The sequence below is a fragment of the Haemorhous mexicanus genome, chromosome 1, assembly GCF_027477595.1.
Source record: "Haemorhous mexicanus isolate bHaeMex1 chromosome 1, bHaeMex1.pri, whole genome shotgun sequence".
NCBI lineage: Eukaryota > Metazoa > Chordata > Aves > Passeriformes > Fringillidae > Haemorhous > Haemorhous mexicanus.
This window is the reverse complement of record NC_082341.1, coordinates 6418185-6662455: the sequence shown is the minus strand read 5'-3', so window position 1 is coordinate 6662455 and position 244271 is coordinate 6418185. Positions and strand designations below refer to the sequence as shown.

The following is a 244271-nucleotide window of genomic DNA, read 5'->3' as shown; positions in this document are numbered from 1 at the left end:
CTGGGATCAAAAATCACTGCTCCCAGGAACCAATGCTCTGACAGTAATGCTTACTGCCTTTGCTTTCAGGGACAGCAGTGGCTAGGAAGGTAAAAATCAAGTATGGCCTGTGTGCCTTGATGTTTGTGTGAAATCCAGAACCCTGAGCAGAGTCCCTGTGTCCCAGAGACTGGTGCAGTGACTACTGGGACATGCTCTTACAGCAGCCCTGGATTTCAGGTAGAATTTTAAGTCAAGTGTCATTTCTTACAGAAACGCTACTAAGTAGCAATAGTATCTTGAATAGGATAAGAAGAGAAAGAAGTGGAAATATTTCAAGGTCTGAGATTGGGCTGGTTGGCACATGGAGGACTTAGAAAAGTCAGTATTTTCTTGGAGTAGTCTTGTCAAGGGAGAGAGAAGAAAACTGTGATTGGGGGTAAGAGAAATTAGAGTTCTGGTGCCTCCAAATTGGTATGGATGGCTCTTCTCCAAACTTAAATGGCAGTTTTAGATGCTAGGAAGTTGTTCTGTGGTTCTGTGCTCCGGATTATCCAGAACTTTTCAAGAAATAAAGTCACATAAACCATAAGGACCTAAATATGCATAGACAAGAGCAGAATCAAAAGCAGGTGATTCTAAGAGTTTAAGGAGGAGCTCCTGCACTATAAATTACCTGTTCGTAATTCAACTGGAATTCAGTATTTGCAACTCTCTTTTGGAGGATGACAAAACAAAATGCATTTGTTGCCTCATTCAAGAAGAAAAAGTAATATAAACTATTTTCATAATTAAATTATTCCCAACCTCAATCCTTTTTTTATGCCTTTGTGATGAAAAAAAAATAAAAGAGTATGTAATTTTGTATCATTAAGAGAAAATGCCAGTGGTTGAGCCATGATTTTAATGTCTACATATTTTGGAGATTTTTTTACTAATGAAAGCTTTGGTTCTCTTGTGGATTAAATAAGTGAGGGCAGGGAATTGAGGAAATGAAGGCAAAATCCCTTTGAACAGATTGATACTGGCTGTAACAAAATTTCATTTCAGCACTTTATTGCATAAAAATCTGTTTTAAACCAGACAATCCTGGTGGTGTTCTTACAGCCTTTGTTGCCAAAAGAAAGGAAATAAAAATTTCAGCTTTCTTTGTAATGAAAGCCTCCAGTTCTTGTGATCACAGGAATAAAGCCTTAAAGATTTGACAAATCCATAAAATGATGGCTCATCCTACAGATTCAAATTAAAAATAAAAAATAAGTGAGGAGACAAAGGAAAATAGCTTCTAGTATTTTTTAACAAAGCCATTCTTCTGATTTTAGAAAAACCAACTCCGGGTTTTGTTAGTTGTCAGGCTGGTAATGCTGAACATAAGTCCCAAATATGTTGTCTGGCAGTGCACCAGTTTGAGTTAAACCAAAATATATTATCCATTTTCCTAAATGTAAGCTTCTGCTGCACCAGATTTTGAAACCAAGTTATCTGAGAGTTCCAAAGCAATACCAGATGGTGACTGTAGGCTGGCTGGAATTTGTGGTCTCTCTTGTCTTGCCACATGTTTCACCACTTGCAATATACTAAATTATATTGTTCAGTTATTTGTCTCCTTGGCTCAATATTCCCTTTCTTTCATGCTCTGGACTGGTGCAATTCTTCGTGGTTTCACTAGGTGGGTCCCCACAACAGTGCACTGGGGAAGCAAATTGTTGAACAGGCTGAACACTCTCAGGTAACTTTATGTCCGAGTAAGATTTATTTTCACTTCCTTTGGCAGAAGTTCACTACAGCACGTGTTTGATGTACAATCTGGTGATCAGTGTGTTGGGAAGTTGTCATAAAGGGGCTGCTTTTTCCTAGGACTGTTGCATCTCGAACTTACCTATTTCAAATTGACTTTAAAACCAGTGTAGGGGTTTTGATAGCCAGTTAGGTTCAGTCCCATCATTTTTTGTAATTAATTTCCTTTCAAAGGATAAGGAAAAGCTGATGATCAGCAGCTTTACATATATCTTTCCTTTCCAAAGTCAAATAATTTTTAATGTTTTGATACTTTTTATACTACTCAAAACCAAACAAAAATACTTTCCATGTGTGTGAAGTATTGATGCCTTAAAGATCTAGAAATAAAGCAAGATGCTTTCAAGACAATATTAGTATAGGAGGTATTATAAAGGCTGGTCTTTACTGGAGGCCTCCAAGGGGCAGATATGGAAAAGTTCCCACCCCACACAGTGCAAATACAGTTCTATAAATTTAGCAAATTAGCATAATTGACAAGAATCACCAATTAGAAGCATAAGTGATGAAGTAACTCCCCCTTTCTGCTTCCACAACTTCTGTAGCCCCCTTTTAGATAGGAACTGAACTTTTTTTATGAAAATGTGTCTCAAAGAGCTGGTTTCAACCTTGGCTCCCAGAGAGCCAAGATAAGATAGGGGCCTTGGACCCATGGGGTTTGGAGCCTCTGGAATGTGTTTTGTCTTCCTGCCTGTCAGGGTAGGGAAGAGGTAGGGAAAAGGATTGGAGCTAGCTACAAATACAATAATAGGCTACAGAGCTACAAATATATGTGTAGAGAATATAGAGAATATATAAAAGCAAAAAGGCAAAAATCAATTCAGCATCAATTGATTAGTGTTAAAAGAAAGACTTTTTAGCTACAGTCTTCAAAAAATTTTTTCTGAGTGTTTTATATGTGTATATTTAACATGGAAAAGTATTTACCCCCTAGACCTGACCAAAACAAAACTCAACACAAAGGTTCAGACCTCTGTAGCTGTTAATGTCCCATAGAGAAGAAAAGGGAAAAAGAAATCATAACAATAGTTTTAACATCTTGGGTGCTCTGACTGAGGAGGCAAGTGATTTCTTTACTGTCTCAGATTTTGCAAAGAGAGAAGATCCTTTTACCTGCAGAGAGTTCTGTACTGTCATGTCCAGGCTGTTTCTGACATTCAAACTTGTACACTTAAACCCATGGCTCTTTATCATGTAGTCTGTAATACTGATTTAGCTTAGTGAACTCTTACTCTAGGACACCTATCTAAGGATAACTTCAGTGTCCACAGAAAAAGATCAAAGCAGACAATTTCCATTATTGTGAGGTTTGGGATTTTTTTTTCTTCCTCCTTTTTTCCCCCTCTTATCCAGGCTCACTAAGTGCATCTTTTTAATCTGCTTATTTGACATGATTAGACAATTCATGTAGAAGCCTATCAAGAAGCACAAATTTTGATTGAACTAAAGGTTTTATTCCTTGTGATTTATGTTTAAAGGGCAAAGAAAGGTTTAGAAAATTCTTACATTATGTATTACAGAGATAAACTGAAAATTAAAATTGTTTTCCTGCTCAGTAGCCAACTTGCATTAAATAAAACTCATAATCATTACTGACTATGTTTAAAGTCAGCAAATCTTGTTTTTACAAATGGAAGATGAGAAGGGCTGTCACAGCACACATAAATATGGTAGTATTTTATGTCAGAGATCTGGCTCAAAATTCATCCTCAGGAGTATAACATCTGATTTCTGTGTTTTACCTAAACCGGTTTTAATAGGCTCCTTCTCATTTTGATGGCAAAACCCAGCTTGGAAAAAAATTAGCTTCTGTACTGTTTTAGTTGACTTATGTCTCTAAATGATAGTTATGAGCTCAAATAGTTATCTCTCCATTATCAAAGTTGTATCACATATAATCTCCCTTCTTCAGCTGGGGTCCAAATCTTCATTTAGGGTGAGTGCAAATACTCTAGGAATCCAGGGCAGTGAAGAGTGAGGAGAATTCCAATAATAGCCTGATTCAGATTTGGAAAGAGCTTATGTGTCTGAGTCTGGAGACTTGATGTACACAGGGGGATCTCATGCTCTCCTGGATAAGAGTCACCCTTCTGTGTCCCTGGGCAATGACCAGAGTGTGGTGGGAGCGCTCATCATTTCCACTTGCAGAGTTACAAACCACACAGCCAGACACACTGTATGAGCTTGGTCTGCTCACACTTGTCTGGCACCATCACTTCCTCTGGGAAAATGGCAAAAGCAAATAGCAACTTGTCTGCTTGCATGTAGGCGTGAGCCTCCTGAGAACGCAGAATTTGGCACCGTGCTCAAGCGAAGTTCAAACGTCCTCGAGCTATGAGTTGTTGACATCTTCTCTCAGAACTGACATATAAACTACTTAAGCAGTTTTGGTGCTACCTTATCTCAACATTACCTTCAAAACCTATCATGATTCCCAAGTCACCAAGTCACCCTGACCAGGGAAATGTGCTTATGGCAAAGGGTGTTAACATTTGCATCATCCCACTTGTCTGCAGGCAGAGGGTAACAGCACTTACAGCCTCATCTGGAGCCTGGGAGAGGCAAAGCACACTCCATTAAATGCTTGTGTCTTGCTGCCCCACAGTGGCTGTGTTTACAAAAGGAATAATCCCCACAACAAAGGCAATGGTGGACACTTCAAATAGTAGTAGTTTCTCGGTCAGGTTGTAACTCTGCAAAACAGACATTGCATTTGCATGTTTCTGTGTTTACTACTCTGAGTTTGAATGCAATTAAGCATGGCTAGTGTTGTCACACTTATGCTACCAGTGATGGACCTGTGCCTCTTCTAGAGGAGTGGATAAGTGCCAAGTATCACTCTTGTAATGAAATCAGGGGAAGGTAAATACACCATCCAAATATTTCAAGGCCTCTTGAGGCTGAGAGTCAGCAAGCGAACCTTGGCTACACCACCAAAAATCTGAGTTGTTAATAGAGGATTAAAGTGGTAGGCATCCTCTGGGCTACAGCAGGATTTAACAAATGCCTGTGAATGAAACGTTCAAAAGGACTCCAAGGCAAAGCTTGACTGCAACTTGGAGTGTGCACAGAGGGAAAAGAGAAAGCAGTCCAGGATCATGTTACTCATCTGATTGCAATGGGCTCTGTTTTCAGCGCTGCCCCCAGGGCTTTACCTGATCTATCCAAATAAGTCTGCCCTTCCCACCCTGCAATCATTCATACATAAACAACTCTAAATACTTTTCTGACTGTTCTGCCAGTTTCAGCTCTTCTTGCTTATTCAGTGCCTGCTCTTCTGCCAAAACAACAAACTGAGCTCATGTGGGTTGTGGTTGGGGGCAGAGGCAGGCAACAGTGGTCTGCCCATTTCCTTTGTTTTCAGTGTTTCTCTTTGGCCTTTCCTTGGGTAGAATCCAAGGGATGGATCATTGCTGGTTTCATCATGATGCAGACGGAACAGACATCACTTGTCAAACAATGACAGCTTTATGAAGCTTAACAATCTCAGCCAAAGTCTTGATGCTATCATCAGTCATGTCTTTCTTCCCAGTCCCTGCAGGTGACTGCAGCTGGCAGCAGATCTTTTGACAGTCAGATTCTCTATGTTATCTCTTTCGGACCAAGCCTTTAAATAATTGGACAGGAAGATCTGGAAGGAGATATGCTGTTTCAAGGCATAAATAACATCCTGCTGAGTTCTACAGAAAGCTTTTATTTAATTTAGTTCGATTTGATTCAGATGTGGTCATCTGGTTTGGCCTCCAACCATGATTTCTGTAGATTTCTGCTCAGTTTCTTCTTAGACCACTGACTGACTGACATATACAAATCATTTCACTGTACCTCCATTCCTCAGCTCTTCAGTGGGAATAAGAAGATGTTCTTTATTTACAGGAAATGGAAATAGTGACGGGATAAGGAGTTTGTGAGATTTTCTGATTTTCTAGTAATAAAGATCCATATACATAACTGAAACCTGGGGCTGAAATGCCAAGAGTCTTTGCTACTAACAACAAAGAAGTGTGGACAGTCTTGCTGGTACCCTGCCATCAAATCATGTGTTCCACCCCATGGAGAAAGCCAAAAGTTAATACGATTTAAGCTTTCAGAGATCAAGTGAACTTCAGTTTTGGGTACTCTGTCTGAAAAAGTCACTGTGATGGTGATAGGTATAAGGAAGAAATGTTTTACAATGAGGGTGGTGAGGTACTGGCACAGGTTGCCCAGAGAGGTGGTGGATGCCCCATCCCTGGAAACATTCAAGGTCAGCTTGGATGGGGCCCTGAGCAACCTGGTCTGGTTGAAGATGTCCCTGCTTGTTGCTGGGGCTAGATAAGCTTTAAAGGTCCCCTCCTACAGCCCAAAGCATTCTATGACTGTGTGCTTTAAAAAAGTGTAATTCTTCAATTTCCTTTTAGCCAATTGTGACGATGACTCAGAGCTTCATTTTAGGTCACAAAGTATTTTTGATAGTGATCAACTTCACCTTTTAATCTGCACGTATTAGCCCAAGGCTGTTTTTCTGCTTCTAACACACCAAAAACATTCACCTAAATGGAAAAAAAAAAAAAAAGAAGGAAAAGAAAAACCTCATCTAAGGACACACACACATTCACATTTGCTTTTTTTTATTCTCCCACCCTTTTTCATAAGGGGGCAATTGCAGCTACCTGGCCTTTTCTGGAATGTGATGTGGGAGGTGATTTCATTTTTCCTGTGGTAAGGGGAACAGCTCACTCCTAGCAGCAACAGCATCCTGCCAGCTAGTGCTGCCACCAGAGTACCAGCAGGAGCTGTGAGCTGAGGAGAGCAGCTCCCCAACAGCTACGGATCAGGGGCAGTAAAGCAGCATTTGATGGTTTGACCTATGGCATTTTATGATATTTACTTGCTTCCCAGAAGTCTGGGAGGCTCTGGATTCCTTGGCATCTGGCTGAGCCAGGAAGATAGATTAACTGAAGGACTGTTACTGTTTTGTCTTGGGTGAGGCCTTGTGGGCAGCCAGCTGTTTTATTTTGTGTATTGCACAAAAGGTTCCTTTAAATCTGTGTGTTCTAGGGATGAAGGCTTGGAAGTGAGAGGGTAAACTGGGATGTTTTTTTCTTTACACAGCCACCTTCACTAGCCAACATTATTGGCAAAAGCAGACAGAAGAGAGAAATTCCCTCAGAGCAGTGCTCATGCTCACTGCCCTGCTATGGAAAGTTTAAACCAGAAGGGTCAGTCCAATATGGTGCTAAAGGCCTGATTATAAAATTCACTTGCTGCCTGTCCCTGGCTGGTACAGGTCACTGCTGGAGCCATGCAATATGCTAAACATATTTAAGTTCTGAAAGTCAGGATCCAGAAATCTAATGCTGTAGCTGGACTAAAATTCCCATCCTTATGTGTACACAGGGAGCTCTGCTGACTTCAGTGAGACAAAAGTATTCGTCTAGAATTAAATGCTTATCTGTTTGCAGATGGTAGATAATGGGTGTCCTCCTGTCAGGGGGCAGCCTGAACAAAGCCAGGAGACACTGTGGGCTTAGTGATTTTTGTGTAAACCACATGCAGTGGGCTTTCTTAGTTCATCCTTTTATAGTGCCATGCTCTTGTAACACAGTCCTTACTTTTTTTCACATTTTAAACCAGAAAAATTATTGTGTGCTCTCTGCAGTACAGCTCTTCCTGCCAAAGCTGCCTTGGAACAGAAGGAAAAGCCAGCTTTGCTTTTCCAGCTATGGCTTTTTAAAACATTTTTTCTGAATCTGTTAGGCTCCCAGAGAATGTTCCATGGATATGTAGCATATTATGTTATTACTGCAGTCTATCTGTGTTAAACCCTTTATCATTCCACAGCCCTTTGAAATAGGGAAGGCTTGTAAGTCCTGGTTTACAAATGAGAAAACAGTAGCACAGCACTTAACCCCTGTAAGATTTCTCTTGGGCAAAATTCCCACATGGGAAGAGCCCTTTGCCTTCTTTGTCCTTGCCTCGGACCACTCATGTCAGGGATGTGAATGAACCACGTGGGATTCGGTCCATGCTGGAGACAGGGGCCAAGGAGATATAACCAGATCTGCTCCCACATATCTCAATAAAAACTGTGAGCACACAGTACCCTGGAAAGGAGGATCTGAAGAGATTTGAAGTAGGTACCCTCCAACTGCCAGGGATTTTGCTGTTTCTATGTAAGTCTTGACCTGGTTTTGTTTTCTTATGCAGTAATGACAAAAATTAAAATTGATAAACATATTAATAAGTTAATGAATAACTTTCCTAACAATGTTGGCCTTCAGATTGCCCTTAGGAAGCATTTAGGCTAATAGAGTAGTCTCAGAATTCTTATTCCAGCTTCCTTGCACACCTGTCTGTCTGCACTTATCAAATCTTTGAGGTTTTCCTCACAGCTGTTCAGAGATAAAAACTTTAATGGCATGTGTACATGTGTTGTACTCTAGTTTAAAATCCATACAGCTAAAAGAAACTCAGGTCTCAGGTTTCCAGGTTTATATATAGATTTTTTTCTGATGCAAGAAAATGAAAAACAAACCCATAAACCATGTGGACCCATCCCAAATTGCAGGTGAGCACCCTTTAAACCCCAAGAGAGTATAAACAGAAAAGTGCTTGCTATGTTCAGGCTTCTGTCCTAGATTCACCCAGGCAGTTCCAAACTGGAACTTTTGGCTTTTCCTGTCAAGTTCCTGGATATACTTAGATAACTGACATCTCACTAATGCATTAAATGGAATATATAACACTAGAAAATCTCACCAGTATAAGTTGAGATGTAATTTATATTGTCAGTGTAAAAACTGTCAATGTAGCGGTGACTCTCAATCTCCAGCCCCTCCATTACTTCACTGTTTGCACACTGCTTGGACTAAAACTTGCTGAGCAAGTGTAGCTTTTCACCCCAGGAATTTTTTTCTGTCTGCCAGTGACTTGGGCCTTGCAACTCACTGGTAAATTTCCCTTGTGACTTGAGCAAGTCCCACAGCTGGTGTGCAATAAGTATTCCAGGAGTTTGCCATTTACCCCCCAAGGAACAGATCCACAATGCTGAAAGGAGTGCTGAATTCATATGCCACCTGTGCAGAATGTGTTTTACCACTAGAGAAGATCTGGGGATAAAACAATACTTAAACCTACAAGATTTTCAATAATAGAAAAAATTATAAAAATATACAGGATGGGTCACTAGGATTATGTTTGTCAATAAAGCCCTTTCATAGCTCTTCCAACATCTCATGCAGTGGGAGGCTGACATGGTGATTTGTTTCTGCTGTCCACATCAGATTTGGCTCACCTAGAAAGCTTGAGAGCTGCCTTTTTCCTGTCCTGGTGATAAAGAGGTTACTCAGAGTCCAGAATAGCTGTTCCAACCTGAAGCAGAATATCTTGTTACCTACCTCTGATAACACTTTCCCTTATGTCTTACAATAGGGCACTCAAATTAATGAAGGAGATAAAGTCATTACTGTACTCTGTAAAAGCCTTATTTTCCTGCTGTACAGTTTGATTAGAACACATTCTCGGTTTCAGTTTTGATTTTGCTTTGATTTTGGTTGGGTTTTTTTTTTCCCTTACAGATCCCTTCAGACAGGGTAATAATTTTTGCAAATCATAGCTTATAAATATATAATGTGCAATTCATAAATAATAAATTATTATTATAATTCCATTTCAAAATACGGCTGAAATTTGCTCATTTTTAGGAATTCAATGCAATTAATTTTTTAAAAATTTAATGAAGATAAATGGATGGCAAAAATGGGAATTGAAGTGTTTAGAAGTTTCAAGTTTCTAGGAACTCTGAATTTCAAGGGCTTTTTTCCTCCTTAGCCCCTGCTTAGCAGAGAGATGTGAGAGTTTAGTTACCAGATATATCAAACACAACACCCAAGTGCTCTTTGGATAGTGTGCAGGGTTGTGTACGGGAGTGTAGAGCCCTCAGACCTTTACAGCTCTGCTGTCACCTTCCTCAGGTGTTTTTACTTGGTGTGACTTTGAACTTGGTACAGAATAAACAGTTCCCAGCATGGAGTGAAGCCCTGTAGCACAGTCCTCCTTGCATTAACATTGCCTCTAGCAGACATAACAGTACAAAGTTCAGGCAGCTTGTTGAAGGCTGAACTGGACTGTTCTGATATAATTTTCTTTATCTTATCAAAAGTCCCCCAATGAGCTGGTGAGTCCAGACTGTTTCTTGGTCTCTGGTTCCATGGCTCAGTCTCTGTCTTCAGGCTGCATGAATCAGTTTGTAGTTCTCTGGATACTGTTTTCTAATTATCTGCCTATTTTTTCTCTGGTCATTTTTATCTGTAACTATGTGTTAGGAATATTTTTGTTCACAAAATTCTGACTTGCTTTAGTCCATCTCAGAATAAAACATTTCTCTTTCACATTTTCCTAGTTCTGTCTCTGAACATAGCCACAAAAATTTTGATGGCTGTGTTTGATTACTTACCCTGACCATTTTGAGTTCCCTGCCACCTCATTTTCTATGCACAAAATCATATTAAACTTGTTTGCTGTTTCCCACTTACAACTTCTACATCCTCAAAAGGATAATTGGATATTAATTAGCAACTGCAGCTTCACAGGGACACTCAGAGCTGTGGTCAGCATCAGTAGCCTGAGGCAGTGGGTTGTGAACTTGGCCCATGACATTTATTACATCTCTTAGATCTGAGAAATGTTCAAATCACAGTTTAAGACCATTATAGACAGTTTGTCCAGACTTTAATGATGCTGGTGGGTGCGTGTCAAATGCCAGCCTACTACAAAATAAAAATCATTTTCATATGTTTAGTTCCAAATTGATTTCTCATGATGTGTGACTAGTGGCTCATTTCTTCTGAAAGGCCTGTCTTTGGCCACTTACTTTGCAGCTGACCTTATAAGATTGCACTGTGTGTCTGAAAAATCAATTTAAAAAGAACTGAAATACACTTCTATTATATATTAACACATGTCCTTGTAAAGAAAGGCCATGATCTGAGTATGCAAAAGCTAATAATTGACCAGCTTGTGGTGCCATACTATTTGTTCTATTTCTTTTCTTTACAGAAAGAATGCAAACCCTTCATCAGGGACATAAAAAAAAAATAAAAATCTGCAGAACACCCACACCAAGTTTAAATGGGCACATTTTAAATGTTGAGCAATGATTATCAGTTTATGTCACCAAGGCTGCAAAACTCTTCTAACAAAAGAGAAAATTTAGATTTTATAGCTTCACAGTAATGCATGAAAAATAGGTTTACTTTGTCTCATTGTAAGACTTTAAAAAACCCAACTACTTCAGATATAATGTGATAAAGGCACATGAAACAACAGGTTTGTGGTTTTGTATTACAAGGGACAAGTTCAGCACTGGACTTCAGGAAGTTTCTGAGGGCTCCATGTGGCATCCAGCCTTTACTCAATGTGTCTTCAAGCCCCTGGAACACTGAGGCTCAGCAGATACATTTGTCTCAGAGCAGAAAGTCCTTGTGGTCACTTGGGGGGGTCAAAGTACACAATGCATTCCTGTGTCAGCTGTAGTGGCACAGGGGACATGGCCTGGAGCTGTCATGTCCAGTGGCAGCTGAGAACTGATTTGGCTCCTACCTTGTTTGCCTTCCTTAACTTGTCTGCAGTCTTTTGTACTCTTTTTCCTCCAACAAGAATTGTCCTGTGCCCTGGAAGTATTTCACTTCCACAGATTTTATACTACAGCACTATTTTTTCCCTAAGCTACTTTCACTATAGTAATCTTTTATAAAATCATTAGCATAGAACAGCCTAGGTTGGAGGGGACTTTAAAAATCACCCAGTTCCAGCCTCTCTGCCATGTGCAGGACACCTTCCACTAGAGCAGGTTGCTCAGAGCTCCATCCAACCTGGCCTTAAACACTTTCAGAGATGGGATATCCAAAACTTCTCTGGGCATCCCATTCCAGTGCCTCAACCCCCTCATAATAAAGAATTTTTTTTCAGTTTGAGGCCATTCTCCTTTGTCCTATCAGTACATGCTCTTGTTAATAACTTCTCTCCATGTTTCTTGTGGGCTCCCTTCAGGTGCTGGATGGCTGCAATTAGGTGACCTCAAAGTCTTCTCTTTTCCAGTCTAATTGGTATAATTTTGAGAATAATTTTGGGTTTCTATGCTCATGGTGGTGCCACCCCTTCTTTGGCTTCGCTGTAGTTCCAGAACCTCTGGAAAAGTCTCATAATTTTCAGAACTATCTCACAGTCTGTAGGACTGAGGTCAAAATGAGTCACTCTTGCCCTTTCTCAGTAATTTTTTGGGAGAACTCACCTTTCCTTCTGGGCAAGAATATATTTTCTTGGAAAACATCAGAGGACTTGGAGCATTTGAATAGTTGACTTCTATTCACATTGTTGTAGGGGAATAATGGTCTTTCACCCAAATGAGTACATTCTTTAATTCAATTTATAATTCACAATGACCATGAGAGTTGAGCTAATCTGTGGTGCTTTCAATTCCAGCTTTGTAGCTTGAGAGCACCAAGATTTAAGGGTTACTTTTTTTTCCTCTGACAAAGAGTTAAACTGGGGTTTGTATTTAAACTATGTAATGACAGGGCAGAGCTAGCCCTGGTATCCAGCTGAGAATTGGACACTAATCTTTTGGTAGTCATACCTTATTTGGCCTAATTCTCAGATTGACATTTCCATTCTGGTGGGAACATATTCCAATCACCTGTTATTAACCCTGTTATCATATTGAATATAATCCCTTTCATTAATATATTGCCATTATCTTTTTTACCCCTGTTTCTCATTGAAAATCTATTCCAGAACTTACTTGCTCTCATACATTAGAAACTTCCAATTCTAAATGTTTTCATTACAGAGTTTTTAAAAAATATTTTTTCTTACAGCAACTTTAAATTTTATCTTAATTGATTTGGAAGAAAACACTCTCAGAGTCAGGCTGATGTTTTTTGAAAGAGCTTATAAAAGTGTAATTCCAGTGCTCTCCAGTTTTGTTCAAGGGTAAAGTACATGTTTCCTCCTGCCCAGCACTCCTTTGATACCAAGAACTATTTATTTGCTTAGAGGAACTCTTCGGTTTGGGGAGTTTCTTTTAATTTTGCTTTTGCAGTTTGAAATATGTGGTCTCTCATAGCAGATATTAAAGAGAAATTCAGCACATACTACCAGGAGCAACATTGCTACTAATTGCTTACCCAGAGGATAAATAATGAAGCAGCTTTACTGTGAAAAGAATTAATGAGGGACATAATTTTTTATGGATAAGAAAATTATATCATCCACTCAACTTTACCATTGAAGCTGTAATTTTTTGTGTGATTTGGTGATAAACATTTGTGTGACCTTTGATGTGTACTTGTTTGGGTATTGGGATTCCCTCAGCTTCTCTTTTAGTGTTAATGAGCAGAATGCACTCAAAATATTTTTCCTGAACTTGCCCTAATTTTATGGGATACCAGTGCTCTGGTGGGACTAAGCCTTTTGCTGTGGGATTACTGTCAGATTCTGTGGACATGAATGGCAAAAGTTGTTCCTTTATCTCCAAAAACCTTAAAATAAACTGAGTTTCCACTCCCAGGAGTGGAAGTCTTGCTGATGAGTTGAATGACAGCAAAACTTACAGAGTTCAAGAATAGCATAAATGTTTTGCAAACACCTAAAAATAAATTCTGAGTATTAACAAGCCAAGAGTGGCATTTGACTATTCCTTAAATCAACCACATTGTACCAAGTGTTTTGTATTTTATTTTGGCAGTGAAATAATATTTGTTGAATATGGATCCTCAAAGCCTGATGAAAACAAAACTTCTGTTATGATAAGATTAGCAGGATTAGCCTCAGCTTTAGTAATTAATGGGCTGCTTCCAGCAAATTTCATATGGAATGCTTGCGACTGGTTTGAGATATATATGCCACATTTGTTTATGTCTGCATAGCAGCAATTCTGTATCTTTAATATAGTGTAGAATTATTATATGTTTATGGTGGGTTTTACATATGGGTGGCCCTCCTATATTCTTAATTAGTTATATATAATTTAATTACTCTTGTAGTATATGCAGTCAAAATACAAATGTGTTACAGTCCTGATTGGAAGTTCCCAGACACAATATGATTGTCATTATAATCTTCCAGATATTAAATACTAGCTCAGATATTCATCATTCTGATAATTCTGAATAACTGATAATTTTATTAGTTCAGGTAGTAGAATAATTTTATTAGTTCAGATAGTAGAATAATGCTCAGTAGAGCTTACTACTGTACAGCAAAAATGTCTTCCACATGATCAGCCTTGTGCCATCAGGAGCACTGTGGATGGGCATAAGGAAATTTGACAGGAGGATGACTGCTCTCCCCCTCCTTTCCCCCAAGCTGTTGTGGTCCCAAAGCATCTTACCAAGGCCCATGGGGTGCAGCACTGAGGCTCTTGGGACCACTCAGCTCATGGTCATCTCCCAGGGAAATGGGTCTTGTGTGGACCACAGTTATGCTGGGCATGAAGAACATACTTCACTCAGCTTAAGAGACCCTCCCACATTTCCCACCCACATTTTTATGCATACCAGAAAATAAAATAAATTTGTATTTTGTTCAAAGACCATAAAGTCAAGATTATACTCTTCCTGTCATCTGTGAAGCTTACAGAGATGCTTGCAGAAATAGAAATCAATTGCATCTCACCTGATATAGGACTTTACACTTTTTTCAATCATCCCCCTTCTCCTCACTCTCCTTCAGTACATAAGTTTTGTGCCCCTCCTGCACATGATTCCTGATTTTATTCATCCAGCAGTAGCATTTTTCCACATTTTGGGGCAGACTTCCTTGGACTGTAGAAGTGGATATGATCTTGACATCTGTTCTTTCCAAGCAGATCTTTGTATCCCATGTCTCATGATTCCAGCAGGCAATTGCCCTGTATTGATGCTCGCTTTCCCAGCACTTTGTGTGAACTTCTGACTGTGTCCTCATTCACTAAAACCAGAGATATTCCTGCTGATTGCTCGTATTTGTTTGGCTCTCTAAGCTGATAGTTGAAGAAGGAGTAAAGACCATGTACAGAGAAGTCAATTTGACTTCAAATAACCCAAATTCAAACTGTTCTCTGTGCTCTCCCTGCAGAGTTGAGTACCCAGAGAGTTGAGAGGACTGGCTGCTTTCTGATGGAAGTTACTAAGCTGGCCCAAAATGGAGACCTATGAGTTACTAATTACAAAGGTAAAAGCTACTTTCTTTTTTTTTATTTTATAGAGAATATTCAGTAGAAAATACTCTGCTTGCATGACCAGCATAACTTTGAGGATTCATGTTAACTACTTTGTACCTTTATATGTTACTTTATACCTATCTAGGAATATTACAACTATAATCTCTTCATCAGGAACAGAACACAAGCAATTAATAATCTTGTTTCTTTTGTTGTCTGTCTTCAACAACTGGAAGTTCTCCTTGAGCCATTCCTTTTCTTTTAAGTCACTTTTTACCTTCAATGTATCTACTGAGTTTGCACATCTCTCTAATGTAACCTTGTAATTTTTCATTTAAAGACTTTAAAGTCCGGGTACTTTGCATAATAAGACAAAAATCAAAATTTTAGTTTAGAATAAATTAATAATCTTAATGAAGATACACTGAATTACATTAACTATTTTTGGGAACTCTTTGGATTCATTGTGGGGACCACTTTTATATTCTAGGGTAATTTTTAGATATTCGTTGCTTCTAAAGCTCTTCTGATAAGATTTTAGGCCCTCGTCTTAAGAAAAATGATAAAAATAAAATTATTTTGAAAAGGAAGTTCTTCCTGACATGAAATTATGTTATTAAAAACCTTTCCTTATTGTCATTTTCACCATTTTCTAACACTGTTAGTCAGATTCTCCTGGCTTTAGAATCTGACTGCATGAAATTTGTTAAATCTGCACTTGCTATCTTATACATATATACTTAGTTTGTAATTACATCAATGCTATGGTAATGTACAATCTGCTGTCTTTAAATGGATATATCCCTCACCAGTCATGTGTCAGAAAGATTTGCCAATAATCATGACCCTTGGTACCTTCATCATTGCACACCTGAGATTGCTCCTTGTACAGCTCATTTTCTGCCAAAACAGGAGCAATATAGTGGGAACTGTGTTGGCCTCCTCCTATGGAAGTGGTCTGCTGACAGGCATTGGAAAGACTGAGGAACAAGTGTAGTTTAGTTTTCAAAGAGCCCAGGTATGCAGGAAAACCAGGACCTAACATTTCCATCCTCTTGGCACAGGTCTGAGCTGCAGATCTCAGATGGTACAGCAAGGCTTTTAAGGAAAACTCTTACCTCTCAGACAGAGCAGCCATGACCAGGCTGCCTACTGGCAATGCTCCCTGACTGGTGTTAATTCCTGAGCCATGCCTTGGCAGGGTCTTGGAGAGCTGCAGAGAGCCTGAGCCAAAGCTCTGCAGGGACTGTGAACAGTTTAACAATCAGGACAGTTCCAGGACTCTGCTCAGGCCTGTGCTCTGGTGCTCTGGTTTGCTGGTGGAGATGACAGTTCTGAGCCACCTTTCCTACATGTCACCTTTTGTCCTGGGGAGATGTCATCCTGGATCTGCATGAATTCACACTAAACACCTGCTCATCATGCTTGCCTGTGCCCATCACACATGGAGAAGCAGAAAAACAAACCCTGCAGCACATAAATTACACAGAGTAGATGCCTGGGATCAAAAAAATGTGTTGGCATAGTTGCAAACAAGCCTAGTTAAGAAAGACTGTGCTCTCAGTCCAAGAGAAATACAATTTATTTATGAAAACATGGAGGAGTTGCAATTCACCTCATGCTTTTCAGATGTTTGGTTCTTGTTGCACACACTATGATAATCCACAGGTCCTGGATACCAAGGTGTGTAGCCAAGCAAAGTTTTGGAGCATTCTGATCCTTTGGAAGCCATTGTGCAGAGGAGGTTTCAGATCAATCTTCTCTTTCTTCCTGTTTATATTCAGTCCTCTATCTTATCCATAAACTATCACCTTCTCATTGCTTCTTCACACATAATGGGATTTCTGGGGCTCTTCTGTTACTGGTTACTACCAGGTGAGAGAACATGTTTGGGTTGTTTTACAGTTGTTGCAATTTTGCCCTCCCTAAAGGGAATATTGCCACTGGCCTTGGCTGGAGGTCAAGTGGAGAACATTGCTACAGGTGTGTTCTGGGACACTGTGCCGCTAGTACCTTGCAGCATAACAAATTTGAAGGTAAATATGCAAAATTTATTTTCTTTAAGGTCTTACAGACCATCCTGGAATTGAGTGCTTATGATTGCTTTGGAAACCTCACCTCTTTTTGCATTTGCACCACCAAGCAGTGACAGATGGATTTTTTTGGGGCAGTCTCACCCCCTGCACTCCAGAAGGAAAGTGCTGTTCCACTGTCCTGTCTGAAGCCAAGCACACTCCATGCCAAGGAATAAATTCTGATATTATCACACAAAGAAGGCTCACAGAAAGTGTGTTTATAATTCTTCAGCTCTCTGAATTCTCCCCAGTGAACTGGGAAGAACATGGAAGTACTTTCAGATTTGTGCTGCTGAAAACACTTTTTGTTCCTATGCCCACACATACCTGGTAGAACCATGTCTCTGCCTCCTTTACATGTTCTTTTAGCTAATGTACTCATTATGCATATTGTTGGAAAAGAAAATGAAAAGCAGACTCCTCTTGAATTCTATCTGTAATTCTCTGTGTTAATTTGCACAACTGACAAAAATCACTCAATATGGGAAATGAATCCTTTCTCACTGGTTTTGCATATAATCTGTTATATTAAATTTTGATTGAGGTTATCTGTCTAACTTGTAGGCCTACATAGGCAAATCAAAGGTTCCAAGTATTGTGTTTGGCTAACAGCCAGAAATTCTGACTCACAATCAGTAGAAAACACAAAGGAAATTTTCCTTTATCAGTAAGGAGGAAATTAGCTACTTTAAAAAGTCTTTGTCATTTCTTCTTCATGACTCTAAAGTACTAAGAAAACTTGAGGCTGAAAAGCATCATTGCAGTTAATGGAATTTTTTTGTTAAATATAGAAACCAATATAAAAAGATAATGTCTCATAAGGTACTTCAATCTTTGGAAGGCTCTCCTGGCTCTCAGGACCAACAGAGGGTGTGTGAACTTTGAAAATCAGCCTCAAGGTCTTTTATCAAGCTGTTGTGGTTCAAACAAAAAAATGTGTTTTCCATGTCTGTACCTAGTCAGGTCTCCCAGAAGCTTTCTAGCAGAGAAGACAGAGAGTATTGTTCTTATTTTAGTCTTACAGTGTAGTGATACAAATGAGAAACAGAACTTACTGTTGACACAGTCTATAGATGTTCCAGATTGCAAGGCAAGATGTATTCTATTACCATCTGTATGGCAGTTGTCTTGTGTCAAGTGGGCAATTCTCCTTATCTCTCTCTCTGAGTGATCACAATCACCCCTCCCTCGGCAGGGGACATCTGCTGATAATGAATGTCACTGCATGACAGATAAGAGCTACAGCATCCCATTGGGAGATGCTCCGCCCAGAGGGAGGAGCCAAGCATTGCTACCCAGATATAATCAGGAGATTCTGAAACACCAGCATGGCTTCTCACTGGATTCCCCAGAGGAACAGCAGTTGCTTCTACTTCCACGGATCTGCGGAGGAAGAATCACCCTTTCTCTACAGGACCCCCCTGCCCTAATAGAACCACATCTGACACTTCAGGAGGGCTGCAGCCACTTTTCCAACTGGTCTGCTACCAACACCCTGACCAACAGGGTGTCAGGTTGAGTTCTGACTCTGTCAGTGTTGTTCTAGTGTATTGCATTATTTTATTTTATCCTTCTATTTTTTTTCCCTTCCCTATTAAAGAACTGTTATTTGTTGCTCCCATATTTTTTGCCTGAGACCTCCTTAATTTAAAATTCATAGCAATTCAGAGGGGTGGGGAGAGTTTGCATTCTCCATTTCAGGGGAGGCTCCTGCCTTCTTTAGCAGGCACCTGTCTTTTCAAACCAAGACAATAGAACAGTGCTAATGCTATCACACAATGGGGTTCAGGTCACAGCATCATGCACCATCTGATTTCCTGTGGGGTCAGTGCTGTGCAGCCAGAGGGCAGGCTCGTGGGGATTGTGGTTCTGGAGCCATGAGGATGGGACACAGTGAGACACTGCAGCTGCCAAACAGGGAGCCTCCAGCCAATCCTTGCACCAGTGCCCATGCCACAACCTTCTGTGTCCCAAATAAACCCAGTCCATGAGCCTGCTCATTTTGAATGGAGACTTCTGAAACTTTTTGATACCCAGGATCAGTTGTCAAGATGGACAAGATCTGCAAGTGAAAATGAAGTAAACTCAAAAAGCTGCCCCTTCCCTTGGCAGTTTGAGAGAAATTAGCAGTCAGGTTAAATTAGAGAAACAGCCTAGAAAGGTCCTATGAAACTGCTTCTCTCTCTTCTTCCTCTGCACTGTGGTCTGGGTGAGAAGACATCCCAGTGACTCAGTGGATGAGCAGTGCAGCAGCTCTGGAGGCAGTGCGCAGCACCCAGTAGAAATTCTGGGTAGGGATTCTGGTGACAGTGGGGAGGGAGCTGCAGGGCAGACTGCTGCTGGGCTTCAGGTGACAAGGGAATCCATTGCAGTAACCACTTACCTGCCAGAAGGTGTCTGACACCCTGGAGAGGACGCACAGCCGCCTGTCCACACAACCTTTCTTTCAGCATAAATATTTGTCACTCTTTGCTGCTATTATGTTCCTGGATACCTTCTGAGGACAAGAAGCTTCTCTCATTAACCTCATTACCTCACCTTGCTTCAGCCACTCATGCCTTTCTGGCAGATTTACAATTTCTCCTGCAAATTTCCCCATGGAAGGCAATTTAATTGCAGTTTTGCTGCAAGCAATACAATTTAGCTGTCTGCAGGAATTTTCTCATGTAGAGCCTATATTCTACATGACTTGAAATTTGCACCCTGCACTGTGCTGAGTGTCAGCAGGTGAGTGTGGGTGTGGGCAGACAGATGTCAGGGCTGTGTCCTCTCTGGCCCCTACAGAAGACTTATGCAGGGACTACTGCATCCCAATACTGCATCAGGTTAATTAGATTGTACTGGTAATTAAGTTCAGGAGCCCTGTGCAGCAGGGTCAAATTCAATCTAATAAATGTGTTGAACAGAAACCAAGCAATCCACTTCAAGTGTGCTCAAAGAACTGAGTGGCAAATTGGAGAAGAGAGAAAGATGGAGAACAAAATCAGAAGGATGAGAATGAGAGGTGAAATGTGAAAAGAAAGGGACAGCCACAGGAGGAAGTGAAGAAACCAACATGGACAAATATTAATATAATAAGAGAATAAATAGAAAAATAGCTATAATTAAGTGTAGTTAATGCTGGGATACTGAATACCAATAACAGCCAGACAAGGTCTTGGGCTTCAAAATATCTTGATTTTTAAGAACTTGTCTCTAAATCCTGGAAACATTTTAAAAAGGTTTGAAAGTCCCAAATAAGAATATATGTATACATATACTTAAGAAATAATGTGGTTGACCTGAGAAATTACAATATTAACCCTGGTATGGAATACACACATTATTTATGGTAGGAAATGTAGTCACCCAAAATGAGACTTCTGCAGGGGTCTGTGCCTAAAATATACCTACATATTGCATGTGTGAAAAATCTACATTGAATACTCACAGTCTGATTAATGTATCATCTGCAGAGAAAGAATAATAGGGTTTTTTTTCACAGACAGCTTTTTTCTCTAATGCAATATATATGGTATTACCAACAGCAAACTATAAAGCATTATCAAAAAATGCTATTTTTAATAAAGATTTAAAACCCACCAACAACTCACATAGCTCTCCCCATTCACCACTTTTTTTTAGATATGCCTTTTTAGTGAAATGGAAAGTCTTTAGAAAATCTCTACATATTGCACGTGGAACATCAGCACAAAAGTTTGCTGGTGCCATGTTATTTTCATTACAGCAACTACAATAGATACAACCAAGGCTCAAAGCAAAGTTTTATGGCTATTTTAGAAACATAGCAATGTACTCAGGGAAATTTTTATGGAAAAATTGACTCAACCTGTATTTAAGGATTAACTAGGGCAAGTCCTGTGGCAGGGTGTAGCCCAAAATGTGCTGCTTCTGCTGAGTTACAGGTAGGGCTGAGTTATAATGGGGAACACTCAGGTGGTGTTGTGGAGAGGCAAATGTGGCTGGTATGTTTGAAATGCTGTTCTGCTTTCCCCCCCTGTGGAGTCATGAAACCGGGAAATATTTGGGTGATAAATGTGATGCCCCATCCCTGGAAATGTGCATAGCCAGGCTGGATGGAGCTCTGAGCAACCTGGTCTAGTGGAAGGTGTCCTTGCCCATGGGAAGGGGGTTGGAACCAGGTAATCTTTAGGATCTCTTCCAACTTAAACCACTCTGTGATTCTGTGATATTCTCTAAAGTGTTTTAGTACCCTTTTTTCTGTGAAATTAGTAATTTAGATGCTTACATGCATCTGAAAACGTGGTTGTTGGTAGTCAAATCTATCAAAATAACTTTTGATCTCATTAAAAGTATTTACAATGTTGTTTGTTCATATGCTGGCTACATTTATCCATGAAAGATAAAGAGCAAAGAGGGATAAAAACATGGTGCCCTAATGTCTGAAATATTTGGTGATTATTTCATAGCAGGGTCTTATTAACACTTGATTTTACAAGGAGTCAGGCTCCTGAAGTCTAGCAGCTGTAGGAGGATTTAGGCTTTGTTTTGCTGTTTGTTGTATTTGTTGTGGTTTGTTTTCTTTTTTGTTTGTTTGTTTGTTTGTTTTAACATGTCTCTAATCCTCAGAGCTGCAATGAAAAGTTTAAAAATATGACTGGAGAATCAAAGGTCATATTTGAGATCTTAGAGGGTCAAAGGAAAAAAAATAAGGATAAATCCTTATTGTGGTATTCTGAAAGTGATAAACATGCTTAAGGCAGTATCCTGATGGGGGGAGGTTGATTTGTGGATTTTTTTTAGGTTTGGGAGTTTGGTCATGCTGTCTTTATGTCACTGTCTGAAACTTCTTTTACAATAACCACAATTATTCATACAAATAATCTAAATGAAGAAGAATTAATTTAGATTTAAAACACTAAATGTAGAAAATAAATTATAATATTGTGGGAAACAATTTTGTATAAACAAGGGAAAGGAGTATTTATATGGTAGATTTTATTCCACCTTGAATTAATTAATTAATTTAATTTAGTTAATTTAGTTAATTTAATGAAGAATGGCCAAGAGATCTGTGTGCTTACAATACCAATTTGTAAAATACTCCTAAAGAAATTCTACCTTTTCTTTCTGATTTTTTAACTTTCAAGACCACAGTAGCTAGAAAAACCTTGTGAGTTTTTTTCATAGGCATGCTTCTTAGTAATTTTTTCATTTCTTTATTCCAGTCATTCCCATATCCCTTGGCAACAGCACTTTGTTGGCAGAGTTTATATAAATTTCGGGAGAAAGCAGATGTTACAGACCCATCCACATCCCTTCCTGAGCTGGTGTCAGTGATGTTAACCCCTGTTTCATTTCTGGGTCTGTTTCCTTCTATGATATCCTGTAGAAACCTAAAGAACAGTTGGCTATTTCATTAAAGGAGTCATATTTTTATTTAATTCTGTATGGTTTTAGAGAAGTGGCTACAGGCTTTACACTCGACCAAGCTTAGCACCTGTTAAATACTGAACTTTCATAAGGCAGGAAATAAATCTGAATTCTTGTAATTTTTGATGATAACCACTGCACTGTATTTTTTCAGAAGATAAGATTTTTGAGGAAAACTCTTCTCCCCTCTCTCCTCATTGTTTTATAGAATCCCCTAAGATTTGTTGGGAGGGATTACAGTGCCAGCTTTGTGAATCCATACACGCACATCTTTGAACCCAAGGAAAATCTGAGTTTAAGCACCATGATCAAAGATCTGTGCCTGTAACGGGCTTGGCCTTATCCTCAAATTCAGGCACTCTAAAAAGATGCAGAGATTGTCAAGGGAAGAAGAGGCACTTCTGAAACAAACCCTCATATTTTGATGCAGCATGTATGCTTGTTTAAACCACCTGCTCTCCTAAAGAAAAGACACCTCTCTGTCCTTGCTGTCCCAGACTCTCAGCCCCGGTGGCAGCAGGGGTGGCACTGCCGTGGGGCTGCTCTGGGGCAGCAGCGCAGCCACAGGTGAAGGGATGCTGGAAACTTTTCCTTCTCTGGGACCCGGTGACGCCAAATCCATTCGCCCGCGGGGGCTGAGCCGCTTCTTTCGCTCGGCTGAATCTGCGAGCGCGCTGAAGGATTTTTGGAGGGAGGGAGCGGAAAAATCTACATTCAGGAGTGGACTGCGGCCCTCCTGGGCTTGGCACACGTTCCCTGTCAGCCCGGCAGAGGCAGGGCAGCCTGGGGTTTTGCCCAGAGGGAATGAAGCCTGGCGGGGCCCCCTCCTTGCCCAGCGCCATCCCGGGCTGGGCTGCGGGGAGCGCGGCTGGGAAGCGCTGCCTCGGGGGAAAGAAATACCCCTGGCTTAGGGCACGGCCAGGAGAAACCCTGCGGGGAGGGAGGCGAGAAAACAGCCTGGGAGGTCGGGAGGGAGAGGAACCGCGCCGCCTTTGGGCGTTTTTGGCAAGGTGAAACGCAACCTTTTCGCCCACCTCCGTGCTCCGGCAGCCCGGGGAATGCAGGCACAGCTCCAGCTGCTCTCCCCCCCCCGAGGGGCCGGCGGGGCGGCTCGGGGCGAGCGGCAGCCGGGGGAAGCGGCCGGACTGCGGGAAAGTTGCGTGGTGCTCGTTTCGCAGCTCCTGGGGACCCTGCCGGGGCTCTCGGAGCGCCCGGGCACCTCCTCCCACCCTCCTGCCCCCCTTCCTTCCCTCCCTCCCCGGTCGGGCTCCCCGCGGGACTCCCCAGTCTGCCAGAAGCGTCGCCCGAGCACTTCCCCTTTTCGGGTTTTGTGGCCTTTGGGTGTTTGGGGGATTGTTTTTTTATTTATTTTTTTTTTCTCTCTCTCTCTGTCGGTGAGAGTGCGGCCGAGCTGGGCGAGGGGAAGGAAACTTTCTCCCCCCCTCCCCCAGGATGCTCCGGATATTTTTGAAAGGGCGGAAGAGTGAGAAAGGGAGCAGCGTCTGTAAGGGCATCTCATGCTTTTGCGAAGGTCCCCCCTGACACCTCGCTGCTGGGATTAAAGACCGGAGCTGGAGAAACTCCTCCCCTTCCCTCGGCTTCTTTCTCCCCCCCTCCTCTTGCTTCCCCCCACCCCCCCAAATTTCCTAAGGCTATTAGGAAGGGGGGGAAAAAAAGACAGAAAAGAAAAAAGAAAACAAGAAGCCTGGAATAACTGCGGCCCGTGGGACAGTGGGGAGAGGTGGAAGAGGAGCCTCCCTCTCCAGATCCATCGCTCAGCGCCACGCTTGGGTGAAGGCATGGGAAGCACTGCCATGGACAAGAAGAAAGATGCCTCCAGCAGCAGCAGCAGCAGGAAAAGCTCCAGCCACAAGAAACTCATGCTGCGAGTGCACATCCCCGTAAGTGGCTCTTCGCTCTTCCTCCCGTTCGGCAGCTGGCGTGGTTTAGGCATGTTTTTCTCTGACATGGAGCGCAGCGAAAGGCAGGGAGAGGTGTTTCCTGCCGAGCTCTGCAGTTTGGGGCGTGCTGGGCTGGGGGTGCACCCTGCAACAGGCGAGTCCTCCTCACCTGCGGTGGGCTGAAGAGTGGGGTCTTGGCCCCCCGTGCAGTGCTGGGAGCCCAGGATGCAGTGTCCGTGGCACGGAGGTGTATCCCCCTATCCCAGTTTCAGAAGTGACTCTTCCTCCCTGCTGAACAAGTGCCCTGGGCTGTGGGTTTGGCTCAGTTTGTCTCACACGGTTCCCTCAGACTCGCAGCACGGTATGGCTGAAGGTCTGCTCACCCCCAAACGCTGGTCTCAACTTTCCCAGTTTTGGCTCCGGGAACTGTCCCTGCCTGTGGCTGAACCAGCGTTTAATCTGGTTCTTCCCTCTCGAGGCTAATCCACTTCTGAATTTCCCAGGGCTAGGGAACCCAGAGCTCGCTCAGATTTGGATCCAAGTAGTCTGGTCACTGCTAAAAGAGCAGGGCAGTTGGATTCACAGTGGAGCAAACTAGTGAGCCGTGCAGCCCGTTCACCAGCTCTGTTCTATATATTCCACTATATAGTAACATGTAAGAGATTCTAGATACAGATACAGAATAACCACAGATCAAAAGTTTCTCTTTCTAGTGAGTACTAAAAGGCTGACTGGCTCTGTCTTCAGAATTACATGCCTTTCAAAACTTAAATTACTGGTTTTTTACTATTAGGATGTTCTTGTGATCCATGTAGCTATTAGTTTTCTATTCTCAGTGCTGATGTACTTTTGGTTTCAGTGCTTCTGGCAAGAAATGGCAAAGTCCTTGTATCTTTGTGCCCTCTGTTGTTTTATTGCTTATTGGTGTTTGGTTTTTGTTGTTGTTGTTGTTTTGTTTTGTTTATTAGTTTGTTTTAAATCTCATTATGTAAAAGTGGGAAAAAGTTCTACCCATATCTCTGCCAGGCCACCAAGGAGCAAAAAGATATTTGTGGTTCTAAGATTTTCCTTTGTTTTAGGAAAGAATAAGAAGTCAAAGCAAATTTATTAGGTGTCTCGAGTGTGTGGAATAAAATGGAGGAAAAGTACATGACTCTTCTGCAGATTTTATTTTTCTCTGGGGAGGAATGCAAGCCCAAGAGCCCAAGCCAAACTTCTGGAGCTCAGAGAGCATTCAGTACTAGAAGAAAAGGGTCTGTTTCTGCTAACAGAAATGGGTGTTGCCTATGTATTTGTGACAGAAGATTTTAGGCAATAAACTTTACCATGTTGCCAGTAGTACTTCACAATAGGGATGTAAAATACCAGCAAATAAAATGTACCACACCAAAGCACCACTCCCCCTGTGCTCATTATTCCTTCCCACCCTGCCTGCAATTTTGTCTCTGCCATCTCTTTCCACTGCCCCCCCACCTCTGACTCAGTCTGGCCAGAAACTCTTGTGCAGTTGGATCCCCACTGCTGCTCTCAGGAGCTGCTTTTTCTGCCTGCTGAGGAGCCATAGGTAGTTTTGAATTTTCCTGTGGTTGTTGCAGGATTTTACAGCATCCACCTGGTATTTTTGAAATACCTGCTGATCAGCAGGTATCTCTGACCACACCAGAACTTAGAACAATTTCCCTCCTTTTATGGTGTGAAGCTAACATGAAAAAAAGTACTTAAGGAGTTCATTAGCACTAAATCATTATTGACAGAGGAATGCTAATGCTTTTTTCCTAATTTCCTCCCTAATCCATAGACAACCTTTCTTCATGAGTTTTAACTTAATTCTGTCTTGGATGCAACATTTTTAGTAGTGGGTCATAATTTTTCATGCTCATCATCTCTTGGCTTTTTGGTATGCAGTTTGTCACCTGGGTAATGGTAGGGACTCAGATACACAAGCTTGCAAATGCCTGATGTTGCACTGAAGTCAACAGATATTTTGTTGTTCACTCAGTTGTAATGAGATAACACCTTCCATCCTTCCTCTCCATCCTCAAAATATGACCCTTCTCTTCCATTCTGCATCATTCTAACATTCCTCAAATGGACTACTGAGCCCATGGTTGTACTCATATTTTTAGTGGCTTTCTGTGATCTGGCAGAGTTTGAACATGGCTGTGCTATAAGAAAGAACATTTTTCACATTCTCCCTACTTGACAGAGGAATCTGCATTTGAAAAGATCTGTTTAGTCTGTTTTTTTTCTCTTTCATAACGTTTTCTTGGCTGTTGTTTTGAAGCATCATTCCTATTATTTCAGTGGCGCCTGTCAGTGTAGCTGTAGTTGTCAAGGGAGCTTTCACCAGACTGCAATTTTTATTTTGTTCATCCTCTTCTTTGTGTTTCTGTGAGATCATGTTTATTGCTGAGACACGTAATTCATGCTCATTTGGATCTTCAAATTAGGAACAAGAGAAGAGCTAACAAGGTCTGAGTAGGAGGGAAGAGAGGAGTCCATTCTGAAAGAGAAAGCAGTGGGACAGAGAGGTACTGTTGTGATGCAGGCTGACCTAAAACATATTTATTGGTCATGCAGAAATGCTGATTGAAAAAATAATATATATTGTGGGGAAAAAAGGGGGAAGGATGCAAAATATACTATAATTAGGTTAGAGGATTCTAGAATTATAGGGATTCCTTAAAAGAAAGTTGTATGCATTTCTTCCCTCTCCCACATAGTTTTATTGTTTTGGGTTTGTCTGTGACAGTGGGGAAAAAACAGATCAATTGAAGAAAGCAGGTTTGTGGCTTGCAACACTCCAGGGCACTTCTCAGGTACACCTTTCTCAAGGAAGGACAAGACATGATACAAAAAATCTGGAAACTCTCTATTTTCACCTTCTTTCTGTGCTCAGTCTCTCTCAGCACAGGTGAGTGGTGCCCTACCTGTGGTGGATCACTAAATTCCTGCAGGCTGGCTTTCCTCACTGCTCTCAGCTTGTGTTCAGTAGCCAAGAATAAAGTAGGGGCCACTGTATTCTGTAGCCTGGCAGGGGAGTGTTTGCTGAATGGCTGGGATAATGGAACATCTTGTTTGGTTGTTGTTTTCTTTGTAGATACACAACTGACTTAAACCAGTAATTTAGATGGACCAGAATATAATTGCAGGAGCCTTTGTAAAGGTCATATCAACCTCTGTCTGTCCCAGCAGCACACTCAGAAGTCTTGAAATTAGAGATGCCTAAATGGAAATTTCTGGTCCAAATATCTTTGAAAGCTGCTATAGATTTAAATAGAAACCTTTGCTCTCAAGATGCATCATAGCTGTAATATGAAGACATTAGCATTATAAAATTCCTTTTTATGCCATTTAGAAGTTAATGCTTGCACATTGCTTTGAACATTTTTAAAACTCTATTCTGAGATGGGATGCAATTGTCTGCTGAGTAGGAGCTCACAGCAGTGAGATCAGAATGTTCTTTTGTCATCTTGCAAAATCGATCTGTTCTAATGTTAATGTTACCATTGTAGGCCCCTGGTGCTGAAAAAAAAATTCTGCTCTTGTTTACTTTTAATTTCATCTGGGATGGTTCTGTCAGTGCTAGCAAAGTTATGTTGTATTTACAAGAGCACAACTGAGGGCAGAACCTCTCTCAAGAGCTTCACTATGCCAGGTGCCAAGCACCTGCTGCTCCCAGCAGGTGGGAATTGCAGGAGCTTGGCACTTCTTGAATTTTTCCCAAATACATCACAAGGTGACCTTTTATTCAAAAGAACAAAGTAGTTTTTTTCACAATAAGCACAAAAATAACATCTGTGAATGAATATCAAAACACCTTTCAGTTCAGTGAGGTGGCTCTTGTCTCTGGCACTTCAGCCCTGACAGCAGAGTTTGATGCACTAGAAGGATGTGCTTGGAGATCAGCGTTCTTTATTTTCCATGCCACACAAAGAAACATCTCTGCACAGTTTCTCCCTTTTCTTTGTCAACCTCTGTGATTTGAAGACACTCCTCAATGTCAAAATTTATTGCTGCTTCCAGGCTTGGTGTTATGGGGGGATGCCAGGCTGAGCATCACATGGGTTAAATATTTCTAACCCAATAGATGACAGTGATGTTCTGACAGCTACTTTTGGCTCAGGCTCCACCCCTCCATCTTGCTTTCCACACTTGCAAAGTCATTAGTGGCTGCATGCCTAATAAATCACTGTGAAATGATTTTGTTCTGTCACAGCTTTTGCAGGGTGCTTCTTGTCTCCCAGTAATTACAGGGTGGGCTGATAAGAACAGCACTTCAGTCTAGGAGTCGCTTTAGGAAGCTGCAGATGGGGAATCATCTAGTGAATTCTTTCAAAGGTGAAAAGAAATCAGCTTCCAGTGTGATCTAAGAATGAAAGAAAAGTTTGTTTTCTTGGGAAGAGAAGGTGAAGGGAGAGAGAGACAGAGGAGAGAGAAACGTTTCCCTAAAATTAAATCACAACTGTTCTCCCTCTTGCTCTCCCAGGGCAGACTCTGAGTTGTCCTGAGCCTCTGTGGCCTTGAAGTTTAAATTTGGATTCCTCCCTCAAGAGCTGATATATTAAGACAGGAAAGGGCAAGAAGTATTTGCTCAGGAGTGTTGAGATGGTACTTTGAATTATCTGAAGGATAAAAGAAAGGATTCATGTTTACAATCATAATAGCTGCTGCTGCAATTAAGGAAGCATTAGTCTTTTTGGTTCTAAAGCATAACAGAAACAGACCATCAGTATGTAGAAGCATGCTGTGTCTTACAAAATATTACTTTTCCTGGTTTGAGATTCTGCTCCTAAAGGGTCTCACCCAACCTCCTTTATTTATACCCGTGAGGACTGTGGGCCCAGAGGAATATGAATTTCCTTGGAGAAATAAGTAATGAATGTGGAAGGACCTCACAGAAATGTGGATGGTGAGACTTTTGGGCTCAGGGAAGTTTACACTGTGCTTGTATTGGGAATTAGTGGAACAGAAGAAAAGTCATGCTCCAGAGGGATCAGGAGTGAAGTGAGGGGTAGTGGTCTTCACCTAGGAGGATCCAGCTCCTGTTCACAGACCCACAAGGTTCAGCTTAACCTCAACCTCACCACATTAAATTCGAGGGAGCTACTCAGATGTGACTGAAACCAGAATTTAACCCTCATTTTGGACAGTCATGGAAGTAGGTTGTTGTGCCCAGGTGCTGACTTGGCAGAACTAATGGGAGGAGAAAGGAGGCAAAACTGAGTCAGCATTTGTTGCCCAAATTCTGGACATTTATGTTGAGTGAAGTAACACATGCAATTCTCATCTCTTTGAAGAAAAGATGAATTTCTGTTAAAAGGCATCCCATGCACAGGGAATAATGAAAGAGCAGAGTTGGTTACAGGAGAAATGAAGCATCAACAGCAGACAAGGAATGTCACAATGTGGTCTATTTTATCCTAGACTGATCACTGGGCAGTGGGAATTGGCTCCAGGGTCTGATCTGGTTGCAGGGGGCTGCTGTCTCAGTTTTGTACTGTTGTTTGAGCTGTAGACATGCTGGAGAAAGTGTTACAGTCTCACAAACAGGGAGACCTGTGGCTAAAAGGCTAAAGGCTGAAAGGAAAAGATTTCAATCTTGAATGGAGTGTGGTTTTTCTCCTGAGGAAAACTTATGTACACACATAAATACACGATGCCAATAATAAATATAAAATAATATTTTTGGTGTGGTGATGCAGTGCTGTACTGCTACTGAGCTATTTCTTATACCAGCAGTGAGCTAAAACACCAATGTATGTTAGATATGCAGAATGATTTTTGTGTTTATTCTTTATGTAGCTGTAGAAACTGAAGTATAATGCTTCAGTTTAGTGTTTGCTTCTAGAATACTGTCTCTGTCAAGTTGCTTACATATGAAACCTTTAAAGCATGAAAGCATTATTTACACAGTAGAGAACTGAAACATAACACCATACTCCAGCTTTTGACATTGAGGATTCATAGAATGGTTTATAACATCCTTCAAATTTTCATAAAATTTAGCTTGACAATAAATTACATTATGTAGGCGTGACCCAGTGGGATGCAGAGCAAATGCATTGCAGTGTGAGTTTCATGGTTGTCATTTATTTCCCACACCGTGACTCCTCAGACCTTATGGTCATTATTGCAAAGGGTGCCTGTGACCTTCTGCTCCAAAAACAGAACCTATGTCATAAGCTGAAGACTTAATCTATTTTTGTGACCAGGGTGAGGGAGCTATATGCCTTTTTTTAAGCTGCTGGAGAACATGCTCACACATCTGGGGATTCATTAGGAGGAAGTGTGTGCATTATAAGCATTGTCTGCCATGTTATGAAGCCTTTATCATCATTTATGTACAACAGCCATTCTGCAATTTTCAGTCAACTTTTCATGTCAGGAATGCTGCTGGAACAATGAAAATAAGAAAATACTCTGCTTCTGCAAGCTGAAGAAAGCAAACCTCTCTGAGTGTCTGGAGTGCTTCCTGACAACATGACAAAACACAGGACTTTGCTGCTCTGTTGTGGACTTACCAGGGGTCTTTTATGAATGACTGAAGTTTGGGTCTGGTTTGTGGAAGCTACATGTATGTTGATTCCTTCAGAAGAGGTTGGAAAAGTGGTTTTTGTGGAATTGGAGAAATCAGTACTTGGTGAGCTAGATTAGGGGTAAAATCTGAGTCCAAGCATGAAGAAACTTTTTGGTGAAGACAAGCTCTCCATAGATATGGGATAGTTTTAGGAATGTAGTGGACTGAACAGGTGCCTATCATAAGCATTGCCTGTTGCCTGTCTAGTGGAAGAAATGGGTTGTTACCTGCTTGTCACTTATTTTGAAGGGACTCTACAAGGAAATCTGAAAAGAGGAGTTGTGTAGACATTGCTCAAGTGTGTCACAATGATTCTATTAAGGCTACCTAGCCCTAATCCTTGACGAATTTCCTCTGATACAGGACTGTTCTATGCCTTTAAATAGGTGTGCATTTAATGTGTTTGCTAGGCTTGTGCTGCCTTGCTTTTGGCCATGTAGCCTTTAAAAGGTGTAAATGCAAACAAGTGTTTTTACAGAGTGATGGAATTGTTGAAGTTGGAAGAGAGAGATCTGGAGGTTGTCTAGTCCAGGTGTTATTGCTGACCCAGTGGTCAACTGGAGCAGGTTGCTCAGGACTGTGCCCCATCAGATTTTGAATTTCCCCAAGGATGGAAACTCCCCAGTTTCACTGCTCTGACAGAACACATTTGAGCAAGTGAAAGTTCCTGGAAATAGTCAATTGTTCATCCACTCCACAGGCACATGGAATTGAACTCCACAGTTGGTTGGATCTTGTTCCAAAAGCATAGAGCCAGTCTGAGGAGTGAAATTGAATTTGGCTAGAAGGAGTGTAGAGACTTCTGGGAAAAGGATTCTCTGAGATGATATCAAAATTGGAGGCACAATAGTCTCAACAAGACTTGACAAAGGAAGGAAGAGTAAGGAAGAGGTAAAAAAAGGTGCTTAGTCAGTGCTACCATGGTGTGTATGAGCTTGACAGCTTCTCAGTAGATCATTGCATCTTCTGGAATGTGGTTTTCATCATGTGCTGTCATTCCTTTTGCATAAATTCATTAGAGGGGGATTTGCTGTTACTGTGTATTAATCATGTGTTGGAAGTGTGATCTAAAGCAAGAAGCATGAGGAAAGACAGTTCAAGGATAAATCCTCAGCAATCTGAGTCTCTATCTGCTGTATGGCCTGAGGGCAGAGGAGGTGTAAGCTGTGCATTGATGAATGGTTGAGGGTTGAGGTCCACAAAGAATGAACTTTTAAAGTGTCAGTGTGCCACACTGAAACACCAAAACAGCTTGTGGGATTTTCTTTCCCTCCATGACTGAATGCTTTTAGATGTCTGTACATATGTTAGTAAAGACAAACTCTCTGAAGAATTTAAAGCCTTGACAAATTGTATTGGCTGAAGGAGGTGTGAAGAAACAACTTCATCCCTGTGGTGCTGATATTCAAGGAGATGGCTGGAGTTAAAGCAACTTTTCCCATGTTATATAGGAATGTGACTGTTGGACTCCTGAAGTTTTCAGACCCAGTTCCCTTACCTTAACCATAAGCCAAATCTTCTTTCTCTGGTATTTGTTCCACAAGGATCCATGTACAAGCTCAACCTAAGTCAGATCCATGTATAACATTAACCTAAGGCAGCAGTCATGGGAAGTAGTTTTCCTTTTGCTTTTTGAAAATATGTGTGAAGTGAAAGGATTCCAGTCTAATGTCTACAGACAGTCATGCCAGGTCTTAAAATAACACTATTAGGACTCTTGGCAGCCTGATCAGGAAGACCAAGGATTGAGGATATTAGATAAATTAGGGGAGACAATTTTAATTTCCAGCATCAAAAGTGTACCAATGAGTGTGCCTAATTATCACATCCTCCATGTGGTTTGTGTGGTTGTTGAAAGCTGTGCAATGTTGCTCATTTATTTTCTGTATAGGTGGTGGCACATCAGTTGTAAAATTCTTGAATCAAGGCATCTACAGTATTTTCCCATGTAGTCATCTACATTGTCAAGAAAATGGAGTTTGGGTACATATAAAACAGCTCTTTACAAGCCATGTTCAACCTACAGCAGTCTCCAAGGAGTTTGCAGGTGTTCTGTCTCCTTTTCTGAATTCCACTGGCTTATCCTTCCAGTTGCTGGAGCTGAGCATTCTCTAATGCTGCTGCCAGCTAGAGCAGGAAAGAGAATTACCAGCATGGTCTCAACACCATTCTTTGATAGTTCTTCCATTAGTCCTAGGTCAACTCTACATTTTTATGGGAAAATGGGGAAATTCTGCCATTTGAAAAGCTGAGCCAACATTATTCATAAACATAAAATTTGGAGCCTGAAAAGAATGGGAAGTAGAAGATGTTATTCAGCTGTTCCCTTTGCTCTTTATTTAGTGTCTCAATATTCAAGGTAAATACTTATTTAAGAAACTTCTTTTAGTTGGATGATGATTAATTATACATTTTCTTTATATTTTTATGTGTTTTAGAATGACTCTACATGCATTAAGCTCTGCAGAGGCAGGAAAGTACATGCCAGCATTTTTCTTTATAAAGTAAATCCAGTAATTCAAAAAGTGCAATTTCTTGAATTCCTTTTTTCCTGTGTTGCACTAAGAGCTCTGGCTCTTTTCACTGCTGCAGATCTGTGGACATGTCATCAATTGCCATGTAAAAGTTGCTGTTAATGCAACTCTTCTGATTTTCAGCTGTAAAACACTGGAGTCAGTAAAAGAGGAAGTGTCTTGCTTAACCATGCACAGGATTGGGCTCATCTCCATGACTTAGTCAGACAAAACTGTTCTTCACCCAGTATTCCTCAGTTGTCCTGGTGGACCTCAAGCATTCACCAAGGCAAGGGAAGCTGCTGTTTCCCAGCTGGATTTCCCAACAGACTGTGTGCTGAACAAAGCCTTACAATGCATTCCTAGGTAGCCAATCTGTTTTATTGTCATGGTCAGATAAAATGAGTGGTAACTTGGTCATCCTCAGTAACTCACTCACTTTGATGCCCATCTGTCTGTAGTCTCAGAACCAAAAATCTGCAAACAGATGACTCTAGTTTACTTAAAATGCCATTCACAGGATTAAACCTTGAGAAAAGCATATGGATGCTAAGAAGGCTAGTAGCTCAAAGAAATGTGACTTTTAAAGGAATTTAGTCATCTTAGGTTCTTCTACAGTATTTGAAAATCCTGCCAGTCCATTTGCATCAGGATATCCTTAATTACATTTGAAAATTAAGCTTTACATCTTTCAAACTTTCAAGATGCCATTCTTCCCTCTTTGCTATTTATACCTGCATTACAAACAAGCCACTTTCCTACTTTTCCACTTCCAGTAACATTCTCTTGTGACTGATAGCTAAAATGGAAAAAACAAACAAACAAACAAAAATACAACAACAAAAACAAAACACTAAAAAAACCCCAAACAAATCAGAAATTGGCTTTTAGTTCAATGGAACAGAGATTGAAAGTAATACTAGGAAGTAATTTGGGAAGAGATAAATAGCAGCTGCTCTCCTGATGATAAAGACTGAAACTAATACTGATGCTTGGTGCATTGCAATCTGTTGTGACACATAATAAAGTCAGTGTTTGTCTTATGTTTGACTGAGAGGACCAAGTATTACATGTGATAAACACTTCAGAAAGAAATTTCTTTCTAATGTAACTTGAGAAAAGGCTGTGATAATTTAAAATTGTCAGAAGATTTTTTGTTTATATATTTTTACCTGGGTAAAATTCAAAGGTTTTGTGAGCTACTCTAGGCATTTAATGTGTTCAGACTCTCTGTGGGTAATTATTTCAAATTTGCTTTCAAATATAAATGTTTAAAAATTAAAAAATATATTTCACTGCCATAATCCACATAAACCTTTTTGTCAGCATGTTTATGAAGCAGATTTGGGTTGGAGTAACCAAGGAAGAGGCACACATGTAAAGGCAAAGGATGTAAGATCAATGGCATTGATCACTATATGCACTTTAATGGGTGAGAGTTGGGACACACAGGCTGAAATCTGGGGACATGTGTCTGGGGGTCCATCACCTTCTCTTGGAGGAATGGTAAAATCAAAGTTCTTGACTTGAGCAACAAAGTGAGAGAAGGTATTAATTAATGCACTCTATGTATTTCTGAAAGCTCATTTTCAGAGGGCAGTAGGTTCCTTTGTTTGTATTTCATGGTCTTGAATGTTCTATGTATCTGACTAGGTTAATCTAAAAAACAGATAAGGACACCAGTCCTTCCTGACTGTGTGGAGTTCAACAGGAGAACGTTCTGGATTCTGCCCCTTGGATGGGGCAGCCCTGGATGTACAGGATGAGAGGCTGGAAGGCAGTGCCACAGAAAGGGACCTGGGGCTCCTGGTCAATGGCAAGCTGAATATGATCAGCAGTGCCCTGGAGCCAGGAGGGCCAACAGAGTCATGGGGGGCATCAGACCCAGCATTGCCAGCTGGGCAGGGAGGGATTGTCCCCCTCTGCTCTGGGCTGGGGTGGCCTCACCTCGAATCCTGGGGACAGTTTTGGGAGCCACATGACAAGAAAGACATGAAAGTGTAAGAGGCCATCCAAAGGAAGGCAATGAAGGTGATGAAGGAGTCTTGAGGAGAAGCTGTGTGAGGAGTGGCTGAGGACACTTGGTCTGTGCAGCCTGGAGGAGACTGAGGGCAGACCTCACTGCAGCTACAACTTCCTTGTGAGGGGGAGAGGAGGGGCAGGCACTGATCTCTGCTCTGTGTGACAGTGACAGAACCTGAGGGAATGGCCTGAAGTTGTGTCAGGGGAGGTTTAGGGCAGATATCAGAAAAAGGTTCTTCACCCAGAGGGTGGTTGGGCACTGATCAGGCTCCCAGGGCAGTGGTCACAGCACCAAACCTGACAGAGCTCAAGAAGTATTTAGACAATGCTCCTGTTAATATGAGATGACTCTTGGGGAATGTCCTGTACAGGGCCAGGAGCTGGGCTTGATGATGCTTGTGGGTCCCTCCAACTCAACATATTTTGTGATTCTGTGAGGAGCAGAGCCTGTGTGTGTGGAGGGGAGCTGCCCTGTGTGCAGCTGTTTGCTCTAAACTGAATACATTCAGTGTGTATAGACAAGCTGGCAAATTGCTCATGTTGCAGAGAAATGAGCTGTGATGGAAAATACAATAGATGTTTAATTATTTCAGGGGAAAACCCCATGTTATGAATATCCTGTGTTTTCATGTCACAAAACAAACAGAGCAACGAGCCTGACCTTTAGGCTGTTTTGATTTCTGGTGGTTTTTGATTTACAAGACTTAAGTAATTTAAAGTTCAATCACCTGGGCTATTGTGCTAAGGGATTAACACATAGTGACTTGCATCCTACTGTGCCAGATGTAACCAGGAGTAACTTCTTCCTTGCCTCTGTCTGCTTCCCTGCCTACAGCCATTGCTGTAGAAGGCCTCCAAGTCATGTCATGTCAAATAATGCATGGTCTTCAGAGCTCACTGGGGGAGAGAAAAGTTTGGGAACAATGTGAGCAGGCACAGCCAGGCATTTCCACTAATTGTTGATGTGGACGATGGAACACAAAAGCAGAAGAAGGGAGGGGGGAATGGAAATGTGTCTTGGTGTGGAAACAACTGTGTAAAAACAAATATGCCTGGACTTGCTTTTTGGGAATGTAAATGTAGCACAGGAGAACTCCCACAACAGGAATCTTCTGCTTTAGTCTGCCCCTGCCAGATAATTTTAGAAGGTTTCTTTTTTTATTTATGTACGTCTAGAGACTTTTTTGGCTACTAAGGGTTGTGGACTTCAGCAACCTTGAATTGTAACAGGTAGTTGCATTTTACTGCTGAGCTAGCTTTAAATTATCTGTTACTTTTTGTTTCTGGTTATTTGATATTGCCTAAATATTGGAAATTGAAAAGTTTAATTACTTAATTATTAATGTAACATGGAAGTAGCATTTCAAAATATATCCTGGTATAGTTAAATACCTGACTCTCTTCCATACTGTGTACTCTAATCCAAAGCAGGGTGGAGTGATTTCCAGATCAACTGTATAAAATAAGTAAAATAAAATGGCATATTTGGATTTGGGTGGGGAGGGGGGGATTGTCCATAATAGCAAAATAGAATTTCCTATTGAGAACTGTCATGCAGTTCTATATCTATAATGTAGGGATTGTCCATAATAGCAAAATAGAATTTCCTATTGAGAACTGTCATGCAGTTCTATATCTATAATGTAATTTCCTTAAACTCAGAAACACAACAGGTAAAGACAGTGATGAAGACATGACCATTTGGGAGGATGAGCCTGAAAATGGCACATTTTCCCTGTAGAATGGGAGCTATATGGAATTAACTTAAAATGAAGTTAGTAAATTTAGTGAGATTCATAAAGTAAAATTAGTTCATTTATGTTTCACTGCACAGTGGAAATTTTTGTACACAGGTAAGCTACCAACCCATGCTGGGCTTCCTCATCCCCTTGTGATGGAAAGGTTTTTTACATCAAAGAAGCAGAAAACACAAGTGATGCACAGGGCACTTTCATGTTCACCTGTGCCTGAAGGATCATCCTACCTATGCTCAAAAGCAGATATTTCTGCAGTGAGATGCAACAGCTGCACTTAGTAATCAGCACAATGCAACACAACTGGTGAAAATCCAAATGCTTACTTTGTCCATTTCCTAAATAAATTGCAAATGTCTGACAGAGCTGAGAACCATTATGGAGGCAAGAGGAAAGGGAATAGCCATCAGAAACACCAATTTGTTATTTATATAATGGATCTGTCATTAGTAACTTGATCATGCCAATGCAATTGCTTTTTTTCCAAGATAGATATTTGTTCTTACCAGGACTGATTGAAAAGCACTCTGATTATGCCAAAGTGTGCTTTAAATGGAAAGAGGGAGATGGAAAACTATTTAACAGTAGAAATATGATTGCTGATAGCATTGCAGAAAAGTGACAAAGCAGAAAGATAGCATGGTTTTATCCAAGCAGTTAGATTGATCCCTTTTTAGTTAAAAATAAACTCAGTGCTGTGAAAGTTATCACAAGGACAGCTGTAAAGACTGATCATGGGTCAGAGTGAAAATTGAGCTCATTCCAAGAAATTCATCACAACAGTCCATTGTGGCACTTCTATTTTGACAGACAGCCTCCCAGCAATTACCATTGAAAATGTTTACCATTGTAGTGTGGAAATCTGACTTCCTGGCACGGGGCTGGGAACTTCATTTCACAGTAATCTCCTGAACATCTTTGCTGACTAAGGCTGATTCTGAGCAGGTTGCCAAAAGATCTCAGTTTCTCCACCTTCTTCCCAATCTTCCAGTTTTTGCATCAGATTTGTCTTTATTATGTGTTCCTACTTTTGTAATCCTGTGATTTCCAAAAGCCACTGTAACCTCCACAAAAGTAATAATTCTTTATTTAAACTTCTTTGTTGTGCAGGTGACAACAAGCTGGGACAGATTGTCCAGAGAGGATGTGGAGTCTCCCTTGCTGGAGATATTCCAGAATTGTCTGCACATAATTCTGTGCCATGTGCTCTGGGATGACCCTGCTTGAGCAGGGGAGCTGGACCAGATGTCCCTCTGTGGTACCTTCCAACCTGACTGTTCTGTGATTCTGTGAATATTCCCTGAGCTGTATCCCCTGAGCCAAAGGCAGTAGCTGCTATCTCTAGAGTTTTCAAAACCTGCCACAGAATATGAAGAACAAAAATCAGGCTCACAGAATTACATATTGGGTCTTTAAGGAAAGGATTTTTAGATTTTTTTTACATGCCTGAGAAGTGGGCAAGCTTTAGGGGTGAATATCTTGTTTTTCAGAATTTTGGTGACTTTGCTCAAAGCTGGGCTACTTAATGCTAATTTGTGCCACAAGCTTCCTGCTGTTTCATGGTGGATTCCCACAGTTAGCATTTTAGGGAATTTAAAAATTATTTTATATGGCTTAGGTAACACATGCAGTGCAGAGCATAGAGCATCTTCCTCTGCTGGAGGAAGATTTTTGAGCAGCTTTCTGAGCTGCTCACCACTAGATCTGCTGAGTGCCATTCTGGTGTTACTTGCCTTAGCAGGAGAATTTTCCCTGTCACTGGAGCTGCTGTGGACAGTGGGGCTGGAACTGGAGAAGCTCCTTCTGCATGGGATGGAAGTGTTAGGATTTCATTATGGCTCTGTGCAGCTTAGAGGAATGGCAGAAGGAACCACCTAAAGCTTGTGGGTGTGCAAAGTGTAAATGAGCAAAATATGGTGTACCAGAAATGTCGTGAATGGATACCAAAATATCAGTAATTTTGGTTTTGATTTTGCAATAATTCCATTTGACAAAAAAACAGGTTTCTTCTAGTTGTTCTGCTGAGACTTTTCTCTCCTTGCAGACAAATTTTAAAGGTCTGCTTACCACAAGTCTTACCACATGTGAGAGGATTGTGCAAAGTGTCTGATATAAGAGAGCTGTGATGGAGATGGGGGAGTGAGACCAGGGTACAGTGGTAATATTTATGGCTAATGCTATGATGAACCCTCTCTGCTATTCTGACTGTGTTCCAGCTTTAATTCTGTAGCTGTGGTCTAAAATGGGGAGGCAGGTAAGAGGCTGAACTCACTGTGAGCCAGGAAACCTAAAATATCTCTTTTACTTTTGGCCAGTTGCCCAGACCAGAATAAATACATCCAGCCTTTCTCTTTCACATCCCCATTGTAGAGACAAAATACAAAAAGGCCAAACAGAAATCTGACAGACCATATTTTGTTTATATAGAGGCTTGGTAACTATATGAGATGAAGAGACAGTTATCAAGCTAAGTCCTGTACTTTATATGGATTTATAACAGACATTTAAATAAAGTATGCCTTTGTGCTCAGGCTGAGAATTTGTAAATTCAAACTGTTTTATGCATGTTTCCATAATATATGAGGGGGTTTTATGTGTAGTGCATAGATTTGCCTAGATGTTTTTGTTGTTGGAATGATCATGGTGATTTAGATAATGTTTTCTTTTCTAAGCATCATCTCAGCATTTATCACGATTTCATTAACAGGAAAAAACCCTTCTTTTATCTCTCCTAATTTGTACACAAGGCCAGTTTGAGGGAAAGGCTGACTTTTCTGAGAAGCTTCCAGAAGTTCCAAGAAAGGTTTATTTGCATCTGGTTATTTCCATCTGGCAATTAATTAAAATTAGGCCTTAAAACTTCCTATTTTCCTTTCTAGGATATTCTGTTTCCCAGGCTTTTCAGCCTGGCTGTCTATGAGTCTGATGGTGGATCACTTTACAGAACTGCTCTGTGGTCACAGAAAAAGATCTGTGACACCAGTGGAGGGACAGGACTTTCCCCTGATGGCTGGAGCTGGAGCTCTTGGTCTGGCACATTGGCTGGGCTTCACAGGAAGTTTATAGCTTTGGGAAGGAAATTTTTTATATGTTCTGGCATAAGCCTTAACATTTTCCTTGCTCTCTTTATTGTTGGGAAATTGCATGTAAAGCAACTGCAACTGGTGGAACATATTTCTGTATTTTATGTATAACTTCAAAGCAGAGTGAGGCCAAATGTTTATCTCAGCTAAGTCTTTTCCAAGTACATGTATTCATTAAGCTGACCATAGAAATTCAATCAAACATAAGCTCAGCTATTGCTGGTAATTCATTAACAGATTCATCTAAAACTTTGTCCAAAGCTTTAGTTTCTGAATCAGGTCATGAACATCTCGTTTCCTCACCAGTCCAAAAATACACAGTCAATTTGGTGGTTGAACCAAGTTTAGCCAGACTGAGCAACAGCATAAGCTCCTAACCACAAGCTTGCTTTGTCTTGGATCCAGCTGTGCCTCTCCTTCCATGTGGCAGGGCTGAGGAGGAAGAGGATATCCCTGAAGTGTGAACATGGCAGTCTGGACCCTCACACCCTGATGGCTTTGTTCTTCAACTTGAAGGGAGTGTGTAGCCCAAGCCAAGCTGTCACTCCACTGACCTTTGGGTGGTTCATTACTTGGCTGGGAACAGAGTGTGTGGAGTGAACTCTGGAGCTGATACAAGCTTTTGCATATGAAAAGGCCTGAAGTGCTTTAGGAGTTATGTTTTGTCATACATGACTGACATATAGATAGCTATCTCAGATATCTGGGGCAGTGATCACTAAATGCTTTGCTGGTGTTTAGCAGTGCTAGGAACATTTATGCTGGAATTCAAGGAAGTTACTTCATCTGGACTACATGATAGGGAGGACTTTGCCAAAAAATGCCAAGTGGGGAACAGAGCTCAGAGTAAAAAGTTCTTTTTCTGAAGGAAACTCTTGTGAGATCCTGAATGAACAAAAGAAGTTTACTTTCACTGTGTCTGGAGAAAACCTGGTTTTTTTCATTCCATGTAAACTCAATTTCCTCTGTAGTACTTTGCCTGCTTGCACTGGCCCTGGGTTGTTTCCTGGTAACATCAGTGCCCTAACGAATCTGGATCAGGAATGTAAAGAACCACCAGTCATTGAACTGTCAGTTCTTGGATACATGCAAGATCCTGATTTCCCCCAGTCTCATCTTGTTATCCTTATGGTATTCAGCTTATCCTTTTGCAACTCTTATCAGACAAGTGTGCCTTCTAATATCAACCTCCTGTGCACTCAAAGCTTCACTTACACCTGAAACACAGGGAGACCTGCTTTATTTGTTCCCACCAAAAAAGTGGACTCTTGGAGGATATCCAGGTTTTTATTGGACAGGTATTTGATCCGAGCATTTCTTTTAAAACTTTCCTTGAAAGAAAGCTTGGGGAAGAGCCAACATAATAACCCTAATGCACTGCCCCCCTCCATGTCCTTCCTTCTGCAAATTTCTAAATGTTTAGGAGAAATGGTTGATTTAATGTTGCCCTGGAAGTATCATTATTTCTGATGTGAAGCTTGGACAGAAAAAAATTTAAAAAGTAATTTGCCCAAGACTGTAGCATGCTGGAAAGTAGAGCTCAGTGGTTTCCTAGTCTTATATGCAAGCTAAAAACCCATCATGCTTAAAGCCAGACCACTGTAGGTAATTCAGCACTGCAGATGTCTTGGCCCACTCCACTCCTGATTCTGCACTGTGTGGAGCTTTCCCTATAGAAAATCATCTGTGACATGGCTCCCTTTGGCCTCAGGAGTTTACCTGGGATGATGTCTGTTGCCAGACTTCTGTGTCAGTACATTTACTGCCTTCAGTTGTGGATGAAGCCAATTTGACTCACTTGAAGCAAAATCAAAGAGGACCATGAGCCTATGGCTGCCCATAAAACCTCCCTTCCCTGCCATTCACTGTTGTTAGGGCTGATGGAAATGAGCCAGCGTTAAATAAGGGTGGGAAAGCATCGCCCTGCCTTAAACTGAGTACAGCTGCACTTTTGTTACTCCACTTATATGCAAGGGCAAGCAGTGTTTTGGCATGCTTTGGGCTCCTAAAAGCACTGCTGGGGCAGCAGAGGAAGTGACTCCCACTATTTTAAAAGGCAGGTCACCAGAGTCCCAAAGTTGCAGCAGCTGAAGCCTCTGGAGAGCCGTGTGTTCCCTGAGCCCTGGGGAGAGCTGAGGAGGAGCCTGTGCTGCCAAGGGAGCTCACCGTGGGAACTGTGCTTGGAACCTGCAAGGATGGTGACAAATCCATTCAGAACTCCCCAATGAGGGCCTGATTTTTCTAATTGTGATAAAAGAAATCAGCCAGGTGGCTCAGACAGGTAAAAGTTGGGACTGTGGTGGTGGCTGGTCAAATGCTGGGAATTCCAGTGGTGTGCATTTCTAGGTGGCCTTTCCCATCCATTTTCAGGAAATTGTTTTTTTTTTCTTTTCTTTCTCTGTCCTTGTTTACTTGTAATTTCACTTTTAAAGCTCTTCCTTCCTCTTTTTGGGCTGCTCTTTCAAATCTGTTAACAAGAAATTTCTTTCAGATTCACAGAAACAGTTTTTGCTTGCTTGTTTGTTTTCCCAGACTGTTCAGTAGGCTACAAAGATAATTTCTGCTGGTTGGTTAGTTTACATAGGTAGGATCCTCTTGTTTCCCATTTGGAGTCATTATGCAGCTCTTCATCAAAACTTGGGACATTTGAAACTCTTAAATGAGCAGATGGTACATTTTTATGAGTAGTACCCCATGTTATGTGTATGTGTTTGTGGGTGTGCCTGCACACACCCATATTTCCATGTGTATTTTTTGCATATAATCCTTGGGGCACATCTGATCTGAGGCTTTTGAGAAGGACCAGAACCATGGCATTAGGGAGCAAGGATTTCTTCTGAGACGTCTGGTATGTTTTGATGCAGGTGTAGGGAAAGATGGTTATCACACTCTGAACATGGAAAAGGTTCATTCTGATACAGAATGTGGCCACAGGTTGAGTGGCCATATCCTTCTAGATTTGGAAAACAGTGCAGAATTAACCTTTCTGAGTCATCATATATTTTTCTGCTGACCTCACATTATACCTAGAATGACTCCTTTCCTGTGTCTGTAGCCCTTCCTCAGCTTCCAGTCATGAGACATCAGAGCTGATTTTTTTCTGGAGATCAGTCAGTTATTGGGTCTCAACAGGAGGATGAGAGTTTCTTGAGTCTAGAAAAAAATGCTAGAAATAATTATTTATTTCCCTTCTTGCTCTGGGGGTTGCATAAAGCAAGAAAGAGCCTTCTTTAACTTGCTGTTTATTTCCTACCTCCTGAGTGAAAAACCTTTAGGCAGAGCCATCATAACTTCCCTGCAATTAACTCCATCAGTTTGCAAAGTGGTGATGTTTCTTGCTCTCATTACAGCTTTCCTCTAGAATGTCACTCTTCCTAATTTCCAACTTCAACTTATGCACAATAATTTCCCATTTTCTAATTGCACCCACAAAGTGTCCTTTTTCTCTTCTCCCTTGTTGATGTTTATGCACCTTATGTAACTGAGGAGAAGGATCACACACACTATCAGCTGTCAACTGCAGAACCCAGGGAGCCAAGCTCCTTCAGTCACGTCCCATGAGAGGGAATCTCTTCTCCTCTCACCTCCAAAACAACCTGTTAATGCACCTGTTGCCAGCTGAATTAATCTTCCCTGAGCAGATGACCAGAAGTGTACACATTATTCCAGATGAGCTTTCACACTGCTTGTATATATCAATATGGGATTAAAGCTTTTTATCTGTTCTGGAGGCCTCCTGATGCCTCTTCTGATCTGTGCTTTATCCATGGCAACATTGCCATGACAGCTCCCAGGTAACCTTTTGAGACAGGTGCACTTCAGTTTGTCTCTATCCAGCTGCTGAGTGCTCAAGTTTTAGACAAAATGATAGTCCTTGAATACATAAATAAGGGATTAAGGACTCAACTAAAATAATTAAATTAAATTGATTAAATTGACCTGATTTCTGATCCTCCACTTGTTCAGATTATCCAGTCCTTTTCATGAGAGATCCTCCTCTTTCTCTTAGGGAGTGAGCCCAGTATCTTGGGATCATCACCAAGATGTCTGGCTTAGCTTAACACACTGCTGTTGTTTACCCAGGTTTCAGGAAGTTGTTTCATGGAAAGATTATTGCTTCTCTTTGCACTGGGGACTTGAAATTCCTTGTTGTCCTCCAAGATGCCCAGGATGCCAGCAAGAGAGCACAAGAGACTTCCCCTCTTTCTCAGCATTGTTTGCTGGCACTTGAGTGGCAAAGAAAAACAGCAAGAGGAAGAGAAGGGGGTAACAAGGGTTTTCTGGGTGCAAACTAAATCTACTAAAGAGTTTAGTAAGAAATTGAGTTGTCTCCCACAGCTCTCTGGTTTATTGCTAGGCCAGAACTGGGCAGAGTCTCACAGAGATGGCATAAAACAGACCAGGAGACCCTACCAGATTTCATGGTCATAGTGACAGTGACAGATCTTTGTGATTCCATATTATATTTTTTTATTTGACAAATAATATGTTTTTCTAAATTTTCCTTTTTAATCTTAATTTGAGCTAAAACTTAGCTTGAAAAAATATATACCATAATGGAACACCTGTCATTTTTGTTGAATTACAGCCCTTTAAGACAGGAGTTGTTTTTTAAGTATTTGTGTAGCTACAGGTTTTATAGCCTATAGACATCTTGCTGCAGAACTGTGAATGAAAATAGATCAGTTTTGTGCAGGAAGGCAAAATAACTACCTGACAAAGTTGTTAAGATGGTATTTAACAGCTTTACATGATTAGTTAGGACTACATTTGTCCTCCTTGCAGCAGTAGTAGCTGTCTAGAGCTTTACATTTACAGTGGAAAGAGTGACTAGAGCAAGTGGAGGGAGTAGATGTTGGGTTTGACTAAAACAACATGACCTTTGGTGCTGAATCTACTTACTCATTTCTCCCCCTTTTCAGGGTAACCTGCTTTCCATAATTTTTTTTAATTGATGGGTGCATACTTTTTGAAAGAAATTGAGCTCATGTAAAGTAGAAGTTGCTGGGATTCTTTTTCAGGGTCTTCTTCAGCTGGCTTGAGAGGATGATAATGCTTGGAATAACTTTTAAAGTTTTGTTTTGTTTCCTTTTTTTTTTTTTTTTAATGCTGCACTTTATATTTCTTATTCCCTGTTTCCCAGACCTATCTCCTTACTTTTTTTTTTTAATTTTATTTTTGCTATCTCTTTTCTCAGATCTCTTTGAAGGGTGTGAGCTGTCCTTTTTAAGTGGTGATATTCAAAGGAAATAAAAGGTTAATGCAAGATCTGGGCAAATAATGATTCATTTCCAACAGTGCTACCAGCAGAATTGGCTTTCAGCTGCATTGTGCTGAAAACTGATGACTTACAATTGGCTAAAGCTGATAGTGGGGCTGGAACAGCTGTGGTACAGCAGGGCAGCAGAAACTTGCAGAAACAACTGGATTTGTTAAAGCTGAAAAAGAATGTAATTTTCATCCCCTCTTGTGTAAGTAGGTGCTCTGAATGTTCTCTGGTGCTGTTAAATGCCTGCTGAGGAACAGCAGGATTTCAAGAACAAAGCTGTTTGCATGTATGTGTACTTAAATTGTGAAATGTTTAGGTAATTGATTTGTTGATGCTTAAGCTTTGGTAAAGTTTGGGGTTTTTTTTCTTTTCTTATGGATTTAGTGCTTGTGGCAAATTTGCTGGATGGACATCCCTGTAGCTGTCTATTTATCCAGGGAGCAGGTCCTGCCCAGCCCCTGGCCTGGCATTTCCTGTGGCTCACCTGCCAGGATTCCCTGGAGAGAGAATCTGTCTCTCCACCCACCACCATCCTATGGAGATGGGAGAAGTTAAGCTTTGCTGAAAGCTGTGGTAGTTTTGTGTTGCAGACTCTGGACCATACAAAATTCAGCCAAGTACAAATTCATCTCGTGGCCGTGAAGCTGATTTATGAGGGCACTGTCAGGGAGGGCATTTGCTGTGCCAAGGGAGCTGTGTCTGTGTGGCTGGTGATTCTGGAGAGAAACCAGCTGCTGCTCCTGCCTGTTATTTCTACCAGCTCCTCTTTCTGCTCTGCTTCTGTTAGGACCAATATTCTGCCAGAGAGATAGAACTCTTCTGGGAAAAAAATGTATTCTTCTGTGAAAATGCATTGCTTTGGCTTGGATTTGATTTTAGCACTACCTGGAGTCCTTTCATCTGTCCTGGTGATGTTGCTGCTGCTTCCCCCGGGGCTGCAGCACCCTGAAATGCGTCAGTGCTGCCAGAAATGCTGAGAGCTTCACTTTCCTTAATCCCTGCTGACTCCGTGGTTTCTGGGTGTTAGCAGGAAAGTGCTCACCTAAGTAGCAATTCCACATGGGCCACTGGCCTTCATGGCCTTGCCTGTGTCACCACATGGAGGGGTGTTAGAAGTGGAGAGATCTTCCCTCCAAAGAGAGAAAACACAGGGGAAGGAAGAGCGTAAGTGGCTCTTCCTATCAGCATTAAAGAGGATTTGTTTTTGAAGGCTAAGCCACTAATGCTGAATGACATCAGGAAAGAGATAAGAGAGCTGCTAAGTCTCTGAGGAGGGTCCTGGGGACAAAGTGCGCTCTCCAAGGAGGATACAAAAGACAAAAGAAAGGAAAATCAAAGCATTTATGGAAAGAAAAAGTAAGGCACTCCCAGAGGAAATTTAGCAGAGGAGATGGGCAGCAGTGAGGAAAGTTGTGATGTCTATGTGAAGGAAGCCAGGGCTGATAGAGGCTGGTGAAGATCATCCTCCACGTATCAGATAAGATCCATAAGCAGCAGGAGAGAAATGTAAAAGGTAAGGGCCCTGATTTTTCTCACCTTCCTCCAAGCTGTTTTATTTTAGGTGCCCTCTTTGGAAGAGTTGCATGGGTTGTTCCCATATAAACTCCCCTGGCTTGCATTTGATTGGTAACAAATAAGCTTCCAACACCAAAAGTAAAAAATATCTTCTACTGATGTAATTATTTCCTGAAACAGAAAGGAGTATATGAAATAGCAGAGAATGCTATCCAAGACAGAATGTCTTTCTCAAGGGAAGGTAGTGAAGAACCAGTAAATAAGTTTGAGTGCTCAGCTGGGAATCCTAAATTACCTTCAGAAAACATTAAGAGAAAGAAAAGAATTTTTCAGTGTGATGAGATTAGATGAGCAGCCTGATGTAGAGGTGGCAGAAAATATGACCTTTGCTCTTGGATGAGTAGCAACCACATTATCCATGGGATGAGAAGCTTCCAGTAAAGGCTGTGATAAGATACCTCTGCATTTCTGATAAACCTGAGAACTTTTACAGAGTCAAACAGGATATTCTGAATAATATCCAGATCGTTGATGTTGTTCTGAGTAGGACATGGTGGAAAGAACTCTGGAAAAAGCAAGAGCAGCTGACTTGAAGAATTCACCAGGATTTCTGGACTAGGTGATGGCTGTTCCTGAGCCATTTTACCTCATTTCCTAACGATACCCAGTAATACTGGAAATGGAGATCTGACACAGCACAGCCCTACACAGCCTTGTGTATTTTGGTATTTCCCCCAGATTAAGTTTATTTTAGCAGGCTGAAATTTTGACATGGGCATGATCTATCCTTACTTCTTGCCATGGATTTTGCTATATTTGCCATCTGAGCTTCTTGTGTGCTGGACAACACAAAGCAGGGCTGCTTCAAAACATAATAGTCGACTTGTTATTAGTAGCTTGTTTGTTTGTCCCCAGGCCTATTTATAAAAACAGCCCCAGGCAGGGAATTCTGCCAGCAGCCCAACCACTAAACAATTACAGATCTTTTCTTGGAGCTGTGTTTTCCAATCTATGCAATAATTCAGCAGCAGACCATAGTCACTGCTCACAAGTGTATGAAAGTAGCCATTTTTCTGTGTGGCACTGTTTTTGTTGGTTTTTAAAAAACAAAAATAGAGTCTCCAAAGGTATCCCTGTTTGTGCTAGAAAAATACAAAATTTAACTTACAGGTAATGCTGCCAGGTTGGTAAAACCAAGCCCAGTATGATATGTAGAACTCAAAAGTAAGTCAAAATGGTCAAGTGGATATTAGTCAAAAATTATACATAGGGTGCAGTCTTGAACAAGGAATTAAAGGGACTGGTACTCATAAAGAACCAGGCTTTCCAGATCCCTCCTGTTAGGTTTAAGGAAAAAAACCAACCAAACAAACAAAAAAACCCAAACCAAAACAAAAAACACAAAAAAACCCCAAAAAACCCCCCAAAACAAAACAAAAAACCAAATCAATCAAAAAAAAAACCAAACAGAAAACCCCCCCAAAAACCCAAAAAACCTACCATCACCAAAACCCAAAAACAACTGTAAGGAAGAAGATTAATCTGATTTTGAAAGGACAGTGTAATATCTGGTTTTATTGGTGCTCTGATGATAGAGTTCAAGTCACAAGTGTGACAGGTGGTTGATTGGGTTTGCATGGTTGCAATGCAGATGAAGTGCTCTGTTTAATTAGTGGATAGGAAACTACAGGGAGCAAATGATAGGCCCTTGTTGGCCAAAATGGGATGGAAGGAAGTTAAAACATTTGGTTTTGTTCATACTAATGTAACAGCATAGTGAGAGTATCTTGTGAAAACAGCCTGATAAACAAGTCAGTAAATGAGTCTGGGGAGTCTTATGAAAGGTGGGAATGGTCAAATGAGACTTTGGGGGAAGTCCTCTCCAGTGGAGACAACTTTGCACAAGGCTGGGTCACTTCTTTGTACAAGATTGTCTTCTTTGTCCAGAAGTCATGAACCAGAACATCTCTGCTTGGAGAATGTGGGTTTTTTAAACAGATTGGTTGTGTTTCAAGGGTTTGAAATGTTCTTTCTGCACTTGAAATATGTGTCTGTGTTTGCTAGATATGACGCAAGGTTTTGGCAGTTTTGCACTTGATTTTTCATGTAAGCCTTAAGGAAGACCTAGAATTTGGGATTTAACCCCACATCACCATGAAACTTGTTAGGGAGTTTGGTGCTGGTGTTTAAAAAAACAGTTGTTTTATCATTATTTTATTTTATTCTTTCTTGGAGGGAAAACAAAGCTAATCTGCCTGGCTGCTGCCATTGAGAGGTGTGGCAGGGACAATTTGTTCCTTAGATAACTTAGGCCTGCTAATATAAATTCACCCTTGAAACATTCAATCCCTCTATCAATGCCTGAAGATTGAGGCAAATTGTGAAGTAGCTTAAAAATCAACTGCTGTGCAGAGCACAAGGCCTGGAAATGCAGAAACCCTGTGTTTTCCTGTGTACATGGGAAAACACAATCTTTTAAAGGTGTGACAGAAGCAGAGCCACTGCACCTCCAGGATGTGCAGCAAATTGGAGGGATATGGAGCATGGATGTGGAAGCTCATCGTTGTCTGCTGCTTCTCCTTCACAGCAGCCTGGGACTGTGGTTGAGAAAGGTTTTATTCTAGGAAGAAACTCTGTCCCTGTTAATTCCTCAGGTTAATGAGAAAACACCAAATATGTCATGCTTTGGATGTCATGGCTCAAAATCGAAGTCAACCAGTGCTGGGAAGTGTCTATGAAGTGTCTTGAACTAGGAGGTGTGGGAGAGGAAGGAATCCTGTAGCATTTGTAGAGGCTTTTCTCCTATGACTTGTTTACTTTCTCAAATGAAAACTAATATATAATATTGTATTAAGGAATAGATGCAGACTTTAGCAAAAAAGTTTTAAGTTCTGCAAAGTTAGTGACCCTTTATATTTTTATTTTCTTTTCATTCCCTCCCCTCTGCCTTTTGCTTTGTCTTCTTTAGAGTTTAAAAATGGGGAGCAGCAGAGTTGTAGCTTTCAGTCTCAGTTCCTCCTTTTTGCACAAAGCCCTTGTTGGATTGCCCTGATCTCCTTCCCTACAGATTATTCAGCCACTCTTCTTATAAAAGGTTAAGATCTGATGGTGTTGAAACCTCTTGTTTACAATCAGTGCAGAACTGTAGTATGGAAATTTCCATCTGCAGCAAGATTAAAAAAAAAAAATCCCTGCTGTTTTTGTGAATATTTGGATCCAAATAAAGAAATAGTGGTTGAACCAAGCATGTTAATTCTGACTAGCACATACTGTGTGTTCAGCCAAAGAGGTCTAAGCTAATAACCCCATACTCTGAAGAAATTATCTTATTCTGCTTCTACAGGAGCCACGGTCTCACTTGCAGAGGTATCTAAACTGCTCTGATAATCTGTATTGAGGTCCTCTAAAATGCAGTGCTGCCTTCCTTAGGGAGATATGATCAAGGTAAAAAGACACTGACTTTGGTGCCAGCTATGGGTTAATTTTTCTTGTTGTTTGGGCAATGCCATGTGCAAGGATGTCAGTACTTCTGGAGAGTAGTGTTCATAGTGCAAGGTGCCTGTGACAGATTTAAGTCTATGGTTTGATTGTTTTGGGAAGGAAACAAAGCAATCTGTGGATCCTACAGGCCCTTTGGAGAAACCAGTCAGTTACCTTCTCTAAAAGCAGCAGCAGTGCTCCCTGTATTTCACATACTGTGCTCTGCACATATCCAGTATTACAAGGGGTGTCATTTCACAGAGAACTTGGATTTTCCATATCAGTTCAGAGCACACACAGTAAAGCACTCACTGCCCTGCAGCCACAGCTGCCTCTCCTGCTCCTTCCAGAGCCCAGCAGGGCATCAGCTGTGCAGTGTTGTCACTGGGCACAGAAGGGCACCCTGCTTGCATTTCAAACTTGCTCTGCAGACTCTGATATTTTCTCTTAACACAGCAACAGCAATTTAAATTCGGGGGTTAAGTTTCTGACAGAAGCAGATGACAAAAAGCAAACTTAATGTCAAAATGCAGGGTTGTGGTTTTGGGAAGAGGTTCTTTCCTAAGCTTATGCTTTTCAGTTGTGTACAAGTTAAGGTTTGTCACTGGGCCAGTCTGAGGAGGAGCATTTGATACCTTGGGGAAGCTGGTCCATGTGCTGCTGAGAGGCAGGAGCTCAGGAACTGACTGATTCCTGTCTTGTGGCTGAGTTCTCAGTGCTCACTGGAGCAGCCTTGGCCACTGCCTAATGAGCTCAATGATCTCAGCATCTTCAGGCTGCTCTAAGTGACTGTGGTTTTGCACAAGAGCAAAATTGAGGGTGTTCCATGTTCTCCTATTTTGCTTTTGGGACAAGTTATAATTACTCTCCTCTTGCCTTTGTGAGCCCTAACCCAAAGCACTGCATAAGCAACAATAATCAAGGTTAATAATCCTACACTATAGTGATTGATATTTTCAGAGCCCTCTACCAGCATTACTCACAACATTTCTGCTGTAAATGAGCATTAGGCTCATTTTTATGTGGGAAACCTTTTGCTGAAGAGCAGGGCTGTGTTGAAAGCATGAGTGAAACAAATGGGTGTGTTGGGATGGATTCCAACCATGCCTTTTGCCAGAATAAGGCAGGATGCCTTGGGTTTACCTGGCAAGGGAAAATATATGAGAATGCATAACCTCTGCACCTGCTGGGAAGAGCAGGCATCTCCCCACAGCATCCAGGAGGGCTGTGCTGTGCATGTTTGCAGCTGTGCACTGACAGCTGCAGGTGCTTTCCTGTCAGACAGCATGGAAGGTGCCTGGCTGGCTCTCTGCTGCTGGGTTGATCACTTGTAGAGATGTTGCCTCATGCTCATTAATTTCCTGGTGCAGGGCATGCTGGAACAGACAGGCAGGATTTGTCTGGGGGAATGAGGAAATGCTGTAAAAATCAGGAATTTACTTCTAATCCGACTGCCTTTGGGCTGCCAGTCTCCATGTGAAACTTTATCTGTGGCACATGGAACACTCCAGTGGCTGCTTTTAGGCTGTTGTGGGGTTTTTTCAGTCATGGAATTGTTCCCCTGGCAGTGTTCCTGTGGTAAAGGCAGGTGGATGTTTAAAGGGAGAATGTGGATATGCAGAGGAAATGCCAGTGTGAGCAATATTCCCACCTCAGCACTCAGGACCTGTATTTCTGGATCAGGTCTGCCCTGTCTCAGTGTACTTTTCTAAAGGATGCTCTGCAAGCTCCTGTGTGGCAGGATACCACCCTTATGGCACTACTGGAGTTGGACCATGGTCACTCCAGCTTCACCAGTAGTGGGAAAGGCAGTGAAGTGGGAGGAAGGTTTCTGTACTCCATGCTATTTCTTAAGCCACAGCTTCAAAAACAGAAAAATCAATTTCACAGCTTTTTTTCTTCAGACAGTTCCATTGGTTTTGTTTTCATCAAATCTTCCTAGCTTGTATAGAAATAAAAATCTACAGTGGAAGAGAGAATATCTTAAAAATAAGAAAAATCCCCACACAGTTCTGGAGGAGAAATAAAAATATTTTTCCAAGTTTAATTGTTGCAGAGAGATGCACTTGTAAGGTACATCTGGGTCTGCATGTGTGGCTTTGCCTGGTAAAACAAAGACATGTTAGAGGCAGAATCCTGGCAGTGGTCAAGCCAGTGGGATTTTTGCCAGTGATTTTAATCAGAGCCAGAATTTCACCCTAGGTCTATAATCTTGTGTAATCTCCCTTTGAAGTCACATGGATCTTTAACCAATGTCTTATATAACACCAAAACAATTCACCAACCACTCAATAATGTCTGCTTTCCTTTGTAACCAAAACTAAATGTTCCAAATCATGTTTTCCAATACCTGAGATGAGATTGAATTAGAAATCTTCCCCCCCCCCATTTTTCCAAAATATTTGGTGTTTATAGAGTCACTTTGGAGCTATGGGTGTAGTCTTCTGTTAAACCCCTTGTCTGACCTTATAGCTAACCATGTTTCAAGCCTGACCTTTGGCACAAAGATTTATGTCCTTCCCTTCCAACCTGAACTCTTCTCTGATCTCATAGTCCTGCTTTAGGTCTTACAGAAATGTCTTTTAGGCTCATCTGCTGATTAAGAAACTGATAGACTTCTGAAAACACAGTTTGTCCCATTAAAATGAATAAAATTATCAATCCTAATAATTCCTTGTAAGAATTTGAGTTTGGGGTTTTTTCTCTGCATATTTGGGGTCCATTAGCTCTACTGACACCTAAGGAAATTCCATTCCTCTATCATCAATGCAACATCTGGGATTTTTAAGACTGCAGGTGTGTCTTGAGCCTGCTGAACTAAAAGAGGGAAGGTGATATGAAAATATGTTCAGTACAGTAATAAAATGCTTCCATGTCAGAGACAATTAGAGGAGTATCACACAAAACCACAGTTCTGAGACAAGAACTCCTGTGTAATTTTGAAAGGAGTTGTTTCTTTCAGATCTTAAAGATTATGAATACTTGGAGGTTTTCAAGACAAGGCTGGCCAAAGCCCTGTGCACCCTGGTTGAAGTTCCCTGTTGACTCTACTTGCAGTAGGAGCTGGGTCTAAAGACTTAGAAATTCCTTCCCCTTTGAATTGTTTTATGATCTTGAATCATGCACAGATCAGCTTAAATAAGCATTAGTAAATCCTTGTCAAACACAGACTATAAATTATCAGGTGACAGTACACAGGTTGTCTTTCCAGTGCATTTTGGCTTTAAATTCTGTATTTGGAGAAGACAATTTTGCTTTGCTTTAATAAAAGTCAGAAGGTATATCAGTGACAGAGGCAATTCTCAATTCCTGACCTGATGGCCTGATAATACAGTCTTCCAGGACTGAGGAATTGTAACCTACATCTGGGAAGATTTTATAATTCACAACAGTACCTTAATTCACAAGTAGAATTGCTGTTGACCTGGTTTATATACACATATTTTAATTTTAAAACAGTTAAGAAAAACTTTCTGGCTGTATTAATCTATTTTTATTGTCAGTTTAATGAGTTACCTTTTTTACCTTATAGCAATACCTTGGTGGTTTGGGTTTTGTTAAAAATAACTGGCTGGCAGTTTCTGTTTCTTTGTGGCTTCTTAATTTGTGTGATTTTTATCTCAATACTTTTTAAACTGTGTGTTTCCTTTTAGTTCTTTCATGAAAAGAAGAACTTCTGCCTTTGCAGTTCAGTCAGGTTTGGATGAATTTGCAAATATCTGACTCAAGCTAAATTTGCAGTAGAGCACATCTTTGTAAAGCCATGAGTTTTCTTTGTTGAGGGTTAAATTTATATTACTTTGATTTGAATGCCTCAGCCTGGGAACTGTTTCAAGTGGTGGATTAAGAGGTTTGTCTAAAGTACTTAGAAATGCAGGATTTGCAATAGCAGGTGAAATAATTTGTCAGCTACATCTGGTAACCTGCCTCCAGCAGTTGTCTGTCTCTGTGGCTGTGGTGAAAATTTGTTCTCCTTTTCTCAGCATCCCTTGTACAATTGGGCTGGTTACTTGTATAATGCAGTATAGGATAGCTGTGGGAAAAAACACATTGTGTTTTTGAAGAATAATTAAGCTTCTTACACTGCAAATTTGACCCATATTTTAAAATTTCAAATTTGGTACAGGAAATTTCAGACTGTAAACCTGGTTTTGGTTCTCCTCCCCCCAAAAATGAACAGAAGGCTTTACCCTGTTTTCTAACTTTTCTGAAGTAATGTGTTTTTTCTATAGAAGTCAATTGAGAGCAAAAGAGTGCATTAGGTTTAGTGAAATACACAAAAACTAATTTAAGAAAATAATTACTAATCAAGAGATGACCAGAATTAGAAATCAGTGAATCAAAATTTGTTTGGTTGAAATGAGGCTGCATTTCTAGATGAGAAGATGACCATGGGCTCGTACCCCTTCTGGGATCCACCACTGGTAACCTGAAAGTTTAGATCTGCATCTGATATTTGGGAACTGGGGGGCCAAAGCAAGCATGTCCTGCTGTCCTGACTGCCAGCCCTGACCTGCCACCAAAAAGGCCTTTCCTTATTGTCCTCCTGAGGAATGCTTTCATCAGGGACAGAAAGATGGACACAGAACAATATAATCTCTCCATCTAGCTCCCACATGACAGCCAAATAAGGAATTTTTTCTCCATTTCTCTTTTAATTTATCTTTTGAGAGAGTGCAGGCTGTAATCAGTCATGTGGCTTTTCTTTTACTGTCAGCACCTGAAGGAAAATCTTAAATTGCCAAGCACTGCTATAAATTGGACAGGTTGCTGCATGGCTGGTTGGGCATTGTACCATGCCTGTGTTTCTCCAGCTAAAACAAAAAGAATAAAGAATTGTGTTGAAATGAAAGCTTTCCATTTTTGGCTGCTTTGAATTTTCTTTCTTCACTTCTACATTTGTAACAAAACCCTTTTGAAGACTGTGTTTACTACTTTGATACTAATCAGGGCAGTGTTTCTGTATCTCAAAACTCCAAAACTTGCTTAATTATTAAATCTCATACTATGCCAGGGTCATATTTCACCCTTGCACTCTCAGAAATTCTTTGCTATATAAATATTTTCACAGCAAGCCCACTGTGGTAGAACAGGGCTTTCCTCAGCCTCACCCAGAGGGCATGTGAAGGAAAATCCATAAGCAGCAGAGCAGACAAGGGCAGTGCTGGAACTGGGTGTTACAGTCAAAGCCAGTTCACCTCTTCCAGCTGCAGTCTTCAGCCAGTTCCATAACCCATGGGAAGATTAAGAAGGGTGTGTTGGCTGAGGAACATTCATGAGTCAGGAAGCTTTTAGCTCTTGAGCCTGTGATTGACTCTATGGACACTCTTTGTGCTCTGTTCTTACTAAATGAAATGGAAAGTGCTCTTGGGTTTTGCAAGAATGCTTAGAGGGAGCTGAAGTGTTTGGTGAACAGCCTGGGTGGGATCTTAGCCTGCTTGGAGCACTTTGCTGTGTAAACATAGCATAAAAAAGAGATCTGATCAGAAAATCTACTTGACCTGTTTGTGAGTTGAACTTTGCACTTTTTCTGGAGCTCTCTTTGCTTCGGGTGATCCCTGGGTCTTGCTGGAGAGAAGGTTCAGTTTCTGCTAGAATGATGCCACATTTCTGGTGCCAAACAAGAGGACTTGAGACACAGAGGTTGGCACCTGCAGCACCCTGCTCATTCACTGTGGGAGCACAGGATTGCCCAACCCCTTCTGTCCACCAATCTCACCTGAGGTTCTGAGTGCGCAGGGAAACTGGATTTGATGTGTTTAAAGGAACAAGAATGGCTGTCAGTATGTACATGTTAGCTCATGTACTTCAGGGGTCATTTACTTGGTTAATTATGCTATTTATTGCAAACTGTAGACTTTGCATAGGGTCCTGTTTGGGGAATGTTATTTGGTACCACAAGTTGAATACCTAAGCTCTGAATGAAAGGCAAAAAAAAATTACTACAAATTTTGTTCTTGTAAGAATATATTGAAGACTGCAGCATGGGAGAGAGCTCTTGGGACACTTAAAAACAGGACTCTTCAAATATAGGTTTTTCTTTCATTTGTTACATGGGGTGAAGGGAACCAGATCTGACGTTACAGAACTATATTTCATTCCTGCTGGGAATCATCAGATAGTTCATGATTGTCTGTTGTGGGAAAAACCAACTGAAATGGATTCAGCCTTTATGAAATCAAAGCCAAGGTCTTCAGCCCCATTGTTGTGACACACCCTCTGGAAGGTGGCTTCCCATTCTGGATCCTAGGAGATCCCTCAGTCCAGGCTCTTGCATTAAAGCAGCATAGGTGCAGCTGGACTGGACTGAGGCCATGGGTGGCAGATGGGTCACAAAAGCCCAGCAGGATCAATGGAAAGAGGGAATGCCTGCTGGAGCAGCAGATGGTGCTTCCACAACCAACTCTCCCATCCTGGCCCTGCACACACAGATGTTCAGGTGAAGCTCTGCCTCTGCTGAATCCAGATGGGAAGAGGAGATAATGCTGCAATTTCCAAGACGACCCTCCCCATGAAAGTGGAGTGTGTGGGGTGCTACAAAATGGAGATGCAGCCTCCAAAGCTATCAGACCATCTCTTTTTGATAGAGGCAAAGCTCTTTTTGATAGAAGCTCTTACTAGAAAAATCTACCACCTCTCAAAGCAGCAGGTTCTTCAGCATCCCTTGGCTGTCTCTAGAACTTTGTGGTCATATTGACAGGAAATGATCCCTGCTGTCCAACCTAAATCTTACTTCCTGCAAATTAAGTTAATTTGTCTTTGTTCTTGGCTTGCTGACCATGGAAAGTATTTGACCAACCACTGACATGTTTATTTCTTGTCTTCTCTTTCCTAGTCTGGAAACCCCAGTTCTATCAGCACATAGACCATATGTGATAATCCTCCTCTGGTTCTCTGCACTGCTCCATTTTGGAGCACTGTGTTTTGAAGATGCTCTGGACAAACAAGATCTAAAATTAGACTCACAGAAGTCTTATTGAGTGGGAAAATTGTCTAAATTGCCTGAGAGCTCTCCTAATGTACCCATTTGGATACATTTGGGGCTTTTTTGCAGTTTCATGTCACTGACTCATGCTGGAGTAGTTTTCCCTTTTAGCAGCCTGGCTAATAGCCAGCTGTTCCCTGCTTTGTATTTAGGTGCCATCTCCCTTCTTTCTCTAACCTGTTGAAGTTGAAATTTTCCCCTTCGAGGGGACTCAGGTTTTTTTTTTTTTCAGCAGGGATGGGATGTGTGGACCTTCACAGAGGCACTAAAGGGCAGCCTGTCCCAATCCCTGTCCCTCAGCCCAGCACACTGAGCAGCACCAGGTGCTTCTCCAGGAGTCAGACACAGCCCAAGCTCTCACAGTGAGCACTGAAATTACCTTCTCCACGTTCAGGGAACCTTGATTTCCATCACACACAGAGAAAGGTTAAATGAAAGCCATCTCAGCAACCTCAGCTTTTTTAGGCCCAGTCTTGTAGCTGGACAACATTTTAATATGAGGTTCACAGCTCCACACCAGATCCCCTAAGTGGGAATGCACAGATGCCCTTGGGGAAAAGAAAAATCCACAATATCCCTAGGGTAATGCCACTAGGATAATGCCACTGTGTCATCCCAAAACTACAAACATCTAATATATTTCAACTGACTTCAATATTCTGTTGCTATTTCTTCTAACCAAAACTTTTTGATTTGTTGCTTTCACTGAAGGAACAAGATGAGATCAAAAAAGCAGGGAACAGAAGAGAAAAGTATGGTATCCCAAGATAAAACAGGAAGAAATTTGCTTTGGTTTTCTTCTTCTCTCTCTTTTTTTTTTTTTTCCCTCCCATATTTCAATTGTTTATAAATCTATCATGGTTCTTATAAATTCATAATAGTAATAGTACAGAATAATTCTCCAATTTTTCAAATTAATCTTTAAAATATTATTCCTCAATTGTTTAGTACATTGTATTGTTACTTTGGGAACATCTCTCCAGGTTACTCCATCTGCAAGCACATAGTTTTACCCCCAGTGAAAAGCAGATGTCTCCAAGCAGCATCATACAGGAATTTTTTCAGTTATCTCAGCAATGCCATTCTTGCCCTTACCAGCAGTGGGTATGTAAAAACCAGCTTCATCTGGTTATGATGCTCTGCAGTTTATTAAACTGTGTAACTTTTGGCAGTACTTCATTTTATTTAGCTGAGCTATTGATACACTGCAGTCAATTCAGCTGGCTGATTTTTGGTAATAACTCATTTACCTGTGTTTCTATTTGCCACTTTTTTTGCTTCCTCTTATTTCTGCCTTTTCATAATTTTGCTTGGCCAACTAAGACACATATAACATAGTCTTTAACCTCCATCCTCATTAGATATCTCTTCCCCATTAGCCATCATCCTTATTAGATATCTGTTCCCCATCTCTTAGGCTCACACTCTAGTTTCACATATAGGGTACAATTTACCCCAAAGATATCCTAAAATGCACATATTCCAGCATGATTACATCTCTTCTCAGTGTGAGTGTTGTTGCCATGTAGATCAAGCCTATGAGATAAATTTTTGTTCTTCAGGGGCTGAAGTAAGCCAAACACCCCAGTAAAGTTGTATGTGAGAAAAACAAGGCAAAATCCCAAAGTTACCTTTCATATCCACAAAAACAACCTGAGAAAAACACGTCAGACACCCATGTAAAGCTTTATAGGCATCATTACTGGCCAGAGGTTGAGCAACTGAGATGTGCACATTTCTTGTAAGAGCTACTAAAGGAAGTGACAATCTATAATTTAGCTTATTTTTCTATGTAGGAATGCAGCATGAGCAAAGGCAAACATGATTGACAGCACACATATAACTCAATATGTTTCACTTAGGAGATCTCAGAGCATTGTAATTAGTGAAAAACAAAATACATGTTTTTGCTGAAGAGCTGTCACCAACTCAACTCACAGGAATTGCATTTTCAGTTTGAAAGAGTGCAGAGTTAGTTTAGAGAATTCAGTTAATGTTATTCCAAATGACATTGAGCTTTGCTAGTGAAGGAGCCAAGAAAGCCCAAAATGACCCACAGCATACTTACTGTTTGCTAACAAATATCATACATTAATATCAATAGCAACCCAGAGTATGTATTACATTGCCAACAACAGCAAACTCCACAGGTCATGTTTCCCTAATGATATTCATGAATACTTTTGCCCACAAATAGTATTACATAAAACTAAAGGAATATTTGTATCAACTATAGCAACTAAGAACAACTCCTGGAAAAACATCCTACCTGCCTGTAGTACCTCAACACCTTAAAATGGTAATTTAGGTCTCTTTGTTTATCCTACATGGTTAAAAGGTTTTTGACTAATTCCTAAATAATGCCACCTTCAAGCCAAAAAGATCTGAATTCTGGAGCCAAGGCAGCCTAGCAGACAAACCCTCAGGGTGCTGGGAGCAGAAGGAAACTCTGAAGCCAAAATGCTATTCAGAAGTTTGAAAATAAGCTAGGAATTTCCCCCAGAAGAGCTCTGCAGCAAAGAGGCCTGGCTGAACTGCCAGCTGCTGGGGAAATGTGAATCTGGACAGCTCTTCAAGGGCCAAGGCATTCACCTGCTGCCAAGGAGCAGCAGGTCTGCTCCCATTCCTGAGCTGCCAACAGGCTGAAGTAGTCTTTGAAACACACAGGGTAAATTAGCATGAAAATGAAAAGCAACAAATTTAAAATGTTATGCAGATGGAGGCAGAAAGTGGCCTCAAATTAGGATTTTCCAGGCTGCAACTGATTTGTGGCTTGTTGTTCAATTACTCTGGGTTTATTAGATCATTACTATAAACAGACTCATTAAGCCACTGCAAAACTTGGTGAAGCTGCTCACCTGGCATTCATTTCTGTGGAATCACATACAATATCTGTAGGCCAAAGATTGCCATCAAAGTTCAGAGAAATGCTGGTGGGTTTAATAAGGAGTAACATTCAAATAAAACTTCTCATGCCCAGAGTTCTACAAACACATCCTAATTCCAAATAGCTCCACCAGGGAGATAGTGACAAATGCTTCTCCTTTTTAGAAACTAAGGAAAGAAAGGCAGAGAAAATCATTCCTCCAGAGTCACTGCAGGGGCAAGCAGAAGGTAACAAGCTTTAGATCCTTAGTCACACTCGTTGGCACAAGTGCTGGATCTAGCCAAGCCCTTCTGTCACCACAGCTCCCAGATCTGAGGAGAACTCCTCGTCGCCAGCACTGCGCCTGTGTCGGCTCTGCCGGCTGAAACTTCAACAGGAAGACGTGGAAATACTTCCTAATGGAACAGTTGGCAGCAAGGAGAATTAAGGACCAATTCTCCTTGCAGGCTTGGCACATAAGTCTCATTAAAGTTAACAACAGATATGAGACTCGTGTGCAAGGGAAAGTGATTAGAGCCTTAAATCCAATCAATGTCAGGTTTGCCACATTGTTCCACGTCAACAACTTCTTTACTGCCCACGCTGATGCTGCTTTCCCAAGGAAGTTTATTTGTACTTACAGTTTTCTTTCTGTGGCCTTTTTTTTTTTTTAAGAGAAATTTAAACATTATGTGTTCAGTGTCTCACGGGTGGTTGGGATTTTTTTCTTAGGTAAACTGGTAAGCGATAAGTCATCTGCATCTTTTTTCTTTTTTCTTTTTTTTTAAGCTAGCTGACAGCTGATTTCCTTCCTCTTTCTCTTTGAAGATCTGAACTCTTCTTTTGTAGTTGTTTGTTGAACTACTGGCCCAAGGTCTGGTACAGTTCTCAAACTTTTGCAGCTCTGTGGTTACAGAACTTACTCTAAGATCTCAGGAACTGCAAACTCACGCCAGAAAGTAAACAGCTCTAACAGCAGGACAAAGAGCAGGGTTTTCTTTATTCTTTTGCACACAGGTTGGTGATTGCCAAATATCCACATCAGGTTTGGGGCCTGAACTGCTGGAGCTTGTGTTTGAGGTTTCAAACAAAAACTGTTCATGATTAACATAGTGCAAAGCATGTATCTGTTCCCAGTTGTTGTCTTCAGTAACCTTTTCACAGTGCTTTCAGCTTCCTCTTTGGTCTTCACGAGTTACACAAAGACTTCTCAGTTTGAATTCCTCAAGGAGAGATAAATAGGAGGCAGAGAAATCAAACCAGACTGGCCTTGCTCTCAGTGCCTTGCTATTGGATTTCATAAACCATTTGTTTAAGCATATTTGTCTCTAGTGGTTAGGAAAACCATCTCTGGGGTTGCTTTAGTTGGCAAAGGAACCTATCTGTAGAGAACATGCTGTGCATTATGTATGCCTAGTGCTGCTTTATGGACTAGCACAAATCAAAGAAAACTTGTTTGAATTTCATCAGATGCTTCTGGCTACCCCAGTCCAAATTCATATATAAGGCCTTTATATAAGAATATGCAAGAAGTGTTAAAAGAATATTGGTAAGGTTACAGTCAGTGCCTCAAAAGCTGAGAAACATTTGGACACAAGTAGCTTGTCCAACTTCAATTCTGTTCTCTTCTGCAGATCCATCAGGATGCCCCTGTAAGCTACCACTGGAGCTGTGCTAAGGTACCCTGCCAGGCCTTCAGCTTTCCCCATTGACACTGGGATACTGCTGCTGTCCCCTCTCTGGAGAGGATATATCAGTCACAAACAGTGACATATTTTCTGCCAAAGGACTTCAGGCAAATTGGTGAAGTGTTTTCCCGGAGAGTGCAGGCCCCATGTAGATGCTGGGGCAGATGTCAGCCTTGTGCCCTCGCCCATGTTGTCTCAGACAGCAATAAGGACCTCTCTTTCAGCCACTGAATGCCCCCCTTCACATCTATTTTCTATCCTGGGAATTCAAACACTAGGTTATATGTAGGCATTTGTGGTGAGACACCTGAATTTAGGTGTCTCCGTCTTGGTTGACTCCTGCTCATAATGTCACTTTACCCAGTCCTGTTGCTTTCTTCAGGAGGAATTGATTCTATTTAATCTTCTGCAGGTGGAAGTGAAGTCTCTTTTGCCCATTCTCAATAAAGCTGTCTCACTCACACCCTACACCTTCAGCCACTTTGCCCTGTCCCTGCCTCGTGTCTGCTTCTTAACCCCAACTTCCATTCTGTGGATGTCTGAACTCAATTTCAGTCTCCTTGTCCAGCAAGTTTTAGATTCTGTCCTCTACCTCTCAATCCCTTTCTTCTTTTGAGATATTCTCAGATACCACAGCTGCTTACTTGTTAGTCTGGTCAGATTATCTCCCACATTTTCACTCCCCTTATTTGAAGGGGCTCAGTTTTTTGTTTTCAGTGCTTGTCCAATGTAAGCATCCCTGTATAAAGTAGTTTAACTTAGGTTCATTTTTGTATAGAGAACAGAAATGTTTGCCTTATGCAGTCTGTCCTGCCAAGCTTTAACTCTTAAACCCAACCCAAGGAGGAGCTAGAAACCTCCTTCTAAAATTCACCAGAAATTTGTTTCTTATATAGAAATATTCTCTGCAACATTTTTTAGGAATGGCTTAAATAATTTGGCTGAAGTTTTCTCAGATAGTTCCTCTTTGGGCAGACGCAGCTTTGGAAAATTTCTGCTCTTTCTCATTACAATTTGGCAAGACTTGAAGGCAACTTAAAACAGGTTGTTAAAATAGCAATTGCAAAACTCTGGATTCAGATGCAATCCTTGTTTTGAGCATGTGGCCGTAGCTGAAGCCATACATCAAGCATATGACTTTACAACTAGTTTTGTAATGTATTAGAGGCACTGACTTTCTGTACAGCTTTCTGAGTAGCTGACACAGAAACCTCTCAGTGATTTTCATAAACTGAAGAAATTTTGTAGTGGGATAAGATCAATATGGACTGCTCTGCATTGTCCTGTTACCTCGTTTCCACAATGAAAAAAAAAAAAAAAAGACATGAAATTGGCCAGAGAGCTGAGCTTAATCTGCTGAATGTTTGTGGTTACATCTGGAGGAACAAGCTGATCTGGTGGTTGCTTAGGACAACAAAATGAATGTCTCAAAAATTCTGTGTGCAGTGGCACTGGTTGCCATGAGCATGTTGGTGGGGTGTGTGCAGGGATGTTTGTGAGAGACAGAAACTTGGACATACATCCCTGAAGTGCTGTGTTTGCTTTTTGTTCCATGACTGATGCCAGTTCTTTCCAAGAGGTGCTCCTCTGTCAGTGTTGGCAGTTGCCATCTCCAAAGGTTTCATGCTACAAGGATCTGCAGAACCTTTATTACACCCCATAGGCAGGGAGCCTCTACAGTCCAGAGCACATCACAGCTTCAGCAGAGGGTCACTGAAACCAAAATCTACCACCATGATGTGCTGCAGGAAAGGGGCTGGAGTAATCAAGACTGCTACCAGCTTTTTATTCTGAAATTTACTTTCCCAGCAGGAAAGATTTGTTAGGTAATCTTCTGAAGTGGCCCTGCAAATGGGACCACACATAAAAAGGTGAAAACCAACCACACAAAGCTCTTTCATGTTGGGGAGGGAGGAAGGCAGGAAGGCAGGAAGGCAGGAAGGCAGGAAGGAAGGAAGGAAGGAAGGAAGGAAGGAAGGAAGGAAAAGAGAAAATCCTTTCTGTCCTGGATACCTCCATTTGTTTCAACCTTGAGCATGTGAATCACCTTTTCTTCTCCCAGTGACCCAATAATCAGTTCATGCAAGAACATTATGCTTGTCCTTTCAGTACATGAAGCTCAAACTCTAGCAGTAAGTTGGATAAACCTCTTAATTTTTGTAAAACCAAAATGAGGAATGGATTCAGAAACATTAACCATTAGCCAGTGGATGTTGCTGGTGTTCACTTTTCTCTGCATGACTCTGAAGCACTTGTCTGGGCAAGCCCTGCCTTGGAAGACCACAGCTAAAATTATCACAAGGTAAGGCTAAGACATTTTGAAGGATACTGGCTGGATTTCCTTTCAGCTGGGATGTAATCTAGAGTCTGACACAACTTTTGGATCATTATTGACTGGAGTAGATGCTGGACTTGCACCTGGGGAAGGAAACTCCATCCTGGAAATGCACTGCTGATATCTCTTTGGTGCTAGGAAAAAAAGAAGTGTTCCTGTAGGCAGCCACATAGCCCCTTACTGTGCTCCTGTCAGTATTAGGAGTTGTCCTGGATGACCCTTTGGACAGGATGCCTGTTAGGAATAAGTTTGTACAGAAGAAAGGGGAATAGTTGTTATTCTTGCCTAAAAATAAGCACAGTATTGAGCTCCACAGTGCATTTAAATATAGTCCAGTCAGTGGTCACTTCCTTCCGTGACCTTGAAATCTAGCATTTGAAATGGTGTTTTCCAGGCAGTTGTAAGGGTTTCATTTTCTTCTTCCAGATGCTTTCTGCTTCCCTTTTTCCTGCCCTAAAGCAAATAAACCAAATTAGCTCCTTTTCTACTGATGCTTGAGATGTTGTCAGTGTATTACACAAAAATCTGACCTCACAGTGTAGCTTCCAGAGGCAGTGAAAGGCTCCACTGCAAAGTTCAAGTTAGATATATTTCTCTTTTTCCTTTCCCAGAAACACTCTCTGCTGATAAGCTTTCAGTGGAAATCTCTACTGATGCTCTGAAGAGAAGTAATCAGACTCTCAACACCAAGGAACGAATTCTGTATGGAAAAACCTTTTGTAAAAAAGCTTTAGCTGAGGTGGAAGCCAGTTTCTTACAATGTCTGTGTGCTGTCAGAGTTTCAGCAGGAGGTCCCCAAGGTCCTCCTGCAACTTGTTAAATGGGCATATTTCTGAAGCATTCGAGTGGAAAGCTGAGGGACTGAGAAATCTGTTTTCAAAAGCTGCTTTGCAATCAAGAGAGGCAGTGGTCCTGGAGAAACAAATATCTTGAGCTGTACGTGGATGGAAATGTCTATTCTATTTTAGGGCATTGTAGCTGGTATATTATGCCACACTCATCATGTTTTAATTCAAGTTCTAGGGGAGGGTAAACCCAGAAGTATTTTGTAGCTGCAATTCCTCCTTTTTTCCCTTTCAAAATAGCTGACAACTTGTGCATTCTTAAGAAATTGCTGCTAATAACACATACAAATAGTTATTAACATATCCTAAAGTAAATGAAATCCTCTTTTTGGAATATATTACTGGGCTGTAGGGGAGGATTATCTTTGGCAGGAGCTCTAAAGAGGTATCCAACAACAAGGGCAAGGTTGAAAGCCTTTCTGGAGTTGTTTGCAAAGCCCTCAACCACTGGCTGTTTGTTCAGCAAGATCCAAAGCTGCTGTTTGTCATACTTAATGCTGGTGTTGTAGCCAAATGATTTCTCAGGTTTCTTGCTTCCTTATTTAATGCCATATTATTATCTCTGTATCAGAATTTCACTGAACAATACTTGTTCCTGTATGTTCTGTTAAAAGTTGGTATCTCTGAATACAGTGTAGCCTAAAAAAACAACAAAGAACAGCCAGGAGAGGAGAAATGAAAACAGTAAAGTTTTTGGAACAGCTATTAATGCTTTTTCCTTTTCATGATAAATAAAGAGTTGGGGTTTTACCTGCTTGTTCAGAACTGATACTCCTGCATTTTGCAAATGTGGCTGCACAGCCTGGTGTGGAAGAGTGATTCTTGCTGATAGATCAGTGGAAGTGTTAATAGATCTTGTATTAGGTCTGTCAGGTCTCATTAGACCTGCCACAGCAAAGCACAATTTTGCCCAGGTCCATGTGGGGAGCCAACTCAGAGATTGGGACTGGGACCCATGTCCACCAGCCCTGTTCTCACTGGAAAATGTGTAGAGGCTCAAAAGTACTACAAAAGGAAGACAAAGGCATTTTATGAAACACATAAGAATGTGCTTTGAATTACTGAATGTTGCCAAGAAACAAGATTTTAGTCTCCAACCTTCAAAACAGATGATCCTGCTGTTTATGGGATGTGTTCCTGTTCAGAAGCTGCTCTGGTGCTGACAGCTGGAGGGGGGTGGCTGGGCACTCACAGGGGGATTTCTGTCAGCTCAAAAGCCTTTGGACTTTTGTTACCCAGTGCAGCACTGTGACACAGTGATCAAAACAAACACCATATAAATGTGGTATTTGAGCTATGGAATGGGTCTTTCCAGGAGGTTTTCAGGATGTGACTGGGCAGGGTGCTAGATAATCTCATCTAGGCTCCCTTTCCATGAAAGGTTGGTCTGGATGAACTTTTGAGGTCTTTTCCAACTTGGGCTTTTCTATGTCTTGGAGAAAATTGGTTGATCTTTTAAATTGATATGACATAATTATTGTTCTGATTGCAATCTTCAGTATTTTTTCAGCATAATTCATAGAATCTCTCCAAAACAGGTTTGGGGCTTCCACCCCCAGTGGAATCTGGGGTGTTTGGGGCAGGTTTGGAAGCCCAAATATCTGTGGAGGACAACTTCAGTGTGAGGAATCAAACAAGTGGTGCTTTGTGTGTAGGTTGTAGTTGCTGCTGCCATTTTATTTGTGTGCTTAAGTCATTATTTTGTCAAATGTACAAAGTTTAAAAAAAATCATTGCTTTTTCTTCCAGTTCTACCCAAAAAAAAAAAAAAATTTACTCTTCCTAAACAAATCTAGTCAATCTATGATTGAGAGAAAAGACCCATCAGCCTTCAGGGCTTGCTGGAATTTGTCTGCTGGGAATAGAATGTGGGTACCCTGCCAACCTCAACCACAAAGTCATCCTTCATCATTTAAATTGTAGATGTAACAGGGAGGCCATGGAATGGGGGAAGAACTAAAAATATTCACCTGCAGCAGTAGTTTTTGTGCATGTGTCTGTATTTATATATGTGTGTGTGTGTATTTTCTCAGATAGATGTACATATATTCACACACATTATTACTCTTATTAACCAAGGTCACAGTATGCATAAAGTTTATTGAGTGAAGTTTACACCCTTTTTTTGGTGAGATATAAATGTTACAGTCTTTAAAAGACTTCCCCTTTTAAATTATTTCATGAACTTCTTAAGTGAAAAAAGTCTGTTTTATATACATGCCTTAGTGATTTCTTTGTGTGCAACTTGTCTTACCTTTAAAAAACCCAACCCAAGAAAACAAAAAAAAAAACAAATAAAACCAGAATACTGCAGAAATTGACATAAGTGTTCCTTCTGATGTGATCGTTTGTACTTTGTATTTGATTTTTTAAAATTTTATTGGCTCTTTATTAGTTGGGTTCTCTCAAATCAAATTGTATTCACTTTTCTTTATGTAAATTTTGTGTCCAGGATGTCTTTAAAGTGCTGTTGTCTGTGGTGAGAGACTTTGAGAGCACACTTCTCTTTCTGGCGTGGGTAGATTATTAAAAGTTATTATTTACATGACCAAATTAGGAAGTAAAACCTAAACTGGTATACGCTCTTACTTGGGTTTTTTTTTTTTCATTTGGTTGTTTGGTGGTTTTTTTTTTGTTTTGTTTTTTGGTTTCTTGTTTTTGTAAATAAGTCCCTGTGGTGGTAATCAAATACTTGATCTTAAAATAACTTCACTCTCACTGGGTGCATCCTATATCCAGAACTGCCTCTGGCAGTTAAATAAACACTGGACTTTTGTCAGAGATGACATTTATTTCAGAGCTCATCACCACAGGGCTCCACTGTGCTTGTGGATCCCACAATGGAACAGTGGGGCTTTGCCTCTGAGCATTTTGCATCCTTTTGGGGAGGGGATGTGGCTCTCTTGGGAGGGCCCCTGAGCTGCAGAACCAGCAGAGGGGAGCTGCTGCCAGCAGCCCTGTGTGATGGGTCTGCTCTGACACCAGCCTTGAGGAGCACCTTCCTGAGAGCTGGGCAGCCCCTGGTGCTGTGGGAGTGGATGAAGCAGCTCTCAGGGAAAGGGTCCATCAGTATTCCAGAAATCCCTGAGATCATCTCTAGTTACAGGCTGAAAGTCTGACTGCTCATTCCAGTAGGAACTAGCACAATATTGTGGATGTAACTATTCCTAGGGTGTTCATGCCAGTCTGCAAGTGTTGATGTGGCTTGTACCCATTTCAGCAGCCCCAACTGCTGCATGTCTCTACATTAAATTGAGTGGATAAACTCATTTACTTCTATTTTGGTTGAGCTGACAAGTTCTTTCTGGTGAATTTGTAACTCTGTGTCGGGTTTCTGCATCACGATGTATTTAAAAGTATTTCTTTTCTGGCAGTGCTGACCTACTTTAAATGCTGCAAGGTGCTCTTACCTCCTTTTCTTTTTTTCTAACAGCCAGCTGATACCAGCAGAGATCTTTGTTCTTCAGCTTCTAAACCTTTGATGATGTTTTAACTGTTCATTCCTGTATGTAGGCAGCCACTTTATCCTTTTCCAGGTGGACCCTTGCTTCAATTCAGAGTTAATGGTTACTATTTATTGCACACCTACAAAAGGTAAAACCTTCATAGAGCAAAGCTGCTACGTGCACAGAGTGCCTTAGAAAGCCCAGAATCCCTGACCTGAAGAACAAATTGTCCCCAGCCAGGCTGTACAAAGATGTGAGGACGTGGGTAACTCACCTGGGCCCTGCAGGCATGAGGACAGCTTCAATGAAATAACTCAACATCCATCACAACAGTCAAACCCAAGTCATGAGGTTCAAAGAAAATAAAACTTGCTATGAGCGAGCACGAGCATCTTAATTCCTGGATGGGTGTCCTGTGATGTTATTGTAGTGGGATGTTTTCTTTTGGGTAAATAATTAGTGCTCCCCTGAGAGCTGCAGATGTGCTGTAGCATTACATGTTCTCCACCACAATCTCTAAGCCAGTCTTGAAATGTTACAGACTGCTCAGGTGTGGCTGGGTTTATGTGCAGCTAATTACCATCCCCTTTTTCTCCTTCCTGCCTCATTTTTTCCCCCTGTTCCCCTGGATTTTTGGGCACTGACACCCCTATCCCAGCTGCTGCCACAGCCCCCAGGAGCAGTGTGTGGTGCCAAGGGAGGGAGCACAGAGCAGCCCAAGGCAGAGAGATCAAGGAGGCAGGAGCAGAGCTGAGGCATCTCCACTCATCCATGTGGCCACTGCTGTGTCCTCATGGAAGTGCTGCTCCTTAGAGATCCCACTCTGGGACCAGTGAAGCTGAAAGCCATATTGCAGAGTTCACATTTTTATAGGTCCCAACAGCCTTTGCATACAGATATAAAAGCATTTTATGCTGAAGCCTCTGGTTGGAGTTCTTACCCATAAATCACCAGATCCTACTTCCCTGTGGTTTTCTCCCATTTCTAGATGCTGCAGTAGCATTCTTCTATTGTCTTGTGGGACTGTTTCTGGCCCACAAAGGGTGTTTCTCATCCAAGCTCTTAAGGGATACAGTAGAAGCAAGGTAAGACTGATCCTGTGTCCTTCAAAACTTTTAAAATTCAGTGCCTTTGTAGAGAACAAAGGCAATGGGGGCTCTGAGCAAGTCCACAGTGTTTAAATCTGCTCATCCTGAATCAATTGCTGCTGATTCAAAACCTCCCAGATCAGCACTGATACCAGTGTGGCAGCCCCCCAAATGCCACAAGCAAAGCTGAATGAGGCACCACAGAGGCACCACCAAGTTCCTGACATTAATTTTGCTCTCTGGTTTATTCATCCTCATAGACCAGGATATCTCTGGGGGGTTTCACCCACACCACAGGAGATTATAGTTCAAAGTGTTGGTCCTTCAATAACTCCCAGAGTTATTGAACATTGTGTCCTAGCTCAGATTCTGTAATTCTCCCCAGGCACACAGAGACCTCCACTGACCTCAGACACAGCACAGCTCTGCCCTGGCACCTCTCCAGAAGTGTCTCCAGCCCTTCCTCCCCACCATGATGCAGGAAAGAGGCTCCATCCCTCCATCTGTGAGGTTTAGACAGATGGGAAGGGCAGTGGGGTCCGTGTGGAGCAGGCACAAGGCTGCTGTTGTGCAGCCTCCATTACTGCCTTTGTATGAACACCTCATCATTTCAATGTCATTTGCATCTGGCATATATGCAAATGCAGAGGCAAAAACCCCTCTGTGTGAGTCCTGCTGAAGAAGTAGATTTGAGAATGCAGCTATCCAGCTTTTGGTACCTGAGCTGGCTGAGGCATCCCTGGTGCAGTGTGATCCATCCTGGTGCAGTGTGATCCATCCTGGTGCAGTGTGATCCATCCTGGTGCAGTGTGATCCATCCTCTTTGCAGAGGCTGGCAGGGTGCTCCCTCCCCCGGGAGGGATGGGTGATTGCTCACTGAGGTTTGATGTTTCTCACATGGATGTTCTCCTTCTGGCTTGTCAGCAGTGAGTCAGGAATCCCAGCTACTTGGTTCATTGCTTGGTAGATCATGCTGAAAAATTGCAAGGAAAAAATCGTGGCTGTTTGAGATTAAAAAAGGAGTAAACTGTGAATTTTGTTTGTCATGGGATGTTTTTCTCTGCTCCTCTCTCTTTCCATTTTGTACCATCTCCATCACCCTGCATTGCAGTTTTACCTGATTTGGGTGGGTTGGACTCTGCAGTTCATCCCTACATCTTACTCTGGGAGCTACATGTTTTGGTTTTTTTCTTGTACTCCTTTTTCCAACTCTTGCAGATCACAGCTGCCCTTTGCCCAACATCAACTCTTGAGAGACTACTTTGGCTGTTCTACTAAGAGCTGGTGTGTTTTATGGTGCAGTTCAGGATTTTTTTTCTCCCCACTTCATCTTCCCCTTGGGCTCTGCTGGTCTCCCAGCTGCTGCTGTGGCTTTCCCTGCCCTTCAAGGACTTGCTTTTCTCACCTGAGCATGGTCCAGATGCTTTGGTTTCTTGGCTGGAGGCTCCAATTCTGTGTTGCATGTTTCTTTTGGTTGCTGCTTGTGCTCAGTAGGAGTGGGGATAGGGCAACCATGAATATGATGGCTGTGTTGGCTGTAAAAAATATGAAAAATCCTTCTTAATTACACAGTGGACAAAAGTCCTGCCCTGCCATGCAGAGCTCTGGCTCACCATGCACTTCAATAATTGCTGTGTCTGCTGTGTTCTGAAGTGATATCTTCACAGACAGAAGCTCCATTGATTTCAAGGCACTCTTTGCCTCATAAGAAAAAGGAAACTATAATGGAAGCTGGCCCCATGAACTCATCTAATTTATGTAGTACTTACAAACCCACCATATCTTTGTGGAAAATTATGGAATATAAATAACAACAACCAATAGCCAGACATTTTCTGTCTCCTCTGGGAAATTGTGGAAGGTTGCTGTTCTGCCAGTTAGAAATTTATGATACTTTAGGCTTGTACTTGGACTAAAAGGATGAAATTGAGTTGGTGTTTTGGAACAGTTCAAGGAAATTGTGCCGGAATTATGTGCAGTCAAATCTGAAGCTGGTTGAGGGGTCTGGCTCTGAATTTTTAAAAACCAAACTCTCCAAACGGAAAAATAAACCAGTACAACAATGCCTGTTTCAGTTGAGCAGGGAATTCTGTAGCTTTCTTCTGGTGAAAACGTGACAGTCATAAATCTGCTTTGCTCAGAGTTTGCTCTTTGGGCCATAGGTGAGTGTGTAATTCACAGTCCAAGGCACAAGCAGGTTTTGGTGATTTGTTTTCCCTCCAGCGTTACTGACTCGTAAAGTGTGAGAATCCTACAGCCAGTCCAAATATGTGAGTGATCTAGAAGTGCTCTAAAAGGAACTTTCTTTTTAAAGAAACATAGTTAAAAAATGAATAATGACTGCTGAGCTTGAGATGTAAGGACTTGGAATATTGGGAGGAAAAAAATTGAGAATATCTGAGAAATCTATTGTCATGGAAAGTTGATTATATAAAGCATTTTCTGGAACATCCTGAATTGTCCTTAATATGTAAGGAAGCAAGGAAATGGCTGGAGTTTTGGATCCCTGTTCATAGAGACTCCTAGAACTTGTCAGTAAAGTGTGGTTGAAAACATCATCAAATGACTTTATTTATGTGATTTCCCATATTGCACCATCTTGTGCTAGATGATGTGCTGTAACTCACTGCTGCTTTTAGTCACTGAACCTCAGCATCTCTGATAGAGCACAGGCACTTGAAATCCCAGTGTGAAACAAGGTATTTATTCAGAAATTGGTTGGTTTCTCTCAGATCTTCACCACTTGCTTATACAGCCACATATGAGCCCAGGTATTTAGTATGGGAATATTTAATAAAGAATTTATAAACATTTACATAAATGTGATTTGGACAACTCAGGCCTGTAGATTCAAGAATCACTTGAGCTTCTTTGGCAGGAGACATCAACATAAATACGAGTGAGCATTAAATAATGGTAAGAAATTATAGCAATAAAATCTCTCTGCCTATTTTTCACCCCAGAAGAGTGAAAGAAAATGACAAATTATTCAATGTTTTTAATGGTTGTCAGAAACTGGACAGAATCCAAAAACTAGTTCAGCAAATATTTATGAAATGGTATCTAAACCATTAACTGTTCTGCCTGCCTGAGATGTAGTTGTGCAATCTGTTTCACACTCCTTATCCAAAGGTGGAGGAGGAAAAGGCATGTTTTTGAGGTGGAATTTGTGCCAATCAGACTTTGAGACCAGAAACAATTTTAAGATTTTTTTTTTTTTAACACTTTAATAGGTCTGGATGATTCTTGGCATTGGCTACATGGAACTGAGCCTGTGAGTGATTTAAAGGGGATGATTTAGGGATGTGGGACATTTTCCTGGCTGTTAATGCCCCTTTTTATTTGATCTGATTGCTAATCAGAATAATCCTTCAAAGTTACCCATACAGAGAAGGATTTGATCTGAACTGTGCTTTGCAGGAGAGCCCTTTTTATTCCACTATGAATCCAATCTTCCCTTTTACCCTCTCTAGGTCAGCCACTGATTCCTTCCTTTCTCCTACAGCTTGAGGAGGAGAGACAAAATGTGTTTTGCTTGCTCCAGCTGGAGCTGGAGTTGATTGGTTTCTCTTGTACCCCTTAAACAGCATTTAAGAGGAAGCTTGTTTATTTTCCTAAACTATTTGCACATTCTGCAGGCACAAAATATTAATTTAGCTCGGGACAAATCTTCTAAACACCAAATATTTGTGCATGTTTCTGTTGAAAAGTGCTGCCACTGATCTTGTCTTGAGAGGATTCAAGTATAGCTGCCATTTGTGAGTATGTACTATGTACCATTTTCTGCTTTTTTGCTCCCAAAGGGCTTGTGTTATCAGAGGCACTTGGCACGCTGAAGGAAGAGAGAGCAGTGGATGGTTCCTAGGATGTGCTGTCTGCCTGGCACACGAGGGGTGTCACCTGGACCTCATCCCTTTTGCTGCTGAAGTACTGCCCAGCCTCACTGGGATTTATTATTTGATGTAGCAAAATTAAGGGTGGTGTTGGCTGCATCCTCTTGCAAAAGGGTGCAGTGTCGTCCCGTGAATGGGATGAATAGACTGAGAGTGATGTGTAAGCCAAGTCCCCTCCACTGATCTGGTGGTTTAGTGACCTGGAGTCATTAATTAAAGCAAATCCTCCATCTTAGGGAGTTTTTCAACAGATCATCACAAATGGTATTTTGAGATGACCAAGAAAGGACTGGTAATGCTCTGTGGCTCAAGATCTGGCCACTTGTTTCTCCAGGGAGGTGTCCGCTCATTGCATGGTGTTTTGATGCCTCTGTTCAGGTATTGGAAGCTGCAGGGATGACCTTTCTGCCTTTTGCTTTCTTTTGCTTTGTTCTAGCAGAGGTGTCCTCATCTGAGCCAGCCTTCGATCGCATCCTGGCCAAGGATATGTCCCCATGGTCTGGGGAACAATTTCATTGCCAGTGAAGGACACCGTGAGACTGGTTGGAGTAATCAAAGCTGAATGAGGTTATAAAGGAGGGATTTAGCTTGATGAAGAAGAAAACTCAAATCCCCACCATCCCTCAGCTCCTACTGGGAGAGTTTGCATTGCTCTGCTAAGCACTTGTTCATGTGGTGCCCTTTCAAAATAACTATTATCTTTTTTTTGGATGGTGATACTTTTGATGGTTATACTTTGTGCTCAGGCGCTTTATTTTCCCAGTGAGGTCTTTATAATAAATTAAAAAGTTAGCCAAGTCATTCCCTGTTCACGCTGCAGATGGGAAAACTTAAGCTCAGAGAAATAATGTGACTTTTGTGCAGCTACAAAGTGGGGCTGTGGTTAAGTGGGGAATAGGGCTGTTATGGAGCAGCAGAGACTCCAGCCTTGAAAACGCATTTGCTGCTCTGTGCTGCCTTCCCCAAGGTATTCGATACTGCTGCAGACGCAGCCTCAGTCATCTGAAACTTCTGCTATTGAAAACGGGATCTTTTTTTCCCCCCCTTCGGAACGCATTAAAACCGCCAGCGGTTATTTGAACCCTCCGACTTCCCCCGTGCCCCCTGAGCATCTCGCACCCAAAAACGCTGCTAAATGACCCGCCCGCGCTGGCCGAGCCTGCGGGTTCTGCAGGCGGAGAAGCGACCTTGGCCGTGGTACCCGAACCCCTGGCCGAGCCCATGACCGATTATGCGGACGGAGAAGCGAACCTGGCCGTGATGCCGGGGCTCTGTCCCAGCCCATGGCCGGTTCTGCAGGCAGGGAAGCGAACCTGGCCGTGATGCCGGGGCTCTGTCCCAGCCCATGGCCGGTTCTGCAGGCAGAGAAGCGAACCTGGCCGTGATGCCGGGGCTCTGTCCCAGCCCACGGCCGGTTCTGCAGGCAGGGAAGCGAACCTGGCCGTGATGCCGGGGCTCTGTCCCAGCCCACGGCCGGTTCTGCAGGCAGAGAAGCGAACCTGGCCGTGATGCCGGGGCTCTGTCCCAGCCCACGGCAGGTTCTACAGGCAGGGAAGCGAACCTGGCCGTGATGCCCGGGTTCTGTCCCAGCCCACGGCCGGTTCTGCAGGCGGGGAAGCGAACCTGGCCGTGATGCCGGGGCTCTGTCCCAGCCCACGGCCGGTTCTGCAGGCGGAGAAGCGAACCTGGCCGTGATGCCGGGGCTCTGTCCCAGCCCATGGCCGGTTCTGCAGGCAGGGAAGCGAACCTGGCCGTGATGCCCGGGTTCTGTCCCAGCCCACGGCCGGTTCTGCAGGCGGGGAAGCGAACCTGGCCGTGATGCCGGGGCGATGCTGGCAGGGAGCCCGCAGCGGCAGAGCCCGCCCGCCCTCCTTGCGCTGCGGTAGCTCCGCCGGCGCTGCCATCCCCGCGCCGTGCCGCGATGGGAGGCACCAACACACCCAGCCCTGAGCCCCATCTGTTGCAGCATCGGCTCCAGTAGCAGAGCCCGAGATGTTTAAATGCGCTTGCCTTTAGGGACAAGCTTTCAATGCAGTTCTTCGATGGACGTTTCCAGCCAGACTGCAGGATTTTTCAGAGCTGTAAGTCAGAGCCGGGGTTCGGCTGTCCCTGGGTTTCTCTGGGTTTGATTATTTTTATTATTAAATTAATTTATCTTAGCAGGGGAAAATGGGTTTTGCATTCATTTAGGCGGATGCCCGAGTGCATTGCAGGAGTCTGCCGAGAGGCAGAAATTCTTCAGGCTCTGTAAGAAATGCATGGTTCTTGGGTATTTTGGGTTTTTTGTCGTGTTTTGTCTCTCGTATGCATGACCGGCACGGGGCTGTTGTCCTGTTTTTAGAGCATTTAATTACAATAGATACTCCAAGGCTGAACAAAATGTTCTTTTATCTAGTTAAAGAATGTAGCTTGGGTTTGGGGTTGGTTTGTTGGTGGGTTTTTTTTTCCCCTTGCATAACTTTTCGTTAATGTTTTGGAAAGAGACATTATCATTTGGGGGGTATTCATTTATTTTCAGCCTAAAACCATCTGGTCTCTGCATCCTGCAATGCTTGGTTTCTCCTACTGCTCATCTCAGAGCCTCCTGAACTGCTGAGCAACTAATTGCCATGGCTAGTCACTACAACCCCAAATCACAGGTTTGCAGGAAGTGCTGTTTTGCTTAATGATTTTAATTTGATATTTGATGAGGTTTGTCAGGATAAAGAGCTGTATTACTGGCTTCATGCGTTCCCCCTTGCATTTTTTCCTTCTTACAAGAATTAGTGCTGAACACATGCAATTTGCACTGCAATTAATGGATCTGTGAGATAATGAACGGCCAAAACAGATGAGGCAGCTCCATCCTGGGATCAGAGCCTGAAGGGCTTCAGGATCTTCTGTCAGTGGGGTGATGGTGAACAGCAAATGAAATTTAATCCAGTATAAGATGCAGGGTATTTTGCCAGCATTTGTGTGTTTTGCTTGTTGTTCAGTGTTAGGGGCCACGGGAGGGATGAGAGTGTCAGCCTTTGGGGAAGACATTTCCCCCTCAGCTGTGTCCCCTCTGTGGTGAGTGCAGGAGGGGCTGGAGAGCAGAGGCGGTGCTGACTTTGAACAGCCCTGGGAGGTGTGAGCACGCTGGAGTTGCTGCAGCTGGGAGCCTGGGGGGCAGGATTATCTGATGGAGGAGGGAATGATGGGCAGCAGCATGAAAGGGATCCTGCTGACAAGGGGCCAGCCCTCAATTCAAAGGGAGGCAGTGGGAAACCCAGCAAAAGAAGACTTGGTTGTACTTCAATTTAGTACATTTTTATTACTGGGAGTGGAATACAAATATATATATATATATTTTTTTTTAAATGCCCCAGTTTGAAATAAACAAAAAAGCTCAGCCACCCCTCCAAATCCACCCCATCAATCTGAATGCACAAGGATGTCTGACATTCATCAAGAAGAAACTGGGAGTATTAAATGCAATATTGTTGCAAATCTTACAAGGCAAAACACAGAGTTGATGGAAATCACCTGTAACCAGAGTTTGCTTCAGGCAGCCAAGAGCCATCAGGTTTCCATCAGGAGGAGAAAATCCTCCTGACATTTCAGCCTGTTTGGCCACCCAAGTAGGGGCAGTGACAAGCTGATTTGAAGACAGTAAATATTTAATCATCCTAAATTTAAAATAAATGGCAGTTAAAAACCTGTAAGAGCTTGTTACCATATCTGTATGCACATATGAATATATGTGTTTCCCATATCCATTGCCCTACATGAGACCTTGTTTTATATGTGTGTAAAAATAGTGATGCCCTGTGAGTTGAACTCTGTCACATCCACATCTGGGAGGAAAGAGTCACCAGGGCAGTTTGTTTCTGCTCCTCAGTGTAGGTGCAAGTGCCTTTGCTTTCAGAACTGATGTATATTTTGATAAAGTTACCCTTTCTGTGCTGATGTAAAACACACTTTCCTCATAGGAAATGTATTTGATGACTTCTAGCGCCTGATTGTGGTTCTAAATCCAATTTCCATTTCTAATAGACCTCAAAGTAAGTGTTAATAAAACTTGGATGTAAATATATATACCAATAGTTGTACAGATGTTCAGTACATATAGCTAGAAATTAATGTTCCTGATGGGAAAAAAAAAAAAAAAACAGTATTTTTTAGGGCCATAATACTGGCATGAACCTAATTTTTGGTGGTAATGAAAAAACAAAATTGTTATTCTGAATCAAAATTTCCTGCTTGTGGATTTAATTTATCTTGAGGGAAAAAAAAACACCAAACAAAAAAGCTTTGCTGTGTTTTGCTTTGTTTTGTTTCCTTCTTGGTGCTCATTCATTTCATGGGAGGTTTTCAGTGATGCTCCTTGGCAGGGTGGGTGTCCCTGCCAGGCTGAGCTGCAGGCAGGGGCTCTCCCTTGGTTTTTGGTAATTCCAGTGTGAGCTTTATTTTTTTTGTGACAAACGGGTTTGGACTGTCTGCCACATGGCTTGGAGCAACAGCCAGTTCTGAACTGGCCTCTCCCATGCCAGGCTCATACTCTGCCCATCTGTCACCATGTCCAGGGTGTCCTGCTAAGTTGGAAATGCTTCCCACACTCTCCAAGCAGGATCAAATTCTTCTTGACACATTTTGATGCACAAACTGTCAGCCAAATCAAATGCAGATTTGCCTGGTTCAGCTCACCAGTGCCTGCTGGGTTTCAAAGCCATTGCAGAGGGCAGAAATTACTTTTGGTGTTTGTGGATAATGAGCTTAAGTTTTCAGTTGGGCTTCCCTGAGTGTGTGTTTGCTTGTCCTTTCTCCACAGCATGTTCAGACTGGTCCATTGTAATTGAGGTGCTTAAATGAACTCATAAAGAATAATAAGATGGATAAAATCAGAAGACTCCTGCTAAAGGAGTCAGAATTTGATATGGCTCCTTTGTAAGGTTTTCTTCCCTGCACTGGATCTAAACTAGGAACTATTTCTGAAAAAAAACCCAAAAAAACCCAAAAATTAATGAAGTCATAGTCCTTAAAAGAAGCCTGAAGTTTACCTGGGGAAATATCTTCCTCAGAATTTTAGTACTGCATGTACAATAATTATAAAAAACCCCTGGGTATGTGTCATTTCTTCCCTTCCCTTTCTATATGAGGATTATTTCCAAACTGGACCCACTGCAAAGACTTATTTTCAGTGGTGGCTATTTCTAGCGTGAGTGAGTAATCTCTTTGTTGTGTTCTTCTGTTTGCCTCATTGTTCACAAGACTTTCCAGATGGGCAAGTATTTTATCTATATTTCTTCCAGAGATAGTCACTGGTGTCTTCTAACACCTTCTTCCAAGCAGAACTGTGATGATCTTTGAAGCACATCCCTTGAGACAGACTTTAACAAGTGACCAGGGCTTGGTGTGTGTGAGCCTGGAAATGTAAGATTTACTCTCCCTTGGACACTGCCAATTAACAACCATGGGTTTTTTCAGAAGCTGTATAGCTGGCCTATAAAATTTTAATTCTGGGATTTTTCACTTGGACATGGAGATTCCTTCCTCCCACTCCACTGGGCACTCAGAGAATTAACCCTGCTTTCTACACAGCAGCCAAAGCTGTGCAAAGGAAATCTCATCTTAGTGACACTTGGAAGTGCCCCCAGAGCTCCCAGCGCAGGGATGCCCGGAGTGTGTCTCACCAGCCAACACAGCCGGGATTGAAACGGGGCTGAAATGGTCCCTGCAGCCCAAACTCGGAGCGGGGAGGGGATCGCAACCGGCCTGAAGTGATCCCGGCTGGGTGCTGCAGCCCAAACACGGAGCTGGAGCTCGCTGTGCTGCCGGAGCCTCGGCTCAGCCTCCTGCGGGGATGGAGCCTCCCCAGCCCGGCGTTGTCATGGCTACGCTGGTACCGCTGGTACTGGGGAAGGAGCCGGAGTAAACCACGCTCCGAGTGCCGTGCACACCGTAGTGAGAGGCAGAACCTTGTCTGGACAGCTTTCTAAATAGAGGGGAAAATGAAAAAAAAAATACCCTACATTATTCCCACTTTATAGCCAGTAAAGATGGAGAGGTGAGATGCAGGGTTCATTAATTAAAAAAAAAATATATATATATATATATACATATATATTTGATTCTGTGTAGTGGGAATAGTACAGAACAGAACTTTTCTCCTAATAATAGTGCTTTTCATTTCAGAGCTACCACATGAGATGGTCATGCTTGTCAGGCTGCTTTTGAAAGTAAGCTTCTGTCAAAGGCACTGTTTGCTTTGTACATTGGCTTAATCATGCATTTAAAAGTGCACAAAATTTAGGGTCAATTCAGAGTTAAATCTGTTTGCAACAAAATTTTAACAGGAAGTAGGAAATTAGAAATGTGCAATCTCCATATGCTGCAAAGATAACAAAAGCCTGGAAAAGAGAAGGCCATTTATCTTCTTGACTGTTTCTTTGCCAAAGCAGGTTCATTTAGTTCATATAAAAGTGAAACTGTTATTCTTAGTTGGATGACAAATAAAAAGGAATTGATTATGCCACAAAGAAATGGCTACATTATAATCACTTCACTGAATATGTGAAATTCAATCATATAGCAACTCCAAAGTTTAAGCACTTTGTCCAGCCTCTGCCATGCCAGCAAAATGGAAGCACACTGCCTGTTGGAAATGCTGGCTTTCCCCTTCCCTCTAGGCTGGACAGAAACTGTGGGGGACATGACCAGTGACAGATGTCCTTAATGCCTTCCCAGAGCTAATCCAGACAGCCAGAGCAGGCAATGAAAGACTCATCACTGAAGTGCTCTCATGGAGCTGCTCTGGACTGGATCTGCAGCTTGCAAAGCCCTTTGGATTCCCACAGCATGAATGATGGATTGTAATTATTAGCGTTGGATGTCACTGCTCACTGGAAATCTAGGAGTGGCACAAAATCTCACTGACTCTTAGCTCAAAGTCAGTGGTGGGACATAAAGGGCATGCAGGCTGTGTTTGGGCAGAACACTGTACTAGGAGTGTGATAAAACCTTCTGGGTTGTCTCTGACAATTTGAGCTTTCTTCTGTCCTTGAGGGCATTTTATGTTGCAGCTTCAGCAAAATGCACCTTTAAATAAAGAGTTCAGAGTGTGATGAATGAAGACATCCATTCTTTGGGAAAAGAAAAAACTAGTTTATCTTACGAAATAAAGCCTATTAAATTTATTGGTCTCTTTTTACATGTGGTGCTAAAGGTATAAGAAAAGCCGTAGCAAAGTGACTGTAAACTTCAGAGAGGTGAAATTGCTCTCTGCAGCTGCAGAGTGATGTAGGAAAATGTGTCAGGAAAGCACCAGGAGGGGAATCTTTCCTCATCATGGACAGCATGTGCTTTTCCCCCTTGACCTCCCATTCTGCTCTTCAGCAAATGAAGCACAGAATCATCTTGTTCTTGCTTCCCTTCCTTAATTTCCTCCTTGCTTCTGCATTTTTTCCTTTTTTTTTTTTCCCTTTTTTTTTTTTTTTTTTTTAAGTTAAGGGACTAGGAGATCAGAGCAGGTCCCTTTCTTCTAATTGTCAAGATTATTCACGGTTAATGCCTGACAAGAATGGAAAGAGGAGGCAACAGGCAGCTGTCTTCCTAAATGCAGTGAACTGGAAAAAATAATTACAGTTCAAGTATTTGTGGCAGAGATCTTTTGCCTGGTGTGAATGTCACCTTTTTTAGTCATATATATGCAAGAGAAAACTCTGCAAGTCCTTCTCAGATAAGGCCATCAGTTGGAAGTTTTCAGTTCTGATTCTCTTTTGTTTTATTCTTCCTTGAGGACATGGTTTTTGAAGAGTTTTGGCCAATAAAAAGTGGGGAAAAACATAAAAAAATGAAAAGACACAGTGACTCAAAGGAGCTGAAGTGTGGAGATGACTTAGTAAGCCTCAGTATGATCCTTGTGTTGAATCCCCTTCAGATTGTTTGCTCCTGTGCTGCAGCGGCTCAAGTGTTTTCATTACATTATGGCAAAATCATCTTTTGTTTCCTGCAGTTCTGCTATTTCACTGTGGCTGAAGTTGTGTTTTGTAGCAAATGCTGGCTTTTCTCTGCAAATACACTGGGATCCAGTGTCTCATTTATGTAAGACAAACTCATAAGTATTGGAAAGCACTTTTATTGGCACTGAGTATGAGCCATCTGAAGGGTAACATTTCCAGTCTCCTGCAGTCCTTCCTCAGAGTCGTGTGTCTTGGTTTCTTAATTCCCTCATCACTTACCTAACCACATTTTCCAGGACTGAGGTGTGTTATCTTCTGCTTTTACCTTGTGTTTCTAAACTTTGGGTGCTTCTTAAATGTAATGTCTTTGGCCGAGCACCCAGGAATAGCCCTTAATAATGGGTTTGCATGTGCACCATGGTGGTGTCACAGAGACTATTGGGAATTTTGGTTTCTTCCCTGGCATGCTTTCTCTGCTGTTCTCTCACTTTCTCTCTCTGTCTCTCCTTTTTTTTAAGTGACATTTCATTATTTGCACGTTTGCTAGGTTGTCCATCTGCTGTTGTAACAAACACACTGCCAGTCACTGCTGTGTGGTTCGTGGTGTGAAGGAGCTGACAAATCAGGCTGTGGTATTTTCTGGGTGCCCCATCAAAGGGAGGAATGATGGATCTGACTCCACGTTCTCAGAAGGCTAGTTTATTATTTTATGATCTATGTTATTTTAAACAATACTATACTAATCTATACTAAAGAATAGAGAAAGGACACAGACAGAAAGCTAGAAGATACTAAAGAAAACTCGTGACTCCTTCCAGAGTCCCAACACAGCCTGACTGTGGTCATTAAGTCAAAAACAATTCACATCAAACCAGTCAAACAGCCACTTGTTGGTAAACAATGTCCAAAAACATTCCAAAGCTGCAAAACACAGGAGAAGCAAATGAGATCATTCTTGTTTTCATTTTTCTCTGAGGCTTCTCAGCTTCCCAGGAGCAAAGAGATTTTTCAGAAAAGATGACGGTGACACCAGGCTGCTGTGTGCTGGGGTAACCTAGCCAGGTTTTGTCATCTGATGAGGTGGGGAGCAGCATCCTCCACCACAACATTTCCACACAGCCCTGAGCTCTCTGCCCCTTATAAACATGATGGGGCTCCAGGCAGGGGGGATTCCATCCCACCCCAGGCTGTCTGTGCCCAGCTCATCTGCAAAGACTAAATCACTGATGAGATACAGTGGGGTTTCCTGGCAAGAGAGCACAAGGCTTGAAAGAAAACTTCATTTTTTTCTATAAACAACATAGGAATGTGTTCTAGTGACTTAAGTCTGAGATTGAGAACAACACAAAACACAATCCATGCTATCTTGAAAGTTTTTTTGGTGGATCTTGTCTACAGCCCCAGAAGCAAAAAAAAAAAAAAAAAACCAAAAAAAAAAAACAAAAAAAAAAAAAACCCAAAAAAAAAAAAAAAAAACAAAAAAACCCCAAACAAAAAACTCAAACAAACAAACAAAAAAAGTGAATTTGCTGTAGACTGCTAGAGATTAATGCCTGTCAGGATCAGTTAAGAATTTCAGAAATTAAGAAGGGTGTGCTGGATGCTGCCAGTATCCCATGATCAGGATAACTCAGGAAGGAGAGCTTGGAAGACAGCTGTTTTCAGGGAAATATCAAGGACTTATTTGTTTCATGGGTCTCTTTAATCCCTTCCCTGTAAAATTCTTAGTTTTAGCAGCTTTTTCTGCCCAAGTGGTGGCAATCCAAGCTGGAGGACCTGTGGTGAGAGCAGTGGCTTCAGTAGCTCCTAGAGTAGACCATGTCCACTTCTTATTGCAGCAGAAAGAAATGCTTTTGAATTGCTCATAGGCTGGTTTTCTTCTGCCAAGCTTTCATGTGTGAGGTTTTTTACACAGAACATTGAATGTCCCCATCCATTAGGGATGGGATTTTCACATTCTGAGATCTGGGTTAGGTTTCAGTCAACCATTACTCCCTAACCTTTTAGACAGTACCTCTTTGGGACTGAATATTTTCCATTTGTTCCAGGCATGTCATTTAGGGGGGCTTACCTTCTGTTATTTCAAGTCTGATGCTGTATCCACCTTGAAGTGCACACAGCTGGTCCTGCACAGTCACCCAATAATCCCTGGACTGTGCTGCCTCTGGAATCTTCATACTGTGGACAAAATCATAGAATCATTAAGGCAGGAAAAGACCTCTAAGATCAAAGAGTTGACTGCAAACCTGCCATCTCCACCATTTCCTCTTGTCCTCTTGCTTGTTTTGAGAGAAGAGACCAATTCCCCCCACCCCACCAGAGGGTGATAAGGTCTCCTCTGAGCCTCTTTTTCTCCAGGCTAAACTTCCCCAGCTCCCTCAGCTGCTTACAGGACTTGTATTCCAGACCCTTCACCATCCCCCTTGCCCTTTTCTGGACACTCCCCAGCCCCTCAATATCTGTCTTGTAATGAGGAGTTCAGAACTGAGCCCAGGATTCAAGGTGCAGCCTCACCAATCCAGTCTCTATATCTTATTTCTACCCTCTCAAACTCTCCAGACCTACATATTTGGGGTTTTTTTTGTTTTGTTTTGTTTTTTTTTTTTTTTAAATACAAATAGCCTTAAAAGTAATAGCAAACAGATAAATTGTAATAGCCTTGTGCAGCACAAAGCTGTCTTGCACAAATCCAACCAGCTTTGTACATCTGTTCCTGCCCACTCCCATTGAGTCATACCAAGACTTAGTCACCAGCATCCTCAGTCTCACAGTACAACTTATACATTTCTCTCCAAAACACATGCTACAGTCTAGATGGCATGGGGGAGTGAGAAAAGCAAAGCAATGAGCAACCTACTCCTAAAGGAATATAGGAATGTAGCAAGCCTTATTATACTTTACTATAGCTGGTACATCAAAACAACAATAACAAAAGGACAGAAATCCCTGTGTATGTAAGTTTTGAATCTCTCCTTGTGCAATAATGGGCTGATTTGTCATAAATCCCCAAAGGCTTCTAGATAGGATTGTTCTCAGAAAAAGAGAATTTTTTATTCAAGCAGAGCTACCAAGCTATGCCCTCTATTCCACAGAGATCAGACTGTGGATTCTGCTCACAGGCTATTAGCATATGTAGCATATTTGCTGTTCAGAGTTTTACTTAGGCTTGTAATAGGTACAAATTCAAGGTTGATCTAAAAAAATCTGCTGGTGTGCAGAATGCAATGAAAGAAACTGTTCACAGCTGATGTTAATAAAAATCCTGACCTTCTTTGTCCTTGCTAGGGTACTTGAAGTGCTCATAGCTCAGTAATATCAGCAAAGGAGGAGATTCTCTTGAGGTGTGATGCTGAGGAGTGCAGCTTTTATCAATCTTTTGTGAGATCAGAGCTCTTGTCAACACACAGCTTAATTCCACTGTATGTTGTTTTCTTTGTTTATTTTATTAAAGGAGCTGTCTCCCCATATTGAAAACTGCCTTAGTAAAGTGTCACCTTCTGCTTGAGTTATGTTGTAAAAAGAAACTGTAATGTCTGGCAGGCATTTCACATCCTTAAATCTGGTGCAATCCTAGCACATATATAGAACTTAGTGAGGCAGAAAAAGAATGCCTCAGAGGTGACACCATCCATAGTCAGGACTGCGTGATGCTGCCCACACTGGGACTCAGAAGCTGTTAATAGCTGAGGAACTCAGACTTTCAGCAGAGGTTGGTTATGGGGCTACCATGAAGCTCTTCTGACCTGTGTTACCTCTGAAATGTGGCCAAAGAGTTGACCATGTTCATGGGGACCCACCACTGTGGGCACAGATTTCACAGCCCCGTGTTGCTCACAGTCATTCCTCATGTTTGAATAGACAGTTGCAAAAGATGCCAGCAGGGAGCTGTTTGTGAAATTCTCTTTTGATACTCAGCCCTGAAATTGTGGACCACTGTCGAGTGGGGCCATAAAAAGGTCCTACTTGCACCCAAAATACATTGGAAATTGCTCTCTGGCCTGTCAGTCCCAGCATGCCCCAGCCCTTGCTGGCTCTTTGGCTTCAGCTCTTGCAGAGAAGCTTTATCAGCCTGGCTGCCAAAGCAGCCTTGAAACCAAACAATAATAAAACAAGAATCCTATTTATTCTGTGCTGTTCACTGGACTCAAGGCTTTAGTGGTGTGTTATTTAAGTATGCAGCCTCTGCAACAGAATTGTTGGAAGCCCATTTCTTACACCAAGGTCTCCAACTGCAGCAACCTCCAGACCAGTGTGTCTGGGCAAGCCTTTTTGGCAGGAATTCTCCCCAGTAAGGAAAGAAACAGTGAAACTGGCTGGAAAAGGTGAAAAATGGTTTGGCTAACCAGATCTTGCTCCTGCTATTTGACAGTGCTATGCCAGCCAATATATTTGTTTTCTGCACCCTCAAAAGTGGTTTTCTTTCCTATTCTCCAAATCAATTCTGAAAAAAGTTTCTTTGTTTTCCCAGTAACAGTAATTTTATTCATACTTCTTTTCATATAATCCCAAATATTCTGCTATAAGAGCTGTCAGAGGAAAAGGGGCTGGAATTGAGAAGGATCATCCTCTAGATGTAGGGGTAACCCAGACCAGAATCATGCTGGAGTTAGTCTCACCTTTGGAGGAGAAATTCACCTGGAGAATCTGTAACCTTCCAGATATCTGTTGTTAACCCAGAAGAAATAAAGAAAGAAGTGGTAGAAAAAATAAGTGCAAATGCAGACAGAATAATCCTGGCTTGCACTGGAAACTCACCTGTTGAGTTTTGGGAGATTTCCCTCCCCAGGAGGGAGCCTGATTGCTGAGAGGAGCACTGAGCCATGGCTCTGCTGTGTCACGGCTCTGCTGTCCTCCAGGAAAAGCTTTGCTGCCCCTGGGGCTGTGTTCTTCAGTGAATATAACAGGAGCTGCCATGACAACCTCTGTAAATAAAAGTGGATTGAAAACAAAATCAATCTGAGGCAGCTTTGTGGCTGTAAAGGAGATCTAAAGTGGTCAAGAGATCCTTTTTTCTAACAGGATGGCAGGAGTGATGTCTGGCTGTCAGCTGGAGCAGAGTGATGGGAGGATTGGCTAAGGAGCACAAGCATGACAGGAAAGCCAATGAAACTGCCAAACCAGGCTTTTCATACTCCTAATTCCAGGTCAGCAGCACTAGGACCTGCTTTTGCTCTGTACAGGGGTGATCACAGACTGAGCTCTCTGCAGAAGTTGTCTGTCCAAGGATACAATGCAGGACTGATGGACACAGGGCTCGATGCCATTCTGCAGCCAGGGCTCTGCAGTCTGAAGGACTCTTCCTCCTACCAGGACAGCACTGTGTGCCTTTGATGGAGTTTTAAATGTCTCTGCAGAACCATGTGGTTGTCCAGGGAGCTGTTTCCAAGTGGAGCAAAGCAGAGCTGGAGAGCAGCAAAGCTGTCTAAGAACAGCTTCAGTCCCCAGTCCCTGGCAGAGCAAGCCTTCTGTGTGTATCTGTTGGCATCAGATCAGAGCAGCCACAACTGTGACAAGGGCCAGGGCTGCACCATTGGTCTGTCAAAGGTTCTGTGGTATTTTGCAACACTTTTGGAGCAGTTTGGTTTTTTGTTTTTGGTTTTTTTTTTTTTTTTTTTGGTTGTTTTGGTTTTTTTAAGAGTTACTGTATCATCAACTTCATCATCACATGTGTTTCTGGTTAAAGAGGAACACAAGAAAGAAATTGTTATTTATCTGTATTCTGCAGAAATATTCATGAAGGGGAAATAACCACCTAAAGTTTCCTTGCTTAACCAACAGACTGGAATGGAGAGAGCAGCATTTGTAGCCTGGTATTTGATATATGTATTTTTTCCCTTCTGTGAATGGATGCCTTCATATCTAGAATCCAATGAAAGACTGAAAAATTGTTAGGTAGCAGTTACAATTATAGACTTTTTCACAGGACTAAAAGTACAATTATTACCCCCTTTGAAATGTTCAGCAGTGCTGTATATAATAAAAATAAAAAGGTCTCATGCTGCCCAGAAAGCTCCAGCTTCTGTTATTTTGGCTGACAGGTAGAGATTTGTTAGGGATGTAAAGATAGATGTAGTCACAATACCTCCATGGTATCTGAGAGTTACAAATGAGAATAGACTCATCATCTGGGTTTCATGATACTGTTAGACTTCAGACTTTAACATATATGTGGCTTTAAATTTGGAATTGTAAATGAGAACTGAAATTTAGCTCCTAGAAAAATAGTTGTATCTATCTACCCTCTCCTGGTTTTGAAGGTTTTTGTTCAAATAAGATATTTTGGTTTCATTCCTGGCAGTTCTAGATTTCTGAACAGGTTTTTCAACCCTGATTAGTAGATATGTGTCCCCTTCAACCCAGTTCTGCCATCCAGTCTCCAGCCTTCCTAAATAGCTGCTTTCCTTCCTGGAAGTTACACCAGGGAGTAATATAGAGCTACTAATATGTGGAGCTCAAAAGAGGTTATTTTCTTGATTTATTCCATGGAAAATTACTTAGCACACATCAGATTCCAGCTTCTGCCCTACTGAAGATGGGTAGAGGAAAGTGTTGGTAAATCCTCTGGCTAAATTAAACACAAGGGGATATGGTTTTGTGTAACTTTCATTAGGCTCCTAAATATCTTCACAGAGATTCTTCAATTAAGTCCTGCAGTAGCATATGAAGCAATAATATTAATGATGATCTGTATATTGATGGTGTTTATAAATGCCATTTAGAGTGAAATAATTTTTATATGGAGTAAGTAATTTTAATCTTAATCTCTTCCTTTGGTTTGGAGACGTTTCCTTATGTTGTATTTGCAAACAAAGATGATGTGAAACACAGATGCCCAGGCAAGAGGGAGATGTTACATAGTTGAGCTTTGTAGATAGTTCCCATTGAATGTGCATAGATAGGGTTGGGAGCAGACAGAATTTGTCAGGAATACATTTGTTTGGGGCCTAATGATTTGGGGCCAGCTTGGCCAAGCCTGGCTGCTGCATTTTTTTTTTCCCTTTTCAACTTGGCATGAATTACTCCCATGTGTTTCAGTTCCAGTAATTCAATATTTTGTTCCTTATTTTTGTTGCTCGTTATGTAACCAGAGTATTTTCAAACACTGCTAAGAATTATGCCTGAGTTACACACAATTTTTGAGCATATTTTGACTTTAGCATGATTACACAAAGCAATGTGATTAGACCTGTGGCTGCTCTGAATTCTGAAGACAAGCAAGCCCTGCAGACTTCATGGATGGTGCTAATTTTTAATTAAGCTCTGTTTGATCACAAATTAGGTTTACGTGAAATTGCTATTTATTTATATTTTGAACTCTTTTAAATGGATGCAGATGTGGTGGTTGAGAAGCACTGAATCATTGCATGGAAAGGGTGATGCCTCTCATCTGGGAGGTTGTTTTGGAGAGGTGTTCCTGACATTTAGAACACAATTTAGGACCCAAGATTCAGTTCTTCAGCATACAGTATTAGGCAATCTCATGCTTCTGGTCACAGAATTGCTCATTATGTACTTTTCTGATCAAACAGATGCTAAACTTGACACTAACATAATTTCTTTATGCATGTGGAAAGGAGCTCTAAAAACCCTGTGGCTGGAACATGAAGTATCATAAACAGAACAGACGGCAGGAGGTGGAATATAATTGTAGTTTGTTTGTGTTAGTTAGAAATGAGCATGTGCTTTTCTTATGGCTTTATTGTCTTCAGTCCTGCAGAATGGGGTGCTCCTCTCCCATTTGTGCAGGTGAATTGGTTATTTCCTCCCTGAGCACCATGTCAGTTTTCTCTGTCTTTTTTTAGAAGTTATGTATTTCTCAGAATGTTGACATACTTTCTTTCAGGTTGTGTTTATTGCCATAAATATGCTTTAAGATCATGCATCCCACTAAAGGCAAGACAGGCATTTGCTGAGCAAGTGGATGTGTTTCAATTATCATTTCCTACCAATTTTTCTATGGGATTTCAGTACATCCCCTTGAAAGTTTTAACACAGGACTTTTGACTTTGGCTGTGCAGGTGGGTTTTGATGGTGGTGTGGTGCAAGTGCTGCTGAGGGCTGCCTGTTCACTTGGAACTTACATCTGACATTGTTTCACAGCCCAGGAGAACCAGCAGAGCCCAGGTCTTGCTTGCCAGCAATTGCTGTGGGTGAAGCAGTGGGCACTCTGGAAATAGACCTGTGGGCTTCAGTCATGGGGCTCTCTGATGGAAGGAAGAAGGCATGAATCAAACACATCCCTTTTTCTTCTCTGTCCTTGCAGGATCTCAGCTCATTTGCCATGCCATTCCTGGACGGTGATGTGGAGAGCACGGACAAAAATGCTTCTCGCAAGGTAGGATTTCTCCAAGCTTCCCCATCCCTTGTGGTGCACACCATTTGTTAGGCTTTAAAAAGCCTGGGGTTTGCATCTTCCCTGCCATACATTAACCTGTTGAGAGTGGTGCACTAAGGCAAACCCAATGGCTTTTGCAGACCTTACTGTGACAGTGCCTGAGCAGTATAACCTGTGAAGGATGCAAGCTGCTGGTGGTATTGCTGGAAATTCTGCAGATGTTGTGTGTAACACAGCTGTAAATCAGTGAGGTGATGTTGCAAAGCTGCATTCTCAGGAATATCTTTACTTTACAAGATCTGAGGGCTTGCTGCAGAAATACACACTGCCCAAGGAGGAATCTGTGGCTGTCAGTAGGTTTTCCTGGAATTGCCTCCTGATGGCTGCTCTCTCTATGGGGGTTTTAACTGTTCACTGTCCTTGATCTCTCTGTCCTTGGCATTGGAAAAATGAACTGCCTTCATTTGCTGAAGCCATAGTGGTAGAGCCTTCCTGTGAACAGAATAGAAAGTTTCCTTCTCAGTGTAGGATTAACTCAAGGTTATCCTTCTGGAGGCATTGATTTGTTTTTCTGATGCTATTAAATTAAGCCAATGTAGTCACAGAGTTGGCTTGCTTTAAAAAGGATCAGGGCAGCACATTCAATGGATGACATTGGGGATGTGCCTGTACAATCTTCAGAGCAATAAAAATGGTGGGATTTGTCATCTTCAGGTCCTGGCCTCCTCATTTTCACAAAGCACTGAAGTACAAGCTGGTCTGCTAAATGGAGCCTCCTACCAGCCATGTTCTGGCCTTGGCAAAGAGGCCAAGCCCAGAACATGGCTGGTAGGAGGCTCCAACCCATAATCACCAACTAATAAGCACCCCCAAAAGCTGATCTTCAGCTACTCTTCAGGCCAATTTCACTGATCACACTATTTACAAGGCTGTGGACCTCCATGACCATTAAACCTGCTACAAGCCATGTGGCAGAGAATCTGCAGGTTTAGTTTAAGGCAGGCAATGTAATAAACACTCCTTAGTGAAGCTGATCTGCACCTAGAACAATAATAACTGAGCTCTGTTGACAGCATGAGTTTCTATTCCTTTGCACCTCACAGCTAAGAGCAGATATTTTAAGAATTTCTGCAATCCATCAGCAATTGAATAAGTTTATAACATTGTCCTTGTTCTTTTCTGTGTTGGACCTTTTAGACTGAGGTAGGAGAAGCTGGGAAACTCTTGTAGATGCCAGGGAAGCTAAAATATGCAGTGCTACCAAAAGGTGCCTGTTTGGAGGGTTTGAATAAGGTGAACAATGTGATGTGTTTGGAGGGGATAGTCATGCTGGAAGAAGGCAGGGGTTTCTGGCTAAAACTTGATTTTTCCATTTATCACCTTCTTTTCACAAAGAAAGGTGAGAAAGATGCATGAATCTCAGTCATGAGGAAATAATGTGCCAAGGCTCATTGGCCTGATGTGCAGAATTACATGATATAATTTAATGACTTCCACTCTACCATTCCTGAATCCTGTCATTTTCTTCCAACTGGTCTCTGGACTATTTTTTTACAAAAGCACAGAATCACTGAGGTTGGAAAAGACCTGAGATTATTGAGTCCAGCCTTAGATCACCACCTGGCCTTTGGTGAGTTAAAGTCTTGGGAGAACTGGAAGGACATTTCAATAGTTGCCTCTTTTTTTGCAGCATTGCTAAATTCTGGGGCAAGTTCTGCATATGGAAGAGCAACTGACTTTGCAATAACCACAGAGCTGGGGCTTAATATCTGAAGTTCTATTTCTAACTGACCTTTTTGACTGTGTAAGACCTAGTGGTTTTTCCTACTATTATACTTGAGCTCTGTTCAACGCATGCAACAAAATGGTAAGAAGGGAGATGGCAGCACCCCACTTCTGATAAAAAAAGATCATCTTTTAAAATCCATTGCCACACTAATGTAATTTTCCTCAAGGAGAAGTATGGGATTTTTGCTGGTAGTGAATGATGAGTAGCATCAGACTGCAGAATTTATTTAATTCGAACTAAAATGTTGCCAGTCCCTACTGCTGATACATAAAAATGTCCCCAAGATACTCTTCAAGGAGGAAGGTTTTTCATCAAGTTTGAAACCACTTGTATGGTGTGTAACTTTTGTCTATTAAAAGTCAGTATTTCATCAGTAGTTTGGCTTTTTCCATTCACTCATCATGCTGGAGACAGGCAGTTCATCAGAGATGTCTCTCTTCCTGCACTTAACTCTTCTGTCACCTGGGCTATAGATCAAGAGTAGTTCACAACCCATTTTTCCAATCTGCCATTAATTTAATTCTCTGTTCTTTTTGAAGGGCTTTTAGAAACTGAATTAACATTTTTCACAGAAACTCTCAGCAGTTTACCATGCAAGTGTCTCTCAATCATTATCCTGTGACAACAATCCTCATTATACAGCTAGGAAATTCAAGTCTAGAATTATTTGTTCAGCTTCACATAGAAATTTTTTGGCAGCAGTGGTAAAGTGACACACATTTCCTGAAGTTCAGCCTTAATCACTCCTCATTAATATGTCTACTATTATAAATGATGTATTCTTCTTTCCTTTATGACTAATGGCAGGAAGAGGATAGGGGTAATTTTCACCCTCCTGTTTTGAAGATGGAGAATATAATACTGTGAAGGAAGGAGAAATATTTGGCCTGGTGTGGTGGAGAAAGGTGCCTGGGACAGATATTTTTAGCCTTCTTATTGCCAGAAAAATGCCTTAACACTTGTGTGGGTGGCTTTGTCTAAAGCAACTGGTATTGCCATGCCCCATGCCCCATTTCTGTGGCTCTCCAGAAATGGCTTAAATCCTTCCTGCACAGAGGATCATTAAAGACAGAAATATAGACAAGGACAACTGGGAGCTAATAAGCAATCAACTTTACTGCATTTCCTCAGCCTGGGAAAAGACAGTGGAAGAGGGGAAGCTTAGAGACCTGGAAAATCATGTGTGATTGGGAGCATCATTCAGAAAATAATTCTGGTGCAGTGTGGCAGGGCAGCAGTCAGGGATGAGTGCCCCTCTGCACCCAAATGGCTCTTTCAATTTCAGAGGTCTTCACACCTTGAATGTTTATAGATCTTTCATCTCAAATGGAGGTCAAAGGATAAGGTGTGGAAATTACAGGAAACTGACAGCCATTGCTTTTAGCTTAAAGCCCTGCATTGTGAATGATCAAAAAGAAAAAAAATTACACAGGAAACTTTATTATGAGGAGTCAGCTAGCAAATTATAGATGGAGGAGGGAGGAGGTGGGAGAAAAGATGTTTGAAGAAGAATATTGATCCGTTTCTTTATGGCAATAATGGAATTGTCACAAAAATACAGACAACAGCTTTGAAAAGAAGTGTGCAATAAAATTCTTTTCTCTACGTGGAGACAAAGCTGGGGAGATGTTTATCTTAGATTACAAAGGTGGCTCTATCCTATTAATAGCTTAAGTGTCTTTAAAGCACAAGCTGTTAAAGTAAGATATTTTAAAATTAAATCCAAACAGCTCTGATGAAACACTTGAATGAAGTGGCAGAGCTTTCTCTGCCAATTGTTGATTGTGAATAAATTATGGAGCAGAGATGGAGTTTCAAAAGACTGCAAAAAGACAATTACTGTGTTAATATTTATGATGTTTGCAATTAGAATAATGTACAGGTTTGTCAAACATTAGTCCTGAGCAAAACACTGAAATAGCTAATGTTGGCTAGTTAATGATGCTGTTATAATAGACTCATTTGGATTGAAATTAATTGTAAATGGCTCTTATTGAACAAATGTGGGGATTTAAATGAACTATAAATTGGGTTGAGAAATGTCATAGCATTGGTGTTGTGTATATAGAAAAGTAGCACAAGTCATTTTATTTAAGAAACTGTAATGAGACTGAATAAACATGGAGCCTAGTAAATGAATAAAAACCTGGCTGCTAAAATAAATGAAGACTCACCAGTGGAAAATTTTGTTTCTAGGCAGACAAAACATTCTACTGAACTATATCATACCTTATCAGTGGTTTGAAAGATAGACAGACTCATTACTGGTACAATTTGTGGTTCATTTGAAAATGAAAGGGGAGAGAGGGGTAAATTCTGAGCAAGAGACTCTGATGCAGAATGACATGACTCACTTAAAACATATTTTGCAAACAAACAGCCCATCTACATTTGGCCAACTTATATCAGTTACACCTAAAAACATTTAATGAAGACTTTTGGGAAGTCTTTCAAGAAGCCTGGGTTAGATTTTGAGAATAGCTGTAGTAGTCAGCTGTTTGTGGATTCTGGATGTGACTCAGTGGTTAAAGGATTAGTTTGGGTTCAATGAACAGAGGTACAATGTACAAATGGAGGAATAGAGTGAAAGTAGAGGTTTTGTTCCAACTGTGTTTGGCACTAACTCACTGTTCTGCTATCAGCAATGCAAGGAAGTGTTGGTGAACTAGAGTCAGACTATTGCAGGAGTGACTCCAATATTGAAGGATTCCAAGCAATGTTTTGTCCTGCTACTGGTCCCAGAATTCTTTTTGTTTTGTTCAGTGACTCGTGGGAATGACACAAACAACCCCTGGATAAGGGAGGGGAGGAAAAAAAAAAAATTCATCCCCTCCTTCCTCATTCACTGGCAAATAAATCTCCTTTGGATTTACTTTTAATTGTCCATTTTTAATGATCACTGAAGATGGGGAGCAAGTCCTTGATAGTGCCACAGCCTTGGCACAGGGCACCTGCAGTGGATGCAGGGAGCTTCAGGGCAAGGGCATGTGCAACAACCACTGCACTGTGATGTGCACAGCTCCTCCCCATCCTCTGCTTTGACATAAATGTACTTAGGGATTAGGAACTGGACAGGGAGCAGCCCTGCTCTTCCCTTTCCTAATGCCTGCTTTCTGTCTTTGAGCAGCCCTGCTCACTGCTGGAAACCTTCCCCTGCCCATGTGTGCAGCAGGGCAGAGCTCTCAGAGCCTGCCAGAGCAGCCAGCCCCATCCCATTGTGGTTTAATCTGGGAAAGTGTCATTGTACTTTAGTTTGGGCAGTGACATCTGTGACCCTGGAAAACACGGTGCCAGCTCAATTGGTACAGCTCATGCAGAAGGAAGGGGACCAGTGGTGCTGAATGTGACACTGGGAGAGCAAGGCCTTCATTACCTTTCAGTCTAATGAAGTCAGCTCTTGTGTCTCTGTGAGCTCTTTTATTCCAGCAGAATGAGAGAATCATCCAATTAACTTTATCAAAGGGCTTTTCTTGTTGGGATTCAGTGGAAGGGCAGGAAACAAGTGCAGACATCTATCTGGTGTATTGTCTCTAATTGTGTTTACTGTCCCTGTCGAGGATGGTGGGAGGTAATTCCTTTTCTGTTCCTTGCCTTTCAAAAAATTTTTAAGTGAAGAGGCAAAAGAAAGGTCAAATAAATCACTGTTGTAAAATCAAACAGAACTCCATAGTGCTCCATAAATTTCCTCACTGTTCAGGGTTGAAGAAAAACAGAACAGAGCTCAGGAGCATTTCATAATTTTCACTTAAATTCAAAAGGATTTTGAAAGGCTGTTTAGATTGAGTCCATTTGTATTTGACAGAAATTTTTTTTCACCTTGTTTTGAGAAATGAACCCAAACTGAACCAGAACCAGAGATTTCTCAGAGAGCATCCTCTGGGGAAGGCTTTGTGCTCAGTCAAGGATCTGTTGCTGGAGCACCCTTGGCAGGAGAGCAGAGGGGATGGCTGTGAAGAGATGCTGGGCACAGGCAGTGCTGGATTTCCAACACAGTCTCTGCCTGGCCATGGTCAGGGTCTTCTCAGCAGAACTCATTGATTTTTCTGGGCATGCATCTTTGGCAGGACACTTCTCTCTCCTGAAGTTCAGTGCTCCTTAAATTCTAAGTTTGCACTAGAAATTTCTTCTTTTTGAGGACTTTATCAGGCAAAAAAAAGAATGATCAGGTTTCCAATACAAAGCAAAGGAATAAAAATAGCAGTGTTGGGAAAATTTCTGCCTGTGGCAGGGCTGAGATGGGCGGTGTGAGGATGACAAGAGACCAGTTTGTGGTGAAATATGAATAGTTTGCTATCTTAGCCCATTGCACTGGGGATTATCATATGGTAGTCATTAAGTGTAGTGCACTTCAATATTTCTTGGGGAATAAGATGAAGAATTGCAAGCCAGGTAAGAAAATAGATGAGGAGAAAGATTGGTATTGAAAGGGTGAGTGCTGGATGAAGGGACAGAACTGCTGGGATTTCCCCAGCGTCACTCCTGAGTCTTTGCCAGTAAAACTGAGACAAAAAATAGAAGCACAGCAACCAAATTTGTTGCAGATGCAAAGGAAATTGGTTTTTTTAATCATAGGGTAGGATCTTATACAGGAAGACCTGGATGATCTTCAGGGTGGATAATTCTTAACAGCACAAGATACAAAGTTGTTCACTTGATGTATGTTAACAAGAGCAACAAGTAAAGGAGGTCAGGGAATGTTCTCTTGGTCTGAAGAGGAAAGGTTTGGGCACAACCCTGTTGCAGAGCCAAACTCTGGGTTAGGAGAAAGGGAGAACAGATTAGGAAGAGAGAAAGATTCCATCATCCAGGTGAAATGACAGGGGCACTTTTCATAGTCTTATTCCTTGTAGTGAAATCTTCCAGAGCTGCTTGACCTGGGGCGAGTGCCCCACCATCACTTTATGTTTCACTCAAAAATGGAATGATGAGTCTGCTAGATACCAAACACTGTAAGACATGTCCTGTTTTGTTGCTTTGTTTTCAACAGTGGAGAGTTCTGGATGTATTTTCAAAACATGCCTGTGATCACTTAGTGTGTAAAACTGGGCAAAATCTCTCCCTGGTCCCCAGCTGGGGATCCTTTTGTGCTTCACCTCCCTTGGGATCACATTGGCAGGCTGAGGGCAGGGTTACCCTGGCACTAGCACCAAGCTGCTAATTTAGCCCTATTCCAGCTCCTCTGCTCTCTGCAGGCATAAGGTCAGGGGCTGACATTTCTCTCCAGAACAACCAGTTTTAAGATTTAAGGTGTCCAGTGTTGGGCAGAGAGCTCAAAGATCCCATTTAGTCATTGCACAAAGCCACCACAAGAAATGTTTTGTTGTTAGTTGGTTGGTTGGTTGGTTGGTTGGTTGGTTGGTTGGTTGGTTGGTTGGTTGGGGGTTTTTTGGGGTTTTGGGATTTTTGTTTTTGTTTTGTTTTGTTGGGTTTTTGTGGGGGGGATTTGTTTGGTTTTTGTTGGTTTGCTTTTGTTGGTTTTATCAATAGCTGAACAGTCTTAGCACTTAGAAGAATTTTTCAATTTTTTTATTAGATGTTATTTGTGCATTGATTAGTGTTGTACTTGCATTGTGTGTTTGGATTCCTTATCTCCAGGAGGCAAATTATCTGTTTGGGATAAAATGAGCCATACCCCCATGTGCATTTCTATTGGTTTTTAGGTGTGTTTCATTTTTCTGCCCATTCTCTCTTTACAGCTTCTCCTGGACCAACACAAACTGATTCACAGTGTTTACTAATGTGAGAAACCAGGGTGTAATACTTTTATTTTGCTACTGAAGCTCAGCTGGGGGAATAGTTATCTTTCCAAAGCACATGTGGGAGTTTTCAGCCCACCTGCCTATCATAGCTTTAGGGAATGAGTCCAAAAAGCATGAAAAACAGGCTGAGGAATGATCTAGCTGTGTAACCTGCCTCTAGCATCACTGCCAGAGTTGTCACACCAAGTCTGCACGGGCTGATGGAGTTTATTCCACAGCAAAGATTCTTCTGCATTCCCAGCTGAAGCATGAAAATGAGCATTGCCTGATGACTTCTGGATATGCTGTGATAACTGTTGCTGCAGGTTTTACTTGCAGAAGTACCTAATAATCTTTCAAAACTTGCAATCCATTAGCCACAAAGGATATTCTAAGCAAGCAATCCTGTTGTAATTCTCCAAGCAAAATCACAAGTGTTTACCCACCGTGATGGTGGGTGTAACCTGTGTGTAATTAACAGGCTGGGGAAGAATTCAATGCAGTAATTTCCTTTAATTTGGTAGCATGCACATGTGTATTTAGCAGTGTGCCCCTGGTGCTCTGACAATTAATTAATTCATCTGCTTGGCACGATGGAGAGAAAGCAACTGGTTGTGATTGCAGTAAATAAAAACACCCTGCTGCTTCTGCTCAGAATTTGAGAACAATTTGTTTTTGTCATGTACAAGAGAATACTGACCTTTTTTACAAATTGTTGTTTGACATTTTCCATCTCTAAAATTGCTTTAGTTTGTAAGGACACAGCAGTTGTTTTGAAGTGTCTCCTATCAGTGTGTCATTTTAACCAAACAAGCATGCAAAAAAAAAGTGAACAGGCAGCATTAAGAGTAGTGCCAGAATGAGATCCTTGGCTTTACAAATGTCATGGCTTGTCACTTTAGGAAAAAATATAATGAACTTGCCATCCTGGAAACACACCTAAACTACAGCAGCAGTGGCAGATTTGTATCATGACTAAAATAAGCTAGAAAATGTTCTTACTCCTGACTTTCAGGCAGTAGATTTGGCAGCAGACCTATTTAAATTGCAATGCAGAAGGAGCTGCCATGGTGCAACTTGGTTGTTTCTTGAACTGTGTAGTTGGGAAGAGAACAAGGCATAAGTAGTCTCAGATGATTTACAGATGATATTTTAGTAAAGTTAATGAGCTTTTATGAGAAAGCTATCACTTTGGGACTGTTTTACCCATGACAAAAGTGCAATTTGTTTATTAATTTCCTATAGTGTGGTTATTATTCCTGGTCTCAGTTGAGGGACTGTGCCCTATTATTCTTGATAAATACTCACTGGGAGACAGTCTGAATGCTGGAGGATTTAGAGTGGGAATAAAGGAGATACAGTCCTCATGGCAGAATAGATTTGTAGTTTGGAATGAGTTTTCAAGATTGCACATAGAATCCATGGCAGAGCTAGGAGTAAACCTGAGCCTCAGGCAACTGCATTAAGCATGAAACACTGCTTTTTCCTTCTCTTGTGGAGACTGTCCAGAGACTGTTGTTGCTTTTGGTAGTTGCTATTTCTTCAGTTAGAATTGATTTATCTTTTTCAAAAACTTCCCCTTGAGGGCAACTGCTCCCCTAATTCATCTGTAAAGAACAGGTATATGTTTGAGACATTTTTGCCTACACTGTCAAAAACAGGAATGCAGTTATAAAAAAAGTTGTTCTGTCTCTTGTCAGACACCTCTGTGCTGTGCAGAGGAACACAGAGCAGAATTCATCATCTAACCAGGGCTGTGCTGGCACAAGTCTGTCCCCCTCCCAGTGACCCACACTGTTTGTGTCCATCTCTCAGACGAGGTGCCACTTGCCCTTTGGGTTAGAAACCTTCCCAAAAGGGAGATTGTAATCTCTGCAGGACTTTCTGCAGATCCACACATCAGGACCTGCTCCAGCTCTGTCCCATCCCAAGTGGAAAGAGGAGCTGGTCCAAAGTGTGTGTGCAGGACACAGAAAGGTCTGCAAGAAGGGGGACCCTGGGTTATGGAGGGAGCAGCTATTTGGCCATTATGCTGCTTGTGCATATTTCTACACCTGTTTTGGAGCTGTGAATAAACATTATTTTGAAAAGAGAGTTATTTGCACGGGTTTTAAACTTTGCTGACCATTTTAGTTGGGTTCATACAGACAAGCCCTTCACCAACCCAAAGGACAGCATATGTGCCTGTGAGGTTTCCTTTCATCTCAATCATCCTAATGAAAGATGTTTTTTTTCCCTAAAATGACTCCCATGGCAGCAATGCCTTTACCTAACTGGACTGACACACATCAGGAGGCATCTTCAAGGCCTGCTCCACCCCTCCTGGTTTGTGTTGAGTAACTGGGCAGGGAGGAGCAGGCATGCAGGGGGCTGTGGCCACATCCACCTTGGCCTTGGCTTAAGCATTCCCTGGTGACCTGGAGCCCACTGCTGCCTTCTGCCAGGAACAGAGCCCTTCATTCATGAGAAATGCCCCCAGCTAAAACAGCAGCCTTATACCCACAGAACTACTTTGTGCTTCCAGAAGGAAATAAACTCTCCATATAGCCCAGGCACGTGCAAATCCCACAGAGATCTTGGGTCAGCTTCTGTTAATTGTATAGGGAGGAGAATTTAATCTTAGTTCCTTTTTTTTTTGTTTGTTTGTTTTTCTGGGTTCTTTTTTCCCCCTCACTGGTGAGCCTGCACAGTGCAGAGCTGTGCTGTGCACAGATATTGACACTGCTGGAAAGGCAGCACAGGTCCCAGAAGGGATCCAGCTGTTAGAAAGGTCATAGCCCAGCTCAGGTAATTAGCAGGAGCATCATCACTCTAAATGGCTCCTCTGTTTTTGGGATAGGAGTTGCAATCCCACAGCTGTGGCTGTGGCAAGCATCTTGGAGCCCTGTCAGGCACTTGGGGGCTTGTGTGCTGTGCTGAGTCACATCATGGGATGGAGATGTAAGAGCTGTGGGTGGATGCTTAAATCCATGGGGAAGACTTTGGGGCACCATGTTGCCTTAACCACAATCATTCATTGCCTTAAGTAAATTCGTTGCCAGGCACCTTTCACTTGTCTGAGGAAGTAAAAGGGGTTTGTGACAGATAAAAGCAGTAGACAGATTCCTGCATTATATGTGTGATAATAAAATGTGTGCACACCTTGAAATGGTTTTGTGGAATTCAGGGTGTCTTTAGGAGCAAGGGGCAGCATGAGGCCAGAGAGTGGCACACACACACACCTGGGTGTCAGTGAGGCAGGTGCTGGGGAAGGTGAGCTCTGGCTAATCCACCCCCACAAACAGGAGTTGGCTCTTGTTGAGACAAGTTCAGAGATCCTGGAAGCCTGAACTGAACTGAATTAATGGAAAGTGTTCTTTTTTTCTTCCTTCTTGTCTCCTCCTCAGGTGGATGAAAGCTACTCGGCCGGCAGTCCTTCCAAAGGCCTTTTCTCCAAGGGGCTCCAGAACCGACCTTCCAGCCCCGTTTCTGCCCCTGTGAGATCCAAGCACAGCCCTGGCTCACCCAAAACAGTGTTCCCCTTCCCCTACCAGGAGTCTCCCCCACGCTCCCCACGCCGAATGAGCTTCAGTGGCATCTTCAGGTCCTCCTCCAAAGAGTCTTCCCCCAATTCTAACCCGTCTACCTCTCCTGGGGGCATCAAGTTTTTCTCCAGATCAAGAAAAAGTAAGAAATTGCTCATGTTATTTCAGGAAGATACACGGTACCTCTGGGCTTGGCCCATTCTTTACCTGCGGTAGTGAAGTAAGTGCAGATGAGGCATGTGCTAATTGTTCATTATCTCTTTCCCTGACCATGTCTTGTGGGTTTCTGACGTGCTGGCCTTTAGGTGTGACTTCTGCAGGGCCATGGACACCTCAGGGGTGCCTCCACAGGGCTGAGCATGGAAATCACACTCCTGTGCTTTGTTTGGAAATCCTTTGTCCTCGTTAGTGGGAGTTTTCTGGGTGGTTTCAGCGAGGCTGGTTGGATGTCAGTGCCAACAGCTGGAGATGTTCATGGGATGTGTGGTGGAGGTGGGCACTGACATGATGTCACTCAGGAGTTAAAGGTTCTGAAGACTCCAAAGGGAATTTCAGCTGTGTTCTTTAATTGGTATTTATTTGCCCTATTGTAGGAGGGGCAGGCACCCTTTGCTGGATGGAAATAAATTTAATTTGTTTCCAGTCAAATGACCATTAAGGTGATATTTGAGCTCCTCTGCAAGACTATGAAAGGCATAGCAAACCCCCTTGGCTCAGAGCAGTTACTATATACAGCTTTATACTGGGCAAAGATTTCAGCTCTTCAGCAGCCTGGGTGCTATTAACACACTGCTAGAACTCAGAAATGAGCAGGATTGAGAATGTGTTCAATTTTAAAACTTTCTTACTGAACAAAGTTTCCCAGTGCTGGTCAACAAACCAAACCTGGTCTGCCTGAGGGTTTGGTGGCTGTGGGAAAGGAGCAGAGTTAAAGGGGAAAGAGAGGAATAATATGTTGCTGGATTGTGAGACCACAGTGAGTTTTCTGTCTGTTAACAGAAGAAATAATGAAAAATTGTTGGCAAATCTTCAGTGACAATGTAGGTAGAGAATTGGTCATGCATACCTGTGTTTGGCTATGTGTTTCCTGCAATGTATTTATAATTTTCAGTGATTTTAAATAGAGAGGGACCTTCTCATTTTTCTTTATGAGAATTTATGTTAAAATCATTGGCTTTAATCAGAACAAGTTATTTCATAATGACTTGTCCACAAGAACACAGCAATCAAAGCCATGCAGGATTTTTCTCTTGGTTTATCAGAAGTGCTGCTGAAGGTTAATTGAAATGGTTTCTTTTCCACTCCTTGCTTCTCTCTAAAACACCATCAGGAGATTGAAAGTAGGAGTCATTGTTTCTGAAGGACTCAGAGAAGGCTCTAAACATCTATTCAAGGGCATTTGTTCATCCCTGCTTGAAGTTCAAGTATGCTTTTTATGCTCCCCTCTTGTTCAAACTTCACAATATTTAAAATCCATTGAAGCTCTTCTTGCTATTCCACAGAGGTTCAAATATGGCCTTTCAATTCTGGCAGTGTTCTGCTGATGGGCTGTGCAGAGAAGGGCTCTCTGCTGCATGAATAGCAGCAATTTAGGCTGCAGAGCAAAGCCATCCTGGGACCTTGTAATCAGCTCATCTAAGCAGCCAGCACTATTGAAGTCCTAGCTAGGTACAACAGAATATTAAATAAAGGAATCTTCCAGGAGTCAGCAAAATCCTTTTGATAAGGTCACATCACTGCCTCAGGAGCAGGCTTGGAAAGGGGCCATGCTATATTTGAGCTCACAGAAAATATCCATGACCCTGCTGCTCTGGGAGCCTTGCAGGAATTGCACTGGGCTTGGGTGCTCGTGGTCTTTTGTTCTTAAGGCAAGAGAGAGCCTCTTGGAAAGGGTGTGCTGATTTTAATTGGTGTTTAAATTGATAACTCTTCTCTTCCCACAGCTTTTTCCAAAACAGGACATTTATTATCATGCTTTCACAGCATTTAGCTCTCTTACAGTGACTCTAATGCAGATACCTACCCTTCACCACCACATTAAAGTGGATTTTATCCAGAATGTGATAAACAGGGGCAGCAATGAATTAAACTCTTAGAGTTTACTCTACTTAATTAACTCTGATAGGATTTTATTTAGCAAAACCCTTTAAGGACTTACTTCTGGAAAAGTATGTGTTAGCATTTCTGCTGTATTATTATATTTTTACAAGCAATACTTTTGCATTCTGCTACTTTGCAAATAGAGTAACCTTATGTACTTCAGAAGAGTAAGTTAATTGGTTATGTGCTACCCAAAAGAGGTTCTCTGTGGCTTGAACAGCATTTCCTGGCAGATGAGACTTCTCAGACACTCCTCAGACCAGATACCTCAGGCTTTTGCAGAGGTGCTGTGCTGAAGAGCTCTGAGAAAAGCTAAAACATCACGTGGCTGCACATTTCTAAAGGTGCTTAAATGCTTCACTGCTCAAGATTGTCACAACCTATGTGATTAAAATCCCATTTGGGGTGCCTGTGTTAGAAGTGAATGGGGCTCAGGCTGTTTTATCAGTTCTCAGAAAGTGAGTGCATTGAGATCAGCTGGACTTGCAGTGTTTGCCTGCCTTTGCATCCCTGCTGGTGCTGCATTAATTGCACTAAAATTAAAATTAACTCTGTGTTGGGCTGCACTCTGAGGATCACCAGCAGGTCGAGGGAGGTCATCCTCCCCCTCTGCTTGGCACCAGTGAGGCACATCAGCAGTGCTGGGTCCAGCTGTGGGCTCCCCAGTACAAGAAAGATGGGGACATACTGGTCCAGCAAAGGCCATTGCACTGGGGCTGCAATGCCCCAGTGGTGTAGGGGGAGGGGAAAAAAGGAGGAGAAGAATTTTGTGCTGTCTTCAGATTCCTAAAGGGGTTAGGACAAGACAGTGCCAGCCCCTTCAGGGATGCCCAGAGAAAGTGCAGGAGTCAGGAGGGAAGTGCCAGGAATGTGTAGGGGAAACGTTCTTGCAGGGGCTGGTGTGGCAGCAGGGCTCCAGAGGGGCTGTGAAATTGTTGCCCTGGCAGATTTTGATAAACTGACTGGACCAGGCTCTGAGCAGCCCAGTTTAAAGTTGCTTTGAGCAGGGATCAGACCAGGGATCTGCAGATGTCCCTCCCAGCTGTGGCTCTTCTGGGAAACTCTGTACTGGAGTCTTCCCTTTGGGTTTATAGCAAATCTGTGTTTTATCCAGGCAATCAGCAATTTAAAAAAAAAGCAGATAAAAGTTCACAGGGACCTGGGGTTTGGTTTTGTCCCCCACTTTATCTGGAAGGAGTCTGTGCTGCACTCCTTTCCTGTCATCATGAGCAGTATGTGGGGGAAGGTAGGTGCAGTCCTTGTTTTAAATAACATACCCCATCTTCCCTCCACTTCCTCCTCCCACACATTGTTCAAAACATAGACTAACCTGTTACTCTGCATATTCCTTGTTTTTCTTGGAAGCAACTTCTTCCTAGCTTGTTTTCATTTTAAAGACTATGTGTGGTATTTGCAGCACTTGCTTTCCCATGTAGTTGCTCTTTTCCCAGCTAAGTTATTTTGCCTTTTGAATACACACAGTTTAGGAAGGGCTAGGGTAGGACAATGGTAAAACAGAAAGTGATTTGCAGATGTGAAACCTAAAATATTTTCCACTTCAGGCTGGCAGTTTAAAGGTTTTGCTCATCTTCAGGATTTTATCATTGGTTCTGGCACTATCCAGAGCCCATCTTTGTGCCTCTTCCCTTTGGTAACCCCAGTTCAGTATCTGGTCATAACCCCACAGCTCTGATCTGACAAAAGAAAAAACTGCCTTCCCACAACATGTGCTTGGCTGCCAGCCACTTCAGGTAGTTCATAAAGAGCAGCACTAAACTGCTGGTTGGGACTTCACATTCAGCTGCTCAGGGCTTCACATTCAGCCTCCCACCTTTGCAAAAAATCCACCTCAGGCCCCTCTGGGAGAGGCTCTGCTGTGACATTTTTGGCTGAGGTGTGTGCTTGGCCACTGGTGCAGCCCCTCAACTTTGAGAAGTTCCCTGCAGAAAAATCCAAGACAGCTCTTGGCTTGCTGGGTTTCTGTGCAAGTGCTCTGCAATGTAATCATCAAATTTATTTAATTTTTCATTTCCTTTTTTTTTTTTGTCTGAGAATTTCTTTGCAGCAGCACTGTTAGACTGACAGCTGAAAACTGCATATGGGTGGGGGGTGAATTAAGCCTGGCTTTGAGGGGGTGCAGAGGGGTTTCTAGTGCTGTTCCCTGTACTGTGATGCATGGTAAATGCATCCCCTCAGAGCTGCTCACCTTGCACCTCCCAGAGCCAGGTGCTTTCTGCAAGTGGAGATTGGCTCCAGCACCTGGACCCAGAGCTGGCTTCAGCCTGCAACAATCCAGCACTGTGTGTGTACACCAAAGGACAGGAAAGGTGGTTGTGATTTATTTGGATGCAGTGGAAAATGTTGGAGTTGGATGTGACATCAAAGTAGAGAATAAGAGATGGATTCCACCCTGGTTTTGGCTGGGATAGAGTTAATTTTCCTTCTAGTGGCTGGTGCAGTGCTGTGGTTTGGATTCAGTAGGAGAATAATGTTGGTAACTCCACTGGATTTGTGTGGGCAGGTTTTGGTGGTGGGGGCACTACAGGAGCGGCTTCTGGAAGCTTCTCCCATGTCCAACAGAGCCAGTGCCAGATGGCTCCAAGAAGGACCCACTGCTGGGCAAGGCTGAGCCCCTCAGCAGCCGTGGTAGCACTTCTGGAATAACATATTTAAGACTGGGAAAATATCCTGCACAATTGAGGATGTACAGCTCAGTACCACCAGCAGCAGTGTGGCCACATGAGCAGCCATGGAGCATTAAATTAATTACATTTTAATTGGATGTGAGTGCATTAGTGTGACCTGTAGCTTGCAGTAGGCTTCTACAGAGCTCACACTGATTTCACAGATTTTCTGTGAAAAATCTGGGGAAAGTGTGAGTGAAGAGAACAAGCTGAAGTTTGAGGGGCTGTGAAACGTGATTTTAAAATTGGCATTGTGGAACTGCTTCCCAGTTTGTTTTAGCTCAAAACTGCAGGAACTGCTCTCGTGAGGCACAAGTTGGGACCTGCTGCTCCAAGACATGGTTGAGCCCTGGCTGCAGTGGGAAGGCACTTGCCATGTGTGTCACTTTTGTGAGCTTAATGCCAACAGAAGGCAGTGACACATCTCAGTAAAGCAAACTGAGGTGATCCAAAGTGAGCACATGAGCAGGACCTGCACTGGGAAGAAGCACAATGCAGATGTCACTTTGCTTGCATGAGCCAAAACATGCACAAATAAATGAGAACAGGTTTATTTCACCAAGTGGCAATCAGGGAGCTACCCCTGCAGATAGGCTAAAATCAAGTACCCTGAATATTTTATTAGAAGTAGATGGTTGTATGAAATTTTAGTCATTAAAATGTACCTTTTTTGATGGGTCTGAGGGCCTCATTTAAAGGACATCAGAGAATTTTCCAGTGCTGCTTCCCCTTCTGAAACAATTGGTTGAAGAAACAGCAATACTCATGGCCCAATAATGATGTTTTCAGTTTTACCAGTAAAGGAAATCGATTAAAAGGTTTCCACTGACCTAAAGCTTTGGGTTGAGGTGTATGGGATCAAAAGATAAATTTAGCTCAGAATTAAAAATTCCTTATTGAACCTTGAATTGAAAATTACACAGCTTTGAAACATCTTGATGCTGGTGGTCAGATTTGGATCACAGTGAATTTTCACTGCACTTGAGAAAGGAAATGTTTTTCAATATAAAGTTTTAGTGTTCTGCTTCCTCTTCATACTTTTTTCTCCTTCTGGTATTCAATACAATTAACTGTGGTGCCTGAAGCAATCCATAAGGAGGACTCCTGGTGCTCCCATAATAATGGTCCAGATGGTATTTCTTTCAAAAGACTGTGAGTAGCAAGGCAGAATGGTTGTCCAGGTAAATACCTTATCCATTCTAATAATTTATTTTCTTGTAGAACATCTCGTGGTTAGCTGATGCCCTCTGTGAGAAAAGCCTATGGCTGTACTAATTTTTACCCATAGATGGAGCAAGTAGCTCTCATTTGCAGTAACCCATGGAAGGAATTGGGGAAACCCTGCCACCCTGCTCCAGAGTGAGCTCTGATGCCTTGAAGACCTTTGGATTGAGGCTGATCTCTGCTAAATTTTTTCTTCAAGCATTCAGCTGAAGTTCATTGCCTCCCAAGACTTTACTCCATGTTTGTGGTATTTGGGTGACAGCTTGCAGAGAAGTGAGCTTAGCCCAGGACAGGCTGTTGTGGAGGGTTGGCTGCTGGGCACAGACATTCCACCTTCCTTTTCCTAAAGCTATTTCCCACCATTACTCTTCAGGAATGTTTTCCTGCAGAATGGCACCATACAATGTGTGTCCCTCCTCATGCCAGCTGCTGCAATCTACATTTGGAATTTTTTGCTAAATCAATGCATTCCTCCCCGAGTCTGGGAGCCTCCCAGCCTTTGGACCACAACTGCAATGATCCATCAGTTCCAGCCTGCACCAGGACCCTGAACACTGAGGCCATTTCCAGTTCTCCTCTGTTCAGTGTGCCCCAGATGCAGAGGGAAAGGGCAGGAGGCAGCTTTGATTTGTGGCTGTGACCACTCTGCAGGACAAGGGGGGCAAGGACAGGGCTGCTTGGTCCAGGTCCACCTTGGGGGGGATGATGTGGACTCTTCCACAGTCAGCCCATAAAACCTGGAAAAGGAGAAAAGCTGTTTGTCTTGCTTTATTCTCCAGTACTGGTGTGCAAGGACATCTGATCATCCTTTTTCAAGCCTGCTTTGCCCTCAGAGGCAGACAAGGGGACCAGCACTGTTCATTTTGGTCTCATCTACGCCAGAAAAATGACTTTTTGCAGACAAAATGTGTCAGCACTGCTGCAGCTAAGCTGGTGCTGCACTCATGGCCAAAGAGCAGCCACGTTCTGCACCATTTCTGCTGCCAGTTACTGATGTCTGCTGTCAGCAGCAGATGATTTGTCTGGCTAAAATGTGCCTGTGGTGATTGTTCTTAGTTTATTTGGAGATATCTTTCTATGTGCTTCCCTTTTCACCTTAGTTTCTCGTGGTCAGTCTTGTTTGCATGGGGGAATACCTCCAGTATGCTTCTGTATTCCTCCCCTCTCTGTCTAGGCAAGAAGGATTTTTCAGGTTGTCTTCAAATTTCTGATGATTTATATGCAGTCATTAAAATAAAAAAGAAAAAGATTCAGTCCTTTACCTCCTGTGACTGCATTCATTCCCATTTTTTATCTCTTTCCTGGGGTTTCAGCTGTGGAACACACTGCAAATAATCAAACTTTTTAATAATAACCAAACTATTGTTTCTTGTGCTGTATGGACAAGACCTTAGTTTTATATTTGGTCTCTTAGAGACTGCTGCTGGCATGAAGGGCAAATAGAAACTGCAGTTTGAACATCTCCAAAGGCTGATGAACTGCTGCTCTTCTTTGTGTCTTTTGATAAAAGTTGTCTGAAGGGCATTGCTGATGTGCAGGTGGCTTTTCCACACAGGCAGCAATGTAAGCAATAGTAAAGCCAAAGAGAGTGCTTTGCTGTCTTAATCACAGGAAATCATTTGGAAATAAATTGTGGGAGAAATGTTTGTGGTTGTGGGCTGTTTAGATTTAGCTATCTGTATTTTACAAATCTGAGAATATATGTAGGAGCAGAGCTTCAATTCTGTTTGTGAGTCCATTTTCCATTTTGATCAATCATTTCAGAATTTGATCCTTAAGCAAGTATTTGTTCTTAAGTGCTGGAGAAATCCTATTTATTTAAGTAGGTTTGTTCACCCATTGAAAAGTGCATTGCTTTTCCTGATTCTAAGTGAATGCTTGTCCTAATTCCACTGAAAAAGCATTGTGCATCCAAGATTGTTTGCTATCTGTTTGGAGTCTGGAGGAGTTATAATGACTTCAGGTATCAGATCCAAGTTTTACAGATATCATGGGTTATCAGCTTCTTAGATAAAGTGCTTGGAAAATGCCTCAGAAATGGGCTGAATAAACATGAAAAATGTTGACTCAATCAGTTTTCTGATCTGGAAAAATATGTAATGAGGCAGAGAAAGGCATGGATTGAGGAATACAGTGTGTGTAACAGAGTAGATAAAATACAAAACCCCAGGCTCAGGCCAGCTCTTATGTAGCCCCCCTTGGGTCAGTGTGAGTTATGACTGAGCTTGGTCTGATTTTAAAAATAAAACAAGCCCATAAAAATGATGGAGAATTGCTGTGCATTGTGAGAGTCAATAGGGCAAGGGGCTGATCACTGTCATGTCTCAGCTGATGGGCTTTGTGGAAATGAGCCTTTGCTTTCTCAGCCTCTGGGGCTGTGAAAACCTCTTGAAGGAGAGCTCTGCTGATAGCCAGTGATTTGACTGATGGGGTTTTATAGACTTCACACAGACTCTGCTAATTGCCTGCAAGGTGTTCTAGATTTGTTTGCTGCTTCCACATGTACATTTTCCCATTGACCACAAAGCCAGCTGAAGGTAACATCCCCACTTGTGTGGGAAATAACCATGGGCAGGCACTGCAGTGTCCCAGCTGAGCTGCTATTAACCATCACATGAGCTTCCAGCAGCTGCTTTAGCAACTCCTCACTTCCAGCAGTCACTGGCAGAGTCACAAACAGGGCAAGGAGAACCTGGATCATGGATTTGGATTCACTCAGAGACTGGAACACCTTCAGGCTGTGTAGTGATCACCTGACAGTGGAGTTGGCATTAGCCCATCTGATCTGGACAGCAAATTTAGAAGCAGGTTGGTTGGTGTTGGGAGAAGGAAATCTGGCAAAGCAGAGTTAAAAGTATAAAGCTCTCTGCATGGTGTCAGGTTGAGGATTTTTTTCCCCATTGCCATAGTAAGTCAAATAAATATCAGTGTGAATTAGGAGATCTAGGAAGAAGTCTTTTGTCCTTGTAGTTTGACAGAGGTGAAACTGCTGTGGAAATGGTGTCATTCCAACCTAGGTCACTGATGTCATTCCTGTTCTCCTGAATCTGTGTAGTGCAGCTGAATCTTTCCATGCTGCTTTCTCTTTGACCAAAGTGAGCTCATGTTTCCTTTGTCAAAGCCAAGTACAACAGAGATGCCACTTTTTAAAATTAATTAGGTCAGGATTTTCTAGCCCAGTGAGTTAATTGATTTGAGGTTTATTGTGAGTAGAATAATAAACACATCAGCTGGAGAAGGCTCAAAGTCATGTTCCTGGTTTAAAATGACAGGCAAAGTCTTCTACTCATGGCAGAAAACAGGTCTTGGGTCTAAGTTTTGGACAGTGATCTATGAACTGTTCCCATCCATCTGAACCTTTCAATAAATTTGATTGCTAATCCATCAGAACTTCTGACAAGCTTGCCTGGCACAGTGTGGGACATTCTGAATGAAGGACAACACCGTGCAAAGGACCCAAATCAGATTTATAAAAGCAATTTTGTTACTCACAGGCACTCACATGCATGTTAGCCAGAGGTCCATGCTCCCCAAATTTTGCACCATTTTGTGCTTTGCCCTATCTGTGCTGCACCACTGTTGTATGAAATGGTTTGTGCTGCTGAGTGCGTGTGTGGGGATGCTCCACAAAAAAAGAGCAAAGGATGGGGCAGGGAGATGAGGATTCATGGGAGTACAGTGTGAAGCTGGAGTTAGCAAAAATGTTGTAGTGAGTGTGATCTTGAGAGCAATGCCCTGAATAGAAAACTTTCTGAAGGGAAGATTTTAGTCAGTAATCTCTGATTATCCATCTCTGGCAATAATCTGTAATTGCTGTTCTCACACAGTGCTGCCCCTTTGGTCTGCTTGGTATTAGACTTTATTATCCAGCTGGACAGCTAAACCTGTGCATCTTCAGAGCATTACTGAAAGATCCAAATGGCAGAAATTAACTGATTTATGACTGTCCTAAAACCAGCAGTGGTGACTGCTGAATGACAAACCCAAAGCCAGCAGAGAGCTTACAAATGTCCCTGTGCCTGGGATCTCTAAGATGGATCAGTAGACTCAACCACCTTCCCACCAGGGAAGGCTGGTTCTAGAAAGGGCTCCAAGTGTTAATGAAATCCAAGTTTTCTTATTTTAGTTTTAAAACAAAACAAAACAAAAAAACAACAAAAAAACCACACAAAAAAAAAAAAACCAAACAAAAAAACCCCAAATGGTTGCAGATTGTTTGGTTTTTATTTGTTGTTGTTTTGGATTTTTTTTCTATATAAACTTTCTGATGTGCCCTTTTCTTTTGCAGTTCACAGAATATTTGAACATTCTTCTGTATCTTAAAAAAACCCTCTTGTCTTAGATGATGAAAATATTAATGTGTGTAGTTGATATGTGAAACAAGCACTCAGAGCCTTTGATGATCAACCATCAAAGCACCTCAGTTCTTTAGCTCAATTATTTTGAAGCTTGCCTTGGGTTTCCTGTAAGCACACTTTATCTGTTGGCAGCTGGGGTGGGTTTCTTTGTAGTTTGCCTCTTGCAGCATCTCCTGCTGTTTACAGCCCTCTGAGCCCCAAATGTGGGTGAGAGCAGGGTTGGGAGCCCTGTGTGGGTGTGTGACACAGGGCTGTGGTGACAAGAGCAGCTGTGCCAATCAGTGCCACACTGTGCCAGCCCAGACTGCACCTCCCTGGCAGCTCCTCCAGCACTGTGAACCCCAGGTGCCCTCCTGTGGGCATCCCACTGCTTCTCCTTCTTGTGTGGAGAGCCTGGCATTGCCCTGCCTGCCTGGAAATCCTTTGGCTGTGAGCTTTTGAGCTAAGAACCTTTGACTAGTCTTTCTGTCATTTTCTTTTGTTGCTTTTCTTTTTTTTTTTTTTTTTTCCTAAACCAATTAAAACATCAGAGACTAAAAGAGTCCCTCCCTCCAAACTGGAAATTCAGCAGTTGTTCAGGAAATCTACTTCTCCTCATCCCAGGAGAGTTTGATATTGCCCTCAGGTCAGGATATGACACTCCATATCAAGGTAGACATTTAATTGTGTTGATAAATGCATGCAATTAAATTTTGGCTGAGGAACACGTGTGGAGGTAAGCCATTAATCAAATATTCTTCAACACACAGTTATTTGGGAGTCCAGAGCATTTCATTTCAGGGTCACTGTGAATGTATCTGCTTCATTGCCTGCCTGAGCTGGGCAGAAGGTCTGGTGTCAGATTTGTTTGCTTAACCTCAGTATAAGGTTTCCACAGCTCTTCATGTTCACAGCCTTTCCATGAAACTGTTTAATGGTGAGAGAGCTGCACTTGGCAACCTGAGCTGTAGCTCCAACAGATGAAGCTGTTTGCACTGAAGCCTTTGCTTCAATTCCTCTTTCACACTGACATGCCCCAGAGCACTGAGCATCCAGAGGCCAAGACTGCCTTTAATCCATGCAAAATAGAGCTGCACACCTAAACTCCACAAAGGTCAAGACTTTCTGGAGGGAAGGTGAAAGAATTTCATGTGAGCTAATGCTTAATACAGGAGCAAGAGCAGCTACAGGTGGCAAAGAGTGCCTGTGGGATTTATTCTGTGTTTAGCATCTGTAGTAGTGCTGCCTCCATGTGTGTGGCAGAGAAGGGTGAGTTTGGCCATGTTCAGTGCACCTTGGAGGGTTTCTGAAAGATGAGGAGCACCAGTGGCAGCAGGAGCAAGCAGCCAGCTCATGGAAATGAGCTCTTGGCAAAGGAGTCCTCAGCAAGGCAGCACCAGCCTAAACTTGTTCAGGAGAGTGAACTCAAAAATGAATGTGTGTCAGCTGAGGTTTTTCATCTTTTAGAAGAAAGTCTTGCCTCTTGCAGCAAAGCTGGTTAAAATGTGTTTCTACCTCCATGAAGATCAGATTTTGCTCTGTTGTGTGCATTTAAGGACATTGCATTTACTACCTCTGGCTTTTTCACAGTGACACAGGGGAAGATTTTATCACTGGGATCTGAACCAGTGGAACAATTTCCAGATTTGGGTGCCTGAAATGAATAGTAAATTCTTGCTGAGCCATCTAAATCAGTTGATCTGAAGAAAAAAACAAAGACCTCCTTAAAACAAAACAAAACAAATCAAAACAAAACAACCTCAAAACAAAAACAAACAAAATCCAAAACAAAACAAAAACCCAACAAAAAACCCAAACCCACCAAACCAAACCAAACCAAACCAGAAAACCAGAAATATTTTGGCTAATTTCAGCAATATTTGCTCATTCCCCCTGTGAAGGTGGTGAACAACAAGCAATAGTTTCCTCCATGGGGATCTAAGTGTAGGGGTTTGTCCTTAAAAGCCAGAGGAAAACCCTTCTGATACAATCAAAGGGATAAATAGTAAGTAATGAGGAGTATTGCTGATCTGACATCTTGTTTGTTTGCTGGTGTTCACAGAAATCTTTCAAACAAATGGTGGGGACTAGTGCAAACCCACTTGCACAGCTGCCTAGATTTTGTTGGATCAGAAGCCCAGTCTGCAGAAAAATAGAAGGATCATCAGCAAATTCTTACTAGTGGCAAGGGAAGACAGGTAGGGAGAGATGATCTACATTTAGAGAAATGGTCAAAGCCACGGCTGTGGAGTGACAGATTTGGGCTTTGTTGCAGATGTTAAGAACATTTTTCTTTTTCTCTGTTTGTTGTAGAAACAAAGAGCAAAGAAGAAGCTGAGATTTAACATTTTTCTCAGTTTCATTGATGTATATAATAAATAGCCATTCCTTTGGGATTGCTTTGGGATGGGCCACAGTCCCTTGAAATTTGTTTAAGAAAAGAGGACTTATGCTTTGGTATTATCCAGACCACTGGAGTGAAGAATGTGTGAAAAATACTGGAATATGAGAATGCAAACAAGGAGATTAGGATGTGTTATTTCTGCATGTTATATGGAACATCTCCATGTAGCAACAGTCACACATGTCCATGCTGTCAATAAATCCTGAAAGATAAGGCTCTCCTGATTTTTGGGTGGGGTGGGGGGTGTGTGGAGCTTTGTGCAAGGGAGGTGTCATCAGAGGGGTTCTGCCCCGTGCTGTGTTGCTCTTTCATTTAACCACAGAGCTCAGGGGTGATGAAAAGAGTTGAAACCTCAGATATTTTTTTAAGGGAGAAAGCCCCACCAGGCACCCAAGGATGGTGGCTCCCATGGGATTGTCCCCAGCCTCAGAGAGTGGTGCTGGAGGAGCACGTGGCTTTTCCAGAGGTGACATTTGGGGTAAGGCTCCTCACTAAATGTGGCTGTAGGTGGAGCTGGAGTCCCTCAGTGACCCAGGAGAGGTTGTGCAGCACCCAGAAAGCCACAAGTGAGAGAAGAGGGGATTGAAAACCCTTTGGAAACTGGCCTTAGGTCAGCTCTTGTTCCAGCCACAGTTTCTTGGCATGGGTTTTGTTATTAAAGACATGTCACTGCAATTAAATGGCATTAAAGTCAACGCTGCTGAGGGCTGGCCAGAAGTCATGCTGCTGTTAAAGTCACCCATTTTGGGATGAGCTCTGAGGCAGTGTCTGGAGCTTTGTTGGAAGCAGCTGGAAGCCACAGTGGCCATCACAGGAAGTCCCTACAGCCCCTCTGTTTGGAAAGCTGGGCTATGGAGACAGTGAACGTTGTCAGTGGAGGAGCTTACAAAGCAGAATGTGTAAAAAATCTGTGCTGCAGAAGGGGAAACTCATATTCAGTGCATGCAGCTGCTTCCCTGGAGAGCCCAGCTACAAACTCAGGAAGGAGGAGTGCCAGCAGAGCACAGAGCTACAGCAGTGGTGCCAGGGCTTTGCCATGTTTGGCTCTGGTTTAGCCAAGAGAGAGCAGAGAGGATCCAGCTGGGCTGGGCTGGGAGCCTCACCTGTGCTTGGAAAAGAGAATTGGAGAGTGTGATTACCAGGACTCACACCACCATTTGCACTCCTTTGCTGCATTGTGTATTTAAGAAGAGGTGTGCAGTGGGAGAAGGCTTTTCTTGTGCACAAGTTCAGTGGCAGCCTCCTGGCACTGCCTCCATGCACTGACTTTTGCATCTTCAAACACATCCAAGTGCTCTGATGGTTCCAGGAACATCAGACTGGGGAAGGCAACAGCAAAAGGCATCACCACAAAATGAGTCTGTTGAGTCATCTCCACCTTTTTTTCCTCTGCCTGTCATTTTGTCCATTCCAGTTTTAAAGCTGAGAAGAAGAGATATTTTTTAGGGCTTGTTTCTGCTTCAAAGTTTCCATCAGGTTTTTTTGTCAAGTTTTTCTGAGTAAATTTTTTTTACTTTAGTGCTTAAATTTTGAAATTCAGAGTCCTAGAGCAGGAAAGTGTCTTCTCCTCCCCACAGAGCTGTTAAAGTCAACAATGGCCAAAATCTCACATCTTCTACCACTGTAATGAGAGGGAAAACAGGATTACATTGAATAGATGAACTTCACATGTTCACAGTGCTTTGTGCTTGGCATCAGCTGGGAGGAGTTATGAGATTGTGGTACCTATTCTTGTTGCATTCAAGCTTTATTAACCCTTTTGAGAGATACAGTCATGATGTTCAGTGTTAAAATGTATGTTTGGTTTTTTTTTAATGAAGAACTGGAAGAGGAAGGAGAGTATACCCTTTGCTCCAGCATGGCTAAACTGAGTCATTCCCCAGTGCAGAAAGGCTCTGCAGCAACAGGGACCTGATTTGGGGTGGCACTGTTGAAAGACCTGCTTGCTTATGGAAATCCTGTGACATTATTAGATAAATAAAACTAATGACACTAAAGAAAGTATCTGAACAGCACACCATTTCCTTTGGAAAATAACCCCACAGGGTGCTGAAATCTGCTGCTGTGGGGCAGCAGGATAACTGCATCATTCCTCACTTGGGAACCATGTCAGGGACCAGACTGGAAAAATTGTCTGCAGTGGATGTTTTTTACTTCTCTGTCATCTAGCTGCCAGGAAGAGGAGTTTAGAGCTGGTTTTTGTGTATGAACTTTGGTCCTGTTTCTGTTTCTGCATGAAGCTCTCCAAAAGTCCTTCCAAATTCTTTACCATAAAGGATGATAAAACACTACAGTACTTCATTAAATGACATCCAGAACTCTTTTCTCCAAACACTAAAGCACAAATCAGATTGGGAGGGAGCAGAACAGCAATAAAGAGAAAGACTGGGAAAAGTTCACTTCCCTTTGGAGTAGCTGGATTTATGCCATCCGTGAAAACCTGGAATCCATCCACTGTAACAAAAAATTAGCAGGTACTTAATAATGCTCTTTTTTCCCAAGACTCCATGGATATCCACCAGTAGTGATTTACTGTAAGCTCTCCATGAGAAGCAATGTTAAATCCTGCTGCCTTCTGCTTTGGAGGTCACAGAGAGACAGCTGAGCAAATCTCAGCAGTGGCAAAGGCAAGGCATGAAATACTGTCCTTGGGAAAGAAGGAGCCAAGTCTTAATCACATAAAAAGATTCTCATATACTTTTGCCATGCTATTTTATAAAGTGTTTATATAACTGAAAAGATTAACCTGGTGGAAAAAAAAAAAGGCTAGGAAAAAAAAAAAAAGGCTAGAAAAAAAAAATTTAGCAGCTTCTTATTTATGGCTTTACTATGGTTGAGGAATTAGTTTGCATTTTACAAAGCTGAGAAGTGGGGGAGGAGAGAGAAGGAGGGATCTGAATAAGGAGAGATACTTACACAGATCTCAAAATATTAAAGAAAACCTAAAATCCCAAGGAGTTACTCCTGTCAAGTGCAGACATGCAGGCAAATCTGAGGCTGGAGCAGGACTCAGTATCCAGGCAACGTCAACATTTCTTGTTAAGCTGCTGCCAGTGCTGCTGACAGCTTTTGCCACTTTATGGTCACATTAAAAAAAAGAAAATGCCTGACATCACTGAAATTCTTAGAAATTACTTTCTTGTCCATGCAGCAGATGCAAGGCTCAGCAGCACACAGCACGTGCACCTCTTGCAAAAACTCTGAGGGAAAAATCCTGTGATGAGTTCATGGTGAGGAACTTGTGTTTCTCTCTAAACCTGGCACTTTGTTTCCCTTAAGTTTCTTATCCTCTGCCTTGGACACAGATATTTGCTGTGCTTTGGGGAAGGAGCCATGTCCAACTGAGTCATTTATAAGCAATTTCTGCTCCTTCACTGAAGGCTGCAGGGTTAGAGGAGCCCTTTGCTGTCCTAAGGAAGCCTCCAGCTCTTCTTTCCTGGTTCTTTTTGCATGATGCAAAAGCCAAGGAGGTAAATGAGGTTAAGAACCTAATTAATACACTAATAATGCTAATATAGGAGGGGGAGACTTGCAGACTTAAAAGGGTGAGGTGGGACTGGTGGGTGCAGCCTGGTGGGCTCAGAGCTGTAAAGAAAGGACTCTGGTTTGCCAACCCCTTAGAGAAATGCAAGTGGCTTTGTGCTGGTGTTGTTAACACAGTGGAGCTGAGCAGTTAAAACTGTTGAAGAGGCAGCTTCATTCTTCACTGTGGACCAGCTCAGGGAGCTCTGAGCACTCCCCAGGCATGGCTGCACTTTTTGTACCCTTGCAGCAGAAAGCAAAACCATCTGTGACATCGGGAAGGGCCTGGTGCCAGCAGCCAAGGAAAGGTTGTGAAGACACATGGAGCTTCCCAGTCATGAAGGAGGGTACCACAAAAACCCAGTAAAAACTTGCTGCTGACATGGAGCTGTGTAGCTCACAAGCACACAGGATGAGATGCACAGGGAGCTGCTGAGCAGCAGAAAGTGCTCTGGGCTCTGCTGGTGCCCCACACATTCCCTCCCATGCTGGATTTGTGCAGCCTGGGATGTGGCAGGTGTGTGCAGGCAGGGAGGGTAAAGGCTGGGACAGCAGCATCCCTCTCTGCTTCCAGTTTCTCCAAAGTTTTGTCCATGAGCCTGAGTGGATCCTCTCCATGTTTTGGTGAAATTTCATTAATTAATGTCATTTAAATGTGTGAATTTTGTAGCAGGTGACTGTAAATAGAGAGGACTGAAGGGGGCAGGGGGAATTTAAAGGGCTGATTTAAGCTGGTGGTGTTGAGGGCTCTGATTCAAAGATCAGCAAGACCTTCCTAGTCAGTGCTGTGCTTGGCACAGGAGCTTGTGTCACATCTTGCAATGTGTGCAGGAAAAAAACCTCTCAGAAATTGATTTAAAGATATCTTGAGAAGTTCAGTTTTGCTGGCAATGAGCCTGGGTTTTGCTTCTGAGGCCAGTGGAAGTTTGGTCTCTTGGGTTGAGGGTTGGTGCTTTCCACCCTGCACTTCTCCCTCTCTGAGCAATTCCTCAAGACAGGAATTTTTGCTGTTTGCCTTTGAACACATAGTTTTGTAATGGATATAGGCAGCAAATAAACAGGGAGGAAAGCCAGAAACCTGTGGTCACTGTAAAAATCTACTTGTTCTGCTGTGGGTCTTCATTTTCTTTAAGATTTTTAATTAACTTTCTGGTTAATAGGAGTAGAGAAGGGATTAGTCTAAGCATGAGACTCTTGCAGTGCAGTACCCTCTGACAACAGATTTTCACCTGAAGCTCTCATGAGATGATGTGGGTTTTTCCTGGCTGTGCAGTTGCCTGATAGCAGAGTTTAGAATAAAACCTAAGTCTACTAATGCCATACTCAGTCCATTTCAGTGTTTCTTCTTCCCCTCCTCTGCCCTGAAAGTATTTTATTATGGCTGGAAACAACCTACCTGGTTTAAAGGAATATGTGGCTTGGAGCAGTAATTTCTGTTTGTGTCTGTTAACACAGAGGTTTTAATATTTATTTTTTTTTTGCTCCAGTGACGTGCTTGCAAATAAGCTGAGGGTCAGATTTGCCAGCCTTTATTGCCAGCTGCCAGGTGATGATGGAGTGGGTTTTTTCCACAAATATGTAATAATAACAAAAGTGTTCAGTCTGGAACATGGGTAGGTTTTTACAGGCTGTTTTAGGCAACCTTGACTCTGAGAGCCAGAATTACACCAGGTGGGAGAAAGCTCCTAGGCCTGTGTTAGAAATGTGCCCCTGAGAACAGAGGCACCTGAGGGAGGGACTAAGGATGAAGGAGTCTTTTGGAGCAGACCAAGAAATTCAAGAGTCTGCTGCTGGATATATCCAGAGCTCTGTGAGCATTACACTGAGCTTCTGCTTTGTTTCTTGATGTGGAATTTAAGGATTAGTGACATGAGAGCTACTGGGTAGAGTGCTTTCTACTCTAAGCACTGAAGCCACTGCATGAACCTTGGCAAGATCTGGGGACCTGATGGTTCTCTGCAACAAATTCTGGTCATCTGTGGTACTATTTTAGATCACTTTCAATTTACTTGACAAGGTACAAACAGCATTATGATTGACCCAGTTCTGGAATCATGGAAAGAGATTCCATGATTCCAGAAGTCTCTCAGTTTGAGGCTCAATGTGTTTTGAGGAAGTGAACAGGGAAAGATGCTGGCTGCAAATGAAGTGTCAGCTGGGAGGTGCCTGAGCACTGTCCTCTGATTCATAAGGGGATCCTAAAGCATAAATGACCAAGGAAACAGTGGGTAAGGAGTGGCAGTGGTGTTGCCCCTTTCCCACTCTGTCTCTGGCTTTCAAGCAGATCCCCAGGGACACAGCTGACAGCCTTTCCAGTCTCTTCCTTTATCATGAGCTGCTGTGAAAAGTTTCAGACTGTTTTTTCTCCTGCCAGGTATTGTGTGTGCAGACTGGCAGGGTTGGCTTTTCCAGGAATATTTTCTTGCTGCCTTGTAGCTCCCAGGTTTCCAGCCCTTCTGTCATCTCGAGGCACAAAGACTCAAAGCTTTCTCTAGTTCATGTCTGCGTTGGTCCCAGCCAACCCACTGAGATTTTTCACTCAGTCCTAAAAATAACAGCTCTGAGCTTTACAGTTCTTGGTGTTTTCACTCATACAATGAATGAACAGGGAACTTTTCACCACCCAAGCTGTTCCACACTATCCTTTGGATCATAGGATTGTGGCTCCCACAGTCACAGCAGCCCTTTAGCTGAATCCTGGGGATCCCTTTTCCAATTTGCCAGTTAAATTGGTAGAATCATCAATAAATGGGAAATACCTGTGTGGTTTCTAGATCATTGTCAATAGTAAAACAATACAGTTTTCCTATACATGTCCATTGTCTCTTTCTTTGTCCCTTCTGTACCTTTGGAGATTGTTAAGGTGCCTCTGTACCACCCCAAAAAGATGCAGAGTCTTTCTCACAGTGCTTTCATCTCTCTTTAAAATCAGTAAAATTTCTTTTGCCATCAAAATTGCTCAGTGTGATATGGGTGCAAAAAATGTAAAACAGACCTCATTAAAGCAAACAACAGCAACAACAAAACCTGGAAAAAGAAACCAGAAAGATTTTCTCTTCCAGACCTCACATGTGTGACAATGTATATTTTCTCCTCTGTATTCCCATCTCTTCTGGCATATTTGGAAACTAATCCTAGAAAATTTCTTCTCTCTATATCAACCTATATCTATATAATCTTTATCTGTATCTATATCTATATCTATATCTGTATCTATCTATCTATATATTTATCTACATACAAGGTGGTGATGGTTCCTGAAAGGTTTATCTTGGGAAGTTACCAGAGCTGGTTTGCCAGTTGTTCAGTTATTATAACATTAAAGTATGCAAAGCACTTGACTTTATTCTTTGTTTGCAACTAATGATGCTTCTGAATCATTAATTTCTTGGAAAAGTAAAGGTAGAAAATTAAGACAGATCTTGAGGGTTTTTTTCTGGATTTATTTTCCGTGGCGTTTTGGTCTGGTTTGGTTTTTTTTTTTGTTTTTTTGGTTTGGTGGCTTGTTTTTTCTATTTGTTTGCTTGGGTTTTGTTTTTGTTTTTTAGGGGGTTTTGTGTTGTTTGGGTTTTTTGGGGGTTTTTTGGTTGGTTTTGATTTTTGGTGTTTTTTGGGGGGGTTAGTTTGCTTTTGGGTTTTTTTCTGGTTTTTATGGTTTTTTGGTGCAGGTTTGGCATTTTTTTTAAACTCTTTGTATTGTTTTTTAAAGACCTGAAGGTTTACTGTATTTTGCTAAGAATGAGTTGAACAAACAGATGAAGGGAATTGCTGCAATTCAAAAAGATTGTGTAGAGGGGATTTCAGTGCAGTCCCATCTACCTAGAGGATTCCTCCCTTTCTATTGTATTCCCCTGGCTGGAGCAATCCCACTTGTGTTAAGAATGCAGTGTTGGTTGATCCTGTAGGAATTTTCCCTCTTGGCATCACTCCTGTGTTTAGTTCATCAGGATGGAGTCCTGTGCAGTGTCCTTGGTGTAACCAGACTGGCAGTGGCTGTATAATTAGTTGAAGTCCTTCCCATGGATACCCTGGCTAGTCCTTGGGATTTTGTGAGCTTTGGGCTGGAGTTCAATGAGCAATTCATCTCACTGCTACAAGACCCTGCTTTCACTGCCAAAACAAAACAATATTTATGCAAACACCTATAGGTGACCTCAATGTAGATTTCAGGTTCTTCTGCACCATCACAGCATCAAAGAGCAGGAGAGGCACACAAATCCTCCTTTGCCCTTGAGATTCATGGGGAATGTTTCATTCCTCTGGAAGTTGCTGCTTCCTTGCAGCTGATTTTTAATCAGTGAAGAGTGGGACAGTCATAGGTGAAACTGCTGGAGTCAGGAATGGGAAAGGCTTCTCAAGCATTATTTGGCTTTTCAAGGTGTGGTTCAACTTTCTCTTCAGTCAGCATTTCTGTGTTGTCTCACAGGTCTAATAGGATGCTGCAGGTCACTGTCTCTGATTTTATGTATGTAGTATAAATATAGCATATTTATGTCTTTATTTCACCCACTGTGGCATAGCAATGGGTCATTTTGGGGTGACTGGTTTGTGTAGGGTTGACATGCAAGGACAGCTGAGCACTGGTGCCAGCTGTTCCTAACCCAGTGAGTTCTCCTTCTCTTCTCTTCTCTTCTCTTCTCTTCTCTTCTCTTCTCTTCTCTTCTCTTCTCTTCTCTTCTCTTCTCTTCTCTTCTCTTCTCTTCTCTTCTCTTCTCTTCTCTTCTCTTCTCTTCTCTTCTCTTCTCTTCTCTTCTCTTCTCTTCTCTTCTCTTCTCTTCTCTTCTCTTCTCTCCTCTCCTCTCCTCTCCTCTCCTCTCCTCTCCTCTCCTCTCCTCTCCTCTCCTCTCCTCTCCTCTCCTCTCCTCTCCTCTCCTCTCCTCTCCTCTCCTCTCCTCTCCTCTCCTCTCCTCTCCTCTCCTCTCCTCTCCTCTCCTCTCCTCTCCTCTCCTCTCCTCTCCTCTCCTCTCCTCTCCTCTCCTCTCCTCTCCTCTCCTCTCCTCTCCTCTCCTCTCCTCTCCTCTCCTCTCCTCTCCTCTCCTCTCCTCTCCTCTCCTCTCCTCTCCTCTCCTCTCCTCTCCTCTCCTCTCCTCTCCTCTCCTCTCCTCTCCTCTCCTCTCCTCTCCTCTCCTCTCCTCTCCTCTCCTCTCCTCTCCTCTCCTCTCCTCTCCTCTCCTCTCCTCTCCTCTCCTCTCCTCTCCTCTCCTCTCCTCTCCTCTCCTCTCCTCTCCTCTCCTCTCCTCTCCTCTCCTCTCCTCTCCTCTCCTCTCCTCTCCTCTCCTCTCCTCTCCTCTCCTCTCCTCTCCTCTGACTGAATCAGTGCAGGCCTGTATGTCTGTACAGTTGTGCTGCTCTGATTTTTTAGTCTCTTATACTCTTCAAGTGTTGGGACAGTTGTATAAATTTCACTTTTCAGGTACTGGCTATCCCTAACATATCACTTTTTTTGAGCAATCTCTGTCTTATTTCATTTGCTGACATTCCCTTTGTGATGCATTCAGGGCTTGTTTTAAGACTTTAATTTAAACTGAAGGCCCTACAATGCCCATTTTAACTTTAACATCATTTAAGCTGTTCCAATTCTGCATGAGAAGTGAAGAAGCAGTAAAGAAAGGAGGACTATAAGAAAACAAAAAGGAGATTTGTGATGTTCCAGTGAATTCTATCTCTTTCTCAAGGTTTTGTGAATCAATATATTTGAAAGCCTTAGAGAAGCAAGAAGAAAGAGAAGGAAGAAGAGATGAGAAAAGCCCAAGTGGAAAATGCTTCTAAGGAATTTATTATCTCTGCTGTTTCTTTTTTTTTTCCTTTTGTAGAAGTTACTGCTGAGATGTTTTCCTTTAGCTGAGAACTTACTAAATTTTAGAAGTGGTGTTGTCACCAGACATCTTGTACTTCCTGGACTGAACACTGTTTTGGTGTTTTGAGCACAGCCAGATTGTGATGCATTTAAAAACAGCTCAGTTTTTCACAATAGATGTGAAATTGCTGAAGTGAGTGCTGAAAACATATGCACCAAGTTTATTAGAAGGATGTGGGGAAATGATAAAATTATCATTTGGATGGCATCACAGTCATCAGTCCCAGCTTATTGCTCTTCTGGGATAGATGCTCTGGGTCTGAAAAAGTGTTTTTCCTACTAGAAAACACAATTATGCCAACACTACCATTGCTGTTACTCCTATTCCTGCTGGTTTGTGCTACAAGCTCTGGAAAGGTAGGATAGGAAAACATCACAAAAATGCCAGGATGTAATTTATAAGTAATTTACCAAGAGTTCTGGGGAATACAGGGTGCACCTTAGGGGACTGCTGGAAAGAAGTGAAATTAAACTTTTTGATTTTTCTAACAGATTTTTTTAGGGATTGAAACCTTTCTTAATCTATAGTGAAAGCAGCCTGAAGCAGTATTAAAAAGGGGGGATGAAAGCTTATTACAGAGAAGCACTTGGTTATGGTTCTGGGAAGTAATTGAGCCCAGCTTGGAGTCATAAACTTGCAATTCTTTTATGGGGTGTGAGCTGGGCTTGGACCAGATGGAGAAAGTAGTAGTTTGTGTTTCTCTTTGAAAACATGGGCTATATGTTCTGTTCAATCAGCCTGCAAATGCTGTTCAGGCTGAACAGGCTTTTTGTTATTGTGCATTGCATCACCTGGACTTGAGTGGCTTTTTTTTTAGAGCAAAGATCTCTTTTACATATTTATTTGCATGTTATTTTGAAATGTTTTCCACATTTTCTATTTATGTGAAAGATGGTTGCAGTTAAGATCAGTCTGGTGTTGTAAGATGTGTAAGCATGTGCCAGCACCACTGACAGCATTAAAATGTTCAATTTTGCCAACATCATTATGTAGAGTTTAAAAAACGAAAATTAAAAAAAAAAATCTAATTTAGGGGAAACTTTTAGGACAACATGGCAGAGAAACATGATCCATGTAGAAATACAAGAATGATTCATGCTTTACCTTTCTGAGCATGGAGCTGAGCTTTATTTCTCTTAGCAATGACAAAAACAGAGGGCATTTTGAACAAGGAAATTCTCAGCAATGAGGAAAGGGAAATACTTGGCTTTGCTGATCTGCAGTCAGCAGCCAGTTCAAACAGTAACTGTCACTAAGGGGATACATATTCCTCTCAGTCTTCCTGTTTTGAGCTAAATGACTCTTAAATTTCGAGGAGGAAAACATTGTTTTTTCCATTTTCACATGAAAATAAATTAGATAGCATTAACTGGCCCCTACTGCCTCCCCTGTGTTCTGCTGCTGCATTTGTATATCAGGTGCAAGCTCCTGTTAAAAAGGCAACTGAGAAACTGGTTTGAAATACCAGTTTTTAAAGTATTTTCCCCATGGCACAGAATTTACACCTCTGTGAAATGGATGAATCAGTTTGTGTTTCAAAGCTCTGATGTCTGGTGGTTGCACTTGTTTGGTGTGATGGCATCTTCCATATTTTCTGTCTGGTGACCAAATCTGAACACTCAATTCTACCTCATAGAACAAACCTTCACATCACATCCAGAGAAAAAAATATTTCTGTGATGTTTGTGCCTGAGGAGTCGTGGTAAATCACTGGGGGCAGGTTCTTTTATCCTGAGAGACAGAGAACTTAAAAGCAAGAAGCATCAAAAAGAGGGAGCCCAGGTAGGGATGGAGGTTTTTGGGCTGAGGTCTGGTGAACTTTGCAGATATAATGGGATTAGGGAAGTGCTTCACTCACATATACCAGTGTTTGTTTGCTCCTTCCTCCAAAATAATTTTATTCAGCTGCCCATTGCTTGGTATCTCTCAGAGTGGGTTTGTGTAGGATTTTTAGAGGGGCACGGTGTTATCCTTATGCAGCTAAGAAATCATAATATGGGATAGCTAATTCATGTGGCTTGACAAGAGTACATTTCATGGCTGCTTGGAGGGGATGGAAGGGATTTGTGTTTTCAATCTCCAGAACATAGATGGCCCCAAAGGAACACTTTGAAGCACAGCTTTTTATTATTAGTTTTACAAGATCCTTGCACTGGAATCATTAAGAAGATGTAGTACCTGGTGTAAATGTGCCAGTATCTGCTAGACCATTAGCTGTGGGAGACAGAGTGATTATACTCAAAACACTTAGTGCTTTTTAACAAATTACTGTGAAAGTCAGCTGTTAAACAGTGTTGTTCCATTTTCTAGTAGCTCTGTGTAGAAACATTAGAGTCTTGCTGCTTCCCTTAATAAGGGGAAATGAGCCCTCCTGGTGCAATGGCCCTGCTTGAAAAGGTCATCAGTGACTATTTATCCTTGGTTTCCATCAAAAAGGGGGCTGTTTCCATGCTGAAGCAAGAGCAATTCTTACCTCATTAAAAAGGGATTTAATTTTTTTGCTTTCTGATAACATTAAGTCATTCCAAGCAATCCTTTGGCCACTGAAGAATGAGGAATGCTTTTCTGAAATAGAGGGAGCTTGAGGTTCAGACTGCTCTGGGGGTGTAGGCAGCACTTCCTGTGATTTTGGCCAAGTAAAAACTGGACAGGGAACTAAATAGCTGCTGTCAAATATGCCAGGGGTGACTGGATCAGAAAGGAACATTGTTCTCCCTGTGCATGGAGAGAGAAGGATGACCAGGCCTAGTTTGCAGCAAGGAGAATCCAGGATTGGTTTGGGGGAGCTGGTTTTCAATGGGAAGTACTTATGGAAGTAGGTTGAGAACCAGCACTTGAAATGTGCTTGTGAGGACAAACAGAGCTTGTCCCAGGACAGCTGCTGTCTCAGTGGTGGTGCCATGATCATGGCAGAGTGAAGGGAGGGGACGGTGCAGACGAAGTGTGGTGGTCACATGTGGAAACCCAGGGCACTGGGAATGTTTCTCTGTCTGCCCTGGGGTGCCCTGACCCCCAGGGGAGCACTGACTCTGACCCTCACTCATGGAGAAAGTTTCCCAGACTTCAAGATAGACTGGAATCCACAAAAGTGTGAAATAGATTATAGAGAGCAGCGTAGGTGTGTCACTTGGTGAGAAATTGAGGTTTTGGGATGTTTAGTGTGTTGTGGATGGAAGCAAGATGGAGGGCACAGGGTGCAATCCTGGACTTCTTCCTCGTGCTTCTTCTTCCTTCTTCTCCATGGGTTTGGGTGGCATTTTGTAATTGGGCAGAAAAGTCCTCATTGCAGCTCTGTGGGATCAGTTATTGGGTTAAAAGGGAAAATAATCCAGGTGTCAGTTCTTCATTGGATAGTTTAGCTCTAAAAGACCTTGGAACAAGAGATTGTTGGCCATTCTTGCAGTGCTTTTCCAGTGTGCAGAGCCTGGTGTGGCCAGTGTGCAAAACTCTAGATAAGACAACAATAAACAAGAACCTGGAGACCAAAAAGATCCAGTGTGTCTCTCTTTCCTGACACAAGGCCACTCCAGGAAGGTCTCCCCTGACAGGGGAGCCCCCTTGGAGGGCCCAGCCAGAGTCCCAGAAGTTGGGGAATCAGTGACAGGTACCCTGACAGTCACACAAAGCCAGATGGGGTGTGCAGAGCTTAAGGCTTCTTACAGCTATATTAAACCAAATATTTAAGTAACAGAGACATTTTCCCCTGCTAATTCCTCAACTCATTGCTCCATTTGCTTCTCCTCTGTGCTGGGTGAACTGTGAGCCTCAAGGGAGGGGCTGGAGAAGGGGCTTTGTAAGCACACTGAGCTGACAGGAGATTTTATCCCAAGGATTGTTGTTTGGTTAAAAGCAGCAGGATGTTCACTTGCAGAGCTGAAATAGGGCCACAGAGATGAGGGTAAGAGAAAGCGGGAGGACTAGTCAGAAGGGGAAAGTCTGAGACAGCTTCACATTAATTACCATCGTGCCTCACTTGGATATCAGTTCAGAGCCTTGTGTGGAACATAATTAAGTGTCTTGGAAATAATTTGATTGTTTTGGTTGCTAGGTGAAAGAACAATGGTGTCTTCTGTACTGTCTTCTTCCACATTATTCAGGGTAAACTTGAGGGAGCCTCTGGTAGCTGAGGATGACAGAGGAACCTGCTGTCACCTCTGCACATACTCTTGGGGGCCCTGAAGACCCAAGGCATCCTTGCATTAATGCATATTTCTGAAAAACCAGAGCTTGCAAGGAACCTGTGTTGATAAAGGCCTTTTCTGCAACTTTCAAGGCTGGGCTTTGTTTTCATTCCCAATGAAATTAAGTCCCAGAAGGGGACTTAATCATGGGCACAAGGAAGAAGTCATGTCTCCTTGTAGAGGAAAAATATGATATAACCTTCAATTCCTTCTAGGAATTAAAAAGATAAGACTCTCATTACTCATATAGGGTTTGATTTTTGAAAGAGCTGAGCCTCGCAATCTAATGGCATCCAGAGGAAAGGCTGATGCTCTGTAACTTCAAAAAAAAAAGCTTTTGATTTAACAGAGCATTTACTATGATCTTAGGAAGGTTGTCTACAATGGTTTGATTGTGCCTTGGATCACACTTACACCCCTCTCCAGCTGCTCAAGATCCAGCCCACAATGATCAACCCTTTCCTAAAATAAACAGCTCTAAATGCAGAGACTCAGAGCCAAACATCATCATACAGCCTGGCTGACTGGGATGAGCAACAGCCTCGTGCATGTTTGTCTCATTGAAAATTCCACGAGGTGGATTTAGCTGGGTTACAAACAGCTGTGCTGGTCCTTTTGCTTTGCAGAAAGCGAATTTGGACAGAGCAATCTGCACTGAGCACAGGGATATGTGCAGCACGGGGAGGGCACATCACAGAGAAGCTCCAGCTCCAGTTTCCAGAAAGTATCAGCCTTCTTTCTATGAATTGGCAGGAGCTGGATGCCATGAATCCATCAGTCATTAGCTGTGCAGGGCCGGGCATTCCGGAGCTCACGGACAGTCAGCTGGGCTCTCCTGTCCCTCCCAAGACCCAGCACACGTGAATCAAAATAGTTGGGTGATGTCACATCATGGAGCCAGTGTGCCTGGGTCACTGCTGCCAGGAATTGTCTGTCAGGGGTGGTTTCCTTTTACAGCCTGCTGGAAGAGTGGTCATGCCGAGCTGCACGTGATGGTTCCCTTCGAGAGGGCTGGTGGCTCCTTCGCCCCGTCAGGAGTTTGCAAACAAGGGAGCTTATCAGGCGGCTCCTGACCTTTTCCACACGAGCTGATCCACTGGGAAATGTTTTGGTCTCCGAGGCTTCTGACAGCTGATGTATAAGAGCTCTGTGGCTGCAAGCTGGGCAGACTTTGAACTTCTCCCCGTGTCCAGGGCAGTCGCTGTATGCCGGAATTAAGGCTGGAAGCGCCTGGCGGGCAAGGGTCGGCAGCCTGCCCTAGGACAGCTCTCCACGAAGACCACAGCCAGGCACCTCAGAGCTGAGCTGCTGGCCAGCTGGACTTCTTTCGCAGGCACACTGTTTTTCTGGAGAGCTCTTTTCTCACACCTGGGCTTTTTGGTGTAAGCAACCCCTCACCTTGCCCCTCGTGCTGCTTCTTTCTCTCCGACGCCGGGCATGAGCGCCAGCTGCCGCCACGCGAGTGCATGCTGCAGCTCATGAAGCGTTTTGGCAGCTTCAGAGGGAGCAAGAAGAGAAAGGAGAGATGCAAAATCTTGGAAAGGCGCCACTCCGACCCCCAGGGCCTGGCTGGTAAGGAGCCTCTGCATCCAGCAAGGAGGGACTCTGCTCTTTGGGAGAGGGGGATGGTGAATAATGGAGCACCAGTGCTGTGCTCCTCAGTTTTGCTGACTGAATTGTGCATTTGTTGTGGGGAGGTTATTTTGGTGTTGGTTTGCAGCAGAGATGAAAATCTCAGCTGATACCTGTAACACACATCAGCCATAACCTTTAGGAAAAGAATGGAAGCTTTGCAGTAAATCCTGTGGCATTCAGAAGGGGCTGTTGTCTGATGTCCCTTTAATTGAACAATAACTAAATTCTAAGTTAGGCCTAATTATATCTATTGAAACATGAATTTTAAGTAGAGATAAAATTCTTATTAATCTCCTAAGTAATGCATTTAGAACCATCTTTCTGATACTGCAGTCATCAGTATAATTGTGTTTGAGTTGCAACTGGGGACTGTTCTTTCTTAATCAAAAGCTTTTCCTGGTCACTGAGTGTTAGCTCCAAAACAGGTTCTGAGGTGTGTGTGTGTCAGAGAATATCTGTGTGTCACACAGGGATCAGCTGGTCAGGAGAAAAGGGATTTTTCAACAGGATCTGGCTGTTGTTTAATAATGGAGAAATACCAATTTTAATGCATTTCCTAATGCTTATGGACTAATGGTAGCTGTTTCTCTGAAGACCATGAGTGTTACTGAGCAATTCTGTTCTGTGACTAAGAGGGTTCAAACTGATGGATAAGGCTCTGTTTAGAGAGGCTGACATGTACAAAGGGTAGGCAAGGCTCTTGTACTCTCTATTGATCAGGAGTCACTGAGTCAAATCCAGCAGAATGATGGAAGTAGGAGCAGTGTTGGACCAAATGAACAATGTGGAGACATACGTGTACATTTAGTGATGGGGAATTACAGCTGTTGCATGGATGGGTGGCTGCCCAGGGGCTTGGTTTTCTATTTCATGTTTTCCAATTTATTTAGTGGTTGGTTGTGTAATTTTTAAGTTGTAATCTTTGCAAACACTTCTCCTTTTGTTCCTGTTGTACAGTTAAGTGATTTTAAATCTAAAACTGTTTGCTATGTCTGTTCTGCATTTCTCTAAACCCACCTGAGGGTTTCAGTGGGAGTGGTAGGAAGGTCAAGGTGATGTGAATGAGAAATGACCCAGGTCTGTGGAATTTCACAATGTTGTGTCAGCAACATGCACAAAGGCAGGTCACAGGGTTTATGCAACAAGAAGGATAATATTTATTTATATTAAATAAATAAATATTATTTATCTTAAAGACATAAAATTCCTCCCCAAATTTCTGATTCAACATCCTAAATTCTCACGTAGAATAAATAGAAACATACATACAATTTGTTGATTGAATGTTGAATGGCACTTTGGACCACTAATTCACTGTCTTACTGTGGTTTCATCAACAGAGGGGAATAGCCAGTATCTGCAAAAGGATTCACTGCTGGAAGCACTAAACATAGTGCTGCATGTCTGCTTCCTCTAACTCTAAACCCTGTCCTCAACTCCCTCCATGGAGAAAATAATTTGTTCTGCACCAAAAAAAAAACCTGACTATATGAACCCTTTTTACAGAGTTATATTAAAAAATTGGAAGTATAATGCCAACAGTGCTGAAATACTTGCTCCTTCTTTTCCTCATTCCTATTGTTGCAGCTTTGGAGCCCACTCCAGTGATACATAGTGAGGACCAGGCAGAGTTTTCAGCATAGTTTTTACTCTACAGATTTTGCAGATGCCATTTTTGTAAGACTGTGATCAGGTGAGCTCCCTGCACTTCCATCATCCACAGAGAACTACTGAGTCACAAGGGTGGGGAAAATCAAAAGGGATTTGTGTGAGTTACTGCCTTCCTTGGATGCCCTGCTGTGGGAATTGCCTCTGCCATCCCAACAGTCTGGGTTCCTTTCAGGGGACAGGTTAACACCAATGGCCCCCCACCCCAATGGCCTTAATTAATTGCAGGGAAGTGTCAAAACAAAAGCTTTGCATTATTTGCTACATTTAATGTGTATCTTGTAGCTATTGGGCCTCAATAAACACTTCCTGAGCAGCTTTCAAGGGAACTGCTGGCACTCAGCAGGTTTTATGAACTGTATTAATGTGTGCAGGAGTGCTGGTAGCAGCCAGGCTTGGTGGCTCCTCAGGGATGATCACACACCAGCACATCCCATTTGGTTGTCATCTACCATCAGGGGAGAAATGAATGACAGGAGCCTCCCTGTTGCTAGATGAGCTTGGATTGTTTTCAGGAAAGGAGTGGAAAAGGAAACAAGAGGAAAATATCCCCTGATATTTACCCAAAAGGGTAATCTGACACCCAGACTGGTTGAATTTGGAATTTTTGATTTTTCTTGGCCACTTCCATAAGTGTTTTTAGGAAGAATCCTACAGTTCTTGTAAATAGGATTGGGCCAGTGCAGCTTCTTGGTTTCCTAGGGGTAGATGCCATCAGGCCACTGCAAATAAAATTATCTAGTACCATTCTTCTGTGTATCAGTTGAGTTAAACCCTTTCCCTCCTCTGCACTGGGCAGAGGTTGCATCCTGGTGGAGAAATAAAGAGTGGCATTGCCAAGGATGGCCATCTCTGTAATTCCCTAGGTTTGGAGCCTTACAGTAATTTTATTTCAAGTGAACAGCAAGGGGAGACCTGAATGCAGCCAGAGAACACGCAGAGAGGGAAAGGAGAAAAACATGAACAGGAGCAAATGAGAGCAGGAGTGAAGACAGAGATCCCACAGTTTGCTCTGGGAGAGGAGCAGCCAAAGGGAGACCTCAAAGCTTGAGCTGTCCACCAAACAGCAGGGAAGCTGATTTATGCAATAGGATTTTGGCAGAGCTGAGACCAGGGATTACCCAAAATTTCTGCAGCCTCTAGATCACTACTGCATAGTTTCCTCCTTCCTCTTGCAGCTGCAGGGTTCTGGCAGTTTCTCCTCCTGGCAGCTCTCACCAGAGCTCAGTGTGTTGTAAATGGATAGGCTCTGTGGCATGTCTGAAGGGGAAAGATTTTTGACCTCAGAGAGACTAATTGCTCTGCCCTTTAAAGAACACCATGTATTCCACAAAGGACTGAGTGACATATGCAAAAGGAGTAATGTTTAAAGTGTTTTTTCCCTACCCAAGTCATGAGTGCCCAGGGAAGGATCCGCTCTGCAGCACATGGTGTTTCTGGGAGGCTGCACCAGGGCTGCCTTGTGCTGGGCATTTAGCCTCAAAACACTTCTGTTGGAGTCTTTTAGCTGCATGGAAGTGCCCAGGAGCTTCTCTTTGCCCATGCTGCTCTTCTTGGGGTTTGTTACTTTAATCAGGTGGCTTTTGATCATCAGATGCCAAAGCTGAGCCCCAGCAAGCCAGGCCTAGAGGGCTCCAAGCAAACCTTGGTGCTGCCCCTCAGCCCCTGTCCTGTCCCACCTCAATGGCACTCTTGAGGATCATTTCCCTGGAAGGTGTTAGAATTTGATGCATGTTAGGACTAAACTAGGAATGAGCCTGCTGGGTGTCTCAGACCCCAAAAACCACAAGTGCGGAAATGTTTTCCCCTCTCAGTCAAAAACTCAAGGGGCTTCTTCCATCTCTTGTCATGGTCCTTCCCAGGCCCCAGGGGTTGGGTGGGAGTGTGGATCCTGTGTTAAGCAGAGAAATGATGTTCTTCCTTCCCAATAATGGGATGTGGTGACTGCATCCATGATCACCACGTGCAGGTAACGTGCCATGGAGGTGACCAGCTCTCACAGCTCTCCATGGACAGGGACTTACACCAAACCAAAGATTTGGTGCTTCACAGCTTCTCCAAGTGCAGATGAAAACCCAAGGGATAATTCAGCCTGGCTCTCATCACCATCCATTGGCACAAGCCTGAGAACAGGGGCAGAAAAGTGAGAGGGTGAGAAGTGCAGGGTGGAAACATGAGGCACAGAAAACATGATACAGAAGCAATTGCAAAAAGGAAACAAGACTTTATCTCCTTCTCTTCCAGCCTGGAGAGCTGCAGCTCACCCAGTGCTTCACCCCAAAGTGGGTGGTGCTGCTTGTGGGAGGATCAGAGATGTTTATTTTTCTCATTCTGGTGGGATGTTTTTGTTATGAGGCAGTGGGGGAGAAATCATAGTGAAAAAATTTCTGGAGAAATAAATGAGAGTGAAGGAATTGCTGCATGTTCCAGCACTGCCATAAATGAACTGAAAGAACAAAATCCTGTTGCTCCAGTAAAGCAGCTTAAAACCATCACCAGACACAAGGCATGAGAAACTGAGACAGCTTTGGTGTGTTAATGATTTTCTCTACTGGTTTTCATGCTCTGTTGAGCTGACAGTGATTTTAGAGGATGTGCAGCCCCAGCTGATCAGTACTGATTAATCTTGTACTACAAGAGAGCACCAAGACCTGGAAGCTGTGAAATTTCTATAGTTGGTTGTTGAGAAGGAGAAAAGCAGTGAGAAGCCTGATTAAATGTCTGAGACTTTTTAATTTGCCATTTTCTGCTTCCTTATAGTCACTGTCCTGGTACTTTCTGGCACGTCCTGGCTTTGTGCACAGCTTTGAGGCATTCTGAATGGGGGGGAAAGGACTCTGGCCATGAAGCAGTAGAAACAGCAAGGTGTTTTCAAGCAGGCCCCTGTAAATTCAGGTAGTAACAAACCCCACAAGACCTCCACTGATTTGGTGGAAACTGAAATGGAGGTGTATTGAGCAGAGTGCAGCACCCTGCCTCTGCAGCCCTTTGCAGGCTTAAAGAAGATGTAGACTCAGCCCTCATGATGAGTTGTCCAAGAATGCAAATTCTCTGAGTAATTTATTTTCAAAGAAGTTATTTTTGCCTTAAGGGCAGGTTAGACATGTAAAAATACAGTGTGTTCTCAAGGCACGAATTTCCAGATCAGTGCTGCAAATGAATCTGCCCACTGACTCTTCTTCCCAGTTTTGCTCTAGGCAGCTCTGTGTGTCTCATCACAAAATTTGGCCAAAAATATCTGCATGACTATAAATGACTGAATTACTCAGCACTGACGTGCCGTTGTCAACAACGTGGTGAGAGCAGCAGGGCCAAGCCTCCTTTTTGATGGGCTGCTGTACAAACTGGACAGGTTTTTGGGCAGGGAGATCCATCTGGGAGGAGTCCCTGTGGTTCTGGTCCTTGTTGCTACTTGTGGGTGCAGGTGTTTGTCCCTCAGCCACAGCAACAGCAGAAAAACTTCATTTTTAACTGTCTGAAGGACACTCTCCTGAAATTCTGCAGTTATTCATATAGTGTTATTTGAAAAGTGGGATAAATGTTATTCCTGAGAGAAAGAAATTAAAAGCAAGGCTTGGGACTGCATCTGAGCAAGGATGAGAAATGCAAGTATGGAGAGGAGTTCATTGAAGTGGAAAAGCAGAAACTGAGATAGAAGGAAGCTGGATACTGACTGTGAGTTAAAGAGGGTGCAGACCCTGCCTTTTTCTGACAGCAAGTAATATTTTTGTATTTATCATATTTCCTTTTTCCATCCTCTGCTTCTGCTATCTTCAGGTAACAAGTCATTTCTGATAGGTATGTAAGGCCAGAATGCTATCTCTGTTACTCCTGATATAAATAAGTATCTGATTCATTTTTAAGGCTGAAATAAAGTAATGTAGATAAGACTTTCATATGTGGCACCTCAGTTTAATGAACACAGCCTGGAGTGCCTTCATGGTGGATGCTGGAGGGTCACAGCCTACATACTAAAAATCACTGGAATTGCTGATTTCCATGCATCCTCTCTCACCCTTATTACACCAGTTGGGAGTAGCAAAGAGATAAGTTTTTCCCTGCTTTCCCTTTACTTTCCAAGGGCTCTCACTTCAAAGGAATATCTGCATGAGAAGCTGTTATCCTAGACTGACTTTCCACTTATTTGAATGTGCTAAACTAGACCACAATTTATTTATACTCCCATGCAACTATATTACAAATCATGCTGTCAGACTTTAAAAGCAAATTTCAAGCCCAGGTCTGTTTTTACAGCCTAAAATTGCACTTGACAGTAGCATTTAGGTAGGTGGGTACTTTAGTTTAATTAGAAATCAATGTTTTGGACTATTGACTCCTTGCTCAAAGTTTGAGTGAATTGCCCAAGAGTGCAATTTCAAAGATGTTGTTAAGGCAGTTTGTTTGTCAGGTTTAGTGGATCAGCAAATCCCAGGAATTACCAAGATTCAGCTGTTTTCTACTTTCACCTCTATTTTTGTCCAACCTAAAAGCAGTTCAAGGACTTAAAAGTGCTCCTAATGGTGAGACTGAAGGCCTTGAAATTGTTTCAGCCATTTGATTGTCATTCCAGAGTCACACTGACACGTGAAGGCTTTGCTCTTGGGAGATGAAGGGCTGCTCTGAGAGATATCAGGGTGCAGCTGGCAGGCTTGGCTCAGGGGCCTGAATTCTCCCTGCTGGAAAGGTCACACAGCCTCACTTGGTTTAAGGACAGACCCCAGAGCTTGCACCAGAGAGTTCCCATTCTGTCCTTCTTCTGCTCCTCCTTTCATAGAGTTGGGGTAGTTTAGCTGGAGGAGGAGTGATGGGATTAGCTGGCATTAATTAATAGCATCCTGTTGTTTGTTTAGATTTTTTTCCAGTCCTTGGAAAACAGCTGCTTCCCTGGGCTCTGTTCCCTGTGGGGCAACAAGGACCCTTTTGACACACTCAGAGCTACAGTCACTGGATTGTTTCACAGCTCCTGCCCATCTGGGCCCTGGTTTTATTTCAGTCAGAGCAGGAATGATGATAGTGAACCCTGGATCCCTGGGACAATCCTGCCTTTCCTGGAGGAACAGATGATTTGTGTAATTTCACTGCTTGTGTAGAGTATTATTAGGGATAATAAACAAGAACAGGGCAATAAATCAATTTAGGAAATACAGATCAGACAGAAATGAGATGGCAAGTCAAACCAAGACATGAAGGAGGTGGAAAGCTTGCAGTGGAAGGGGTCTTGGTGCAGGAGTGACTACCAAAGCTGGGTGGGTGTTCAGAGGTGAGGGTTGCACCCATCCCCTTGGGAGGAGGACTGAGCTGAAAGGATGAGAAGCTGGAATAATGTTGGCCTTTCCCAAGGGACTGGACTGTATCACTGAATTTAGGGATAGCCAATATCCAGGGATCAGCATGGGGACTGGTAATGTTCATCAGGGACCTGGGGGTGAGGTGAGCCTGCAGCAGGACATGCTGGGACCTGACTCCCAGTGTCAGCCACCCCAGGACTGGGGGTTGTGGTGGATAGAATGTGGAAAATGATCCAGAAATGTGCTGTCACTACCAGCAGGGGAGCCACACACTGGGTTACATCAGGAGGAATGCAGCAATCCAGTCTGGGGGCTATTATCCCCCTCCACCTTGGCCTGCTGGGCTGCACCTGGAACAAGGTGTTCCAATTTTTGGTTCCCCCCAAAAAGAAGGACAGAAGGAGGCTGGGAAACTGAAGAGGGTTTTCCTGAAGGACTGTCAAAATGTTTTGTTGACCTACAGCATATGTTTTGGGATCTCTGAGGGGAGGCTGAGGAAACTGGCAGAGTTGGGGTTTTTTGTCCAGCAAAGAGAAGACTAAGGTGCATTTTAACAGCAGCTTGCAACTCCCTGAAGGGCAGTTTCAAAGGTGACAGAGCCAAACTCTTCTTAGTAGTTGCAGATGGTAAAAGAAGGAGGACAAGGCAAGAATTTGTGCCTGAGGAGGATCAGGCTCAGCAAAAACTCCCTCAAGAGGTTGGTGTGATACTGGCACAGGTAACCTAGAGAGGCTGTGGCCTCCATCCTAAGAGATTTTCAAGAATCTTCTAATCAAAGCCATGGTTGACCTGGTCTTGGTTGACAGAGTGGGACATAGAGGGAGGAGCCTCCAGACATCCTTTCCAACCAACATTTCTGTGATGCTCAGTTGTTCAGTTGTGAGGAAAGCTGAAGTTGCAAATATTGTGGCTTTTTCCCACCCAATTCTCAGTGCAGGGACAAAATCATTCTTGTTTTGATGAACATTCAAGAACAGAGTGACTTTCTTGGTGGACTGTGCAGCTGCTTTGGAGAAGGGGACCACTGAAGACCAACACCAGCACATTTACTGGGCCAAGAGAAGCAGCAAGATGTGTGTGATTCCTACAACAGGTACCCAGGCTGCCTTCTGGCTGTTTCAATGCATTAAGCATCACCCTGAGAGTCCTGGACAGCTTTTAAGGGCCCCTGAGCTGAGCAGTGTCTGGGCACCCCCAGGTGCTGCCCCTCTTTGGGGAGTGTTCCTTTCCCAGCCCCAGGAACTGCAGTGGGACTCAGTTTGTATCAGCTATCTGTCACTATAGCAACTCCTCACTTAACCACTGCCTGCACTAAAAATAGATCACCTTGATCTCAAGGAAAGAAAACCAAAGGAAATCAAAAGGGGCAGTGATAGCAAGAGCTGTAGAGTCAGGTATTGACTCAAGTCTGGAGCATTTGAAACCTCTTAGGAATAATCTGTCCCATAAAATAATGTTTCAGGGGAATCTATTTATCTAGAAACCCCCTGTGTCACTGGGGTTGAAGCTTTAGCAAAGGACATGACTTTTTATCAGAGGGATGTGTCTGCAGCTATCACCCAGCACATGGGATGTGAAACCCTGTGGGATGTTGTTTAGCTGGTTAAGACACATAAGGGATCTTATCTTCCCTAAAAGCAGATCTGCAGCTCTGTCCCTTGAGCTGATAGCCTCCTGTGCTCTTGTGTATAAGTTATCAAAATCCCTGCTGGTTTATGAAGTTGTTGCTGGTGTCTGCAGGAGCCTGTGAGGGACCCAAACCTGAAAAGAGCCAAATGCTGTTGGTGAAGTTGCTGCTATCTCACGTTGCAGTGAAGGGGAGCTGAGTGGTTTGGCACCTGATAGGGACAGGGCCCTCTGTAAGGGATGTGTAAATGATACTTGATCCTGTTTTTCCTCCAAACCCAGCTAGTGCTTACATCTTATCCTCACCAAGATAGGGTGATGAAGGAAAAATAGCAACAAGATTAAAGGTTTGTTAAAGAACTACAGAATTAACTGAAAATGCCTTTGATGGGAAAAGAACAGAATTTGCATAAAGACAGCTCATATATCACAGGCAGCACATCTGATGTTCAGGAAAGGGTTAATTTAGCTTGTAGAGGTGACTGGAATTAGCAGCAGGTATCCAGCATTATCAGTCAGCAAGAGTTTGCTCTTGATAAAGGGCCAGATTATTTTAATGACCTTTTAGGGCTGACAGTTTGCAGACACAGCTGATATTAAAATGTGTGGCTGCAGAGCTGCCCCTGTCCTATATATACTGATTCTTGCTTTATTTAGTATTATAAATTGTGTATTTTACATTTAGTTAATCTTCCAAGAGCCAAGACAAGCAGCTTTCAATGCTGTCATGCACCTGTGCAACAGGGGAGGGTGAGAGGTGGCACCAATCCCCAGTTCCCTCCATCCTTCTCAAGGATATTATTGCAAAATACCCAACATTTTTTGACCTCACTTGAGATCCACTGCTTTTACACTGTCTGGGGACCAGACCCATATTCCTCACCTCTCTCCTCACCAGATGATCTTTTTAATCAGCTTTGGAGCTGTGAAGGAACTGCACTGCAAAGTTATTAGATATCCTAAGTGTATTCCCAAACAGCAGGCATGGAGGTGTGAAAATATAAATGTAGGTTTTGTAAACAGAAGAAAATCATCAATTGAAAAGGTCCTGTGATTCTAAGCCTACTCCAGGCATGACTCCAGCCCCCTGTCACTGCAATTTGGGGAGCAAAACCTTTATCAACATTTGAATGAATGTCTTTAACAGAGACATGAAGGAGGAGGAGAAGAGAGCAAATGAACTGTACACATCATTCAAAGACTTGTACAGGGGTAGATGCTGGTTGCCATCACTCAAGGTGCCAGTGCTGTATTTGCCAAAAGGCAGAAATTCCCCCAAATTGCAGGAGTTAGTGCCAATAAATTCCCTGCCTAGTGCTTTATTCCCAGCTCCAGCCTGGCAGCAGATTTGGCACAGTTACAAAATTTGCTGTAGGAAAGAGCAGGGCACCCAGAACCAGTATTCTCCTTACAAGATCTTTTCATGACAGTAAACTGTTCTTTACCTCACTTAGCTGGAAGGATTACTAGAATTCCTTCTTCTGCCTCTAAAGAAGCTGCTGCTTCCACTGAGATGCAGCAAAACTCCCCTTCATACCCCAGAGCAGGTGACAGCCTTCTCCTGCTGTCAGATTTGCTTTGTTTTCTCCCCTATTTTCTCCCCTTATCCTATAATAGACACCAGATTTTCCTCTCTATCAGCCAGGTCTTTGTTTAAAACTTCATAGAGATCCTTCTGGGCAGCAGTAATAGTAAAACTAGAGACTATGTGAAGTCTGTTTGAGCTTTAAGGGCTGTAAACAAGGGTCTTAATGTAAATTATTACCATTTTTTCTCAAAATAAATACCAGTCTGATTTAGAAAATAAAGCAAAGCAGCAACATACCCATACAAGAAATCCCAGCAGCATAAACCAACCTTGAGATGTAGGTGACTAACACAGAAAAACTGTAAAACACTCAAGACTGACAAAACTAATCCTGAGACTTGTAGAGAAATGATGATATTGTGGGTTTGAAGTGCCAGCTGAAATGAAAGCCTGGAAAACAATGAATGAGCAGCACTCTTTAATATTTAATTACAAAACTCTCTGGGAGATCAAGAGATGCTGCTTCTCTGTTGGGTGGAGCTGGTGAGTGGTCAGGACCTGGAATGATACACCTGGTGCTGGCTCTCAGCCAAAAATTAGATCTGTGGGGCTCCTCCATGAAGGGGAAAGTCAGCCTAAACTAGAAAAGAATTAGGCTGAAGAAATCACACTAGTGCAAGTTTTCCCCTCCATGTGGGGTAGGGAATAGCCTCAGTCTCACTGCAGCTGCCAAGGTGGGTTTGTGTCCCTGCCTCATCCTTGGGTGACCACACAGCCTTGAGTGCCTTTGCTGCAGCCCTGCTGTGCAGAATGACTCCACAGAAGCCAACTTTAAATTAGCTGATTGCCAATTTAAAGGAGAGCAGGAGCTTCCCCACTGCCCCATAATGGAGTTGGTAAATCCCCTTGGTTCCCCTGCAAGCCCCACAGCTGAGCTGACACGACATTCTCCTGGTGCTGTGTTTAAAGGTGGCTTGGATCCCTCCTCTCTGCATTGCAGGCAGGACAATTCCAGCTTGCCTTTTCCTCCCCAGCTTCTTTCCTAACAGGAGCCAGGAATCCACCAGGTCTGATCCCCTCAGTGCTGTTGCAAGCCCTTGTAACCATAAACAGGCCATGTAAGCTTGGACTTGACTCTTCTCACTTCTGAAAACAGCAGCCTGAGCCCCTCATCCTGGATTCCAAAATAAACACAAAAAGGAGGATTTGACCTCAAAAGGCATCAAATATTCTGCAACAGTTGGTGCTTCTTAAAATCAAATTTAATACCTGATGTCTTTTTACCCCTTCTTTTAAGACCTTTTCTCAGACCCTTGACTAATTGGACCAGCACATATAAACACATTTAGGTGGCTGGAAGGTTTTGGTTAATAACATGAGCAACTCCTCATCATTGTGTTATTTGTTCAGCTGTAGATTATGAAGTGTCTCTAGAAGATGGGCACCATTAGTATCATTTCACAAATGGTGCAGTTTAGGCTGTAGAAAATAGAGTGTTTTATCATAACCATTGTGTGGATGGCACTGGGATAAAGGCACGTCCTGCTTGGGTGTAAGGTTACATTACTATTTCTACTGCTTTGAAACTCACTTTCAGTTAGAGCACAAGAGCATCTGTGCCAGGTCAGGCCAATTATCCATCCAGGTCAGTGTCTTTTTGTGCCAATTGCCACTGACACAGGTAGTGTAAGAACAGGACAGGACCATGAGGGACACATTTCCCTTTGTACTCTCCCAGCCTCCAGCACTTCGTGGCTCACATCCTAAGCTAAAGCTGATGTTTGGTAGGCTTTAAATAGCTTCTTTCCAGGATCTTGTCCAATTTCATTTCAAACCCAAACTTCTGGCAACTACAACAGCACCTTTAACACAGAGTTCTGCTGTTCTGCTGTTTAAGAATGTGATGTATCAGAAGTATTTATTTGTATTTGCTTTGAGCCACCTGCTAATTTCATCTGATGCTCCTTCCCTGCTTACCATCTCCATCCCATGCCTGATTTTACAGGCTTCTGTCATATTCTTTGCTTGCAGTCTTATTTTCCTAAACTGAAGAGTCACTCTGGACCTTCAATCAACCTTGTCAGCCTTTTCTGCATCATCTCTGGCTTTACTGAGTCCTCGTTGAGCTTGCTCAGTAGAAACCCAAGGTCATCTATTGCAATGTGTAACTGCAGCTCACTCTGCCCCTCTGTATTCTGGAGCTGCCTTTGAGCACAGCCCAGAGTGACAGGAGAAGGCCACCACTGATGCCACCCTTGGGCCTGACCCATAGAGTTTGACACAAAAGGTTATTTTTGTTCTTCACCCCATCCATTTGCCTCTGTGGATTGTCCACTCTGGTTTGCAACCCTTGGCCACCCAAGGCACAGCTTACCTGAAAAGAAGGGAGCTTGGCCTTTGTGGTGTATTTTATTATATTTTATTATATATTTTTTTCCTACACTGATGAACAAGGAATGGGTACCTTTACAAGGTGGGACATGTAAGGGGAAAAGCATTTCTTGGCTCACTGATAGGATTAGGGAAGTAGCTTTGTAAGACCTGTAATAAGGGTAGTCAAAAATAGTTCCTTGTCTAGCAGATGGGAAAATGATCAACCCAAAAAGTGTTATTATGTGATTTATCTATCTGGAAGATTTAACTCAATAGCAGGGAAGCTTTTTGCAAAGAAAAGGCAGATCACACTGCCTTGAAGACAAATTCAACTCTGCACACAACTGTGCCCGTAGTAAAATAATTTTCTGAAAAGTGGAGTTGTCTATTTATTATTTCCTTGGCTTGTGTCTGACTATCTAATCAGTCTTTGTACATGTCAGCAGCACATCCATAATAAGAAAGTGCTGTGTGGATTGTGTGAACTGGAATTAGAAATGTGATAATCAGCCAAACCGTTGGAGGCAATGTAAAAGCTGCCTGGTATTTGCATTCCTCTAGCTGAGGAGAAAAACCTCATATGTGCAAATGAGTTGTTGGGGTTTTTTTTTCCCTGCCTGATATGTTATAACCAAATTTCTCCTGAAGCAGCACTTCTCTGACAGCAGGCCAGCTCACACTGGGGTGCCTCCATTCCTGGTTAGACCTGTTCCAGCCTGGTGGGGACAGCTGTGCTATCATTCATGTGAGAGGTGATGTGGCAGATAGAGGCACAGAGATGTATGTATGCCATGGAAAAAAATGCTGATGTATAGGTGGGCCCTTGGTTTCATCATAAGGACACCACAACTAGGATCAGAAAATCTATTTTCCCACCTGTACAATTCTGATAGTATTAATCCACCCCATCAAGATGTTCTGAAAGTAGCTAAAAATTAGAAAAGAAGTCTCACTCTGTGATCCTCATGGTGCCTCAGTATCCTAAATTCTTATCAATCCTGATGTGAGCAATCTGCCAGTTACCTGGTTATTCTTCAGCCTCGGGATCTTCTGTCCCTATCCTCCTTGGCTCCTTTCTTCCCATATCTGGATTCACATCACTGTTGCAAGGTTATCAAGGAATAAGGAGAGGCTGTAAGCCCAAGCCTGATGTTGCAGAGAGAAGGTATGAAGTGCTGAGCAGGTAAAAGCAAGGTTAGAAGTGATGAGTAGGAGAAGTTCAGCAAAGTCTGATCTTTAAGTCATTAGCAGCTCTGCATGGCTACCACACCTTTCCTGGGTGCAGGAGGAGAAAATTGTGGGTGAGGCTCTGGTGTGTTGCTGTTCAGCCCCTGTGCTCAGCCCTGCCCATGCCCAGTGTCCCTGCTGCCATGGCAAGAAAATGAGACAGAAGTAGGTGAGACTTGAAATGAAGAATTTTTTCATTTTAAAGACCTGTCCTGACATACACCCCAGGGCATACATTGCTTACCAAATTATTTTTTAATGAATTTACTTTTGAACAATTCCTGGAAAGTATTTATCCATATTTATAAAATGCAGAATTTGACATTGCTCTGTACATAAAGAACATTCTCCTCCCAAAAGCTGCTAATCAGCTAATGAGTTTTTGCATGTTTTAATGGTTTGGATAACTAAAAGATAGATGAGGTGTCAGCTCCCCTGCATCAGGGCAGACTTGTGTCCCTTGTTGGGTTACATGACCCAATTCAGTCACCCCCCTGCCATGAAGAGCTGGATATTGAGGTTCTCAAAGGTACAGCCTGAGAGAGGGAGACAGAATAAGCTCCTTTTCTGCAGTTCTAGGGCAAAATGGGACAGGTCTGTATCCATTTATTGGTTTCTGAAATTCAGGCTGATTATCCCAGGCTGAACCTGCTCCCTGCTCACATTGATGCTGTGTTTAGTGGCAGGTGCCAGAGCTCATCCCAGCTCCACTGGCATCTGGAAGAACAGGAAATATGAAGGGAACTTTAAGGCTGCAATGTAGGAGCTCTTCACTGTCTGAAGAGATCCTGGCTAAGAAACTGTGCACCAATGATTGGAAACAGGGACTCACAGGAGTTCTTGGATTTATTTCATTGTCTTGTGGCTAAGGGAACTTTTCAGAACACAGAAAGCTGATTACATTCTTCTCAATAATATTCTTCTTCAAAGAGACTGACATGTCTTTCTGGTTAAACAGAAATATGAGCTGACAGATGTAGTTATACTCTTGAAAAGTAGCAAATCTCAGCTCTGTGTTGCTTCCTCAGGAATGGGAAGGATGTGAGAACAAAATAGCTGAGTTGTATTCAAATGCAATATTTTGCAGGAAAGTGATTCGAGGATGCAGATCAATTCCCCTCCTGCTCTCAGTCTCCCACAGCTCTTTTCAGCCTTTAAAAAAGACTTGATGAAAGAAATCTGACCCACTCAATTTTAAATTCCCTTAGGTGAAGACATTCAGGAAAAGGTGTTGTCATAAGAGGGATTAATGCAGCAGATGAAAATCAGAGTTGTGTTCACTGCACTGGCAGCTTGAGTTTCACCCCAGCTGACTCCTACTCACATGCAGGAGGTCCTGACTTTGATTGAGGGATGCTCTAAGGCTGAGCTGCTTTGCTCAGAGGGACAAACTGTGTGCTGACACTCAGGCTGGAGCAGGGAGGGGCAGCTGTCCCTGCTGACACTGCTCATGACAGCAAGGCTTCTATTTCATTTTCTCTCACTCACAGGGAAGAAATCCAAGGTAGTAAATCCTGGCTAACAGTGGCAGGCAGCTCCTACAGGAGAGGGCAAGGAGCACAAAGAGTTGTGAGGGACTGTAGCAGGGTGGGGTCAATAATTGGAGAATTTGACAAAGACTAATTGTTTATATATGCAACATTTTTAGTGTTACTTACCCAAAATACATTTTGCCTAAATATTTCTTTTCAGGAGTCTTATTGTTGCAGTTCCAAAGAGTCTTTATGATCTCTTTGCTCTCTGCAATGTGTCATGGTCTGGGGTAGTAATAACAGTTTCAGCCTTCATTCCCTGTTTTTACAGACTATGATAAACCTCAGCCACAGAAAGATGGAGGAATTCTGTCAAGAGGGATTCAATATCAAAACCAGACCTAAATTTTAAATATTTCTATTTCAAATTACATTTCTCTCCTCACACAAAGGGGACCTTTTCTGCTGGCTGGCTCACCTAGTCTGTGTGCAACAGGTGCTTCTATTTAAATTAGCACTCCTGAACTCATTTTTCTTGGGCTTTTTTGTATCATGGCACTCATTCACTCCTGCTTGTTGCTCAAGAATACTTTGGAGGGTAGACCAGACAAACCACATGTCCTCCTGGGGTTACAAAGCAGGTAACTCAGGGCCTGGTTTGCTCAGGATGCCTTCAGTTGTATCAGGGCCTGTTTTCCACCCTCATATCCAAAGAGAGTGTTTTGTGCTCAGTTATCTCATCCAAGTATCTTATCCTCAGGTCTCCCATCAGGATGTGTTTCCCATGGGCAAGTGCATTTGCAGAGATCTTTGTTAATTTTTCCAACAGAAATAGTTTTATGGAGGGTAGAAGGACAAACATTGACCTCTTTCTGAACAGTGATTTAGTTATTAGTGAGCAAGAGCAAGCAGAGAAACTCAGGCAGAATGAGATTTTTGTGGGTAGTGCCCCTTTCAATGTGAGATTATATTTCAATGTTTGGGAAAACCAAAGAGACACATGGAATAATCCTTAATTTTGCAGTTATGACAGATATTGCAGAGCACACAGAGAGGGACCAGCATATTTTAATGCACTTTTTTGACTCTCTTGGAGGAAATCTGAAGGCTTGTGTGAGTGTGTCTGCCTCTGACATGCTGTGATGATATACAGCCACCTTGCAGGTGTACTGAGTAGGCTTTAATTTAGTTAAATCAGGTAATCCTTTGGCAGGAAACTCTCTGCATAAATATCCTGAGGTGCTGGCAGCTCTGGTGAGTGCATGGTTGCATATTCACATCTCTTGGTTGTGGTGCAGCCGCGCTCTTTATTGCAGTCAGCATGTTGTTTGCTCAGATTTTTTTGTATTGGGAAGTTTAAAAGGATGCTCCAGGAAGTATTCTGCTGAGTTTCAGATGGCTGGGATTACCATTTCAGATTGGGGTGTTGATGCATGTGCTGCTTAGAAAAGAGAGAGGCTAAATGAAAGGTTTAGATTTTGTTGATCAGAGCTGGCTGAGTGATTTTGGAGAAATCAGATAAAAATTTTCTCATTCAGGTGCTTGCAGCTCATTTCCCAAAACCCTGTGGCACAGTGCCAGAACAGGCTTCAGTGGCACAGTGGAATCTCTGAATCCAGTGAGTGCCCTTTGCCTTAGCTAAGGCTCTTGGGCAATTGTTTAAATAATTTCTATGGATTTGGCTGTCAGAGCAAGTTTACAGTTCTTGTCTTAAACTGTTTACCCAGCTGGTGAAAAACCTGGAAGAGTGAGCTCCCTATTGTGAGGCTGCATTTCATGAGAGTGCTGAATGTAGAGGGAGAGCCTCATTTGGCAGCAATCTCACACTACATTCACCACCATCAGCAATCTTCCCTAATTTCATTTAGCTGAACTATCAGCATCTGAGGCACATTACTGTAGCAGGGAGATTTGAAGAGTCATTGATCTGAGGCAAATAGGAAATGATGGTTGCATATTTTGTGAGGTTTGTGGAGAAGGAGCTGGTATTTGCTGTCCCTTTGCTGCATCCCCAGTGAGCTTTGAATCATCCTGCAGTTCTGGGAATGAGTCTGGAACTGCAGTGTCCTCTGCTGTGGGTATTTCTGTAGGGAGAGGGAGCTGTGCTGGAGCTCGTGGACTTTATTTTACCAGTGCAGTCAGCGAGGGAGAAGAGAGCCAAGAGTCTAAAAGTCAAAGTTATGCTGATGCTTCTGGGAAGGAGGTGTTGGTAGCACAAGTAGTAATGCCATGTGCCACCAAACAGCAAACCAGCCAGGAACAGGTTTTCTTCCCCAGAAAACAGGTTTCTGTGAGATTTCTGAAAAGGAGGTGGAAGTGTCAAACTCCCAGAACTGGAAAGAAAGGAGCAGAAACTGTGAAAGTTGTTTGGCTTTTTGCTTTCTAACTGCCTGTGTTTCATTCTAATGATTTAATGGGCTGTTGAAGGTATGTGGGTGAGTTCTTGGAATCTAATCCACCTATAAAAATCTCACCTGGTCCTGTCAGTGCTCATTAGCTGACATAGAGCTTCCTTCATTTCAGCCTTTCATCTCATGATAGAAGGGGTTTGCAGGTGGGGCCTCTGGGTAGCTTTCCTGTCCTGCCTTCTTGGGCACATGCTGAGCATGACTCTTCCAAAAGCAGACTCTGTGTGAATCAAGCTCATGTGATGCTTGAACCTGAAATACATGAGCTATGGATCACAAACTTCTGCTCTCCTGTGGTTTTATTTTATGTATAAAATATATGTGACTGGGCTTTCCTGTTGTCATGTGGTTTCAACCCAAATATTATGCCACATTAGGCACAGAATTTTAGTTGTGTATAGGGAATGGTAAGGCACAAGATTCTAAAGCATTGTGGCTGTGCACAAGTAACTGGTGACAGATCATTTAATGACACAGCCCAATTGTGCTTTTCAGTGAGTTATTCTGTGTCCATATGTTTTTTAATGCTGTAAGTAAATGTAGGTTTTCATGGCATTAAAAATCACAGCACAATTTCGGGGTTTAGCTTTTCAACACCATAAAAGCTTCCTTATGTGAATAAATCATGGAGGGACTATTCATAGCAGTAACTGCTTCTCCCAGCCCTAAGGATTTCTATTTTATTTTGCATAAACCTTGCCATACAGGCAGGACAGGGAGCATCTGTCCCACTGACATTATGGGATTCAACTTTTTATAGGAGATGATACTGAAACATAGGCATGGGGGTGGATGAGTTGGAGGTGCAAGCAGCAGAGGGGCTTCAGGGCAGAAATGTATGGCTATTTCTTACTCCAGGATCATATTTACCTGGGATTGCTGTTACAATTTTTTCTTCTTAGAAGATGTAATAGGAGGTGAATTTTACTTCCTGTTTAAAAAGAATCAAACTGTTCCTTCTGCAGAACCAGGAGAGTTACATTATTCTGTTTTTCAACCCATGTTAAAAACACAGGGTTTGGCAGTCAGGCAGGCTGGGTTTCAGGATTTTCTGTGACTAAATTCCTGGTACTGTTTTGAGTATTGGAGCCTGGCAGTTATCTGTAGCTGTCTGACAAACACTTGCTTGTCTTCAACTGTTCTCACAGGCAGCTTTGCTTGATTTCCACGAGGGTTTTTTTGGCAGTCACTTAGATCTAAGAATACATTATCAGTCTCCATCCAGATCCCCAGAACTTGTAAACCAGGCTGGAGCCAGGCTATCTGCAGGGAGCAGAGGGGAGAATCTCCTCTGTGGGCTGAGGAGCAGCAGAGAGGACCCAGAGCTCTGGCAAGTGGCTTGGTGGCTGTGGTTGCCTCTGCCCCTTTGTGAGAGCATCCTTAGCACTTCCTCAGCTTGGATCCAGCACAGCCATAAAGCTGGTGGAAGGCAAAAAATGACTTGTCAAGGCAAAGCTGCTCTTTATGCTGAGAATATGAACACAAAGACCTTGCTGGGGAAGGGGAAGGTTTGAACTCATCCCTCTGTCCTCAGTCAGGCTTTGGCTGGTTTGGCCCATCTCTGCCCTGTCCTTGCTGCATCAAGATGTCTCTGGCAGAGCCTCCCCATGTCTTGTCCTTCCCAAACTGCATTTGTCTGGTTTTATGGAGACCTTTATCCTCTGTGTCTGGCAGGCTTGGCCGTGGCAAGGAAGTATGTGCTGAATTCTCAGCACAGAGCAAGGAATGTAAAACCAGGAGGTTTAACCTCAGGGTGTGTCACCCAGGCATGCCCCAAGCCCAGGTGTCTCTGAATTGAGTGGTATAATATTTATCCCACTGCAGCAAGGCTGCCAAGCCACGTGGCTTGGCAATCAGGCATGCAGGCAGATTATTCTTTGACATGTTTAGAGAGGCACACCTACCAGGCAGCATGTTTGCCCACATCTGAAAGAATCTTGATTGAAACAAGAGGGATTACAACATTCAGTGTTCAGGCTCAGGCTGCAGGAGTGATTTCAATTAATTAAATGGCAGCAGGACAAGTTTGGGAGTTGTGTAAGAATTTAAAATCTAATATAAAGAAGTCATGGAAAGGCATCTCAGCACAGCTGTGTAATGAGGGAGGCACCTTCACTGCCCTGTGCTCTTGTGCATTTGGTGCTCAGAATTCAGAGAAGTGTCATTCTATGTAGTGGCAATCAATTAGACAAATACTGCATTAATTCAAATGTATTTCCAGTCTGTGGGATTCCTCTTGGGGATTTCTGATGGATCTGGGTTCCATAGTCCTTCCACAGACACACACACAATACCCTTCATGCTGGCTGGTGGGATTGTAATTGTGTCTTCTCATTCTCCACATTATTGGTCTATAAATGCTTTTATTTCCACTGGTAAGGGAATCAATTTTTTTTAATATCATAGGTCTTTCTATTTCAGTTTCTTTACCACACCTTATGGGACATCAGAAAGAATGACCTGTTTTTCTTCTATTTTCTTAGACATGGCTTTATACTAAAGTCCCCCAAATTCTCTAGTATAGTTTTACACATAGGAAGTTTGAAAGATGTCCAGCCTGGATTTTTACATGGAATGTTTGTTCTAAAAACCTGAGTTATTCTTTCATTGTTTTTTAATTTGCTTCTTTACATGTGTACAGTTACAGGCAGCTGGAAGTCGGTGACCTGTAAATCTGGTAGCAAATCAAATGTCACAGCCAAGTCAAAATACAGAACCTGCCCATGACTGAAGTTATAACACCCATTTCTGTATAAACTAATGCATGCATGGCAAAGACCAGCTACACTTAAGTATAAAAAACCCCAACCCAGAATAAAGTAGTCAAAGTTCTTTTGAATTTTAAAATATTGGGGAATAACAGTGGCAGAGACTGTGCAAGTCAGTTATGAACAGCTTGCTCGAGAAGCTTCTCTGAGGCAGGAAGTGCATGAGCAGATATGTAGAGGGAATTGTTAACTCTCCTGGAGTCCAGGTAATGTTGACTGCAAGTCTCTCTATTGATTTTTATTGGGATTTAGATCAAGACTTTTGCTTGAGAGTGAAATGAGAGATGGAATCAATCACAAACCATTTCCTCTCTTCCAAAACACATCTTCACTAAATAACAACAATAATTGAACAAATCAGCTCACTGTGGCTTGTTCCATCAGTTTTGTAGATGTGGAGCACGCATTTCAGTCTTGCTAAGATGGTGTAGAATTCTATTTTACATTTTGCCAATATTTTTTGTATAAAGTTTAAGAGATATCTTAGATATTCATAGCATGTTAGAGCAAGTCATAAATCACTGCTGCATGGTAGGTAGGAAATGTCCCCAGGATTCACAGAAAGAGGAGCAGAATCAGAGGAAAATAAAATTGTGGGGCTGGAGTGCTATTTATTTTCTCTTGTTTTTATATCCTATACCATTATTTCAGTTGAACATTTACAATTTTTGGTGATCATAACTCATGAATAATTGCTGGGTTTATTATTGTATTATGTACAATGAAAGTCTGATTGTTGCTTCATAAATAGATACAAATCAGGAGTTAGTTGAGGTATTCATTTTTCATATGTGTATATAAATGAGAAAAGAAATCAAAAGTAATTTATGAAGCAGAATTACCAGTCTAAATTTATTGCAGCTTATTGAATCTGTAGTCTCTAATGTCCCTGGCTTCTGGAATCACATTACTTTATAAAAGCTTTAATTTTCTTTCTTTAAAAAAAAAAAGAAACAAAAATAAAAGCTTTTTTTTTTTTTTTTGTCCCCTTGGAATTTATAGTCCCTTAGAGGGGAGAAAAATATTGGAAAAGAAGAAAACATAGGAATCCGGACATTGGTAGGTTTAAACACCATGTCACTTTCAGGGCTGAGCTGGTGATTTTTTGAGGCATTTGAAACCAGTCTGACTGATGAATACAGCAGGACCATATGCATTAAAATGGCTGTGTAGGACTATTGTTTGTTTAATCCAGAGCTGCATTACCCAGGCTCCACATGCACAGCTTTAGGCACAGTTCTTTGACAATTTTGGCTCTTGGTCAGGGTTGTGCAATGCTCAAGCAAAGGTGGCTGAGCTGCCTGTGATGCCAGTCAATGAATGAGTTAAAATTGGCTTGTGAGACATCTACATCTAATCCAGTGTTTTGGTAGTTCTGCTGTGGTCATATCAAGTCCACTTATAACAACACAGCTATTGAAATGCTGGGTTCTATTTACATTCAAGAGGGGAATGGTTTGTTGCTGTTGCTGTACCTAACTCAGAGTGTGAGATCCAGCATTTGTGCCAGGGGATCTGAAACACCCTGAGCAAAACAAGGTGTTTGGGAGCATGTTCAGCTTGGCCATGCTCTGGTGTTATGGCTCACAGAAGTCACAGCTCTCAGAAGTGACAGTCTTCCCTTATGCATGGAGTAGATAAGCAGCCTAAGAACCCAAACCTAGATTAGTTACATTGACTTATTAATGTGCAAATGACCCCCTGTGAATCCCAGAGGGAATTTTTTTGAAGAACTGTTTGACAAGGTCAGCAAATCAGTTTGGAAACTGCAGAAAAACCCACCCTCAACTGTAGTAGAATGGCTGGGGAGATTTTTAGGCCTGTTCACAGGAGTGAGGGTAGACCTGGCATCCCCAGCCAGAAAGAGTAAGGTCCATATTGGAGACAAGGCATGAAGATGCCCTGGGAGGAGGACTGGAGCACAGGGAAGGGAAAATAGCATGTGTTATTGAAATGGGTATGTAAGAAAGGAGGTTTCATGGCATTTCAATGAAATTCCCTTGTTTCTGTGCCTTGCAGCCTTGCACTGGTGGGGACAACTGGGAAGCCCAGGTGTCCCTTGGAGTAAGGTCAAATGAGAATCAGTTTCATTATCCAAGTGATGAAACGTATAGAAGATGGAAAGCAGATGAGATCTGAAAGACCCCTAAAGCAAGACAGCTTGTCTTCATGAAAAGCCAAATAAACACATTCATGATTAGCCATGATTAGCCCCATTTCAGACCAGAATCATCCTGTGTGTTACCATCATGAGAAGCACGTGCTTTTCCCATGAATCCCTGTGGCACGCTCCGTTTTGCACGTTGTCTGCTCGCTGGCCTCTCACGAAGCCAAATGTTTGAGCAGGAGTCATCTCCATGGAGTTGGAGGGCTCAGCTCAGCAGGCCAGCAGTGAGCAGGGGCAGCTGAGTCAATGGCAGGGGCTGACCCCAGCAGCCTGCCAGGAACCAGGAACGGGCAGCTCCGCATTCCAGCTCGCGCGGTGGGAACGCCGCCAGCCCCGGCTGCCCAGGAAAAGTCATGAATTAATGCATGTCTCTGCCCAGGAACAGGGATGTGCTGGGGCCTCTCAGGAAGGAAGGGAATGTGCTGGTTTGTGCTTCTGTCCCCTGTTCAAAGAGCAACTTTGAACCCTGGGGAGTATAAACACTGGGTTTGTAAACCAAGATGTGTAGGTTGTTATTTTGGTCTACATCTCCTTGTGGATAATGCTCTGCATATTTGATGTAAATGGTACAATGGGTCTGGCTCCAAAAGAAGCATGTAGCTCAAGGGATAAATTGCAGCTCTGTTCTCAGGGGACTGAGAGATGCTGCTCTGGTTAAGTCTAATGCAAGCTAATTTCTGCAGAGCCCAGTGTATTCTACTGCTGATGTCTTGCCTTTGTTGGGTTTTGTTTCACATGATTAATTAACCATACTGCTGCTTCCAAGCACCTGAGACCCCTTTGAAGTTGCAGTTTGATCAATTGATATGTGTTGTGCCACAGGTATAAACAACCTCAGTGCATTAAACTGACACTTTGAGTAGTTCTGCAGCCTGAAAACTTTCCAAGGAAGTTTTCCCTGCTGAATCATGACTTCATGTTCTAGCAAAGTCTGTACCACCAAATGTTGGCTTTGGTCTTTAAAAATGCCCGTTGTTCTAAGCAAACGTATTATCTCTTTGAAGAGATAAAAAATGCATTGCTGCATGTTTAAGGCAGCTGTATTAGCAAATACAGCTCTCCAGAGAGAAGAGAAGTGCAGCCTGTAAGGGATCTATACAGTGATTAATAATCTGCTCTGGGACAGTTTATTGTGAGGGCTATCTGGTTATTTGTCCTCTGCAAAGTGCTCGGTATTTGTGACAGTGTAGCTGACCCGTGACAGTGTTGCAGAGCTGAGTGGACATGTTTGTATTTGATGCCAGTTCTCCTCGGATTTGCAGAAATCTGGCTCTGTGCTTTGAGCCACCTGACCTTCCCCTCCTTCGGCAGGGCCAGCTCACCAGTGGGTGCTGCCACCAGGGAGAATGATGGTGTGAGCACATTGTGCTCCTGCTTCCTCTTCCTCAGCAAACCACAGGAGCACCAGGATGCAGGAGGGAAGGAAGAGATTTGTTAACAGAGTCTGGTAATCCCCACAGGAATGCAGAAGCACATAGCAACATCTGCACTTTCAGGAATCATCTCTGTAACCTCCATGAGGGGATGAAATCCCACAAGGAGAGCACCTGGCTCCCAGCAAGGTCCCATCCCACTAGTGATGTCATCAAAGACACACAACTTCTGCCCATGCAATTGCATGATTGTTTCCAGCCTTAGTCCTGCACCTGAATCCTGTTCCCCTGGTGCTTTAGTCCTTGGCTAAAGGTTTTAGACCTCCCTGAATGCTGCTGGGAGAGCCCAGAGCTGAGTAAAGGAAGGATGAAGTGATTGTGCATGACTGTGAATATTGAAGTGTTTCCTGCACCCTTCACTTCGTATGGTGGCTGACAGTTCCCCGGTGTTCAGCACACATTTCTCTTTTCTTGATTTAATTGAGATAAATCCCCTGTGTCAGCCAAACCAAAGGGCTCCAAGTGTGAGAGAGTAAAACCAGCACGGGGAAGAGGAGGAGGAGAGGAAGGCAGTCAAGGGAAAGGACTGAGCCAGTTTTCCTTGATCACATTGTGGCACGTGGCTGGGAATCACAGGGTCCCCGGCTGCGTGTCCTCCCCTCTAGAGCAGCCATCCACATGTCTGTCACACTCTGACACTGGATCTGCAGCAACTGTTGCTTCAGCAGCTGCTGGCATGTACTTATCATCAGGGGTGTTGAAAACAGAGCCAGAGCAAAATGTCATTAAAACTCCAGCTCTGGACACCAACAAGAGAAAAATGGAAAAGTAGCAATATGGGATGCACATATTTTTAAGTGCAGGGTTTGGGATATTTTCGTTTGAATTTTGATTGATTTCAGGTAACAACCAAAGGAATGGAACAAAATATAGATAGCAATGTGTTCTGTTGTTCCTGCATGGATTTATTTCTACCTATTTCTTGCACTCTGCCATATACAAAGGTGTGCAGTGACTGGGAGCCCTGGTACTGCTGGTGGGACACAGGGCTTGGGGAACAAGGTCATTGATTGGTGCTGTTGTGTCTCAGCAATGACAGAGTTACATAATTTCATCTTTTGGGGATCCTTTTTGCTTTTGCGTATTGCTGAGGGCCTCCCACAGATTGGGCCTTGTTTACCTTGGCATTTCAGTGCAGGGCAGGCTCTGGCTGATACCCGTTTGTTTCTGCAGCTCTCCCCTCCTCCCGTGGCCAGCTGTGCCCCCTGCCCAGCTCTGATTATTTTCCTTCACACTAAATAGTTTTGATTCACCATCAGAGCCCTTTATTTTCACTGTGCCTTTGTTTACTGAAATGAAGCAATGCACTCAGAGCTCAGAGTAACACAAATAATTACAATTTTGGGGAAAGTCTTCCCCCAGCCCATGAGATCTCAAGCTTCCTGCTCTGCCTGCTTGGCACCAGCAGTACCAGCACACCCAGCTCCCACCTTGTCTTGGTTTAAACCCACAGCCACTCTTGCTGCTGCTGCACTTGGATGGAAGTCAGTGCCTTCTCCAAAAACTGCTTGCTGGTTGCAAACTTTTGGGTTTGTGCTGGGAAGTTACTTTCATACAAACTCCAGGACTTTGTGGGGTGGCAGAACTTGACGCAATCTGTGTTTGGAATAGGGCTGAGCACTCTTTTGGCATCCCTGAGGTGGACAGGGCTGAGTCAAATGCTATCACAAATCCCACACTTGGCTCCACATAGTGTGAATACCTTGGACATAAGCTCTGCAAGGCCAGGGGCCAGCCACGTGATAGTCCAGAGATCTCAGCTGGCCTGGGCTGGTGTTCAACTTGTACCAACCACTGACACAGCTGAGCTGTTCCAAGCTGGATTCTGTTCAAGTTCTACAGAACTTCAGGGTTGCTTCATACTCAATCCTGTATCAAGAAAAGTATCACTACCAGCTGCCTTCTCCAAAACAGTGACTGAATTGCTTTTACAGTGAGGAAACTTCAGCAGACTACATCTGTTTAATCAATGCAATTGTTGGGATTTTTTTTTTTAGGAGAAAAAAAGGCTTCTTTTGGCCACAGCTTTACATGTAATGGAACAAGTGGTGAAAAAGAACTGCTGAAGCCCCTTGTTCTTCCAAGAGCTCATTAGGATAAATCTTATGGAAATTTATGGAGAGCCATGACCATTATTCTGTACCATCCTGCCCTCTCCTGCAAGGAGAACATTGCAAAAATTCCTGATGTTCTTTGCAGTCAATCTGGAAGCTCATGGTTGATAGGAGTTAAGGATCTCATGCTGTCTCTGCAGTATCATCTATCTTTCTGGAGGTATGGAGAACATACCTCAGAAAAAACAGGCTTGGGAGAGCAAAGGATGTGGTTTTCTTGGCAAGTGCACTCTCCTAATCTTATGTCCTCTGAGTCTGACCTGAAAAGACTAGAAACCAGTCCCCTTTTCTAACTAGCTTTTGCAAGACATGCTGAGATCATCTGCTGTCAGCCACCAACTCTCATCTGGGTGGCTCTTTAAGTCTGATCTTTTACCACTTGACTGATTCATTTGTGTTGAGCAGCAGCAGCAACCTCCCAGCATCACATACATTTTCACCAGTGTTCTATAAACTGGGGTAATATATAGAGGTTTACTGCTTGCAGAAGTGCCTGAGAACTTGTCACAGTGTTTGTGGAAGCAGATTCAATCTAACTGGCTCCCTGAGCAGGAGCCCTGGGTGTCTCAGGGGTATGCCAACACTGAGATAGCAATGCACTTGTCCCAGGGCTGCCAGTGCTTCGAGGAACAGGTTGCAGCACTTCCATGCTTTAACAACTGAAAGCAACCAGTTTTCCATTGCAATAGTAACTTGTTACAAAGAGAAAACAACTCATAATTTATTTTCAGGAATGACATCCAAACAGTGTAGCTTGGGAGGGAAGTGACAGGTGCAGCAGGTTGGTGATGAGATAAAAAGCTAAAAAGCCTTTCCCTGTTAGGTTAAATCCAGCTTCAGTCAGCAGTGACTGAAATCTTTTCTCATCTGACAGTTGTTCCCCGTGGCCTTTGCAGTGCTGGCTTTGCTCCCTGACATCTGAGTCAGTGCTTGCATAACCAGCCCCCTGCTCAGGGCTGGGGCAGGCTGGCAGGGAAGCATCTGCTGGCCTTGCTGGGATCACTCGTGTCCTGTGAAGAGACCTTCTGCTCCTCACAAGGGTTCAGGCTGAATGGACTTTCTTCCAGTTTTGAAGCCCTGACCCCTGCCTGTTTCCAGCTGTCTCAGTGGGCAGGGTGGTGCTTGTAGGAATCACCTGCTCCAAGCTGAAGGGCAGCATTTGAGTGGCTCTGCCAGGGCTGTCACAGCAGCCTCACCAACTGCTCCATCTGCTCCTGGCTGGAGGAGTCATCCCTTCCCCAGGAGATCTGGTCCTGCCCTCAGGTCCCTTCCTCACAGCCTCCTCTGAAGCCCCTCTGCTGTGTGCAGATTCTCAGAGGATTAAAGCCTTAACTAGAAGAGCTTACAAGTCTTCTGTGCATTTCCTTTCCTTGACCACTGCAGAGTTACAGAAGACAACAGGGCAGGCAGTCAGACCTCTGCCCACAGGCTGCCCTCTAAGGCAGAGCTTTGTGGGCCATCAGTGTGGCTTTTTACTGATCCATCTTGGGTGGGAAACACTGGGAGCAGATACTTAAGAGCTGTCTGTCCATGCTTCTTTTCTCTGTCAGGTCAGAACTGCTCCTGCAATTGCTTCCCTTTTAGTATGTAACCATTCAAATTGTAGACTTTGTCCGTGTCTCTCCTGCCCAAGATTTTGGATACTGTGTTGTCCCTACTCAGAGAGGCAGCAAACTTGAAGGAAGAGCCTCTGCAAATGTACCTGCTTGGAGATGCACCAGGTTTTATCCTGGTGCAAAGGAAACACCAAACAGTCTGTTCACCTTTTGTGATTTTTATGGCTGCTGACTTTGCCTGGCCTCTGCAGATTCCAGTGGGCCACTCCTCTGGGTTTGAACCTGGCTGTCTGTGAGTGGGCATGGCTCAGCCTTCCTGAGTCCAGGGATTGAAGTGATGCTGTAAATCTCTACCCCACTTTGGAGCATTAACTTGAGTGGGAAATGGGGCTGGGTTGGTGTGCCAGTGTGAACTGCCTGTGCACAGCTGATGCTGCCGTGCAGGAATGGGATCTAAGTCTCTGGAGACACCTGCAAAAAATAAGAACTGGAGTGCTGGAGGGGAGCAGAATGAAAGGGCAGGGGTGGATCTGCTGAAATAAATCACATTTCCCTCTGAGCCAGGGGAATCTCTGGCATGGAGGTGTCCTGTGCTCCAACAAGCCGGCTGTTGAGGGATTCATTCTCAGCATGCTGGGTCCTTTTGGCTCCTATGCTTTCACTTGCTTTGTAGCAGGATGACAGCTCTGGGGAGTAGAAGAAGCCAGGAAAGTGACTTTATCATGTGCTGGAGGCACGCTGTCTTAGTGACCTGGGATGGGCTGTGGGGTGAAGCTGGGGTTGGATGACAGGGGAGGGAAAGGATTTCCTGGAGATGCAAACTGCCTGACTAGCCCTTGGAAAAACTTGCTCTGCCAAAGGGCTCTCAGGCTCTTTCCTGCCAGAGGTTTGCAGCACCACAGGGCTGGGTGTTGAGAGGAGGAATCAGCTCTTGTTGGGCAGCCAAGCAAAGAAAGCCACCCTGTGCATGCTTTTGGGGGCTGGTCATGCAGGCACTCTGTTGACTTGGCAAGTGGAGGAGATAGGTTTAAATCAGCCTGCATTTGAAGATGAAATTGCAAGAAAAAAAATAAACATGTGAGGAATTCCTCTAACTCATTCTCTAGAATCAGTCTGTACTGGTCCTGAAACGGAGAGTCAGATATGACATTTTAGCAGGAAACATGGAGGGGAGGGGAGATGGTTGGTCTGAAGAAGGAGGAGGAAGATCAGGAGTGAAGAAAGCCTGCATGGCTGGGAAGGCACAGGCCAACCCTGTGCCCTGTAGTTGGTGCAGAAATATCAGAAATGTTGCAGACAATAGAAACACTAGGCAACAGAGACATGAAATCACACCAGGTGTTGGTTGATCCAATGCAATGGACATCACTGACATGTTGTCCCCTCCCATGAGTTTGAATTTTATTCATGGGCAGGTAAGAAGAATAAGATGATGGAGTTTAACTTGATAGGATCATTGAACATCCCAAGCTGAGTTGTTCATTCCATGTAACTGCTATTTTTCCAGGTATGAGTTTGAAATTCCCTTTAGGCTTATGTTAACAAAGTAGGGATTAATTTCTGGCTGAACTCCTTAAATAGGATGGGCCCAAGTGTTCATGGCTCTCTTGGGCAGGTAGCAAATGCTTCCTAAGCCTGTTTGGTTTCACAGCTGTGGCAACACCAGCATCTAAAACTCTGCAGACATATCTTCTGGTAATCCTTGGACAGCTTCTTGGGGAACTTCCTGGCTCCATCCTGAAGTTTAAATGTACAGATGTGGTATTGCTGCTCCTCAGCCTCATTTCATGGCTTGGTATCATAACAACACTTTATTGGTAAGAGTGTGGAGAGTCCCAGCAAGAGGACAGGGCTTAATTTGACTTTAATCTTACCCAGTTTCTGTGCTGGGAAAAGAAAATAAGATGGTAACTGGTTCTTCATGTATGGGCAGCTTGGACTTGCCAGTGGTTGATAAGTACATCCCAGTTCAGGGCTTTGATATAGTTGTGGGTTTGGTGCATGGCTATGCAGCTGTCTTCTCTCCTTTTTCCTCCCTTGTGCCCTCAAGCAGATCCTAGAAGGACAATTCTGTCCCACAGCAGAACTTGGGCAATGGTTTCCTGTACACTTGCAGGGGTAAAAGCCAGCAATGCCACTGTACAAAGTGGTTCTGCTTTGCTCCTGGCCCCTTTCCCACTGCTGCCTAGCCGTGCCAAGAGGAGTGTTTGTTCTGCACTGGAAACCAGTCTGGTTTAGAGCTAACCAGAAGGAGGGAGGCCTGAGGTTCTTTGTCATCCACATCACCTTGAGATCTGATTGTGAAAGGCAGAAGAAAGCTTGCATGGATCATTTCAAGGGAAGGGGAGGGAAAGGTCTGTGCCAGCTGGTGTCTAGAGAAAGCAGCCATTTACTGCACTAATGTTCTGCTAAAAGCACTATCCAGTACCAACTAAAGCAATGGAAATTATGCTAGCAAGTTGCCCAAGGAGCAGGAGCAGTCCCACAGCAATTTATTTTCAATCAAACAAGAGCCATGAAGTCATTAGTTATTTCTTCAGAAGGCTTTGGTAGGTGTGTAGAGAGCACTGAGTTGTCTCTGCCATGCCATATGTGCACAAAAAGATTAATTCCCAGGTTAGCAAGAGAGGAATTATGATGAGGCACAGGTCTGACTCAGACACAGTGGGAAGAGGCAAATGCCACCGGCTGAAGCAGTGCTTGGACTCTTGCTGAATTTTGAAAAGAGCTAGAAGGAGAGATTTCTCTTTCCTTTTAATAAAAGAAGAAAAAAATGTTTTAAAAAATCAGTATCAGAAGCAAAGAAATGTCAAATTATGGCTTCTTTCTTTAGCTACAGCTTTCCTGAGGATTTGGAGTACTTTGCAAATATTTAATTACTCGCAGCTCGGTGCCCTTGTAAACACTGCAGAAAATAAACAAAATTAAACTGTGCTGTGAGACTGGCATTCCAGCTGTACCTCTGGTGCTATTACTGGCACCTCTGGAGCTATCCTATTCATTGCAAGAGTAGGAACCTGAGACTAACATAAACTAATGAATTAAATAGAGAACAGGTCCCGGGCCCTGAGTCCTGAAGTCTCTGCCCTGATAGCCTTCTATCCTGCTATTCCCAGCCTTGGGAAGCACCACACTGTGATTACAGCCTTTAGCTGCATGTACAGTACAGTGCACATTCCCCTGGCACCAGCCCTGGAGCTGTCATGCCTACCCTGCAAATAGATGCCCCACTGGTCTTTATGTGCATTAATATTCTGTCTCTCACTGTTACACAGCGAGTGGATGTACTGAGCAGATGAAATCCCCCACAGGGATTTCAGTGGGGTTCTGCAGACTCTGATTTAGACTGTTCTTTTCATCTACTTGCCCCTCTAATGACATGTTTGTAAAATGTTTGGAGTTTTTTTTTAATTCCATGGGGTGTTCCTTTGCTTTAGTGTGTTACAGAAATAAGGTATGTGGTTAAGGCGCTGTTTTATTGCAAGCAAATCTTTGCTTCAATTACCTCATTTTTTTAAAATTTACACTGGATGAACGTATCATAAATCATAGGTGAAGCAACAACCTACCTCATTCTGCAACCCCTCAAGCAGCTGCTTCAAAGAGCTGACGTTTATTGCAGTGATTAAATATGAAATCCCTAAATGTGAAATTAAGCATCAGAGCAAGTAATTGCTTCTAAACTTGTCTTTATATACTGTGCATGCAGCATTCCTTCTCCCACCTTTCCCCCTTAATTTTCCTCCTCTTTTCCTTTGCCTGTCAAAATGCAAACCCTTCAGGGCAGGGTTCTGTTTCCCCGTCTGTCCATGAAGAACTTTGCAAGCAGCAAAGAAGAAGCAGAACAGGAGCAGTGAGGATGGTGGCCAGGGAGAGAGGCAGAAAGCAGTTCTAGCAGCCTCTGGCAGAGGGCAGGGTGATGGAGGGACAGACAGTGCTGGCCCCCAAAGTGTCTCCAAAGATGGGCAACTTGCAGCTTTCTGATGGCAGGGGAGCATTTAGCTCAGCTTGGCTCAAAACAGAAGAAAGCCTGGATAGGACAATAGAGGTTAATGTGGAAAGCAATGTTAAATGCCCGCCTGAGCAGCCAGCCTCTTTGCTAGAATAGAAAACAAAAGTTATTTCATTAAGGGCTCTGAACACCAAGTACTCAGTGAAAGTTGAAATGCCAGGTGGTGTATTAAGTAAATAAAGGCGTCCCGCTGCAGGCATTGTTCCTCCCAGCAGCCGGCTGTAACCAGCAGCGGCACCGGGGCCATGTGAACCCCTGCCCTGTGCCGGGGGCTGTGCCCGGCCGGGGCGCTGGGAAGGCAGCGGGGATTTGGCTTCCAGCAGCTCCCGGCACATCGATAAGGGCCAACAGCGGCACGGGGCTCGCTCGCCTGCCTTGGCTTTCGCTCATCCCTCATCCGGCCGGGATCAGAACGCGGCCTTTGCACAGATGCCATGTGTCTCTGCAGCGCGGTTTGAATGGAGAGGAGCGATTCGTTTTCATTTTAGTGACTTTTTAGATGGGTATCGCAGCGCCGCTTTTGTTCTAGCCCAGCGGTCGGCCCCCGGGAGCGGCTGCGGGATGTCACATCCCATCACCGGCTCTGCGTGCGGCAGGAGCCCTTCGGGAGGTGGCCCTTCTCAGCTCCTCGAGGGGAGCTGCCTGGCCAGAGTGAAAAGCTGACGTTAAAAACGGGAACACACTCCCGGTTCTAAAGTGATTTCAGCATTTATTATAAGACCTAAAGCTTAGGGGCCCCGCGAGTGGAACAGGAGCGTTCCCGTCGGGGATGCTGCAGTGCCAGCGCTGGATCTTCTTCCTTTCTTGGGCAGCGATGTTCCCGCTGTTCCAGGTGAACCCACATTCACTGGGTCGGATGTCCCCTTTTTATCCTGTTTTTTGTTCCTTTTGGTTGGTTTCTGATGGGATCCTTCATGTGCATGAAGGTTTAAGGCGCTTGATTGGCTCATTACAGTTCTGTCCAGGCTGGCTCGTTCTGCCTGGGGAAGGTGCGCTTTACTCAGGTGCAATGCGATTCATGGAGTACCGTATTTCTTAACTACCCTTTTAACCCGTTTTACCATATAATTACCAAACTTTTTATATGCTTAACAATTATCAACTATTTTACAACCGTCTCTAACCTATTTGTGACAGCTGATATCTGCAAATTCTTGACCCCGTGCTCTGTGGGCGATGGATGCACAGGAGGGTGAAGCATTCTTCCCTCATGGGTGTTTCTCGTGGAGATCCCTGCCCAAACCTCCTTGTCCTGGTGCTGGAACCCAGGGCACAGGGAATGTCTCTCTGCCTGTCCTGAAAAGTCCTGATCCCCAGGGGAACACTGCTTTTAACCTTTGTCCATGGAGAAAGCTTCCAAGACTTTGGGATGAACTGGAATCTACGAGTGTGTGAAATAGAGAGTAGTAGAGTTTATCACAGGGTGAAAAACTTAGAGTTTTGGGGTTTTAGTATGGAGGTAGATAGGAGACAAGATGGAGGATGTTGGGTATTGTTTGATCTCTTTCTTGTTCTTAATCTACTCCAATTTCTGCAGTGTTGGTGGCACAGAATGATTGGTTAGAAAGAGCTGCAATGTGGATGTTGTGTGGACAGACAATTAGTTACTGATAGAAAGGTAGAAATAAAATACATTCTAAGAGTTAATTGGAGAAAAGAGCTTTAAAAGATCTTGAATCTGTGTGTCTTGTGACTTTTGGTGCCTTCTGTTTGTACTCTGAGATGTAGACAGCATGCTGAACTTCTGATAAGAGAAAAATAAACAGCAACCTGAAGACTGAAAAAAACAGATGTCCTGTCCCTCTCTCATTCCTGGCACAGAACTTTTTAGGGGTGTCCCCACCAGGAGCATCCACGAGGGAGGTTTGCACATCCTGGTTCTACAGGATGCTCTCTCATCAGGCTGTTACCTGCTGAGGATCTCTGTCAGTACTTTTCTCCTCACTTGTGCTGGCAAGGCACACACTGTCTGTGTTTCTGACTCTGTCTTGGCCACAGCCATCTGGTGTCTGACCAAGTCTTGGTGCTGAGTCTCTCACTATAATTACCATGCCGAGTTAATTATTCCTGCCAGCCCAGGCACTTATTCAGTGACTACCTCAACCATTACCAGGACCTCTTCATTCATCACCTGTCAGGCTGGAGCAGCAATGGAATGAGCATTTGGCCATCTCAAAAAAAAAAGCCATTCTTTGCCATGGAGCTTGTGAGTGATCCCCCTTTCTTTGCTCTGAATTATTTGGCCGTGGTTTTTCTCCAGTATTTGCGAGACAAAGGAGAAGCATTGGCAGAAAATTAGTAGTTAGAAGCCAGGCTGGAACCTTACTGCCAATGAGAACTAGAAAAAGCCCATTGGGAGGGATGATCTCCACCAGAATTTCTGATCTTGGATCTCATGTGTTTATTGCTTTATGAGCTAACATAATGTGTCAAGATTTGACAAGTACATTTAACAAATGTAAGACAACCACGGTGTGGTTCTGGGCAAGGTGGAAGATCCTCTGTCTAATCATCATTGCAGGAGAGATCTTCAATAAACTCCTTTAAGGATACAGCATCATCTTTTTTAAAGGATACAGCCAAGAGTTTCTCCTGATCAGCCTTTCCTCATAAAGGGGCCTTGAGATCTTCAGAAAGAAAAACAATTCTCAAAACTTTGGTAATTAAACTCTTCAGCTCCTGATTTTCTCAGTTTTATGAGGAAAAGGTGTTATCTTGCAGATTCCACAGATACAAGTGTGGGTTTGGCACATAAATATTCCACAAGTGGAGTAGAACAGACTGAATTCTGGATAGCAGTGGGGTTTTGTCTTTGGTTTTATAAAGTGGAATAGCATCTGAAGCAAAAGCTGGAGCTTTCAGGGTCAGGTATTTCTATGGCTGAGACCACTTAAGAAGTGGTTTCCTTTACTATGTTCAAACTACTATAAATAAATTCGATTTTTTTAGAATTTTTTTTTTTTAGTTACAAAATTATACATTTTCCCATGAAATTTTCAGACAGCATATGATATTTTAATTCCTTAAGAGGTGTATTTTTCTCTTCCTCTGATTCATGAAAGCATCAGAAATGTGTTTTTGGGAACAACCAAGCTTCCCATTGAGTGGTGTACCTGCTACATGGAAAGCCATGGAGCTGTTTCAGTAAGATTGAAACAAAATCCTTTGCTAATGCAGCTGGGATTGATGCTGCTCAGCTGGAGCCAGGCAGTTTGGAAGGGCTGTAAACCCTGGCCATTATATAGGTGGTGCAGTGTCAATCACAGATAAAGGCTATAGGGTTCAAGAACAGGACCTGTAACTCCTATAAGGTGGGAAGCACCTGAACTGGTGTGTGAGTGACAATGTTAGATAAAACAGGAAATTTCCTGGGCAGTATCCATGCTATTTTTGGAACAATAACTCTTCAGATTTACTCTTCAGACTTCATTTATTATTTTTTATTATTATTTAAACTTACAGTTTATTATTTTTTAAAGTAACGGGTATCTTACAAAATTTAGTCCCAATGTCACCAGCACTGTTTGGATGGAATCAGGCAGTGGCCATTCACCTGCTGATGGGTTCAGAGCTTTACTGCCATTAAGTGGCATTAAAGCTGATTTCACATAATTTGCATTGATTTGCTTATGTGTCAGAATTAACACAGTATTGTGTCTGAAGAGTGAATCAGCTTAATGAACCAGCAGCTCAGCTCAGATTCACTTGTGCTGCAGGGTACTTAAAATTCAGCAGCCACAGCCTGCAGCCTTCTCTGTTTCACTGCCAGCTGAGAATGCAAATGAAAGGACAGTGCTGTCCTGGGAAAGAGTCAAGACAAAAAGTGTCACATGGAGACACTGCAAATGGAAATTCCTTTTGGGTTTTGTTTTGGGGTTTTTTTTAATTGGATTTTTTTTTTTTTGGTTGGTTGGATTTTTTGTTTTGGTGGGCATTTTTTGTGGGGTTTTTTGTTGGTTTTTTTTTTTTTTTTTTTTGAGAAGTTTCACTCTAAATGGTAAATGAATATGGCCCTATAAATAAACTTGAAAAACTGTTTTAGCCACAGCTTTAAGTATTAGCAGTGTTATCATTTGTTTGATCAGGTACAGGATGAGAGAATATGAAGTGTGATTGGTAGGGAAAGTGCAAAGAGTGATTTCGTTTTCATGGCCAGTAACTCTCTCCAGTTTCAGCAACTTAAGTACACAGAAGTAAAAGTAAAAGTTTGAGGGCAGCCTGCTGGCTCCATCCTTAGGGCCCTCAATGGGGAGTGTGACTCTGTTACTGTCCCCTGAAGCCAAACCTCTGGAAAGGAGTGTTTGCACATCCCTGAAATCCCTTCCAGCATCCTATGGGGGCAGGTGGCTCCAAGGGTTCATGGGGGCAGCAGCTGTTTTTCTTTCTGGGGAAGGGCTGATGAAAAGGGAGGCTTTGGCAGGAATCACTGGGCTGTGAACATCCTGCCTCCCAGAAACCACCAGATGCATCCTGCCAGGTCAGGCATGAAATGTAGGTGACAGAACTCATTGTGGGTGTCACCCTGAGAACATAGGAAATGTAGGAGGGCATCCACCCTTCTTCCCTTGGGACTACATGGATGACAAGGCAGCATTTCATCCTTTCCTGTTCTGTAGCACTGGAGGGCTGGTTTGGATCAGAGTGCCCAAGTACATGGCTGAAAAACGAAATGCTGTGCAAAATAAGGGCTTTTTTTAAGAGAAATTTTTTGGAACAACAATAGGTATTTACAATTGCTGTAAATACCTAGAGAAACAAGTGAAAGGGGCAACATCAGTTTTGTATGTGCCCAGCTCAATACCAGTCAGTGCTGGGAGTGACTTGAGCTAAAGGTGTGGGCACTGCCATTCCAGCAGCACTTCCTTGGGGCTTTTGCACCCAACCCGTGATGTGTGGCTTGAACCCAGCTGAAGTTGCTCAAACAGGGGCACAGAACTGAGTGCTGGGCCATCCCTGTGTGCTGTCCCTGTCACAGGGGGAAGGCAGCTGGAGACATCCCCATTCTGCTCCAAGTCTTCTGTCTAGTTCTGCTAGGATCTCACACACACATTCCATGGGAAGCTGTAATATGAAAGTTGTTTTGAACCACATATTCCTGTGAATGTCATGAATATTCTTCTTCATGTGCATAATCAGTTATGCAAATCTTAGTACTTATGATTCATCAGTTTGGAGACCACAAAGTTTCCCTCTTTATTTGCACTGGTTTTGTCCTGAGAAAGGTAATGTGAGAATGAATCAGAACACAGCAAAACTCTCGGGTTGTTTCAGGACTGGATAGGGTTAATCAATAGGAAATATAGAATCATTGAATCATCAAATGTTTTGGGTTGGAAGAGACCTTAAAGATCATTCAGTTCCAACCCCAAAAGACAAGCCCTTTTGTTAGCCACAGACATAGCAACCAATCTGCTAGACCCTTTTGTCTCTTTTTAATTTTTTCTAAAATTCTTTTTTGCTATAAAAAAGGGACAGCTATTTATTTTCATAACATGAAAACACCACATTCTGTTCATATTGTTACCAGAACCAGTAGGGTTTGTAGCCAATGTCAAAGTTTGTTTATCCCCCCAATTCCTACATACATACTGAATTGCTTCAGCTTCATGATAGAAGAATCCTGAATTGCTGTCTGGTTTTCCCTGCTTAGTTGTTTTAAGTACATTCTCCCAGACAAACTGCTTTTAGCCATGGGATAGAGTTGTGTCTTGTCTCTTCACTGGATTCCTTCTGCTGTAGTAGAGCAGGGCACCCACTACATGTACAGATAATAATAAATATATTTACACCAGTGCTGCTGTTCAGTTGTCAGACCAATAGGACTAAAGTCAATACAAAGTCCTGTTACTCCTGAACTGATTTGCTCTGGAGATATAGTACAGATTTTCATTTTTTGATGTGGAAGGCTTTTATAAAGCCCTTCTCATAGGGTTTAGGGTGTTAGACTGTATCACAGCAGCCAGAAGTATTTTGTTGCAACATTTGTAAAAAATTTAGCATTTCCTATGTGATTATGACTTCAATATCAGTATTGTACAAATGTAAATAACATAGATACCCCAATAATACTCTGAGGTAGGCCTATAAAAGACTGAATAGCTTAATTACATTAATTTTATCAAGTACCCTGCAAAATAATTATATTTTTCCCTCCGAATCTGTGCAGAAACTGAGTCACAGACAAATTGAATCTCAGATGTATTGGGGTGTGCCTCACAGCGAGTACTTTATGTTTGAAGTGCCTGGTTGAAACAAACAGTTCTAAGGCTCAGTGTGCTGGAGTCACAGATGCTCCTCATCCATAAAAACTCATGCCAAGTATCCAAGGCTGGCATCCAAAAGGAGATTCACCACCAGTGAATGTTCTTGTAAGATGGAAACCAGGCTGTCTGTCCTGCCTGGGCTGTGACATGTCTGTAATGAGGTGACAGTAGTTGTCACAGGATGTAAGAGGTGTTACTTCCACGGTCCCCTTTGATCCACGTGTCCCTGTGTCCTACAGATGTCCTCTGCTCCTGGCAGGCCAGCCTTGCTGGGCTGCTGAGTGTGTGGTTTCTGTATGTCTGGTAAAAGCTCTTCTGGCAGAGCCTCTCGGAACTGGAAATGGTTCTTGTGGACTTGCAGAATACATTAGCACACAATGAACCCATCCCAGCAGCAAGGCTTTAAGATCTAATGGTGTTTCTCTCCCTTTTAGTGGTTTTCCATTTGCATCGATTGCAGCTATCTCAGCTCCCAGTCTGAGCTCTCAGGGAACATTTGCTCCATAAAAACACAGAGGAGCATCTTCCCCAGAACTGCTTATTAAAATTTGTCTGCCAGCAAAACCTGAACCGGCAAGCGAGGTGTCCTTTCAGTCCTTAGGGAAGTGGAACACACTCTCCAGTCCCCTGAAATGAGCAGGGCTTGAGGACATCCAGAATGCCAGGATGCCTCACTCCATGGCATGTCACATCTGCCAACATCTGTACCTGCCTCCAATCCCAGTCCCCTCTGGGCCTGAGGTATTGCTGCTTGACTGGCAGAGCTGCAGGGCTCCTTAAAAATCAAATTAAATGGAAGTCCAGCTGCAAGCTTGGAAAAGGACCAAAGACAGGGACTGGGCAGGGGGTCCTTTTTGATTCCAGCAAAGCTAAAGTTTATCAGTGAGAATTAAGATTTTCTTTGAAAGAAATAAATACAGTACTCTGTACCACTAAACCCACTATTAATAAAACATATTAGAGCCTAATTATTTTGCAGGTTTCCTGTTGAGTGACTCTATTATTACAGAGTTAAGTCTCTTATTATGTAAAAGCCATCAAGAAAAGTTGTTTTCAAAGAAGAATAATAGGTAAAGAACAGTTACACGTATTACATGTTAATTCCTTTAAACACAGAATATGCCAACTCTTCCCCAGATATGTCAGGAGTAACAGTTTCTTCAAGTAACAGATCCCTCCCTGAGTTGTTGGATGTCCAGTGTTCCAAGTTTAGGAACTTAGGAGAAAAACTCTGGTGCAATAATCTCTGGTGGAGCCCTGAAAGCTCCCACCAATGAGCCAAACTCACCATGAAAATGCAACATTGTGTTCCCAAACACTCCTTTGAGTAGCCTGGGCTTTTATACTCATTAATCTGCTCTCTTTTGATGGACTTGAGTCCCCTTTGAACTGATCATCTACAGAAATCTATGGAAGCACAAGAAATTAGCCAAATTCAGAGGTCTTACAGCCCACTTAAAAATACACATCCCAGTTCAGCCTCATGGTTTTTAAGCATCTAAGTCTGTCCTGATTTGTTCTGGCACCAGAGAACCACCCTTGGTTTGCTGATGTACATGGAACCAGAAACACAGATGTTGGAACCTGAATTTTCTGACTGGTGATGGATGTCTGCTGGTTCTTAAATGGGTCATAAACACAGTTTAAATCTGTTTGTTCACAATTCAGAGCTGCCCTAGGAATGTAACCAAAAATACAGCACATACACGTGTCAAATAAAACCAGGGTGCTCACAAGAGCAATTATCTGCTGCTGACACTGATTTTTAGCAAAAGATATGATCAATCTTTCTCCTCAAAGGCAGCTGAAAACAATTTTAGTTTATACAAAGGCTGTACAAGAGCTTTACAGAAAGCAAACTGAGGCTCAGGAGAAATATGCTCCATTTCTTTTTTGTCTCTGTTCCTACTTGTATTTTTACTGCTGGCTGAGATACTGTTAAAATAATGAAAAAGAAGGAAAAGCTACCATTAGAGGTTTTGAGCCATGTGCCATGAGATAAGGGTAATCCTGAGACTCACAGGAGTATTAAAATGACAACAATAAAGTAATACCCATGCTGAGTGTCATTTTAGAAATAAGCAGTCAGACAGGAGGGTAATACAAGACAAACCTCCAGCACTCCCATCCTGCCACTGGGCCTCCCTGTAGTGGACCAGACAGTTCAACCAGCCTAAAAGAGTTTTAATGGCAAGGCACAGATTCCCTTTCATAAATAAGGAGGTGAGATCCCTACTTTTAGTTTGGGGAAATGTGATGTAAAAGACAGGATTTCTGTATTTTCTGTATTTCTGTATTTTCTGCCCCTTTCTCCTTTTGTGTAAAGCTGAGATCTCCATCTGCTTTTCACCTGAACTGATCTTTGGCCATTTTTGTTCTTCACAGCTTCTGGCCTCTCCTCTTCTCCATCTACCCCAACACAAGTGACCAAGCAGCCCACGTTTCCTCTTGAATCCTACAAGCATGAGCCTGAGAGACCAGAAACAAGAATTCACTGTTCCTCACCTCCAGACACGGGGCAGAGATTTTCTCTGCCTCCATCACAAAGTGCAGCCAAGCCTCCCATCGTGACAGCAGCTCCCTGTGCTACCTCAAAACCTGTAAGTAAAGCTTGGGTCCAGTTTTGCAGTGGGAAATGTGCAGGGCTGTGTGTGGACTGTGTCTTGTGTTACAGCTGATGGGCTGCAGAGTGGCTGTCCATGCTGTGGGACAGATTGAGAACAAGGATTTTTACCTCAGTTTACTCCAGAGTTTGGCTGAGAGGGCACTGGGAATCCAGAGGTGGTAGCTCCCTTCTGACTTATCCAAACAGGAACTAATCTTTGCACTGCCTTCAAAGTGAGTTTTGCAATGGCTTCAGATCCCAGGATACACTGCTGAGATGCCACCCTAGAAGTGGATAAAATTTTATTTAGGATTTTCTTTTATCTCCCTTAAGAAGAGCTGATGAGAGAGTTAGCAGCCAAGGAGAGCATACAAAAAAGAAATTCACAGTCTGATCTGCAGGGGCTCTGAGTTCCTGCTGCCTCTGGAGTCTGAGATGACTGGGACAGCTGGTGACTAACAGCACTCATTGCTATCACACCCCCTGCCCCAGCTCAGAGAGTAGAAAAAGAAGGGCAGCACTACCAGGGCATTTATCCAGCCTCCCACACAGCAGAGGTGTCTTCATGAGAGGCTTTCTTCAGTTCCTGGTAGTGCATGAACTCAGCAGTTCCTGGGAGCACATGAATTCCAGCCTCTGATATTCTCCAGCACTGCACAGCTCTGTGCCTCTTCCCCCTCCCTTGGCCAGCCTGAGCCTCAGGGGCATCACTCTCCTTTTCTTTCTCCTCTGCCTTTTTGCCCCCTTTTCTTTTGTGTTAATTCCTTTGCATTACCTGTATCATTCCATTCCTCTGACTCATGGAACCAGCAGACTGTGATCTGTCACCTGAGTAAACCACCCTGCATCTGTCTTGCCCAGCTTTTCTTCCTTTTTCCCCCTCCAAAATATAAAATTTTCAACATTTTTTGTATCTAGAAATCCAGAACTGTAAAGGCCATACAGGTTCATGAGGTCAATTGCTCTGTTGAGCAGCTCTGAGTTCTCTTTCATTCCAGTTCCCAGTAATTTATTTAAAAGCAGGAAGTTTCCTCCCACTCACCCATGGGAAAGCTGCTCCAGGATCTGAACACAGCAACTCAGCAACCCCAAAGCCCTTTTGCTTTTGTGTGAGGTACCTCCAGCAGCAGCAGCTGTTGTGGTGCTGAAAGCATTTGGGTCCTGGATCAGAGCTCATCTGCTACTTCCAAGCTGTTCACACACATCCCACAAAACACCTGTCCTGTTTTGGGGGCCCCTTCTGTAAAGGCCAGGAAATTTCTGATTTTCAACAGAATTTTTTCAGAGGTTAAAACTATTTGTTTTTATAATTAATGGCCTTTTTCATTCATTGTTTGCTACATCCTGTTGTACCAGTAGCCAACCTTTGTTTTTTCAGATCAAGCAAGCCAAACTCTCCCTACAAATTACAGACTTTCTGTTTTTCTGCTATGCAAAAGTAAATAATTGAAATATTAAATAAAATAAGTTCTACATTTATAGTCAGGGAACCAGAGCAGTAACTTTTCTGCAGCCAGCTCACTGCCTTTCCATGGCAGTATATTCTTGGGATGCAGAAATTATTAAACCCAAAGGTTGGTAGGATACAAAAATATTTTGGGTAGGTTTTAGTCAATCAGTCATATTATTTGCATATGAATGTGTTCATCTGTGTTATGCAGCTACAGAAGAGTCTTTTGTACCTGTTAGAATAGAAGTGAGGAAACAGCATAATCTTAGCACATTCCACTGACTGAAAGACTGAAAAGTTTGTTTTGTTTTTGATTATTTGCTGATTCAGACAACATGAAGCTGAGCAGAAGATGCCAGAATAAAGAAACAGAATTCTCAGCAGGTTTTTATGAACAGTTGTGGTTGTGTATATGTACAAGAGGGAGTCTGGGGAGTAACTCAGAATGCTGGACTCAGTTCTCTCCTGCTCAGAAGATACAGAAATGTGTGGGATGTGTAGCACCTGATTGTCTGGTACCCTGTGTACTCATTTATGTCTGAGAGCAGTGAGTGTGCAGGGCTGCCAGTGAATCATTAGGGTTTTGGTTTACTTGGCAATAAATGTCAGCAGCCACAGAGCAGTGAGGAGCAAAGCTCTGGGTGTTTAATTTTCAACAGAGGCTGAAAAGAGAGATTAGATTTGCCATTCTCTTCTAGGAGAAACTGTTAGAGAAAAAGCTGAGTTCCTGCAGAAGGACATGAATCTGAAGCTGATGAATGTTCTCTCAGCACTGTCATGTATTTTGATCCCTGCAAATTATTGACCCAACATTCCTTTGCAAATACAACAGCACTATACAAACATTCTTGACTCGAGTACTGTATTTCAAACATTTCATTTATTCTGAGCTGTGTGTTAATAAATACATCATTTCACAATCATGTGCCATAAACAAATCTGTGAGAGGAAAACTCAATTTCTTCTTTACTTACATCACTATTTGGTGGCAGAACAATTTCAGTTATTTTTGAAACACACTCTAAATTTTCTGATAAATGCTGTTAGGTGATCAGTTCAATGATATGGAATCTTCTATGCTGACATCTGAAATGAGAAGTTGACTCTTATCTACAGGGTTCTGTCAACTTAAATCTCATTTACTTATTACATTGCTTAACTGATAATGATAATGTGTGAGACCCCAGAACTATTCTAAATGAATCATGATTGCTATATATATTGCAGTAGGAAAGAGGAAGCCTTGGACCCAGACCTGGAAATATTATTAAAATGGAAAAAAAAAAAAAAAACCCAAACCAGAAGAACAGATGACTCTAGGAAGATATACAGCATCAGGACTTATAATTAATCTTATCCCATTTTTATAATTAATGGCATTTGAAGCTGGTTCTGAAATTGTTTTTGACCTGAGACTCGGGTGCAGAATGGTTAAATCTGCTCAGTAAGAGAGAAGACATGGAGGGAAGAATACAAATACTTATTTCCCAGCAGATGTAGCCAAAACCTTTCATGTTTTAGTAGCACTTCCAACAGTGAGTACTTTCATGTGATTTTTAACACTTTGGTTCTGGGGAGGGGAATAAATAGTGGGAGACAGTTCCTGAAAGAGGGCGACCCTCCTTCAGCAAGTATCATCTCAACACAGTACACAAAGCTGAGCAATTATCCTGATGCTAAATGGGTGTCTGTGGTAATCACCAAGGCTTGGATTTATCCCACCTAACTTTAGAAACCTTTCTGAGCTGCTTAAGCTGGGAGTGCAGAAGCTCCAGTTGTGTCTGCATCCCCCAGAGAGGAGCTTGCAGGGGATGAATCCAATCCCAGGGGGCTGAGGAGCCTCTGGGGCTGACTGGGGAGGAAGGGCTTGGCTCCAGGTGCTGCATTTCTGATCCAGGCACTGTCAGGTGCCCAAAGCTGGAGCTGCTGAGCTGTCACACACCACTGCAGCAGCTCTGCCAGCCTCTCCCCTGCATGTGGAGGTGTTCCTGGTGGCTGAGTTTGAAGGTTATAATGAGAGATGCAGCTGATAAGAGATCAAAGCTGTGCCTAAAGATTACTGTGTGCTGCATTAAACAGCAAAGGAGCAATTTGATTTCTCACAATGCACTTCACTATTCTGTACTTTGGCCTTGTCTTGTTTGGATGGTGTAACCTTCAAGCAGTAAGTGGTAAATGATAACTCTTCTCTAGTGTGACATCAGGAACCATGATAGAAGTGCAGAGAGGTTGCAAATTCAGTACCAAACCTGTTTGCCCTGTTTCCACCTTGTCTGCATTTTGAAGTGGAATGTGGTACAATGGGCATTATGTGCCTGTATCCTTTTCTTTCACCCTTTCTTCCTCTGATGCATAAGGCACTGTGAAAACAGCACTACTCTCTGCAAACACAAGCATTTCTGTGCTACCTCATCTCCTGGTTTCCCCTTTCCCAGCATGAGAGGAGCCCAGACCAGAAGGTGCTGGCTCCAGACTGGAGAGGTCTCTTTGGGTGCAAAACAAGGCTGGGGCTTCCTCTGCTCACAAGAAGTGACAAAGGCAGAACATGCCTACAAATGGTCCTTTCTGTGTGATTGTGTGTGAGCCACTGTCCTCCAAAGAACTTCCAAGCCAAGTAATTTCCCAGAATGTTCTTGACAAGAGGAGAAGTCAGCCAGGAGGCAGTCAGAGCTTGTGTGAGTGAATCCTGGTAAGACAGAGCACACAGAAGGGAGTCTGGGCTGTATTCATTTTGCACAGTCCTTGCTGCTCCAGCATATGGGAGAGGAGAGATGTAATGTACAGCTGGGACTCTCTTCCAGCCCTGGATAAAAGGGAGAAACCAGATTGTTCCTGCAGCTACTCACTTGTTCAACAGTAGCACTTCCCTGCAAAGCTATTCATGCTGTTTCTTAGCCAAAATGTAGTAAACTCCAAAACAGGGCTGTTAACTTGTTCAGAGTGAGAGAGAGGCACTTACATCACTCCCTGTGCTGGCAAGGAGCCTGGGAAGCAGGATGTGTGCAGCAGGTCCTTTGGTTTGGCTCTCTCCAAAAAGCCATACCACCTAGAGAGCTCCATAATCTGCTGGGTGAGTCAAGAGAGTGAAACCTGATGAGGAGAACAGAGAAGGGTTCTTTGATTCTGAGATGGTCAAAAAAAGAAAATAAAAAACAAACAAACAAACAAACAAACAACCCCAACAAAACAAAACAAAAAAAAAAAAAGTACAGGCTGGGGAAAAAAAGGAATCCAGTTTTCCAGTGTATCAGAACTCCTTATTTCAGTATTTGTGTGGTTTAAGGCAGGGGATGAGAGTGCCAGGACATTACTGTGATTCACACCACAGTAAACTGATCACCAAAATTAGAGCCCCAAAGGCTGTCATTTACCAGGGACAAAGCTCTGGCAGTGCTGCTGTGTCCAGGCTCCTTTTAAAGGCTTTAATAGCAGCACCCCTGGGAGGTGATTGTGTTCCCTAAGAGATCCCAGGAGCTGTAACAAGCTATCCTGGTTTAATCCTTTTTCCCTGTGGGAGCTGTTGCTATCCATGTGAAAACGTGTTTAAATTTAAAATATTTCTCCAATAGTGGGCACACAACTAATTAGTTGCAAACCTAGTAAAGTAATCACTCTGTGATAAACCCTACAACAATTACAAAAATACTGCTGGGAAAATGTTTGATTTGATTTCAGTCCCCTTTGACAGAGCATGATGGTGCCTCTGAATCAAATCAAATCAAAGTTCACAGGAGAATTATTTAATATGATTGGAAAGCCCATAGTGAGGTTTAGTGGGACATACAGAATAAATGAAGCTGAACTTTACAAAAACAGAAAGCTTCAGCTATATCACACTACTTTTTAATCACAGCTCCCATTTTATTAATATTCTGTTTCCTCACTCCACTTTCTCCCTATTAGTCATATCTTTTGTATCCCATTGGGTGTTTTTCTCCCATTTTAGTATTTAAAATATGCAAAAAGCATCTTGCTATCCATTTTACATTGGTTAATTTGTTGGATTTTTTTTTTTTAAGCTACTTACTGGTTTTAAAAGAAAAAATGTTCAACCACAACCTCCTGAACCATTGGTGTCCTCACATATTTGTATTCTGGTTGCAGTGTCCAGATTTGTGCAATCAATCTTACAATGCAGAGAAATATTTTTTGCATAAAGATGATTTTTTCTGCCCTAAGGAAATGTGTGTCTGTGTCAATTTGTGCCTTTTTCTGCAGCTACAGAAATAATTTAATCAACTATCTGTGGGTTCACTCAGTGGAGAATTTATTTTAAGGACATGAAATCCTACAATTCCTGTTCCTCCTAGTCCTAGATCAAAAGGAGGAAGGCAAGGTGGAAAGGATAAATAGCCAGAATGTTGAGTCCAATCAATTCCCAGCTGCTTTGACAGCTCTCATAAGGCTTTAAGTAGCTAAGGCAATTAAAACTAGAGCATCTCTGGGGCTTTTTTAAGATATTCATTGGTACTGAAATCATGACCCTAGCACCCTGAAGAGAGTTAGTAGCTTAAACCTAAATTACTTTTATCACCCTAAATCCTGCCCTATGCAAGGTATAAAAAGGCTAAACCTAAGGATCTGGCCTGGTGTGTCTGTATAAATAGATATCTTTTGGTTAAGTACCATGTCTGTATAAATAGATATCTTTTGGTTAAGTACCATGTCTGTATAAATAGATATCTTTTGGTTGAGTACCATGTCTGTATAAATAGATATCTTTTGGTTAAGTACCATGTCTGTATAAATAGATATCTTTTGGTTAAGTACCATGGCTGTATAAATAGATATCTTTTGGTTGAGTACCATGGCTGTATAAATAGATATCTTTTGGTTAAGTACCATGTCTGTATAAATAGATATCTTTTGGTTGAGTACCATGGTTGTATAAATAGATATCTTTTGGTTAAGTACCATGGCTGTATAAATAGATATCTTTTGGTTGAGTACCATGTCTGTATAAATAGATCTCTTTTGGTTAAGTACCATGTCTGTATAAATAGATATCTTTTGGTTAAGTACCATGTCTGTATAAATAGATATCTTTTGGTTGAGTACCATGGCTGTATAAATAGATATCTTTTGGTTGAGTACCATGGCTGTATAAATAGATCTCATTTGGTTGAGTACCATGTCTGTATAAATAGATATCTTTTGGTTGAGTACCATGGCTGTATAAATAGATATCTTTTGGTTGAGTACCATGGCTGTATAAATAGATATCTTTTGGTTAAGTACCATGATGTAAGAGGGTGCTGGAGGGACAGCCTCATTTTACCCATTGAACTGATTTCTCATGGCATGGTTTAACTTGAATTTTAGACTTGTTAATTTAATAAGCATCCTGTTACTCTGCCTAGAATATCAGAACTTCTGGTAGGAGTAACCTCCATCAGTGATTAGAAGCCAGATGCCTACTCTGTGATTTAACACAAAGCTGCAGTTTCATGCAGGGTCACTGACAGTTTCTTCCCAGCTGAATCTGGACAGTTTTGGAACAGTAAAATTATTCACCATCAGGGCTGTTTATTCACAGATTATGGGGATTATAGAGCAAAGCTTTCCCATGAGAATGGAGGAGAGATAAACAGCTTTGAACCTGTTTGGTTGCACTTTTCCTGCTTCTGGATTGGACTAGAGGCAAAGTGACATAAGAATAAGGAGAAAATTATATGGAAGGGAACTCTTAGAATTCCTAGCCATCTTCATCTCTCTTAACCCAGTTTTGTCTATATTTTATTTTTAGATACACTGTCTTTAATGGCCAGCAGGGCTTTAAAGAATGTGAAAGGCTGGTTGATACCAGGAGGAAATTTTCTGTGTAAAGCAGTCAAATTGCTTTCTCACTTCCTCTCAACATTCCCCAATCCCTTTCTCTGACTGGATGAAATAAACTGGTGAAATTGGAAGAAATAAAAAGGGGCATCCCAAAAAGGACTCACTGCTTCTTTCTCTCAGCTTTCACATTTTATAGTGTCACTACCTGCTTGTGCAAGAAGAGAACAATACAGCTCTTTAAAAATGCAGCTGGTTGTTGTGGTTTGGGTTTTTTTTTTTTTTCTTTTAAGATTACAATCGAGCAAGTTTGGCCATTTGAAAGTCAGCTGCATGGGCTGCTGAGTCAGAGGAGGACTAGATACCATCTTGGCAGCAGCCTGGAAAAATGTTTCCATTGTGCTGGTGAAATGAATGCAAAATATTTATTCTTTGAGCCTGTTCACAACAGCAGCTCAGTTCTCAGCTGGAACCGAGGGTGGGGCCATGTGGAAGACATTTATAGGAAGACAATAATGATTTGTACAGGGCCCAAGGTGTACATAATCTTATTTTATGATTAACAAAGGACAAGGCTCCAACCATATGGAACTCATAAGCTGAAGTGTAAAGCAGTGAAGTAATCAACAGAGAATGAAAGAGAAAAAGTAATGGAGGCAGAAGGTTAGCAAAAGAAAGGGAGGGAGCAGAATTCAGCAGGGAAGGGATTACTTTAGCCTTTTTGCATATTTAGGGTTACAGTAAAATGCCAGTGCTAAGGTTAATACCTTGGACTTTTGAAATTTTGATCTATCATGCTTTTTCACTTACAACTGCACAAATCAGGTCATCAGTGGTATGTGGAGAATCTTCTTCCTTGTACCTCTGAACAGAAAGTTACCAACTGCTATTTTGTGGTATATGAGCACATATGATTCAAGCAGAAAAATAAACATGCTTTTTGCCCTGGGGACCTTATTGTCCAAGAGCCTGATCTAGCAAAACCGGCCAGGCAAATTCTAAAACTGTAAGAAAGCCTGGGCTTAAGCAGGGTTGTTCCCAAACACTACTTCCAGTGCATGCTTGCAGAAGAGGTTCTGAGTGTAGCCATAACAGAGTCAGCAATGACAGAAGGCTCTGAGGAAAGGTAACCTGAAGGTTACAGCCCTGGGTTTGGTGGGGGTTGCTATGTTTTTATGCTGCTGAATTTCAGGTGCTGCTTTGTTCTGGCTGATGTCAGTGTGGTGATGGCCTTGATCCAGGAAAACACTTAAATGTGTGGCTGGATTTAAGCACAGTGGTAGCTCTGTTGGAGTCAACAGTACAGGAGCACTTAAAGCTCTGTGTGTGTCAAGGCACTTTGCTGGATCAGGGTCTTTGTGCAATTTTTATGGTCTATTAAAATATTTTGGAATGACAACAGCAGGTACTGAATATGAGAAAGGAAGCTGAAGGACAGAGAATAAAAAAAGAGTTAAAGAAAACAGAGGAGAGAGGAGAGGAGAGGAGAGGAGAGGAGAGGAGAGGAGAGGAGAGGAGAGGAGAGGAGAGGAGAGGAGAGGAGAGGAGAGGAGAGGAGAGGAGAGGAGAGGAGAGGAGAGGAGAGGAGAGGAGAGGAGAGGAGAGGAGAGGAGAGGAGAGGAGAGGAGAGGAGAGGAGAGGAGAGGAGAGGAGAGGAGAGGAGAGGAGAGGAGAGGAGAGGAGAGGAGAGGAGAGGAGAGGAGAGGAGAGGAGAGGAGAGGAGAGGAGAGGAGAGGAGAGGAGAGGAGAGGAGAGGAGAGGAGAGGAGAGGAGAGGAGAGGAGAGGAGAGGAGAGGAGAGGAGAGGAGAGGAGAGGAGAGGAGAGGAGAGGAGAGGAGAGGAGAGGAGAGGAGAGGAGAGGAGAGGAGAGGAGAGGAGAGGAGAGGAGAGGAGAGGCTCTTGATGACAATGGAAAATTGCTGCTGAGTGAGTGGCAGGGAGAGCAGCAGCTGGAAGGTTGCTCTCTGCCTGCTGTTGTGTGTCTGGCATTTCTTTAGGTGTCAGGATTGTATTTACTTGGAAACATTCACGGTGTGTCCTACCTGGGTATGGAGCTCCTTGTGTACACTGGAACAGCTACTGATGCAGACATGGTTTATGAGAGGGGACACCTGACCCCCTTCCCACCCCTTTCCCTGGAGCCTGCCAGAAACAAAAGCAAATCCCAACAGGCATCCTGCACACAGCAACAGGACACTGCCAAAGCTGGTCTCTCAGCTGAATCCACTGTGAGGAATACAGAATCACAGAATCATTCAGGCTGGAAAAGACCTCAGAGATCATGGATCTTTCACTGATACTGAGTGCCACATCCAGTCAGTTCTTGGACACCTCCAGGGATGGTGACTCTGCCACCTCCTGGGGCCTCCATTCCAATGTTTAACAACCATTACCATGAAGAAATTCCTCCTGCTGTCTAAACTGAAACTCCTCTCATGCACCTTGAGGCTATGGCCTCTTGTCCTGTCACTGCTGCCTGGGAGCAGAGCCTGACCCCAGCTGGCTGCACCCCCTGGCAGGAGCTGTAGGGAGTGAGGAGGTCTCCCCTGGAGCCTCCTTTCTCCAGGCTGAACACCCTCAGCTCCCTCAGCTGCTGCTAACAGAATTCACTCCCCAGACCTTTCTCCAGATCTCTTGCCCTTCTCTGGACATGCCCCAGCCCCTCAAGGTCTTTCTTGTGAGGGGCTCAGAACTGGACACAGCACCTGAGGTGTGACCTCAGCTGTGCTGACCACAGAGGGACAATCATTTCTCTCATTGCTGGCACACAACTCTTGATAGAAAATCACTGCCACTGAAAATGCACAACTTTCTTTCCTGGAGTGTGCCATGAGGCCATGGCTGTGCTACAATATGAACTGGTCATTAAGCAGTTGCTCCCATCATCAAAGATTTTATGGGTACAGAGGTTACACTATGAAGATATAGATGCTTTTTTTTTTTTTTCCCTCATCCCCTCGAGGATTTGGCTGTTGCTATTTCAGGTAAAAAATAATGGAATTCAATGCATGTTTTAGTTGAAGAGTCATTAAGGAAAGCAAGAGTTTGAAAAGGAGAAAAATAGTGCCAGTAGCTGATCAGAGACCCCTGACTATCTGCCCCATCAGAGATCACTTGTGCAGCCCTAAGTCACTTGGTCTCTCAGTGCCTCAGTTTCCCCTTTGTAAAAAAATGGGGCTACACTGCTCTAAGTCAGAAATGTTATAGTGATAAATACATCAAAAAGTTCTACATAACTCAGATATTTTTTTGAACAGGAGCTGCAAGTGGCTTAAGATAAGCTGACCATAGATAGAATCTGTTGTGTTTAAAGTTTGTAGCAGCAGGCTTTCATGCTGCAGGCTGTACTGTGGCCAGGAAGCTCTCGTGTTTTCAGAGCACATCAAGATTTACTCAAAAGATCACTGTGAAGTCAGCTGCTCTTCTGAGCCCCAGGGAGGCATGTCAAGAAATAATTTCAGCTCTTCTCAGACATTTCACTACAGACTCAATCTGCATCTCAGGTTAGGTGCAGTGAACCCAGCATTTGCCATTTCCACACTGAAGGCACCCAGTGCCCATGAATGAACCTTTGTATCTGCATCTCCAGCAGCTCTGCAGGGACATGAGAGTGGGGGCTGGCTTGCTGGAGAGGTACCCCTGGTGCTTAGTGTGGAAATAATTCCAATTTTTTTTTCAGTTCCACTTCCTGGAATACAGGGAAAAGCCTTAGCACTATTTGCATGTCCCTTTATGATCTTGTTTGTGGCCATGAAACATTGAGCTCATGTGCTTGATAGGCTTCTTGCTCAGCACAGCCCTTGTTCCAGTCCTTCCAGAGGGTGGCAAACCACAGAAGCAGCACTGAGCACAATCCACAGTGTACCTGGAACGAGGCAAGGATGCAGCTAAGAGGCTGTGAAAAGGGCAAACAAGCATGGCAGAAGGAAGGTATCCATTGCATGGTGCTGTCATTGCAGATTTCTTTTGTGCATAGCAATAAAAAAAAAGGAAGCAGCACACAACAAGGCCTGGAGTGATCAGCAGTACATCTGGAATGAATTCAGGAAGAGGGCTAGGTTCCTCAAGCTATGCCATCCGAAAAACAGCTTTTAGTCAAAAATTAATTTACTTGGAGATTACAGGTCAACCGTAGTCTCTGTGCTGAAGGAGGTTTATTAATATATTGGTTTGTTTGTGCATAATTGCAGCTACTGTGAGATGACAGCCTCACAAGCCTGAGTGGGGGCCCTGGTGGCACTCATGCCTCCAGTTTGTCAGCTCTGGGGTGGGCTTGAAATCTAATGCAAACACACAAGCCCCAAGTGCTACAAGGAAGTTCTCCTGGGTGTTCAAAGTCCTCCTGGAGCTGCAGTGAAAAAAGCCATCGTTATCTTTGCCTGCCTCTTTGAGAGAGCTCCCAAAAGCTCCTTCTGGAGCCCTCCTGGGACCCTCATGTGATGAGCACAGCAGAGAGTGGCCACCTGCAGCAGCTGCTCTTTTCTGTTTGGCTGCAGTTACTGCACCTTGTGCCACACAGGAGGTGTTTGTCCAGCCCAGGTTTATGCCAATGTCTCAAAGTTTTATTGAGGTTGTGGCTGACTCAGCTCTGAGCTGAAGGTTGTCTGAGTTTCTCAGAAAACCACCTTTGTAACTCTGCCCTACATCTGATGCCCTGGTTTGACAGAGCTGATTTCAGCCTCTCAGAATTGCTGATGGTTGTGGGAATGGCAGGCTGGGAGAGCTGGACCTGCTCAGGGTGGACAGGAGAGAGCTTCAGGGAGACCTTAGAGCACCTGCAGGTGCCTTAAGGGGCTACAAGAAAGCTGGAGAGAGACTCTTCACAATGGCATGTAGGGATTGGGCAGGGGGACATGGCCTTGAGCTGAAGGAGGGAAGATTTAGAATAGATTTTAGGAAGAATTTATTATTTTAAGGGTGGTGAGGCACTGGGCTTGAAGCTGTGGACTCCCCATCTCTGGAAGTGCTCAAGGATGGGGCTCTGAGCCAAGCTGGTCTAGTGGAAAGTGTCTCTGACCAGGGCAGGGGGTTGGAATAAAATGATCTTTAAGGTCCCTTCCGACCCAAACCATTCTGTGATTCCAAAATTACATTTTGATGATAGACTACAATTAGGTTACTAGAATTTAGTGATGTTTATTCAAGCCTTAAGTGTAGTATCAACTAATTTCAGGCTTTTTTAGGGGAAACATGTTTCATTCAAGTTTAAAAAATATCACTGAAAGCTGGTGTAATAAGTGTTCACTCAGTGAAGTCACTACTCATGACAGAGCTTTGAAATACAACACTGAGATGAAGAAAGCAAAATGGTCGATAGTAAATGTGTTTATTTAAATCAGATTTGGCTCTGAGTATTTTTTTTTTCATTTGTTATTCTCAGTGGCCTCGGTTCTGCAGATTACTCATCAGTACTCTGGCCTCAATCCAGCTAAAGTACTTAAGTAAGTGCATAACTTTAACTAACATGAATAATCCTGCACTCAGTGCCAGCAAATGAAGACACACATCCATGTGGGCTCACTTTCTTCTTTCCCATTCACTTCAAATTAGTGAATGTTTACCTGTGTTTTACCATTAGTAGTATCTTAATCTGTTCTGTTTGCTTTTTTTTTTTTTAATGTACATTTTTCACAAGAAAATATCCACTATGATCATGCTTAGGACCTGATTGCTGCAGCTCTCTGCAGCAATAAATCCCTCTTGCTCTTAACTGAGCCCCTGAGTGTGATGAGAGGTTGGTCCCAAGGAGCACTCCAGCATATGTCTAAAAACAGCTGAAGTATGTCTTTTTGATCATATACAATAACAAATATTTAAGACAAGAACACTTAAAAACTCTGGAAGAGATTAAAACTAAGTGGCATCCTGTGTTTGCAGTCAGGTAGAACACTTGTAACATCTGTACTCACAACAAACTCAGGTTAGCTCCTCACAAGTCCTTGACTTCTTTGAAAGTTCTTCAAAAGGACAGAATTTAAACTGTGTGGCTGTTTGATTAATAACGTGTCACACTGATAATTGTGATTTGGACTCCACCTATACTCAGCATGAGTAATCTGAGGAAGGAATGTTGGCCACAAGGGCTTGTCTAGAGAATGCCTCTGATATTCTTGACTCTAAACTCTACCTTATCTGAGTAGCAGAGTGATACAGGATCAGACACAGCTACAGATTAGAGGTTATGTAAACAAATCCTGCTTCTTTCCTGCTCCTGCCTTGATTTCTCTCTAGGAGTTTAGCTTGGGATCTTGTCTATTCCTTCATATTTTACTTTGAAGTTTCTTTCTCAGAAGTGCTTAATTCTTCTCTCACTGGGACCATTTTTCTTTGCCTTAAACCGAGGAGCTGGAGGACACTGTGTGCAACACAGGTTCTTTGGTTCTGTGTGTTAGATGAAAGGAAGTTCTGGAAATCTATTCTGTCTCACAATGAAGTCAGGAACAAAACTCACTGGGATTAAACTTCAAGTTCATTTCCATACAGAAATATTTAGGAAGGGCTCAACAGTAAAAATGTGAAACCTCTCTGCACGTTTGTTTCATGTATCTCCAGAGTAAGCAGATTCCAACATTCAGTATTGCAGTGAGGATTTAGTAGAAATGGAGATTGTTCATTTTGTCATCTTTCCTAGTGCAGCATGCACTCCATTTTTCTTTTTCTTTATTTTTTTTCCTTTTTTTTCCCTTTGGTTTGATTTTAGGGGTTTTTGGTTTAGTTTTTGTCTTGTTTTGGGGTTTTTTGGGGGGTTTTGTTTTTTGTTTGTTTGTTTTTAAATTTTTGTTATTTATTTAAGTTTTGGCTAAAATTGATTGTTGTTGCATTTATGTTATCCATTTGACCTACCAAAGATCCCCAACTGCTTATCACTAATAATTAACTCTGTAAAGCCATTAATATCATAGCTGTTATGTGGGAGGATACCTGTAGCAAGAGGCTGGTTGCTAGTTATAAAATGTAAAAGCAATATACACTTGTTCTGTATTTATGCCACAAGCCTCCTGCTTACACCACTGGGACAGTCATATTCTGATGAGATTGGGATGAAGTAAAAAAATCCTTCCAGGGTAGAGTTCTTATCCTGGCAAGCTCTGTCTGACTGGAAATACATTTAAAATTGTTATTCCCTGACTTTCATACCTGCTGTGGGACAGTTGTGTCCCTAATTCATCAGCTTAGGGACAGAGCACCCAGCTGAACCCAGTAAGGACTCCCTGGGGAACACTGTCACTGCCAGGCTGGTTTATGGGGCTTGGTTATTCTGTTCTAAACAAACTGTAAAGTCTGAGCTGCCACCACCTTCATTTACACATGCCAGGCACAGATGTGATTATAGCATTTGGTATTTCAAAAGCCTTTTAAGACTAAAGCAATTTTTATCCCATTCCTTCTGGATATGGGAAATAAAAACTCCAGTCCAGTGTTTTGTATGAGGCATCTCCTTCCTTACTGGTTTGTTTGGTGCTTGGAGCAGTTTCCTCAGAGTAAAGGGTAGAAATTACAGTTCCTGCCCAGCTGCTCTGGTCACCCTGAGGGTTTGAGGTTTTTGAGGTAAGACCAGAACTGTGTCCTCAAACACCCTCAGGGACTGCCACCCTGCCAGCCTTGCAGCACACAGGTGGCACTTTCAGATACAGAAGGGATCCAAGCTGGGATCCTGACCTCAGCCTCAGTGATTCCAGTGTTCTCAGCTGTCCCAAATCCACCATATCAGTTACCACACTCTAGCAAAAAACAAGCAGCAGTTTAATTTACAGTTTAACCAGCAGATGAAACCTATTTTTTTTTCTTTTCCTGGTAACTAGTCCTTTTCACAAACCAGGCTAAATTAAACCAAAATTAAAGAGGAAGTGTTCTAAATTAATTTTACACAGATTGCAAGAGAATAAATGTAAAAAATGTAAGTTGTTCTTTGACAGCTCATCAGGAGAAGAGTTGTTAACTACTTCAGTTGTGTAGAACTGTAATTGTAGTAGGGAGCAGTAGCAAATGGTGGGAAAATTACCATTCCTAGTTTACTCTTGCATTCAAAATGGCTTTGCCTTGATTTGCATTTAGATGGGAATTCCTTCTGTTGCTCTTCAATCCATTAGGTTTTATAAGGTAAGTGGCCTTTTTTTTTTCCTGAAGTGCTGGGAAGGGCATTCAGTTGTACTGCTGAGCTGTGCAGGTGGCATCCCAGCATATCCATATTCAAGCCATCAGGGAAGAGAAAGGGCAGCCTTGAATTTACCTGGAAATGCCTATTTTTAAATAAAGCACAGGTAACATTTTTGTTGCAATGCCTAAGTCTGCTCCACACAGACTTGTGATTTGCAGCAGGATTTCTTTTTTTAGGTTATTCTTTCTATTCCTCCCCAGTCACCAAAGACTAATAAGTAATCTTTATTATTACTCTGACAATATTTGTTTTAGAATATTTCTATTTCAGAATTAAGGCTACTTGTTTGAAGGGAGGGGGAAAATAAAGTTTACATTTGTATAGATGGTTTGTAAACTGGGTTTTGTACATAACATACATACAAAGAATTCTCATTGAATTACCATACTAAGACTATATATATTTTTCCAAAGATTGGACAAAAATAGAAACAAGCCTGGAAGGAACATTAAAAATTCATTTCCCCCCATCAACACAATCAACTATATGGAAATAATAATGAACAAATTGGGTTTTTTTTAATCCACTGCTAAAAACTTCCTGTGATGGAGATTTTAGTTTTTTTCAGCAAAACATGCTGGTGCTTCACTTCTGTTACACTCAGAAACTTCTCCCAAAGTCCAACCTAAGAATTCTTTAAAGCCTAAGTAGAAAACTTCTCATCCCATAACCAGTGGACCCAGAAGAGTTGATCACTTTTCTTCTTGCAAAAACACACCGTGTTTGGGGGCTGTTGAGGTATTTTCCTTCAGTCTTCTTTTTCTGGTGTTGTGGGTTTTTTTGGTTTTTTTTTTTTTGGGGGGGTGGGTTGTTTATTCTTTGGGTTTTTGGTTTGGTTTTTTTTTTTTTTTTTTTTTTTTTTTTAGTTTGGTTTATTTGGGGAGGGGAGTTGTTGGTTTTGTGTGGGTTTTTTGTTTGGTTTTTTTTTTTTTCCTTTTTTAGATGAGGAAAGTGGGAAGTTTTCAAGTTCCTCTTTACAGGTCATGTTTTCTGAACATGTAGATCATTGCTGTTACTTTTTTTTAGACTCTTTTAGCTCATTCTTGAGTTTAATCCCTAAAACTGAATGCAGTGTCCCAGCTGGCATCTAACCAGGGAATGTGTAGCACAGATGCTCCATGTCTTACCTATAACACATTTGTAAATAGTGTGATTTTTTTTTTCAAATTTCCAAGAAACTGACATTGTAGTCTCACATTTAGTTTCACTTCCAAGTCTTTTGCTTGCATGGCTGCTGGAAGTCCATCCTTTCCCACTTTATTTTTGCATTGATTATTGTATAACACACTTTACCTAGCCATATCAAAGTGCTTCCTGTTTTTCAAAGCACTGCAGCAATTCTCAAGATTATTTTAAGTTCTAGGGCTGTCCCTAAAAGAGCAGCTTCTTTTACCATTGAGACACTTTGAGTCATTTGAAAATGTGGTCAGGTTATTCATTATTTCTTCCTTGAGTCATCAGTGGAAACACTGAGTGATGTTAGACAGAACACAGACCTCTGTGGAGCCCTCTCTTAAACACTTCCAGTGAGATAAAGCAATCTTAGTGCCTTCCTTGAGAATTTTGTTGTGACCTTCAGCAGTTGTTTCACCCAGACAATCTGGGTGAATCATTAGAGAGGCTGAGAATACTTTGGCTTTGATTGCACACCTTGACTGTTGCTGATGATCTTTCTTTCCTATATCTGCTTAAAATGTCTCTTACACATTTCAGAATCAAACTTACACCAAAGAGTGTAAGGCAAGATGGCAGGAAACTTTATAAAAAATTATCTTCTGCTGATGTGAATTGTTGTTTACATCCCTGAACCATCCCTATGACTTAAATACTTTGCAGGTGCTTATGAAAAGGATGGGATTCCTTCAGTAGGAGACAAGACTGAAAGGACTCCTAGATTATCAAAGAAAAGAAATGCAGATTATCAGATAAGCTTTAATGTATTCATTCTAAGTGCATCTATAATTTACAGGACTGATTTTACTTCCACAGAGTATTAGTCACTTCTCAGTCCCTTTTACCCTAGGAAGCTAAAGAAAAGCCAGAGACAAAGTAAGCAGTTACCTATTAAAATTTACATTCCAGCCTTCCCAGAAATCCTAAAATCTCTTTTGTTTACATCTACGTTTTGTGGCTTTTGCTGTTGTATCAACCATGAATTTTTACTTTGTGTCTACAAAGATTGATGCTGTATTAAGGTCGTGTTGTAGGTCCATGTTTTTTGGCATAAATAATGTTCCTGTAAAAATGTGGCAAAGAAATTGTACTCAGGCAGTTTTGGGTTTGTGCATATTTCTCTTCTAAACTTTTTTCTCTAGCATTTATGTCACCTGGCAATATTTAGGGTACAAGTGTGTCCTGTTCTGTCACAGTGGTGTCTCAAACAGTTAAATTGGGTTACCTGACACACTCTGACAGCAAACTTTTGAAGCATAATTTGGATAAATCCCTTGGTTAGTGTTCAGGGAAACCTTCTGTAGCAATAGAACAAACAAAAAAATAGTCACAAAAAACAGGTAGGAAACATTACAAGATTTAATACCACCCTATTGGAAATTACAGCTCTTTTTAAATAAATATTTTTTTCTTTAGCCAGTAATCCTGCTGTAAAATGACAGAATGAGTTTTTAGAGAGTCAATACTACTAAAAATATCTTTTAATTTGTCTAATCCTGTCCACAATGAACAGGATGGCGTTTTGACCATGATTTAGGCTGACCTAAGAGTGGGTTGTTCCCAGAAGGTGTGGTCCCACTGTCACTCCTGCCCTGAACAATTCATGAGCCAGTGCTGATACAACTGAACAGTGAGTTGGATCAGGAGCTGATCTGGATAAAGCCCAATCTTTTCTTTTAGTCCCTTTGGTTTTCAGCTGCATCAGTTTCCTGTTCTGACTCACTGTGTTGCCCACAAGCCAAGAGGAGCCAGAATGCAAAGCGAGGAGCAAAAGGAACGCCATGATCAGCAGCTTGTTCCAAAATTGGTTTAAACAAATCCTGAGACTGCAGGCACACTGAAGGATGGGGTTTCAGCCTTTAGTTCTCCATTTCCTTTGGGTTTCTTTTTTGAGCAGTGTGGATGGTACATGTTTCCATTACAAATCTCTGTCGTATATTAAATTACTGCCTTTTTATTATCCTGAGTTTCTCAGAGTATTCTTGGTGTGGATGTAGGTTCTGCCACTGTAAAACCCTGATCTTGCAGTGAGCTCTGGGGTTGGTAGCATGAAATAAGCTTAACTGACTTCTTATAAACATCTCGTGTTCTGTAGCAGTGAAATTCAATGCACACCTTTCAAGTCTCAGTGTCACTTCCAGCTACAAAAACCTCGGAGTTGTATTTCCTCATGGCTGGTGCTTACTAGATAAATACGGGGAGTAAATTAAAATAAAAAGAAATAAAATCATGGCAGTTATTTCCAACCAGACATGTCATCTTCTTCTCTGCCTTTGATTAAGAAAAGATGTTAAAAACTCCTATCAATATCAAGGTACACGATAAGGAAGATAAATAATTTAGAGCTTTTAAAGCTAGCTCCCAGAAGTAATTAAAACTTCCAAAGCATTTTGATTAGTAGGCTGAAAATATTATAAATTAATATGAACTGCCAATTAATATTGGTATCTCGTGTGACTGGTCAGTTAGAACATTTACTGAAATCCTAGAAGCATCTTAAAAATACACCTATGAATGAAATATTTTAGAGTTTTCTTTTCAAAGGATCTTCACAGTAAAGAAGAACTGGCTATTGTTAACTTCCTCCTATATCCTTAAAAGTGTCCTTAGAAAGAGGTAGCTTGGGAAAAGAAAAAAGCTGTCGACAGCATTTTGTTTCTTGCTTGAAGCTTTGCTGGACTTCAGAAATTACGAGACATCTTTCTGTTTTCCCATAAATTTTGCCTCTCTCCCCCATCAGAGTTTTATTCTCATTATCTTTCATCCTTCCCTACGTTTTATGCACATTACTGTGCTATGCTGCATCTAACAAACCTTCCCTCCTTGAAGGGCTTGCTCAACTTTTGAAGCCTGAGCTTCCCCTTGGGACCACTAGGTTTAAAATATTCCTTGACGACTCCTGTGACTCCTTTGGAGCTCCATCCATGTGTGTCAGCTGCCATTGCCAAAGAAATAATCCGTTTATCCCCTTCTCCAGCATCCGTGTCTGAACCGCTCCTGCTGAGCTTCCTAAGCAGCCAGCGGGGACCTGCGCATTTCAGCTAAGGAAGCCCAGCTAAAGCTTTACCGCACCTCACTGCCAAAATAAATGTAAATGACGAATCTACTTCGAATATTTCCTCATTTCCCTCGCTTCTGCTGTAGCCTGGCTCAGGGGCTCTGATGCGGTAAATCCCATCCCCTGTAATCGGCAGCGTCCCGTGGGGCGAGCCCCGTCCTTCAGTGGCCGCTGCGGGCGGGCAGAGCCCGCCGCTCACCCGGGGGACGCCGACGTTCTAATCTTGAATTGTAACTTAACCTGGAATTGTTTTACATGGAAACCAGCGCGCCCGTGCCCACAGGGGTACCCCGGGATGGAGCGGGTACCCCGGCATAGAGGGCAGCTCGGGACAGAGCGAGTATCCCGAAATAGGGAACGCCCCGGGATAGAGGGTACCCCGGCATGGCGGATACCCCGGAACAGAGGGGGAATCCCGACACAGAAGACATCCCGAGACAGAGCGGGTATCCCGACAGAGGACACCCCGGGATAGAGCGGGTATCCCGGGATTATGGGCACCAGGGGATGGCGGTAGCCAGGATAGAGCGGGTGTCCCGGGATAAAGGGCAACCCGGGGCCGGGATAGCGGCACGGCGCACTGCGGGAGCTCCCGTCACACAGAGGGGAAACCCCCTCGACACCCTTACACCCCCCGGGGCGCAGTGGAACCGTCCGCTTCCCCGCCGCTGCCTCGCAGGTGAACGCGCGGGAGCGTACCAAGCCCCGCTGGCAGGGGGAGCGAAGGGTTTCCCCCGGTCCCCTTTCAGTCGCACCGCTCTAGTCCAGGGCAGCCCGGAGAACAACCGAGGCTGCGGAACGGGCTGCGAGAGGCGACTATCCCGGCAGAGCTCTCAGGGCACTAACCTCCCCCTTCTCCTCCTCCCTTTTCCGCGCGGAAGTGGTAGCTCCCTCCCCCTCCCGCCGCTGACCAACGGGCTCGACTGCAGCAAAATGGAACGTACCAACCCGTCCGCCGGGGGGAGGGGGGAGCGGCGAGGCGTGGCGGGAAGCGCCGTCCTGTGAACGGGCGCCCGGGGAGCCGCTCCCGCCGAGCGGGGAAGAGGCGGCGCCCGCAGGAGGCACGGCCGGGGAGCCGGAGCGCGCCCGGGGGGAGCCTGGCGGTTCACGGGCTGGGGGAGGGCGAGCCTCGGTTCCTCCTCCCGGTTCCTCCCCCCGCGGTGTGTGCGAGCGGCAGCGTGTGCGGAGGCCGAGGGGCAGCTGCCGCCGTCCCGCCTTCCCTCCCCTCCGCCCGCTCCGTGCCGCCACTCCCGACCCGATGCTGCCGCGGGGCCGGTGAGTCCGCGCCTGGATGCTCATCTCCTTCTCCTCTCTTCCCTCCCGCAGGCGGCGGCAGCGGCTCCGGCTCCCTTGCAGCTCCCGGCCGCCTCCGAAGGGATGCTGGAGAAACTAGAGCTCGAAGATGAAGGTAAAAATCCACGGCGGCAGCGGGGGCTGGGGGCGGGCCGGGGACACCCACGCGGCCGGCGGGGTCCGGGCGGGGGCGCGGGCGCGGGGGATCCCCGGCGGGGAGCGCGGGATGCGCCGTGCCCGGGCCGTGTCCTTGCCGGGCGGGTCGCAGCCTCGCCGGCCGCGGAGCCAGCCCGATCCCGCTGCGGAGCTTTTGTCCCGGTGCCGATCCCTGTGCGGCGCCCTTATGCCGGTGCCGCCGCCGGGCCGTGCCCGATCCGCCGCTGCCGCCGGCCGGGTCCCGCTCCGGGGGAGCGTAGCCTTCACGGCACCCCCTCCTCCTCCTCCTCCCCGTAAAAAACCCGTTCTCCTCGAATACGTCTGCGATACCAAATATAGACTTTGAGAGCAGTGATGGAAAGCTCTTACAACTAAAGCTTCCCCTCCTTATGGCAGCACATACATCTGTTCAAAGCGGCCGCTGTACACTGAATTTTCCTTATGTGGCTGCGCTCTGTGGTTGTTCTTTGCTGTGCTCTGAAGGGCTGCAGTTCTCACCGAGTGCGCTGTGCTTTCACAGGGCAACTCCTGGCAAGTTTTTGCCTCTCGCAGGCACTAAACCATGCTGTGGGAAAGCAGCATGGATTTTTTTTTTTTTTTCCCCTCCAATTTGCACCAAGCAGCCACTTCACCTCTGAAAGATCCGTGCTGAGTATCTCGAGCTTTCATTTTCAGAAGGGATTAGCTTAGTGGATGCAAATGTGGACGCATGGCTTAATCTCTGTGCTCAGCATTGTGAAGTGGCTAAGACTTCATGGGATATGTTTTTCTGTAGTTGGTAACTCCTATTGTAAAATGTAGGACAAATATTTAAGGAAAACTTTGAAAATAGCAGGCTGAGTCATTCTGGGAGAAGATATATCTAAGCTGGTATGCTAATAAGGCAGCTTCTTGGTTACTAGCATGCTGCCTGCAGTTGTGGGACTGGTCTGGAAAAGTAACACCTTTTATTTTAATCTTTCTGTGTGTGAGAAAAGGAAGCTCTTAACAATTGCATTCTTTGAGCTGCCTTTTTTTTTTTTTTTTGAGTCCAGACAGAGTTTGAATTGCAATGAAATGCTTGTGCCTTTGTGCATCTTGAACATGCTTAAGTATGAGTATTGCAGGGGATCTGTTGCTTACTTGTAGGGTTTTTTTTCCTCACACTGTTTAACTATTTTTAGTTAGGCCATTCATGTTATGCTTATGGAGAGGTAGAAAGTTACCGATTTACCTGTTTATTTTTACATAAAGCTTGCTACTGTCAGATACAGGTTCTTAAAACCTGCTGAATCATTAATAGTTAAGCCATTTAAAAATCTGTTTTAAATATCTTACAAATTTAGGTATATGAAAAAGATCTCTAGGTTAAAAAAAAATCTGAAACTATAAACTTCAATTTTGAAACACCTTTGCACTTTTAAAAGTGTTATGGGGAGGCACTTGATAAGGGTGAAGGTCTGTGTGTCTTCTAAAACCGTGCAATAAAATAATTCGAATTGTTTAGAAAATTTAGTAGTTTAAAAATTTTTTTTTATGTTTTTCAAGCTTCTATTATGCTTTGTCTCCTAATTCATTTGGCTCCAAAGCTCAGGCTGTGTGGATGCTCAGGCTGGGAGGGTGAGAGGAGTTCAGGGGCCTGTCAGAAGATCATGGCTAATAACAAGTGTAAAGTGGGGTGTGGGTTTTGAAAGGAAGCAGTCACCTTATTAGCCTTTCAGACTAAATGAGAACCTAGCTTTAGGCCTAATTTTAAAGCAAGCATAAAGGGGGTAGAGTGCTGTATTCAGAACCTGGGGTGTGAGTGGAAATGAGTGTGTGAGAGTCAGACCAAAAGCTGCTGCCCAGAGTGCTTCTGTGTGAGAGGCCCCAGGGAAAGAGAATCACAGAAAATTGAGATGCAGCTGGAAATGCAGCAGCTTAGTGGCAGTACCTGTTTTTATGACCTAAATTTTTGCACTGGTGGCTGTCGTTGTATTTGTGCTAATATTGGGGGTGGGAGAGTAAAAGACATCTGAAATGTTCACTTTGTTGTTGGATAGCAGGTGGTGAACGCTCAGAAATTGAGAAACGCCTCTGAAGTCTTGATAAGGTTTCATTAAGTAGCTGTAGCCAAACTGTAACTGATGATCTTTTGTCAAACTTTAAGTTTCTCTGCTGAGGCTTAAAATTGTGGGTTGAATGAGAAATTTGAAACTTGTTTTAGAGCTGCTTCCTTGACTGCCTTTACTTTGGAGTACTTGCTCTTGTGAGCTTTCCAGTTCTGTATCCATCAACAGTTGCTAACTATCTTGTGTATCAAATTATGCAGCAGTTCTGTTGAAACAGGGAGCTTAATAAAAAGAGCTGAAAATGAGGCTCAATGTGTGTGCTGAATGCCATCCAGTATGTGAAGTGGATCTGTTAGTCCCTCTCCTCAAAGGTTACACAAATGAGAATGTGAAAGCACAGAAGGCAGTCATTTAATTTGGATTCTAATTAAGAGGGTGAATTGAAAAAAAAATGGTGCTAGAAAGATTTATGATTTATGTACTACTGTAATGAAATATGCAGGGTCTGGCCTGATGGTGTGACTTCTAAATAAAACAGTGGTGTCAAGTGAAGAGCAATTTTAATTTTCATTATGTAAAAAGAATGTATATGAGCTATTTTGTACCTCATTAGCATGGACAGTGTTAGGATGCTATTGTTGCAGAGAGAAGTGCTGGTCATGTTTTAAGCCTGAAACATCTTCATATATCTGGCTGAACTCTCTAAAATCAGTGTAACTTCCTACTGGAGGAGCACTGGTTCTGTGTAGGACTGGCTTCATAATATTGGTTTGGTGATGTGTAAGTCTAAATGTCAGTGAGGTGATGTTAAACAGCACCAAGGCACCACAGCTGGAGCAGGCTGTAGGCTCAGTATGTGTACAGAGGAGAAGGACTGCATAGGCCAGGGATATTTATTTTATTTAGGGCTCCCTAAAGGACCTCCCTCCAAGCAGCAGTCAGAGCAGGAAAGGAAAAACTCCCGTGTAAGAAGTCCAGAGTCTCTTTTTTAACTGAAGAATGCTCAGCTTAAAAATAAACAGAAGATTTTGAGTAATGACCTCATCCTGGTCAGTATTCCTTTGGATGGGAATGACCTACCTACATTTCCTCAAAAAATGTGAGAGCTGCCTGTGGATGGGTGTGGAGTTTTTCATTGTAGCCTGAAATACAGTGCAGAGAGGCCTCTCATGAATGTAATAAATGATCAGAAACTGGTTATCTTCATACACATTATGGATTCTCTCTTTCAGCTCTAGTGTATGTGCAATACTGTTTCTGTAGGAAGATTATCTCTACTTCTGATCAGTGTCAAGAGTGGTTCTGGGTTTTCTTTTATGGATCATATGATGAGCATGGAAAAGGACATGGAGAAATTATTCTGAAGATCTAATATGAAAAGAGATTTTAGTTAATGATTTACACTTACAAGCTTTATTTTGTTAAGCTGGAATTCCATAAATGGTTGTGTTCCAACACCTACCTGTGCTCTGAGTGGAGAAACTAGGTTAGAGTAGCAAATGGTTGCTTGTCAGGTGTATTGATTCACTGGGTATAGTTTTAGCATGTTATTTTGGAAACCAGTTTTGTTGCAATGTTGTCTCTCATCCATGTTATTTTCTTCCTTCTGCTCACCTTGAGTAATGAAATAGTAGCTGCTGAAAGCAGAATTAGCTACTTCTCTGTAGCATCTGCAAACCCCTTTTGGAGGTGCTTTCTGCAGACTGAGTTCAGATAATTGCAGGGTTCTGCTGTGTCTGTGCTCAAGTCCTAGTCTGGAGAAAGGGAATTCTGCAGAGTGTGCAGCAGTTGCAGCATCAGTGTCATGGGACCGATGTGCTCCCTCTTGAGCGCTCTCCTTCTCTGCATTGTTGCACAAAGCAGATTTCAGACATTGGATAAACAGTTTGCATTAGAGTGGAATCTCTCCCAGTAGTGCTCTGGCCTTCATCTCACTCTCTGAATCATGCACCTTTTCTGTTACCTGCTCCTTTCTGGCTGTCTCCTGAATAGACTTTCACCAGTAACTGCATCTTCACTGCTGTTGTGTCTGGGGTCATTCCTTCCCTGCTCTGCAGGTTTTCTTGCCGTGTCTTATTAAAAATAGTTTCTTGAGCTCTTCCTGACTGCCAGCCTCCCACTGTCAAGTGAATATCTGAATCAAGGTATGAAAACAGATGTCACTCTGGGGCCAAAAATAATTAAAAGAAGCTTGTAATAAAATCCATGTTAATAGGCAGGTTGGGTTTTGTTTCCTTGTTAAGAGTGAAGGCTTGGGTTAGGAGGTGGTAAAATTAAGCCATTGTTTTGCAACTGTAATTAATTTCTATTAAACATTCATTATGTGACTGTTTAAGCTGATGTTCTCTGGCACATAGAAACTGTATTTTGCCCACAAGATGTGCTTTGAGATACCAAGGGACATGGTGGTAGTGATAAGGGGATGTTTTGTATTAAATTTTACATTTAGAATCCTGAGTGAACACAGTAAGAAGTTGTTAAGCAGAGATGATAATTGTCATTAATAAATTTCATATGGTCTTTCCTATGATGTACTTTACAAAGTTGTTAAAGAACAACGTTTTCAGCTTTATTAGTTTATACAAGAAATCATGATTAAGTGCTACACTGTCCTAGGCACCCTTGGCCTTTGCTTTCCAGTTGGCTGTATAGGGACACCATACATGATTTTTTTTCCCCCTCTGGAAACTTCCATTCTCATTTTTTAAAGATGAAAATTAAGTATAAAGTGATATGTAACTAAAAGTATAAAACTTCATTGAGCAGTGCAAGAGAAGATGTTGGAAGCTTTGTTGTCCTCAGTGAGGGATGTTCCTGTGATCCACACACGAGTCTTTACCTTGTGCAAGAATTGCAAGGGTTTCATGCCAGCCCAGTGCCCACTGTGTCCAAACAGTCCTGTTTTCCTACTCCTACAGAGGATACAACTGACTTACTCTTGACATGGTATTTAGCCTTACACTGAGCAAAGCCCTGCTCTGTCTTTACCAGGAAATAACTCATTTAGCAGCTAAAGTTTGCAGTCTTTCTCAGGAAGCAAAAGTTTTTAAGCTTTACCCATCTGGGAAGTGATGTTTTGGTACAGCAAAAGATACACAGGACATGCTTCAAAACTCTGCTTTGGGTCTAGAGGGATGCAATAGCTTCTTGATGAGAAAGCTTTCATAAAATTTTAATGTGGTTGAAACGTGTATTTTCCCTAACTTGTTTATGGAAACAAGTGGCTGGGACTTCCTAGAAAATGCTTACCATGGCAGCAATTCCATGTAATTGCTTTGGCAAAGCTGCAGGGAGCTGAGAACAGTTGTCCAGGAAGTGTTGGGGCCCATTGTGTCCTGCCCAGCCTTGCACCTGCATGATTTGCAGACATTTATCTTCCTAGTGAAAGCCACTCTTGGCCAGCAGCTCTACCTGAGAAATATTGGGACAATGGGGTTTTCTCTTACACCTGAATGACATTGCATGTGTTTTAGTGTCTGATGGACAAGGACTGATTTAATCACCTTTACCAGCCGCTCCTGCTGGTGCTGCCACTTCTGTGTGCTCCAGAGGGACAACATCAACTCTGGGAAGAGCTTCCCTGCAGAGCCTCCCTTGTCCAGAAGCTGCTTGGTTTGATAGTGGGGCTGGTAAACAACTGCTTGGTAGGAGGTTGAAGGCTTTGACCAATATCATCTCAATTTCCTGGTTTAGAGTTATTGAGTTCACAGTGTCTTGTGCTTGAGCAGGGATAGACCTGGAAGATGTGACAATGTCAGTGTGGCCTTGTAGGTGACTCCAAAATGCAGTTTGTTACTTGCCTGTGACTGCTTTGCTGAGCACTTCCAGGATGAAGGAGGGTGTCTGTACAGAGTCCTTCCCTTAAGAAACTTCTTAGGAGATGGTCTTCTATCCAACAGATTTCTTTAATGCCCTGCACATTCACAGGCAGGACATACAGATGAAAGAGGATAACTGTCTTGGTGGTTTGGTACCCTCTGCTCTTAAATTTGGCTGATCAAGTCAGTGCTCTTGGAAAACCTCCTGCCTTGGGGCATGGCTGAGTTCTGCATGGAGGTGACTTGGTTTGAACTGAAGGATTGCCAGTGTGACAGGAATGGCAGCAGAATATTTGCATCGGTTGGCTCAATCTAACTGTTGCTAAACAATCTTAAATATTTCTGCTCATTAATCATCTGCAGCAGATGTGGATGTTCTGTCAGACAGGACTTTTTGTGAAGTGCACTGTGGTTTTGATAACTTGAGGGTGCATGATCACAGTATTTGGAGCCTCAGCTCATGACACTGACACCAGTTCTGCTCTCTGTTTAGGAGCTTGGTCTTTGGGTAGCAATGATCTGTCTGCAGGAACTGTGTTGATTTGAATATTTGTAGTTTCTAGAATGTACAACTGTATTAGCATTGCATTGGTTTGGGGAAGTAGTTAAGTGTGAAACATGAGGAAATGCAGCATTTCCAGAGTAAGTACAGGAGCTGATGGCATTGTTTTTTGGAGCAGTTCTTGTATCTTGAAACAAATTGTTCCTCTCCATGCAGAGACTGTTTGCCTTGGGTCCCTGCTGAGGTGGGCTTTCCTGTAGCTCTTCCATGGGTACAGAAGACTGACAGATGGAAAATCTGACAATTATGGGGAAAATCCTTAAGTGGAAGGGTTGTACTAGTGGCTGGGACTAACATAAAGCCAAAGCAGTTTAACACAAGCCTAACTATGTTAGGGCAAAGTTGAATTTGTCTTTTAGGCATCCAGCTTGGCACCTAGATGGAGCTTTGGGAACTTTAAATTACCTTGTCCTTCTAAGGGTGGACCACATCTAAAAGGTTTTTGAGTATGTTGTGGATGTCTTTAAGGTAACTTCTGAATACTGTTTGAATACAACTAACTCAGTTTTAGGTTCTTTCCTCCTCTGCTGATTTTTTTATGGATTTTACAGTTTCAGTGAACCAGTTGGGTGATTTTACCAATTTTGACTCTGGCAGAGGTTAATGATACTCCTACATTTTGTCTAAAAGCAATTTTCCTGTGCTATAGACCACTTGTTTTACTTGTGATGTGATTTTCTTTTTTAGGGTGCTTTTAAGTTGTGTTGGTATTGTTGATTGGCTGGGTTTTTTTACAATATTATTGTATTATTTTGCTTTTCTCTTTATATTGTGACAGTGTATTTAATTCTGACACTGGGCACTTAAAGAAACAGACTCAAAAAGGGATTTTTTTCCTACCAGTCCCTTACACTATGGCATTCTTTTCTGCTACTTCTTTTGAATTTCTGCTGATGTAAAGACAGAGAGAAAGGAGATGTCTGAGCTGCTGGAGAAGGGAGCAAACTGGGATGGGCATAGAAAAAGGCCATTTATGAGGAAACTATCAGGCTTTACTCATTTAACTCAGTAAAAGGAAAACCAAAAAGGAATGTGATAACACTGTATGTATGAAAATACCCTAGAAGGGATGGGAAGGAGGTAAACACTGGGGAGGGAAATTAAATTAAGAACAACATTGGCACAAGAACAAATGGATATAAACTCTTCCTATAAGAGCTTTGAAAGAGTATTTTAACTTCCAGCACAGGTACTGTAGGATGGGTTGTAGGATAGATTTAGTGCTTTGGCTCAGTTCAGGATGGAGGGTGATTGTGTGGCTGCCTTTATAGAAGTCTCTGGATGCCAGAGTGCAGAAGGTGAATGCTCTGCTCTGCACAATCAGTTGCATGGATTTCTCCTGTCACAGTCTTGCTTGGATTTCTCTAGTATAATTTTGAGTCAGTTCCTGAAAAAAAATCAGGCAAAAAGAACACCTCAAAAACTCCAGTGTTACTCTGTATAGACATCAGGTCAGCTCAGAGGAAGGTCAGCTTTGGGAAGGGCTGCAGTTTATCTGTGGTATACAGAAAAAAATCAATAATACCTGTAAAATGGGTTCCAGGAAACTGTTTCTGAGCACATTGAAGGTGTGTTGGAGATCACCTGCTTGAGTTACAGAGCTGTTGGTTCTTTTTCTGTGTAGCTTCAAGCTACACCTGCTGTAGGTAAATCTCCTAAGTGGTATATTGGAACAGAACACTCAAAAGCCTATTAAAGTGTGCATACAGATTCATAAATTTTTATAAGAAATGCCAGTAATAGCTGTTTAGAAGGTGTTGGCATGCATAGGGAGGGAAGGAGAAGAAATGTGCAAGGGCAAATTAGAGAGAAATGAAAATGTAAATACCTAATTGTTAAAATCTTCAGCTTTAGATGTTGTAAGTAATTATTCAGGATTTGGGACCCACAATTTATTAGACCTCACAAAACTGTTTCTCCAGCAAGCACAGTCCAAAGTCCTTATGGCTGAAGTCTTAAAAAAGTATTTCTCCCTTAAAGCATTAATCCATTGAGTTTAGTCTTCAAGGGAAGATTGCCTCCAGATTAAATATTTGCCCTGTTCTGTAGGGATATGGCTGCAGCTTGTGAAGATGCTGTGTGCTCATTTTGAAAATGCTTGTTATGTGATTGATGCTTTGGTTAAGCTGCATGTTTAGGTTTGATATTAAACTAAGTCCTGGAATACTTAAATGACTATTTCTTTTCTAAAAGTTTGTGCAAAGTGTGTATCTAGTAGGACTTGGGCTTGTTTTAAAGATACAGCAAAAATTCAAATTGTTTACTAATCTTGCAGCAGAGATACAGGCTGGTTTATTCTCTTATTAATCACATCCCTTAAAGTTCCCTTGAATGCAGCTCTGCACAGAGTGGTTGCTGATATTAATATTCAGAAGTTTAATACCACTTTTAGTTTCTTGCCTTTCGTGTCTTGCAGTCTTGAAGAGCAGGCCCACATTCCAGACAGGCGACATCTTAATTTAGATCTTTGTTTGGGATGCTTAGGGAAAAATGGTAGTGCCTGTTGTCAAGGGAAAATCTTGAACACGGTTTAGAAAATTCTTCAGGTCAGCTTATTCTTTGTTGTGGTGAAAATCCTAGAAGCATTAAGGTTGCAGGCTGAAGTTGCTACCTTTATTCACAAAACCACAGTGATGCTTTTCTCAAAGTACAGACCTTTGACCAACAGTTGATTTAAGAGATACAGAGCTGTTTCAAAGGTATTTTTCAAAAGGATTCAGTTGGGTTTATGGTGCTGTTTACCAGTTAGGTCCTAAACAAGGCAGCTCTTGCTTGTACACAAATAAGTTTCTCTGCCTGCCTGGACAAGGAACTTCAGAGTTTCTATGATTAGCTCAGGAATGTGGAGTTTCTTATGCCGCCCATCACTTTTTTTTGTCTGTCTCAAATCTCATAATAATAATTTGCTTATCCACACTGCCAGTGGAGAGCTACAGTAAAACAGAAGTGTTAACTTAGCCCAGTTACCAGGACTTAACTAACTAACACAAATAAAGAGGAACAAAATTCAGGGCAGGATTTTGAAGCGTGCTGTGCATGTAAGACTGCAACACAATCCAAATCTCTCATTGTTTCAAACAACTCTTTGTATCAGTTTTCTCTTACAAGTCTTAGGTACTGCTGGAATTTGAAGACATTTGAGATATCTAAACCTCAAAACCAGAAAAGTGGATCTTTTGAAGTATTGTCAAGGACTAATAACTGTTTTGTTCTAAGCCGGATGTGCTTTTAGAGACGCTTGTCTCTTTCCCTGTTTAGGACCTTTAAGGAATGAGGTTGTGCAGTGTCCTAAGGTTGCTTTGTTCTGTCTAACCAGCTTGTGGAATGCATTCATAGCTCTCCAGCACCTGTGGTGATTTTTTTTTTTGTTTGTTTTGTTTGCCTATTGTTTTGTTTAAGCAAACTGCCTTTTCTTCTTTATTTCTACTGTAGCAAATTAAGTTAATAACAAGGTACTTCTCTCTCAGTAGTGGTGGTGTTTAGTTACTCCATAATTTGCACTCTTCCAATTGAGTGTTTCTTTCAGATTTTGGTATTTCCTGAAAAATTGTATTATCTCCAGTTTACTTCTAAATTCAGTTTGAAGATGCTGTGAAGTTTTAAGTTTTGCAACCATTTCAAACTCTTACTGCAAGCTCTTTAAAGTGTGCTCTGTTCCTGTTTTGAAGATCACTAAAGAGAATGTTGAATAAAATGAAGTCTTAATCCCCTGATACTCTGCTGTAATGGGAAGTATCAAACTCCTGGTAAAAACACTTCCAGAGTGAGTTGTAGAAATGTGAAGTCCTGCAGTATGAGCTTGCATGCCATTCTGCACTACCTGATTTGCATGAGGTGGGCCTTGCAAATGTTCCAGCTTGGGGAAGAGTTTGACCTGGAGTCCATGTCTGGTTAAGAACATACAGCTGTCATCCAGTCTTGCAAAGCCACTGAACAAAAAGTATATTTCTAGTTTTGCTGCAGCTGGGATTGCTTGTTAGGCAGCTGCCATGGGGTGGCTCTACTCTGTCTTCTCATGCAGTGATATCCATGCTTGCTTTAAAATTAGTGTCTCAAGCATACTGTGATCTTTTTGCTGTTATTTATATTTTGTGTTTTCCTTCTTTTTCATCCAGTTGATCATTTTCTTTTGGGTAAAAGCTGATTAATCTGAACTGTTCCTGATACAGCTGTATTGACTTTTTTCTTTAGTTTCGATGAGCTGCCTTTGTAGGTGCTTAGAGATACACTGGTTTTAATAACTTGCTTCAATACACTCCTGAGAATTCTGACTGGGTTTGAATTTGTTTGGCTTACCTGCAGACCAGTAGTTTATCTTCTCCTTCATGAACTTGCAGAGTTCAGGAATGGTTGCTTTTAGCTAGGCTGACTCCTGTTTACACATGTAATAACCTGCTGTCTCTGCATGAAGCAACTCCTTGTGACAAGGGCAGAAAACATCTCAATTACCTTGCTGATCCAAAGGGACTGAGCAGTTGCACTGACCCTAGAATTCAGCAAACACACTAAAATGTGTGCAAAAAAAAAATAAATAAAGGTAGGTGCACACAATAGTGGAGGTTATGTTTGAAAGTGTCTTAAGCAATTCTGAGTATAGTTCTTGAAGATGTGTTCTGGTTTCTTTTAGCTTGTTACTGTTATTAGAGGGATTATCCTTTGAAGACCTGAGTAACAAGACAGCATATTTACTTCTCTATTCACTGTTATTTATCTGTTCATGTACCTGTTCTCCTCTCTTATTTTCTGTGCCTCTGGACCCTCTTCCTATTTGCTGGATGAGGTGCTTTTCACAAGGCAGAGCTCACATACTCTATTTAGTTCCTGTGTGCTCACACTTCTTTTTGAAGTACTTTTCCTCTGTCACATCATATATCCATGCTGTAATATATAGCTGAATTCATCTTGGAACACTGAAGAAGCTCCTGATACTGATCTCCAGATACATTTCCTATCACTTCATTGTATCAGAGTTTCTTACATCTGTAAACTTGCTGTAATCTTTATCTGCCAGCTCAGGCATTCCTTTAGATGAGGGTGGGAAATGTTCAGTCTGCATCATCCATGCCCTATAGCCCGTGGCTGCATGAATAATGCTACTGTGTAACTTCAATGTGTGGTCTCCCAGAATATTTTAAAACTCTTTGCAGTTCTCAGAAAAATAAAGTCTTGGTTCTGTCTCTACATCCTTTCTCCTTGTTCCTTGCATTCAAAAGCCTTTCAGCTTGTGATGGAGTTGTCAACTCCTATCACTGCCATCATATTATTTCCTTTATATTGGACTGTAAACCTGTTTGGTTTTTTCCCCTGTATAACTGGAAGTAGTACATTGCTAGTCTTGGCTGCCATCTCTGTGACAAAGTTTTGTCAAGCATGTTCTGAAACTTTTGGGGCTGTCCTGTGTAGAGGCAAGAGCTGGACTCTGATCCTTGTGGGTCCCTTCCAGGGATGTTCTGTGATTTATCTCCTGCCACATAGAATAAGCATTCTTGTGACCATCTCTTCCTGCTCTTTCTCTCTTTCTTTTTTTACCACTTACTCTTACCCTGCGGTTGATTACATGGGTGGTTATTTTGGTGATGTTTTTTTTCTTGTTCTGAGATAAGTTTCCTCATGAATAAACAGAAATCAGATGATATAGCACAACAGTGCTTCTTTTCTCCCGTGCTTGCCCTTCTTAAACTATGTTAGTATTCTCTTCCTACCAAGTCTGACATTGATTCAGCTTCTGGTGTCTGGTTTCTTGTCCACTGTTTCCAGTGTTCTTGGCTCTTTAGCAGACAGCTCAGCAGACTGAGCAGTCATGCCCCCTTACTGTGTTCTTCTGTACAAAATTGCAGTTTCTTGCACTTCTCTGCCAGCCCCTTGGTCCCAAGCTTTTCACTGGATATACCCTGTACATTTTAATTTGTGAAGCATTCAAACCTAGCTAAAAACCTGCTAAATATTTCTCTTGCAGAAGGTAGGCTGGAGTAAAGCTCTTGCTCGTGATCACAGCAACATCCTGTACACAGCAATTACTGGATGAATCTGTTTTCCCCTTGTCCCTTTGCAGAGGAATGCTGATCAAATCCTACCTGGACATTTGATCCCCAGAACATTATTCTTGAGACCCTGCTTCATTCAGATGCCTCTGTTTCCCTTAAAAGCTGTGTTCCAGGGCCTGGTGGTCAGGAATAGTTTATGGTTCCTTCTGAGTGGTGTCACTGTTGCTCTTGGAGTGGATGAACTGTATCCATTGTGGATGTTCTTTTCCAGATCTGTGTTATGTTAGTGACTTATGCTGGAACTCCTACAATCTCCAGCACTGTGAAAGCTGTGTGGGAGGTTTTCAAGGATATTAAGGAACTCCTTCAGTAAATTCAGACCAGGAGTTATCAGAAACTTTAAAGCCAGTTTTGGTGACAGCTTTCAGATAACACCACAGTCAGAAGAACAATTTACAAGGTTAATGATGTCTTTTACCTGTTGTATTCTCTGCCAAGGGTTATCTGTAACAGGAGGGAGAGAGGGTAACTTGTCCTGGCTTATTGAAGTGATTGCTCACCCTGGTGTCTTCTGGCAGCACTTGGCACAGCTAAGCTGATCTTTGCTGTCATTGTCCTGGGTAGCTTCTAGTGTAAGGAAGGGGCAGGAGATCCATAAATATGTGTGTGTGTTTATATATACATGTAAGAATAGTATAGAGTACTCTGGCATAACACCTTCCAATAAAGTTTATCAGCATAATTACACTAATAAATTTGATTTAATGTATTGCTGTTGGATCAGTTCCATAGTAAACACTGCGATGAAAAAATCTTTGGTCTTTAATATTTTCATTCTCTGGCATCTGAAATGTGATATTCTGCATATAATGCAACTTAAAAATAGAAGTATGGCTTGTAGTGCCCTGAGATGCAGCTATGTATGTGTGCAGTAATAGAAAATAAAATGTTTTCCCCTAACTAGGCTGCTTAGTACATGTGAGAACATCACAAAACTCCATTTCTACTTCCCCATTTCCTTTTACCTATTGGACCTGTCTGAGGGGAGATGATTATGCCAGTAGTAGTCAAGGTGAAAAGTAGTGCTGGGAGTGCTTAGCTCAGCTCCTGCTGCTCTAAGAGAATTCTTAAGCTTTTTGAGTTGTATGGTTTCCATACTGATTCTTATTAAAAAATCAGGCAGAATGGTGCAATTACTGTGTATATTTGTGGTTTCTGTCTCCCTCCAAGCTGTTCACCAGGCTAGGCAGTTAGCTTAGTGTATATTTTACATACTGCTCTCTGCTGTATTTTCCTTACTTTTTAAAGGGCCTTTAAAATTTGGCCATTAATTTCATATGAAACTTTGAGAACTCAGTTATACTAACATTGTTCAGGTTAATAAGAAGGTTTAGGTTCATAAGTTTGAGTTCTTCAAATGATTAAGAGTTGCCAGAGGTCCCAGCCCTCAATCTAACCATGAGGACAGGGTTATGGAGAGCTGCTGTGGCATGGCTGTGGTGAAATTAGCACTTTTAAGAAGGTGAGAGAACCCAGCCTCTTTGGAACCAGTGTCTTTCTGTCAAATACTGGAACCAATGAGTGAACTTGAAATATGACTGGATACCAGGAGCATAACACAGCTGAAACATAAAATACAGAAGGAGAGGTCCTGATGCTGTGTTGTTGAGATCAGGAAGCACTTTTGGTCCAGGATTTTGTTGGGCCATCCCAGCAGGAACACAGCCCAGAAATGCAGCCTCTGACTTGCAATAGACACTTCTGAGTAACTTCCTCTAGGTTTTTATGTTGCAGTATTTGGAGGCTTTCCATTAATGTTGACATGATATTCCTACTCTCCATCTGCAGGACTTTTTTGGTTTTGTTTTTTCCTCTTGTTTTTTCTACTTTTGAAGGACTTGAAATTCTGAGAGGAAAGCACTCTGCATGATGGCAAAGGCATGAGTGGAACTGAAGGATCTGTTCAGTAGATCTGAGGAAATGGCTTCAGCAATGCTGTGGAAGTTTCTGTGTCATTCATGAGTGTTCAGATGGTAGTTCTACCTTAGAGCTCTCTGAATAGAGAATTATGCTTTGTACTGAGTCCCACTGCAATCTGAGTCAGTATTGATGAATAATTAATCTGTCCAGAAAAAAAAAAAAAAAAAAGAGCTATGATGCTCTTGTAAATAACATCTACTGGCTGAAATAAAAAACAAAAGCATGTCTCATTTTTTAGTGGAGGGTGGGAGAAAGGGAGAAAGTAAAAATCATTTTGGTGAATAAGACTGAGGAGCAGAGTGGCAAAAATACAAATAGATTGATTTTCTACTCTTTAAAGGATCTCTAACAGTAGGAGCAAATAAAATGCCAGTGCACAGAATTTACGCAGTAAAAGCCTGTATGACAAGGTGCTCAACTTCAGCTGTCTGACAGGGTTTATTTGTAACCTTCCAGGTGACTTCTCTTTCTTTTCTATTAAAAATCACAAAAAGCAGCACTGGGAATTTGGATGTTTTTGCCTTCACCTTGTGGAGAGGGGTGCACATGGCCAATGTCCACTTGCAAAATAACTCCTAGATGAATCTTCAGGAGATCAGCTTGCATGAGTGTGCACCCCCACAGAAATACACATTCAGCTACTTCTTAGTGGATTCCTCTCCTCCCTGATCCTGCTCTAGATTCAGATGCCTCCTGCTGGGAATCTGCTCTGTGAGCCAGCTGATTTGCAGATGATGAGCTGAGGTTTGGCTGGAGGCAGTTCTGTGCTCACATCTCCTGCATGCTGGGCAGATGATCTCAGGTGCAGATCGGAGATGATGGGCAGAGACTGAGGAGGCTGTAAGTCAGGCCAGGAGGGATCTGTCTGTGTCCATCCAAAGGAAGTACTGCTTGGCAGGTGCTGCAGAGGCTTCAGAATGAATGGGCAGTTACTGGGAAAAAAAATAAGACTGGAACAAGAAACTAAGCAGGTAATAAAGTAGAAATATCCTCATTGAGATGAGGGTGTTCTAATTTGATCAGTTCTATTTGCAGCACAGTGGTGCTTGGATACAACCCAAAACACTGGAAGGGGAGAAGAACTGTAAAGAGGATTATGCCCTGTGCGGGAAAATGGGTGTGAGTGCATCCCTGAGATGTGCTGAGCCTTAGGTTTGGGAGACCTTTCTCTCCACTGAACAGCTGTGTATGTACATAATATATCCATAAACCACAGTACCTGTGCAGAGAATTGGCCTGTGGCAGCTGCTGAGTATTCCCAGGTAGCTGAAGGTGTTAGAAGGTCTTAAATATCCTTTCCAACAAGCACTTGATGGAGTTGTGTAGGACATGAGAGTTAAATCAGTGCTGCTGATGTTTTGCTTGTTTAGTTAGTAGCTAATAGAATGGTGCCTTGTACTTACTTATGGTATAAGGATCTTCTGTAGAAATAAACCTCAGTTCCAGCTGGACAATTTGGTCCTTGTCCAGATCCTGCTAGAGTTTCCTGGCTATTTACAGGGGTGTTAACAGTGCTCACAGATGGCTATCTCATGCTTCTGAATATTTTTAATTGTAACTTTCCAGTTAAAATTAAAGGGAGGCAGTCACTTTGTGGTGTCTCCCTTGAGCTGGAAGGCAGCACAAGGTGAGATAACATTTAATCATTCCTTTGTGTCTGGGTGAGGATTGTTGAGGTCCAGTTGAAGTTGTGTTTGGAGGGTGGGAATGTGTGGTAAGTGAGAGGAGGGTTTATGGGCACACCTTCACTATGCTGGTAAGAGTTCCTGCTTGTGGCTGCCATGAGCAGCCTCCCCTGATGGAGTTGTTCTGGCTCACAGTTACTGTGCTTATCCTGATACATTTAAAAATTGTTAGTGAGTTGGCAAGACTCTGTGGAGCCATGATGTGCTCTGAGAGTGTTCATTTTTTTTCAGCTGGTTGTTTTGTGGTTTATAGAATCATTGAATCATTTAGGTTGGAAAAAACTTCTTAAGATCATCAAGTCCAACTGTTAGCACTGTGTTCACCATCCCATGTCCCCAAGTGCCACATCCACACAATTTTTGAACATGTCCAGGGATGGTGATTCCATTGTTCTGGTGGAATTTGAGGTGTTCCTAAGCTTGTTTTTACCTGTAGTATCGTAATTGTTTGCAAACTTGAGATTGAAGGAAATGAGGGCTCTTGGGACTGCACTTAGGATTACAGAAGCAACCATCACTTTCTAAAGACCAGACTTATTGATTATTTATTTATTTATTTATTTATTTATTTTAAGAGTAATGGGAGTAGGAAATGAAGGACTTGATCAGTGTGTAGAAGCTGCTGGATCCTAGAGCAGTCACTTTCGGGGGAGATCCAGCTTTGCTTCTGTAAATTAGGATTAAAAAGGCTGTGCTGAGCCATTTGGTGGAAATGTCAATTTATCCAGAGCAAGATAACTGATTTTGAGCAAATCTAGCAAATGAGGATTTTGGGTTTTTAACTCCCTACTATGAAGTTCTTTAATGGTCAGTAGGTATTTCAAGGGGTTTTTTGAATTTGTTGTCTTTTTTATTGTGCTTTTCAAAAGTGTAATATATGTCCAAGTTTCTGTGGAATTATTACAGGGTCTAAAGGATACAATCTCTGATGGAGGGATTATCCTTGATCAAGTTCTAGATAGCTGCTGGAAAGAATAGAGAGCCAAACTGCCTAAAAAAGAAAAAGTTTAATGTACCTGAGCAGATCTGGGAGTTGTATGCGCATGCACCTGAAAAAATGCAAAGGAAATTTAAGGTAGTGTGGATGGGATTGCATGTCCTTGCTACTGACATGCAGCACTAAAACCATTCCATCCACGTGGATCCTGGTTTTATAAACAAAGTGTTGGAGTTGTGATGCTCTGTGTAGCCTGAAGAGAATGGAGCTAATTACAGAATTTGCCTGCTGCCTCTTTAGAAAATAGAGAATTGCTATGTGAAAAGTGAAACAGCTAGTGGTAAGAATTCAAGAAATACTAATTTAAAGAGCTTGAGTCAGTGAAGCCCAACACTTTCAAACTGTCTTCCTCTGTATATAATGGTGTTGAGATGCATGTTCCAATAGGTTGTTGTTAGAGGGGGGAAAAAAAAAGAGATTTTTTTAAGAGTGTAACTCTTCAGCATGGAGGTCCTTTCCCATCAAAGAAGAACAATGCATTTTGTCTTTGTTATGTTTAATCTGAAAGGAAAGATGAGTCTGAAATGCAGAGGCAAACCTGGAACTGTCTGTCCAGATCTGAAGGTGTAAATTTGAGTTTCGCTTTAGGGTTGTCCTTCTGCACAGGTGGTGTTCAGTTGATTTGGCATGTTTTTTTACTACTCTTTTTTTAAGGTTACTTAAATAAAACAACACAATGTTTTTACTTGCAGCACTTGAAGAATCGGAAAGTGACATTTATGTGCGATTCATGAGGTCACACAAGTGTTATGACATTGTTCCAACGAGCTCTAAGCTTGTTGTTTTCGACACTACGCTACAAGTGAGTATTCTCCTTTCAGTCTGCCTTTGCTTGCAGTTATTTTTTTTTTTTTTTAGTGTTTCCTGAGTGTTAAATGAAATTTGATCTCTTGAAGAGAAGTATTGCCATCGTGCTGTGCTTTGACTGTACAAAATTATATTGTTTCAACTGTGTCTTTCATGTTCTGCCAGAGGAGGAGTTGGGGGAAGACATCCTGGTGGAACAGAAAGAGGGGATGTAACCTGGTTTGCAGTTGAAAGCTTTATCTAAAATAAAAAATTTCAGATGAGCCCAAATTTATATTAGCTTCTTCATGGTTACCTGAATCTTCATAAGGACATTTGGTGTAAGATCCTTGTGCAACAGCTAAGGAGTACCCAGGTGCTGTGAGGCTGTTCCTGCTGTACTGATAAGACAGTTTAGGACTCAAATGGATGGCTTAATTATGCAAATAATTACATTCTCCAGAAAATTTTTGTTTTCAGCTTCTCATTTTGCATTTAATCAGTAAATCATCTGCTAGACTCTTGGCTCTGTCTGAAGAGTTTGTTTGCCAAAAGAAGGCATTAGCTGCCTGCTATAGAAACAGACTAATCTGTTCTGCAGTATGGTAGAAAGCTGTGGCTTTCTTTGTTTCCTGGATTTTGCAACTGGTATTTTTTTGCTTGCTTCTTTTTTTGCTGTTTCAGTGTGTTTTTCCTGGTAAAGATGCTCAAATTCTGACTTAACTAAGCCCATTTAGTAATTTTGGTCTGGAATGTACTACTCAGACGTCAGTTTTCCACAGTCAGAGGCAGCCATGTAACAGATACTCAGTCCCAAAACATTCACAGAACCATCTTGTGTATCAGATAATTGTATATAGTGCTGGGTTGAGTGCTGTGATCTGAAAGGTGGAAAATCTACATTGACTTTTTCACCATCTTACAGGGGGGAAAGTCCTGCAGTGTTTCCTTGCTTCTGCCTGAAAGATGACTGTCAGCTCTTGAGTAAAAAATTCAGACCTCTTTGACCTGAAAAATCAGATTTAGGATGATGGGGTTCACTGTCACTCTTTCAGCTCTTCTCAAAGACTGTTGGCCTCCTTTTCATTCCAGAAGATATTTTTTCCTCACTCTGTGCTGGGAGTTGGTATCTGCAGTGGGCATGACCCACAACCTGCACTGTCAGGGCTCCCGTGGGTCATTGGTGCAGTTGGAGAGATGATTGTTCTTTATTCCATTTACCAGTTAATCTTGAGGCCATTGGGGCAGGCCACTGATTCCTTTTGGAGTCTCCAGATCTCTCGATGAAAGACATCATGCCAGGTACCAGTTTTCATTGCTGGAGCTGTGCTGAGAGAATGCTATTAATGTCCAGAAGTGAGAGTTTCCTCTCCAGGGGGTGAGCCAGTGTGAAGTAACACCTGGGGAAACTGAGTGAGTGAGCCTTGGGAGTTTTCACCATAAAGGAGAAGAGGTAACTTAGTGGTGATGGAAAACCTCCCACCAGCACTTCACCAAAATTCCTGTCTTATTTGGCATCCCTGAGGATTGTCACAGCTAGAGGAGAGCAAAGTCTGTGATCATGGAGTCATATCCTCAGTCTGCTTCTCCAGGTATTTGAAAGCAGTGGTGGCAGAAGGGAAGTCTGGAGTTGTTCATTCAGACTCTAGTACACAATAAATAGGGACCAGAGCTTGAGTTTGTATTGCTGGTGAGGAGCTTTTCTTTTTCCCTCTGAACTGCATTTTTTTGACTTTGCATTATCACATTTAATCCACTTGCATTACTTTTAATTTATAGAGTTGTAATACTGTGAGGCAGGAGTCTTCTTCCAGCATGGGCACTCTCTTCCACCTTAGCAGGATTTACAAAACTATTTAAGACTATTTTAACTATTTACCTACACTAAAAAGGTAGATCTGAATGCTTCCCAAGCCTACCCTGTTAGGAGGTCTTTTAAATATTTCTGTTCAGTATTTCTGTTTAGTTCTTCACCTGGCACCTTGTGTTCATGTGCCACCCTCTTCAAAGGGGCACATGAACACATGTCTTCAAAACACATTATGGTCATTCAGTTTGATTGGTGTGGCTGGTGCACAAAAAATAGAACAGCATTTTTTATTTGTCTGAAATAGCAGAATAAGTACATGGTGGAGAATTAGCCCAATAAGGGCCAAATAAAACTTCTGAACTGTTCCTTGCATTTTAATTTTTAATGCATAAATTACTTATTGTCCAGTACCTCAGGACTTTGTATCAGTTTGTACTTTGAAAACACAGCTCTGAAACATTCAGTGTTCTTGAATCCTCTCAAATGGATATTTGTCTTTCCTGGGTCTGTTTCTTTCCTACTCACATCAGTGTTTCACCTAATATAAAAACAAACAAACACAAAACACCCACAAAAAGGAAAAAAAAAAGACCTGATGCCTTACAAAAGTTCTTCAGTGATTTGAATTCAGGTTTTTATTAATATTAGAGCTAAAACACACAATTTAGGAGCTCACTTCTTGCCTCCCTTAATATAAGTTAGTAATCATCAGTGGAGGAAGAAGAAAAAGTGGAGCTGGGTTGTCTTCTCATGGCATCCTTTGAAAGATTCCAGATTTTGGATTTTTGTTTGGGAACAGTGTCCCATCTCCCTCTGCTGGTCAGCGATCACAGCACACATCACATGTTCCTACCCTGGAAAATGATTCCTGAGATACTTTGGAAAGTATTCTAAACCTGTTGTTAGCAGTGGGAAAATTGGAGATGTTACCCTTATATAAAAGGGACACCAGTCATACCACTGAAGCAACACTGATTCATAAAAGTAAATATTTAGTCTCAGTGTCTGTGAGGGAATTAGTATGAAGTTTCAAAGGGAATCCTATTTTAGCCCTAAGAGAGGGGATGGTGAGGTGCCCTTACACTGGAAATAGAAGGAATGTTTGAAATAGCAGAAATAGCAGCTAATGAAGAGCAGGAAAGGGCTGAGAGCCTCTTCAGCCCTGTTGTGTGTCAGTCAGAGGGTGTGGGGAGCTTGGTTCCAGCAGCTGCCAGGGCTGGCTCAGCTCTGTGTGCTGCAGTGTGAGAGCACAGGGTGCTGTGTCTCCTCTGTCCCCTGCAGGTGGCTGTCACAGCTGGGCTGTGGCTCTTGCCCCTCTCTAGCAATGCTGTGACATGGAATGATGAGGAGGACTCCACTGATATCAGAAGGCTAATTAATTAATTTTTTATGCTATATTATTCTGTACATCTAAAACTGAATCTGTTAAGTACTTAACTCTGTACACAACTGCATATACTGGACTGAATTTTGTGACTGTCACCCAACAGTCCTGACACACACCCCCACTCTGATAGGCCAAGGAAACAAAACACCCTGACTTTGTGAAAATAACCTTTATATTGCATTCTACTTTTGCACAAACACAAGCACAGCAAATGATGAGAGTTGTGTTTTCTTTCTCTGCTGTTCAGAGAATGTGAAACCCAGAAATATTCTTGGGAAGAACTGTGCTTTGCTTTTCTCTGGGAAGAGAAATGTGGCTGCACACCTCTGCTGGCCATCAGCTCCTGTGGTGCAGGAGAGCTGTGCCTCAGCAGGACAGTGTGCCCAGTGGCACCCAGCATGCACACTAAGTACATGCAGTGTGCTGAGCCCTGCTCTGTTTGCCTCAGTGAGGTTTCACCTAGAGCCTCCCCAAAACAGGATCTGCCTCTGCTCTGCCTGCCTGCAGTGGTGCCTGGCCCGTGCTGAACCCTTCAAGTGGCAGATGTTGCCTGGGAAAATACTTAATGGCACAGTTTTCTTGATTTAGACTGACAGTGCACTGGTCTTTCACCTTTTCAGTTTATTAATACTTATTTGCTCTTCATAAATATTTATAGAATAATATTGAGCTTCGTGGCTGTGCCTTTCCCTGCCTGTGACCCAGGAGTGCTCCTGGTTTGTGACAAGCTGCTGCCTTTGGCTTTTCCCAGGGAAGATACTGTCTTTGCTTGGCACACATGAAAGCAGTTTCATAAAGTCTGATCTGACCAGGAAGGGAGTCAGGAGACAATTAGATGTTATGAGCTTTCCTGTGAAGTCTGGAAATTTGACTCTGTGGATGATGGGGAAATTGGGCAAGTTGCAACAGTGTACAGCTCAGAGTGGATAAACTTTCTCATCTTTTACACATCTCCTCAGATGTAAACAGGAGAATAAACCCTTCCCAGCCCCTAGGAGGGGTTAGGGAGTTTGCCCTTGAAGGGCTGCTCTAAGACTGTTCTTTTTCATTCTAATTATGCTAATTATAAATGGCTCTGGATTGTTTTTATGATAGACTTCAGGAAATCACTGAGCTGAATTCAGATTTATTGGTCACCAGCTTGTGTCTTCAGCACAGCATGTGAGCACTGTCATTTGGTGTGTAGGTGATCTGGGGGAAGGAGGGGACACCCAGGGCTGCCTTTCCTTTCTTTTTCTTGATTTTGACCTGTGTCAGGTACATACAGTGACGCAGCAATCTGATCTTTTCCTTTGATGGTAAACAAAACAATTCCTGTATTAACTAAAAGATGAATGAAATATAACACTTTGTTGACATTCTGTCTGCCAGGTTACTTTGTCTAACATCATCTAGTGGGATTTCAATTTTTCCTTGTTGCTGCATGCATCTGGTTTTTTTTTTCAGAGGCCAATACATTCCCCCCACCCCACCCCATCCTGAACTGAATTAGCATTTTTTAAGGAAATGCCTCTTACCTAGCTTATAGCAATCTCAGAAGCTTAACTCCAAAAGCTTTCTTAAGGCCAGATTTTTGTCTGACCTTGAAAGAAATGTATTAATTTGTTGTGGCTTTGCCCAGACTACACAAAGATGAGAAGGATTAGCTTGTTTTCTAGCACAGAGCAATTAACCCTTGAAGAGGAGTGTAGAAGGTGAGTGTTAGATGGGGACTTCCCTGCTTTGTATCAAGCAGCAATCTAGTCCCAAGAATTATCTGCTAGCAAATGTGGTGGCTGTGTCTTGTGGAGTTTGTATAAGTTCTCTTTAGGTCAAAAGCTCTATCTAATCTTTGACTAAATCATGTTCTTACTTGGTACAAGTAAATTTGGGTTTTAGTAATAAAACATACATAGCTTTAGTAATAAAACATACATTTGCTCACCATGACCTTGAAACTGTTTTTAAATCATTTGTCCAGCACTTCTTTATAAACTAATAAGAATCATGTTTATGTGGAAACAGTCATCAGAATAAGCTTTCAGAATCCTAAGGACTGTTTATTTCCTTCTGTATGCAGAAGAAATCTTTGCGTGACTTGGTTAAATTATTTAACCTGTCTGTTTAATGAAATTACCTAAGTTGTTAGTGGACCAGATGTTGTTATCACCAGTGTAGGCTTTAGTCAGAACCTGTCACTCTAGTAAAGAGCTCAAATAATTTTCTACCACATAACTAAAAAAAAATATTTTAAACAATGTTCTGGAAACTTCTTAGTGATTTGACAAGCTGGCAGTAAGTGTACCTTGTAACTTCTACAGAGCATGCCATGGATGCAACATTAGCAGAATGGAAGAGGATTTCTATTTCTCTTCCTTGGGCTGACTCTATTCAGTAAATGGATTTATTATTCTGATTCTCTCCAGGTCATTCTTGACTGGGGTGTTGCCTCTCTCCACGGTAATGAGATAAATCAGGCTTCCAGGAATAATGCTCCAGGATGGTTTGCTCCCAGAGCCACACAGGAGGCTCTGGCTCTGCTGTCACCCAGCTCTACAAAGGGACTGAGTGTCTGTTCCTTAGCTGGCTTTGAGGTTTCTCCCTGATGAAGCTGCTGCTGTCTGCATTTCTGAGGAGTATGAATACCCCTCCTTGCTTACCCTGCCCACAGAACTGTAAGAGAATCATCTAATTTAGCTTCTATCCAGCATGTGGGCTGAGGCAGTGGAGCAGCCACATAAAAGCTCCCTTCATTGAGATCAGGCTGGAATCAGTAGCTAATATGGGAAGACTGCTGTGTTTTTTCAGAGCTTCTCCTATTGCTGGTATACAAGCGTAGGAGTTTGATTCCTGCAGCTCTCAAAATCAATAGGAAGCACTCCTTTGTGGATCTTGGAGGAATGATAGTGTCACTTAAACAGGAATTTCTGCACAGGCTGTAGGTGAGGTGGTTGTGTTTAGCTGAGTGAAAGTTACATATCGTTCTCCTTGCCTTCTCTGCCCCATCACCACTTTTTGGATAAGATCTTAATGTGGGAAGGAATTTCTGTGCCCTTCCCCATGCAGCTGATCCCAGTGGCTCTGGAAAATCTCTAAGATGTTCCCTCTTAGCCCATTCTGGTGGGAAATCTGGCAGCAGAAAGCTCCAGTTTGGACACACTGAGACAGAGCATCAGTGCAGGACTTGGTTTGGTGCCTTTGGCTGTACTGGGACCTTTCCATGGGCATGTGATGTGGGGAGGAATTCTGCATGTGGGCATGGCCTCTGCTCCCAGGGGAGAAATCTAGAATATGTGCTTAGTTTTAACTTGAGGATAAGACTCTACCTGTTACTTCTGGGGTTTGGCCTGGCCCTGAAGGGTATTAAACCATCACATCTTACATTTTACTCAGCTATGGTGATAGAAATGCATGATTTACCCAGGAGTGCTCCCTTTCCATCACCTGCAAAAGATAAATGAATTTTGATCTGGTTTCATACAAGCTTTCCAAAATTCAACCTGAGCTAGAGGACCTGATTTTGAATGTTTATTGGTTGGGGTTTTTCAGATGTTGAAGCAAGTGTAGCTGCCCAGTTAATAACAGGTTTGTCCAGTGTTTCTCCAATCTACTTGGTAAGGTAAAGGAGGAAATTCTACTTGATATGGTCCCAAGAGTGCTTGTCCCTTACCCTAGACAAAAGTCTTTATTGTCCTTAAGTAGCCTCTTGGTTTGACAGCCTAATCCTTTGAGAGGAAATGCTTCTAACTTCATAGACCAAAGAAAAAATAATTGGAAAATGAATTTGAGTGCAGCAGTCACAATGCTGAGGTGGTTGGTTGTGTTTTTCATACTGGTTTAGTCTCTCCAAACAAATCAGTTTGTAAAAACACTGAATTATATAAATGCCCCAAAAAGAGATTTTTAACTTTTCAAAATAGCTCCTTTACAGGACTGTAATTCTCTGTGACTTGAAAAGATGTCTGGATTGGGCATCACAACTTCATTTGAAGGGGGAAAAAAAGGAATTGCAAGTTAAATAGGCTTCCCAATGTGGATTGCTTCAAAGTGAAATTGCCCTATGGAATTAGAGAATATTTAGCTTGTACTGCTTTTGTTTCATCAGGGTGGTGATTGTGGGATCTGGGGATGAATCTGGGAGTATTCCAACTTAGCTGATAGGAAAAAGTCCTTTGAAGGTGATGGCAACAGCAGGGAAGAGGAAAGCTGTCCAAAGAGCTCTGTGGCAAAGTTGTATTTTCAATTTAGTAATATGTCCATAACCTGTTCCCAAATAATATTTCATGGTCTTTGTTCAGGTGGCAGCATTGTGCAGAGGAAGCAATGCCTGAAATCCTGGTGATGTGAGCCAGTAGCAGGGGAGATGTGCTACACACCTGTCTTATGGAGCAAGACCATCAGCTTTACCTGCAGAAGCTTTTTTCTTTTTCCTCTCTTGGAGACTTGCTAAGATTTGGGCAGCCAGAGCACTTGCCATGCTACTTAAAGAATCACAGTCCAGTTTATGTTTGGCTAGGAGCTGTTGCCTCATTCAGGAGTCTTGGCTCATAAACACACTTGAACCAAGGGAATAAAGTGTGGGTTGCCCAGGTTTTATGCTGTACAAAGGTTGCAGCAGAGCCCTGATGATTTTCCTGTTACAGCAGAGACCTGCCTGGTAAGAAGTATTGAGATGAGAGTGTTTGGCCTCTTAAGAAGGAATTCTCAGAGTAACTTTTTCTTCCACCTTCATGTTCTTAACAGGGAGAACAAAGTCTGTGTCTGGAGTGACTTTGTGGAGATAGAGATAATGCTGTTTTCCTTTGAAATTATTAAACTTTTCTCCCTTTGCAAGGAGAAGCCATTGAGAAGCCCCTCCATGGTACTTAAAACATGTGAGTGTGTTGGTGTAGAAATCCAGCCTTCTCCTTTAGTTGTTCAGTTATTCTTACCAAGTCTGCTAAGACTGGATGCCTTCTTCTTGTAAATTCCTTTCAGCTTTATGTCAAACTTTGTACTTTGTTATGCTAGGAAGGGTGGTTGTTTCTCAGGGACTGCCTGAAAGATTTGGGTTTGATACTGTGGTCTGCATGTGTATTTTTGGAGGTATTTGTCCTCTCTAGTTTTGTGCCCTTAAAAATAGTTGGGAATAAAAATAAGCTGGGAATTTGTCAACTTAGCCAGTGAAAATGATGAATGTTCTATGTCACTTTAGAGCATCCATCCACCAGGAATCAGAGATGATAAAAATGTCAGGGATCAGCTGGGTCTGGTACTGCTTTTATGGAAGCTCTGTGCCAAAGATTGTAAGAAGGAGCTTCTTCCTTTCTGTTGAGATCTGATAAAATAGACATTTCCTGGGGTTACTTAGGGGCTTGCCAGGCAAGTGGCTGATGCTGGCTTATCCAGTGAAACACAAAAACATTTATCATCCTGCCTTTTGATGGCAGCCGCACCACAAAAGTCCTGGCAGGTTTTTGAATGCTGTCTTTGCTACTGAATAATGATTTGCATCATCCTCCTGCTTGGTACTGGCATATCTGAAGGTGTTCCATAGCTTTGTTTCTTACTTCTGCCACCTTTGAACCTTTTCAGTGAATTTTGTCACAAGGCAGTGGTGCCGAGTTGTGTTTTTCAGCTCAGTAGGATTCTCTGCTCAGCTCTGACCCTTTAGCACCAGAAATTGTGAGAGCTCTCTTCTCACAACCATTTGTCAAGGACAGGAATCTTTTTGCAAGGCAAATGAAGTCAAATACTTCAACAGCAGCAGTCACCCTCCTTGCCTTATGGGGCAGTCCTGGAGGAGAAGTCTGAAGCCACTGGTTACTTATGGACATAGTTACAGTTTCCATAACGCAGTGTTAGGTAAAACAAACGTGAGTGTTGTACAAACACGGAATTTTTGGAAACTAGCTCATCCTCAGTTTTCCTTTCAGGTGGGTTCCCTCATTCACAGATGTTTACTGGGGAGAGCATTTCTGCAAGGGCTTGTAAAATCCCTGGTATCTGGTAAGGAGGAGTGTCCCTTTCAGTGTTTCCCAGCAGTGAGAAAAAATTTATTCTGCAGTCTGGTAAAATCCTCTGCCCCTGTTCTGGTGTCACTGCCCAGTAATCCAGCTATTTTAGGAGCTCACTAACTGTAAGGGACAAGGTTTTCCAAGCATTCTACCTGGAAAACAGGACTTTTGTGTCTGGGTCTCTTGCTTTCTTGGTAATGACTGTTGTATTGGAAGAGGCTTTGTCCTCCTTCAGACTTGCAGTGGAAATGCTTGAATGGTGTGCAGGAACAGTGACCTCCAGAGGCTGTGTCTAACCCAAATTACTCTGTTCTTTTATTCAGCATATTCACAGTGTAATGAGTTCCTGTAGGAAAAGCTTGTTCCTGTTGTGCTCAGTGTAGTGGAATAGCAGCTATTGTTGAGGTGATCTGTGATATATCTAGGATTTAGTTGCTGTATTCTTTTGCTGAAATGTGACTCTTCTACTTAAAGGGCAGAATCTTGGAGAAGACAGTCACACAAAGTAGGATAGCTCTCCTAATTGCAAATGTCTAGACATCTTAGTGGGGGGGAGATGGCATCTGTGGGATACAGCTTAGTCCCTGGAGGGCTCCTGAGTTGTGCCCCAGCTGACTGTGAAGTCAGGGTGAATGTCAGAACAACCACTCAGTTTGGGTGGATAAATCCCATTTTTAGTGGCTCATTGTGTGTGTTAGGACATGGTTAATGAGAACAAAAGTGCTTTGTTTAAAGAGTGTTTGTACTTGGTGTTGAACAGCAGCAATCTAGGGGCTCTGGCTGCTGAACAATGGGTTTGTGAAGGTCAGGCCAGTCCAACACTGTGGGCTCGAGAATTAAAGACGCTGTTGGAGGTCCAGAGATGGGACATGGTAGAGATCTTCAAAGGCTGCTAACTATATATCATCAGAAAGCAAGGTCCTTGTGGGTGTTTTCTGCATGAACATCACTGAGACATCTAAAAGTGCTGGACAGAAGCCCAGCTCCACAGCCCTGTGCTTTGGCTGGCCACCAAGCAGTCCTTTGGGCAACTGAAATTGGTCAACCACAGAAACTGCAGGGAAGTGTGAGTGGATGGGTATCTGTTTGCACTAGCAAGCAGTTTTAGCAAATAAGAATTAAGATGGTTTTTGCATTGTAATTACCTTACTTAAATAAGAGACAGATACTAAGAACTTGATGGCATTGTTACTTTATTTAAAAGGTGACCATGTAACACTTTCTACAATACAGCTGAAGGCAACAATTGCAGTGTCACTTGAGCTGTGGTCTAGGAGGACAGCCCAGGGGGTTGAGTTTAAGTATTTCTTTACTAAATTTCAGTGATTTGTTACATAAGATGTTTGATATTCTAGTGCTTAAGCTAAAATCCTTGTCTTTCATGAAGGATTTAATTCTGAGCTCTCTTAGTAGCTGTATCTGTTCAGCAGATTTTATCTGCCCAGATTTTCCAAAATGTGTCTTTTAAAGCTAGACAAGATGGCACCTAACTGAAGATTCTTGTGATTCTTGGAGGCAAAGAACTTCCAAGTAAATCATACAGCAGAATCAGGGCAAGAACTTATCCTTTGAAGAATCCTTTCTTTTCCTTCTGGATTGTCTACAAGCTCAGCATCTTGAGTAGTTTATCTTTGGAACTCTCTCTCTTGAAGTGTCTTTTCTGAGTCTAAAATACGACCTCAGCCTTGCTGTCTCACCCATCTGAGCATGGTGCTAGCTGGTGTTCTTTGCTGCTGCTGTGTCTGGGAAAGAAGTAGTAGCAGGAATTTGGAGACTGCCTGAAGTGCTGTGGTTGGCTTTCTACACATTTTCTGCCAGGGGCATGCTTCTCTTCCAGGTTATCAATTACAGGGTTTGTAAACTTGCTGGAGGAGTTGTGTTGCATGATTGCTATCTGGGAGAAAGCTATTCCCTCCTGGCCTCCATAGGTTAGCTGTTGCCTTCTGCCTCTGAGCCAGCCTTGAACATCTTTTTCTCTTGTGAAAGACTGGGGACATGAGCTGACAGTGACTGTGACCTTGTGTGATGGCTCAAGGTTTCAGGCAGTGTGAGGTGCTTTCCCCTTTTTTTGATGAAGAATGTTTAGAACTTATTTTGCCCCAGGCTGGAGCTGGTCTGTGTGAGCTCACATCTGTCTTGTATCTGCTCCCCAAATAGCTCCCTGCTTTTGCTGCATTAACTCGGTGTGATGCTGTTATGTGGGAACACTTCATGTGTCTGTCCAGGAGGGTTTCTTTGTGGTTTCAGTCTCCCTCATGAGTTAGGATGCTCCTGTGGTGGATTTGGTAATGTTTGTTTAGGCTGACTCCTCCTTGTTTCATTCAGCAGGGTGGCTGCACACCTCTGGCACCTTTCTGTTCAACCATTTTCTAGATAAATCCTGTGGATTTAGTCTTACTTGTGGTCCTGGGGTTTTGTTGTTGTTTTTCCCCATGTGGCTTCTTCAGTTTCAGTGCAGTTAAAGGATGATGGCTGATGGTTTTTCCTGTTCATTAATGATCTCCAAAGTCAGGAGGCAGCTTTGAGATCTGCCATCTGCTGATGTCTGGAGGGTGGATTTGCTTCTCATGGTCAGGGAGGAAGCAGTCAGGCTGCATAGATGTAGCAAGAAAGACAGATCACTGCCTACATCCTTCCTTGCCTCTGCTTTATTGGCTGCTGATTCCATTGACTGTGAAGCCCTTTTATTCTTGTTAATCTGATGTAGAGAGGATCCCTTGGCACATAATTTAAGGTAGACCTGTCAGATACTGATGTGAAATCATGCTCTGTTCAGAGTGCAGTCATCCAGCAATTGCAATTCTGTGTTATTTGGACCAAGGACAAATTTCATGGGTACAGAAATAAGGATTGGTTGTGTTCTGGTTTTGTGCCAGGTCAAGATTTGGGCAAGAACCATCCCTTCTGTATTGTGTTTTCCATAGGAAGCCTGTTTAGGGTGTGGGCAGGACAGGAAGGGTGTCATACTCCAGCACATCACCAGATCAGGATTTTGAGGTGCACCAGTGCCCAAGTCCTTCCTTTTCAGAGAGCCAGAGTTCACAGGGAACTGTTTCTTTCCAGAATGACACCATGACCTTGTAACCTCTGATTCTGGGGAGGATTCAGTCATTAAAAATTTGCAGTACTTGGTTGATTTCTTTAGCAGCAAAACAGGCTAGGTAATTCTTTTAACTTTCAGTCATATTTCGAATAATCAAACTCTTTTTAATTTGAATAAATCAGGTGTCTAAAAGCTGTAGGGGACATGGAACTGATGTTGTTTCAATCTCATATTTTTAACAGCTTGCTGTAGTAAACATTGACTAGAACATAGCACAGTCTTCATGTGTTAAATGTAAGGCCCTCTCTAGTTCGTGGGTATATCAGAAGCTTTAATTTAGAGTATTCACAAAATAAAAGAAAAACAGATCTGTTTTTGCTAAACTTTTTCTAGCTTTTTAACCATTTTAAAAGGTAAAGGTTGAAGGGTTTTATTTGGCATTGTGGTTTCTGTTCTGTTTTGAATGCCAGCTACCTGTTATACTGCTTTTGGGTTTTTTCCTGGTGAAAGGGGAAACCTTCTGAGGGTGTCTGGTATGTTAAATCAAGGCAAAAAATTGAAATTTATTTTGTTGGTTTTTTTTTTTAGGTAAAGAAAGCTTTTTTTGCCTTGGTGGCAAACGGTGTGAGAGCAGCTCCACTGTGGGAGAGTAAAAAACAGAGTTTTGTAGGTAAGTAGTTCTGACATTTTTCAGGATTACTTGAATTTCCAAGGTGCTTTATTGTTCCAGAAGGTGGTCTGAGCCTGGCCATCACATAACATCCTAGAGAAATACTGGCAAAGAGAGTTTCTTTTCCCTCCTTGTGAGGAGTAAAATGGTGCTAGCTTTCACAGCATTGCTGTGCCTTGAGAAAATCATGATGCTTCTGAAATTCAGTCTCTAATATTGGCACTTCACTGGATATTTAAAAATAAACACAATGGTCACAGAAAGGAAAATTTGAAGACAGGAACTGTAAAGAGAATAATGTGATAGTCCAGTATCCTGATACAAGTGCAGTAGGAGGGTGTCTCTGCCTGTGCTCACTGAGGTGCAGTGAGGATCTCTAAAGCCAGAACTGGAGCTACAGAGATGTCCCATGTTGGATGAAAAACATTAGATCTGTGTAGTGCTTTTTAAAAAATCATGTCATTAATTACCACAACAATAATCTTCCTAAACTAGATCTCTTTCAGTTAGAAAATGGGGTCACAGTGGCAGTGACAAATAGAATTATATGTATTTCTTGTGACCTGGAACATGGAGGATTCCTGGAAATGAATGGTAGATACTTAAAAAGGCATTTGTTAAAATACTTGAAATCCAAGTGGGGAGAAGCAGTCTTGCAATACACCATAGGAGGGCTGTGTTTTTGTTTTTTATTTTAATTTGATTTCATTTCATGTTCTGTCTATAATTAAGCTCTACTGATTTAAAGCTGACCTCCAGATTAATTTTTCCCTTCCCCGTTTCTTAGTTTCTTCAGTTTAGATGTAGGAGTAGTAAACAGTGGAGCAATTGCATCTTCTCAAATCTAGAACTTGAAAGCTCAAAAAAGATTAATATTTTCAGGTAACTAAACTAATCATCAATATTATATTGCATAGCTTGGTGTTGGTGCTTAAAATATAAATACAGAATGGATGTGCTATTTTTTTTCTTTTGAAAAGTCACATTTCCATACAGGCATTGAAGATTACCATGGAAATGATTGAATGAAGTTCTGTAATAAGTAATAGTCAAGAAAAATGTATTATACTGTTCCTTCATTTGAGTCTAGGAGTCTGCCTGACTTGGCAAGTACATAATGAAAATGTCTCTTATTCAAAAAGAAAATAAAAGGCAAGAATAGTTCTCCAGCTTGGAAAGATATTCTAAACCCCCTCTTTTCCTTCCATGCTTTTGGGGGTGGATGTGGTCTGAATTCAAGGGGTTTTTTGAGTCAGATTGAAAGTGAGGAGAAGCACATGGGTTATAATATTGAATATTGCTTCAGATGTGGTTTTTTTCTGTGGTTTTGAAATCCTACTGTTAAATAGTCCAATACTAGTAGTATTTTACATGGATTTAACATTTGTCATATTATATATTGTGAACATAAATAGCTGAAAGAGAAAAATAGAGAAATAGCTGAAAGTTCTGTATGTTCAGTGTATATCTAAAAAGCTTTTTTTTATGTATCACTTGTTACAGGAATGTTAACAATTACAGATTTCATTAACATACTGCATAGATACTATAAGTCTCCTATGGTAAGTATGATGTTAAGCTCTAATTTGATCATTTGCCATACAGTACAGAGACTGATAGACCAGACTGAAAGATTTATGATGATTGTCATTATTATTTTAGTCTTTGCATGGTAAACTTACAAAGGCTTGGATGCTGTAAAAAATTACTGTTCTTGGAGTGATGGTATAGAATAAACAAGTTAAACTTGTTAAATGTATGCAAATATTTTAGTTACATGGCTGAATTGCACAATCAGTTGGAGATCTGTTGACTTCAATTAACTGTAATTTGAAATTCCCATTGGCAGTCAGTTGATGAAATTCTCTAGCTTGCATGTTCATACAAACATTTACATCCCTTTCTTGCTCCTGACAAATCACAATTCCCCCCACCCCACAATTAAAACATATGTACTGTGTTTTACTAGCTAAAAAATCAAGAACAGTTGGATGGAGCAGACCTCTGATGTATTTGCCTTCTCAAAGCTCATGTTACTTTTTAAAATTTAAAGTGAAATTCTCATCAGATGCCAGTAGGGAGGTGCACTGTCCTTTCTTCATGTTAAAGAATCCTTTTTTTCTCCTTGGGGATTGACAAGGAGTGGGGGGAGGAACAAATGAAAAGTGCTTGCACGCTGGTAACTTGTTTAAAATTGTTTCTGTGTTGTAATTACCCTCTGCATCAATATTACTGATTTTTCATGAGACTTTGCCTAATGAGTTCTCACTCATTTACATTGTCTAAGGTCCTGTTCATAGCTTCTGCTTAAACTGGCAGCAGGAAAGAGGAGAAGCCTGAGAAGGGACAATATCTTACTTAAGTGACTGATGCAGTCTTCTGTAAGAAAAATAAATGTCACATCAGGGAATTCTCTAGTTTCAGTAAGTGACATTATGCAGAAAATATAATTCTTAAAGTATTTTAGTCACTCTTCCTGAAAGCATCAGGACATGCAGTATGAAGCACCTTGCTACTGATGTGCCAGACAATATCCACCACTGAATGGTGAGGAACATCCAGGTGTTTTCTCTCTAAAAGAAATGCTCTTGCTTGTTAGTGATGAGGTAACTTTATTCTGTTGGCATTAAGAAGTCAGGTGATCAGGGTAAGCTTTTTACTGGTGTGGGTGTGTGAGGAATCCCCCCAGGGTTTACCCTGGATGGTTGTTTGAAGGTGGTAAAAATCATTGAGATGATGTCTCCGAGTCCAGAAAATACCTGGACTGCAAACCTGGAGCAGTAAAAGGCTTTCCTGTCCCCTGAAATGGTAAATCCAGAATTGTACTCTGCAGTAGGGGCAGCATTGCACCCTTTCTCCTTGTTACAAGAAATGTTGTGTTGGACTGTTCTTACTCTGTTAGATTTTCAGCAGTGAAATAAAATTATTCAGATGTTTACAGTGTTAATGATGGGTTTCAAATGAAATTACTTCAACTTAAACTTCCATCTACTCATTGTAGGTTCAGATTTATGAATTGGAGGAGCACAAGATAGAAACCTGGAGGGGTAAGAATATTTACCACTTGGTTGATAATTTGCTAGGTTCTGATGTTTTTCAGTATAGTGGATTTTGAATTCATCATAGACTTCTCTCCACATATTTTTATAATGAAAGCAGAAATAGTAAAAGCTTCTCTTTGGGCTTCTATTCCTTATTTTTCTATCTGAAACAGCCATGGACTGGTGATCTGGGCTGTGTAACACCTTGCCCCTCGTTCATGGCTCTTTAAGAAAGGAAAGAAGCCAGTGGAGTGAGGCATATGTGGAGTGGGAAGGAACAGAGCTGTGCCTGAGTGAGCTGCACACGGCAGCCAGAAATTCTTGCAAAACTCTGGGTGTGACCAGAGGTGCTGAATGCAGGGAGGCAGCTCCATGTACAAAGCAGTGTGCATCCCATGGAGGGATACATGGAGGTATCTGTGTGCAGCACACACAGAACCAGGAGGAGTAAAGGATTATTTCTTGTAATTGCAGTGACCTCTGCTGGTATCAAGCTTAGTCCTGCTTTTAAATTTCATGTCTTTTTAATGTCAATATAGAGCACTGTGCATAAATGGTAGAATAACTAACTGTAAATTGCTGTCTGCCACTTAATTTTGTATGAATGAATTCATGAAATGCTTTCTTAAAAAAGCTGATGTTTTCGTTTGAAGTGGTAACAGTCTATTAATTTTCTAACCACAGAGCTTTATTTACAAGAGACTTTTAAACCTTTAGTGAACATCTCCCCAGATGCAAGGTAGGATTTCACTGTTCACTCTGCTTAACTTGAAATACACTAACGCTGTCTCAACTCTGAATTTAAGGCCTCTATATATGTAAGAAGAAACGATTTGTTTTGTAAACTACAGTACAATAAAGGACTGTCTTTTAATATAATCAAGAAGGGGTGAGAGCTTTTTTTAATTGTGAGTGAAGACTTCTTTGATTATCCTAAGAAGGGAATTTTAAATTGAACTTTTGTGGTTTATCAGCATAACTGTTCTGGTAAATGAGCTAGACATGGGTCAAAATTAAAATGCAAAACAGCCAATAGGATGACCCTTCAAGCTAACCTGCAGGTCATCTTTATTTCCTGAAAATCAAAACATTTAGAGCTCTTCAGCTGTCTTGTTCTCAGCAGTCACAGTATTGGGAACTTAAAGCCCTTTTCAAGGGAAGTAACTTCCCTTAACTGAAGGAGAGACAATACTTCTGTGGTTTGTTCTGCTCTACTGTAAGGCTGTTTCTTAGAATATAAATGACTGTCCTTTTCTTCTTGATGGAAGTTGAAAGAAATAGTTTTTAAACTGTCATCATATCTTATGTAATAAATAACTTGAGAGGGAGATTTAGTTGATCTCTTAAATCTTGAGCACTACTGAATTGCTGAACTGGAGGCTGAAGTTCTGGTTCTTGCTTTCAGTTTGTGCACCAGGATTGTTTGTGCCCTGGTGAAGGGAGCTCCAGTAATGATATGGAATTGCCATTTAATCATGAATAAGTCATTCAATTCAGTCATGAGGGATGTATTTTGAATGGTGGCAGGTTGCAAATAATATTATTAAGACAACACAATGGCCATAATTGTTTTCAGTCAGAGTGCAGCACGAGCAGCTTTGCCATAAAGAAGATGCAGTAAAACTTTTGTAAAAGGTTACAGCAAGTCAGCTTCACACCTGATCCAGAGAGGGGCTTGGGTTGTGGGGCAGTCAGTCTGCAGCACTTGGGAGTTGTTAAACACTCACTCCAGGAGTGGGCTCTGCAGCAGTGGGGGAGTCTTGGCTCTGTGTACCTTCAGTGGGGCTATTTCATCCCTGGGATGGACTCAGAACCCACAGCTTGTCTTTGGGAAGAAGCCTCCTTCAGCAAGTAGGTGTTCATCAGAGTTTCACCAACTTTTCTACTTGCTAATTTATTGCAGTTGTTGGTCAGCTGCTTTATCATGGTTTTAATACACCAAGGGAAAAAGTAAAAGTCTCCCTTGTAAGAAGAGCAGACTTGCACAGGTTGGAGTGTTGCTGAATCCTAGTCTGCAGTGCATGGGAATGTTTTAGATCTCCTAAGGATAACTTTTTGCCAATCCCCAGTGATAATTCAGTGAAATTATTAGGTAATTGTTTGGGGTTATTCACATATTTGCATGTAGCCATAAAAATGTCCTTTGCCAAAAATGCTACAGAAATTTGGGATTGGGATTCATTAAGTGCAGGAACTCCATTCTTCACAGTCTGTCTATTAACAAAAGATCCATTCTGAGTGCAGGGATGCTGCAATCACTGCACTTGCTGAAAAAACAATTTACAGTTGTGAAGAATTTTTTTTTCTATACTTTATACCACAAAATGAACTTTCCATGACATTTTCTTAATGGATTTAGGTTTCCATGAGCATATAATCATTCATGTGTTGCAAAGCAAAAAGCTGCAAAAGTTAATTTGAAATCCCTCAACTTCTGTTTTTTATAGCATTAAAGGTAATGCAAATAATTACCACATAGACTTCATGTGGATTTATAAATGTGTGCATATGTATCACTTGGCTTTACTTGTTGTTAGCTAGAATTCATTAAAAAATAAAATGTTTTTCTCCTCAGCCTTTTTGATGCTGTATATTCGTTGATCAAAAACAAAATCCACAGATTGCCAGTTATAGATCCAGTCAGTGGAAATGCACTTTATATACTTACCCATAAAAGAATCCTCAAGTTCCTCCAGCTTTTTGTAAGTATTTAAAGCTATGCTGTGCTTAATTGATTTTTTCCCCACAGTAGACATCTGATATGATTAAGTAATTAGAGTGTTAGTGCAGAAATTTCATAAGGAATTTCCAAATTCATTGTGTCTTTGTGTATCTTTTATTGGTAACAGGGAAATTAAAGCTTGATATAAGGCCTACAATTTACCTTTACTTTGTTTTACTCCTGTAAAGAAACCTAAACACCAAGGACTTGTCTATTGGTGTAATTTGCTGTTGTTTCTGGAACATCTCCTCAGGTTCAGGAGTTTGTTTACATGAAAAGAAAAAGGAATTGTCTCCCAGAGATGAGATTGTCATTACTCTGTAGTAATGCTAGTCACAGCAGTGAACAGGAGGCCAAACACAGCAACAAGAATTCAGAATAAATATTCATATTAATGTTTTCTATCTTCTCTCTCCAGTTTTAGTGGGAACGACATAGCTTAGGATCTACAGCTTTTAGTGATGTGTTACTACAAAAAAAAAATGGATCAAAAGTCCTAGCTCTATTGTCTTAATTTAGAGCTTTGAACAGAGTTATTTAATTTCTTAATTTCTGCTTTGAACAGAAGCCCCTTAGGTTGTTTGGGTTTTGTATTAATCAGGAGTCAGGAAACTGCAGTGACCTGTAACCATCACTTGGAGTCTGCAGACAGATGGGTGAATGTCAGAGTAAATCCATTCCTTCTGCCTCCCCTAGATGTCAGAGATGCCAAAGCCTGCCTTTATGAAGAAGAATCTGGATGAACTTGGAATAGGAACTTATCACAACATTGCCTTCATACATCCAGACACTCCTATCATTAAAGCCTTGAATATCTTTGTGGAGCGAAGGATATCGGCCCTGCCTGTGGTGGATGAGTCAGGTGGGTACCAGAGTGGGGAGGGAAATGCTGCTGGGCCCTGGACTGGTGCTGGGAAGGAAGGGAAAACACAAGAAAAAGTAAAAAAAAAAAAAATTTAAAAGGTAATTTAAATAATTAAATATAATTTATTAATTAATTCATTAAATATTTAGAAAAAAAATAAATTTTAAAATAATTTAAAAGGGGAAGAAAAGAAATATAAAAAACCACTTAATGCACAGTGTAGGTTGATGGGCTTGGAAGAATTTTATTTTTTGATAGGTTGTTTGGGCTTAGTTGTTTTTTTTTCTTTCCTTCTTGACCTATCATTTCTTTCTTGTGATTATAACAGATGAAAGCAGGAAGCAAGAAAACTAATACTGTATTTTAAGCACTTTAACTTTCATTTTTCTTTTCTTTGTAGGAAAAGTTGTAGATATTTATTCCAAATTTGATGTAATAGTAAGTATATCTCTTAAATTCTATTAAATATTTTATATGTGGTAAGCATATTTGTAAATTTGTAGTATATGTTAAATATGTAGTAAGTTTGTAGTATGTTTGCAATATATGTAGTAAGCAAGTTTGCAAATTTAATTTGTTAACATGACAGTTTTATTTTGTTCCTTTGGCTGTAATTAACAAACTGAATGAAAGAGATGCAATTCAACCTGCACATAATTTTTTTTATTACTACTTTTATTTCAGTTATCCTTAGTAGTGCTATTTGTACAAGGCTTTTATTGCTTTGGATGTTACCCAAAATAAGATCTGGCTGGGCATAATCCAGAGGAGGGGATCAAGGCTGGTGAAAAGGCTGGAAGGAATATTCTGGGAGGAATATCTGAGGACTCTGGGTTTGTCTGACGAGGAGAAAAGGGGCCCAGGGATGATGGGCTCATTGCTCCTGGGGCTTCCTGAGGAGCAGAAATGGAGAATGAGGTGCTGAGCTCTTCTCCCTGGGATCCAGGATGTTGGGAATGGTCCAGAGCCACCCTGCAGGGCTCCAGATGGGGTTTAGGAAGCACTGCTTTGCCAAGAGGTGGCTGAACACTGAACAGGCTTCCCAGAGAGGTGGGCAATGCCCCAAGGCTGTCAGTGCTCAAGGGGCACTTGGGCAGTGCCCTGAATAAAATGCCTCAGCTTTTGTTCCTCCCTGGAGTGTCAGGCACTTGGGCCAGGTGATCACTGTAGGTCCCTCGCAGCTGAACTGTTCTGTTCTTGTTGAGTGAGGATTTCCTTTCTCCAGCTGCTGCCACACCAGTCTGTTCTCAGAGAGAGTGCAGATTTCTCTGTGCAGTCTGAGTACTTTGTACAGTTGACCTTCTCCTCAGTGATGTAAAAAATACTTGGCCCATTCTTTTGTGTCTCTGACTCCAGAAACTTGCATCTGTATTCCTTCTGCTTTAGAGCTAATCCAGGATTTCCCTCAAGATTCCAGTTGCATTCTCAGATTCATGCCATCATTTACCAGCCTCTAAGAGCAAGGGCTTTTCTGTTCTCATGGCTTTCAGAAACTTGGAAAAAAAATTATATATATTTATCCCTACCCCCTCCCAGCTGTGTGCCCCTGCCTTCTAATGGCAGCATCTGACAACTCCATTATTTTCTAAGAGGTTTCACTGCCCAGGTTGTCACCAACTAGCTGCACTAATGAAGAATCCAGCTGTCTGAAACACTGCCTAGAAGGCATTCAGTAAAATGGAGAATAGTCCCAAGGGGAAATAGTTTAAGCTTATAAATATCTCTGGCTGCAAGCATTGTTCTTAATACTGAAAATCCTGTGATGTCACTGCTCTTGCCTGTCATTTCTAGGCATTTGTCTTCATTATTTGGGATTCTCTCTGTGTAGGATCCTGTTCTGCCATAAAAGCTTGTCAGGGAATCAGCAGTAGCTGTGGAGAGAATGACCTGATGTGTCAAAGACAATGAAAGTTCCCAGTTGGTGGATTCAGTGTTTCAGGTTATTTTGTAACTCTGTTAAATTTTGAGGCAGGACATGTTTCCTTCATTTCCCATTCTTCTTTAGAAAGACACCAAAAGGAAGAGGGCTCCTTACGTTTTTCACTTCTCATTTTAAGTGATGAGGCAGCAAATTGGATTTTTAGAGATGTTGGATCATTTATCTGGGAAGAAATATGTATTGAGAATTGGATAAACACACCACAAAGACAAAATTCTTAGGATATAATTGTTTGCACGAGCTAGTAACATGGGAAAGAGTTAGGGCATCTCTTGATTGGGGTTATTATTGGTGTTTTCCTCACATGTCCTAGTTTGCTTATTAGCTTTCTAAATAAATCTAAATTCTAGATGAGAATCTGAAAGATTCTATTCTTAAAAGATAATCACCTCTGAGCTTCCAGATTTCATCAGGCTGCTTCAGCCTGATCTTCAGCTTTAAAAGAAGGGAAAAATTTGTAATCTGAAGTGTATGGATCTGATCTTCAGTGAACAGAATTTCCAAGATGGTGATTTTTAACTTTTAATCATGTGGCTAATATCCTTTCTTGGTGGTTGAAGCTATGCCTGTGTGTGCAGCTGGCTAAGTTGATAGATTTCTTTCATTTTAAGAGTTCTGAATTAATTTTTAGGTTCTTGATTGGGGAAACCTGGGAATGGAATGATGTATTCCTTCATATACATATAATAGCTTCATATTGCATCAGTTATTGTGTGTAGGGTGACTTCAGTTTGCAGAGGCTTTTTATGTCCTCTCAATGTCCTTCATTAGGACCTGGTTAAATTAATTAACTAAAATTGGTTTTGTGTTCATGATCACCTTGAACCTGTCTTGTCACGTTTGGTGTAATTCAATCAAAAAACTTGACCTGATTATCTTCTAGCCAAAATTTAATTTAATTTTATTGCTTGGTCCAGTGCTTTCATTTAAAAGCTCTCTCTTTGTTCTTCCTTCAGTGCCTCAGCAGCAAAATCAGTAGGCCAGGGTGTGCCAACACTTCTAAAATACCACAGTGGTCTCACCTACAGAAAGCTTTTGCAGGTCTGGACAGAGTCCTCTCCCTGCAGGCATGATCCTGTTCTTAGAATGAAAGTGAAAAATGTCAGCTTTCAAATTCTTTTAATCTCTTCCTATTAGTGGTGGGGATGGGGTTTCATTGTTATTATTCTTATAGGACTTATTAAAGTGCACCCAGACACACAAATTGTCACTGAATGACAGCACCAGCTGAGTCCAGGAGAGGGAGTTTGAGCCCACAGATTAGGAAGGTGAAGAATGAATTTGCTCTCCACTTAGCTCTCAGCCACTGACATCTACTCTGTGGGTGGTGTTCAGAACAGTTGGTGCCTTCCCCAGCCCTATGAAAAACAAACAACAAAGACTTGTATATTCTGTGTGGTGTGAAATCTGAAGAGCTTCACCTTTACATTTGCTACTCATGGCAAAGGCAGGATGAGTGACACCAAGCCAAAGGTGACCTACAGAGTAAGATTTTGGCTGGCCTAATGCCTATGCCCAGTTTTATCAATGAACCCAGGGTGTCAGATGGTGTTCAGCATCACTGTGCTTGACAGCTCCCACAATCTGAAGCTGAAGAGCATCTGCTTTGTTTAATGTGTTACTTGGAATGGACTCAGCTTAGACCAGAAATGCCTATCTGCTCGATGCCAAAATATTTACTTTATGGAGTGCTTTGTTACTAAGTACTGAGCTGTCTGATGTGGCCTGGGTTTGTTTTTTTGCAGAATCTTGCTGCTGAAAAAACGTATAATAACTTAGATATCACAGTGACACAAGCCCTGCAGCACCGCTCTCAGTATTTTGAAGGTGTTGTAAAGTGCAGTATGCTGGAAACACTGGAGACTATTGTGGATAGAATAGTGAAGGCTGAGGTGAGTCCCTGCAGAAGAAGTTACAATTTGTGTTACGAAACTGATAAACAGTACAAATTTTTCCTCTTTAAGTTGTTTTGATTACTTGGTGAAAGTATTTTTAATAATTATATTTAATAATATGGTATTTATTATATTCAATGTTTTAATTATCTAATTAATTTTTAATAATTAATATTTAACTCAGTCTGCTCTATACACTCAAGTTTTAGATGCTTATAGGGATGTGCAAAATATTTCACAGTATACTTGTAATGATATTCAGTTATTTGCATTTCTTCTTTTATGACATTACCTAAACTGAGTGCAAAGCTTTCCCAAGTTTCTTCCAAGCCTGTCATAAATTTTGCAAACAAATCATTTGTTAAACTCCAGTTTATAGTTTGGCTCAGGAAATTTACTGGGTGCAACTCATTTTGATGCATGATGGAATCCTGCACTGCTCTCATAGAAATGCAGTCAAAAAGGGCCATAAAGTGAATTCTTGTGAAGAAGCCTTCACTAACTGCTCTTGTAAATTTTTATCTTTGTGCTGTCCAGTCTTTTGGTGCTGTTTATCTTGTTTGTTAGTCCTTACATGCAGACATGAATGAGTTTGGAGGTCTTCCTCCCCTATAAGGCTTCTCTGCAGAAGAAAATCAATATTCCCAATTTCAGTCATCTCTGAGGTGTGATCCTCCACCTCAGAGCTCCATTTAGATGCTTTAACTTCATCAGTTACAAGATTTATTTATTTTTGAGGGTTGTAACCAGGCATATACTGGACATGAGGAAAACTTCCACTTTGTTAAGAAGCCTTTAGAACCTCATTAAGCAATTTCTACTTGAAACTTTGAGTATTTGCTTGAGCTTCCTCCTGAATTGAATAATTTTAGCATTCCTGATACCCAGATTTCAAACTTGGATTATTTTATTACTATCTTAAGAAGCTTTAGACATTTGTGTTTTAAGAACAACTCCTACCCTCTCTTTCAGTCTAAACACATTCAGCTTACATGTAAAAATGAGTCAGTCAAAACTACTACACAGCTATTTTTAGCTGCCAGACAACTGCTTGATCTTAGAAGCAATTAAACAAATGAAACATTATCCATTTTTCTTGAATTCATTACACTGAGAGAGGAATAAAATTATTAAATATGTGCATATGCAGAAATAAATAAACCTGTTTAAAACATCACCAGCATAGTTTTATCAAAAATAAAATATTTTCTCTCAACTTAATAGTGGAGTGAAATAATTCACCTGGGTAAAAGTAAACATATAGTAGGCTCTGAACTTCAGAGAGACACTTCCCTGGTTCTGCAGTGGCTTTTCTCAGTTTGCTCTGGCCAATAAAGCCTCAGGATACAGGAGTATCCACCTAATTTCCCTAGAGTTAGGACAAAAGTTTTGAGGTGTAAAATATTCCATAGAAGATGTTTGTAAGGATAAGATCATTGTTTGAAAATATGGTCTTACTGTTGATAAATCTTTCTTCCCAGTTGTGTCCTTGTGTTTATTTGCATAGGTAAATTGAATCCTGTTTCTGTCTTAAACAGTCTGTTTAAAACAAATTGTTTTAAAACCAATTTGGCACTCACTTTCCATTTTGTATCCTTGTGAGAAAAATTATATTAAAACCAACTCAGAGGTGTCAAAATACAACAAGTTTTAGTGTTGTGTCTCTCTGCTGAGGAAGTTAGGAAATATTTTTCAGAAGGAATCCCCATTTTATTACTATATCTAATTTTTTTGGAGCTGGGCAGAGGCTGTAACTTGGGGAAAAGTGTTTGATGTGAGTGCCACATTTTGAGAGCAGAAGTATTTTCAAGACCTAGATCTCATCTTACCTGTCACTTCACATCAGATTCTGTTGCCAGTCAGCCAGCTGTGTTCCTTTTAAACATGCACTCTTTTCATTTATGTAGGGCAAGCATGGCTGTGTTGCTGTGAGAGAATTGCTATTCCTGACATTTTGAACCATTTTTGGGTTGTTTTTTCCTACTTGTCTTCATGCTGCTTTACTTTGGGGGTTTTGTTTGTTTGTTTTTCTTTGCTCTGCCTACTTTAAATCAGATAAATATATCTGAGACTCTTCTCCTGCTCCAGGTTCATCGTTTGGTGGTGGTGAATGAAGCTGATAGCATTGTGGGGATCATCTCCCTCTCTGACATCCTACAAGCTCTGGTACTCACACCTGCAGGTATGGATCTGTCCCTGCTGGGTTTCAGCTATTGCCCAGTGATAAAGGTCTGATTTTCAGCTTTTCTAACTGATTCTAGTTCTTAAACACACAAGTCATCTCAGGAAAAGAAGCTGAGAGAACATTAACTGTCAGTCTCCTGGTGACTGAGGAGAGCGTGCAGAAGCTTCATGAATGTCCCTGCTGTTCATGTATCTTTTCTAGGGGGAAAAAAAAAAAGTTGATTAATATTTTAAATGGATGAAGCTGAATGTATAGACAACATCTACAGCAGGGCACCTTCTGAGTTTCTGTACTGTGGCCAAGTGTGCTCACAGCTGTGTTTTCCACTAAAAAAATCACTTCTTGGAGCCTTGCTGTTGTCCAGCTGTGCTTGGCTGGCACAGCTTAAGTCAGAGATGGCACCTCAGCCCACCAGAACTCTTCCAGTATCAAACTCCCTTGTGATCAGGTTAAATCTCTGGTAATCAGTCTAAACATGACCAGGTTCCTTTTAACAAAAGTATCCAGCAGTAGGTTTATTTCTGCTGCTTGGTTGTGAGGGTTTGGTTTGGCTGGGTTTAAGTTTGGTTTTGGTTTTAAGTTTTGACCAGTTTCTTAACCTGCTTTATGTTTTTAATTTAACTTCACTTTAACCTCATAAATTACTTCAGTGTCACAAGAACTAAAGCAAAGCCCTGTTTTGGCTCTGTCAGGAAGGCAAAATGTCTTGAGGATTATTACCATTTTGCCTCAAAAAAAAAAAAAAAAATCAGACAGATAGAGCCAGATACATACTTCAGAAAAAAAAAACCCCAAAAAAGTCAATATGTGAGCTTAACTGAAATCTCTTACCTGCCCTGCTAGATAACATAATTATATAAAAGTGGTTTTTCCTCTGTAGACCTAAAAAAAAAAAAAAAAAAAAGGCAATGTACCTTGTTTAAATAGAAATATTTCTGTTCTGAAGAGAAGCAATCAGCCTTACTGCTGGAGGTAAGGCTGTGTCAGTCCATCTGGTTCCTTATAATGACCTGGAAGAGCAAGAGCAGAGCAAGGAGCCCAGCTCTCTGTGAAAGCATGGATGGGAAATCAGCCCAGAGTCAAATGAAATCCTTGCCTGGGGAAAGAAGAGGGAGGTGTAAAGACAAGCAGCCACTCTTGGCAGAGGAGGGAGTTTCATCCATGAGTGGAGGGTAGCAGGATCCCAGGAGAGCAGATTTTAGTTCAGACAGAAAAGATGCATTTGGGTGCTGACAAACCAAGAGCTTTGTTGTACTGGAGTCACATGGACACCTATGTTGGGACTCTGAGCTGAGCTAAAAGTGCTCTGGAATTATTGCAAAGGGCAGTCCCTGCTCCCACTCTGGGGCAGCACCATGCTCTGGGATCCCTGAGCTAACAGGAAACTGAGCCAGCAAAAAAGCTGCAGTTTAGTCAGGCTGGCACACTGAACCTGCCCACAGAACAGTCTGGTACTCAGGACAGGGGTTAGAGCAACAGAGAGGGCAGGATTATGCCCTGCAAGAGAGGAGGTGAGGGAAGGTTTTTTGGGGAGCAGTTAAGCATCAGATTGCATTTCCACAGGCAACTGGCCAGTTTTAGACTAGAATTTGTCTAATGCAGGGAGGATGTCTGCCATGTAAATCTGATTTGTAGAGTGTGAAGTGTGACTTTGCTCCTGAGAACACCAGATAAATCACTTGTCCAGTTCTCTTCACAGATGGAAAGGAAAATTTATGGACTGGCAGGAATTGAGAGCAGCCTGTGTTTGGGAAAAAATTAACAGTTGTGATGTGAAAACATTTAATGAATCTTTCAGTGTTTGATAATACATTACAAGCAGCAACTCCAGGTTTCTGGCAAGAGATTCTTACTCTGTAGAGTTGGATGCTGAATCCAAGCTCACCACAGGGTTCAGTCATTGCCCAGCATGTTTGAGTATCTGGAGAAGAGGTGAGATGCTGCACAGTCCTGCTGGACAGGTCTCTCAGATCCCTGCTGTAAGCAAAATCTGCCTCTGAGCCAGGAAAAATGGGTCCATCAACAAAGTGTAGTTAAACTAAATTCTTCCATCGTTTGTGCTCCAGCAGGACTCATTTTCTGGGGGCTGTTATGATGATTAACCTTGGCTCTAAGCTGAGGGACAGGTTTGGGCTGTGGGTTTTTAGTTGGGAGTTTTTAAACAAATTTTTTTTATGTGCTGGGGAGAATCTTCAGAGGCATTTGGAGTAACTTCCCAGAAGGGTTACTTTAACTTAGCAGTGAAATTAAAGCAGTGATGGTCTCGAGCCTCCCTCGCTCTGTCTCACATTGGCATTTAGCAATCCTGCAGTTTATTCTTTATAAATGTTGTGTTTAGGAGTGTGATTTTGGTAATGTGATCAGGGAAAGTTGCAGCAATTGGAATGGGCTGCTCCAGTTGTGTGTGGCCAAGGAAATGACAGCTGCTTTCCTCTTCTGTTCCAGGTGCCAAACAAAAGGAGAACGAGAGTGAATGACTGCTGTGAATGTAAACATTTGTAGGAGAACTTGAACAGAGTTTCTGGGTCGTTTGTCTCAAGAGCAGTGACTGCAGTGGAACAGAGCAGGATGGCTGAGAATGTGTTTTGGGACTTAGTGATGGATGATGAGTCTCTTCCCCCCAGTGATGTCGCAAAAAAAGCAGCATGACAAAAGCTTATGTTAAAATGTAGGCTCGTATTTCTTCAAAATGTCTTCAAAACATTTGCTGGAAGACTTCACATGATGTCCTTCATTAAAATGCACTGTATTCTGAAACTTTTTCATTTTGTATTTGACAGAAGTCACTGGTCAGCAATGGATATATGTGGCATAAGGCAAGTGTATGGCATATTCATATCATAGTGCCTTATGTCAAAATACAGCAATATGTCATCACTGTTGCCCATCACTGTCAAAGGAAGTGTTGTGCTAAACGAGACACTGTATTTGAATGTGAAAGTCTTTAAACCTAAAACCAAATCAGTTTCAGTTCTCATTAGATTTGTCATAAAAGCTGTAATTTGGGTATCGGTAGACTTCTTTAAAACTTCAATGACAGTTTTGTGTTCAATGTTGCATTCTGAACTGAAATGTAAAACAAGACTGATTTAAAAGCAGCTTTATTTATTTTTACTTTCATGACAATTTTTTACACATCTTTGGTGGATAGCTGAAATTTCACCATATCCATTAATAAACTGTTGATTGTTATACAAACAAGTGGGAGATTTTTCTCATTATTTAAAACTTTGGAGTTGCAGAAGCTGTGCCCTGTTCACCAGTCCGTTACTTGAGCTGAAGATTTCGGAAGCATGGATTGAAAGTGCTCTGTCCTGTCATACACAGGCACCACGGAGGAAATGAGGTGCCAGAGGACAATATTTTCACCTGTATTAAAGTGTAAAATGATGTTTGTACAACGAAAACCCAAAACTTTTTATTGTATATGATTTGTACAGAAGCGGAGGAGCGAGGAAAGCTGTGGGGTATTTGCTAATGTAAATGTACTGTAAAGTTTGAAGATGAGACTTTTATAATTGTAGATTCTTGTAGATGGAAGAAATTAAACCCTACAACATCAGTTTGGTTTTAGCAGTTCGTGCCGAGTTCTTTCGCATGTATGAATGTACATGCTTTGGGATTAGTGCAAACCAGGAGCATTCTTATTTTCCTCTGAATTTAAAGGTGGCTTATGCTGATGGCATACTGTAGGTAGGACTTCTCTCCTGTGTTTCCAGCCTGAATACTGCACTGGAATAATGCAGGAAAGGGATACAATATTTTTTCATTTGTAAATTTGGAGGTAAAAGGTGAACAGTTTCCAGTTTGCTTATAAAATGTAAATATAATAGTAATAATAGTAATGAAAAACTTCCTTTAGAACTTTTCTCCTTTCTAGAATTTAAATTCTGAACTAAATGTGGGAAAACTTCCTTCTTACAGGTATCTTTCATAACTAAAAATATTCCTGTAGTACATGATGGAAATTGTCCACTTACACTTTCTTCCACTTTCTTACCTTGTGAAAAACATTGTCAGCACCTTTTCTAACTGGGTAAATATTGACTCTGTTCCCTGCAATTCCAGGTGGTATTGAACTGCAGCAGCTGCTTTCTCCTAAGAGCAACAACCTGGTGCTGGTTGCTGCCATCAGAGCTGACCTCAGCCCAGCTCTGATTAGCCTCATGTGGGAGATGGAGCAATTCCAACTAGAAATAGTGGCTCTCATTCTTCATAGGGTGTGTGGAGGGGAGAGTCTGTGGTAGGAAACTGATGCAGGGTGAGTGGGCAGTGTGCTACCTGCAAATGCCACTGAAACCACATGGATGCAGCCTTGTGAAAGCAAGGTTCTGCTCCAGCACAGACACTGCAGCCTCGTCTGGGAGATGGGGTGGCAGGGAGGTGCCCAAAAGCATCCTGGCATCTCTCTATCACTTGTCTGCATGAGCACATTCTTCAGCCCTCTGGTCGAGGTATTTTTAAAGATAAGAATTGAACCACTGGTAATTTTTTTATATCTGTTTTATAGCACAAATTCTTCTGTCCCTGTTCATGCAGATGCTGTGGGCCTGCCTGCATGCTGCAGTGTGCAGAAAGCCAGGATGAATTTGCAGTTTTCAGATAACCACATACAAGCTTTCCATTTTCACATTATTACAACTGCTGTTGACATGTTGTGGACACAGGACTAGCAAAAATAGGGAGAACAGCCTCCTCAGTGGCTCAAAACTGTGTTTAGAGAATTCCCACCCTTTCTTTCTGGAATTCAGCTCTGAAGTGTGCATTTGTGAGTGGCAGAGCTGTGATGTGACCCCACCAGCCCCAATAAACAGCAGTGCCATCAAAACACACTCTCCTTGTGCTGGCACAAGTGCCAGTGCTGATGCAGTAAACAAAGCTAAAGAAATCTTGTCGTTTTTAATACAGATCAGTTTTCTACAGAGCTAGAAAAATGCTTGTTCCAGCATAAGGGAGGGACAGGAGTAAGTAAATGAGGGTGGAGAGAGGAGGGGTGACTCAGCAGCGCTGCGGCATGTTCCAGATTAAAGGGATAGTGTAACTAAAGCTTCAGTCTAGGGCTCTTCATGTAACGCATTAGAGGTCTCAGCCATGAAAAATAATTAATAAGATGTCATTAGATTCCAGTTCTTGTGTATTGTCCCCTCTGGACAGGCAGCAAGCAGTGCTTACAGATCTGAGACCACAGCAGCAGCTCCAGAAGCTCCTTTTCCTGTCACAGACAGGACCATGCTGCAGATGGAGGGGTCAGTAAATGTCCCCTGTGACTCCTGAAAGCCTCTTCAGTGGTGCAGGTGAAGAAATGGGTTCTATTTTAACCAGCAGGACTGTAATAACATCTGATTGATGCCTTTGCTTTCCTGTGCATTTCCTTGCACAGCAAGAGATGTCTGTGAAAGATAATTATTCTGAAGGGCTTGTCTTGGAAGGGCTTTTACCTACTCTGGATATTTTTAACTGCTTAGGTGTAAGAAAATGTTTCTTAGTAGACTTCAGCCCTCAGTGTTTTTCAGTTCCTAGAGATGCTCTGAACTGAGGAGAAATCACCCTTTGCTGACATTGATGAAAATCATTTTCCTGTTTTACTTCTGGAATCCTTTAGGTAAAGGGTCTGAGATCAGATGGTATTTGCTGTTTGCTAGGAAGTGAATTCAATTGTTGTGTATCTAAGGCCTATTCATCTTTTATTAAGGGATACTGTTGTGCTGGGAGTGTTGGAGTAAAACAGAAAGAACAAGCCTTGATTTCCAAGGCCTGAGCTCTTGTCCTCATGGCAGACAGGAGGAATCTGACTGAAGCAGTTCCAAGACTGCACATGGAGAACACTTCTTGCCATTTTTGGAGGGAGCACAGGGTAAGTTGGAGCTGTTCAGTTTTGGTCCAACTACAAGTGAAACCACACGTGCTTAATCCTGTCTCACAGCAGGCCCTGTAAGTGCTCCCACTGAGCTCTCCAGGCAGCTTTAGAAGTAACCAGTTTACTTCTAAAGTTTCTGTGAACTTTCACCCATATTGAACACTTATTAAGGGTAATTTCCAGAGGAAAATGCCATTCCGGATAATTTAATGCTACCCTTGTACCCACATAATGCATTTATGCAAAAAGAATGTTCTGCAGACACTGCTCTTTACTCTTCAGGACTTAATTTAAATGTGGTTTTGAAAGTCACTTTCTTGGTACTCATTTGTTTTCTGGTGGTTGCAGTCAGACCTGTTCCTGCTGAAGTGGATGGGCAGGAGGTGACCTGTACTCACACATCAAACTGATTCCTTCAGAAAAAACCCTGTGGAACGTGTGTCCCTGCCAGCTGCACACCAGGACCTGCAGGGCACCAACCCCTGGTGTCAGCAGCCCCTCTGAACCGAATTAATCCCTTAATTTGCTTCTACCAACATTTTGCCAGCGTTTCTATCTGAATATTGCAAAATACAGTCCCTGTGAACAGGCAGGAGGGAGCAGAAAGGAGTGCAAGGCTGAACTGAATGTACTCTGTAACCTCTGCAGGCAGCAAGGGCTGTGCTGTGCCTGTGGAAGCACGCCCAGTGCAAACACTGGACACACTTCAAAACACTCCTTGGGAAGGTCCTGCTTTGCTGAAGGACAGAGCAGGTAATTGTGCTGGTAATTGCTGCTGCAGGAATTGAAGGTACAAGTCAGAGCTGTTCTGCATTTGGGAGGGGGTGGCTGTGGGTTTGCCTGTGTTGGATTAGTGTAAAAATACTTGGCTGTTGAGTTACCTTTACTACATGAAATCTATTGTGGTTCTTTCTCCAACAGAAAAAGTAGATACAGGCAGCAAAAGAGAGCCGTGCGCTGTTTGTCCAGCCTCCCTCAGCATCCTGATCTCCCCACAGACACTCACCCCAGCCCTGCTTTGCTGTTTTCCCCCTTGGTATCTTGTCTTTCAGAACCACATCTGATGTGTTGCATTCTTTGAGCATGTTATCTCATTTGCCATTAATGTCATTTATCATCTGAACTGATCCCAAGGCTGTATTTGATTTGAGGGAGAGCCTGGCAGAAGGAGGCAGGGGAAGGCCTGGAGCACAGGGGTTATGTCACTTGTCCCCCAGCTCTCTGAACTCCTCGGGAGCTCAACTTACAAACACTGCAGAGGTGAGGAGGCTGCAGCAGGAGCAGGGAATGCACAGGCACAACCCTAATCCCTAATGCAATGATGCTATGGAATGCTGCCCTGGGAAAACACAACCTGAGCATCACACCTGGATTGTTGCAGGGGGAGAGGATTTAGCAAAGGGGAACTTGGTGTGTGGGGCTGTTCAGCCCTAAATGTATAAACAACAGGAGTTCAGATAATGCACAATGCCTGGATTGGACATTCACAGCCACAGGTGTGCTGTCCCTCTGCTCAAAGCACTCCAGAAGTGTTTAGACTTCACCTGGGCAGGAGAAATGCAGTAACAGCCTTACCACAGTCCACATCCTCTCACCTCTGCTCAAGCTGCTGCCACTTGAGTAGCAGCACCCCAGAGTGCTGCCAAAGGCCATCAGCAGTGTCACCCAGCCCTGGAGCATGGAAAAACAACAAACTTCCCTTAAAGCTCTGTAATTCCCTGTATTCCCAGTGCCCCAGCCAAGACAAAATGAAGCACTAACAGGATCCTGCTGGAGGAAGGATTATTATGCAATTCTCTTCAATGGAAGAGCGGAAGAAAAGGAAGTTAAAGGTTTTTCTTCAAAACAAACCCACACCCAGGATGGATGAGTTCTGTGTTGCTGCTGACAAGCATCCTAAGGTGGGATGACTCCATTGCAATTTGAGGCAATAGAGCAAATAAAGAGGGAAGAACAGAAATTCTGCAGTAGTGAACTCCCCTAAACAAGCACAGAGTGAGCCAGGGGCAAGGTAACAGAAGCCAGATAAATAAATAGACACAGTTCCAAAAGGAGAGTGGGATAAGAAAATGAGAGTAAGGGAAAAGATCTAATCAAAAGAAGTGGAAGGAACAAAACCAGAAACATCCACAAATGAAAAAAAATGCTGATGCTCATCACTCTGACCATGTGGAGGGATATGGCTATATATCCTGAAAATACAAGTTAAGTTTCACCAGACTAAAAAGCCCAGTGCCAAAATATGACAGGCAAGTAATAAGAACCGTAAGGAGATAGAAACTGAAAGCAAAACTACCACAAAGTTCAGTTATTTTTCCAAATCCATGTATGGCATTGGAAGGTAATTCTTATCTCAGTCCTTTCAGTCTTCTGGCTCAGTAAAAAGCCCAAATTTTGGACCATGGCATGGTTCCAGAAGGAATGAATGTAAAGATGATGGCACAGCTCCAAGGGTTGGTCCTGCAGGACCGTGGCTACTGCAGTCCTCATGTCCTTCATAAACAATTGTGTCTGTCACAAGACAGGAGACAAAGAGGAGTCTGGTGCTGTACATCAGGCAGGGCTGTCCCTCTGCACCTCTTGGGGAGCTTTGAACAGGATCCCTGTTCACAAACACTGGATTTCCACAGGCTGCTGCTTTTTTGCAGGCTCCCCAAATCCCACCAATCCCATCCTCGAGGGCTGTGATGAGGTGGGAATCTGCTGTAGTGAGTGGGAAAGACAGGCTGGACACAGGGAACGAGCATGCAGAGTTGTATCACCACAGCCATCACTGAGAAAGTACAACCCCCCCGTGCTTCCTCAGGAAATAACTATCCTTCCATCACATACCTATTCACTGAAAGCTGTTATTCCTGCTGTTTAACAGGTTACCAGCACTTGTCCTGCAAAACCCCATAATCCAGAAGACTAAGGGTATAATTAGACTATCCCAAAAAAGGCAGGTATCTCCTAAAAGCCTGTCTGCTCCTCCAGAGGTGAATCACTTTTGTGTACAAATGGCTTTCTTTTGCTTTAGTTCCCCACCCTCTCCCCAGGTTAGATGAATATGTGGGAGTGGATGGGTGAGATCAGGGAGAAGCCAATCCATGCCCCTGAACATCACCCAGCTGTAGGTTGGTTTGTTGTACCCTGGCATAATTGCATGTTAGGTATCAGTGTTCCCCAAAAAGACAAGATGCACATTAAAAAAAAAAAATTCTAACTAACATTCATTTTTCAAGCAAATGTGTAAAAGGTAGATATTGATCCAAAGTGTTCAAAATCAGTGGTAGAGAGGGGAAATACGACTTTCCTTAGAGTCTTTCTCCCTTAAATTCTGCATCCATCAAGTGTTGCAGCATCACCAGCACACGCAGCCCTCTTTTCACAGCGGAAAACTCTCCAGCGCTTGGATCTCACAGTTAACCATTCCCAAGCTCCCAAACTCCGCCTTCCCTTCCATGCAATTCCCAGCACTTTATCGACGCTGGGACCCGACGTTTCTCCATAAATCACCTGCGCGCCCGGGGAGCGCTCGGAGATAAATTCAAACAAACTCAAACCAGCCCGGCCGAGCGGCCCCTCTCGGCACCGGGCCCGGGAGCCTGCGGGGACACGGGAGGGACAGCGCCAGATCCCCCTGTCCGGGGAGGAGCCCCCGGGATGGGCACGGGGATGGGGAGATGAACGGGGATGGGCAGGGGGATGGGGACTGCGATGGAGACAGGGATGGGGATACGGATGGGACTGGGCTGGGGCCAGGGCCGGCGACGGGACTGGGATGGAGATAGGGACGGGGATGGGGATAGGAACAAGGATGTGCACGGGTATAGGGGCTGAGATGGGGATGGGGAAGGGGATAAGGGAGGAGACGGGGACAGGGATGGAGACAGGGACGGGGGTAGGGACGGGATTGGGCCGGGTCCGGGTACGGGACTGGGATGGGCAAGGGGAGGGGGATAGAGACAAGGACAGGGACCGGGATGACCAAGGTGACGGAAATGGGGGCCGGGTACAGGACTGGGAAGGGCAAAGGGACGGGGATAGAGACCAGGACAGGGACAGGGACTGGGATAACTAAGGTGATGGAGATCGGGGAAGGGGCCGGGGCCGGGACTGAGACGGGCATAGGGACCAGGACCGGGATACGGGACAGGGAAAGGGACGGGGATGACCAAGGTGACGGAGATCGGGAAAGGGGCTAGGCATAGGGTCGGACATAGGGACCAGGACAGGGACAGGGATCGGGATGACCAAGGTGACGGAGATCGGGAAAGGGGCTAGGCATAGGGTCGGACATAGGGACCGGGACAGGGACAGGGATCGGGATGACCAAGGTGACGGAGATCGGGAAAGGGGCTGGGCATAGGGTCGGGAATAGGGACCGGGACAGGGATCGGGATGACCAAGGTGACGGAGATCGGGAAAGGGGCTGGGCATAGGGTCGGACATAGGGACCAGGACAGGGACAGGGATCGGGATGACCAAGGTGACGGAGATCGGGACCGGGGCGGGGCAGCGCGCGCGGGACGCACCAACCGCCG

The 244271-nt window shown here is 42.4% G+C and overlaps 1 protein-coding gene and 1 long non-coding RNA gene across 8 annotated transcripts; one reads left to right on the top strand and one right to left on the bottom strand.

Annotated features, from left to right (window-relative positions):
• The first annotated feature begins 23156 nt into the window (after nt 1-23156).
• Nucleotides 23157-237450, top strand: PRKAG2 (protein kinase AMP-activated non-catalytic subunit gamma 2). Of its 7 annotated transcripts, XM_059839266.1 has the most exons (17): nt 23159-24329; nt 42338-42562; nt 89876-89947; nt 100861-101140; nt 169232-169446; nt 190392-190473; nt 208263-208372; nt 221160-221241; nt 222745-222803; nt 224243-224288; nt 224967-225021; nt 226858-226984; nt 227701-227866; nt 228270-228307; nt 231554-231700; nt 233792-233885; nt 236334-237450. In XM_059839266.1, the coding sequence occupies exons 3-17, from the start codon at nt 89894-89896 to the stop codon at nt 236363-236365; spliced, it is 1587 nt and encodes a 528-aa protein (XP_059695249.1). In that variant the 5' UTR covers nt 23159-24329; nt 42338-42562; nt 89876-89893; the 3' UTR covers nt 236366-237450. The 7 variants fall into 7 exon arrangements, with proteins under 7 accessions (XP_059695231.1, XP_059695249.1, XP_059695240.1 ...); XM_059839248.1 differs by lacking the exon at nt 42338-42562 and having other exon boundaries at nt 23157-24329; XM_059839257.1 differs by lacking the exons at nt 23159-24329; nt 42338-42562 and adding an exon at nt 75660-75771.
• LOC132323742 (uncharacterized) lies at nt 171785-190147 on the bottom strand. Its single transcript, XR_009485427.1, has 3 exons — nt 190010-190147; nt 173861-173991; nt 171785-171987 (listed from the first exon to the last, which is right to left on the bottom strand). It is a non-coding gene; the product is annotated as an uncharacterized LOC132323742 (long non-coding RNA).
• Nucleotides 237451-244271: the final 6821 nt, after the last annotated feature.

Coding starts and splice junctions, on each gene's coding strand:
- PRKAG2 (XM_059839248.1), top strand. CDS start 24,228: ATGGGAAGCACTGCCATGGACAAGAAGAAAGATGCCTCCAGCAGCAGC. Junction 101,141..169,231: donor TTTCTCCAGATCAAGAAAAA/GTAAGAAATTGC, acceptor TGTTCTTCACAG/CTTCTGGCCTCTCCTCTTCT. Junction 233,886..236,333: donor TCTGGTACTCACACCTGCAG/GTATGGATCTGT, acceptor CTTCTGTTCCAG/GTGCCAAACAAAAGGAGAAC.